This window comes from Papio anubis, chromosome 7 (assembly GCF_008728515.1).
Source record: "Papio anubis isolate 15944 chromosome 7, Panubis1.0, whole genome shotgun sequence".
Classification (NCBI taxonomy): domain Eukaryota; kingdom Metazoa; phylum Chordata; class Mammalia; order Primates; family Cercopithecidae; genus Papio; species Papio anubis.
In genome coordinates, this window is record NC_044982.1 from 109,702,550 (window position 1) to 109,961,215 (window position 258,666).

The 258,666-nt window shown below is 42.6% G+C and overlaps 2 protein-coding genes, 2 long non-coding RNA genes and 1 pseudogene across 5 annotated transcripts; 2 read left to right on the forward strand and 3 right to left on the reverse strand.

Moving 5' to 3' along the window:
- Positions 1 to 32,428: 32,428 nt before the first annotated feature.
- On the forward strand, positions 32,429 to 37,240 carry LOC103885966. The gene is made up of 3 exons (XR_649322.3): positions 32,429 to 32,590; positions 33,695 to 33,767; positions 37,001 to 37,240. It is a non-coding gene; the product is annotated as an uncharacterized LOC103885966 (long non-coding RNA).
- Positions 37,241 to 91,563: 54,323 nt separating this feature from the next.
- TMED3 (transmembrane p24 trafficking protein 3) lies at positions 91,564 to 102,321 on the reverse strand. Its single transcript, XM_003901281.4, has 3 exons — positions 101,970 to 102,321; positions 99,401 to 99,649; positions 91,564 to 92,419 (listed from the first exon to the last, which is right to left on the reverse strand). Exons 1-3 carry the CDS (start codon positions 102,141 to 102,143, stop codon positions 92,183 to 92,185), a joined length of 660 nt encoding a protein of 219 aa, XP_003901330.1. The 5' UTR covers positions 102,144 to 102,321; the 3' UTR covers positions 91,564 to 92,182.
- Positions 102,322 to 115,497: 13,176 nt separating this feature from the next.
- ANKRD34C (ankyrin repeat domain 34C) lies at positions 115,498 to 131,348 on the reverse strand. The gene is made up of 2 exons (XM_003901280.5): positions 130,847 to 131,348; positions 115,498 to 120,505 (listed from the first exon to the last, which is right to left on the reverse strand). The coding sequence occupies exon 2, from the start codon at positions 120,459 to 120,461 to the stop codon at positions 118,854 to 118,856; it is 1,608 nt and encodes a 535-aa protein (XP_003901329.1). The 5' UTR covers positions 120,462 to 120,505; positions 130,847 to 131,348; the 3' UTR covers positions 115,498 to 118,853.
- On the forward strand, positions 129,482 to 243,476 carry LOC116275784. Of its 2 annotated transcripts, XR_004185086.1 has the most exons (5): positions 129,482 to 130,424; positions 228,529 to 228,632; positions 228,731 to 231,527; positions 233,719 to 234,236; positions 242,653 to 243,474. It is a non-coding gene; the product is annotated as an uncharacterized LOC116275784 (long non-coding RNA). The 2 variants fall into 2 exon arrangements; XR_004185085.1 differs by having other exon boundaries at positions 228,731 to 234,236; positions 242,653 to 243,476.
- Positions 172,513 to 173,586, reverse strand: LOC116275783 (annotated as a pseudogene).
- Positions 243,477 to 258,666: the final 15,190 nt, after the last annotated feature.

Here is a 258,666-nt window from a genome sequence, read left to right on the forward strand (position 1 = left end):
CAGACCTGCCACTTAGCACAGTCATGACAAGGTTGGTATGAGGGCATCCTTGCCCCTAGACAGTGCTGGGATACATACTGTCCATCTAAGACTCACAGATAATTCTCTATCCTAACTAGATTGTAAAGTTCCTGCTTGAACAAGAGCTACATAAAGTTTATTCTCATGCTCATCTCTATATCCTCCCAGTACCTAGCACATGATCTATGTTCAAATGAACATACCTTCAGCGCTACTAAATTGAGACAAGGTCAGTGTTCCTTACCTGGATGGCAATGCCCCGTCTTCAAACCTCACTGTGTGTTTATTTTAAGAAGGTGATTATTTCAATCAAGAAGTTCACTGAAGGAATCAACACAGGCTCTTCGATCAAAGCTTCTTGGTTGTTTCCATGGAGGAGTAACCCCTCTGTTGGGTTCTACAGAGCATCTGGCTTGTGTCACACTCCTTGATGAGCCAATAATTGGGTGGATCACAGAGCTCTATATATAGCTGTCTGTGTTGCAAACGATTGACCTGCCAGTGCTTTGAAGGGAGCTTGGGTCCACAGCCACAGTCCTTCTCTGAATCCTTTTTTAAAAAACTTTTAAGTTTAAGGATACATGTGCAGGTTCAGAACCCTGGCTGGAGAGCTAGTGTGGTCATTTGGAGAAAGAAGGTACTCTGTTTTTTTGTGTGTTTTCAGAGTTCTTGCTCTGGGTCTTTCTCATGTTTGTAGACTGATGTTCCTTCAGTCTTTGAAGTTGCTGTCCTTGGGATGTTTTGTTTTGTTTTTTTCTCTCTCTCGTATCCTGTTTGATGACCTTGAGGGTTTCCTTGTGTTATGAGTTCAAATGACTGGCTTCATTTCTGGAAAATTTCAGGGAGCCAAGGCTAGGCTTCCAACTCCTGGACTGCATACTCTAACCCTAGGGGATTGGTATCAGGCCCAACTTTGTTCTCTGGCTCCTCAAGTTAGGAACCCACTGTGCTGGGTGCAGCCAAGGTGCTCGCTGACTGCTGGTCACAACTCTCCAATGGGTGGTGCCAGCCAAAGTGTTCTGTAGGGCAGTGGCAGTGGGATCTGTCCTCATTCACATGTGCCAGTGGTAGTCGCAGTGGCAGTGCAGCAGGGTGCATGCTCATTGGCTACAGTAGGGTGCTAGTGGGTACCCAGGTGCCAGCCTCCATGTGGCCATTGGCAGCAGCAGTGGAGGCAGCATGGCATGGGAAGGTGGGCCCCCCACCCCCAATGGCAACTTTGCATGCTGTCCCACTGGTAGTGGTGTCAGCATGGGAGCAGGAGACTGGCAGGTGCTGGTCTGCGTACACCCTCTGTGTGAGTTCATGCAGGCAGGAGTAGCTGCTTAGGGTGTGGTAAGGTCCACTGTTCTCCCTGCCTAGTTTCACTCCAGCAGCAGTGTTAGTGCAGGGGCAAGGCACTGGTGAAGGTGAGGTTGGTGGGCTCTGTGCCTGCCAAGGCTTTGACTGCAATGATGGCATGGTGTGGGGAGGAGGAGGCTGAGTTCACTTACACCAGCAGCAGTGGTAGGGCAGGGCACATGCACACATGCACACTGGCAGGGCAGAGAAGGCAAGATCTGCCTGCTCACACGTGCACCAGCAGTGACTGGGAGGGGTGGTCGTGGGCCCAGCGGAAACTGCAGTAGAGGAAGGAAGTGGGTGGGCTGGTGCATGTCCACAGGGGTTGTGGTTTGGGGACCCCGGGGGGTCCACATCACAGCTTCTGCACTGGAAAACCATGTTTGCCAGTGCAGGAGCTGTGATGCGGGCCCCCAGGGCTACCCAAGGCTGCACTGCAAGCAGGCATGGCCAGGCTGGAGCTCCAGGAGAGGCCAGAAAACCAAGGGGTGCTCAGGTTGTTGAACTGGCCTCAAATGCCAGGCAAGACCACCCTGAAGAATTTAGTTTCACCAGTTTCCCTAGCGTTAAAGTCTGCTATGGCAGCAAGTCGAGCCTAAAGGGATGGCTGCCCCTGGCTACGCTTCACTGCAAATGCTCCCACACCAAACCCTCTGGGCTCCACCCAGGCTGAAGTGCTGCCTCTACCACTTCTCCAAGCAGCTCTCCCTGCCAACTCAAGTGTCTGTGGTGGTCAAGGGGTCTCCTCTTGCCGGGATTCCAGAGGCCTGTGGTGAAAGCAGGTTGTTCCTTGCCAGTTTAACTCACCTGTTCCCCTGGAGTCACTGGGGGCCAGGAGCTAGTCCCAGTGCATGGTAGCCCCATGCAGCGGCTTCCTCCCACTTCAGTGTAGCTTCTGTGTCTTCCCTCCACTCACTCTCAGTGCCTCCTTGCTGAAGATCTGTTAGGAGGGTGCCAGTTGTCCCAGTCCCTCGGTGGCAGGTGTTCCACCTGGCTGCGTATAGTCGGCCATCTTGTCCAGCTCCTTCCAATAACCTCCTCTGAATCTCATCCTTGTTCAAAAAGATAAAAAGATTTAAAGGATAAAATTTGGAACCATGAACTGCCCAGGATAAAGCCTTCCATTTGCATTCTCTATTGCCTAGCCCCTTTGTGGAAGAATCTACCTTTATCGCTGGCCCTAATTATCCTCCCCTGGCCAGAAAGGTTACACATTCACGTGCCAGAAATGGGGAGCTCTTAGGAACCATAAGATATATTGAACAGGCTCTAGTTCCTGCTTTTCCCTTGGATGGCTGTGTGACCCCAGGTGAGTTACCTAATATCCCTGCAACTATTTCTTCCTGCATACCTTAAATAAAATAAGTGATTAAATAAAATGATCAGTTCCGGAATTCTGAAAGTTTCTTTGCTATTGCTAATTATGAGCAACCAACATGTTTCTTGTTCTCAGGTTACAAATCAGTAAGACAAATATAAAGAGAATGCTTTGACATCAGGGGTCAAAAGACACATAAAACACTATGGTATAGATGTGACATTCCTGTCAATATATTTTCATTAAAAAGGCAGGAAATGTTTCTGGAAATTTATTGTGATAGACTTGGGAAATTATAATTTAGATTGAAGCACCTGCAAATCATTGCTTCTGAGAGGTTGCTGCCAACTTGCATAATTTTATTTTTCCTTTATCCTGGGCTATTATTCATATATATGCATCTATATATACATATATATATTTCACACATATCTTATCTTATATTTTTTTCCACAATTTAGAGCTTAAACACCTATGGGAAATCTTCAAGCAATATTTTGTAGGTCCCAAATAGCGGTCATTTCCTGTTAAATTAAGCTAGTGATGGAATTTATTGTATTAACTAAACCAATTTTCATCCAGTTGCAGTGAACATCCTGCATGGCATGCTGGCTGTCTTTGTGATAGTTGTGCTCTTTTCCTGGCCACATCACAGTTGCCCCTCCAAGTGCTCTCCCCAGTTAGGAAGATGCAATTAGATGACAGCATCACCCTCTCCTATACCGTCAGTAATAAGGAACGGATGCTTCATTCCGATGGGAAAAATTGAGTCTTCTCATAATTATTAATATCCTGAATTAGAATGTGTTGCTTTATTTGTCATTTTACCTAGTTTTCTATGAATCTGTAATATTTAAAGTCTTGTTTATTTAACCATGAGGCTGATAAAGAAAGGGAACACTATAAACCATTCTCAGCATATAGAATTATGGGCTATGTTTCTGGAAGGAAATATATAAACCTTCTAGGCCTATGAACTTATTTTCATTTTAAACAATTATTTACTTAATGAATAGGTGGTATATGTGTGCAGTGTAAAATTCATCGAGTATGAAAGGAGCATAGGGTATAGTGAAAAGTACCAATCCAATGGAGTATACCTCTTATCTAAACTCAGCACGAAATTTCCTAAAATGGAACTTCAGGTAATTAGTTTATCCTTCCATAGGGGCAACTAAGGTTACCAATTTCTTATGTATCCTCTAGCTTATTTTACAGTTCAGGAAAATTGGGCTCAGAACAGCAAAATGATTAATCTACAGTCACATGGCAAGTTGTTTGCTGCAGCCAAACTAGAACCTTGGCCTCTTCACTCTTAACAAAATTTCACCCATAATACATAGCTGCCAGCCGGCTCCAGACAAACCAAAGACATTCTTTTCTTACAATGCGAACCAAAACTTTCTAATAAAAGCAGAAGGCTGAGGACAACATTCAGACAAAGTGCTTTTGTTTGGTTGAATGCTCAATAAAGAACACAGAATATTCTTTTTAAAAGAGATGTATAAGAAATCTATTCCAACGACCTTATTTTACACATGAAGAAATTAAGGCTCACACTGGGAAACAATTGCCCGGCAAATTAATGTTAGTGAGCCTATTTGCATGAACTCTGAGCAGTGTTTGTGACTTTGCAAATGGAATACGGATCCTCCCTCGCCCTACCTCCAATCATTACCTCTTGGTTCTCCTGCCTATATCTGGGGCATTGCGGCTATGTTATAATGGAAAATGCAGGAGTACATTGATTTCCTATAATGGTTTTATCTATAGAAATTTGTGAGGACGTCCTTTGGTTGGAAGATGGGTGCTGAATATCTGAAAGTGCCAAATTGAACTGAGAAGGAGTGTTCCAAAGTAGTGCCTCAAATGAACCTCTGCTCACCAAGAAAAGTCTCTTTCTGCACTTGCAGACTGTAACTCCTTGACCTGTCCTTATAGGATGCATCGTGCAGTTGGAAATGTGTTGCCAGGCATTAACGACTTCTTGTTGCCTTCTTAGTAATGCAGGTTATAGGCTTCAGGAAAAAGCAATCACGGAATCAAGCTTTTGAGAGAAGTTCTGTACTTGAATTAACAAAGAAATCTATATTGAGTCGAGTTTTCTTGTATCTTTCTAATTTAAGTTGTATTAGGACAATGTAATTACAGAAACCAAAAGAGAGATTGACAGTGAGATAACAATGTGAATACAGAGAAGCCGTGGGCCCTTCTTCCCTGCCCCGGGAAAGATGCTATGCCTTTAAAATACTTCATGTGGTACTTTTATGCCCTTCCTCTTTTGAATCTCACAAACCTGGGAGGCAGGAATTCTCACCACTTGCATTTTAGAGGTGAGAAAAATGAAAGCCTGGAGGTCAAGTGATTTATGCAAAGCCACACAGCACAGAACTGACCATTCCAGATCTGGACCCTGGGTTCCTGACTTCCAGGGGCCATTCTCTCTGAATTCTCCCCACACCTCTCTTCCCACTCCTCTGTCTCTGTGGCTCAATTATTTCCTCCTCTCACTCACTTACATTTAGGCACCCCTCAAGTTTCTCTCTGGGGCTGACTTCTCCTTTCTCCTTCAAATGATGTCATTAAAATTCCTCTTACAGCTTTAAATATCACCTCTTTGCAGATGCCCTATGGCTCTGACCACCTCGGGAGTCAGTGTCTTAAGCTCAAAACTGCTCCTCAGCACTCAGGTCATAGATGCTATAGGTCTCTGAAAAGCCCATGGGTGACTCGTGCATCTGATGGGAGGAACTGGGACTGGCAGAAGCAGAAGGCGCAACCCAGCCTGGCAAAGGGAACTGGGTGTTCCAGCCCTCTAAGCAGGGCCTGCAAACTAAACCTGCATAAGGAAGATCTCTGTAGAGTGATACGAGCAGAGAGGGATTTCACACATAAACATTCTTACATCGTTACAGATGAAGAATTTTTCCCTTGCTGTGGGTTGGAAGGTCAGGATATTGAGGAGCGAACAATGATACCTCCCATTTTTATAGCACATTGCAGTTTGCCAGGTGGTTTTATGTCCATTGTCTTATTTGATCTTTCCAACAACTTTCTAAAGCAGGAAGGGTAGGAACTAGTACTCTGAATGACTTGCCCAAGATCTCACAGTTAGTAAATGGCAGGGCTGGAAGGGTGAAAAAAGACCAGTCTAGTTCTCTACCAGTGCATGCCCCACTTCCTTGCCCACCTAATTCCTCTCTTCTTTGTAAGTTTTCTTAGACAGATAGCATAAATCCTCAATGGACTACTACCCATTGGCTCTCGGACAAAGCAGAAGTGAGCAAACGTTTCCTGTCAGGAGCCAGGTAACAAATGTTTTAGACTTTGCAGACCATACAGCCCCTATCACAACTTTTCAGCTTCATTGTTTTAGTCTGAAAGCAGCTCTAGGCAATATATAAACAAATGAGCATGGAAGTGTTCCAATAAAACTTTATTTCGAAAAACAGGTGGTGGGCCAGATTTGGTCCTCGGGCTGTAGTTGGCCAACCCTTGACATAAACCTTTGCAGGATGATTCTTGTCCTCTCCAAGATCTGCCTCCATCTTCCCTCATCGCCTCCAGAACAATAACCAGGGTCCAGCTTCAGTTTGAACAGAACAGGGATATAGAGTCCTTACTTTAGGAAGGAAGAGTACACATAACTCAAATAATTTCAAGAACTGGCTAATATGTACTAATAGAAACTAGGGAGCAAATGCCCCAGTATCTCGAAGGTTTGGGGCAGGGAAAAGTGACAAGAAGAATATAAGGCTGCGTTGGGAGAGTTTATTGATGTAGAAGCACTCTCCCCTGACTCGGGGTTTAATATCCTGCTAAACTCAGGTACAGCCAGTTGTACTTACTGCTGGAATGGCTCCTCCAAACTTTCACTCAACAATAGCCTTCAGCAAATGAAGTTGAGACACTGGGTCTGCCTTGGCAGCATGTGGAGGAAGAGTCAGGAGAGCCAGGGAAGTGGGAATGTAAGGACTCACTGTGTGAGACCAGAGAACCCACCACAAGTGTGACAGCTTCCCTGGAAATGCATGAAGGAGGCTTCTTTCCTAAGGCAATAAAAATCCACTGATGACAGAGGCATCAGCACTTTTAAGAAGCTCAGTGGCCACTGTCTCCCATTGGCCTGGATTGACACTAGAAGATGCTGCATAGAACTAGGCTCTCTAGTAAATAGATGTGATAGGATTCCCACAAAGCAAGAATCACTTTGGTCAGAGATGAGAAAGATGTGTTAACATAACAGGCAGCAACTGGCGTGGCAACAAGGATGGCCTCAGAGGTTGATGGTAATGCCCGTTAGGCCATAGTATCCCTGGGGGGCGAGTAAGATAAATGGGTAGCTGGCTAGGGTGTAATCTGATTTCAAAACAGAAAAAGTGGAGATCTGATGAGCAGAGGCCAATGTCAACTGCTGCAACAGAAAATCACTGTTCCTCCTACAGTTTCCAGAGTTAAGTCAGTTCACAGACCCAGGAACTATTGCTTCCCTGGGAGAAATCAATATTCTTCCAGTCCTTCCCCAAAGGGGTCTGTGGCTACTTCCCAGAATAACTGTATGTGTGCACTCTTAAATATGAGTTCTAGGCTAAAACTGATGATAAGGGACCCAGCATGCCATTGTGGCCCCCACCCTCCCAGTTAGAGTGAGGATGTGGAAGGTCATGTGATGCCCTGGCCCAAATTCTCTCACAGTGGGTCCACTGTATCCATAGACCTACCCTCTAGTTATTAGACCAGTTGTCAAGTTATAATTATTTCTAGCAGCTGACAGGACATCTCATTCATTTCCTGGTCTGTGGAGAAAGAGCTGTTAAAGCACAAAGGGTGAGTGGAAGTCCATGAAACAGTCCTTCACCCTGGTGAAGACAGCAAATTATAATCCATTCTGCCTCCTGGGTGGAATGGCAAATATTACTGGCTTCCTCAAAGATGGAAAGAGTGCAAGTGTGATGGTCCTCATCACATCTCTGTATTCAGTTCATCTACATGGCTTCTGCAAAAATGAAATAGATGTAGTAGATGATGGTGAACTACTTTAAACTAAGCCAAATGATAGCCTCAGTTGCAACCGCTATGCCAGATATAGTATCTTTACTGAAAGAGATAAACACAGCCTCAGGCTTTAGGACTGTGGCTGCTGAGCTGGTAAATAAGTTCTTTTCAAACTCCATCAGTAAGGAGAATAAAAAGCAGCTCAGCTCACCTTTCTGTGGGAAGGACAGGAGTACACATTGACTGCCTTGCTCTAGGGCAATGTTAATGCTTTTGCTCTCTTAGTAGAGTATGCAGGGATCTGATCGTCTTGACATTTATAAAGCATCACGATGGTCCACTATATGAACGACATCATGCTAACTGGACTGATGAGCCAGAAGTGGCAAGTATTTCAGATACCCAAGGAAAACACACACTGTCAGAATATTGGAGATAAAAGTCATGAAAATTCAGGGGCTGGTCACACTGGTGATGCTTCCAGGCATTCAGTGGTCTAAGACTTGCCAGGTTATTCCCTGTAAGATTGGTTGCTGTACCCTGCAATCTCTACCACGAAGGTTTGGTAGGGTTCTTGGGATTTTGAAAGCAGTGTGTATAGTCCTTAGGAATATTACTCCAATTCATTTATCAGACATGCTGGAAGGCTTCCAGTTTTGAGCAGGACACGAGTGAGAGAGGATTCTCTAACAGGTCCAAGCTGGCATTCACACCAATTTATATTGAGCTCCTACCACTCAGGCCATGTGACTGGGAGATCTGATATAGCTAGAAGATTCTGAAGGGAGTGAGGATGCCCTGTGGATTCTCTGGTAATTACCACAGGGGAGTTTCAGCTCAAACCCCCAGAGTTCTAGATCAAAGCTATACCATCTGCAGCAGGGAATAGCTTGCTGGGAATAGCTTGTCATGCTGCTGGGTGTGCCTAACTTCCTGACCACAGAATCGCAAGTGACTATGAGACTGGAGCTGAGTATTATGAACTGATATTTTTCAGATGCACTAAGGCATGTTGAACGTTATATGTATATTCAGAATTGGGTCCAAGAGGGTTCAGAGGTGGCCTCAATGGGAAGCCCAAACCTGCAATACTGCTACCTTTGACACACCAGTGCCACCTCCTCAACTTATACTCATGGCCTATGGCAGAACACAGAGGGGTCCCTATGATTAACAGATAGAGGAGGAAAAACTGAGGCCTACTTCACAGATGGATGGGCTCACTTCCTGCCTCCATTACTCTAAATTCTGTTGGATCGTAGGTTGTGATTCCCAACAAAGGAGAGGTTCTAGCAAGATTACAACAAGTTTCCACTGAACTGAAGCTATCACTACCACCTGGTCATTTTGAGTTTCTCATGCCGGCAGGACCAGGAGGCAAGGAAGAAATTACCAGATTGGCAAAGATAATTGTCCCTATCATAGAAACTGGGATTGCTGCTATATAATGAGGTCTGAAAGGAGTATGTACCAAACGCAGGGGACACTCTGGGAGGCTCTTAGTGCTTTTTCACTAAGAGATAATGGTAAAGGAGAAAAAGTAGCAACTATCACCATACAATGGTAAGAAAAGTTAGAGTTCAGATCCCTACGGATGGGTCCCTAAGGTCTGGGTTGCCCACCAGCCAAGCAACCTAAACTAAATAAATCACTCATAGGGGATTCTAGAAGGGGAGATAAAAGAGAACATCAATTTCTGCCTCAGGCCCAGTTATAGCAGCAAGGACTATAGCTTGTTCTGCTAACCCTCCCGTATCAAATCAAGTCTTTTTTTTTTTTTTTTTTTTGAGACAGGGTCTCACTGTCACCCAGGCTGGAGTGCAATGATGTCATCTCAGCTCACTGCAATCTCTGTCTCCTGGGCTCAAACGATTCTCATGCCTCAGCCTTCCCAAGTAGCTGGGATTACAGGCACGCACCACCACACCTGGCTTTTTTCTTTTTCTTTTTTTCTTTTGAGTAGAGACAGGGTTTCTCTGTGTTGGCCAGGCTGGTCTCCAACTCCTAGCTTCAAGTATACATGCCTTGGCCTCCCAAAGTGCTAGGATTACAGGCATGAGCCACTGCACCTGGTCCTGTATCAAGTCTTGATGAGGCTGTTTCACAAGGCTCTCTGGCCCAAGCAGTGTGAGGACTGGGCTGTGTCAGACATCTCTTACGCTTCACTTCCTATTCCTTGGCCCGCCTTTTTATTTTTTTATTTTTATTTGAGACAGAGACTTTCCCCGATGCCCAAGCTGGAGTGCAGTGGTGCGATCTTGGCTCACTGCAACTTCCACCTCCCAGGTTCAAGCAATTCCCTGCCTCAGCCTCCCAAGTAGCTGGGATAACAGGCACCTGCCACCATGCCTGGCTAATTTTTTTTTTTTTGTATTTTTAGTAAAGATGGGGTTTCACCATCTTGGCCAGGCTGGACTTGAACCCCTGACCTCATGATCCACCCTCCTCAGCCTCCCAGAGTGCTGGGATTAAAGGCATGAGCCACTGTGCCTGTCCTCCTTGGCCATCTTTTACCCCACCAAGTGCTAGGACAATCAGCTTTGTGCTAGGATAACCTGGCAGCGCCAAGCCTTGGCTCTATTATGAATCTCTCACTTTCTGCTTCTGGGCTTCTCTAAAGCCTCAGCATGAGCCACCTGTGGGAACCCACCCAGCATTCACTCACACATGTATAACCTGGGGACTGGACAAAGTTAACCACCATGAGATAACTGGACCCATGGGGCACGGGAGCCCGCAGATAAATGCTCCACTCTTTGGTATCTGGGTGGACATCTATGAGGCATGTTCTCTTCTGCTCCTGAGGTCTCAATAGAATTGAGCCCTAGCCATCCGCAGCAGTGACCAGCTCGAGAATGCAATCTTGATCAGCTTTTCCTTCTTCCCCCTGCATGCTTCCTTTCCCCTCCTCCTGATCCCTGAGGTCTCAAAGTGAACCACCTTCCCAAAAGCCTTTGTCACAAGTTTTTCTTTCTGACAGACTCAGGCCAAGACAATGACCTCCTTTTCCTGCCCTTGCCTCCATCACTGCTCCTTTGCCAACCGACAAGGGCCACTGAGGCTACTCTTCATGAAGAATGCCTCCTCCAAAGTAACATTCTAACTGCCTAAAAACCTATTGATGGGATTTCAATCACTAGCCACATCTATTTGAAAATGGTGTTAAATATCCCCACACAACATACCGCGTTGTAAAAGTGATTTGAGAAGAAAATCTTTTTTCTGATTCTTCCACCCTCGTTTCTCTTTTCCATTTGTCCTTTTTGCAGTTACTGGCACTCAGAGGCAAAAAGGTGAAGTAACTCTTTCGCACAGCTCCATGTCACTGTTACTCATTTTTCCTCACCAGGTGAAGACAGGGTTTCTCGATCTTGGCACTATTGACATTTGGGAACAGATAAGTCTTTGTTGGGGGAGCTGTTCAGTTCATTGCAGGATGTTTAGCAACATCCCGCCCTCTACCCACCAGATGCTAGTAGCAACTCCAATGTGACAACCAAGAATGTCTCCAGACATTGCCAAATGTCCCCTGGGGGCAAAGCCACTCCTGGTTGAGAATCGCTGGTCTAGGAAATCCTTCTGGTCCTCCTGTAGGCCCTCTGTTATCTACCTCATACTCCTGTAAAGAAAAAACTTATCTTTCCTTCTTTTCTAAATAAAAATACAAATTATTAAATATTCATCAAGCAGCTGCTACATGCCAGAGTATGTCCTAGGCATTATGCCATTAAGAAATGACACATTAATACTAGTACTTAAGTGGTTGATATCATTCATTCAATCATGCATGTAGTCCTTCAACTAATATTTATTGAGTGCCTAGTCTGTATCAGGAAATATTCTAGGCACTGAAAATCTATTATTGAAGAAAGGAAATAAACATCCTAAGGCACATAGTATTCACTCCCCATGGTATGGTAAAATATAAGGGGTCTGGGGATAGCACAGGCCTGAGTTTAAGTCCTATTTTTGTTATCTTCAGGCTGTTTGGTTATGGGATGGTACTTAGTTTCTCTGAAACCCAGTTCCTGGTCTAGAAAATGGGGTGTTGTAATGCCCACCTTAGCAGGCCAGCTTAAAGAGTGGAGGTAATGTATGCCACATGCTCACAATAGTAGCTGTCACCACAGGACAATTATTATTCATTCTGACGGTTTGTTACATTGTTGGCGAAGATCAGACGTGGAAAGGTCCTTTGACATTAAATGATCCAACCCCCTCATTTTACAGAAGAAAATACTAGTACTTACAATGATGACAAAGTTAGGAAAACAACATGGGTCTCCTGTTTATTTCTCATTAAATGAGATAATTTTTATATACACAAAATTGTACTAAAATGATGGCATTGTAATTATCACTTACTCTCCTATTTTCCTGTCTGTTAGGTATGTTTAATAGTGAACATTCTAACAGTAATGATAACGAGAAGGCTCTCATCAGCTCTAGACCCTAGATGTCATTTTTGCATTGTTCATTTAATCAGCAAACGTTTACCAAAATGTCTATTGTGTGCTAAGCCGTCAACATTCTAGGCACTGGGGATGTGAAGGTGAACAAGACAGCAGGTATCCCTGCCTCTATGGTGCCTATACTTTACTAAGGGAGACGGACAAGAGATTATTAAATACATTAGTAGATTAAGTGATTACAGATCACCAAAGAAGCCAGGAAGAAAATAAACAGGTGCTATGACAAAGAAGAAGAAAAGTGACTTATCTGGATAAGGGTTAAGGGAGGGTTGTTTGTGGAAGCGACATTGAAGCTGAGAACTAAAATATTAGGAGGGACCAGTGCTGTGAGGAGTGATAGTAGAATGGTACAGCAAAGGAAAGAGCAGATGCAAAGGCCCTGAGGTTGGGAGGAGCATGACAAGTTCGACGGGTCTTTGAGCTAGACCTCAGTGAGAAAAGTTGGAGAGAAAGGCAGAAGCTTTGCAGTGTTTAGACTTTATCCCCGGTACAATAGAAAGCCATTGATGTTGAGGACAGGGGTTGTGGACAGCAATTTCCTGACCTGGTATACCTTGTAAATTACCCTACTTGCAAAGTAGAGAGGGTCATTGGCTGTCAATGGACCTCACGGAGAGGAAAAGGCCCTGCCTCTGTGGAGACTGAAGCATGTACTAGTCTAGCTGGCTTAGATCCACGCCTCCTGATTTCAGCTGTCACTGCAGATAAGAGCAGGATTACACTTGACAATTCTCACAGATGCAATTTTTATTTAGCCTTTCCAGAGCCCATTTAGGTTGACATTTGAGTAATGAATCAGAGGAATGTTCTGCCCAGTATGGGAAGGCAGGTCAGAAACCTTTCTAAAATGCAAATCTGATTGTGTCTCTCCCTTGCTTAAAACCCTTCATTACATGCCGGATAAAGGACACATTTCCTGGCATGGAATTCAAATCCCTTCCACACATGGCTCCTGACCACCATTCCAGCTCATATCTGCTACACACCATCCCACTTCTCCAGACCCAAAACTTCCAATTCTCCTGGACACATGATGTGTCTCCATGCCTCAATTTCTCCTCTTTCCACTTTTTTGCATTTTTGGACTCACACAAACAAATGATGATCAACTCGTACCAGGATGTCCCCAGCTTTAACACTAGAAGTTGCACTTTGGGAAACCCTTCAGTCCTGGGCACACCAAGACAATTGAGGTAATGGTTAATTGTATGTGTCCACTTGAGTTGGCCTTGGGGAGCCCAGATATTTGGTCAAACACTATTTTGGGTGTTTCTGTGAGGGTGCTTTTGAATGAGATTAAGATTTTGCTGGGTGTAGTGGCTCATGCCTGTAATTCCAGCACTTTGGGAGGCCGAGGCAGGTGGATCACTTGAGGCCAGGAGTTTGAGAATAGCCTGGTCAACCTGGTGAAACCCCATCTCTACTAAATTTACAAAAATTAGTTGGGCATGGTGGCACACGCCTGTAATCCCAGCTACTCGGGAGGCTGAGGCATGAGAATCACTTTAACCCAGGAGGCGGAGGTTGCAGTGAGCTGAGATCATGCTACTGCACTCCGGCCTGGGCAACAGAGCAAGACTGTGTCTCAAAAAACAAACAAACAAATAAAAAACATTTAAATTGGTAGACTGAGTAAAACAGATGGCCCTGGCCCTCCCTATTGTGTGCGGGCCTAGTTCTATCAGCTTGTGATGGGTAATTTTACGTGGAAACTTGACTGGGCCATGGGATGCTCAGACATTCGGATAAACACAATTTCTGGATGTGTCTGTGAGGGCATTTCTGGAAGAGACTGGCATTTGAATTGGTGGACTGAGTAAAGCAGATGGCTTTACTTTGAGGTCCTGAACAGAAGAAAAAGGTGGAGTAAGGGGACTAACTCTGCATGACTGATCAAGCTGGGACATCGATCTTCTTCTGTCCTTGTAGCTTCTGGTTCTCAGGCCTTTAGCCTTAAACTGGAATCTGCACCATGGTCTCTCTGTCTCATCAAACTACACCTCTGGCTTTCCTGAGTCTTCAACTTGCAGGCAGCAGATTGTAGGACTTCTCCAAGGGAGGCTGAGGCAGGCAGATCACTTGAGTCCAGGAGTTCAAGGCTGCAGTGAGCTATGATTATGCCACTGCCTGGGCAACAAAGCAAGATCCTGTCTCTAAAATCAATAAAATAAAATAAAGGACATGAAGGACTCTTGAATGCATATTACTAAGTGAAAAAGCCAAGCTGAAAAGGCTACATACTGTATAATTCCAACTACATGTCATTCTGGAAAAAGAAAGCAAGGGAGACAGTAAAGAAATCAGTGTTTGTCAGGGGTTGGATGGAGGAGGAGGGATGAATAGGTAGAGCACAGAGGTTTTTAGGGCAGTGAAACTACTCTGTATGATACTATAATGATGGATACACATCATTATGCATTTGTCTGAACCCAAAGAATGTACTACACCAAGAGTGAACTCTAATATAAACTGTGGACTTTAGGTGATGATGATGTATTAATGTATGTTCATCAGTTATAACAAATATACCACTCTGGTGCAGGACGTTGATAGTGAGAGAGGGTGAGTATGGGGCCAGTGGGCAGGGAGCATATGGAAACTGTATTTTTCATTCAGTTTTGCCATGAACCTAAAACGGCTCTAAAATATTGGCTCTGTTAAAAACTATACCCTTAATTCTGGTACAAAATGTCATCTGGATAGAACTCTTAATGCTGCCTCTTCTGACATCTTATTCAAATATAGGCAAATGCAAAAATGCATATGTATATTGACTGATTAATAATCTGATGCAGGAATCTGGGAGAAGAGAAGCTGAAGCAAATTACAAAGCAGATTAACTAAATAGGGAAAAATGTATCCAGCTTCAGCTCCTGGTGTACTTTGTTTACTTACCCTTCATGAAACAGACAACAATGATCAAAGATTGGCTTGCACTTTGAATCTGTCTGTTTTCATTTGTCCCAGCTCTGACTGAGTCCTTGCGCTGACCAGAAAATGGGCAGCCAGTTCTTTATCCTGTGCTGCTGCTCCATGAGGAGGGAAAGAGGCTATTCTGATCTGTTTGGCGTCTTTCCATGTCTAGGCAGAGAGTGCAAAACTCAAAACAACTAAGCAGATGAAAGAAAGGTGAGCAGACTGCTCTGTGCACAATACTTTCTGAAAGGCATGGTTCTCAGAAGAAAACTTTCTTCCTTCTCAAAAAATTACTGAAGAAATAGCCTCTGTGAACCCGGAACGAAGTGCTAGAGAGAGAGCAGATTTAGATGAAAAGATAAAAGGATGAAGCAGACAGACAAGAAAAGGAAATAGGAAGATGAATGTAAAAAAGAAATGAGTGAGTTGAGAGGTGCTAAGCAGCACATGAGAAACAGTGTCATGGTTTTAAAACCTGACCACAAATTTTTTTACACTCCTGCTTTCAAGAAGTGCAGAATGCATTCCTGCCTCTTACATCTGAACGGGTGCTTTGCCCGGCACTGTCCAACACAAACATAATGCAAGCCATGTGTGTCATTTTAAATTTTCTAGTGGCTGCATAGAAACAGTAAAAAGAAACAGGTGAAATTAATGTTAATATATTTTATTTAACCAAACATATCCAAAATATTATTATTTCAACATGCAATAAATTTAAAAGTTAATAATAAAATATTTTACATTCTTTCTTGAACATTAAGTCCTTGAAACTCAGAATGTGTCTTGCACTTACACTTGCCTGAAGTCTCACTTCAGGCTAACTACATTTCCAGCGACCACAGTCACATGTCACCAGTGTCAACCATTCTGTGCAGTGCACATTTTGACCAACAGAGTATGATGGAAGAGGTGCTATGTGACTTCCAAAGCTAGATCATAAATCACCATGCAGCATCTGCCTTGAATTAGGAACACTTACACTGGAGTCCAGAGGGAAGACGGAAGAAGTCCAACTACCCTGAGGTTACCATGAATTGAGGAAACTCAAGCCACATGGATGGGCTACAAATAGGTGTTCTGATTGACATTTCTACTTAGGATGGCCAGTGAGCCATCCATGCCAGGTACTGCACAGGTGAATGAAGATTCTAGCCCCCAGCCATTTAAACCAGCCTTAGCCATTCAAGATGAGGCCCCAGACATAATGGAGTCATGACAAGTTACTCTCTGTGTGCCCTTTATAAATTCCTGACTCACACAATCTGCAAGCATAATTAAATGGTCATTGTTTTATACCACCAAATGTTGGCATGACTTGTTAGACAGTTATAACATAAAAATAAAAGTTACCACCTCACTAGAAGGAGTTAAAGAGTAGAACTGATGGAACCAGAAAGAAGACAATTGTTATGGAGGGCAAACTTTAGCATTTGTTCTGGAATTCAGAGGAAAAGAAAAATGAGATGAAGCAATAAAAAAGATGTTAGACATGGAAGTCAGAAGATGGAGAGACAATTTACTTTTGTCTCCTTGAGGAGTTGCCTGAATTGAAGCATTATCAAAGGAACACTAGAAAAAATATTTCCCAAACAGATTGTCATTTAGACTGACCATGACTTATCAGCAACAACTGATCCAGATGAAAACTGAGTGATATATTCAAAGTATCCATCTAAAATGTTATTATTTGCCGTAGTATCAATTAGGAGAAAGAACAAAATAAGGACATTTAAAATGTTCAAACACTGAGTCTATTACACACAGACTTTTATTAAAAGGCCTATAAAAGGATGTATTTAAACATAAATGGGAGATATGAAATAGAAGAAACAATAATGAAGCACACAGGAATTCATAAAATATGTTGGTAAATTTAATTAAACATCTCCCTTTAAAATCTGATATTTTTGTGTTAAAGGGCAAACTAAAATTCTAAATAATAATAACAAAAAATAGTATAAGTATCTCGATGCATAAAGTCCTTATCCATGGTTGGGAGAAGAATAAAAATGTCTTTTTTTTTAAGTGTAGTTAAATATTTTTAAATTAAGTATGGGCACTTAAAAACCAGAAACATTGGCCAGGCGTGGTGGCTCATGCGTGTAATCCCAGCACTTTGGGAGGTCCATGCAGGTGGATCACCCGAGGTCAGGAGTTTGAGACCAGACTGGCCAACATGATGAAACCCCGTCTCTACTAAAAATGCAAAAAATTAGCCAGATGTGGTGGTGGGCACCTGTAATCCCAGCTACTCGGGAGGCTGAGGCATGAGAATTGCTTGAACCCAGGAGGTGGAGGTTGCAGTGGGCTGAGATCATGCCACTGTACTCCAGCCTGGGCAACAAGAGTGGAATTCCTTCTCAAAGAAACAAACAAAACAAAAAAAACAGGAACATCATCTACAGTTTCCAAATCAGGAGAGTTGAGTAAAAAAACAAAAACAGAAAATATTATCAGGCCAATAGAAGGCAGAGAAGAAAAAAATGAAAAGATAGACAGAAATAAGTCCAACTATATCAGTAACATTTTTCCACTTATATAGCTTGATAGCCTATAACACAGTGCTTTATAATATTTACAGATACATAAATAATATGTAACAAAAGTATAAAACAACATGCATGGAAACGATGCTCTAATTCATGACAGTACTTACCTTTGGGGAAGAAGAGAGGATACTAGTGTTAGGTACTATTACACAGGGGGTCTCAATTTCTCTGGAATGTGTAATTTCTTAAAACAAAGTTCAATAAAGTAGGACACTGTGTTAAAATTGGATAAAACTGGAGTAGTCTGTACATAGGTATGATATTATTCTCTATTCTTAGCTGTATGTTTGAAATAGTCTCTCTAAAATAAATGTAGAAGGAGAAAGAATGCAAGAACCTCTTCTCCATTTGTAGCTCCTTCTTTGAGCTCGGAGAAGGCTGAATGTATGGGACCTATAAATAGTGGGGAAAACCCATTTCGTGGGCATTTCACAGCAAGAATGAAAACTCAGACAGTAATGCCAGCCTATGGATATAAGAACTGCTGCTCCAGTAACAATTAGACTTCAAAATGCAAAATCTGTTTGCAAACTTCCCTCCCCATGTGTATTTTTTAGGAAACCTTGGGTTGCCAACAGAAGGATGAGTCAGTCTCTCAGTCTTCCTAGCCAGAGACACAACCAGAGCCAAGAGAAACTTGTCACAGTAAACACATGGGAACGGTGGGCGTTCTGCAAAGTTAACATTCTATAAAGATCTGCAAAGTGGATTTTCTGACAGTCTATGGGGAAAATAAACCCTTTTAAAGTATGCCTTTTTGAATGAGCTTTTTAGAGACTTGAGACAGCCTCATTCATTTATTATGTAAATGTCATTTGGTCCTAAATGTGCACTGGTCTACCTACCCCCCTATGCCCCAACTATTCAGACCCTCTTCAGCTCTCAGCATTTTAACAGCACAGTCATATACATTTTGGTGTGAATTCTCCCTCACAACGAGGCCTACACCCATGACTTAAAAATTAGAGGCAGAAAGGAGAGTATGAAATGTCTAAATGGGCCAGGCACTGTGGCTCATGCATGTAATCCCAACATTTGGGGAGGTGGAGATGGGAGGATTGCTTGAGCTCAGGAGTTTGAGACCATCCTAGGCACCATGGCAAAACCCCATCTCTACAAAACAGTTTAAAACTTAGTTGGGCATGGTGGCATGCACCTGCAGTCCCAGATACTCAGGAGGTTGAGGTGGGAGTATGGCTTGAGCCCAGGAAGCAGAGGTTGCAGTGAGCTGAGATCACACCACTGCATGCCAGCCTGGGCAACATAGTAAGACCCTGTCTTAAAAAACAAAATTTTAAAACATGCTTAGATGAACCAAATGGGACTCCTCTGTATTTCTTCTAGGCATTTATCATTTGCTAACTACTGCCTTTGCTGTTTCTCCAATCTATAACATACCTATCATATCTATCCTTTAAAAATCAGTTTAAAGAACACTTCTGCTTGAAGTTTTCCCAAGTGTCACCAGGCAGAAGTGAGCTTCCACAGAACTTTGTTCACATATATGTTTTATAACATCTTGCTTTTATGGGCAGCATAGTGCTCATGTGTCTACAATGTCTTTCAAATTCAGTCCCGAGTGCCTTGAGGAGAGGCACTCTGGTTGATTCATTTCTGTATCCTCTCCTGGCATTTAACAGAGGTACTTACAGATAGTAGCTACTCAGTTTTTATTGTCTTATTAACAAAACTCGGCTCTAGTTCCTGCAAGCCTACCACCAATTATGCTGTTTTATTTCCTGGAATCTAGACCTAGAAATACTAATAGCTTCCAATTCAAATACTTGCAGACTAGATGTTTTTGACCTTACCCTCCCAAAATTTTGGATCCCAGCACTTTGGGAGGCCGAGACGGGCGGATCACGAGGTCAGGAGATCGAGACCATCCTGGCTAACACGGTGAAACCCTGTCTCTACTAAAGAAATACAAAAAACTAGCCGGGCGAGGTGGCGGGCGCCTGTAGTCCCAGCTACTCGGGGAGGCTGAGGCAGGAGAAGGGCGTAAATCCGGGAGGCGGAGCTTGCAATGAGCCGAGATCTGGCCACTGCACTCCAGCCTGGGCGACAGAGCAAGACTCCGTCTCAAAAAAAACAAAAACAAAAAACAAACAAACAAAAAAACTCCCAAAAAGTTGTTCAAATTCCAAATAGCTTCTCTTTAAAGGGATCAAAGAATAAAGAAGAAATGAAAAATTACTTAACTAAAACCTTGGGTGAAAATAAAAAGCCAGAGAGGTAAGTCTAGCTTTTTTCTAGTGATAAAGGGGAAGGAAGAAAAATGCTTCAAAACTGAGATTCACTTTTGGAGATGCCCTAAAGCCAGAAGGATAAAGATTCCAATTTAAGTTGGGATGCCAAAGATCTGCAACCTCAGAGAAGGATGAATCAGAAGTGAACCAACTCTTGTATAGCCTTTAGCTTTGTGTCACTGGAAGGCTCAAGCTTTGCAGCCAGATAAAGGTGGTACTGAATGTGTAGTGTCATGTACCTTTTAGAAGAAAAGAAAATGTTACCTGAAGGCCTCAAATTACTTCTTCAAATAATTTTTCAAATACGAAGTCCAGAACAAAAATTAACTCAGCACACTATCAGACAAGACCACATGAGCAAAAAATCAGCTAAAATAATAAACAGTAGAAAGATCTGCACAATTATTTGAAATATTGGAATTAACACTAGCCTACAGTATTCAAAAAGTAGAAGCCTAGGCACATTGTCATCAGGTTATCTAAAGTTAAGGTGAAGGAAAGAATCTTAAGAGCTGTGAGACAAAAGCACCAGGAAACCTATAAGGGAAAACCTGTAACAGCAGATTTCTCAGCAGAAACCCTACAAGCTAGAAGGGATTGGGGCCCTATCCTCAGCCTCCTCAAACAAAACAATTACCTGCCAAGAATTTTGTATCCAGCAAAACTAAGCATCATATATAAAGGAAAGATACAGTCTTTTTCAGATGAACAAATGCTGAGAGAATTTGCCACTACCAGGCCACCACTACAAGAACTGCTAAAAGGAGCTGTAAGTCTTGAAACAAATCCTGGAAACACATCAAAACAGAACCTCTTTAAAGCATAAATCTCACAGGACTTATAAAACAAAAATACAATTTAAAAAGCAAAAACAAACAAACTAAAAAACAAGGTACACAGGCAACAAATAGCATGATGAGTGGAATGGTACCTCACATCTCAATTGCATGTAAATGGTCTAAATGCTCCAATTAAAAGATACAGAACTGCAGAATGGATAAGAACTCACCAACCATCTGCTGCCTTCAAGAGACTCACCTAACACATAGGGACACACATAAACTTAAACTAAAGGGGTGGAAAAAGGCATTTCATGCAAATGGACACCAAAAGTAAGCAGGGGTAGCAATTCTTACATCAGACAAAACAATCCTTAAAGCAACAGCAGTTAAAAAAGACAAGGAGGGACATTATATAATGGTAAAAAGCCTTGTCCAACAGGAAAATATCACAATCCTAAACATATATGCACCAAACACTGGATCTCCCAAATTTATAAAACAATTACAAATAGACCCAAGAAATGAGATAGAAAGCAACACAATAATAGTGGGGGGCTTTAATACTCCACTGACAGCACTAGATGTCATCAAGACAGGTCATCAAGACAGAAAGTCAACAAAGAAACAATGGATTTAAACTATACCCTGGAACAAATGGGCTTGACAGATATATGCAGAACATTTCATTCAACAACCACAGAATACATATTCTATTCAACAGCACATGGAACTTTCTCCAAGATAGACCATATGACAGACCACAAAATGAGCCTCAGTAAATTTAAGAAAATTGAAATTATATCAAGCACACTCTTGGACCACAGTGGAATAAAACTGGAAATCAACTCCAAAATGCAAATACATGGAAATCAGATAACCTGCTCCTGAATGATCACTGGGTCAAAAACAAAATCAAGATGGAAATTTAAAAATTCTTCAAACTGAACAACAATAATGACACAACCTATCAAAGGTGTGGGTAAGAAGAAAGGTTGTGGCCCTAAACACCTACATCAAAAAGACTGAAAGAGCACAAACTGACATTCTGACATCCACACCTCAAGAAGCTAGAGAAACAAGAACAAACCAAACTCAAATCCAGCAGAAGAAAGGAAATAACCAAAACTAAATGAAATTGAAATGAAAAAAATACAAAAGATAAATGAAACAAAAAGCTGGTTCTTTGAAAAGATAAATAGAATTGATAGACCGTTAGCAAGATTAACCAAGAAAAGAAGAGAGAAAATCCAAACAACCTCAATAATAAATGAAATGGGAGACATTAGAAATGACACCACAGAAATATAAAAGATGGTTCAAGGCTACTATGAACACCTTTACACATATAAACTAGAAAACTTAGAAGAGATGGATAAATTCCTAGACAAATACAACCCTCCTGACTTAAATTAGGAAGAAATAGATACCCTGAACAGACCAATAACAAGCAGTGAGACTGAAATGGTAACTTAAAAATTACAAACAAAAGTCCACAACCACATGAATTCATAGCAGAATTCTACCAGACATTCAAAGAAGTGTTGATACCAATCCTTTTGACACTATTCCACAACACAGAGAAAGAGGGAACCCTCCCTAATTCATTCTATGGAGCCGGCATCACCCTAACGCCAAAACAAGGAAAGCACATAACCAAAAAAGATAGCTACAGACTGATGATGAACACAGATGCTAAAATCCTTAACAAAATACTAGCTAATGAATCCAACAACATATCAAAAAGATAATCCACCATGATCAAGTGGGTTTCATGCCAGGGATGCAAGGATGGGTTAACATCTGCAAGTCAATAAAAGTGATACACCAGATAAACAGAATTAAAAACAAAAATCACATGATCATCTCAACAGATGCAGAAAAAAGCATTTGACAAAATCCATCATTGCTTTATGATTAAAACTCTCAGCAAAATCCGCATACAAGTGATATACCTCAATGTAATAAAAGCCATCTATGACAAACCCACAGCCAACATAATACTGAATAGGGAAAAGTTGAAAGCATTCCCTCTGAGAACTAGAACAAGACAGGGATGCCCACTCTCACCACTCCTCTTCAACATAGTACTGGAAGTCCTAGCCAGAGCAATCAGATAAAAGAAAGAAATAAAGGGCACCCAAATCGGTAAAGAGGAAGTCAAATTGTCACTGTTTGCTGATTATATGATCATTTACCTCGAAAACCCTAAAGACGCCTCCAGAAAGTTCCTAGAATGGACAAAGGAATTCAAAAAAGTTTCTGGATACAAGACTAATGTACACAAATCAGTAGCTCTTCTATACACCAACAGCAACCAAGTGGAGAATCAAATCAAGAACTCAACCCCTTTTACAATAGCTGCAAAAACAAAACATAACAAAACTTAGGAATATACCTAACCAAGGAGGCGAAAGAGCTCTACAAGAAAAACTACAAAACACTGCTGAAAGATATCATAGATGACACAAAAAAATGGAAACACACCCCATGCTCATGGATGGGTAGAATCAATATTGTGAAAATGACCACACTGCCAAAAACAATCTACAAATTCAACACCATCATTCTTCATGGAATTAGAGAACACAATTCTAAACTTCATATGGAACCAAACAAAAGCCCACATGGCCAACGCAAGACTTAGCAAAAAGAAAAAATCTGGAGGCATCACACTACCTGATTTCAACTATACTATAAGGCCATTATCACCAAAATAACATGGCACTGGTATAAAAATAGGCACATAGGCCAAGGAACAGAACAGAGAACCCAGAAATAAACCCAAATCCTTACAGCCAACTGATCTTTGACAAAGCAAACAAAAACATAAAGTGGGGAAAGGACATCCTTTTCAACAAATGTTGCTGGGATAATTGGCTAGCCATATGTAGGAGAATGAAACTGGATCCTCACTTCTCACCTTACACAAAAATTGACTCAAGATGGATTAAGGACTTAAATCTCAGACCTGAAACTATAAAAATTCTAGAAGACAACATTCGAAAAACCCTTCCAGACATTGACTTAGGCAAGGATTTTATGACCAAGAACCCAAAAGCAAATGCAATAAAAACAAAGACAAATAGCTGGGACTTAATTAAACTAAATAGCTTTTGCACAGCAAAAGGAATAGTCAGCAGAGTAAATAGACAACCCACAGAGTGGGAGAAATTCTTCACAGTCTATATATCTAACAAAGGACTAATATCCAGAATCTACACCGAACTCAAACAAATCAGTAACAAAAAAAAAATCTCAACAAAAAGTGAGCTAAGGACATGAATAGATAATTCTCAAAAGAAAATATACAAATGGCTGACAAACGAAAAAATGCTCAACATCACTAATGATCAGGAAAATGCAAATAAAAACCCAATGTGATACCATCTTATTCCTGCAAGAATGGCCATAATCAAAACATCAAAAAACAGTATATGTTGGTGTGGATGTGGTGATCAGGGAACACTTTTACACTGCTGGTAGGAAGGTAAACTCGTACAACCACTATGGAAAACAGGGTGAAGATTCCTTAAAGAACTAAAACTAGAATTACCATTTGATCCAGCAATCCTACTGAGTATCCACCCAGAGGAAAGAAGTCATTATACAAAAAAGATACTTGTACATGCATATTTATAGCAGAACAATTTGCAATTGCAAAATCATGAAACCAACCCAAATGCCCATCAATCAACGAGTGGATAAAGAAACTGTGATATATACACACACACACACACGTAATTGAATACCATATATAATATATATATGTAATTGAATACTACTCAGCCATAAAAAAGAATGAATTAATGGCATTTGCAGTGACCTGGGTGAGATTGGAGACTATTAGTCTAAGTGAAGTAATTCAGGAATAGAAAACCAAACATTGTATGTTCTCACTGATATGTGGGAACTAAGCTATGAGGATGCAAAGGCATACAAATGATACAACAGACTTTGGGGCTTTGGGGGAAATGATGAGAGGAGGGCGAGTGATAAAAGACTACAAATAGGGTGCAGTGTATACTGCTCTGCTCTGGTAATGAGTACACCAAAATCTCACAAATCACCACCAAAGAACTTATGTAAACAAACACCACCTGTACCCCAATAACCTACGGGAAAAAAAACAATAAAAAGTGACACAATACATTTTTAAATAAAGGAAATATAAATTCCAAACAGATTTTTTTCAATGATTGATTTTAACAACAGAGTAATGTAAACGAAACTGAAGGGAGAAGTAGGAAATAGGAAGATAGATCAGAAGTAATCGAGCATAATGAAGAAGAGAAAAAAATATGATAAAAATAATAGAAGAGGTTCTCATGACAAAGGTGATATGACAAGAAGATCTAACATACATCATCAATTGGAAGTCCAGGAGGAGAAAAGAGAGAATAGGGCAAAGATAACATTTGAAGAATTAATGATGAAGGATTTTTCAGAACTAATAAAAGACAACTGCATATTCAAGGAAGCCCAATGAATCTCCCAAAAAATGAATAAATAAAAAGAAATCCATACCTAAACATATCATAGTGAAGCTATAGTAAACCAAAGAAAAGTAAAAATAGCTTAAAATCTGCCAAGATAAAAGACAAATATCTTTTAAAGGAACGAAAGTTAGGTAGACAGCTGACTTCTTACAATGGAAGCCCAAAAAACAGTGGAACAATATAGTCACAAGGAGAAGGACAATAACTGTCATCCTAGATTTATAATCTATCATATATATATATGTGTGTGTGTATATATATATATTTCAAAAATGAAAGTGAAATAAAGTCATTATTAGGCAAAACATTGAAAGTTTGTGCCCAACAGATGAGAACTGAAGGAAATTGTAAGTGATATTAACACATTTAAATAATCATTCTATTTCAAAAAATAGTAATATCATGTCAGATTTCAAAATACATAGAGTTAAAAGACAAGAAAACAACAAATAAATTTCAAAGGGATAAATTGCTTTAGAATTCCAAGACTTATATTGTCTGAGAAGAGATCAGCACTGTTGTTAATGTTGGACTTCAACAGTTATGGATCCATGTTGGTATTTTTAGATTAACCACAAAAAGAATAAAATAAAAATACATAAATATTGAAAGTAGTAAATAATAAAAATTGAATAATAAAAATGATCATCTAAAAGAGGACAATAAAGAAGAGAAAATAATCATAAAACAGGCGAGACACATAAAAAGCATGAAACAAAATGATGAATTTAACCTCAAATATATCAGTGTTTATACTAAATATAAAGGAAATAAATGTTTAAGTAAAACACAAAATCATCAGTTTGGATTAAAACAGCACACAACCAGGAAGTCCTAGCCAGAGCAATCAGACAAGACAAAAATTTCTAGGCATCCAAATTGGAAATGCGGAAGTCAAACTTTCTCTGTTTGCCAATGATATGACTACATACCTAGAAAACCCTAAAGAGTCCTCCAAAAAACTCCAAGATTTGACAAATTAATTCAGTAAAGTCTCAGGTTACAACATCAGTGTACACAAATCAGTAGCACCGCTACACATCAAAATGACCAAGCTGAAAATCAAATCAAGAACTCAATCCCTTTTACAATAGCTGCAAAATAAAAAAAATTTTAAAATCTATGAATATACTTAACCAAGGAGGTGAAAGATCTCCACAAGAATTGCAAAACACTGCTGAAAGAAATCATAGATAACACAAACAAATGGAAATAAATCCTATGTTCATGGATTGAGGATCAGTATTGTGAAAATGACCATACTGCCCAAAGTAATCTAAAGATTCAATGTAATTCCTATCAAAATACCCACATCATTTTTCACAGAATTAGAAAAAAACAATCTTAAAATTCATATGGAACCAAAAAAGAGCCCAAATAGCCAAACCGACCCTAAGTCAAAAACACATCTGGAGGCTTCACATTACCTGACTTCAAATCCTATTACAAGGCTATAGTAACCAAAACAGCGTGATCCTGGTATAAAAGTAGGCACATAGACCAATGGAACAGAATAGAGAACTCAGAAATGAAGCCAAATACTTAGAACCAACTGATCTTCAACAAAGCATACAAAAACATAATTGAAGAAAGTTTAATAAATGGTGCTGGGAAAACTGGATAGCTGCATGTAGAAGAATGAAACTGGATTTCTTTCTCTCCTGTGTACAAAAATCAAATCAACAAGGATTAAAGACTTAAACCTAAGACCTGAAATCATAAACATTCTAGAAGATAACCTAGGAAAAACTCTTCCGGACATTGACCTAGGCAAAGAATTCATGACTAAGACCTCAAAAGCAAATGTGACAAAAACAAAAATAAATAAATGGGACTTAATCAAACTAAAATGCTCTGCAGAGCAAAAGAAATAATTATCAGAGTAAACAGAATGGCCCACAGAATAGGAGAAAATATATCCAGAATGTACAAGGAACTCAAACAAATCAGCAAGAAAAAGCAAATCATTTCATTAAAAAGTGGGTGAATGACATAAATAGACATTTCTCAAAAAAAGTCATACAAATGGCCAATGAACATGAAAAAATGTTCAGCATCACTAATCATCAGAGAAATGCAAATTAAAACCACAATGAGATACTACCTACCTCAGCCAGAATGGCCATTATTAGTCCAAAAACAAAAGATGTTGGCATGGATGTGGTGAAAAGGGAATGCTTATACACTGGTGATGGGAATGTAAATTAGTGCAACTTATATGGAAAACAGTATGGAGATTTCTCAAATAACGAAAAGTAGATCTACTATTCAATCCAACAATCCCACTGCTGGGCATCTACTCAAAGAAAAAAAAAAGTCAATTGCAAATATATGAAAGCAATTTAAGTGCCCATCAACCAATGAGTGGATGATAAAGAAAATGTGGTATATCTGTATCATGGAGTACTACACAGCCATAAAAAAGAATAAAACAATGGCTTTTGCAGCAACTTGGATGGAGCTAGGGGCCATTATTCTAAGTGAAGTAACTTGGAAATGGAACACCAAATACCATATGTTCTCACTTATAACTGCTAAGCTATGAGTATGCAAAGACATACAGAGTGGTATAATGGACATTGGAGACTCAGAAGTGGGGTAGGGTTAGAGGGGGTAAGGGATGAAAAACTACCTATTGGGTACAATGTACACTACTCAGATGACAGGTGCACTAAAATCTCAGCCTTTACCACCATATAATTAATCCATGTAACCAAAAACCACTTGTACCCCTAAAGCTATTGAAATAAAAATAAATAAATGAATAATCAAAAATTGTAAAAAGACAACACACAACTTAATGCTGCCCCAAGGAGACACGTAAGAATAGAAATATAGAAAAGTGGAAAGTAAAAAAATATAAAAAGATGTATCACGCATACTGACCAAAAGGAAGTTTGTTTTGCTATTTTAATTTAAGAAAAATCGATTTTAACTCCAAAAGTCTACTTTACTATAAAGAAAAAAGAATCATTCCTTAATGATAAAGGGTCCAATTCAATATGAAAATATAATAATAATCTTAAATGCATCTAATAAAACGACCTTGAAAATACTTAAAGCAAAAGTAACAAGCCTCCAAAGAAAAATACATGTATCCACAATCATAGCTGGAAATATTTTAAAACTATAATTAATAACAAAAACTTGGTAAGGACACAGATGTTGGAATAACACAATTAACAAATTTGCGGTAATGAACAACATGGCACCCAGTAATTAAAGAATACATATTTTCTCAAAACATACATAGAACTTTTATGAAAATTGACCATCTAATGGGCCATTAAGAAAATAACAATATTTCAAAAGGGTGAAATCATATAGAATATTGTCTATTGCCACAATGCAATCAGGCAAGATAAAAAACCAGATTTTTAAAATAACTAGAAAAATAATCATATTTTGAAAATTATAAAATGCATTACCAACTAAGCCACAGATCAAAGAAGAAATCATAGTGTTAACTCTAATTAAATTAAATATTTCAACCAAAGTATAAGGAAATCAATATATAGAAAAACTTTGGTAATATACTAAAGCAGCACTTGGGGAAAAAAATGATAGCTACACACACGCACATACACACACACACACACACAAGAAGAAAGGCTGTAAAAAAAAATGGGCTAATTAAGCCCCCCAAAAGTAAAATAAATAAATACTGCAAAAAAAGAGTAAACAAAGTCAAAAATTTGTTTAATAACATTAATAAAATTCAGGCAAGAAGGATCTAGCAAAACCAAGAGAAACTACAAATAGACAATATCAGGAATGAAAAACTAGACATCACCACCACTGTATCTACTATAATAATAGGACGATTGTTTTGAAATATTTATGCCAATAAATTGATATAAAAAATAACAACTATATGTGAAAGGAAAAGTACTATTAAACTCCTAAATATAGTAGCAAAATCATGTACATAATATTCACAAGCAAAATTCAGCATGTAAAAAGGATAAACTTCATGACCAAATGGGATTCAATATAAAATCAACATAATTCTGCCAGCTGCAGTGACTCATACCTATAACCCCAGCACTTTAGGATTCAGAGGTGAACAGATGGCTTGAGCTCAGAAATTCAAGACCAGCCTGGGCAACATGGTGAAACTGTGTCTCTACAAAAAGTACAAAAAATTAACCAGGCATGGTGGTGTGTGCCTGTAGTGCCAGCTACTGGAGAGGCTGACGGTCAAGGCTACAGAGAGCTGTGATGGCGCCACTGCACTCCAGCCTGGGCGACAAAGCAAGACCCCGTCAAAAAAAAATAATAATAAATAGCATGAAAATCATGAAAATATAATCATCTCAAAAAATAGAATAAAATGTTTTATAAAATTCACCATTCATTAATGGTTAAAAATACGCTCTTAGTATACTTGGTGTAAAAGGGGACTTCCCTTTTATTACTTCCCTATTGTCTAAAGAAATAGAGAAAAAAGAAAGAAAAGGCTACCAAAAACATCATAATTAATGGTAAAATACTGAAGGTTTTTCCCTCTGAGATTGGGAAAAAGAAGAATAGTCACTCACTATCACCACTTTACTGGGTGTCATGCCAGTTAAAATGGTAAAATAAGAAATAAAATATATAAAGATTGGAATGGGAAAAAATTTCTGTATTTTCAGATATTATGATTGTGCTCATAGACTGCCCAGAAGTACTATAGGTGAATCATTAAAAAATAATTTTAATAATTTTAACAATTAAGAAAGATTAGCAAAATTGTCAGAAAACAAAACCAATTTTACTTCTATATGCCAGCAACAAACAGAAAATAAAAATTTTAAAAATTCTACTTACAATAGCATCAAGAAGTATCAAGTATGTAGGAATCCAGATAATAAGAGATGTATAAAACTCACATGAACAGACATATAAAACTTTATGGAGAGAAACCGAAGGAAGACTCAGGCAAATGGAAAGGAATGGATTGGAAAACTGTCTTGCAAAGATGTCATTTCTCCCCAAATCAACCTATGGATTAAATGTAATCCCAGGGAAAATCTGAACAGGGTTATATTAATTGTGTGTGTGTGTGTGTGTGTGTGTGTATTTTAATTTCACTAGTTGTTTCTAGCATTTTCATGGAAATGCAAACAGCTAAGAATAGCCAAGACATCCATGAAAATGACAAAGTGGGAGGACTTGTCCCACCAAAATGTCAACACTTATAAAAGTTCAATTATCAAGTCACTGTGGTATTTGCACAGGGATTGACAAATAGGCTAATGAATGGAAATAAAGAGCCTAGAAACAGATTCACACATATGTAGATATTTGATTCATGACAAAGATAACATTGCAAAGTAGAGGGGGAAATATAATCTTTTCAATAAGAAACTGAAATAATTGGATAGTCATATGGAAATATCAAATAAAATTGGACCCTTACTTTCTAAAATACTAAAAACAATCCAGGTGGATTATAGACTTAAATATAAAAGGCAAAATTGTAAAGCTTTTAGTTGAAATGCAAGAGACTTTCTTCCTAATTTGGGGGCAGAGAATGTTTGGCATTTTGTAGAAGCCATAATTAGCCAGGCATGGTGGCATGCAACTGTCATCTCAGCTACTCAGGGGGCTGTGGCATGAGAATCGCTTGAGCCCAGTATTCAAGGTTACAGTGAACCTGGGTGCCACTGCACTCCAGCCTGGGTGACAGAGTGAGACCTTGTCTCAAAAAAAAAAAAAAAAAAAAGAAAAGTATTAGTCATAAACCAAAAAAGACTGATAAATTATATTACATTAAAATTTAAAGGCTAGGCGCGGTGGCTCACGCCTGTAATCCAGCACTTTGGGAGGCTGAGATGGGTGGATCATTAGGTCAAGAGTTGAAGACCAGCCTGGCCAACATGGTGAAAACCTGTCTCTACTAAAAATACAAAAAAAAAAAAAAAAATAGCCAGGCATGGTGGCCCACACCTGTAATCCCCGTTACTCAGGCAGCTGAGGCAGAGAATTGCTTGAACCTGGGAGGTGGAGGTTGCAGTGAGCCGAGATCGCGCCACTGCACTCCAACCTGGGCAACAGAGTGAGACTTCATTATAAAAAAAAAAAAAAAAATAAAAATAAAAAATTGTTGTTCATCAAAATACCCATTTTAGAGAATGAAAAAGCCAAACCTCCAAGCAGGAGGACATATAGTCAAAGAAGCAGCAGCACATACTCAATGAGGAACAATGTAGCATATAATAACATAAAGTGATCAAACTTTTTGCTGCAAAGCCCTAGTGAGGTAGAGATGGGGAGAGTGCCTCTGAAAAGTGGCCCCTCACCTGCAGAGAGTGAATACAAGGTATTTTGTTTTGTTTATTATGGTCAAAAGCACACAACATTAAATTTACCCTCACAACCATTTTTAAGTGGTATTAAGTGTATTCACATTGTTAGACAATAGATCTCCAGAACTTTTTCATCTTGCAAAACTGAAACTCTGAACCCGTTAAAACCTAATTGCTCCTCCCTCCAGCCCCCAGCCCTTGGAAAATACAGGTTATCTGTAATTCATTCAGTCCTTTAAGACTGTTTTCTCTATCTGCTTTCTCTGATTCCCAGTCTCCATTATGCATACTACTTTCTGTGCAAATTTCTCCCCTGGTCTAGTGTTGTAGAACATGGGGGTTAAATGAAGACTGTGGATTCCGGTGGACCTGGGCTGAAATCCAACAGTTGTTTTATCATTTGTAAAATCAAGATAATAAATAGTACCTAATGATGGCAGAGGTTGATACCATCACGCTGGCTACGGCTGGCACTGCACACTCCATGAAGCCGGTGGGAGCTCCGCCCCTTCTGAGTTGGGGGTGGAGCTCCCCAGGTGCCACTGCAGCTACCCGAAGTGTGGCTGCAGACCCAGGCCTCCTGCTCTAGGGAGCAGAATGGACCTCTGCCCAAACTGTGGCTGTGGATCTGAACCTACCTGTGCTCTTGGAGGTGGCCAGGAACAGGCAGGATCTGCCCTCTTGGGTGCAGCTGCAGGCACCCAACCGGAGACTGAAGACCTGGGCCTTCTGCTCCAGGGAGCAGGCAGGAGTCAGAGACAAGCAGGAGTCCTTCTCCTTCCAAGTGGGTGGGATGGGAACTCCCCAGGTGCAGCTGCAGCCGCTTTCCCAGGTGCAGGGCCTGGGCATCTCTGCAGCCTACATCCTCGGGGACCAGAAAGGCCCCCCTGTTCCTGCAGACTCGGGGATGTCTGCTCCCACTGCCCGGCCTGCTCCTCTCCCAGTGCCTGCTCCAATCTAGGAGCGGGGTGGGGCCTAAGCCCTGCGGCCTTGAATGGCAGCCAGAGGCAGAGTCCTGGGCGGAAGGGGGTGGGTCCCTGGTAAAGCCCCGCCTTCATGTCCCACTGAGCATGCACAGGAGGTAAACAAGCAGTTGGAAGAGGTAGATCCCAGATGGTGATCACACTGGAACCGTTAGTGGTGGCAGTGGTGTTGGTGAGGCATTGGGACACTTGGAAAGGAAATAAATCGTGTTTAGGCCCTTGTAATTGACTTCGTCAGTGGGAATAAAGACTATATTGTTTTGGAAAGAACATTAGTATGAGATACCCAGGAAAGATAATATAAAAGAAGCTTCCCTTCCCCTATATCTGAAAACACTACTTCATAAGTAGATAATCTGATCGAAATTCTGGATGAGGAGTGGCAGGAAGGATAGGTGGCTGAAATATCCACTAGCCATGCTGGTAGAAGTTCAGAGTGAAGTGGAGGACATAGAGAAAGGGATTAAGGTTTCCAGACAGGAGCTGATGGGGGTAGAGGTAGTGAACTTCTAAGCCAAAGGAGCTGAGCACCCAGAAGAATTGTGAGGGGCAAACACAACTTCTGGCAGCCTGGGGAAGGCCAGCAGGCCACTGTGGGATAGGTGCTGCCAGTGCAGGTCAGGCATCACTGCAAGAATGACCTCTCCCCTTGCAACAGCACTTTAGCTATGCATTCTGGCACTGGGCTGGTGTGGGTATCAGCAAGTGGCAGCTCCAAGCAGGTACTACTGTCAGCCAAGAGAAGGTAGGGCTAGTCATAACTATTTTGTTTTTCAGTGAGGCAGATCACAGAGGAGAGTCTGGGGGTCCAGCCAGCTTATAGCCTCTCTAGAAAGAAGTTCCTTCCAGGAACAATGCCTGCTAAGCTGTTCATTCCAGCTCAGTTCCTGAGTAAGGAGTCAAAACTCAACAGTACCATGAACCCATGACCTGCGCATGGCTTGCATTGTGGCCTTGATGTCTATCTCTTCCTAGGGCAGGCCTGCCATTCATGTTGCTGAGGACTGCCAAGAGGATGGGGTGATTTTCATGCCCATAGCTGCAGAGCACAAAACCTAGAAGGGCAGAGATTCCTTCCTGCAAAGTCCAGAAAAATCTAAGCCCTGTTGAGTAATGAAGCCCCTCTCAAGCAGCTACTTTGTACACAACGCACATGATTTTACTAATGGGGAAACTGGGGCCCCAAAAGCTTAAATTGCTCCTCTGTTAGTGATAGAGCTGGTCACCTCTAGGCTGTGATGCAATATTTTTAAGTCCATATGGATACTTCTGACAGCATCAAGACCCCAGTGGGCTCTGGAAGAAAGAAGGAAGGTGCTTTGAAGACAGGAAGGGCAGCTCTGACACTGGTAAGTCAACAGTCTGAGCTGACTTTGCAATCACATGACACACAGCCTTTTAAACCAGCGAAATAATCAGGCAAATGCAACTGTTTATCACCCCAGGGGACAGCAGGTAGCTCTAATAAGACCAAGTCAGGTGAGAGTGGCTGCAACATGACTTGTCTTCTTTTGTCCCTATTCTGATGAGATACCAGGTTAAACCTGCCCTCTCAGCCTGGGCACCTTTGGGCGGGGGAACAAACCTCTGTGACATTTAGTACTTGTTCTAGACAAAAGTTACCCAAAAGTGCTAATGGTTCAGAGGAACAATTAGGAGTTTCACTACAGATCACCTGCTACCTCCTTATTGCTCCAGAGGACCTTTTAACCTTCGTCCTGTTTTGCTAAGTGTGCATCTCTCAAACTGTTCATGCTGAAGTGAGCAGAAAATGAGACTAAGAGACATTCACCTTAGCTTCTGTCTGTTGAGGGTTTGTCTCCTTTGGTTCATGGGGTCTGTGTGCACTCTGCCTTGGCTCAGGTTCATTTGTTCAAGGCTGTTAAGGTTACAGACTTAACTGGGTTTCTTTCCTGCCTTAGAGCCCACCAACAACTAGAGGATGCTGCCACCTGGTGGTGGGAATAGCCTTGCATGGGACTCTACACCAGTGAGCATCAAATTGCACTAAAAAGCTAAGACTTTGCAAGAATACCCCTTGCACAGAGACTTGGAAGGGAATCAGTGTCCAGGTGCCTTGACTGCCATTCTTAAAATCTTCCTGAGAACAGATTGGAACGATCAGATAGAGTCTCTTTTCCCATCTTCTCTTTTACAATGGCCTTTTTGGACAAAAAAGAAAGGCACATCCTTATCCATCCTGAATCTTACTATTGTGCATTGCCCTGAGCTTTAAACAAAACAAACAACAACAACAACAACAAAAAAAAAACTTCAGGATGCCAAAGGGACAATTTGAAATACTGTCTTCAAGGACAGCTCTATTAGTGATTAATCAAAGCATCATAGGCTTGTCTAGGATTTGTCTCTTTCTGCAGGTCTGGGAGATATTTCTGTTAGGATAAGTGAGACATCGGAACTTATGTTGGCCTGTGCTAGAGTGTTCTGAATTTGGATATATTGTAGAGTAAAGCAATGAAGGGTTTCACCTCTTCCATCCCCCAAATATTGCCAAGTAGAGCAGCACTCTTGAGGGAGAGTCCTCTGAAAACGTAAAAATGAGCCCCAGAAAATGTACCCTCCCTCTCTCTCTCTCTATATATATATATATGTGCACACATATATATGTATTTTTATACATATATATACATATATACACACACATATATATACACATATATATGTATTTTTTTTGAGACAGAGTCTCGCTCTGTCACCCACACTGGAGTACAATGGCACAATCTCGACTCACTGCAATCTCTGCCTCCTGGGTTCAAGCAATTCTCCTGCCTCAGCCTCCCGAGTAGCTGGGATTACAGGTGCATGCCACCATACCCGCCTAATTTTTGTATTTTTAGTACAGACAGGGTTTCACCATGTTGATCAGGCTGGTCTCGAACTCCTGACCTCATGATCCGACCCCTCCCTCGATATTTAAGTGATTCCTTTAAAGACATTTATACCAAGGACCTGCACAGCTTAGTGATGCTGATACTTTTAAGCATGATTAGAATGTTTTCTGAGCTACCAGGGTTCTCCAGTATACACTGACTCATTCCTGCAGAAAAAAGCCTTTTGTGATCTTTCAGATTTCATGCGTTTCATTCAATAATTTAGTTAAAATCTGTTTTAACACATCATATTATGAAATATTTATTCCAATTACTCTGTCATTACCTTATTTCAACTTATAAAATGTTTAATATTTTTCTATCTCTTTTTAACAAAAAACAAAATTATATACTAGCTGTCAGATTGATTCATTTATACAGTTTCATTAAATATATAAGGGAAGCTTGATCAGTATATCTAATGTGATTAATAATTTCTGATTTTATACCTGATTCTTATTTAATTGTTAATTATTTCAAAAAGCTAGCCACCACTGTTTAATACACAAATACATACACATTTTTCAAATATATGCCTCATATACCTAGCTTCTTAAATAACAAATTTTAGCCACATTTTACATTGCAATAATATTAAAGTAGTTATTAGATATGTTTCACTTCATTATTGATTGCTGTTAGTAATATATCTTACGAGATGTGCTTTTAAGTTATTCTTTAGTTGTTCTTTTGAAAATACTATTTTTTGAAACACATATTGAAAAATAAAGTCAATCCTTTCCAGTTTTATTAAATAAAGAAAGTAAACCTAATGTGACTGAATAGTTTGCCAACAAGAAATTGGCTTTGCTCATCAGGTTATGTGGATGATATTTTCCATCAACTGAATAAGCTAAATCTGCAGTTCTAAGATTTCAATCGTAATAAAAATTATTTATAAAGCAGGCAAGACAATTAAGACATTTGATAAAAATAATATTGGATTGACAAAGGCATACTGAAAGTAAAATTTCAATTTTCCCCACGCTATTGATTAAATATGGTGCCTGTGAATAAAGGGGCAACAGTGTAATTAATAGTCACTTAATGCATATTGGTAAAGATTTTTTTGGTTATATGTTCCAGGAATATAAATAAGAAATCACTTTATGAATGGGCAACATCATTTGAAAATAAGGTGTTTTCCAACTATTTGATTTCAACAACATTGCAGAAAGACCTAATTGGGTCATAAGCTGATATTGATAGATAAGTATATCACTTTTGACATATTACTTAGAAGAAGTTCCAAGAATTGAGTCACAGTTCTAAAACATAATTTCTATTCCCACCTCCATCTTTCTGCGAACAAGTTTTCTCAGTATTTGTATCTATAAAAATGAAAAAAATAGAATAGATGCTAAATCATGTTACATTTTGGCAATAAGTAGAATTAATCAATGGAATATAATAATGTTTTTACAAGCATCCATCTCATTAAAAGAATGTATTTACAACAACCTTCCTCTTTTATGTTGTAGTTAGCTGCCTGCCCACCTGTGAGCTCCCATGCCTCATCCTATAATAGAAAGTCCTCCCTGAAAAGCAGGTGTTCACCCAGTGACCTCAGGCATGTCATATGGTCATGTGACTACTTCTCACCCATAGAAAGTAAGCAGTCACAGTGGGTGGAACTTCCAGGCCAAGGCTTTTAAGAAGGTCTTCCCTATACAATCCTCTTCCTTCTCCAGATGGATTCTGCTAAGATGACGAGGCGCTCAAGGATGGAGAAGCCAAAAATCAAAAGAAGCTTGAGTCTCTGAATTACTGGACAGAGAGCCACATGCCAACTAGAACATCCACCTAAGACTGGAAAATGGGACAGAGATAAACTTCCATTGTGTTAGGCCACTGGAATTGGGGATTTGTTTAAACAGCCATCCCTACCTTAAATAACACAATACTCAATAATGACTTACCAATATTTATAATACATCTCTGTTGCTTTTAATAAATATATGCTAGTAATGAATTATATTAATAATTCAATCCAGAAGAATTTTTAACACTTAGAGCCTTACGGTCATAGGAAATTGTTTAAAAGTTTAATTTCAATTTCCATTTGTAATTTTGATATAGGGAATTTTGATGGCATGATCAATAAATATTAAAATGTATTATAATATAAGCTAAAATTATGTATTGGAAGGGACGTGGCAAAATAAATTCAAGCAAATAAAAGGATGATATAAAACTTTTTAACATTATGGAACAGTTTGTTCATATACAATTTTTAAAGATGATAGTTTGCCTTAAGTTGCTACCAGAGTCCTTCACTACTTCTTTAAAAATGTTTAAGACTAAAAATCTGTGCATTATAGTAGATATTTTTAAAAGTTATTAAAGCATGAATTGGCAAGTGACAGATCTGTATCTGAAGTTAGAGACATCTTTATAATCATTCACAGCATGTGCATTTATTGACTACTCTCCATACTCCAGACACTGTATTAGAGACTGTAAAAGTATAAAAATAAGACACACCTATACTCAAAACTCCCTCCCCACACATACACTCGAAAATCCCTCCCTACATTCTCTCTCTCTCTCTCTCTCTCTCTCTCTCACACACACACACACACACACACACTCCACTGGGAGTCTGCTATTTTGAATACCTAGGATGGCACATCCACCTCACCCTAGAAAGTAGGCCCATTGTCGAAAAGAAAATAGGCCCATGTGAGCAAGAAAATGGCTCAACTTAAAATTGCAAATGAAAGAGTGGTCTTGTTCATTTATACATTCTGTACTTTTTTATGATACCTGTAATATCTGTAATCACTGCTCCCTGTATCCCTCTAGTTCTTCCCAAAGTGGCAATGCCAACAGCTAATTCCAGGTTTTCTCAGCTTCATGAAGACCTACCAGTAAGTAGTCACAGCCTTGAACCCCCGTCCCACTGATTGAGGGAGCCACTGAGCACATCGCATACTTGAACTGGCCTTGTTACCTGAGGCTATTTGAAAGGAAGTCTTGGAGCTCTGCAAAAACTCTAAAACAGACCCAAGTCTAGACCAGCTAGATGATTCCAGGAAGGGGGAACAAACTCTGAGCACCAACGAAAAAGCAATAAAACAAACGCCAACAATAAAAATGCTAAACAAAAGGTATTTTGAGGTTATGATGGATAGTAACCCAATGTCAACAATTCAGTGAGACTACCAAAAGGTTAGTGCTATTTTAGAGACATTAATGAAAGCCTAGGTTCCAGAACAGAGGAGGGGTTGCTTTTCATCTATCTGACATAGTCAAATAACCATTGCAGCAGTGTGTTCTGTTCTGGGTAACACACTCTGTAAGCAGCCCTGACAAACTAACACTTCCCCATAAATTCTCTCCACCATCTCCACACAAAGCGGTGAGTAGTTATGGGATTAAAGTGGAAAATAAGTGGGGTGGGACTGGGGTTGTTTTTGTAATTCTGGAGTTTGGAAAATCTTCTGACATTGCATAACTCTACTAAAATACAATATGCAAAATGACCAATAATATCTATCTCTAAGAGCATCTGTCTCTACTCTTCTTATTTAAGTTACCCAAGAATGCCAAAAGCTATCAAACAGAGGGCTCTGATCTTCATAGCATGGTTCATAAAAATTACAGTGTTATACTTTAACTTAAAGAAAACTTTCTCTTGAATAGAGGAAGTAAGTTTTGAGACAGCACGTCTCCTAACTTGGAAGTGATAAGCAAAGGAGGTATAGTAGAAGAGTAAATTGTTAGGTTAAATAATCCCAACTCTAACCTATGTTGCATAGGGCTGCCATGTTTTTGCCCTTCACCTTGGATACAGAGGATGAGAGGACAACATGTCTGACCATCACCACTCACCTTCCTTCTCTGAAAGGCTTCTGATGTCACATAAAATCATGCACCCTGAATAGTTTGGATGTGTGTCCCTGCCCAAATCGCATGTTGAAATCTAATCCCCAGTGGTGGAGGTGGGGCCTGCTGGGAGGTGATTGGCTCGTGGGGATGGAGTTCTTATGAATCATTTAGCACCATCCTCTTGGTATAGTCCTTATGATAGTAAGGAGTTCTTGCAAGATCTGGTCATTTAAAAGTATGTGGCACCTCCTCCCTCTCTCTCTTGCCTCTGCTTTTGCCATGTGATATCCCTGCTCCTGCTTTGCCTTCCACCATGAGTGGGAACTTCCTGAGGCCTCCCCAGAAGCAGATACTCTATAGCCTGCAGAACCATGAGCCAATTAAACCTATTTTCTTATAAATTACTCAGACTCAGGTATTTCTTTATAGCAATGTGAGAATGGATTAATACAAACTCTAAGCTCTCCTGATGACAGTGGAATTTGGCCCCACACAATACTCTCTTTTCCCAACCATCACAGAGGATGTCCCTGAGGGTAACCAAGAAAGAGATGGGTAAACACAAGGAATATCAGTTGTTATCCAGACAGAAGGAGACCAAGCAGAGGTCGGACATTGTGCTAATTGGTGACTTGAGGAGCATGGGACAGACAGACCCTCTCCTCCTTCCTGGTCAAGGCCCAGCATCAGAGAACTGGGAAGCTGCACCTGGCATGATCAAAGGGCCAGAGGGATGCTGCTAATAAGGGCCCTTTATATGAACCTTTTGAGGCTTTGGGAATGAAACATTTTTGCAAGACTCTATGGAATTCTGAAGGTCATGAGAAACTACGAGTGTGTCTAGCATTACGAAGACAAAAGATTAGCAATTTAAGGGTGGCTTTGGTGTGAAGTCTTAAGGGAGGAGAAAAAGACCTTCATGCATCTGCCTGATTGCCCTGCTCAGCAACCCAGGATAGGGAATCAGAGAAAAAGCTCACTCTAGGAATGAAGTACACTAGTCTATTTGAAGCATCTCCTAGACTGTGTTTCTTGGGGTCTGCAATCCACTGGACAACTTGCAAAAGGAGTTATGGTCCAAAGCAGAGTTAATGTGATCCACCTGTTTGTCCTGGTCCATTTGCAAATTAGCCTTAACAAGAAGGCCTTTATAATTAACCATGCTTCATCCAGAAATATCCCTAACCCCCCAAGTCCTTGTAATCAGATAGATAATTTGGCAGGCATTTGGTAGAGAGACATTGGGGATGGGAGAGAATGTACCTGCATTTCATCAGTTTCCATCTTGGTCTTATGCATTTTTTCACATGGGAATTTTTAACTGAATCCACCTAAAGTTTAAGCAATTTCCTGCCCAAAAGATTCTAAAAAATCATTTTGCTTCAGGCAGAAAGGTCTCAAATGTAAACCAAAAATAAAATTATAAGCCCCCCAACTGACTGAATGGACTCCTCTTCACCAGGGGCATTCCAAAGTAAACATAAAAAACTAGTACAGGTCATGATAAGAAGAGGGGACATCTGACATGCCTCATTATACTTTCCTCCCTTTGGAATTCAGGCACAACTTACTAGCATTAACATTAAAACAGTGATCCTAAGACTGACAAAACAGTCTCTTTGTAGCAATAAGATACCAAATTCCAACCTGACTCTAGCATAGCATCACATGGCAGATAGCAGTCCCTGGAAGAAACTGAAGTATTTTACCCTAAGATATATTTATTTGACATATTTTGAAAGGGCCCTGCAAAGTTGCAGAGCCACTGGGGAAAATTTACTGAAGAACGTCCCCTTCTTTTTCCAGGTCTTTCCCCTTGATCCAGGAGAGATTTAACTAAGAGATTTAACCTTTTAGAGTCTGATAAGAGACATTTACTGAACCTTGCTACCTAGAGGCTTCATCATAACAAGAACCTTGGCTTCTACAACCTCCCTTATCTTAACTACAAACATTTATTTCTGTGGGCTTCAGCTCTTCAGGCAGACCATAACCCTTTCAACCAATTGCCAAACAAGACATCTTTGAATCCACCTATGACCTGTAAGCCCCTGCTTTGAGTTGTCCTGCCTTTCCAGACCAAACCAACGTACACCTTACATGTATTGATTGATGTCTTATGCTTCCCCTGTATAAAACCAAGCTGTAACCCAATTACCTGGCGTGCATGTTCTCAGGACCTCTTAAGACTGTGCCTCAGTCCTTGGTCACTCATATTTGGCACAGAATAAATCCCTTCAAATAGCTTACAGGGTTTGACTCTTTTGCATCAACACAAACCCAACTATATAGACCATGAAACCCAAAGCCACAGCAACTCAGAGAGGCTGTCCACTCTTGCTTTGTATGCTGAGTTTGTCCTCATACCAGTACTTAATCTTCTGTTCATTTGCAGGAATGAAAGGGATAGATGATAAACTACTGTGGGGAGGGGCGGGAAATTCACTGAAGGATGGGCTTGCTCACATTAAAACATATTTATAACCTTTTGCAGTTGAAGACAATTGAACAGCCAAAGAAAATAGCCCAAGAGGGAGACCAAAAAGATTTAAGATGCCTTGATGGAAGATTCTTGACAAAGTTCCCAGACTAGCATAATCCTGTTGAAAATGCAGCCCTTTCTATCCCTTACCAAGAAGTTTCTATGAATAAAAGAGATAACAGCCTATGACTGGTCTTATCTCCATGATTAGTGGTGTTTATAAAACACCAATTCATTGCATGGCAAGAGAATAACTAGTGCAAACTTGTTTGCAGGTATAAAAATAAAACAGAATCTGCTAAAACCAGAAACACAAGGGCTGCATTCTCTTCTATCTCTACTCATTTGATCAGTCTAGGCTAGCAGTGAGCTAGGCTCTGGAGAATCCCATACAGATAAATCAAAAAATTGTGGATCCATTATTTACAGCTATCAGACAAACAAGGAGAAAGCTCATTTTTCAGACATTGCCTGAAATTTGACTTGAAAAGATGGGAACACATTATGGCTATAGAAGGGGCACTGTTAAGAAAGGAGAATTCTAAAGGATTCTGTTCAATTCTAATTACCTAGCTAGGAACTGAACGGTAGAGTCAGGGTTGGAGAGTGATATGGTTTGGCTGTGTCCTCACTGAAATCCCATCTGGAATTGTAGCCCCTATAATCTCTATGGGTCATGGGAGGAACCCAGTGGGAGGTAATTGAGTCATAGCAGCTGGTTTTCCCATGCTGTTCTGCTGATAGTGAATGAGTCTCACAAGATCTGATGGTTTTATAAAAGGAAGTTCCCCTGTGCGTGTTCTCTTGCCTGCCACCATGTAAGATGTGCCTTCGTTCTTCCTTCGCCTCCCGCCATGACTTTGAGGCCTCCCCAGCCATGCTGAACTGTGAGTCAATTAAACCTCTTTTCTTTGTAAATTACCCAGTTTCAGATATGTCTTTATTAGCAGTGTGAGAACAGACTAAGACTGGGAGGGAAAGGAGAGGACAAGTCTCAGGTATGGAAGATTACAGAAAATTCTGCAGAGAAGGTGAGGACCTTATAATAGTAATTCAATTCAACATACCTGTACTTCAACCTCTCTGCCTGCATCATCCCACATTACAAATTCTCCACCCTGGTAAAGACATCCACCCCTGCCTATCTCCACCATTTCCTCTGGGCCAATAAGCCTTCTGCTTACTTTACAACTTCTCTACCCATCTTCGTGAAACTGCCTTTACAGAATTATAAGTAATGAGAGAAACTTAACATGACTGACTCCATCTTGCTTCTAACGTCACAGGCTAAGGTTTTTCTGTTTGTTTGTTTGCTTGTTTGTTTTTGCTTATTCTAGCATGGAGGCCAAGGTAAGTATGAGAATAATTTAGTTGATAGTTAAACTTTGAGACAAGGAAAACTGATCCCCCTTCTTGTTCAGAGATTGATGCCACATTCACAAGAAAAGGTAGAATTATGTTAGAGGCTTGAACTTTGCTAAAGAATAGGCATAAACAATGACCTGCCATTGCCTATCTTGCTTTTCTATAAGTTGCTTACTGTCCCCAGAGGCACACAACCAGAGGCTGCAAAATTTATAACTTCCCCAACTACTCATATAGATAACATCACTATTATAAAACCTAAAGAACTGATCTTAGAAATATTTTTCAGATTTGGCATTTCAGCAGACCAAGAGATGCCCCTGGACCTGAGATGCCCCTCCCAGGAACTAACTCAGCTGCATGAAGACAGTTTAGATACTCCTGTGGTTTCATCCCTGGCCAATTGACGGTTTCAGTTCCCTAACCCCCTGCCCACCAAAGTACCCTTAAAAACTCTAGCCTCTGAATTCTTGGAGAGGCAGATTTGAGAAATTTCTCCCATTCGCCTCCCTTGGCTGGAGAGCAATTATTAAACTCTTTCTTTGCTGCAACACCTACTGTTTTCAGTGCATTGGTTTTTTTGTTTTTTTGGTTTTTTTTTAGGGCAGCAGGCAATAAGAATCTGTTGGACTGTGACACTGGGGCCCAGGAAGCTGCATTTCCATCACTTCTCACTGTCACTCAAAAAGTCACCAGCACCAACCCTCATCAACAAAAGACATTTTATATGGATTTTCTTAATATAGTCATATCTTTAAAGATTTGGATAGAAAATTCATTGGTATACATCATGTCATCTAAACCTACTTAGGGACCTCAATTGCAAAATATGCAGCCTGATCAATTCCTTTAAGAATACATATCTTTGTGCATTTGGTTTTCTTGAAGTAGGGCCTACTTGGCACACTATTTGGTAAACTAAAAGATACATTCTTAAGTATGTTAGAGTTCAAAACTTAAGGCAGTTTCAAGCATGGGCAGATGAATATTCTTTCAGTTTGATCACTGTCAGATTAGTAACAGTTCATCTGCCTCTCTGGACAAGTTGGCTGGGAAGACTTTACAGATGCCTTTCACACAACCTGTGACTGAGATAAGCTCAATGCAGAGCTGTTTGTGTATTCAGGTAATGGAAATCAACCACAAAGGAGAAATGCCAGACATGCCAAGTAAAGCAATATGAGCAGAAGATCCTCAAAGAATGACTGTTTCATTCACAGAACCATCAGAAGCCAAAGGACTACACCAACATTCCTTCCCATTTAAGAACTCACAGACTCAAAACTATATCCATAGGTTCCAGCAGTATATCATTGGGTTTCATGGTCTCCATGTAAAAACTACCCCATTAATAACCTAATTCTGTCACTTAAGAGGTCATAAAATCACATATAGACATTTGACATTGAATGGCAGAACTAGTTATGAAGAGAAATTATCAATCAGTGCCCAGTTAGGCAAAGAGGGGACGGTTGAGGTGAAACCCATGTGACTAGGGAAGCAAAAGGAAAATTGATATTCCCCAGAGCCCATTGCTGGGGCTGATGGAATCCTTACTCCTGCCTGCCCCAATCTGTGGGATGCCAGGGGACTGCACTCCTGTGGAAGCTGCAGGAGTTCTGGAACCTACAGGCATCAGGGGCTGCTCCTGCTGGAGCCAGAGTCCAAGCTTTGAGCTACTGCTGCTATTGCAACTGCCCTGCTTGAGCAGAATCCAGGAAGCGGCCCTAGCAGGGACATGCTATTGCCACTTGCTGGAGGTGACTTCAGATGAAGAAGGTGAAAAAAAAGGATCTCCCTTCCTTCTGAGAAACAACAAAGCAGCCCCTGACAGCCAGGAGCTGGCCTGGCACAGCAGGGCCTTGGTGTTCTGTTAGACATAAACCACTTCACAGAACACCAACATCAAACAGGGCTACTCAGGGCCAATGATGGACCAAGACAAAAACAAGACTACTCCATAATTATGTGTGAGCACAGACAAAACATGAGCACTGTTCAAACCATAAAAATGACCTCACATTGCCCCATTCTGGCTAATATTGTAACTGAAATGCGGGTTAGTTGTTTACCGCTTGCAGAGTCCAATTAACAAGATCGAGGTCCGGTATAAAGGGATTTATTTCCAAAGCCAGCTTAGGGGAAGAAGCACAGGCATCCCACCTTTAAATATACCACTTTGCTTTGGGAACAGGAAGTGGGCACTTTTAAAAAGCAGGGGAGGAGGCCAGCAAGGTGAGAATCTGCGTGTTAGCTTGGAGCCTTACCTATCAGGCGGTCAAGCTAGTGATAGCTGGCATCTTCATGGGCAGGACTAGGCTGAAAACTACCCAGGTAAGAGAGGGTAGCAGACATGTTTTTCAACTATTATCTCTCGAGGCAACCCCCTGGTGGGTGAGAGTTTCCTAGTGGGCTGCTTTGGTTTATAAATCCACTGTTAACTCTCAAGGAGAGTTCTGTCTTAGAGAACATAGTCAGACGAACTTGCCTTGTAGGAAATGTCTGATGAAGGAGAGGTAAAAGGCTATATTTGCATTTCTTTCTTTTTCTTTTTCTTTCTTTTTTTTGAGACGGAGTCACTCTGTCGCCCAGGCTGGAGGCAGTGGCCGGATCTCCAGCTCACTGCAAGCCCGGCCCCGGTTCACGCCATTCTTCCTGCCTCAGCCTCCTGGGAGTAGCTGGCTGGGACTACAGGCCTCACCACCTCGCCCGCTAGTTTTAGTATTTTTAGTAGAGACGGGGTTTCACCCTGTTAGCCAGGATGGTCTCATCTCCTGATCTCGTGATCCTACTCTGCCCCGCCTCCCAAAGTGCTGGGATTACAGGCTTTAGCCACCGCCTCGGCCTTTTTTTTGAGACAGAGTCTCACTCTGTTGCCCTAGACTGTAGTGTAGTGGCGCGATCTGAGCTCACTGCAACCTCCACCTTCCAGGTTCAAGTGATTCTCCTGCCAGCTCTCTGAGTAGCTAATTACAGGCGTGTGCCACCATGCCCAGTTAATTTTTTTTTTGTGTGTGTGTTTTTAGTAGAGATAGGGTTTCACCAAGTTGGTCAAGCTGGTCTAAAACTCCTGACCTCATGTGATCTGCCCATCTTGGCCTCCCAAAGTGCTGGGATTACAGGTGTGAGCCACTGTGCCCTGCCTTATATTTATATTTCTAAAGGGTAAAGTAGGAAATGGAGAACCAGGGGAACAAGAAGAGAAAATAATAAAATGATTAAAAATAATTAAACTAACTCTTAGAAAAATGGAGGTGCTCAGTTACAATATGACTGACTACTGCTTCTCTACCAATTATAGTTTTGGCCGCACTTAATTTTCCCTCCTTCTAGATTTATTAAGATACCCAAACATAAAATTAACCCCCAATTCCTGGCACCATCTAATATCTCTTCCTTAGTTAAACTTTTCCCAAAAACACTGACTACCAGCCCAAGTCCTATCATAGGTCCCTTCTAACACTATCTTACAGAGGTACCCCATAATTCCCATAGTGTGCAAGTTCCTTCACAGCAAGAAGCAAGCCCCACCTTTTTCACTAAAGAGGTTCTCAGTGGTCTTTGGCTGGAGCATTAACACTTCCAACTTCCAATCTGCTGCCAGCAAAGTATGTTGGATTCTGATCATCAATTGGGAATGATGATCAAAAAAACATGAAAGCCCTCTAAGCATGAAAGTAAAGGAAAATCTTGAGTTCCTTCAAGGCAAATTCCAGGCATCTAGCTGGCCCTCAGAAATAAATAAGCAACTTGATAAGCAAGAAGGCAACAGTAACTTAAAATAATAGCAAAAGAAGCCAGAATCACATGATGTTTGATTCTTCTATAGAAACTAAAGACAACATCCTAACATACGTCCCTGAGTTGTTTTTCAGAAACCTGGATCCCCATCAAATGGATCCACTGGCACTGAGACCTCAGGCAATGGGGAGCTGAGGACTGAGCTCTGACCACTGTTCTCTGTTCTAAATTACTTCCTGAGGGGCCTGGATAAAGGTACACTCACAAACAGAGCTAATTCTTTTCTACTGACCTCAAATTTCTCAACAAAGCTTCTCTTCCTTAACAAATTGCAAATCAGAAAATCTTTGTATCTACCTATGATCTGTAAGACTCTGTTTCAAGATGTTTCGCCCTTTAGGGCAAAACCAATGTGCAATTCCCGTGTATTGATTTATTGCTTTACTTGTAACTTCTACTTTCCTAAAATTTACCTGTGCCTTTAAAAACCCCATACCTGCAACCCATCGGGTTGTCCAACAGCCTTTTCTGGCAGCACATTGGGAGATGAAAGTGTCAATGCCCCAACCGAAGGCCATCTACTACACCTGTAGTGGATCAGGTGGGGTTTACTTCTTGCTCTGAGGGAGCTTGCACACTCTGGGAACTGTGGGGTACCTTTGTAAGAGAGCGTTAGAAAAGACCTGTGATAGGACTTGGGCTTGTGTTAGGTGTTTTAGGGGAGAGTTTAAGGAAGAGGTGTTAGATGCTGCCAGGATTTGGGTGTCAGGACTTAAGCATTAGCTTCCCAATCTTCCTTGCTTTATGTCCTACAAATAAAAACCTCCCTTTCTCCCACTGCAAACCCAGTGTGGATCTCTAGTCCTACTGCACCAGGTGAGCAGACCTCAGTTTGATTTGATAACACCACCTGAATGCTGGAGTAATTTCCACTTCACTAATCCAATTTTCTATAGTATCCAGTAACCCGCTGACCACCTCTGTTTTAGTTCTGCGTCATATTGGACTTTGTCAGGCACCACATGAGATACATTTGGTTAAAGATGCCTTTACATCTCCACCTAAATCCTTCACCCAGAAAGAAGAATAAAAAGCTCTGTGTTGTAATTTTGAGTGTCTAATTCAGGACCCAGCAGCTGGGGTCAGGTGAAAATGAAACTTGGTTTATAATCAGCTCCGCTTGAACCACATGGACTGACAGTGTGCAAAGGCAAGTTTCCAAGAAAAGCTAGAAGTTCTGTGATTAGAATTAGGAAAAATGGATCTAAGTAGACCAAAATAATGGACTCTCAATTGTTGTTATCTATATACTTAAAGTGAGTGAAAACCTGTGCATTTCGTAGGTTCATTCTCAATGCTATGGCTAGTGCCAGGGAAAACCCCTTTCATGCCCCTTTCTGCTTGGCATTGTCACCAGCATCAGCACTGACCCAAGCTGTCATGATTGTTAACATATTCCAGAAGCTACTTAGGCAGCCTTTGCCCCCTCCAGCGTACAGGTAAAAAATGGGGTCTGCCTCTGTATATTTACATGTTTTACTTTTGGATATTGATATTACTTATACATACACATGTATATATATTGCTTTGGAGTTTATAATTCAGAATAAGGTAAAGAACTCCAGGATAACCCTGGAAACTTGAGGACCAATGAGGTATTTCTTCCCTAGACATCTGACAATATTAAAATTCCCTCTTGGTTGTCCAGAACAGGCAATTAAAGCCAGGAGGCTATACTAAATGATGTGTCCAGGAACCTGCCAACCTGGAAGGTTTTAGTTTTGTCCACATATTCAAGAAACGTAGAAATAAAAATCATAATAACATTTATTTATTATCAAATATCATTAATATTCACGAAGACACTCCCTTTTCTTTCTCTAGGACCAAGGGCTACTTGTGGCTTTTAAGGAGCATGGAGTCTGTGAACTAAAAGATGCAAATCACTCAGGCCTTGAGGCTGTTCTGAATGGTGCCCTGGCCTGCTTTGGAATGAATTAAATCTACTTAAATGGGGGCCCCTTATGTGGAGAGGTGGGTGGGACCAAACACCACCCTGTCACTCAGAGTGAGTATCAGGAACAGGCTTTATAGGGGAAACACAAAAGCAAAGGACCAACAAGATGAAGTGTACAGCACCTTGTCCTTCCTCATTCGTGGAGAAATGCAAGAGGAGGGGACGTTCGAACAAACCACGGCTATGCCTCAGGGGCAAGGGGGCTTGGCATGCAGAGAATAAAGTCAGTGCTCAGCTGCCATGTAGTGCGAGCTTAGACACCAGATGCTAGGACTCTGACGTGGTAGGGAGTGGGATAACAGCTGCTGGGACACAGGGAGCCCTTAGCTCCATGGGAGACTGAGTGCGTGCTCAACTCCTCTCACCTGGGGAAAGGTGACATTTGTCCCCAGATAGCCCAGTTTCAGACAACCTCAGCAGGGTTCCTGGGGTCAACACTAAACAATTCTGCTTGCCCTTCCACAACTTACAAGGCACAGATTCATCTCCAGCCTTACCTTAGCAGAACAATTAAAGAACCATTCATCCTTAGAACAATTAAAGAATCAATTCATCTTGAGGGAACATGTAAATCTGAATTGAGATTGTGCTGTGCTTTTTGAAAACAATGACCCAGCCATCATTATTCTCTGCAACTGACTTGGAAGTTTCCATCTGATGAGTCAAAACCAGTCACTTGTATATTAATGAAAGAAAAAAAAATGCACCTTAAAGTGCAGCACATTAAATACACAAAGGGCTGCTGGAATGCTGAAAAAAGAAAAAGAGCCCGACTTCTTCCTCAAAGTCACACGGCTAATAAGACATTCACCGTCACCTTGGAGCTTTAGATTTGTGAAGCCATCCCCAGGCTCTGTGCCTAACATTCAAGTAGCTACCACCTAAAGCTTAGCTTTAGGATCTAAATGGCCAGGCTTTCCAAAGATGTGGATAATGGTGAGATGGAGCAGGGACCCCTCTTAGGGGCCTACTGGGCACTATCCCCCAAGCAAGCATGGAAATAAAGGAAAGTCTTCCGTTCCTTCAAGGGGAATTCCAGGCGCCTAGCTCACCCTGAGAAGTAAAGGAGCAACTTGATAAGCAAGAAGGTATTAGTAGCTTGTAACAACAGCCATGGAAGTTAATCGTGAGATGTTTGGTTCTCTATAGAAACTAAATGTTGTGGGTGAGCAGTGACTACCTGGGCCAGCGGCTCAGGGGTGTAAGAATTTACCATGGCAGTTGTAGATAAAGAAAGGCAGATTCATTAGGAACATATAAAAATAAAGTTGCAAGAAAGCAATGGGCAGAATCAGCGAGAGAGCAGCTGACTGCAAAGAAACAAAGGCTTCCCGGAGATTTTGGAGGATAGTTCTTGGGCTTCAGAGTGCTATGTACAGTACTGATAATGCCAAGGTAGCAGGAAGGTAACCTGCATTCAGAGCTATCAGCCTAGGTGTTTGATGATATTGTGAGCTATATACATTATCTACACAGGAGGGCCATATGCGCTGGGTCATACAGAAAGGCAGACCTGTAGCTTCTCTGCGTCTTCTTTTTGTTTATATGTCCTGAACCATGAAGAAAGGCAGACCTATAGCTTATCTGTGTCCTCTTTTTGTGTATATGTCTTGAACCATGAAGAAAGGCAGACCTATAGCTTATCTGTGTCCTCTTTTTGTGTATATGTCTTGAACCATGAAGAAAGGCAGACCTATAGCTTGTCTGCTTTATCTCTGCTTTCCCTGGTCGTGCCAGCCTGACTCCTTTTCCCTAATTAGAACACCACATAAGATAACATCTTAACATATGTCTCTGACTTGTTCTTCAGAAACTCGAACCCCAACAAATGGATCTGCTGGCACACAGACCTCAGATATGGAGCGACCGAGAGGACCGGACTCTTTCTGCTGTGAAAGGAAAATAAAAACTCGGAACCCCAAATCTCTGTGCCAAAAGGAAAAAATTAAGCTGAAAGCTGAGTCATGCAAAAGCTGCCTTTTCTTTTGTTCCTAAGGAGATAGCTACAGATAAAAGGTTAAGTATCTCCACAGATAGCTACTCTATGTTCACCTTATCTTACGTAAAGTGCTGAATTACTGAGCGCCAGACATACATAATTGACTGTTCCCCTACCTGCTCCTTTTCTCTTACAACATATGGATTCAGTAATGTGACCATACCCTCCCTCTTTCCCTGCTTTTCCTCTTTTAAATATTGAAGCCCTCAAAATCACCTTTGGAAAAAGGCACAGACTTGTCTCCTGGGCACATCCTTTACCTTGGCAAAATAAACTTTTGAATTAATTGAGACCTGTCTCGGATACTTTTTGGTTTGCACTGCTATTCTTTGTTCTAAATTTCTTCCTGAGGGGCCTGGAGGAGATCACGTCCACAGCCAGACCTAACGTTCTTTTCTGCTGACCCCAAATCTTTAGACAAAGCTTCTCTTCTTTAATCAATTACAAATCAGAAAATCTCTGAATTCACCTATGACCTGTGGGCCCTTGCTTTGAACTGTCATGTCTTCTTAGTTCAAACCAGTGTATAATCTTCATGTATTTGAAAGTGAAACAGGAAAGTTCCCTGATCCCCATCTCAGGATGTACGACAGGGGTGTGACTCGCCTGTTCTGTCGTCTCTGCTGCTCAAACCCCTGAGGGGAGGGGGAGCATGCAGAGGGACAGATGCAGGAGCCCAAGTGGGTGTGCATTACAGTGTGCTCTTTTAGCCCTGCCATCCACAGACAGCTTAAGTGTTAATCAGCTCAATGGACCCTCTGCCTTTTTACAAGGGCAGAGGGCCAGCGTAATAGCTTTCTGTATCCCAAGCTCTTTCCCAGTATCCTGGAAGAATCAAGTCACTCACAGGCTTGAAGGATGAATGTGGGTTTTTACTGAGTGGTGGAGGTGGCTCTCGGAGGGATGGATGGGGAGTTGGGAAGACGGAGTGGGAAGATGATCTTCCCCTAGAGTTTGGCCATCCAGTGGTCAAACTCCTCTCTGACAGCTCCCAACTAAACTCCTCTCAGTGTTCAGACATTCCTCCTCTTCTCTCTTTCTCTGCTGTGTTGTTCCACCATTCATCTGCTTGTTTCATCTCCTCATCTGCTTGTCTGCTTCTGGAACCTGGGGTTCGGGGTTTATATGGGTACAAGATCGGGACATGGCAGGCCAAAAGGCAACTTTTTGGGAATGAGAACAGAAATGCCAGTTCCAACTTAGGGCCACGGGGTTCCAGGCTCGAGGGGTGGGGCCTTTACTGGGGAACCTGTGCTACCCAGTATTTGTCTGTCTCCTGTCTGTATGAAAAGGAGTTAGCCAGCTTGCTTTAGGCAGACAGTAAAGAAAGGGTCCCCTGAGAACCTCCGACCTGTCCCACAAGTGCTTACACCAAACGTTTTATGCAGATAAGGGAACTTGCACAGGGGGCTTGCCTAAACATGCCCGCAGGGGACTAAGGGCCCACTTGCACACTGGGGGAATGGGGGTGAAGCCACCAGGAATTCGGGCCTTATACAAATAGGAAACCCAGACCCATCAGCTTGTATATAAAAAGCCCTTGTATTCAACTGTGAAGGGCCAACCAGCAACCTGCTTTTTAGGACCCCTCTCTTTGCTGAGAGCTTTCCTTTTGCTTAATAAATACTACTCCACTCACTCTATGGTGTCCGCATGCCTAATTTTTCCTGGTTGTGAGACAAGAACCTGGACCTAGATGAGCTAAAGGAGCAAAAATCCTGCATTATATTGATTTATGACTTTGGCTGTAATCTCAGCCTCCTCGACTTAAAATACCCTTACCTGTAAGCCAGCAGAGATTTTGGATCTTAAGCATGGGCCTCCCAATTCTCCTTGCTTGGCACCCTGTAGTAAACGCCGTACTTTGTCTTGCTGCTATCCCGGTGTCAGTGTTGAGCTTTACTGGGTGGGTGGTGGACCCAAGTTTGGTTTGGTAACAATAGAAAGGAGTTTAGAGTACAAAAATAATCAAATCTGCCCATGCTTTATGTTAAAACTGAAGAAAATTAGCAATTTCCTTTTAAAAGTATTGTTTTGCTGCCCAGTTGTAAACTGTTACTATTTTAGTAAAAATATTATATATCATCAAACAGGGTGAAGTCACATTCATATATTCATCAGCCATTTGTGTTTCCTTTGTGAATGACTTGTTTCTCTCTTTGGCTGTCATTTTTCACTTGGAGACTTTTTTTTTTTGAGTCATTGTAGTTCTTTGTCACTTGGAGTTTTAAAAAGCAAATTATAAGCATTCCTTAAATATAAATTCACTGGCCATTTCTTTGTGATACAGTTTACAAGGATTTTCCTGGTTTGCTGTTTGTCATTTTTTATATTTGATATACAGACATTTTACAAGTTTTTAGTCAGATCTATCAATCTATTCTTATAATTTCTACCTTTGTTTTATGATTAGAAAGTCCTTTCTGAAATAAAGGATATGTAAATAATTACCTGTATTTTCTGTTGTATGGAGTTTTTTAAACATTCAAATCCACCTGGAATTTGTGTTCTTATTTGATAAAAGATATAAAACTGTTTTTCCAAATAGTTACCTAATTGTTCCTAATCTATTTATTCACTAGTCCATTGTTTCCCTCTGACATAAACTTTTCTCATCTAATGAATTATTGTGTACACCTGCATCTGATTCTGGACTGCTGTGTTTTGTCAGTCTACCCCGATCAAACAATTTTTATACTGTAATTTGGAAATGCTACATTATCTGATAGCACACATTATCCTATCCCTCTTTTTTGTTTTCAGAATGTTTGCAATTATTCTTGTATTAGTTTGTTTTCATGCTGCTAATAAAAATATACCTGAGACTGGGTAATTTTTTTAAAAAAAGAGATTTAATGAACTCGCAGCTCCACATGGCTGGGGAGGTCTCACAATCATGGTGGAAGACAGAGGAAGAGCAAAGTCACATCTTACATGATAGCAGGCAGAGATAAGAGCACATGTGCAGGGAACTCCCATTTATAAAACCATCAGATCTCGTGAGACTTAATCACTATCATGAGGACAGCACTGGAAAAACCCACCCCCATGATTCAATTAACTCCCACCAGGTCCCTCTCACGACATGTGGAGATTATTACAATTCAAGTTGAGATTTGAGTGAGGACACAGGGCCAAACCATATCAATTCTTATACATAAATAAATATTCTATATTAACTTTTAATTTTTATTTTATTTTATTTTATTTTTTTTAGAGACAGAGTCCCACTCTGTCACCCAGGCTGGAGTGCAGTGGCATGATCAAGGCTCATATAGCCTCAACCTCCCAGGCTCAAGAAATCCTACCACCTCAGCCTCTTGAGTAGCTGGAACTCAGGAAGACTGAGTAGCTGGACGGGCGCACCAGCACAGCTAGCTAATTTTTTTTTTTTGTAGAGGCAAGATCTCACTATATGCCCCAGGCTGTTCTCAAACTCCTGGATTCAAGCAATCCTCCCTCCTTGGCCTCCCAAAGTGCTGGAATTGTAGACATCAGCCAGTGCACCCAACTATATTAACTTATAAATAGTTTGGTTAAGTACCCCTGCAAAAAAAATCCCAACGGGATTTTAATTAGCTTTATATTAAATGTATTAACTTATTCTGATAACCTGACTGGTTTACAACATCAATTTTGTTATTCAGGAACTAAAATGTCTTTCAAGTCGTAGATCATGACCTTAGCAAAGCTTTGTGTTCTTCTTATAGACCCTAGACAGTTTTGTGAATTCCTGTGGCATTTTATTTTTCAATAATAAATTAGACCTTTTATTTTACTGTTCAAGTGATTAATGCTTTTTTTAAAAAAGGAAAATAATTAAGTTTCTATATTTATTTTATAAAAGGACACATTCCGAAATCTCTTGTTAATTCTAAGTTGCTTACTTGATTCTCTTGACATAATTTCAGGTCATTAATTTAGTAATTATTTTGGCAAAATATGTATCAGTCATAATATTGAATGTTTAAATATTATTTTTTAAATTTTTTTATTTCCATAAGTTATTGGGGAACAGGTGGTGTTTGATTACATGAGTAATTTCTTTCGTGGTGACTTGTGAGATTTTGATGCACCCCTCACCTGAGCAATATACACTGTGCCCAATTTGTAGTCTTTTATTCCTCACCCCCTTCTCACCATTTCCTCCTGAGTTCCTAAAGTCCATTGTGTCATTCTATGCCTTTGCATCCTCATAGCTTAGCTCCCACTTATAAGTGAGAACATATGACATTTGGTTTTCCATTCCTCAGTTACCCGGGTTGCTGTGAATGCCATTAATTCATTCCTTATTATGGCTGAGTAGTATTCCATAGTATATATTGAATGTTTAAATAGTTTTAAAATGTAAAATAAAATTCTTTTACCTGAGTTACCTCACTTAATCCTCACAAAAATCTTATGAGATAAGTTTTCTCATTCTTATTTTACAAATGAAGAAACTTAAGCTAGAGAAACCTAAGTCTTCTATAATCCACACCACCAGCAAATGGTAGAATTGGAACTTGAACTCTTGGAATTGGTTTACAATATCAGTGACATATGGGCAGACCCAGTGGCTCACACCTGTAATACCAGTACTTTGGGAGGCCGAGGCATGAGGATGGCTTGAGGCTGGAAATACAAGACCAGCCTGGGTGACATAGCAAGACTCTATCTCTACAAAAAATAAAAATAAAAATAAAAAAATTAGCCAGGCTGAGTGGTGTGCGCTTGTAGTCATAGCTGCTTGGGAGGCTGAGGCAGGCAGATTGCTTGAGCCTGGGAGTTCAAGGCTGCGGTAGTTATGATCACAATAGTGCACTCCAGCCTGGGTGACACAGGGAGACTCTGTCTCTAAAAAACTAAAAATTAAAAAAATCAATTAGATGAAATATTATGTATTTATTTTAAGTAATTCTGTAGCATACTGTCTAAATCAATGTTCCACCATTGTTTTTCGTTTTATGGCACACACAGCAAGTGATAGTATCATCATTGTCACGGCACATAGAGTGGACAGCCAGCCTAGGACTCTGACCACTTTTGGACACCTGGATCTCCGGACATATATATAATCCACTTAAGGCACTGCTGTTAGGATGCCATGGTCTAATGATGTGTAAAGATGTCTGTTTTGCAGTGATACACTACAGTACACTGTTGTAAGGAATACACGAGTAAATTTGTAACAATGCTTGCAATAGCAAAAGCCCTCAGTTAGTAGCTATTATTGCCCTTTCTCTTCTGCCCTTGGGTCTACACAAAACAAGTCTTTCTTATGCATCAGGAATGTCCTTTTGATAGAAGACAGTAACTATGTGACCCCTAAAAAGTGCTTCCCCACCTAAACACCCCTGGTTCATCGATGGCATAACCAAGTCTATCCCACAGAAACCTGTGCCCTCTACTTTAACCTCCATGTAAGATAGCTCAAGATTCAATCCCATATTCTGTGTGGAGCCCACCCCACACCCAGCTCAACCCTCAACAGTTGCATGAATTTCTAGGTGGATTCAACATCCTGGGGGTCCTCCTGCACCTGCTGCACTCCGTGGCATGCTCTTGGCTATTGTTCTCAGATCCCGTGGCTGCCTGCCCTCTCACTGACCCGCTGTGCCCGTCCATGGTCCCAGATCCTAACTTTTTCTTCCCACAGTCTCACTAACAATTGAGATTGGATGTACTACACTTTTGCTAAAGGTTTTGGGTAACAGTGGGAGAGTACAACATAGTAAAGTACAGGCAAGATGTTATATTTATCATTAAACTTTATTGTCCTAAAAATTTATCAGACATTCCTCCCAAGGGCATTCTTGAAGCATAAGAGCAAGACCTGTTCTGTGTAGACCCAAGGGCAGCAGAAGAAGAGAGATAATAGCTACTACCTAGAGCTTTCGCTATTCCACGCATGTATGATAATAAGGGCTTTACTTGTATTTACTCACTTATTCCTTTTGCTTGGTGTGATCAGCTGATTGTTAACTTTTTGATACTATACGTGCTTCTCTCCCTTTTCTAAGACCTTGATCTCTCAATCTCTTCAGCTGTCAGAAACAACTCCCAAGTTCTACACCATTTATTTGTGGAGCTGTTTATTCCTCTTTTTTCTCCTTACCCTTAAAAAGATCATGCCCTGGACAGGGAGACTCACCTTTCAGTTGATTTTTCTATATAAGGAGCCTTCCCCTTCAAATTGGCCAGGGATGGTGGCTCATGCCTGTAATCCCAGCACTTTGGGAGGCTGAGGTGGGCAGATCACTTGAGGTCAGGAGTTCGAGACTTGGTCAACATGATGAAACCCCGTCTCTATGAAAAATACAAAAATTTGCCGGGCATGGTATGGGTGCCTGTAATCCCAGCTACTTGGGAGGCTGAGGCAGGAGAATGGCTTGAACCTGGAAGGTGGAGGTTGCAGAGAGCTGAGATTGCACCGCTGCACTCCAGCCTGGGCAACAAAGCAAGACTCCGTCTCAAAAAAAACAACTGGGCCTTCTCCTTCAAATAAGCTGTACCACTTCTCCGGTATGCAAATAAACACACAGTCCACTTTTGTTTTGAGTTGCAATTTTGTTCCTTCTGGCTACATAAGCCTCCTCACTTCCCTTGTCTTCCCCCCCTGGGCAGAATTCAATTTGTCTGAGTGCCTCTCCTGGGATGCCCAGAGCTGTACTCCTGACAGATGAGGTGCTGCTGCACTATCTCTTGTTCCAGTCACTGCACTCCCAGTAGATGCAGCGTTGGCATGCAAAAAGAAAAGCCCCTTCCCATCCCCACTCCTTTTCTTAGTTATCCTCAGACTGATCCAGACTGGAGGAATCAGGAACCCCACCCAGGTCACGGCTCTCCTGTCCCTGCTATCCACTACCCACTTATCTGAGAAGTTCACAGCAAATTTTCCTTCAAGGAGCAAATAGGCGCAGCCACTTTACCCCAGGGAAAGCTGCATGGAAGTTGCCTGCTTTCTATGAAATTTCGTTTTAAGCATCAGGCAAATAAGAAAATGTTGGGGTCTTAGAAAGCATTTTTTCTTTGCTGAACATCCACTGATAGAAATACTGTTGACTGGAAGGCAGTGGTCAGAGGTCCTAGGGTGGACCCATGACCTCCTTCTAGACCAGGCTAGGGGATGCTTCTGTTAACCTCCTAACCTTGAAGTTGGATCCTACAGATGGCTGTCATAAGAGACAGACTCCACCCCCACCGTCCCCACCTTCCATCCCAGCCAGGTGCCAGTCACTCTCAATCTGCTCAGTCTAGGCTGCAATCCATAGCCAAACATAATTTTCTTCTGTCAGCCGCATCCATGGGCCATTTGCCTAGACACACACAGTAGGGCTGTTGTCTGAAACCTCAGAAATAAAAAGTGAGCCATTTAAAGTTTTATGCTTTGAAATGGCAAAATGATGTCACACTTGAAGGTGCTGGCTTGAAGTCCTGACCTTGCAGCTGTCTGCTTCTCCTGGCTGTTCACAGGGTTGTGAGAGAGCAGGCCCCCAGAAAATTCCTCGGACAGAGCCTCCTCCCAGCCTGGCTCTGCTCACTGTGCTCTCCAGTGCCCTTGGCCTCTGATGGAATACAACGAGCAGGACTGACCTCCATACTCTAGTATTCCCCTCATGACATAAACAGGCACCCTTCAGTGGCCCATCCCATTAGGGTCAACTCACTGATTTATCTGATAAATGAATCTATCCTCACAGAGAAGCTGAGACCAGTACATTAATAATGTGTTACATCTCCCAAGAAGGATGTTGATACAGAATTTTCAGACAGAGCAATTGGAGACTTAGACTCACAAGACCAGTGAATCCTAGGGTATGATGGCATGGAGGGACTTACAACAATGGTATAAACCAATGCATTAACTTCCCAGATGGGAAAGCTGAGGCTCAGAAAAGGGAAGTGACTTTTTCCATACTTTGTACCTCCTAAGAAGTAGAGCCATACTTCCTGATTTCCCAGCCAGTGCTCTTCCAACTGCCTTGGCAATCAACTGAAATCAGAGTGGACTCAATACACAGGGCGGAGGGCCCCCAGCTCCCTCTACAGTGTCCCAGACTCAGAATGCCCCCAGCACTGCAGTCCTCCCAGGAGGAGACGAGCATGCATTCACAGACAGTAGGACCCTAAGGAGAAGAAGGTATAACACTAGTTCAAGAAGACGTGTTCTGCTTTAAAAAAAAAAAAAAATTTAAATTCTAAAATTAGTAATGTAATAATGTGCTTGCTTTTTTTTTTTTTTTGAGGCAAGATGGAGTACAGTGGCACAATCGCAGTTCACTGCAGCCTCAACCTCCCAGGCTCAAGCATTCCTGCTGCCTCAGCGTCCTGAGTAGCTAGGACCACAGGCATGCGCTGCCATGCTTGGCTATTTTTTTTTTCTGTAGAAGTGGGAGTCTCACTGTGTTGCCCAGGCTGGTCTTAAGCTCCTGGGATCAAGCGATCCTCCCACCTCAGTCTCCCAAAATGCCAGGATTATACACATGAGCCACCGTGCCCAGCCATGTGCTTGTTTTTTCAAAATGTGAAAGAGTATAATGTAGAAAATGGATCCTCTTCTCCAGAAGTATTAGCTATTAAGCTGGTATATCCTTTCAAATGCTCATACACCTAGAAACATATGCATATTTGTATATGTTTATATGTTTATTCATAACTGTGCATGTGTATATTCTTTTTATTTTAAATGGGCTCATACTATACATTCTGTTTTTCAGTTTGCTTTCCCTTTTGTCCCGGAACAGATCAAGCATACTTGTCTGTGTCTGCATATGTAAATGTCCCTCTTATTTTAATGCCTTCATAATATTCCACAGTGTTGCATATCTTACCTTATTTAACTTACTGATGAATATTTGGATTGTTTTCAGTTTGGGAAAGTTATAAATAATGCTGCAGTGAAAATCTCTATACAGATCTTCGCGCACTGTTGAGATGTGTGGGATAGATTCCTAAAAAGAAAAATGCAAGTTAAAGGGGATGAATGCTTTCAACAAAAATTTTTAGAGTGAGCTGCCCTGACCCCCTTGCAGGGAATGCTTTAAATCCCCCCCTTGGGGAATGCTTTAAATTCTTCAAAGCACCCAGCTTTTCCTCGCCAATCTAACAAAATCCTTTTGAACCATCTCATCCCTGCGGAAAGCGGCACATGGGCACATATAGATGCTGGGTCCAGAGGCAGTCTCTTCCATGTACTTTGCCACCCAGGACATGTGCTGGGAGATGGGCAAACAGACCATCAGAATGTCCCATTAAGCTCAGTTCCCCCAACTAATGAGGACAAGCTGGACCAGAAGACTCTTATTTTGCTGACACCTCTGACATTTAATTTATAATAATGATGTTTACTTGGGCTGAAACATCAAAAATTAAACCTCTCACTTAAAATTTAAACAGTAAATTACATTTTCTCAAACATTCAGTCAATTAATCCATAAAAACTAGCTGTAATGTGGGCAGTAGATGCTACCCAGGAAACCACAAATGGAAAAGGCAATGGATGAGCTCAGAGAAAGGGAGGACAAGCCATTCAGGGGAGGGTCAGGCCGGCTCCTTAGAGCTCGGTTTCCTGGTGGCTCACACCTCCTGGTGTGCTCACCCTAGATCCCGAGACTAGCCTGATCCAAGGGGTGAGGACTGGAGCCCCTTCTCCCACTGTCAAATCTGTCCTTTGGTGAGGGTTGCAGTGTATTTGCCAAGCCAAGGATGGATGCTTAAAATCGTCAAGCCATGTCAGACAACTGCTAATTGTGGATGTCTGGCTTGAAATTGCAGCACCCCAGGACTGGAGCCCTGCTTTTGATGGCAAGATGGTTTTCTGAGACTCTGAAAATCTTCTTTCTGGCTGAGTCACTTCGTTGGGTGAGCTGGTGTGGCTTTCTTGAGCATATACTCCCTTCCCTCCAACCAGCCCAGCCACCTAACCTACGGGCTGGATCCACTGTTGCAAGTGACCCTCCTGTGCTGGCCACTCCCACCACCTCTAGGTTTAGAAGTGAGTCTACGGGGCCCCTTCTGGCAGCTGTCATCATACAAGTGAGCTATGTTGTTTTTGGATACACACTGAATAAGTCTACAGAGTGGGCTTTTTGGATGTCACAGCTGACTTCCTGATCTAGTACACAGTGTTTTAGAGTTACTTAACTGGTGAACTGGCATAATATCCTACCTCATTGCAGAAGCATCTGGGGTTCTTAATAATGGCATATTAAGAGGAATAAAGGGCTTACTTCCTGTATTACTGGTACCAAGTGGGTATGTAACCCCAGTGGCAGGGATTGGCAAGGGTAGGCGATACTCAACTGATCCCCTGTCCTGATTCGTCCTGGCCTTTGCTTCTTAAATAAGAGAAATAACTCATAGAGGACAGTTATGCGGATAACCGCATTATCAGGCATAAATGCATAATTCTCCACCCCAGTGTCTTCTTCCCAGAGAAATATCAGAATTAAGCTAAAAATGGAACTGGGGGTGGAGCTTGAAGGGGAACAGTTGAAATTTAGAGCTTGGTCCCCCACAGGGAATGACCCTATTTGGCTTCGACCTCCTGGGATTGGCAGTATCTTTGCACTGCTTCTATCTTGCTCCATGTGATGGGAGGGGTAGGATGGGCCTGAGGCTTCCTGCAAAGAGACCCCTTTTCTCCTTAGTGAACCTTTCCTTGAATTTTTCTTTTTTTGCCTCTTCTATTCATTGGAGTGTTTTCACAGGGAGTCTGAACTTAGGCATAAGAGACCAAGAGTCCAAATGGTTTGCTCTTAGCAAAGGCTAAGAACCTGTCATCAGCAGTCGGAATCCATAGAAGACTACATGATCTGCACCACACAAGCCTAATGGCTGAGGGTTCTGGCTGGGATAAAGCTTTGGGTGGTAAAGAAAGGAGAATTTCCTGAATTTGCTCTCTGTGCAGAAACCTTCCCCCATGATCTGTCTGGTTGAGGGTCACTGTACTCAAGGAAACTGTTGGTCAAGGACTTGGATGTTCTAGATTCTGGCTCCTGGACATTTCTCTCTCCTCTTCTGCCCTCCTTACTCCCCTCCTCACCCCACAGAGAACAGCCAAGCCTATAACTTTCATTTTCTAGGAAGAAGTTAGTGACAAGAATACTGGGAACTTTGCATCAGGCAAAATGAAGCTTTACACAATCATAGTTAATCTCAGAAACTACAAGCCTCGATTCTTCTTAAAATTTTAAACAACACATCCCAACTACTCATGGAAAGTCTTTTCCTGCAACTATGTTCCTTTCTTTAGGCTTGTATGAGGGAAATGAAGGGTTCAGTTCACAATCTGTTGCATTTCAATCCTGACTTTGTGATCCCAAACACAAGCTTCCAAATGTGGCTCATAATTGTCTAGACAAGGATTTCAGGGGAAGCAGGGGTCACTTGGTTCTCCCTGAGAGATTAACAGCTACACAATGGGAAGAAGCATATGACAAAGTGTGAATCTGGGGACAGGCAAAAATGAAGGAGTGGCATCCTTAGGCTTTGCTACAGAGAACGTGTCACTTCTTTCTAAGTTTTTTTTTAATAACACAACAATGTCTTCATTTTTTAAAACAGTGGAAAAATACAGAAAAGCAAAACACAGCACAAAACCTACAAATTACCACTTAGATCTGCCATCGAGAAAAAAATCATGGTGATATTTTGATGGTTATCTTTTAGAATTGTTATCTGGGCAACTGTGTGTGTGTCTGTGTGTGTGTGTCTGTGTGTGTGTTTATTTTTAACTCCCAGTGGTGCCATACTATGGATAATGTTTTTGTTTTATAAACTTCATTTTGGTTCTCAGGAAAGTTATTTTCTGCACATTTAAAAAACTTTTCCCTGTAGTGGGAAAATATATAAAATTTTGTTGCCATAGTCATTGTGACCTTTTTTCCCCCATTAAATTTTCTAACTAGCTATTGTTGGTTTGTAAGAAAATATTGATTTATATATATTTATATATTATAATATATATCATATATTATATATGTATTTTATATATAATATATATATATTTTACCCAACTTTTTACTGTACTCTTGCTAGTTCTAATGGATTTTTAGTTAATGACCTTGGGCTTTCCGCTTTGAGAAATCTTAGCCACAAATAAAGATAATTTTGTGTCTTTCAAAATTATGACTTCTATTTTATTTTCTTTTAGGGGCTTAAGTGCAGGAAGAAAACATGGTTTCTAAAAGGCATGTGGAACATTAGTAAATCCTCTTAGCTCTCCCCAGCTTTGATGCATCTGAAATCCTATTGACATCTCAGTTTGGGATTGAGCACATGAAGCCTGACATTCTGGTGCTGGGCGGTTTGTCTTCTGAAAAATGGCCATGAGCTCAGAGGCTTGAATGTTCACCAGGGACCAGAGCATTATTCAAATGCTGACCTTCCCTGAGTGCCTTCTGGGGGTGAAGCCAGGTCAAGGGAAGTTCAGGAACGATGGTCTATGCCAAATAATTGTGTGGCAAAGAGGTGGGTGGTTTTTTTCTATAGTTTTTTGGGGAACAGGTGGTGTTTGGTTACATGAATAAGTTCTTTAGTAGTGATTTCTGATATTTTGGTGCACCCATCACCCGTGCAGTGTACACTGTATCCAATGTGTAAGTTTTTATCCCTCACCCCCTTCCTACTCTTTACCCCAAGTCCCCAAAGCCCATTGTATCATTCTGCCTTCGCGTCCTCATAGCTTAGCTCCCACTTATGAATAAGAATATATGTTTGATTTTCCATTCCTGAGTTACTTCACTTTGAGTAATGGTCTCCAATTCAATCCAGGTTGCTGCAGATGCCATTATTTTGTTCCTTTATGGCTCTCAATCAACAGATAAAGAAAATGTGATATACGTATATGATGGAATACTACTCAGCCATAAATGGTTCCAAATTTTTGCAATTGTGAATTGTGCTGCTATAAATATGTTTGTACAAGTATCTTTTTCATATAATGACTTCTTTTCCTATGGATAGATATCCCAGAGTGGGATTGCTGGATCAAATGGTAGTTCTACTTTTAGTTCTTTAAGGAATCTCCACACTATTTTCCATAGTGGTTGCACTAGTTTACATTTCCACCAGCAGTGTAAAAGTGTTCCCTTTTGACCATATCCATGCCAACATCTATTATTTTTTTATTTTTATATTATGGCCATAAAAGGTGGGTTTTTAAAACTCAGTTTTCCCATTTTATTTTACAAAGTATTTTATTGTGAAAGAGGAGGAAAAGAACCGATTTGGATGTTCTAGTAATTAAAGGCATTTTCATCTTTTCAACAAGCAGAAACAGTACTGCCAACTAATTATAAAACTGGTCATGTAATGGATTTGTGTATAAACTGAGAATGTACTTATCTGGGCAAAAGTAACTTGAGAAACCTCAGAATATCAGAGCAGTAGACTCTTGGAAATCATTTATTTTTAGGTTTAACATCCTCATAGCACACAGCCTAGTAAACTGAAGCCCAGAATAGACAAGTAACTTTCCCATGGTCACCTGACAAGTTAGTAGTCATTATGTCAAGTTATTTTGACTTAAAAATAATATCGAGCCTCCTATCATGATGGCAACTATTTAAGAATGACAGGATTTTTTTAAAATACTAGGCAATAAACACAGTAACACTGAGGTCACTTAGCCATGACTCATTGTTTTATTGAGGAAAAAAAGTGGCTCACAGCACACTTGTCACACAGCAAGTTAGCAGCCAGAGTGAACAAAAGAGACCATAAGCCGTATCTCTTCTAATTTGACCAGGTGCCTGCTGTGCCATCAAACATTTCTAAACACAGCTTCTGCTTTTCTGGTGAGAGGTGGTGGCAAAAGGAGTTGATGTACAGAAAACCTGAGATCAGTGAAGTCTGACTTTGACTCCTCAGCCTTCTTGCTTCTTGGCCAGCCATACTCTCCCTCGGCCAGCCATGCTCTCCCTCAGCAGTGTCCTCCATTCCCCCATTCGTTGGCGATGGTTAATATTGAGGGTCAACTTGACTGGATTGAAGGATGCAAAGTATTGTTCCTGGGTGTGTCTGCGAGGGTGTTGCCAAAGGAGATTAACATTTGAGTCCGTGGACTGGGAGAGGCAGACCCACCCTCAACCTGGGTGGGCACCATTTGATCAGCTGCCAGCACAGCTAGAATGAAGCAGACAGAAGAAGATGGGCAGAGAGCATACTTGCTGAGCCTTCATTTTTCTCCCATGCTGGATGCTTCCTGCCCTCAAACATCAAACCCCAAGTTCTTCAGCTTTTGGACTCTTGAACTTACACCAGTGATTTGCCAGAGGCTCTTGGGCCTTCAGACATAGACTGAAGGCTGCACTGTTGGCTTCCTTACTTTTGAGGTTTTGGGACTTGGACTGGCTTCCTTGCTCCTCAGCTTGCAGATGGCTTATCATGAGATTTCACCTTGTGATTGTGTGAGTCAATTCTCCTAATAAATTGGCTTTCATATATACATATATCCTTTTAGTTCTATTCCTTTGGAGAACCCTAATACATTCATAATCCATCTAACCATCCAGCTATTCATCCATTTGTCTATCCAACTATCCATCCACACAGCCATCTATCCATCCATTCATCCTTCAACCTAGCCCTTCAACAAATATTCACTGAGCCTTCTCTCTGCTGGCCACTCCTCTAAGCACTGGGTTACAACCACAAACACAATAGCCAAGCTACTCATCCCAGTGCAGTTTATGTTTTACTGGAAGGAAACAGAAAACAAACAGGAAGAAAAGAGAGAGGGATCGATGTAAAACAGAGAATTAAAATGGATCCTGGATAGAGAGTGAGTGAGTGGCATCTATGGACGAGTGGTCAGAGAAGCTTTCTGAAAGGTGAGTCTCAAACAGGGATTAATGTCCTCCATTAGGAGGATGTTGAAAGACAGAGCCGCTGAAAAATCAGACAGAGCTTTCTAGGCGGAGGAACAGCTGTTGTCCTGGCCCTGAGGGAAGGATGAGTGTGGCTTGTTCTAGGAGCAGAAAGAAGTCATGCGGCTGGAGCAGGGAGGCAGCTGGGAGGAGATGATGAGGCAGAAAAGGATCAGAACATGTGATACATGCATGTCCTTTTGTGTGCCCAGAAGAAGCATTCTGAATATGACAGAGGCCTGGGAAGGGTTGCAGTTATGGCAGTAGTGGTAGGTTTTTAGGGAGAGATGAATAGGATAATTAAATTAAATTTTATTTGTTTTTTTACTGCATAATGTAACACACAGGTGGTTCAAAATTCACAAGACAAAGAGGGGCATGAATGAGATATAAATCTCTATCCATAGCCTGTCTTCCAGCTACCCAGTTTCTCTTCCTAGATGCAATCTCCATTACCAGAGATGATTAAAAAAAAAAGTATCTCATACTTTTTTTTAAAAAAATTAAGTTGACAGATAACATTCTACATTTTTATCATGATGTTTTGAAGTATGTAAGCATTGTAGAATAATTAAATCTAGCTAATTAACAAATATATTATCTCACAGTTATCGTTTTTGTGGTGAGGACACATAAATCAAAAATATAATGAGATATCACCTCACTCCAGTTAGAATGGCTGTCAACAAAAAGACAAATAAAGCCAGGCACAGTGGCTCACACCTGTAACCCCCAGCACTTTGGGAGGCAGAGGTGAGTTGATCACTTGAGCCCAGGAGTTTGAGACCACCCTGGGCAATATAGGGAGACCCTGTCTCTACAAAATATCAAAAAATTAGTGGGCATGGCGGTGTGCACCTGTAGTCCCATCTACTGGGTGTCAGGGAGGGACTGAGGTGGAAGGATCACCCACCCGGGAGTTCTAGACTTCAATAAGCCATGATAGCGCCACTGTACTCCAGCCTGCGTGACAGAGTGAGAATCTGTCTCAAAACAAAACAAAAAGCACAAATCACAACAAGTATTGTGAGGATATGGAGAGAAAGGAACGCTTACACACTGTTGTTGGGAATGTAAGTTACTGCAGCCATTATAGAAAAGAGGTTCCATTTTAGAGGTTTCTCAAAAAATTAAAAACAGAACTATTGTATGATTCAGCAATCATACTACTGGGTGCATGTATAGTTTTTACACAAATGGGAGAATTCCATACATTATGGTATGTACTTTTTGGTTTTCACTTAACGGTGTATTTTGGAGATTGATCTATTCCATTACACAGAGCACTATCTAATTTTTAGTAATAGCTGCTTAATATTTCATTGTTGAAATATGCCATTGTTTGCTAATGAGGTCTTCATTGATTTGTCTCCCTATATGAGTATTTCCATCAGCATTCCTATATTTAAATTCACTTCCAGTTTTTTACTATTGCAAACAACAGGGTAGTGACTATCTTTATATACATATATTTGACAAGCATGAACATGTAGCAATAGGAAAAATTCCTAGAATTGCTGGCTCAAAAAGTATATACATTTTCACATTGGTAAGTGTCACCATTTTGCCCTTTGAAGGGTGCTGCAGGTTACCATCCATGTGACAAGTGACCTGTCATCTGTGTTAAGCAAGCGACTTAGCCAGCAAGTTTCTTCGGAGGGCATTGTGTCCCCTTCAGGGGTTAGAGTGAGGGTTAATGATTTAATGCATGTAACTTATTGAAAATATTGCCTGGCAACAGGATAAGTGCTTAATAATTGTTATGTCTTATTTTTATTATAGAGCTCTTACCATCTTAATTTCCCACAAGCAAGGTATGACTGGGCATTATTCTCCACACTTTGGACAATCTAGTGTTTTTCCAAACATTTTGATCTGAGTAAAATCAGCTGTTTTTGTTGACTTTCAAAATGATATGCTTTTTTTGGGTTTAAGAGCTTTTTCCCCTTTTTCTGTGTCAGCTCTGATTTCTTTGAGCAGTATTTTGTAGTTCTTCTCGTAGAGATCTTTTACCTCCCTGGCTAGCTGTATTCCTAGGTATTTATTCTTTTTGTTGCAACTGTGAATGAGATTGTATTCCTGGATTTGCCTCTTAGCTTGACTGTTGTTGATGTATAAGAATGTTAGTATTTTTTTTCACATTGATTTTGTATCGTGAGACGATGCTGAAGTTCTTTATCAGCATGAGGGGCTTTTGAGGTCAGACTATGGAGATTTTTAGATATAGGATCATGTCATCTGCAAGCAGGGATAGTTTGACTTCCTCCATTCTTATTTGGATGCCCTTTATTTCTTTCTCTTGCCTGATTGCCCTGGCCGGGACTTGCAATACAATGTTGAATAGGAGTGGTGACAGAGGGCAGCCTCATCTTGTGCCAGTTTTCACAAAGAATGCTTGATCTTCTGCCCATTCAGTGTGATGTTGGCTGTGGGTTTGTCATAGATGGCTCTCATTACTTTGAGGTTTTTTCCTTCAATACCTAATTTACTGAGAGTTTTTAACATGAAGGGGTGTTGAATTTTATTGAAAGCTTTTCTGCATCTCGAGATAATCATGTGGGTTTTTTGTCTTTAGTTCTGTTTATGTAATGAACCATATTTATTGATTTGCATATGTCCAACCAACCTTGTACCCCAGGGGTAAAGCCTGCTTGATCATGGTGGGTAAGCTTTTTGATGTTCTGCTGGATTCAGTTTGCCAGTATTTTGTTGAGGATTTTTGCACTGATGTTCATCCAGGAAATTGAACTGAAGTTTTCTTTATCTGTTGTGTCTCTGCCATGTTTTGGTATCAGGATGATGTTGGCCTCGTAGAATGAATTAGGAAGGAGTCCCTCCTCTTTAATTTTTTGGAATAGTTTTAGCAGAAATGCCACCAGATCGTCTTTGTACATCTGGTAGAATTCAGCTGTGAATCCTTCTGGTCCCGGGCTTTTTTGGTTAGTAGGCTATTTATTACTGACTCAATTTCAGAGCTCATTATTGATAATGTTTCAAGTAAGGCCACACACATACAACTATCTGGTCTTCTACAAACCTGATAAAAACAAGCAATGAGGAAAGGTTTCCCCACTCAATAAATGGTGCTGGGAGAATTCACTAGTCATAGGCAGGAGATTGAAACTAGACCCCTTCCCGACCCCATATACAAAAAATCAATTTGAAATAGAATAAAGACTTAAATGTAAAATCCAAAACTATTAAAAACCTGTATTAGTGTGTTCTCATGCTGCTAATAAGGACATACTCAATACTGGGTAATTTATAAAGAAAAAGAGGTTTAATGGACTCACAGTTCCCATGGCTCAGGAAGTCTCACAATCATGGCGGAAGGTGAAAGAGGAGCAAAGGCACATATAAATGGTGGCAGGTAAGAGAGCATGTGCAGGGGTACTACCCTTTATAAAACCATCAGATCTCGTGAGACTTATTCACTATCATGAGAACAGGATGGTGGGAACAGCCCCCATGATTCAATTATCTCCACCTGGTCCCTCCCACGACATATGGGAATTATGGGAGCTACAATTTAAAATGAGATTTGGGTGGGGACACAAAGACTAACCATATCAAAACCCTAGAAGACAACCTAGGCAATGCCATTCTGGACATAGGAACAGGCAAAATTTCATGACAAAGACACCAAAAGCAATTGTAACAAAAGCAAAAACTGATAAATGGGATCTGATTAAACTAAAGAGCTTCCGCACAGCAGAGGAAACTATCAAGAGAGTGAACAGCCAACCTACAGAATGGGAGAAAATTTTTGCAAACTATGCATCTGACAAAGGTTTAACATCCAGCATCTATAAGGAACTTAAACAGATTTACAAGAAAAAATACAAACAACTCCATTAAGAAGTGGGAAAAGGACATAAACAGATACTTTTCAAAATAAGGCATACATGTGGCCAACAATCTTATGAAAAAAAACTCAACATCACTGATGATTACAGAAATGCAAATCAAAACCATAAGAAGATGTCATCTTACATCTACACATAATAGAATGACTATTAGTAAAAGGAGAAAAATAACAGACGCTAGCAAGGTTGTGGGGAAAAAGGAACGCTTATACACTGGTGGTGGGAATGAAAATTAGTTCAACCATTGTGGAAGACAGTGTGATGATTCCTCAAAGACCTATAAGCAGAAATATTATTTGACTGAGCAATCCCACTACTGGGTATATCCAAAGGAATATAAATTGTTTCTTTATAAAGACTCATGTATGTGTATATTCATTGCAGCACTATTCGCAATAGCAAAGCCATGGAATCAACAACCTAAATGCCCATCAATAATAGACTAGATAAAGAAAATGTGGTATGCACACACCATGGAATACTATGCAGCCAAAAAAAGAACAGGATCATGTCATTTGCAGGAACATGGGTGGAGCTGGAGGTCATTATCCTTGGCAAACTAATGCAGAAACAGAAAACCAAATACTGCATGTTCTCACTTATAAGTGAGAGCTAAATGATGAGAACACATGGGCACGTAGAGGAGAACAACACACTAGGGCCTATCAGAGGGTGAAGGGTGGGAAGGGAGAGGATCAGGAAAAATAACTAATGGGTATTGGGCTTAATATCTGGGTGATAAAATAATCTGTACAACAAACCCCCATGACACAAGTTTACCTATATAACAATCCTGCACATGTACCCTTGAACTTAAAAGTTAAATTTAAAACATAAAGTAAATACATTTTTAAAAAGAGCTTTCTATTTTTCTTGACTCTCTGGATCTTTGGCCCAGTCTTTCTATTGAGTTGGTGGTCGTCGTCTTCTTGATTGGTAGCTCTCTATATTTATATGTCTTTCATTTTCCCCCAGTTTTCTCTCTTTCCATGAGCATTTCCATTAAATTCCCATATGCTGCTCTGTCTCTCATATTATAAAACAAAAACAGTCTCTTCTCTATCTCCTTCTGGCTACTGCTCAAACACAGCAAAGCTTTAAACTTAAACTCCTATAAAACATTGTCTCCCTTTCACACTGCCTCATCTCACTGGGCTCACTACAGTGAAGTCTTTGCCTCCAATATTTCATACAAGTTACTCTTGTTAAGTCACCAACGACCTCGACCTTGCCAGATCCAAAGTTCAGTTACCAGTTCTCTTCTTGCTGGCCCTCTGGGTTGAATGAGGTTCCCTCAAATTCATGTCTTCCTAGAACCTGGGAATGTGACCTTAAAAGAAAAAGGGTTTTTTGAAGATGTAATTAAAGTAAGGATCTCAAAATAATGTCAACCTGCATTAGAGGACCCTAAATCCAATGGCAAGTCCTTGTAAGAAAAAAGAGAGAGACCAAGAAACCACCATGTGAAATGGAGTTGGAGGTTGGGTGGTGTGTCATGGAACCTAGTCATGTATCCTAGCCTGGAGCCACCAGAATCCTGGGGAGAGGCATGGAATGAGCTCTCCCTCAGAGCCTCTAGAAGGAGCCAACCCTGCCAACACCTTGACTTTAGAATGATGGTTTCCAGAGCTGTGAGAGGAAAAAATTATGTTGTTTTAAGCTTCCCAGTTTGTGGTCATTTGTTACAGCAATCCTAGGACACCAGCACCAGCTCTTAGCAGCATTTGACACCGAGACTCACTCCTCACTCCTGAAAAGGTATCTTTTGGTGCCTTGTGGGCCACCACACTCTGGGGGGTTCCTTCTGTCTCTCCAGCTGCTCCCTCTCACTTTCTATTTGACCTTCTCTTCTTCTCAACCTCTATAAGTTGGAGGCCCATGGGATCTAGACCTGCTTTTCTGTCTTTATTTCCTTGGTGACCTATCTAGGCCAAGTGTTTTTATTTCACATTCTATCGACATATTTAAGGAATCCCAAAGTTTTCTCTCCAGCCCAACCTACCCTCTGAATTCCAGACTCATATGGCTGTTGAATTACTATCTCTGGAGGACATCTAACAGGGATCTCAAACTTAACATGGCCAAAACAGAGTGCTAGATCTGCCTCCACCAAATCTCCATCCCCAAACTCGCCTTCCCACAGTCAGGCTCATCTCAGTAAATGAGACAACCTTTCACCTGGTAGTTCAAATTCACGAAGTTGTCCTTGGCTCATTTCTCTTTTTTTTTGTGCCTCATATTCAACCCAAGAGCCTGTCCCGCATCCTTCACCACTCCAGCTCGTTGAATTGTCATGTCTGCCTGGACTATGGCAGTAGCTCCTCACTCCCTGCATCCACTGTTACTCCTGCAGTCTACTACCCACAAAGCAGCCAGAATGACCCTTCGAAATGGAAATCAACACAAATTTGAAGATTCATAGAAGCCCTATTTGTAATAGTCAAAATTGGAAACAACCCAAATGTCTTTCAGTGTATGGATGTCTAAATAAAATGTGACATATCCATAGCATAAAATACTACTCAGAAATAAAATGAAAGAGCATATATTATGCTGAGTGAAGAGAGATGATCTCAATGGGCCACATGTTGCATGATTCCATCTACGTGACATCTTCAAAGTGACAAAGGTATACAGATGGAGAACAGATTAGTTGTTAACAGGCACCAAGGGTGGTAGAAGGGAGGGCAGTGCGTGTGATGACAAAGGACTGGCAAGGAAGAGATCTCTGTAGTGATGGGCAGTTCTGTGTCTTGGTGATGGAGGTTGTATGCACAGTTCCACCATGGCCTGAAAGTTCTCTGTGAGCTGGCTCCTGGGTACCTTAAACTTCACTTTTTAACCACTATACCCCTTTCTCACTGCCACACCGATTCTTATCTCCATGCTGTTCCTCAAAAAAACCCTTATATTCCCATCTCCAGACCTTTGCAATTGTTCTTCCTCCTAGGTGAATTGTCCCCTGCTCAAACAAAATCTCATCAGTGAGACCTTCCTTACTACCCAATCCCAATAATACCTATACTTACTCCATCTCACTCTTTATACCCACACCTAACTTTGTCTTCATAGCACTTATCACTACCTAATATTACATGCATTTACTAGTTTATCTGTTTATTGTCTAGCTGTTCCATGAGATGTAAGTTTCACAAAGGCAGGAACTTTGTGTTTATGTTATTATCTCCCCAGTGCTAGGCAAGGCCCAGTGCAACATAGACACTCCACAAATGGTTATTGAGTTAATTATTTAATTAATTAAAATGACTAATCTTTTGTGATATGAGTTGTAATATGAGTTTTTCCTCAGTTGGCCTTTTGTCTTTTGGTTTTGTTTATACAGTGTATATGTGTGTGTTTGTGTGCATGTTTTACCATGCAACAATTTTAGATTCTAGGTAGTTAGATTTATCAACTTCTTTTATGACACTGTATTTCAAAGGACTTCTTGAAGGTCAAGAGTATTATTTTTAAAGATTTTCCTCTAGCATTTAATTTTTTTTTCTTTGTAATGTTTACAATTTTTGTATACCTGGAAGTTATTTTAGCATAAAGTATGAAGCAGAGATTAAACTTTTTTGATATAAAAGTTGTGACACTGCTTTTTCTTTTTGTTCATATAGTATATCTTTGCCAACCCTTTTTCAAATTTGCTGGATAACTTGGTCTTAATTGTGTTTCTTGTATACAACTTCTTGTTTATGTTGCATACAACATAAAATTGGGTTGTGCTTTGTGATCTGACATTTTCTCTTCTGATAGATGAATGTCATTTTTCCTTATCTATATGTCAGGTATGGTTGATGTAAGGTCTTTTATCCTATCTTTATTGCTTACATCTCTGCTTCAAACTCTTGTTTTGTAACGGCAATTCCTCAATTATTTCTTTTATTGATAATGACATATTTGGTCATAATTTTCATCTGCCCCCCCTCGACGTTTTTGGGATTTTCTCATCTTTAATGTGTTTTTATGTGTCATTTTTATTTTGTCACATTTTTGTACCAACTGAGATTTCTCAGCCTAGCACTGATGACACTCTGGGTCATACACTTCTTCATTAGTGGAGGGCTGTCCCGTGCCTTGCAGGATGTTCAGCAGCATCCCTGGACTCTACCCAGTAAGCGCCTCCTCCTCCCCAGTTGTGACAGCTAAAAATGTCTCCAGACATCGTCAAATGTCTCCTCAGGGGCAAAATCACTCGTAGTTGAAACCGCCGATACAGATCGTGCGCTCCTTCCTTTTGATCCCTCATCTCTGCAAGAAGTGAATTCTTCCTGCTTGGAGATGAGTCCACACTCCAGTGAATTAGGAATTTTTCTTATGGCACAGGGAAGGGGAATAAATGAATTCCTGTAAACTTTACTGCTCTGCAGCCTACTGGGCTTGGCAGCTGTTCAGCAACTCGCAGAGCAGTCTCTCTTCTCCATCTGCCTTGCTAACAGCAGCCAGTGATCTGAAAACCTACACCTGGCCATGTGCTCGCCTACCTAAAACCTGTCAAAGGACAAAGCTCAAGCTCCCTCTTATGGGATTTGTATTACATTGTGGCAATCTGTATATTATGGTAAGGCTTTTTTGCTAGCCCTTGCTTCCTCTCCATCTTTAATATACCTATTCCCATCTTTCCTTCTCTTCCTAGGGTCCAGCCCAGCCAAAGTCCTTACGTCCCCTGAGTACTCAAGACCACATGAAACCCTGTGCCTTTGTTCATGCTTCCTTCCATCACCTGCTGTCTTTCTTCCCTGCTGTCTTTCTTTCTTCACCTCTTTTTTTTTTTTTAGACATGATCTGGCTGCTCTGTCACCCAGGCTGAATGCAGTGGCATGATCGCAGCTCACTGAAGTCCCTATCTCCCAGGCTGAAGCGATCCTCCCATCTCACCCTCCCAAGTAGCTGTGACTACAGGTACATACCACCACACCCAGCTAATTTTCTATTATTTTGTAGAGTTGGGGCCTCACTATGTTGCCAAGACTGGTCTCAAACACCTGCATGCAAGTGAACCTCCTGCCTTGGCCTCCCAGAGTGCTGGGATTGCAGGCATGAATCACTATGTCCAGCAGAATTTCCTCTTATCTGACCCCTTTCACTCAATTAGTCACACTCTACCTTGAGCTAGTACCTCTGTCATAATTCATATTTGATATGTGAATGGATATATGAATTAGTGAATGGATACTTGAATGAATGATGTGTTTTTCTTATTGATGTCATTCTGGCCAGTAGTTTGGCTTACTGGAAAATTAATGAATGAATGCATCAATGATATAACTTCCAAGTTACATCATAATTGACATAATGAGAAAATGCTGGAAAAATAACCTCCTTGCATTTAATTGTCCTGAATAACAATTATGGCTAACATCGATTAACCACACACCAGGTGTATTAGTGATCTTTTGCTGCATAACAAATTGTCTCAAAATTTTTGGCACTTCACAACTGCAAACACTGCTTATCACCATCTCAATGGATCAGGAATTTAAGAGAGATTTAGTGGGGTGATTCTGGCTCAGGGTCTCTCAAGAAATTGCAGTCCAGATAGATGTTGGCTGGGGCTGAGGAGGTTGAACTAGGTGGTTTTCAACAGCTCAAGCTCCATGACACTCTGCGATATGTTGACTGGCCCTGAAATTCCCACAACCTGGTCTCTTACAGAGACCCACACTTCTCCCTGCTGAGGAGCAGGGAGACCACGGCTTGTGCCTGCCCAATCCTTGAGGTAAAGTTGAACTTTATTGATGTTTCTCTACTGTCCTCTTGTGGTCGTTTCTCATATTGCTGCAGTTCCTCAAAAAGATGAAATTCAAGTATTTCCAGTAAAAGCTAATTACTGTGCTCAATACAGTACTTTGAACAGTATTTACTAGGAGCAATGGGAGATACACATTCACATAATTTGCCTTTGGAGGTTTAGTCTTAGTAGCAGTGAGACACACAGCCCTAGAAGTGTATGATATTATGCAGTAGCGTGTGTGTGTGTGGTGTGGCTCAGAGCTAGAACAGAGGTCTAACACTGCTCTCTACACACATCACCTCCACCATCACCACCATCATATTCACCACCATCATCACTACCATCACCACCACCATCATCACCACCACCATCATCATAATCACCATCATCACCACCATCAACACTACCATCACATTCACACCATCACCACCACCACTGCCATCACCACCGTCATCACCAACATAATCACCGCTATCACCGTCATGTCATCACCACCGCCATAACACCATTGCCACCACCATTACTACCATCACCAGCATCATCACCATCACTATCACTCCTCTGTCATCACCACCTGCTAGCAGCTGCACTGCCACCACCATCACTGCCACCCTCATCATGACCACTACCATCATCACTGCCAACACCACCCCAAATTTGGAGCTATCCGACACTGTGGACGTTTGAAATGAACGTTAATAGAATCAACACCAAATGCAACAGATTAGCTTAAAATTTAATATTTGTACAGAGCTTTTAATTTTACAAGGAACTTTCACAAATAATTTATTATTGAAACCTTGCAATAGCCGTAAGAGGTAAAGCCAAGGCAATTACCATCCTTCTATTTACTTTGCCTTTGAGATGTTTAATGCAGAAAAGTACTAATGGTAACATAACAAACACCCACATATCTGTCACCCAGGACTAACAAACGCTAATTTTTTGTTACACATTCTTCAGCTTTTTAAAGAAAAAATAATACTGCACAGATAAAATGGAAGTCCCCTTTGTACCCCATCCCAATTTCTATCTTCAATTCCCAGAGGTAACCTTTTCTTTACAATCTGTGTTTTTATAATTTTACTATATATTATACATGAACACATTATTTTTCCCATGAGCTATACAGAATAGTGTTTAATGTTTGTTTTTACTGATATATAAGTGATACCATATTGGATGGTTTTGCTTTTTCACTGTGCACTCTGGTGTGTCTTCAATATTATTTCGTGTTGCTTTATTGGGAAATATTTTATTCATTTCCAACTGTTATAAAGTATCCCCATATACAAGCATGAAACATTTTGTTTATTCATTCCCCTGTCCATGTGCATTTGAGTTATACTTTAATGTTTTATCACCATACACAAGGCTGCAGTGAATATCATTGTATATTTCCCTTAATACCACATTTTATTACAAGTGAGGAAACTGACGGTCAGAGGGGAGAGACCACGTGGTCTGCTCATCCTCACACAGCTCCCAGGAGCAGAGTCAGGATTTGATCGCTACAGAACTGTTCCGTACACCAGGAATCTTCTGTGCACGTTCCTACTGATGCGAGCGTGTGATCAATATCTTATAAAAGAGATCAGGAAAAAGGTAAGTAATTCAAGCTATGAAATGCACCTAGTCTTGACAAAATGGTAGTTCCAGTAGAATATAATTTACTTTTTTAAAAGCAGCATAGGTTGAAAGACTTAGATGGAATTTATCTAACACTATCTGTTAGTGGCTGAATTGTGTCCTCCCCTTTCTCCCAAATTATTCTATTTTTGTTTTTTGTTTTTCCCCCAAATTCTTATGTTGAATTCCTAACCTTCAGTACCTCAGAATGTTACCATATTTGGAGATAAGGCTTAAAAAGATAATTACATTAACTACAGTGAGCCCTAATCCAATATAACTGGTGTCCTTATATAAAGGGGAAATCAGGACATAGACATGCACAGGGAAGGGACTGTGTGAGAACACAGAAAACAGCCATCTACAAGCCAAGGAGAGTGGTCTCAGGAGAAACCAACCCTATTGACACCTTGATCTCTGATTTCCTGCCTCCAGAACGGTGAGAAAATTAATTTCTGCTCTTTAAGCCACCCAGACTGTTGGATACTTTGTTATGGCAGCCCCAGCGGACTATGACACTTTGCAACCGATAACAGCTAAAGCAGATAGATCCAATGGATTCCAATCAGTTCACAGGCAGGCTTGGTAGTAGTAAGGCCTGTTCCACCAGGGTCTACCACAGCCCAGAGCTTTCAAGCCCCTTGCTCTGGTGATAGATGCACAAAGCATTTGGTGTCTGTTATTATAACTACTTTGACACTTGGAAGTTGTGACATCATAAGCATCCTGAGTGTTTCATGTACTGGAAACATCTATGTCCCTCTATTTTATAAATCAATCGACCAGCTCTAGTAGGTGTAGCAAGTGGAGTTTGCTGGGTTGGATCCACCTAGAGTAAAAGTATTACCTAGGGTGCTAATGTGTTTGTTTGTTTGTTTGTTTGTTTTGAGACAGAGTCTTGCTCTGTCTCCCAGGCTGGAGTGCAGCAGTGTGATCTTGGCTTACTGTAACCTCTGCTCACTGCAACCTCCATCTCCTGGATTCAAGTCATTCTCCTGCCTCAGCCTCCCGAGTAGCTGGGACTAGAGGCACCTGCCACTACACCCGGCTAGTTTTTTTATTTTTAGTAGAGGCAGGGTTTCACCATGTTGGCCAGGCTGATCTTGAACTCCTGACCTCAAATGATCCACCCACCTCAGCCTCCCAAAGTGCTGGGATTACACAAGTGAGCCACTGTGCCCAGCCCTAATGTAGTTTGTTGATGGCTTTATCAAGACACCCCCAGATCCAGCTCCACTAGCCAGCCAGTGGGGGCCTAGCTTTTTGATGCTTTAACATCTGTCTGCCAGAGCCACAGAAGTTCAGAGAGGGGGAGATTTACAACCTCATGTATAAGAAATGCCCCACCTCCGTGGCACCAGAATGCGAAAGGAGTGAATCTGCAGCTCCAGACTCCATAGCCACACTTCAGCTGCCACCCTTATCCCTGACCAATTATTCCTTTATCAAAATTTTTCATCAGGAGTATCTTGTATTGATCTTATAAACTCAGTTTTCAGGGCCTCTTGAGATGACCAAATGGCTTTCCTTATTTTCCTTACTAGCTGCATAGCCTTGGGAAAAGATTAAATTCTCTGTGTCTCAGTTTCCTCATCTGTAAAATGGGGATATGAATGGTTCCTATGCTGCTGAGCTGTTGTGAGAGATTAATGAAATGCTACACATAAAGCACTAAGAACTGTGGTTGGCGCCTAGCAAGAACTCAATGTAATTTCTTTTGTAGTCATTAATGTTCTATCAGGAAAAGTTAGAAAGTTGGCATTTACATTTTCTCTTACCTTCCCTCACCTCCTAATTCTCAATTTCAATTTGCCGTATTGCAATTCTTAAATAATTTGACTTCATAAAATTTATTGTCCCTAGATTGTTCATAGTTGTATATTTAAATGGATGAAATGCTTGCTCACTACCTGCCCTTTTTATGATGGCCCCTTTTCTTTCCTTGCTCAGTAGAGTTTTTCCTGGGGTAGCTGATTCAAGAGTGGTTCAAAGGTGCTCTGTGCCCTGAATTCCTTCTAGTTTTAGAAAGGCCTTCTGTGGCCTTTGTATCTGAACGACAAGTTAGCAGTGTATCATTTCCCTGGGTCCACACTCTCTCTCCCTGAGTTCCTTGAGGACACTATTCCATGGTCTCATCTCAGTAAATGTCAACGAAAAGAGTAAGGCCACATGATTTCTCCCTCTGTCAGGTTACTTGCTGTTTTGTCTTTGTTGTTTGTTTGTTTGATGAAACTTCAATGTTGTTTGTTTCTTTATCTTTCCTAGAAGCCCAGGAATGTCACCAGAATCTGTCTGTGTTCATCATTTTGCTTTATTTTTTACGCAAGGTACCTTTTTAAACTGAGGATTTAGGTCTTCCTTGACTTTTATTAAGGCTTTCTTTTCTTATGTCTTTGAATTTGTTCTGTTTTCTTCTCCAGGAACACCAATTATCTGCATGATGGATATCTTTGTTGTACAAAGCTGTCTGGCTCTCCCTAATAACTTTCAGCTTTTTGTTCTTTTTTTTCCATTTGTTTTTCAGACAGTCTTCTCAAGGCTTTCTTTAGTGTCCCTCCCTTGATTTCAGCAGGGCAGCACCTGTTCTCATTTTGGCATCTTAAAGTTAACTATCATTTCTGAAATGGTGTTTCCTCTTCCACACATTTCCTGAGATTGGACAGCTCCTTTTCATCTCTTTTGTTGTATTATAATCCCTTCTCCAGTTTCTTACAACCTTTTCTGAAGTCTTATTGCTTTTTTTTTTTTTTTTTTTTTTTTTTTCCCCCCTTTTTCTAAGACTACGGGGGAAAAAACGTGTGCACTGTTTGGCTTCCCGAAGTAATTCTTCCGAAATACATTCCCTGCGTGCCTTCTATTTGTTACTTTGCTGTGATCCTGGTCTTGAATTGTAACTTTTCCTTTTGTGATCCAGGTCACTGATTTGCTGAAGAGTTGCACTGTGTGGGGAGAAGTTGAAGCAGAAGCAAGCTGCGAGTCAGAGGTGCCTTCTCCACATCCTTTCTCATCAGTTCTCCTGAGATTTGGGGCTATAAAGCTCCCCCCAACCCTTCCTTCCCCGCCACATCTCCTGCACACCTGCCTGAAAAGCTTGTCCTCTGACCCCATCTGCCCTGCCACTCTGAAATGAAGAATAGAGAAGGGGTCGCCCCTGACACTCACACATGTCCCCTAGATGCTGCCATTCCAAGCTCCACTACTCGGCCCTCCAGGACCAAAACTTTCTTCTTTTAGGAAAGCCTTAACCCTGTAGGACTGTTCTAGTCCTCTCCCTCCCTTTAGTTCAAATATTTGACAGCAACTCTTCATAGCTAGTGATTTTTGACTACGGCTCTTTCCTGGTTTCAGTAATTTAATTCTATTTTACTCTTACTTGCTTGGGTTGATTCTAAGGAACTGGATGTCAGGAGGAGACAGGGATCTTCCTTTTTACATCAGAAGCCCAAGATAATTAGTTTAGAACAGTTAATCTTAAACTATTAGTTCTATTAATTTGCTATTAGCTAATAGCAAATTAGATTCTACTAATTTGCTGCTGTCTGTGAGGCTACTCTGGATTTGTGATAATCTTATCAAACCACAAATGCTTGGGATATGTTTTTCCCAATTTCTTAGAGCTGAGGTGAGTGCATATACATTAATAAAATTGGTTTTGATTCAAACTATGTTTGAAGGCGAATCTGCCTGAGTACAGCCCTGTTTTACTTAGTTTGAAATATTATATTGTCATTTGAGGACTTTTTCCTACTAATTCTAATTCTCACAGTGGCTTTAAACAAAGGGTGTGGGGGCTTCAGCCACCAGGAGTCTCTATTGAACAAAGGTAGCCAAGCCATTACTGTTTCCTGTGCACTATTGAAAGCTGAAAATAGGCCAAAAAAACATGTAAAAATTTTATCAAGTTATTGAACGACTTCTCCAGGATGTGATTAAAAAAAAATGTAAAGTAGTTACTGGTGAAGAAGCCATATCTGAAGACTATTTCTTCCTATGGTCAAATATTCAACTGAAAAACACAAACCTGCAGAAGGAAAATAGCCTTAAACTATGTTAGTATCTCCAGAATTACAATGGCTCAGTAGTTTTGAGGGTATACAAAGGCTTATATCTAGAGTTATATTAGGAAAAAGACAGTTGCTTTCTACATAACCTAAAAGTTCCAATTTGCAGGGCTGGTGAGCAAGGAGGAGTTAACAACATTCTAGTCTGTCACTGCCACCAGAGCTGGAAAAACAGGTTCTCCCCAAACTTGCTCTGTATCCTGTCATTCAGCTGTGTTAGATTTTGCTTGCCTGTGAGTTTGACCAAGAATGTTCTACCAGCATTCTTACAATTTTGCTTAAATAAATGTCACAGGGGAATGGTCTCCCCAGTAGACCTGCACCAGGTAAAGTCCTAGCACAGATGCACTCTGGCTTTTGGCTCTGTGGAGATGAACGTCTTAGAATACACAGAGTTTAAAGACTGTCCCACTGCAAGCAGGCAGTCAGAACAGAGTGTAAGAGAAGGATTTATGCAAATGTCAAAGCACAGAGGAAGCAAACCGGGCGAGATGGAACCCTGGGCAGTCAGGGGCCATTCATTCCTGTACAGACTGGGAATAAAGTGGCCACAGGCTTCACCTCAGCTATGTTTTTCCCTAAGGCTGAAGAGGAAGTGAGCCTGAAAGTTTGGAAATGAGGAAGTTAAATTGCTAGACTCCATGTCCCACATCATACAATATGGAAGCCCAGAATACATCGTAAACACTAGATCAGATGGCTTTTGTTCAGAACATCACCCAACTGTGCTCCAGGAGGGAGATATTAATCCATGGGAAATCACAACCAGGTAGGTCTCCGGGCCTGGAAGGAGGCCACCATGAAATACTTACAGCTGAATGACAAGCAAGAATGGGCCTGCGGGTTTTACCTTGTCAGGAAAGCAGCCTGCCTTGCCCCAGCATACCGGCCAAGCCTCTCAGAAGGCACCATCTTTCTGATCGCAATAAATTATGGGACTATTGCTGGAGGGTTGTCCTTAAGAGAAAAGCCAACTCTTTAACATGTCTTAGTGGGAGGAAGATTCTGGTAAAATAATAGATTGAATGTGCCCCAATCCCCTCTACTCCCACTTTTAACTCATCCATCTCACCAGGCTGAAGAGCTTTTTCATTGGTCAGATGGCCTGTGTGAGCGAGGCATCACCACATCTGAGAGTTTTGAAGCAGCTGCACAGGATTGTCTCCCTTGGAGCCTGATGGACAATCCTGTCTGCTGCTCTCAATTAATACGGTTATTAATTCTGTACATTGATGATGGTGGTTTCTACCTGCTCCATCATTCCCTCCATTAGTTCCTTTAACATCAGTATGTAATCTTCCTGTTCAGTACGATAATTTGCCTTGAATTCTATTTTGTCAGATGCTATGACTATTACCTCACTTTTCATTTGGTTATTTTCCTGGAAAGTCTTTTTCATCCTTTTTCCTTTCTTGTTTATTGATTTATTGATTTATTTTTGAGACAAGGTCTTGCTCTCTTACCCAGGCTAGAGTGCAGTGACACAATCATAGCACACAGCAGCCTCTGTCTCCCAGGTTCAAGCAATCCTCCCACCTCAGCTTCCACAGTGTGTAAGAGTTCCCTTTTCTCTGCATCCTCATCAGCATTTGTTATTTTTTGTCTTTTTGATAATAGCCATCCTAACTGGGGTGAGATGATACCTTGTTGTGGTTTTGATTTGCATTTCTCTGATAATTAGCGATGCTGAGCATATTTTCATATATTTCATCGGCCATTTGTATGTCTTCTTTTGAGAAATATTCGTTCAGATTGTTTGTCCTTGTTTAATTGGATTGTTTCTTTTTTTTTTTTAAGCTTTGATATGTTTGAGTTCCTTGTACAGTCTGGATATTAATCCTTTATCTGATGAATACTCTGAAAATATTTTCTCCTGTTCTTCAGATTGTCTCTTCACTCTGTTGATTGTTTCTTTTGCTGTGTGGAACTTTTTAGTTTGGTATTATCCCTTTTTTTTTTTTTTTTTTTTTTTGCTTTTGTTGCCTTTTCTTTTGAGGTCTTATTTATGAAATCATTTCCCAGACCAATGTCCTGAAGTGTCTTCCCTTTGTTTTCTTCTAATAGTTTTGTCATTTGGGGTCTTACATTTAGGTCTTTGATTCATTTTGAGTGGATTTTTGCATTGGGTGAAAGATAAGGGTCTACTTTCATTCTTCCACATGTGGATTTTCAGTTTTCTCAGCACCATTTATTGAAAAGACTGTCCTCCCAATGAAGGTTCTCAGCACCTTTGTCAAAAATCAGTTCACTGTGTTATGGTTTGGGTTTATGTCCCCACCAAATCTCATGTCAAACTGTCATCCCCAATGTTGGAGGTGGGGCCTGCTGGGAAGTGATCAGATCATGGGGGCAGATTTATCATGAGTGGTTTAGCACCTCTTGGTGCTGTCCTCACATTCTGGTTGTTTAAAAGTGTATGGCACCTCCCCTCTTGGTCTCATACTCCTGCTTTCACCATGTGAAGTGTTGTCTTCATGAGTAAAAGCTCCCTTAGGCCTCCCCAGAAACAGATGTTACTATGCTTCCTGTACAGCCTGCAGAACTGTGAGCCAATTAAACCTTTTTCTTATAAATTACCAAGTATTGGGTATTTCTTTATATCAATGTGAGAATGTACTAATACAGCTATAGATATGTAGATTAATTTCTGGGCTTTCTATTCTGTTCTATTGATCTATGTGTCTGTTTTTAGGCCAGTACCATGCTGTTTTGGTTACTACAGCTTTGTAGTATACTTTGAGGTCTGGTAGTGTGATACCTCCAGCTTTGTTCCTTTTGCTTAGGACTGTGTTGGCTATTTGGGGACTTTTGTGGTTCCATATAAATTTTAGGATTTTAAAAATATTTCTGTAAAAAATATAATGAGTATTTCGATGGGGATTGCATTTAATCTGTAGATTGCTTTGGGTAGTATGGTCCTTTTAACAATATTAATTTTTTGATCCATGAGCATGGGAATTTTATCCTCTTCAATTTTTTTCATCAGTGATTTGCAATTTTCCTTGTAGAGATTTTTCACATCCTTGGTTAAATTTATACCTAGGTATTTTATTTATTTTATAGGTATTATAAATGGGATTGCCCTCTTGATTTCTTTTTCAGCTAGATTATAATTTGTATATATAAATGCTACTGTGTTTTGTATGTTGATTTTGCATCCTGCAACTTTACTGAATTTGTTTGTCAATTTTAATAGTTTTCTAGTGGAGTCTTTAGGTTTTGCTAGGAATAAGACCATGTCATTTGCAAACAAGGACAATTTGAATTGCTCCTTGAATGACCTTTATTTCTTTATCTTGCCTAATTGCTCTGGCTAGGACTTCCAGCATTGTGTTGAATAAGAGTGGTAAGAGTGGGCATCCTTGTCTTGTTCCAGCTCTTAGAGAAAAAGCCTTCAGCTTTTCACTGTTCAGTATGATGTTAGTCAAACCTTAGCTGTTTAGTCATTGCCTTTCTTGGGGTGTGGTGGGGTGAGGAGGTGGGGAATGAGCACCAGGCATCTATCTCTAAATAGCCATCCTGTTGCTGTCATTTTCAACATTCTACTTTTATATTTTTCATATATAGCATTTCTACTTGGTTCTTTTTATGACTTCTTGTTACAGCAAAATATTATTAAAACATTCTCTTGTAGACTATATTTATGATGCTACTTAAAAAAATTGTGGTCTACATGTGTCACACCAAGTGTCAGGTTCCAGCCCATGCTGAGGTCCAAGGGGAGTGGGTGGATGGGTGGCAGACAGCAGGAAGAACACTCAGGGGGCTGTAGGTAGGTGAAATGTGGTTTTGTTCAGCAGCTCTCTCACGCTATCCGCCTTTATCTCTGTTACCTGCTCCGGCTCTGCGGCTCCTGCGGCTCCCACACTTACAGCTGCATTCCCTGGCCTGCCAGGCTGCCTCTCCCTTACAGGGTCAACAGCTTCACACTCGCTCTCTCTGGGCACAAGCTGTATGTGCAACATCAGCAGGGCAGTTCCACCTTTTACAAACAATAGTGGCTCTGAGCCCAGTATGGGCTTACACAAACGGGCCGTATAACAAGTGGAGTTATGCGCCTGTGCGCTAAACTTGCTGAGTCACTCTGGCCAGGATGTCTGCCTCTGCCTATTCTTGACCAAAGCATATCCATTTACTTTACAACATGTTCCAGTGATTCTGCTATAACGATATTTTGTATCCATTTGTTGTATCCCCTGCAGTCTAGCCGTTTGGGGCTGTGAGTCATGCTCCCATGAGGTCTAGTGATGTGTATTGAGAAGGACTAAAGGCCAGGCCCTGGTTGGCGTCCAGGAAGGGAACCCCTGGACAGAGAAAATCACAATGGAAAATTCCCATTTGCTAATACTTGACAACTTCATTCAAAGTTCACTTTAAACTCTCAAAAACAACCACTTTGGAACAAAATAGTGGCCTTAGTTTTTAATCCACCACCCCTGGGCATTAAAAAGGGGAGGACAAGGAAGACTGGATTCCCACCCAGACAGGGTCTTTCATCTACCTGCTGTTGCCCCACACAGCAACCAGCAACCTGGGCTGTGCCACTGAATTCATGGCAAAGGGGGCGGCTGTTTTGTTGGGTGTGTGTGAGTAGAAAGAAGGAAATTAGTTTTTGTTTCAGACCAGTATTGTGCCAGGCACATTGGCATACAGGATCAAACAGCAGGGCTGGAAGAAAAGCTGAAGTCTTTTTCTCTAAGAACTGGAACAAGACAAGGATGCCCATTCTTGCGGGTGCCTTAAGGCAACACATGGGAGAGGCAGGCACAGAATGGAAACGTTTTTCCTCCAACTTTGCTTCTGAGTGCTCTCCAGGGGCCTCTGCCCCCAGGCTGCAGTGTCCTCCCACCCCTCCCCACAGACCCCTCTTCCAGTTTCTCACAGCTGTGTGTGTGAGAGAGTTCCTCAGATACAGGCTTCTCTCTTGCTTCTGTGGTTTCTCCAGGCTTGATTTGGAGGATGGTCACCTTGCCAGATCACTACCTGAAGATGACATAGGGTCTTCGTAACTTATCCTCGCCCCCAACCCCATCCAACACATACACTTACCCCACTGTTCTGCAGTTCCCAGATGTCTGTCCACCAGGTGCAATACAAACCCAGCACATTTTGGGGTGCTGGCTGTGAGCATGGCTAACCCAAAGCTCGTGTCCCAGGTGCAGCCCATCCAGGCTTTAGACCTGCTTAAGGCCCAGTTGCTTTGCAGGGAAGTCAGGGGAATATATTAATTTTAGTTAATATTTTAATTGCCTGAAAGATTACTTTATAAATTAAAAGGAGAACGGGGTTTTTAATTTTTTTTTTACAATTAAAAATGCAACCAAATATATTCTCTTTTCGAGGGCAAATGATATGAGAAGCCAGATTGTCATCAAAAGACTGCTTGGTGATCCTAAGAGGAAAAGTCATGACTTTTTCTTCTCCCTGTATCACACAACCCACTGGCCCCCTTGTGCTTCTTTCCTTTTGCAGTGGATACAGTTACCAAGAAAGGTGACTTTTTTAAACCAATGTTGAATCAAATTCCAAGAGAAAGTAACATGTTTCTGCATTCACTAGAGAGCTTGAGCAGAAGCAGCTTCATTTTCTATGAAAAGCAGAACAGTCTCCAACAGTTTATATGTCATTTAGGAGTTCATAACTGTATTATATTTACTTTTATAGCTCTTAGAATTCTTACACAAGCCCCCAAATACATAGAAAAAGATACGGCCATTGGCTGAGTGCTGCCACCCTAACTAACCCCAAGGAAGCAACTGTTTTCTATTTCATTTTAGAAGGCTTGTGAACAGATAAAATGAACGATCCCTCAAATGACTATAGCATATAACACTGAAACTACAGGGAGAAGCAAATAAAAGCTGTTGAATTGCCAGTTCCAACAAGAAATAGCAAGAATGTTTGACAATACATTCTCATAGATAGATCTAGATGGCCAGACTCTCCCAGATACCATCACATCAAGTTTATTTATTAGTGTTTTGCTGGGTGTGTGTGAGTAGAAAGAGGGAAATTAGTATTTGTTTCAGACCAGTATTGTGCTAGGCACATTCGCATACAGGATCAAACAACAGGGCTGCAAGACATACACTGAATACACAGGTCTCTGTGCTTGAAGGATACACTTGCACATTTAAAGGAACATCCAGCCTTTTCCCAGAATTTCCCAACCCAGGGGTGGTTATATGTGTATCTGCAGTTTCGTTCTAACCATGCCTGTTTTCTAGAGTTTTAGTTCATTTAGGCTACTATGACAGAATACCATAGATTGGGTGACATATAAATAACAGAAATTTATTTCTCACAGTTCTGGAGACTGGGATGTCCAAGATTAAGGCATTGGCAGATTTAGTGTTTGGTGAGGTCCCACTTTCTGGTTCATAAATGGCTGTCTTGTCACTGAGTCCTCACATGGCAGAAGGGGCTAGGGGCCCACTATAGTTTGGATGTTTGTCCTCTTGCCAATCTCATGTTAAAATCTGATACCAGTGTTGGAGATGGGGCCTAATGGAAGGTGTTTGGGTCATGCGGTCAGATCCATCATGAATGACTTGATGCTGTCCTTGCTGAATGAGTGAGCTCTTACTCTATTAGTTCCCACAACAGCTGGTTGCTAAACAAGGCCTGGCACCTCACTGCTCTCTCTTGCTTCCTGTCTCACCCTGTGATCTTTGCACACTGGCTTCCCTTTGCCTTCTGCCATGAGTGGAAGCACCCTGAGGCCTTCACCAGATGCCCCCACCTGCAAAACAGTGAGCCAAATAAACCATTTTTTCCTTATAAGTTACTCAGACTTGGGTATTCCTTTATCGCAACACTAAGCAGACTAAAACAGGCCTTCCCTCAGGCCTCTTTTATAAGAACACTAATCTCATTCAGGAGGGCTCCACTCTCAGGTCCCACCTCCTAATACCATCACCTTGTGGGGAAGAATTTCAACATATTAACTGGGGAGAAACAGAACAGTCAGTCTATAGCACCTCGAATCCACAAGTGATTGTTCCTTCCTTCTTCCCTCCCTCCTCCCTGTTTTAAGTTGAGGAGAGTTTAAGGGAGGAAATATTTACAAAGGTTGGGCAGGGTTAAGGCAAAGCCCCAAGACTAGCAATAGCTAAAAGTTGTTCCCATCTCAGACGTAAAGAGGCCAAGGGATGAGTCTTTACAGAACCAGAGAGAACATGGAACAGGTGGTCTTGCTGTTAATTAAACTAGAAATCAATGCCACTGCCCAGGGACTGTGACAGCTCAGGAGCCCCTTTTGAAGTGATAGGAAAAAATGGTTTTAATAAACTACGCATTTCTGGACACCCCTCCAGGCTATTTGATTCTAAGCTTCCTCTTTGAGCTATTTTTGCAACTTTGTGTTTTCTCCACATAGCATATCCTTTTGGATTACTGATTCTAGCCTGGTTCAATGTCTTTGAGCTGTTTTACAGCTCTGTATAAATGTGTCTGTCCTTTGAATTATCTTTTGAATCATTAGGACATCTGTCTGGTTCCTTCATTGATTAGTACATAAAATAAAATCTCTAACATGCTGTGATGGTTAATATTAGGTGTCAACTTGATTGAAGGATGCCTAGACAGCTAGTATTGTTTCTGGGTGTGTCTGTGAAGGTGTTGCTAGAGGAGATAAACATTTGAGTCAATGGACTGGGAGACGATGACTCACCTACCCTCAACCTGGGAGGGCACCATTCAATCGGCTGCCAGTGCCACTAGAACAAAGCAAGGGGAAGAAGGTGGGATAAGATGGCTTGCTGAGTCTTCTGGCTTTCCTCTTTCTCCCGTGCTGGATGCTTCCTGCCCTTGGACATCAGACTCCAGGTTCTTCGGCCTTTGGATTCTTGGACTTATAGCAGTAGTTTGCCAGGGGCTCTGGGGCTTCTGGCCACAGACGGAAGGCTGCACTGTGGGCCTCCCTACATTTGAGGTTTTTGGACTCGGACTGAGCCTTTACTGACTTCCTTCCTCCACAGCTTGCAGAGGACCCATCGTGGGACTTCACCTTGTGATCCTGTGAGTCAATCTCCTTAATAAACTCCCTTTTTAGCCGGGCGAGGTGGCGGGCGCCTGTAGTCCCAGCTACTCGGGAGGCTGAGGCAGGAGAATGGCATAAACCCAGGAGGCGGAGTTTGTACTAAGCTGAGATCCGGCCACTGCACTCCAGCCTGGGAGACAGAGCGAGACTCCATCTCAAAAAAAAAAAAAAATAAAAATAAAAAATAAACTCCCTTTCATATATACATACATCCTATTAGTTCTGTCCCTCTGGAGAATGCTAATACATGCGTTCATTTTATATTTGTATAACACTTATGATTTTATCCTTCTTTGGAAAATTATCTTTCAACAAAGAAAACGTCACCTCCCCACTAAAGTTATCCTGTAGAGAACGCCCTGCAGTGAAGTAAAGTTGCCTGGGCCTCGAGGATTAAAGCTTTCTTATACACAAAGCCATTTTACTACTAGACAGTTGCATCGCAAAGGTTCAGAGTCAGCACCACAAACCAACTCTTGGTCTTTGGAGTCAAGACCAGCTTGCCAGTGCAGATCCATAATTATTTTATGGGGGATCTCATCCCAGAAGCTCTACTGTCTCTTAAAATCTATGGTATGGAGCAAACCAATGCCATTAGACAATTTTTGAAAATCGCTCATAATAATCCGGAACCTCAGTTAGAGTCAGAGGTCCTATGTCTTTTCCCTGGGAGATTCTGCTTCCTATGTAAGCTAATAGATGTGCTTCCAAATTCCACCTGTCAGCTCCATCCAGGCCTCAAATTTAAAGGGATTTTACTGAAAACAGGGTGAATCCTAATTCTGTTCACCAATGCATAAGCCCCAAGTCCCTGGCCAGTAAAAATACTCCCTTCTGCCCATTTTACAGATGAGGAAATGAAGGTTCAGAGAGGTTCAGTATCTTACCCAAAATGGCACAAGTAGCACATAGCAGACCTGGATTCAAATCCAGAAAGGTCAGACACAACCCAGTCCTCTTTCTACTAAACTGCCAGTGCTGACACCCTTTTCACCAAGCTGCCCAGATGTCAAGGAAAGAGTCTCTCCAGAAAATCCAGATGCAAATAGCATTTCCTGTTTCTTTTGCTTAAATATCCTCTAAAAGCACTTGAGAAACTCTAAGGCCTCATACATTTTTAAAGCTGACATCTAAAATATTTCATCATGAATTTAAATAGTGACAAAGGAGATAATTTCTACCATATATTAAACCATTACTTTTTGAAAAATTACATCACTATTTTAAGTATATCAGTGGATTCTAATTACCAAGATGATTTGATACCCATCATCATCCATAAATAAATGCTCAGAAATTTTCCATCTTTCTCCTTCCTTCTTAGAGTCATACTTCCATTTCATCTTTCTTATGGAACTGTATTACTCTGTTTGAAATTATATAGAGTACCCTATTGTATTTCTGTATAACAAAAAATCTTCAATTTCAAAATGTTTCATATGCTGTTTAACTGTAAAGCTGTAAGTGTTAAAAATATTTCTTCTAGATTGGGTAGTTATTACAACTGTTATTAGTACCTAATTGATCAAAACATAAACACTGCATAAGCAGTACGTTTTATTGCCAACCTTATTTCCTAAATCAACCAGTGGGGCAGGGTTTTTGTCCCCTCAATGAATCTATATATTTACGGATAAATGATTACAAGGTTATATAAATAAAACAGGTATCACCAGCATTCCTATTTTTGTTTTTCAAGGTTGAAAGAACCTAATTTCCACAAAAAGTGGAAGACAATGTGAGTTTTAGTAAAGCTGTGTCCTTCAATCCTTTAAACTCCTTTCTCAGTGCTTGATAAAGATTACATTCAGGCTGGTGGTTCCCTCAGAGGGTGAAGGAGAAGGGCAAGTAGAGAGCATTCCAGAAGCAATGAGTCATGTTGCAGTGCTTAATCTAGGTAGCGGGAGCATAGGATTTTTGTATTGTTTTTCACTTTAGACGTATTTCACCTTAGAAATATTTCGTAAGTAATCTTTTATATATACCCAGTACTTAATTCTAAAATAAGAGAAAAGAAATATCAAAAACATATGAAAGATAAGCAATATTTATCCTTCAATCAAGCTAAATAAGTGAGGTTTATGGGGCAGCTTTTTAAAGAGATTACTTCGCTTCCTTTCCTACAATGCATTAATGCCTATCAGATGGTACAGGATTTCAGATTTGATAGGTTTCCTTTAGTGGAGACGTTGTATCTTCCCTCCAGAGCTACTGCACAGACACTTGATGGGTATGCATTCATTTCTTACCACTGGGCAGGAGGACTAAGGGCAAGTGAGATGGTACCATCCTGAAGAGTGGTTGGGAGGGACTTCACTGACAATGTGCCTTTTGGTCAGAAGGAAATGATGGAGCAGCGCATGCAGATATCAGGGAGAAGGTATTATCACAGGAAACAGCATTTGCAAAGTTCCGTTGTACAACATGGTGTGTGACCATGTGAGGAGACTTCCTATTTTGTTTTCATTCACCTGGGAGGAGTGATTTCTTGCCCACTCTATATATCTCTGCACAGCACCCTCTGGACCTCTCTAGGTACTCTGTCTCACACTAATTATTTATGCACACACCCATACTCTGCAGTAAGCTCTGGAGTCCCCAGAAAGGGGACAGAAATAAAGGCACAAGTCTCCAGGATGCTCACACTTCATTTTTATTAGCCACAGTTTCCCACAGTTTTCTACCTCCTAGGAAATACACAGCTCACTAAGGGCACCCAGTCACCATTCTGTCCTGCTTGCATGGCTGACACTGTTGCTCACCTGGGGTAAGCAGATCTGCAAAGTTGCCCAGGGCCTGGTATCCTCAGGTACAGAGAACCCCAGGGGAGGAAGAGCCAGAACTTAGAGCCCCTTTCTTCTCCACATGGGATAGGACACCCAAGACAAATGACCCATGCATCATGAAACAGAGGCAGGGCCCTGAGCTGCCCAGAAGGCCTGGGCACTTGGAGTTCCTGCTACCAGCCAGGCCGCTGAACCATTGCCTGCCCACCCTCCCACAGTGGCTAATCCCTAGCCTAGTTGTAAACATCTTTTCAGTGCTGCACACATAATGCAGTCGGATGCCTTCTGATTACTGGTTTCTGAGACCTTCAGCTGCTGAGGTGCAAGAATCAAGCATGGGCATGAAAGGCAAAGGGCTACCACAGCAGCATCGTTCTGCCTCCACCCTGGGCTACGCGCCTCGGAGACCTAGGAGAGCTGCTCCAGGCTGGGACATGAGGGGCCCTAGAGCAGGATGCCAGGGCTAGGAGTGGACTGCCCTGCTGATGGGTCGTTTTTCTGTGAAGAAGCTTTTCAACAGTAGCACCTGACTGAAGCTGACCACGAACAGGGCAATCGTCTCGCCGATAGACCAGTAAGAGACTCGGCTATTAAGGTCTTCCGCTCGGGCCCGGTCCTGGGCCTCCCGCAGCCGGTAATGCGTCTGGGAGTCAATCACCGTCTTCAGAGCCTCATGGATGGTCACGCAGGCGGACTCCATCTGGGCAGGAAGAGAAAAGCAGTCACGCTGCTAACCCATAGACATATGTGGGATCCAGCAAACAGCAAATGCTGTCGTCAGCATCCTAGGTGACATCCACTGAATGCTAACTATGAATCTATGCTAAGGGTTTTACATGGTTTTATTTAATCCTCACAACAAGCCTCATTGAGGCTCAGAGAGGTTAAGTAACTTGCCCAGAGTCACACAGTTAGTATGTGGCTGAGTTAGAGTCTGAGTCCTGAGCTTATGCTTTCAAGCACTGCCCCATACTCTCTTATCCAGTCCTTACAATACCCCTGATAGGCACGGATCATTACCCTCACTGTTAATAAGGGCTTATCCCACATACAGATGAGGAAACTGAGGCTCCAAGAGGCTACACGAATTGCCCAAAGTCACAAAACTAATAAACAGCGAAGTGTGAACTAGACCACAGTTGTGTTTGGACTCTGAATCCACTGCTCATGTTCATTCTATTATGTAATTGCTGCCTATAGTTTTATGTATAAATACAAACACGTGAAGACACATGCCTCATGTACATAAGCACATACACACACATGCAAAGACACATATATATAAACAGGCACCACATAGACACATACGCTTATGTGTAACACATACTACATCATAACTTTCTTTACCTGCAAAAATATTCAGTGTGGTAGGCAAAAGTCTGAAAATGTCCTTCCCACCACCACCAAGATCCCCTGCCCTAATTCCAGAAAGCTGTGAATATGATGAGCTGTCACCTCTGTGACTGCATCATGTTAATATGACACAGCTGACCTGAAGATGGGGAAGTTATCCAGGCCTGATCTAATCACAGGAGCCCTTAGACACCAGGAGCTTTCTCCAGCTAGTTGCAGAAGAAGTCAAGACAGTTTCCAAGCATGAGAAGAATTCAATGTGCCACACTGGCTTTGAAGGTGGAGGTGACCACCTGCCAGGACCAGAAAAAGGCCTCCAGGAGCTGAGGGTACAACAGTCAGCAAGGAAATGGGGACCACAGTCCTACAACCACAAAGAACTGAACTCCACCGACAACCTGAATGAGCATAAAAGCAGATCCTTCCCCAGAGCTTCCAGGTAGGAGCCCAACCTGCCACCACCTTGACATCAGCCTTGGGAGACCCCAAGCAAAGAAACTGGCCACCCTGCTCAGGCTCACACCGTACAGAGCTGTGTGGTAATAAATGAGTATTGCACTAAGACACTACGTTTGTAGTAATTAGTTACTCAGCAATAGACAACTAATACATTATGCCCATGGGAAAACGTTGAGTTCTTATTCAGAGGCAGCCTCTAAAACACCATGTATCCAAGACCTAGAAAATTCTATCCTATCAGTGAGTTCTCAGGCTAGAGGAATTCACAAAGCATGCACCAGACACTTACTTCAGTTCCCAAACTCCAAAGGCAAACTATTTGTAAAGTACAGTACAATAAACTAGAAAAGACTAAGTCACTCTGTGACCTCCCTCCCCAAAACCCTTGTTTCTCTCTCACATTAAACCACTTCCAGAAGACAAACAGGAAACCACTGCCAAACAGTGGTGTTACCCTTACTTGCCTCATTGGGTATCCTTAACTCTGGGCCACTCTAGGAGCTGAACTAGACTATGTAAGGAAGAAAAAACACTTCCCTTCAGCCTCTGCATTACAGGGCAGCAGCTTCCATCTTTCTGGCAACAGGTCTACCTCCCAAAGCTATGGGACTCTCCTGCACACCGTGGAAGGCCCTCTCATCCTGGTCCATGTGTAAGAAGTGGTGAAATGTCACACGTAGAAAGGTGGCATGATCACTGTGTAGCAGATGGAACTGATAGAGTTACACTGGGTACCAGCTCAAAGAGCAGTATCAAGTGAAGAACAAGCCTATTTGTCCCCCAGTGAGTACCTCTGTCCTGTTTTCTCAGTGACATCCTCTATGCCCTATTATTTTGGGCTACATATCATCTTTCACAACTGGAGTGTAGTTGGCACTGGACTTCTTCACTTCCCCGCATTTGGTAGGTGGGCTATACCTGCAGATATTTGATACTGAAAAAGGGACAAGTGATCCTAAGAAGGGTTCCAGACATCAGGAAGTTGACTCTAAAGGGAACTTCCAAAGCCAACTGGCTTCAAAGGTCAACCACCAGAAGAGAAAGCTCAGGTGCAGGTCTCTGCACTGGGGCCAATCGTCACATTTGTGGTTGCTCCTCCTAGCTCTCCGGGGAATGCTTCCAAAGCTCACTAAAGTATGTCAACTCTCACAGATGGAATAGAATGCTAAACTGGGAAGGAAGTAGGAAAGAGGTAAATGTGGAGTCGGGCTTAACCTATGTGAACCCGTGTCAAAGCTAATTCAATATATGCCATTTCTAGAAGCCTCCCTAGTGCTCCCTGCCAGACACTATCTATACAGGCAGACTATACTACCTATACAAATCCATTTTGTATTTACATCACCCTGGGGATCCCTGGAAAATCACAAAGGATTGAAGGTGGGGCTGGGGGACTCAGGATAGATACTTGTAGGATGAAGTTACAAGGATTTCAAATCATGGCTGAGTTTTAATCGCTCACACTTCCACTAATTCCTTCATTCAAACATTTATTCAATGTTTACTTTTCTTCCAGGCACTGTGCTAGGCCCAAGGAATTAAGAATCAGAGCCAGACACAGTCCTGGGTCTCAGAAACTTCACAATTTAGAGAAAAAATTACTCAACTATAATGCAATATAAAAAGAGCCAACAACAGAAGGGTATGCAGAGTCGTGGGAACACCCAAGAGAAAGATGCTGAGCCTGCCAGAGAAGATGGAGTACTTGACATGGGACAAGACAAGCTGAGCCCTGACGGATGGGCAGGACGTCACCAGGCTGAGGATGAGAACACATCCCAGGCGGCAGAAGCACAAGCAAAGAACTATACAGGGCCTGGTCTGGGATCAGGGACTGACACGGTGATGGGGATGCATGGAGAAGCAGCTGTGGGGAGGTGGAAGCTCACAGTAAACGGCCTCGAGGTCCAAGGCTTTACCATGTGGCTCTGTGAGCAGAAGATTGGCAAGACTGGAATCCCACTTTACGAGAATCTGCCTCTGGCAGATATGATGCAGAAAGGGATGCATGTGAACCAGTCTACAGGCAGGGAAACCACTTAGGTGGCTGCAATTCCACTGGGAAGAGAAGATGCGGGCCTCAATTAAGAAGGCCGCCATGTCAGGGAAGAGTGGATTGGAGGGAAGTTGATGGCACTGAAATCACAGGACTGGATAACAAAGAAGATCATTCTTGAAATCAGTGGGAGGGATGGAGACACACACGTAAGTGTATACATGTGTGTATCATGGTCACAGTATATGTGTATATGTATGTGTGTGGCACACGCATATGTATTCATAGGTACACATATGCATACACATTTGTATGTATAAATCCGCAGAGAACACTATGGAAGGGCTCATTTGATTTTCCAGGCTAGAATTCCATTCTCCAAGTTTATTTGTCACAAACTCATTCAGAAACACTGGACTCACTTGACTGGGGGCTCCTTGGACCGCAGGCCCTGGCCTGGGAATTCAGCAGTACAGGTCAGCATCTCCAGCCTTCTCCCAGGACCCAGAATCACTGGAGAGGAAGGAGGAAGGGAAGAAGAAAAGATGGAGGACGCAGAAATCACAGGTGTAGACACCAAGACAGAGGATAAGCCAGATATTTATGTGAAGCCATCTTCTCTGGCCGAGATCCAGTGACACAGGCCAGAAACCGGCACTAGGACTGCATGAAGAGGCCTCGGTGGCCTTTAAAGGAACAATCTCAGATCAGATCAGATCAGATCAGGTCAGTGATAGCAAAGGGACCAGTTCCAAGAGGGTAATGGAGCAACAGGTGATACTCTACAGCTTTCTTGGCAACTAACACCTGCAGACACCTTTAGGACCTTACACAGACGCTGCAAGAGACCCCAGAGCAATATATCCCCGAGAATCAGAGACACCTGGATGCTCACCCTCACCATGAAAACATGCTACTTCCCCATCCACTGAGATCTTCCATTAGTGCTCGTCTAAAACAAACCTCTTCATCCTGTTACCACAACACTTCAGTTAGGCAATCCCTCAGCCAGCTTCCCACCCAGCAGAAAACCAATGGAACCCCTCTGCTTCCGGGTCCTGTTTTCCCAGGCCACGATTCCCCAGCTCTCCTCCTGTGTGTGACTTTCCACCCTGCTAAGACCACCAGTCCTGGCTGGCTATCAGCGTCCTGGAGCCTCATAGGGATGACGGTTGCCACTTCATGGTGACACCCTGACCCATCCTACTTCTCGCACCATCCCTTTCCTCCATCTCCACGCTGACACCCCATCCTGTCCCAGCCACCTGTGGATGCTGAAGTCTTCAGTCTGTAACCACTGACAAATTCCTGCAGCCCTCACCTCATCAGGCCTCCCCTGACCCAAGTATCTGCTTCTTTAAATTCTTTAAGAACTCAGTGACAGGGAAGTAGAAGCCGGCCTCAGAGCACTTAGGAAAACCTTTAACCCTTCCTAGGCCACCATGGAGGTAGCTCTTGGCCTTTGACCTCTGTCAGAAACCTTCAGCTCTGACCAGGATCTGCCCAGATTCTCAGGAAGCCTGGAAGCCCCTCGAGCTTGGCTTTCCTGAAGTCACATTCTCCTGGCCCAGGTCCTCTCTCCTAGGAGCCTGGTTTTCCTGAGCTCAGGCCTGAAACAAGTCCTTTGGGCCTGAATCCCTGGCCTGGGCCCTGGTCACTATGGAACCTGTTCTTTCACCTAATACTTACTCTTGTGCCAGAAACCATGGCCTCTGGCCTACCACTGTGCTGCAAGAAGTCTGGGGAGAGGCGAGACAGCAGCTGCTGGGTAAAAGGGGACCCATGCCAAGCAAGATAAAAAGGGCTGTTGAGAAGAAAGAAAGTTACACTCCATAAATGTCACCTGCTCTCTTCATCGAGAAGGCCAAGCTTCTACGTTGTCAAGTTTAAGGTAAAGCTCTCCCAGTGAAGCCTTCCTGACTCCTGGAAGAATTCATCAGTGCCTCCTCAAGACCCCTGGCACTTCAGTTACAGCTCTGACCACAGTGCCCCATGGCCAACTGGCTTGCAGGGCTGTGCTCCTTGCAGGGCGCCCAGCACAGGCACAGAGCCATCCACTGCCGGCACAGTGTGTAAACTGAGTGAATGCCGGCATAAAAGCAAGTATTCTCAAAGGCAGGCACAGATGGTTCAAGGAAGCAGGGTCAGAGAAGTGGAAGGAAACGGCTCTTTTGAGGCTAAGCAGGAGCAAAGAAGAGGTTCTAAGATAGAAGAAAAGGGAAGCATAAATCACCCTTTCCTGCAACAAAATCAAACTACTGCTCAGGCTCCAGGAAAGAATGTCTCTATTGACCTAATTCATTAAAGCTTTTCCTACCAATCTGTTTTCTACTGGTTAAGGGGGAAGTTCTTCAGCTCAGCTTTTGGAGACTACAGAATCTTCCGAATAGAGGCTGTTTCAATAGTGGCCAATAAAACTCTCATTGAGTATTGGTTGCAAAAGATCTTACACACAATACACACCCTTGGCTGGATCTTCTAACGGCAGTCATGTTGCCAAGCTCAAAGCTCAAACCCAGTTTTGGACAATGGAACTTTCTGTGCATGGCCACTAGTCACCTGTGACTACTGAGAACCTGGAGTGTTGCTATGATGCAGATGAGGAAGTGAATTTTTAATTTAATATCAATTAATTTAAATAGCCAAATTTAGACACTGGCTACTGTACTGAACAGTGCAGCTCTAGCCTCCAACTGTGTAGGGAAGGTGGAAGACTGGGCAAATGAATCCACAGGCATTCATGAGTGTGCCCAGAGCCACAGAGGAACGGAGCCACCTTGGAGCGCGGCCCAGATCATCTGGCCTCCTTGAAAGTTCAAGACGCTGTGCTTTTGGTTCTGGCACACGTGCAGCTACCGATGGTTATTCCTGTCTTACAGGTTTCCCTGGGCCCTGACAGTCATTTGACAAGTGTTTGGTGAGCTTCTTCCTGTGCCCCACCTTATGCACTGGAGCACTGAGGATACAAAAGTAAACCATTCAGGGTCCTAGCCCTCAGGAAGCCAGCCTGCACATGAAAGGGAAGGAGGAGCTTAAATAGCAGAAGGGAAGACAGACAGATTAAGGAGGCTGGGATAATAGAATAATGAACCTTGACAGCCATGGGCGACAGACATGACTATCCCCCCAAAATGTCAGAGTTTCTCCTCTGTAGTGTAGAGCTGTTGCTAAGGCTCTACTTGCCAGCCTTCCTTTCATCCAGGTTTGCCACATGACTAAGTTCTCACCCATGGGGCATGAGCAGGTCATATGTATTCCCACTGGGCATGGGCTTTTAAGAAGTAGATGGACTTTTCTCATTTTCTCCTCCTTTGGCAGCTACAGACAGAAGACCCTGAAGCCCTAAGGGAAGACAGAAAGACGACAAGAAAGAATAAGCCTGGATTCCTGAGTCACACCATGGAGGAAAGCTCCTCACCAACCTTTTCTAGATTATGCGTGAGAATAAACTTCTATTCTGTTAAGCCATTGATGTTTGGCATTTATTTTGTAACAGTACCTTGTGTTACTTTAATACATCACACAAAGTAGGACTTTGGTCTTCATGATACAGGCACATCATATAAGCAGAGACACATGACACAGGTACTTCAAAAGTGGTACTGTGCAAAAGACTGAGTGGGAATGAAAGAGTAGAGACAGGAATATCAGAAGAAAGTACTGCAGGGATCTGGTTAGAGAATCGAAAGGAAGATCGAAAGAAGAGCATGGCATTCTTTAGGACTAGGTGTGAAGAAAGAGGCAAAACCAACCCTGAGACTTCCAGACTGGGAACTGGATGGATGATGACTCCGACCACCAGCCTAGACAGAGGTCAATGAGGAGGAACGCGCTAGGGGGTTCAGCAGCCCCAAACTGCTAATGTTCACTCACCTGGGTGAGAGCCGTGACCCTGTTCCCCATGTCTGGGAGAATGGGAGGCTCATCACCCACTTGAAAGTCAAAGTAGACGGTCTTGTGAGAGAAGGTGGAAAACTCATTACTGAAGCAAAACTGATAAACGCCCTTGACCTCGGCCCGGTATGTGAAGCTGTCGTACTGCTTCTTGGTTTCTCTGTAGATGGTGTTCCCCTGGGGGTCCTCCACATAGCAGTCAACATCGTAGTGGCCTCCAGTGATGACCTGACAACCGTAAGAAGTTTGCTGTTATCAAAGGGGCAATCACCACTTACCAAATGCCAACCAGACACTGTGATCAGACTCTACAAACATTTCTGTCATTTCATCTTCAAAACTTTCTAAGGCAGGTGCTATGCCACTTCTCACTTTACTGAGGCTGAGCAAGGTTAAATAAATTGGCTGTGGTCACACTGCTTGAAAGTGAAAGGGCTAAGATTTGAATCTATGCCTGTCTGACTCCAAAGATTGTTCTGCAGGGGTTCAATGAGCCTAATCGTTTCCATTTTACAGAAGAAGAAACTGAGGCTCCAAGGTTAAGTAACTGCCTAAGGTTACACAAGATAAAGTAGAGCTGAGATCTGACCTGAGAGCTTTTGGTTCCAGTGCCCAAACGCTTACCTACTGCACTATTCTGAAGTATGAATAAGCATACCCCAGGATAACTGCTCTTCATGAGATGGTGCTGATAAGGCTTCCAGAAATCAAGAGCAAGATGAGGAGGGATATCTAAGAAACTATTCCAATGCAGCTAGATGCCACTGATTCTTTCTTTGTTCAATACTTAACACAAGACATGCAGCAAATCACTGCTTTAGGGCACTGCCACTCATTAGCCATGTGACCCTAAACAAGTTACTTTACCCTCTGAGGACATGTCTTTATCTATGAAGTGAGGATTCAATGAGTTATCATACCTAAAGTGCTTAGCACAGTGTCCAACATAAAGAAAGCGCCCAAAAAGTGCCAGCCAATTACTGGACAATTGTCAGACTGCAAACCCCCTGGGGGTGCAGTGGAGATGTGGGATCTGATTTGGGGCCACCCTAGAGCATGCATGCTGCACCTCCTGCTTCTCCCTTCCAATAACAGACAGGTGCTCCCTCTCCCCCAGCAAGGGTCATTCTTGGCTTGCTGAATGGGTCTACTAGCTATTAACAATATATTATTACTGATTGAATGCAAGGAGAAGAAAAATATTGATCGAGGCATTCACGGAATTTCTGAGTGTCAGCGGTGGAAGAGTCTTTGGGAATCATTTAGTTCAAACTCTCCTTGTAACATAAGAAAAATAAGACCCACATAAGGCAAAATCTCACAGGTAGGCAATGGCTATAACCAAGATCCATCAAAGGACACGGTCAATGGCCTCCATCTGCTTCCAAATTTAAATGGCCTCTTTGTCCAGACAAAAGTTACTAGTCCTGCTCAGCAAGCTTTGCGTAAAGCAGTGAGCATCCTGTTGCTGAGTGTGTTTAAACCCAGGCTGGGCACACTTTGACAAGGGATTTCCGCCCTGGCAGTGAACACATGACATCTGAGGTCTCTGCAACCACACAATTATCATTATTTTTGTCAATGCATCTAGGTTGCCCATGTTAATCCAGTCACAATTTGCATGTTGTCCACACAGATGTGAAAGTGGACAAATCAGTGACTGAGACTGCCACATATAAGTTGTCTCCAAGCGCAAGCTTCCTTCAGTACCTTTAAGCACAGAGGAACTGGTCAAATAGCTTGCCCCATTCCTGCTGCCCGTGGCACCTCATTTCTGAAGTGCCTGTCAGCATGCGTCCACAAGCAGAGAGCTGTCTGAGTACGATGCCCACTTGGCCCCCAACCCTAGACCTGCTCACTAAATATCGGGGGCAGACTACTCACTCAAGACCTGCTCCTGTCACCTGTGGGCCACGGGTTCTCTCAAAGGAGACAGGAGTACAGGAACTGAGCTTTTCTAAGCCATATGGCAAGAGCCAAGTCATGCAGCCACACCACTCCTTGTAAACACCGCCAGGCCTCAATGGCTGCAGTGATCCCTCCTTTCCAAAGCGCCCATTCTTACTTCTGCTGCCCTCACCTCACCTGAACTTTAAACGCTGGAGAGGGGAGGAATAAAATAAAACTATGAACCTACTTCCTCTCGCTGCCATTTTTCAGTACTCGAAGGCACAAGGCGGTCCAAAAGACTGGGGTTAGAGAGCCTCTGTCCAGCCGATCAGAGCTGGCGTTCGTTAGTGTCTCGGGCGCCTGCGGAGATCTCTCTGGCCAGTTCTCCAGGCTGCAGGACCCGCCCTGGCGTCCCCATCCCGGGTTCGCACCAGCGGCGCTATCTCCTCGCTGGCCAGGCTCGTCTCGGGTGGGCCCTAATGATCCAAAACCTTCCTCCTCACGGGGAAGTCAACTGGTGTCCGGGGACTCCCACCCCATGCACCCTCCCTACAGCCTCTGTGGCTAATTCGACCGCCTCCAGTCAGGGGCGCGCCAGTGTCCAGTTGAGACCTGGGAGTGGAGGGAGAAGGGAGCGCTGCCGGGCGCCCGGCCTCACCTGGTAATCCAGGGAGAACTTCACGCCCTGCTCCACCTCCTCGTGGAAGCACTGCTTGGCGTTGTCCGGCAGCTCGAAGGTGAGCTCGGCCCCTCGGGGCTGCTCGGCCCGGAGCAGGAGCAGGAGCAGCAGCAGGAGCAGCACGGAGGCGGAGAGCGGGGCTGCGCTGCCCATGATGCTCTCGGTCCCGTCCCGAGGGCCGGAGCTCGGGGGCTGCGCCCCTCGCGGCTGGGGCGGCTGCTGCGGAGCCCTGGGAGCACGTAAGGAGATAGACGTGGCGCTGGCAGACCTCCGCGCTTCCGGGAGGGCAGGCGGCACAGTGCGCAGCCGCGCGCTCAGAGTGGGCCTGGGCCCCTTCTGCCGGCTGCGCGTGCGCGCTGGTCGCGCTGGGCCAGGGGACACGCCCTCTCCCCGCCTCTCCCGGCTCGCTCGGAGGATGGGTCTAGGCGGAGGGTAGGCGGGCCACCACCCAGCGCGCCCCTACCCAGAAGTGGGAGAAGCCCTGTCCACTGTTCTGCGCGCTCACGGACCCGCAGGGCTGAGCATCCCCCCAGGTAGGCCCAGGTCCACCCCCCAGCTGCTGCGGCACGAAGCACTTAGGGTTTTACTCCCTGTATATGGCTCTGCTTTTAACAGGCTCTGTAACTTCAGTCTCACACTTCCCTCAAGAACCAGTATCCTTGTTTTGAAATGGGTGTGCCCAAACCTAACACCCACGGTAGTTAGGGGGCTAGGTGAAAGGTAAGGGAAAGCTGGGAACCCGATTAACACTCCTTTCTTCATTCCCATACCCTTCCCAAGGTGAGACTGTGTGAAGGGGGTGGGGGATGAGATGGGAAGAGTAAGTATAGGCCCATCCTTACACCTGCACTGGGAAAAACACGAGCGTGTTCACACACAAAGGATCTCATGAATACCCAAGTAAAGTCTTGCAGCGACTTCAGGTATATTTTGACTGTCAGGACTCGCTGAAAATTCTTTTTGCACAAAACTGTCATTTTTGCACTTTAACTTCTTAAAAGCTCTGAAAGCACATAAATTGGTTTACTGTCTTACCCATGACCAGTGACTTAAGATTCTTTTGTATAATCGTAACTATGGGTATAGTTTTATATTCACTGTGATCCAATAAACAAAGAGAAAAGACATAGATTGTGATATCGATACTCAATAAATAATTTATTCAGGAGAGCATTACTAGACGTGGTATATCTTGATTTCAGGAAAGAATGTTACTGCCCATATAGATCTCCGCTGGACACATTTCACCATGGATGAGCATGCTGATGTGTGAAAGCAATCTGTAGGCTTGGAAATAACATGCATGCATAACATAGTTAATAATATTGGCTGGCTCAGTGACAGGCATGGAAGAGGTGTTTAGTAGTGTCCCTTAAGGTTCCTTCCCTGGCACTGTCCTATTTCACATTGTTTTTTTAGGAACTGATAGAAAACATGGAAGTAATAATCATCTGATGTAGATGCACTAAGGGGAGAAACAAATGACAGATATAAGACCTCGATTGGCCCGGTGCAGTGACTCACGCCTGTAATCCCAGCACTTTGGGAAGCTGAGGCGGGCGGATCACGAGGTCAAGAAATCGAGATCATCCTGGCCAATACGGTGAAACTCGATCTCTACTAAAAATACAAAAATTTCCTGGGCGTGGTGGCGCGTGCCTGTAGTCCTAGCTACTCGGGAGGCTGAGGCAGGGGAATCGCTTGAACCCAGGAGGTGGAGGTTGCAGCCTGGTGACAGAGCAAGACTCCGTCTCAAAAACAAACAAACAAACAAAAAACCACGATTGCCTTGGCACAGGTGGAGTGCTCTGCTAAGACTAACAAAAAGAAATTTTGGGCTGGGCACCATGGCTCACGCCTGTATCCCAACATTTGGGGAGGCTGAGGTGGGAGGATTGCTTGAAGCCAGGAGTTCGAATCCAGCCTGGGCAAGATAGTGAGACCTTGTTTCTACAAAAACAAACAAAAATTAACCAGGCATGGTGGTGTGGGCCTGTAGTCCCAGCTACTTGGGATGCTGAGGTGGGAGGATTGCTTAACACCAGGTGTGTGAGGCTACAGTGAACTGTGATTGCACTACTGTATTCCAGCATGGATGACGGAGGGAGACCCCATCTTTAAAAATCAAAATAAATTCCTCTGGATTAAATGTTAAGTCTTACATTTGAATTCTAAGAAAACACCTGCATAAGTTCAGGGCAGGAGTTGACTTCCAAGTAGCTCAAGTCAGAGCATGCAGACTGTTGGCTGGGACATCTCAGTTCTCCTCCAAGTATCCTCTCACATCTAATAGGCTAGATTACTTCCTTATATGGCAGGCTCAGGGCAGCATCCCAAGAGGAACTAGGCAGAAGCAGCAAGGCCCCAGAGACCTAAGCTTCAGACCTTTTCCAGTATGACTTTCTTCACATTCTGTTGACCAAAGCAAGTTCAAAGGCCAGCTCAGATTCAAGGAGGTGGAAAAATGGAATCTACCTCTGGATTAGAGGAGTTGCAAAGTCACACTGCAAAGGAGGAGCATCCTGGAATGGAAGGAGTGATGGCTGTTAAGCCATCTTCCATACTACCCAGACTCACTCAGCTTGTCAATGGCTAAGCCAGGAAGTGAACCCAGATCTGCTTAATTCTGAAGACTACCAGCTTCCCACTAAACACACTGCTTCTACCCATACCTCAGGGAACACTTGTCCTACATGTTCCATAGGGCAAACCTTGGACCAAAGCATGAATCTGACACTGAGGCACATTTCAGCTCGCACAATAAATGACTTGCTGGAACTAGAGATTTCCAAAAATAGAATGGACAAAGATAGTACATTTTTCATCCCTGAAAATATTTGAACAGATACAGGTGAACAACCAACCACTTAGCAACAACAGAGATGATTAATGAACCTGGGTGACAGATTATAGTGGTGTATGACCTCTAAGGTTCCTTCCAACCTTGATATTGCATGATATATGGCAAATATTGCATGATATATGGTACTAAAGGTAGGATAACTTGAAAGAAAAAACAAAAATGTTTTCTATCCACTTTAGTCCTGGGGTGACTTCTGTGAAGGCCTTTTAAAACAGTAAATAAAAGAAACACACACAAAAAAATAGTAAATAAAAAATAATTAAAACAGTAAATAAAAATGAGGATCTTAACAGATGCAGGAAAAAAAAACGTGACAAATTCAACATCATTTGTGATAAAAACTCTTAGCAAAACAGCAATAATAGACAACTTCCTTAATGTCATAAAATGTAACAAATTTAGAGCAGACATCATGATTAATGATAAACATTGAAGTCTTTTCCTTCAAACTTGGTAATAAGACATAAATGCCTGCTATCACAACTGCTATTTAACATTGTCCCAGAAATTCTAGCAGGAAAGGTTAGGCAAGAAAAAGAAATAAAAGGACAAGAATTGGATATATATAAACACCCAAATAGTGCTTGTGTCTCAGGGGAAGGAGAATGCAGAAGTCCAGAAGTGACACCCAAGAGAGACTCATGAATGTTCACATTCTGACTTTCATTAACTGAACATTTATGTTTTACTTCTCTAAATATGTACAGATCCTCCTTGGCTTACAATGGGGTTACATCTGAATAAACCTATCATGAATTGAAAACATTATAAGTTACATGTGTTATGATGAGATGGGCAGTATAAGGTGGACCTATCTGTGCCCTAAAGCAGAACTTTATCATTGCTTCATCCAACAGGAGCACTCCCTAGCATGCTATTAGGATGTTGAAACAAAAGCAGAGTTTATGCGTGCATCATGCAGGTAATTGATGGTGAAGGAAAAAAGCAGTACAATCACTGTGTGGATTGACTAAAGCAAATGGAAACTTTGCAAACTACTTAACATTGCCATGGAGCTATAACCAATACCAGTTTTTCCCTGAACAAACCAATCAAGGAAAGGTGACACACACTGCCCTCCTGAGACTCACCAACTTCCCCAGAACAACTGTTTTTGTGGCTGTCAAGCATTTAACTATCTTTCCTATGGGGAAATCCTAACCTAGGTGGGAAACTCTCCCTCTCATCACAGAGCCAAAGAGGGGCAGACAGTCCTTCTCCCTCTGCTTCTGGGTCCCAAGGTGTGTGGGCATGGGACCCAGGCTCTGCCAACTGGATGCCCTTGTATCTGAATCTTGGAGGGGGGGTGTCTAGAGAGGTAGAAGCAGAGAGTACAGTGGTGGTTACCAGGGGCTAGGGGGTGAGGGGCTTGGGGAAATGGCCAAGGATTACAAAATTTCAGTTAGATAAGAGGAATAAATTCAAGAAATCTATTGTGCAACATGGCATCTGTGGTTAATAATGTAGTCTATACTTGAAAATCACTGAGAGTACCTTTTAAGTGTTCTTAAACTTAAAGACTGGATTAAGACTGGACAGACTGGATTAAGAAAATGTGGCACATATACACCATGGAATACTATGCAGCCATAAAAAAGGATGAGTTTGTGTTCTTTGTAGGGACATGGATGCAGCTGGAAACCATCATTCTCAGCAAACTATCACAAGAACAGAAAACCAAACACCGCATGTTCTCACTCATAGGTGGGAACTGAACAATGAGATCACCTGGACTCGGGCAGGGGAACATCACACACCGGGGCCTATCATGGGGAGGGGGAATGGGGGAGGGATTGCATTGGGAGTTATACCTGATGTAAATGACGAGTTGATGGGTGCTGACAAGTTGATGGGTGCAGCACACCAACATGGCACAAGTATACATATGTAACAAACCTGCACGTTATGCACATGTACCCTAGAACTTAAAGTATAATAATAATAATAATAATCATAAAAGAAAATCACTGAGAGTACCTTTTAAGTGTTCTCGTCACAAAAAATGATATATGCAGTAATATATATGTTAATTACCTCAATGTAGCCTTTCTATAATGTATGCATATTTTAAAACATTATATTGTATACTTCAAATATACGTAATTTTATGTGAATTAAACAAACAAATTTAAATTTGAAAAAGAAAAAGAACTCTTCAATTTTTAAGCTTTGGACAGGAAAATATTGTGACTAAATGACTACAGAATGATCTTTAAAAATTGAAAAGCTTTTTGCAATTCACACGTTATGTTGGATTCGTGGAAATGACTCATATTCTCTCTTGAGTGTGAGGTAAAGAAACATTAATATCTTAAATATAGGAAGAGAATAATCCATGTGCCTACTCACCATGCATGAGTTATATTTTCCTCGTGCTAAAAATTCAAAATTCTTCTTACCCCATTGGGTCGTTGTTTCTATATAAGTAAATATAATTTCTTCTGCTCTTAAAAAGAGAAAAACAAAAAAGAAACATCATGTAACTTATTTTCTTAACTACAACATGATGGAATGGAAAGAGAATGAAATTCAAGACCCAAAACCTTGGCATTAATGTTTTGACATTCTATCCTTGTCTGGGAGTCCATGTCTGAAACTTTAAAATAGAGGCTGAGGTTGGGAATTGGGTGAATTGATACTGAAGGTTTTCTTCTTCCAATTATTAAGACTTTTAATAATTTGAAACAGTGAACTTAGGCTTCTTTTCTTCAATTTAAAAGAAAAACAAGAAGAAGGAAGGAAGGGAAGAAGGGAGGGAGAAAGAATGGAAGGGAGGAAGGGAAGGTAAGGAAAGGAAGAGTAGCCTCACATGGTCTATGTATTAGTGAGGAAAAGATATTCTGCAGTAAAAATCAACCCCCAAATCTCAGGGCTCAGCAAAAGTTTATTTCTTATCCATTCTATGTTTTTCACAAGTTCAAAGGCAGATAACTCTTCCATGTAGTCATTCAGGGAACCTGACTGACAGAGATCCCCATAATCTTGAAATTGTTTCACCTGAAACACACATCTCCTCCGTCACAGCAACAGGGGAAGAGAATGTGAGAAGATCTCATAACAGCAATTAAATGCATCAGCTCAGAAGAGGCACACACATTACTTTCACTCATAGCCCATCATCTTGAATTGATCTCATGGCCCTGCTAAATCCTAAGGTGAATGAGGTTTGCCTTCCATGTGTCCAGAAGGAGAGGAAAACTGAATGGTGGTGAATACTGGTTCTGTTTGCCATATCACAGTAAAATGAGTAATAATAAAAACATAACGAAGACTTGCAGTTTCTGGTAAAGACAAGTTAGATTATTTGAACATAAATTTCCCCTGAAAACAACTAAAAATACAACTTTAAAAATGTTTTCTGGGAGGCATCAAAAAGCTGGCAAGAGAGTAAAGAATTACCCAGCCAAAATTGAAAGGAAAACAATAAAAGAGAAGCATTCTCAAAAGTTACTTTTCCCATGAGGGCATTGGCCAATCCTGAACATTTTTGAATTTTCACTTTTACAGTCTCACAGGGAGAGTGGACAAAAACCAGAGCCTTAAGGAGGATGTTGAGGGCTCATCATTTCACTTTCCTGCTCAGAAACTGTTACCATCACTTACTACATTAAATTCAAACTCTTGCCTTCACAGAAGCAGCACATCCCCTCTCACCCTGACCATTTCAACTCATCCCAGCCATCATCTCTATTCTACAAGGTCCAGTCTCCATTTGAGCCCCACATGCTATGGCAACCATGGTCATCTCCAACTCCATGGCTGTGCTTGTGTTATTTATATGTCCAGAAGGATCTGCCAGTTCCATTTGGGAACCCCATCCCACTCACGCTCTCTACAAAACATCTCTCTCCTCTTACAGCCTATGATGCCCTCCCCTCTCCCTTTTTATAATCATTCTTTGATTCTTCCTACTGTTTCATGGGAATTCCTTATGGTGCTTTGGTAAAACTTGAGGCTAATTTGACATACAATACCTTGTATATATTTGAAGTGTACAATTAGGTAAGTTTTCACATACACCTGTGCAGCCATCATCTCAAGCATGAAATAAACAAACCTATTTCCTGCAAAAGCTTTCTCGTTCTTTTGTAATCCCTTCTTCTGTTGCTCCACATCCTTGTCCTCTGTTCCTGAAACCATTGATCAGCTTTCTATCACTATACAATAGTTAGCGTGTTCTAGAATTCTGCATAAATGGAATCATATAATAGCACTTTTTTAAGTATGACTCTTTAATCTTTGCATAGTTGTTTTAAGATTCATCCATGTTGTAGCAGATGCCAATAGTTCATTCCTTTTTATTGCTGAGTAAAATTCCATTGTCCGTATATGTATGAGTTCACTTCTGGTCTCTCTAATCTATTCATTGATCTATTTGTCTATCTTTATGCCAATACCACACTGTCTTGATTACTGTAGCTTTATAATAAATCTTGAAATCATGTAGAGCTAGTCCTCCAACTCCATGCTTTTTTAAAGCTGTATTGGCTATTGTAGGTCCTTTGCATTTCCAAGTGAATTTTATAATCAATTTTTTAATTTCTAGAAAAATACCTGCATAAATAAAACAAACATATATGTGTACAACTGGTTCTTCACAAAGGCACAAAAGACAACTCATTCAACAAATAATGCCAGGAAAATTAGATACATATATGCAAAACAGATGAACTTGGACCCATATCTCACACAACATACAAATATCAATCCAAATGGATCATAGACCTAAATGTAAAACTAAAAGCTATAAAGCTTCTAGAAGAAAAATTGACAAAATATTTATGACCTTGAATTAGGCAAATATTTCTTAGATAAGACACCAAAAACACAATCTGTGTAAAAGAACAAATTGATAAATTAGATTTTTAAAAATTCAAAAATTTTGCTTTTTAAAAGATTATGTTAAGAGAATAAAAGGACAAACCACAAACTGGAACAAAATCTTTGCAAAGCGTACACTGTTAAAGGGTGATCCAAAAGATATAATGAACTCCCAAAACTCAACAATAGGAAAACAAAGAGCATAATTGTTTAAATGAGCAAAAGATTTGAACAGACACTTCCTCAAAGATATATGGATGTCAAGAAGCACATGAAAAGATACTCAACATTATTAGTCATTAAAAAATCAAAATTAAAATCATAATGAGATACTACTACACACCTAGAAGAATAGTTCAAATTAAAATGACTATAGCAAGTGCTGGTAAAGATATGAAGAAACTGGAACTCTCATACACTGCTGGTAGGAATGTAAAATGATACAATCATTTTGGAAAACAATTTTGTAGTTTCTTAAAAAACTAATATATATCTACCATTTGATTCAGCCATCCCACTAGTAAGTATTTACAAAAAGAAAAGAAAAAGGAAGCATATACCTGTACAGAAACTTACATATGAATTGTAGCAACTTTATTTGTAAAATCCCCAAACTGGAAACAACCCAACTGATCATCAGAAAATGAGTGGATAAACAAATTGTGTTATAACGTGATACTGCTCAGCAATAAAAAGGAATGAACTAGGGATACATGAAACCGCATGGGTGAATCTCTAAATGATTATGGTAAGTGAAAGGGCCAGATGCAACAGAGTACATGCTATAGAATTTCACTTATATAAAACTCTAGAAAATGCAAGTTAATATGAAGTGACAAGAAGCAAATAAGTAGGTACTGGGGATAAGATTCAAAGGGGATGTGCAGACTTTTGGTGACAATGAAAATGTTCAACATCAGTGAGAACACATGGACACAGAGAGGGGAACAACACACACCAGGGCCTGTTCGGGGGTAGGGGATGAGGGGAGTGAACTTAGAGGACAGGTCAATAGGTGCAGCAAACCACCCCTGGCACATGTATACCTATGAAACAAACCTGCATGTTCCAAACATGTATCCCAAAACTTAAAGTAAAATGAATTCAAAAGAAAAAAGAAAAATATGAAAATAGTCATTATCTTAATTGTGATGATGGTTCACAGTGTATACATATGTCAAAAGGATCAAATTTTACATTATATGCACATTATTGTATGTCAATTATACCTCAACAATGCTGCTCAAAATAATATGTAAATAATTTTATTCCAAAACATGTATTAACTTAGAAACAATGGATAATTTCTTAAAATAATGTATCCTTTCAAATCTGACTCAGGAAGAAATATAAAACCCGAATAGCTAGGAGTGGTAGATGCTGTTTGGGTGCCCGGTACAGATTCCCTTTACCAGATAGCTCACTCATCCCCAGCTGCTCTGTTAACTGCTTAGTTTTTACAGCTTCCCCCTTCTCCCAAGAATTACCCTAAATCTGGGTCAGAAAAAAATAGCATCTTCTCCTCAGCCCACAGTCTATGACTGACTACAGCAAGAATAAAAATGGGAGCCCCCTTGCACTAAAGAGGGACAATTCTGCAGCTAGATGCATTCTCTCTACACTCCTCCTCTGGGAATCCAGCCAAAGCTAGACCTTACCTGAAATCACCTCTTTCTGGGCCTTTCCCTCTTCTCAATCCTGCTTCCCTACCTTCCTTAGAGGTTTTTCCTGAAGATCACCCCCTCAATACAACACAGGAGCCCAAATCACTGTCCCAGGTGTTGGTTTTACTAAACCCAACTTAAGAACCCCTATAACCATTAAGTAAAAACAATTAGTATTTAAAATCTGAAACTCAGGTACTTGATGAAAGAGAGGGCTCTGGACACAGATTGCCAGACTGGGGAGTTCCAATACCAAACTACCACTTCCCAGCTGTGTGACCTTGGGCAGGTCACCTAATCTCTCTAAGCCTTGGTTTCCTCATTTGTGAATGAAGACAATAATCATACCTACACACTATGAACATGTATGTATGAATGTGTATGGATGAATACACACACACACACACACACACACACACACACACACACACGAGTCCCACCTGGTCCAGATGGTTTTACCAGCAAGATCTACTTACCAAAAAAACCTGTGAGTACACAATCAAGAAACATTTCATTTCAAACTTAAACTTTTTCAGAGAATATAAAATGAGGGATCACCCCCCAGTTCATTTTATGAGGCTGATATAAACCTGATATCAAGCTAGACAATGAGTATGAAATGGGAAAACTCTGGGCTAATCTCATTTATAAGCACAAATCCAAAAAATCATAATCAAAAGATTAGTTTTGCTTTATTCATTTTGGTTTTGTGTGTATGCTGTAAGGACCCAATTTCATTTTTGTTCATGTGGAAAACAAACTGTCTTATCACCATTCATTGACCTGCAGTGCCACCTCTATCATTTCTAAATTTTCCATCTATTCAAGGTCATGTTCTAGGCCCTCTGTTCTGTTTTTGTGGGTCAGTTTATCTATTCCTGTGTCTTATCACAGTATTTTAATTACTACAACTTTTAAAATCTTGTCATCTGGTACCATCATCTTCCAAATGTCGTTACTATCCTTCAAAATTGTCTTAGCTATTTTCAGTTCTTTGCTCTTCTGTATGAATTATAGAATCATTTGTCATTTTTAATGAAAAATCTCATGGATATTTTCATTGTAATCACATTAGGGGAAACCAATTTATGCTATCTCAGCAATATCTGATGGCGTAGGAAAAAGTATCATATTCACAATAATGCTTGCTACCTAGTAATAGGATGAAAAAGAAATGTATATGATCTCTATGAAGAAACCTAAACAATTTAATTAGGGATTACAAACTGAAGATGAACTTTTTAGAGTAACAGTTTATGTTTCTGGATTGGAAGATTTGATCTTTTTAAAATGTTAATTAGTACCAAATAACTAAATGATATAATAGAATCCCCCAATCATAATCCCAGTATAATTTTAATAATAAAATGATTTTAAGAAATAATTTGTCCAGTGAAGAGAACTGAGAGTGGACTCGACCCACAATATGTGAAAGCAAATTGAAACTCTACGATAATTTAAATGATGTGCTGTGATGCTGGTACAGAAAGACAAATACATCAGTGGAATGTCACAGAATGAAACAGAATGGGATGGGCGAGTTCAATAATTTTAAAATAAAGAATTTAGCATATTATATGGTATTATAAAGATGGCATTTCAAATCAGTGAGTGATACAAGGATGCTTTTGGCTTTAAGTAAACTAAAAACCAACTACAGCTATATTAAATGATACAAGAATATATTATCTCACATAACAGGAAGCTCAGAGGTGGTGTGGGCTCCAAGCATTACATCATCAGGATCCCTTTCTCTGCTCTCCTCTTGGCTTTGCTTTCCTTTTCTTTATCCTTAGACTCTATTCTCCCATGTTACAAGTAGGTTGTCAAACCAAACTACTGAACAAACAAGCAAATACACAAATAACATGTCTATTTGGTCATGTCCAGTAAAAGGATGTCCTTCAGTCATGGGATGAATGTCCTTTTGTTCCCTCAATTGGCCTGACTTAGGTCCTGTACCCATCTCTGGATCTAAGGCATTGATAAGGGGAAAGCCATGTGCTGACTGGCTTATGCTGGAGCCCTTAACCAATCACTGGTAAAGAGAATGGAACTGCCATGACTAATTTAGAACAATCATGACTTCTCTTTGAGCTGGGGATGGGGTGAGCTTCCCTTGAATCAAAAAAGCTGCAAAGATACAGGGTGGCTACATGAACAAAGTCAGGATCTGATAGGAAGTAGAAAGAGGAATCAAATTGAGGAGGCAACCAACAGTGCCTACTGCAGCACAAACAGGATTAACCACTTACTAAATTGTAATAGCGTAAGAAAAATTAACTTGGACCCTTAACTTTCAGGCATCCTTTGTGTGTAAGACCAGGAGTGTCTGTGATGCTGCCAGAGGAGACAGATGGCTCTAGAAGGGAGATCCAGGTGGTCTTATTTCATCAGGCTGATATTTGGATAGGTTCACATTGTCAGGACTTCAACCTCTTCTATCTTTTAATTACCTCTTTCCCTTCTCTTTCACTTTCCTCCAATCCTTATGCATAAGGATTATCTTTTCCTTCATTGAGGACCACTAGATTTTCGTACTATGATTTCAAAAGGGACTCTTTCACAATCTCTGCTAGAATGGACCACAGAATTGCTTTTAGTTTAGGAGTCTTGGTGAGAATTGTCAGACTCTTTTCCTGTGTTGCTGTAATCAGATATTGTTATAGGCATAAAACACTGGCCTCTTTTGATTTCCTGAGGCCCATTCCCTATTTTTAGCATTCATCGCCAGGCAAATTGTGTGATGCAGATCCTGTCCTTCCCACTATATGCATGCCATTTTGTAACTCAGACTAGAGGACACAGAGTGCTATGAATTTCTCTGTATTACCTTTGGATGTAGAAATACCCTTTTTTTTTTTTTTAATTTTCCTTAGTAAAAGTAAAATTGATCCTAGGTTCATCTCCTTCTAACAAAGATGACAAGAAAGTCATCTCAGTCATCCTGGACCTCTCCCCGCTCTGTTCTGTAGAAGTCTTCAACAGCTCATAGCATTCAAGTTCAGGGAGCCCATTGATCTTCTTGCTCATTAATAACCATGCTGATGTGTTCATTGTCCAAGCAGCAGGGTTTCTTCAAGGCAGGTGACTCAGAAGCCTTCCTGCCATGCTTAACGCAGCCCTGCCTACCAAGATGCACCATATGCCACTCCTCTCTAAGGTTTTCCTCTGAAAAGGAGCAAGTTCCACTCAAGGAACCCCAAACTTCTAAGCCTTTAAACAGCCCTCCAAACAACTCCAAATTTGTTTTATTTGATCATCATTCACACTTTTGTTTAGAATATTCAGGTAAATTTCTAGCAATTGTAATTATAGAAAAGGTATAATATGTATAGCTTATGTGACAGAAATTTTTACTTTACAAATGAGTTTAGAGATCAATATTTATAAAAATAACTGGGGATCTCAAGGAGATACTTGAGAAACAATGAGTGACGAGGTCAAAGTGGCTGACCTTAGAGGAGGGAGTGCATTCAATCTTGGGCGTAATCTGAATTAGACTGTGCCTCATAATCTCTCCTCAAAGGATCTGGAAACAATATGGGCCTCTTTCCTAAAGTTAGAAGTGGGGGAACAAACATCCTAAAACTAGTCCTTTTTTTTACTTAACTGAGTTTATTTCAGTAGTCTAGGAGATAACCTAAGGGTAATCTCCAGAGTACCTGTTCTGGATTGGAACAGTCCAGAGAATCAGCGAGTCTGAATAAAATTTGAAGTACAGAGTACAAAAATTTAAGAGACCACAGAGACCGTCAAGCTAATTCACTTTATACTTGCTGTCCTGCCCTTGAATAAGAGCTCATGGAAATCAGCTTACATTAACACTTATGAACATTAGAAATAGGGCCCAAGGAGGGATATCCACTGATGATAAGTCCCTGCCACTAGCAGATGGCAGGTGCAGCCCTGGGGGGTTGAGCATCAGGGGCCAAGTAAACTCACCTCTCGGAGTGGCAATGCACCTTCTCATTCATTGGGCTGTGCTTTTTCTAACCAGGAGAGATACCATAATACTTGTCTGATTAAAATCTAATTTTGTAAATTATGTGTTCATAAAATATTGGGTGTTTGGTTGATGTTACTAGGCAGTCATGTCAATTCATCTTAAGGAAAAGGTAATACTTGAGATTGCACTGAGAAAAAGTGGAAAATACTATTGAAGGATTGCAATATATAATTTATTGACATATTAGAAACATCTAAATGGTGTCATTACATGGATTTTGATACATCTCTGAGCACATCATCAGCTTGAGACTAGGATTGAACACTGTAGAGAATCAGTTCAAGCAGCACATGATACATCGGAGGCACCAACACAGAAAAAGGAGGAAGGTCAGACACAACCTACATTTGCAAGGTACCATTTACTTGATGAAGTTCTAAGAGAGTTGACAATGGGTTTTTTAAAAAGAAAAAAAAAACAGCTTTGGAATGTCTAGAAATTAAACCAAAGGTCCAGACTTTAAACTTTAGTCTCACATTCTGTAATATATTTTGATAAACAGTCCAGAAACGCTTAAGCAGTTGAATTACTGAAACTATAGTTTGCAGCTAACTTGTAAGTGACTCCAGGATTCCAAAACGACAAGCTAACCTCTGATCTAGAAAGCATGTTTGAATCTAAAATATACTTTTAAAAGGCATTCTTATGAGGTTCATTGACATGGACAAAATTGCATATGTATGCATAATCTATGAGAAAGTATTTTGGTTGTTGTACTGGTATAGAACAGTCTAATTCAGCTAACTCATCGTCAAGTAGTGATGAGATAAGATACTATCCTGATGACTGTCTATTGAAAGGCTGATGCAAAGGTCATGACTGACTGATGCAGGCAATGAGTGGCATGAGAGTACCTGATATTACACATTTGTGCAATGGACTGGCTATCCTGAATGAGCAACTCATCATGTTTGGTGTTTCACCTAAGCTAATTACTATAAATGGACCACATTCACTACTTAGGAAATATTGGGTTTCCAAATCTTAGCTAAAGGTTTAGAAAAAAAATTGCTGCAATGCAGTGTCTTGCTAAACTCACAGCTGGATACTACCACCAGAGGTCAGTTTTAACTGACACTAACAACAGCTGGAAAAGTATGGAAAATGTGTTCTCTGTGTGTGTGCATGTGTGTGTTTGCATTTAATGAGCTGCTGAGAATGATGGTTGTCGTATGATTCTCTTTTTAATGCACTGGAAAGTTGTTTCTTTGCCCGGCATAGCTTCTACTCAGTAAGAACTATTAATGATTAAATGGTTCTGAAAATAACAGAGTTGTCCACACTAAACCACGTTCATGAGCTATAGATTTTTGCTAATTTTTGTGCTTTTCTTATTTTCTTCCCTTCCTACAAAGTATGAGACCATTAGCACTCATGTTGGAGTGTGTTGGCCAAGAATCCTGAAGGCCCAACACTAGTATTGATTAGTCATCTTACTAAAGCACAATTTGAATTGTCTTAAGTTAACAGGAGAGCTTAGCTGGCCAGTCAGCACTCACATTTCCATACAGCTTTGTTGTTCTTGACGTATACAATAGGTCTAGCAGTGGAGATCAACGGAGGTGATGCACCCAGGAGACATCTGGCCTTGTCTAGAGACATTTTTGGTTGTCACAACTGGGGAGAGGGTGTTACTGCTATCTAGTGAGTGGAGGCCAGAGACGCTGCTAAACATCCTACGACACACAGCACAGATAGCCCTCCAAACAACTCCAAGTTGGTTTTGTTTAACCATCATTAACACTTTTGTTTGGAATATTCAGATAAATTTCTAGCAAACGTAGTTATAGAAAAATTGTATAATATGTAGAGTTTATGGGGCAGAATTTTTTACTTTACACATGAGTTTAGAGATCAGTACTTATAAAAATAACTGGGCATCTCGTGGAGATACTTGAACTTTTCCAGAGAAACTTTATTCCATTTTGTGTAGCATGTGTATTATTTGAGATATTGCTTCAGCAGTCTCAAGAAATACATTAAAATTAGCTACTTCTTTTTCAGTGACTTCTACCTGTGCCAGGCACAATGGCAGGCACTTTCATACATTGTGTCATTTAATTTTCACCACAACCTTATAAGGTGCAGCATTAGTAATCCTATTTTACAGATGAGGGAACAGAGATGCAGAGAAGTTAAGCTGCCTGCTCAAGGTCACACAGCTGGTAAATGATCAGACTGGTATGCAAACCCAGATATGTCAAACTCAAAGCCCTTACTCTTTCCTTTACATGATGCTGTCCTCAGGAACTATGGAACTTTTTAACCATAGAGCAAATAGATCTCAGCAGCACAAGAGGAAACATAAATGGAAGTAACCAAAAATATATTCATCTAAGATATGGCTACATTATACCAAACGTGCTAAGTCTCTGCTTTCCTTCTTGGGTTTGCTCAAAGCAGCCTAAAAGGGTTGTGCACGTTATTTCTACAAACCTCCTCTCACCTAGATAGTTCAGAAAGAGAAGAAACCACATTTTTCTTCAATTATCTAGATGACTGAGGGGGAAATGATAGTTTGCATCCCCTAAAATTTTTAGGCTGCAAAGTGAATTGTCCTCACTGCTTCTCACCTGAGAATCACCCACTTTACCGTTTAAACTATGCACAACCCCTCCTCAGTTATCATTCTGGTTTGGGTAGATCTCGTCGAGTTTTAAGAATAATATGGAAATGCTCCTTATATCTGTAATCTATAATTGTATCACATTCAACTCCAAGTTAGTTAACCTTGACTGTTTTTCACAAGATTTCAACACAAGAGCCTGTGTCAGGGGAGGGGTCTTGGGAAAGTTTCATTTCTGGAGCAAGATTTGTCTCTAAGGCATAAGCTACCATGACATATCATAATTCAGGGGCCACATAGATGGGATATTTGGGTACTCAGAGCACATACAAATTAGTATGTGAACAAAATATATTACTGGATTGCTGAATGAGTTCAACCACACCATGAATTACAGTGCCCGGACAGAGTCAGAGCCAGGACCCACAGGCCAGAGCCTCTTCCATGGGGGAATTCTGCTTCTACTCCATCAGATAGAACCCAGACACCCAGATTTAGTCACTGAGGGATTGGTTTGGGGCTTTTGTACATTCTAACAAATGTTAAAGCCTCATTTTCTATGTAGGCACTTTATAGATTTATTACAAATGACATACTCCAAATATTACCTCCTGATTTAAATTCTTGTTTTCTGTTTGTCTGATAGAAAATTACTGATGTCCTCAGCTTAGATCATTGTACTTGCTGTGTTACCGCTGAACTCCAAAGGCTTTCTTCCTTTGCAGAATTTTTAAAAATTTATCTTTAAAACCCAATTATCGTGAGTTCTTTTCAAGTAGGCCTTTAAAAACCCAGGGATTATTCTCAGAAGTGAAGCAGCATTCTGCTTTTATATCTTCTGAAGTGGCCACACTTCAACATTAAGGAATGATCAGGAAGCAGTCTCATCCATAGTCCCTTCCGTAAACTATATTGATTATTTTAAGCCTTTCTAAAGCTTCTAGGTCATGATTTCTTCAAAATCAGACAGCTGCTTCATTTGTTCGATTTGCATAGAATGCCTTCTGAGGAGCTTCTTTTTACTTCTTAAGTCAACTCTCTTTGGTGAACTTGGAGCAACAGGAACCATAGATTTTAAGCCACTAGTAAGAGGGGAAGAAGGTTTGCTGCTAGATCTAATATCCGGAATAGGTGGGTTCAGATTCACATTTAAAGGCGGCAGGAAGCCAGGCCTAGTGTGAGAAATGCGATCAAGGAGCAGAGTTCCAGAACCTCGTCGTTCTAGAAGATGTGGCGGCCTGCGGCGTCCTGAGCTGGGGGATGTGCTAGGTACAGTGTCCAGGGACTCCCGAGAGCCGTGGAAAAGAGACAAGTGAGAGCTGTTGAGCTTCTTTCTATCTAAAGGTCCTTTGCCAGATTCAAGGGAAATGGAGTTGGGAGGGTCAGGCCCTGGCTGTAAATCTAAGTCGTAGAGGTCATTTTCCAGCCATTTGAGGGATGCTGGCTCTTTGAGAGCAGAAGGTCCTGATGGACCCATACCACATTTCTCTTGGTCAACAGGCAGAGTTCCTCTCCTGGCCAGACGCGGGTGGGGAGTCTGACCTTTTTCATAGGCTGCTTTCCAGGATGCCGGTGCTGAAGAGACTGGAATCTTCAGAACCTGCTCTGTGACTGTGTGAAAGAGGGTGGGGTCTTTGCTATCGATACTGTTGGTTCTGGAGAGGGGCCCCCTTTTAGGGAAGGACACATCACTGATGCTCTTGATGACCTCGTTTTCTGTGCTGGCACCACGGGTCTCATCCTGACGCGTTGAGGCTGCCAGCACCGAGGGCGCGATCAGGCCCCAAGGTTCAGACTGGAGCCTCTTCAGTTGGGGCAAACGGGCCCTTTTGAGATTACTGACCTTCCTAGTGGGTGACCCAGGCTCATTAACAGCCTTGGAGGTGTTACAACTGCTTGGATGCCCTGCTTGGAGGCTGAAGAAGTCATCTTCCTTCTCAGTAAGCGGAGAGTCCAGGCCTGGAGACTTCAGCTCTATGTCAGAGGGAGATGCATACAGTGGAGGTGAATGCCTGTCTTCTACTTTGGGTGAAGGAGGGACATTAAGATACTGTTTGGTAGTTTTAGTGCCTGAAGACGATTTATCTGTTGTTATAATAATCACCTCCTTCCCTTTGGCTTTGCAGGCATCAAGGAGATGTTTCAATGCATCCTTGTCATCTGCATTTATTGCATAAACCAGAGCCGAAGCCCCAGTGCGATCCTCAAGGCTGGGGTCTGCTCCATTCTCCAGTAATAAGGAGACCACTTCTCCCCCGGCTCTTCTGATACAGGCATGGATGAGGGCAGTCTTGCCAGACTTATCTTGGATATTGGGGTCTGCCCTGTTGTCCAGCAGGTACTTCACCATCTTGGACTTGCTGATGCTTTGCTGGTCCACATGCTTGGTGATGCATGCCACCATGAGAGCTGTTTCGCCTTTGTCATTGCTTTCATTGATATAAGCTCCCCCTTCCAACAGCAGTCTGGTCAACCTGAGCCTCCCCAGCCACACAGCCTTTAACAAAGAGTTTCCATCAGTCCTTAATTCAGTGTCATCATCCATCATATTGGCTACAGTTTAGAGTACCTATGCCACAGTAGCAATCAAACCTAGCAAAGGAAGAAGAGGGAAAAAATGTTATATGTTTTATAGCAGATCTGTGCAGCATGCTTGTTACAGGGTCTGGGTACAGTCATATCCCAACCTGATCCCAACTTATATTGACTTGGCCAACTTATCTAACATTGCTGAGTTAGTTTCTGTGTCTGTAATAATGTGTCACGGGGGGAAGGGGGATAGTAGTAACCTACCTCATAGGGTCATTGTAAAGACTGCCTAAGAGAGTATGTATAAAACATCCACATGAAAAGCAGTTAACATAATGCCTAGCATAGAGTAAATATTTGTTTAAATGCAAGATGTTATTGTGTTGACTGCACAGCACTTACCACAAATGTAGAACTCTACATTCCTTAGAAAAAGTTTGAATTATTTTCTTCACTGCTGTGTCCTCAGCATTTAGCAATGACTCACGTGTAATGAACAGGTCGCCTCATAAATAATTGTTTCATGTGTTGTTATTGGTGTGCATCAAAAAGACTATTAGGAAACACACCAAAATGTTCATCCTTATTCTAGGCAGTGGGATTATGAGTGGTTTCAGATTCTTCTTTCTGCAGTTTTCCCAAAATAAATATGTGTGATTATTGTAATGGGGGTTGATGGGGTAGGGACAGTGAAAACAATTGTAAAACAAAATCAATCTAGTTATCCCTTTCCAGGTTGTAGTCCTCACTTTTCCAGCAGATGTCAGAATTCATATTCTTATTCAGAATAATGCCATGCTATTCCCTTCCCTCTGGTTGAACTGATAGGAGGCAGAGAATGGAGAAGGGGATTGCATTTTTGCTCACAAATGTTAGGAAATAAAGCTCAGACCAAAGTTTTCTCAGCTGAGGTTTGTCAAACCTGAGTTTTCTATTTTGATTTTTTTGTCAGTTCCCTAATTCCTGGACTCAGAATCTTCAACCTATGTGTTGCTTGAGGGGCCCTTCACAAATAAGAAGAGGTAGGTATCCCAGTCTTGATGCTCCGCCAGCCCACGGGTACCACACTGGCCATGTCTCTGCCAGTACAGCACCTTCACATAGGCTTTTTGTGCCTCCAGGCTCCTAATGAGCAGATGGCTCATGTGGTCTACCTGCCACAATGCCTGAGTTTCCTCCTCATCTGATTCACATCATTCTTTCTCTTACGCTATTTGCCTAATCACTTATTTATTTATTTATATTACTCTATTAAGTTGGCAAAAGCTTTTCTTGGTTGAAGTTGAGAGATGGATATATATGCCTTTGAAAAATTTAATATGTGAATAGATACTTGCTATTAAAATAAAACAAACAAACTACATGTAAGTATATAAAGAGGAAGAGGTCTTCTTTATTCATCCCCCACTCCTCCTTGAAAACTCCTCTTCAGAAGTAACCATGGCTAAGAGTCTAGTGTGTATCTTTCTGCTTCTTCAAATGCGTTGTTCTGATAACTACATGAGTCTGATGTTGTTGTGTTTATGTGTTCTGCTAGATTTCCTGCAAAACTACCACCATTCGAGGGCACTGTGTGGTTATTAAATACATTGACAACAAGTCTCCATTTCTGTCTCTCCATCTCCTTTCTGTCTTCTTCATTCTCCTACTGATCTCTGTGTGTGTGTGTGTGTGTGTGTGTGTGTGTGTGTGTGTGTGTGTGGTGTGTGTGTGTGATGGTCTTTCTCTCTCCTCTCTTTCTGTCAATTTTAATTATTTTTACTCCTCTGTGGTCCTACACACCATTGCTGTGTTAAAGCCGTATGCATCAATAAGCTTTTCAGTCTCTGAACCCTGGAGATTTGAAACAGAATTTCCAAAGACTAGATAAATGAGTGGAATGTCCAGAGAAAGCGTGCTTCTTTCCATTTCATCAAAGGGGTCCTTTTTCTCCTGGCCTCAGTCTACCTCTCTAGAATCATTCCCTGCCACTCCAGTCTTCTTCACATTCTATCTTCAAATCTCATTTCTCAAATGCACCATTCTTCATGTGTGTTTCCTCTTGGCACTGTTCATGTTTCTAACTATAAGGCCTCCCTGCTCTTCTTTAATTATTCATCATCCCCCAAACTTCAGCTCAAATGTTACTTCCTTTGTACTCAAGAGGAAAATCACTCAAGATCAAAGAGGGAGGGTTGAGTGAAATTACAGTGACTCATCATCAGACTATATAAAGAACTCCTACAAATCACTTCCTCCAAAAGAGGATACACAAATGACCAATAAGCACATAAAAAGATACCCAGCCTCATTAGTACTCAAGGAAAATCAAATTAAAGTAAAACAAAATACCATTTTAGAATGGCTAAAATTAGACAGACTGACAATACCAAGAGGCATGCAGACAGGAAGCAACAGGAACCTGTTGGTAGTATAAATAAATTGAACTAGACTGAACCAAAGCCCACACTCGGACACAGTAATTCCATGCCTAGGTTTACACCTGTGGTAGTTTGCAAACAATGGCCATGAGGTCCTCCCATCTTCATATGTACACTAGGAGTCAGCCTTGTGTCTCGCTTTCAGCCATAAAATGTAACTGTGTGACTTCCAAGGCAAAGCCTGAGTAGGCCTTACAGCTTCCAAGTTTGCTGTCTTGGAACTCAGCTGCTGTGTAAAGAAGTCTGGAATACCTACCAGGAAGGGTACATGAAGTTTTAGCTGGTAGCGCCAACTAACTGCAAGAATGTGAGTGAGACAATCTCAGCCCAGCCAGCCCCAGCCAGCCCCTAGAGGATTGCAACTGCATTAGAGAACCCAGGTGAGACCAGTGGAAGAAACACCCAGAGCCTGGGCCAAGCGTAGCAATATTAGAGAATAAACTAGTATGTGTACCAAAAGACGATCAGCAGCCCTATTCATAAAAGACAAAAACTGGAAACAACCCATCAAGAAGAAAATAAGCTGGGCATGATGGCTCACAAGTGTAATCCCAGCAATTTGGGAAGCCAAGGAGGATCACTTGAGACCAGGAGGTTGAGACCAGCTGAGGCAACATAGTGACACTCTGCCTCTACCAAAAAAAAAAAAAAAACTGGGTGTCGTGGCTTGCACATATAGGCCTAGCTTCTGAGGAGGCTGAGGCAGGTGGATCACTGGAGCCCAGGAGTTCGAGACTGCAGTGAGCTATGATCACACCACTGCACTCCAGCCTGGGTGACAGAGTGAGAATCCATCTCAAGAAGAAGGAGAAGGAGAAGGAGAAGGAGAAGGAGGGGAGGGAGGGGAAGGAGGGGAAGGAGGAGAAGAAGAGGAAGAGGAAGAGGAAGAGGAAGAAGAAGAAGAAGAAGAAGAAGAAGAAGAAGGAGGAGGAGGAGGAGGAGGAGGAGGAGGAGGAGGAGGAGGAGGAGGAAAATAGATAAAGAAAATGTAATATCTTCATACTCTGGAATACTATACACCATATTTGTATATGCTCTCTCTCTTTTTCTCTTGCACACGTGCATGCACACACACATACATACAAAAACACACACATACATATACAAAACTAGATGCCACATCCCCTGTGTTCCTTAATTCTTTACAACTTTCTTTGAGTATCAGTCTTGTTAATCACCTGGGTCAGCCCCCTCCACAGAGCCCTGCACCCCTCAAACTAGAAGTACTGTCTTTTCTCCCTTCTCAGCTGTGTGATAATTAGAAAGTAGGATAAAGGAAAAGATGGAAGAAAGGAGAAAAAGAAGGAAAGGAAAGTGGGAAGGAAGACGGATGGATAATTGGGTTACCTTTTATGTTACGTGCGGTGCAAATCACTTACCTCTAGTCTAGCTCAGAGTCAAGAGAGGGAGGAAGGGAGGCAGGAAAGGAGGCAAAGAAGAAAGAAATGGAGGAAAGATGGTATATGTAGGAGAATCCTTCTCTCTCTTCAGTTGGAATCAGTGGCCTCCTCCTCCCCTATGCTCAGGTCTTGTCCCTATTTTAACTCTTCCCTTTCCGCACCTAAGGAGGCATCAGATTGCAGATAAGGCATCCAGGTTCTTTTCTGTGGTCTGGAATATTTATATCTAGCCCACCAATAGGCATAACATTCTGTGTGGTCAGTGAGTTCTTTTGCAAGTTGTCATTTTTTTCACTGTGGGCCTCCCATCTGAAATTCCTTAAATGATGAAATGCAAGAGCTTTGTCTGAGGACAGAATCAGGTGCTTACCTCACTCTTGCAGCCCAGATAAAATGTGCCAGGCTAACATTAACTGTTAGCATGCTGCAATAATCGTACACTTTTCATTTTAAGAATACTGGGCTTGGCCAGGCACGGTGGCTCATGCCTGTAATCCTAGCACGTTGGGAGGCCAAGGCGGGTGGATCACCTGAGGTCAGGAGTTTGAGACCAGCTGGCCAATGTGGTGAAACCCCATCTCTACCAAAAGTACAAAAATTAGCTGGGTGTGGTGGCGCACGCTTGCAATCCCAGCTACTTTGAAGACTGAGGCAGGAGAATCACTTGAACCCAGGAGGCAGAGGTTGCAGTTAGCCGAGATCGTGCCATTGCACTCCAGCCTGGGCAACAAGAGAGGAACTCCATCTCAAAAAAAAAAAAAGAATACTGGGCTTAAAAGACTGCTATTTACATGGCCTCAGTTGACAATAGCCTTACAAATTATGGCAGACTAAATTCATGCATCATGCCAGATATGCATAGCCATGCCTACTTTGCCTGCCTCTGCGTGTTACACACTCACCTTGCTTTCTTGCCTGAGTGGTCTTAGCAAAGTTCAAACCTTTCGCACAGTCTTAGTGTCAGGTCACTGCTGCTGTTGTCTGCTACAAATGGTGAACCCCCACACCTGGTTTCTGCTGACCAGAAGAAACTGACCCTGTCCTGACTTTCTCCAGCAGTTGCCTGGAAAAACCAGGTTACTCAACCAATAAGTATGAGGGAGTAACCCTTTGTAGAACAGATGTTGACCAATAGAAAATAGAGGATGGGAAAGAGATGTTACGTAAACGCTTCTCCCTCTTCTCACCCAATTGCCTTTTCCAAGATGCAATAGATTATACAATTTCCATAAGACAGAATAATCAGCGCATTTGCCATGAATCTGTGGCTAGCTCAATAATGTATTCCCTTGTATTTGCTCTTTCTCCTCCCTTGTGTCACTTTTCATTTTCCTTCATTCCTACTCCCCAGGATTTATAGCCCAATAAACTGTTAATACGTATGTTTTTGCTCCAGACTGATGTTAACTGCCTCCCATGAACCATGAAATGCCCTGTCAGGAAGGTTTTTCTACCATTTCACAGATGAGGAAACTGAAGTCAAGAGTGAAGAAGTGACTTGCCCATGGTCATTCAGGAATCAATGAATGACTGACTCTCACAAGCTACAGTGACTCTTTCTTTCTGATATTATCCCTGCCTTCCCCTTCACACAGAGTGAGGCTGATGGTTTATATTATTTGACCTGCCCCATGTGCAGGGCTGACTCAACCTTGGGTGGATTTTGAAATTGAGACTGAGAAACACCAGTTATGCTGGGCTGTTTGTAGAGAACTCTGGTTGTAAGAGTTGCATTTGTGGGTTAGCCACAAGGGCAGAGAAGCAGAAAAGGTGACGTGCAGAGGAAGAAGAATGAAGTAACCACACTGAGACGCTGAGATGAGAGGCAGGGACAGAGTACTTTTCCTCTATCCTCTGAAGTTTCAACTGTCTTTGGAGTCCATGAACACCTTAGAAGACTTCCAATAAGTCAGCATGTTTTTGTTTATGGTAGCTTGAATTAACTTCTGTTACTTATAAGCAAGTAAACCTTGACTAAAACACTGGCATTACTTGCTCATTCATTCATTCATGATCAAACATATATCAACTATCTACTTGCTCATTCATTCATGATCAAACGTGTATCGATTACCTACTCCAGGCTAGGTGTTAAGGATAAAGAGGTATAAAATTCAGGAATGGCTGCCAAGTAATTTACAATTTAGAAGGAAGGTGGATGTATATTTTAATGACAGTAATAAACATTTATGGTATGCTTGCCATGTGCCAAGCAATGTGCTGAACACTTTATATGCATTGTGTCATTTAATCTTTACAGTAATACTATGAGGTGGGTACTATTATTATCCCCATTTTATGAAAAATGAAACTGAGTCTCAGGAAGGTAAAGTCATTTACCTCAAATCACCCAGGCAATATGTTGTGGAGCTGGAATTCAGATCCAGGCAGTCTAACCCCAAAGCCCACATTCTTAGCCTCTACATGACATAATTGTAGTGCAAAGTAATTAATAAGTTCCGGAATGGAAGACAAATATAAAACAAGGAGATGTGAGTGCCAGGAGGGTCTCGGGGTACAGATTAGGAAAGGGCTCACAAAGAGAATAAAACTGAGCCAGGACTTGAAAAACATGAGTGGAAATTTGTTGAACCAAAAGGGGGAAGTCCTTACACTCAGGAGTAAGTACAAGTTCAAAGGCAAAAAGTAACAGAACATGGACATTTCAAGAACTTGATGGTTAGTGCATGGTGGTGGTTGGGAAGTGCACTGACGGAGCAAGCAAATATGGGGAGGTCGGCAGAAATCAGATTCCAAGTTCCTTGTAGCCTTGTCCTGCAGTTTGATGTTTGTTATGTGGAAATAGGGAACCACTAAAGAATTTTAAGGAAGAGAATGACATGATCATTGACCACAGTGTGGGAGATGGATTGGGAGGCTTGGGGGTCGCCTAGGAGCCTCTGAGAGATGAAGAGGATCAGAAACAGCACAGCCGGGAGATAGAGAAAGTCTCAAGCTGGAGAGATGTTTGAAAGGTAGAACTGAATAGCGGTCCATTTGACAAAAGTGTCAACCAAAATCTAATTTACCTTAATTTGAAAATTTATCTACTATTATGCATCACAGTGAATAAATATTAAAAACATGGAATACTAGAACTTTTTTTATTATACTTTAAGTTCTAGGGTACACGTACACAACGTGCAGGTTTGTTACATATGTATACATGTGCCATGTTGGTGTGCTGCACCCATTAATTCATCATTTACATTAGGTATATTTCCTATTGCTATTCCCCGCCCCACCCAAATAGGACCCGGTGTGTGGTGATCCCCTTCCTGTGTCCAAGTGATCTCATTGTTCAATTGGAATACTAGAACTATTAAGTGATTTACAGGATCTCTAAGCTTATTGGAGAGAAAATAAACAATCTGGATTGAAAAAAGCTGATGCATTCCTAGAAAATGTTGAAATCCCATCCACTTTGGCTGCTCTGGGCAGAATATTTTTGTCTTAAAAAATTAGCAACCATAATGTGGGTTTTTTTCATGTGTATCATAAGAAGAGTAAACTGAGAAGTGAGCAAAGTTTGCCTGGTTCCTCCCTTGCTGTCCTCCTTGTCTCTACCCGCCAACCCTCCACCCCCACTCCATCCCTGCCATAACTTTCACCTCTCTGGGCTGTTTTCTGTTGGATGCATTTCCATTATAACGATGGCCAATATATTTTCCAATGGCACAGGGGCTGGAGAGGAAATACTGAAGATTAAAATATCACCAGTGTCAAAAATTAAAATGACACCTTTTTCATGGAGGCAATAAGTAGATGTAAATGTTTGCTATCTTTGTCCTGAAGTCCTTTGATTATTTTATTGTCCCCAAAACTAAAGATGTCTTATATTTTTTAAGCTGAGAGGAGCCATCTTGTTCAATCTTCCTTGTTTAGAAACAGGAAACTTAAATACAGGGACTGAAACTTTTCTCTCTCTGAATCCAGGGTCTTTCACTCCCATGCCGTCTCACATCCTTGGCCTGAGTAATTTAGACCAAGATTACATATTAAAGGTCTGACGGCCAGTGTAGCCCACAGTCAAGTCTTGCTTGGCTGGCACTGTGTTTTAAATTTTCTTTGAATGTTTTAAGATGGATTATTCACTGCTGAGTTTGAAAAGGCTCTGTCATTCTCCGTAGTCTTACAATTGGCCCGATTCAAACATTCAGGTTACTTAACATGCCTGTGTAGGGATGCCGGTTTGTGTATGAAAGTAAAATACATAGTATATAAAATCATGATGCTAGCATTTTGTCCTTCCTGTCACTTCATGGCTGCTTATCTCTTCAGAGTTGTTAGAAGGCCTAAATAAGCTAATGGATGTAAACCTTTATATAAACTTTAAAGTATGGTGTGCTCATGTGAACCATTAGAAATTATGTAACTAACACTTAATTACCTGAGTGCAGATACAATGTCATACACTTTATTCCCCTTCTTCGAGTCACACTGACATTGTATTTCCAGTCAAACATCCCTTGTTTGGCACAGTGAAGATCTCACAGAGGGTAAGGGATGAAATTATACAAAAAAGAAGAGTCCACAGACTTTTGCAGACATCTTCAGAGTTCCTAGACCTCCAAGAAAGGACTTGGATATACACTTTCTAGTACTTAGAGACCAGAGCAAGTTTCTAGGACTTTATAATATATATAATTTGTATTCATTCTATCTGTGGCTATAGCCTTAATCTTGTTTCACCTGTGCTTTCTTGACTACTTCGAATATATGCAAACCTGACATCTTGTGGAGCCTTATAAACTGCTTTAAATTCTTTGTGAAACAAAATCAATAATCAATAAATGTTTATGAGGTTGATCCATATGAAACTGCTGTTTCAAAATGGTTTTAAAAAACATCAACGTCACGTATTTATAGTACTTGTCTAAATACACTTTAGTGCTGTAAATGCCCCATAATCCAAGCTCCTGAGGATGTGCCAGTCCATGTGGAAGGATTATAAGCTAGAGAGGTGGGAGATCTGTATTCTAATCCCAGCTCTGCTACTAAGTACCTGAGTAATTTCAGGCAAGCATCATTTTCCTAAACGAGTAGAATAACCCCAGTCCTGCCTACTTAACAAGATTGTTACAAGGATCAAATGATAGGCAATATGTCCACACTCTCTATAAAGTCCTGTTAAAAAAATCTAAGAGGCTATTACACACTGAACTAAGCTCATCCAGAATTCCTCCCACTGAGCCCTGCTCTGTGTCCAGCCCCCTTGGAGTGTGCTGAGGGAAGTGTTCACCACCGATTCTCCTTCTCTTCTAATTACCTGCTCCCTGCTTTCAGCCCCTAACACCCAACCACAATTCCCAGTTTCCAGTCTTTCCACACATATTATCTCCTTGGCCACCCTCCCCTGACACTTCTGCAAGGAAAGCATTATCAAGTATTTACAGATAGTTAAAATCTGAAGTTCAGACACATTTAGTAATTTTGTCTAAGGGCACACGTTTGTAAGTGCTACGGCTTTGATTTAAACTCTGTTGCTCTGACCCCAAGTTCAGAACTATTTCACGCAGGGAATTCCACTCAAGTATATCTTCCCACCACTGCAATCTGGCAGCGTTTAAGAGCGCAGCCATACCATTTGGTAGTTCCATAAACCTGGACAAGTTACTTGGCCTCTCTTGCTTCAGTTTTCTCATCTGTAAAATGGGGATATTCATAGGACACAAATTTGTGGTGCACTGGCTTAGCACGGGGCCTTAGCACAGGGCAAGCGCTTAATAAATGCTAGATTTTTAAAGAAGTTTGGGTACACCTTCCGAAACCCAGGGAGGCCACACCGTTTGGCTGTAGTTTTCGCGGAAGCTTGGGAGATATCTTTACACTCCGCCTCTTCCTTCTGCAGTCACGGGAAGCAGTTACGAGCAGATCAGAAATCGAACACGTTTGCTTTTGCGATTCGAGAGCCCTTTCTGGCGCGGAGCTAGGGGCGGTGTTACGTAGCTGCCCTGAACTGAGAGCAACGGTGGCCGGGGGCTAGGGAGCCTGGCTGTCGGCGCTCACCGTGCGCCTTGGGCTGTGGGGCGCGGGCACTGTCCCAGGTACTGAACTCCGGGGCTCCGGCCGCGCCGGCAGAGTGTGCCGGCGTCCATTATTGCCAGTGTCTGTGGGCATCTTCCAGAAGGCCGAGCGTGGGGGTCAGGTGAAACCAGGGCGGTAAGTGCTTCTCCCATCATTTCCCAGAAATGCCTAGATGCCTACTTTTTACAATTTCGTGCACATTTTCAGGATCATAACCTCTCACCGCCAGTTCCTCACAGGTTTCTGCAAAAATTAACGACCTTTCTCCCCATTCAGTCCCTGCAAAAAATCCAGACACCTATCGCCCAGTCCCGCTCCGCAACCATTTCCTGCAAGAATCCAGGCCCCTACGCATCTCATCCCCACGCGTCAATGCAAAAATAAAAAATGTTAAATCCGCCTTCCATTCCCGTCTCCCACAATTTCCTGTGATAAAAGCAAGCTCTGTCCTACCAGTTCCCCACTCCTGCCTGTGGCTAAACAGCATGGACTGACTTCTCGGGAGCTCGAGGTCCCCACCCGGGTGACCAATGCAGACCCCTGGGGGGTGCGCTTACCTGGTGGGGACAATCGCCGAGCGAGGCCACCTGGGTCCAAGCTATGGGTAGTGTCATTATTATTCCCAAAGCAAAATCAGGGGGCGTCTCGCACCCCTACCTGCAGCTGCGGGTTGGCTGGCAGAGGGCACTGCCAGACTGAACCAGCGCTGGGAGCTGGGGCTACTCCGGGCCCCAAGGGTCCTGTTGAGTCACTTGCCCAGAACTTCTTCAAGGTTCATGAATAAAACCTCTGCGTCAGTTCCTTCAAATCATTCCACCGCTCCTCCAAGTTGCGGTGTGAACAGGGGAGTTTTGAGTTTGGTTTGGTCTGGTTTTAAGGAAAAGAAAGAAGCATGAAAGAAAGATAGGAATCGCCCCCGGTTCCGCGCTGCGGGTGTGCAGGTCTCTGCGCAGCCCCAGCCCTCCGGCTTGGTCTTCGGCCGGCTGTGCTGGCTGACGACGCGCTGCTGCCCGCTGGCGCCGAAAGCAGCTCTCCAGCCGAGACGGGCGAGGGTTGTGTGGGTGTGCGAGCTGCGAGGAAGGAGGAAGGAGGGGGCCGCGGGGGTGGGGAAGTGCCTACCTGCAGCCTCGGCAGAGGCGCCTGCCGCCCCACCCCCTCGACCCTAGCTCTTGGGGCTCCGACTCGCTCAGCAACTTAGCAGGGGGCTCCTACACTCCCCAAGGGTGAGCGCGGAGCAGGCGCGGCCACCCTTGGGGTCCGGAGAAGTGAAGGGACGCTCCCAAAGTCTGACGTTGCAGGTCTCAGACCCTGGCAGGGATTTGAACTTGTGTCTCCTTTGTTCTTTCTGCGGCCCTGCCCTCCTCGGCTTTCCTTCACATACGCCCTGGAATCTCAAGGCTGTTTGTCCACAGTGTAGGAAAGAGAGGGAGACAGGAGGGTGCCAGTGTGATCCTCAAAACTGGGGGGCAATCTGATAATCAGGGCTGGTTCCATGGCCATTGGATTTCATTCCAAATCCATGCTTTTGCCTGCCCGCTACCTATTCCCAGGGCTTCCCGTGGAGTCGTTCGCTGACAATCTTCGTTTCCGTTTTACAAAGTAGTTAATAGTTACTGTATATGATTGAAAGCATAAGGCATTGTATTTAGAAAGTAAGTGGCTCATGCTTGTAAATCGCAGTGCTTTGGGAGGCCAAGGCAGGAGGACCGCTTGAGGCCAGGAGTTCAAAACCAGCCTGGGCAACCTAGTGAGACTTACAAAAAAAAAGTCTCTACAAAAAAAATAAAACTAAAATGCTTTCCAAAAAAAAATAGAAAGTGAGTGCCCCCTCCTCCCCCACCCTGCAGTGTCCTTCCCCAGTAATCAGTTCCCCAGAGGTAACCAGCATTTTTGTCTAGATACATGTATATGCACACAGGGGTTCTATTTGCCCTGTTTTTTAAATCCCTACTTCTTGAGTCATTTTTAGTAATTTATATTTTCCCAGGATATTGTCCATCTCATCTGCATTTTCAAATTTTCTGGCACAAAGTTACAAATAGTGTCACCCTTTATTTATTTTCATCTCTGATACTGTTCTGTGCCTTCTTCTTATTGCTGATATTGTTTATTTGTGTTTTCTGTTGCTCCATTCCCATTTTTTTCAATCAAGCTTGCTGGAGGATTATCAATTTTGTCTTTTAAGTGCAAAAATATTATTCCATAAGTTGCCTTTATCACTTACTGTCTATAGTATCAGTTAGAGAAATGTACCTTCCTAGTACCCAGTATTTATGATGACTGACTACTGTTTATGGAGTTTTTCTCTCTAAAGCAGTTTCAAATACATGTCTTATCATTCATGGTTTCTAGATTTCCCATCTTGCCAAGGGAGGCTTCATACACCAGAATCACAATACAGTTCCCTAAATGTTCTAGTAAGGTATAGCTCTGTTGTTTAGATTATCATTTCATCTGGAAATTGTATTTGTGCACAGGGTAAGGTAAGGATCTGACAAAAATGAGAACCCAATTGTCCCAACACCAATTCAAAAAGTCCATTCTTCTCTCACTGATTTGAATGCCACCTTTATAACACTTTATATTTCTCAAAACAAACTCTACTTGGTTAATGTATGTTATTTTATACAAATACACTGCTAGATTGGAATTATTTATTTATGTTAATATAAGGTTTATTTCATCTATATTAATAAATAAAAATTGTGTTCTTTTTTCTTTTTAGGGGATAAGGGTTCTCATTCAGCTTTGGTGCAAGGTTATGGTAACTTTGTAGAATGATTTTGGAAGCGTTCTGTTTTTTCCTATACTCTGGAATATTCAAATCATCAAGTTAACTATCTGTTCATTGAGAGTTTAATAGAACATGCCCATGAAACCATCTGGACTTGATGGATTTTAGAAGGCTAGATCTTTGATTATCTTCTCAAATTCATTGATGATTGTTGGCATATTCATCATCTAACCCCTCCTGAGTCAATTTTGGGTAATTTGTATTTACCTAGAAAAAAGTTCATTTCATCTACATATTTTAATGTATTGGCATAATGTTACAAATTATGCTCCTTTATAATTTTTCATGTCCTTAAATCTATTCCTACATCCCCTTTTTATTCCTGATGCTGTGTTCTCCCTCACTGTTTTTGGTGTTTGATGTTATTTTGCTGTGAATTATATGATCTACATCATTTCCATGTTGTGCTCTATTTATATGACCAATAAAAAGTTCTCCATGAGCATTTTCCCTCATACTTAATGTAGAAACAAAATGTGCATTCTGTGTTTTGGGGCACAAACAATACAAGTACACCTGCAAAGTTAATTGTAGATTAGTACCTGTATTAGTCCTCTCTCACCCTGCTAATAAAGACATATCTGAGACTGGGTAATTCATAAAGGAAAGAGGTTTAATGGATTCACAGCTCCACATGGCTGGGGAGGCCTCACAATCATGGTGGAAGTCATAGGAGAAGCAAAATCATATCTTACATGGTGGCAGGCAAGAGAGCTTGTGCAGGGGAACTCCCATTTATAAAACTATCAGATCTGATGAGATTTATTCACTACCATGAGCACAGTATGATTCAATTATCTCCACCTGACCCTACCCTTGACATGTGGGGGTTATGGGAGCTACAGTTCATGAGATTTGGGTGGGGACACAGCTAAACCATATCGGTACACTTTACATCTTTACTCTGGACTACAGGCAGCATAGTGTATTGATTAAAAGCACAGACTCTAGGATCAGACTGCCTGTATTTAAATCCCAACTCCAGCACTCACTAGCTGCATGGTCTCCAATGAGACACCAAATGTCTTTGTGTCTCAGTTTTCTCCTCCATAAAATTGGGTTAATTATAGTATCTACTTCCTAGAACTGGGATAAGAGGCAGCTAAGGTAAAGCATGTAAAATGTTTAGTGCAGCGTCTGATAGGGAGTAAGCACTCTGTATGTGTTAACTACATTTATCTGCTTGATCTATCACTATTCAAATTAAACTGTTAAGGTCTCCCAAAAGGCTTGAATTCATTTTGTTTTTCAGCAAAAATTTATTATTGAGTATGGGCTATGTGACCTGATCTGCCTTCTTTTGGAGTGCTATAGATTTAGCTGTGAATAAGACAGGCACATTCTCTGCCTTTGCAAAGGAGCCTTCTAAAGACTTGTCAGCATCTCTTTGGAGATGTGTGTGTATGTATGTGTGTAAGTGAATCAACTCACACTGTTCCATGAAGCAAAAGGCCTTTTGCAACCTATTCCAAGTCTGCTTTCTTATGGGTATCTCAGCTACTTCCTCAGAGATGCACCTTATATGCTAGGCCTACTTGATGAATAACAACAACAATAATACTTTTTAAAAAATTCTAATAATAGCAATAGAAGTTTTGAATATCTACTACTATCAATGGTCCAGCTAAAAACCACCAGGAACCCACTTACAGTTGAACAAATTGGCTGTATCACTTGTTGCAGCGAGGGACAACACATACATTGGGGAATCGTGGGGTGTCTCACTTAAGAAGGTGCTAGGAAGAATTTGTCATGGAATTTGGGCTGTGGTTGAGAGATTTGTGGGAGGGTTGAGCCACTCTTACACAGGGGGTTGACATGTGGGGATTATGGGAGCTATAGTTCATGAGATTTGGGTGGGGACACAGCGAAACCATATCAGTACCCTTTATGTGAAAGTAGTCTTTGTTGACCTCTTGAGCAGTTTCCCTCTCCAGAGTATAGTGTCAGTAAGTCATTGTCCATAAGGAAGAGAAAGTCAGATTCAGAGGTGAGCACTGAGTTCGTTAGGCAGAGTTGTCAGCAAGAGTCATCTGATTCATTGAATTCACACAGATTGGGAGGCCAAATTCTAGGAGGAAGAGATGCTTCCCTAGAATCACATGACAAATTCAATACCAGTCTTGCCAGGTCTTTTGAGACCAGCATTGTGTGATTAGATATGTGCCAGAATATTGTAAATTTTAAAATAACTTTTACTAGATTTGTATCACAATGTGTTACGTGTATATTTTTAAAAATACAGATAAGATATGGATTTTTTTTCCAACCTTCTATTCCACTTTTTAATTTTAAAAATTAGTTCCAAATATTTGTATTGCACATTTAAATTGGGTCACAATTGATGCAAGTGACACAAAACCACATCTTAAACAAAGAGGTGTTTCTTTTCTTTTCTTTTTTTAATTGTAGTAAGAACACTGACCCTGAGATCTACCCTCTTAACAAATTAAGTGTACAATATAGTATTGTTGTTAACTACAGACACAATGTTATGTAACAGATCCCTAGAGGACTTGTTTTCTCTATATAACCAGAAGTCTGAAGGTAGGCAGTTGGGGATGATGGTTCAGAGGCTCAGAACTTTCAAGGCCAGCAGTGATGCTCATGGCCTTTCCTCTTGAGTTTGCTAGAAGGCTGCTGATAGCTCCAAGTATAGCATCCACATTGCAGATAGGAAGAATGGAAGGGCCGGGCACAGTCACATCAGTCCCTTTTATCAGAAGAGCAAAACTTTCCCAGCAGTACATCTCCCGGTCGACTTTTTCTTGAATTTTTTTATTAGAAATGGGTCCTTAACCCCTAATAGTTTAAGGTGAAAGAAAGAAAGAAAAAGAAAGGAAGGAAGGAAGGAAGGAAGGAAGGAAGGAAGGAAGGAAAGAAAGAAAGACAGACAGACAGACAGAAAGAAAGAAAGAAAGAAAGAAAGAAAGAAAGAAAGAAAGAAAGAAAGAAGGAAGGAATGGGCCATATGCAAGAGATGTTGGGGAAATGGAAAGCAAGCTTGTTGTGCTTGACTGAGATCAAAAAATAATTCCTATCCTTGGTCTGGTCTAATGCCGTCTCAGATAAAATACAGTTCTGTTAGCAAGACAATAAATGGGAAATGGATAATGTGACTATCGCAGTGCTTTTTATGAAAAATGTGGAAAACACTGATTAGCAAGAAAAAGAGACTATATATACACATATATAATATACAATAAACCTTAATTTACACAAATATAATTAAATAATGCAGCACATTATATTCATTTTATTCATTTGTATCTCCCTTTTCTTCCTTAAAAATAAGCTATAAAGCTATCAATTTAGATTATAATTTTTTACTCTACTATCTTTCCAGTCATTATGTGCTATTCTTCTACTTTATTGTTTGTTTGTTTGTTTGTTTGAGATGGAGTCTTGCTCTGTCACCCAGGCTGGAGTGCAATGGCATGATCTCAGCTCACTGCAATCTCTCTCTTCCGGGTTCAAGTAATTCTCCTGCCTCAGCCTCCTGATTACAGGCACGTGCCACTACGCACAGCAAATTTTTGTATTTTTAGTAGAGACAGGGTTTCAGCATTTTGGCACGACAGGTCTTGAACTCCTGACCTCAGGTGATCCACCCCCCTCGGCCTCCCAAAGTGCTAGGATTACAGGCATGAGCCACTGAGCCCAGTCGCTTCTACTTTATTGTTAATGGCTATATTATATTTTAGTGTATGCATGAATCATAATTTCTTTAACCAATTATCTGTTTAATGTTAGGGTTTCACATAGTTTCCATTTAAAATAGCACTGCAATGAATTAATCTCAGTTAATCTTTTTCAAAATTTTGAGTTATTTCCTTAGAACAAAACATTTGAAGTTTTAGACACAAAGTTTTAATACTTTTGATATAGATTGAAAAATTACTCTCCAGAAAGGTTGCACCAATTTTCATTAATTCTTTATCATATTTGGAAATGCATCCTCAACCACACTTGATCTAATCATTAAAGAAAGTTGGCAATTTGATAGTTAAAAATAAAAGTATCAGGTCACTGTTTTATTTATTACTAGTCAGATTGAATTTTTTAAATGTTTACTGGCTCTCTTTCTGTGAATTGCCTATTCTTATCTTCTACTTATTTTTCTGCTTGTGTTTGTGATTAATAGTTTATTTTAAAATGTAAAGTGAATAATATTGTTCATAATTTCCCTATCCAGAGAGATGATAATCACTATTACTCATCTATAATTCATACAAATTCCCTCCCTCTCACCCACTATCTCTCTCTCTTTTTCTCTCCTCTGCTCCTCCCCTATCTATCCATCTATCTGTCTTTCTTTCTATCTATCTATCTATCTATCTATCTATCTATCTATCTATCTATCTATCTATCTTATAAGTATTTCCTTTGATTAGATTTCCAAAACAGGTAACAAAATCTTTAGGCTTTGGTTAAGAATGGTCAAATTGCTCTCTGAAATGTACCATGATACACTCTCATGAGCACTATGGTAATACTATGTTTTAAAATATTTGCTAATTTGAGAGGCAAATTGGAAAGTCTTCTTCTTGTCTGTGATTATGTCCTCATTTTACTATTCCTAATGTTGGCTATTTGGGGTCTCTTTTCTCTTAAGAAGACTTGGTCGGGGCTTATCTATTTTGTTGTTTTCTTTCCAAGACAGATCTTTCATGCTTGATAATTATAATATTTTTCTATTTATAATTCATTTTGTATTACTTTTATCTCAATTTCACATTCCCATTTTCCTTCCTTGTCTATTCATTTCCTAGCTTTCTGAGTTGAATACACACTTAATTCAGTTTTACTCTTCCTTGTATAGAGTTGAATTCTTTTAAGGATTCAAATCATCCTCAAGGTACAGCTTTGCCAAATCCATCCCTCCCTCCTTTTTTCCCCCGACACAAAAACAACTTTTTGAAAAACAAACAAACAAAATGGTACTCTATCATAAGAAAAATTTCAAAAAAGTCAAAGAAATATAAAGATAAAGGAAAATCACCTGACATTCTATAATTCAGAGCTGACTACTATTGTCATTTTGGGGATCATCTTTCCAGAATTTCTGTTTTATAAATGTACCTAAAAATGATGTGAAAATGGTGTCATACTATACTTTTAACAATATGCTGCATACTGAAAACCTTTTCCTGCCAGTGAACAGAGTATACATAATAGCTTTTAATGGTTAAGTTATAGTCTATTGTATAAATGTAGTGTAGTTTATTTAACCAATCCACAAGAGACGTACATTTTGGCTGTTTCCAATTTTTCAACATTTTAAACAAGAATTATATCTTGTATTTGTCCAACTATGCTCTTAGAGTAAATACCTACAAAAGAAATTGCTAAGTAAATATAGAGACAATATTTAACTTTTTTTTTTTGAGACGAAGTCGCTCTCTGTCACCCCGGCTGAAGTGCAGTGGCATGATCTCAGCTCACTGCAATCTCCACCTCCCAGGTTCAAGTGATTCTCCTGCCTCAGCCTCCTGAGTAGCTGGGATTACAGGTGCATGCCACCATGCCTGGCTAATTTTTGAATTTTAATAGAGACGGGATTTCACCATGTTGGTCAGGCTGGTCTCAAACTCCTGACCTCAAATGATCCACTGGCCTCGGCCTGCCAAAGTGCTGGGATTACAGGCGTGAGCCACTGTGTCTGGCCACAATATTTAACATTTTAATAAATATTTGTACCCCATCCTCCTGAATGTTTATAAAAATTTATACTCCACCAACAAAAGATGGTACTAAACATATTTATATACCATCAGCAATTCTGGACATTATCAAGCTTTTTAATCCCTAACAATCTGATAAGGGGGAAAAAAGGTCTTATTTTTATTTTCATTTCTTCAAAAATGAATATATTGATGAAATCTGTGTCTATTTACAGGTTGTTTGTATTGTGTGTGTATGTATATATGTGGATTGGTTGTCCATATCCTTTCCTATTTTTATTTCTCTTATTAACTTTTAAAGCTTTCTCCATATTTTACATTTTATTCTTAATCTGTCATACATATTTAAAATATTTTCCCAGTTTTTATTTATATTTTAGGTTTATTATCTTGTCTTTTGCCATAAATAAGTTTTAGGAATTTTTTAACCTAAAGATTATGAGAAAATTCCAACCTTCTTTTGACTGTCTTATAATTTCACATTTTGCAGATAGAATTTTGCTCCATCTGGTATTTATTCTGTGAAATTAACTAGATATGCACTGAAATCAGTTGTGTTCCAACAGACAAGTAATTTCCCCAATACAATTTTTTCCCAATATAATTTTTTAGGAAAATATTTTCCTACTGTTTTTGAATGTTACCCTTATCACACACTAAATTGCCAGAAAAACTGGAATTTATTTGTGAACATTCCTTCCTATTCCATTGATCTATTTTTCCTTCTATTTGTGTTACCTCATTCTGATTAGTATAAGTTTATGACACACTTCATATGTAGTGGGAGACCTTTTCCTTAAACTCCCTCTCCAAACAATCTGAATTTGATCACAGATTTACTCTTCCAGATTAACTTTAGAATCATCAAGTAAAGTTATAAAAAGACAACATTTGGATTTTACTGGGATTATGTTGAGTGTTTTATTTGATGAAATATCAGCTCACCCTTAATAAAGCCATCTTGCTTAATAACGTTATCTTTTTTCATATTAGAACTTTATATTTCTTGCTAAACGGATTCTGCTATGATATTTTAAATTTTCTCCCAAATGTAAATGGTTTTTCTTCTATTCTATTTTCTAACTTAATACAATTGAAACGTAAGACAGTTATTGATTTTTATATGCTCATTTTGTAATTTGCCAATTTACTGGGTTCCCTAAATGTTTCAATTGACCCCCTTTGTTTTCTAGGTATACAATCTTGTAATATGCAAATAATTATTTTTCCTGTCTTTACAATGAGTATATTTTCATACTTCATTTCTTATCTAATAGTATTGCTTAGCACTTCAGAAATTACATTAAATGAAGGATATGGTAGTCCAAATCTATCCTCCTTTCTGACATTACTGAGAAAATTGGTTACGTAGATATTCTAACATTGCCATCTTGGACTGGAAGACACCCCTAGAATTTACCGGTGATGTTCATGATCCTTTAAGGGTGTTCTTCAAGATTCATATGTGATGTAATAACTTTATGCTTGAAGCCAGATGTTCTTGAAACAGATATAAGAGTCATATCAGGAGTAAAAATCTGATAACACACACCATCTGTCAGTATCCTAAAATAAAAGATTACAGTTTTGATCTAATAGTGTTTTCCTTTCTAACCATCATGATACTGTTCAGTAATCTTCTTATTGCTGAGGATCAATTTGAGGTCTATATTTCCAGTGAAAAATCTTACATCATTTTAAAGAATTATCAGCTCCAGGCTGGCATAAAACCTCAGTCTTTCTCAAGGTGATTGGTGACTACAGACTGTAGACTTCCACAGAAAAGCCAATGTCTCCCTGACCATAAGTCTCCAAGGCTCAATCTACAAACACTTCACAGTAAGTCTTCTGAGCTCAATAATCTGAGTCAATTCATAGATTACTCTCTCCCCATGAAGCCTACTTGGTCTATTTATTTGGATGAGGTCCCCAGGAGTACAAGAAATATTTTCTGACAATAACTCCTAGCCTCCTTTTATCTTTCAGTCTATGTTATAAGATGGAAACATTTAGCAAGATTGATTGGATTACCTATGCTGGTTCACTCAGCCAGTAATGGCAGTAAGTCATCCAATGAACATTACATTTTGAAGCAACCAACATGAGTAGCATCATGGGACATGGCTTTCTAAGCAGTGAGACCTTCCTGAAACCACTCAATACCTTGGGCACCAGCCTGTGTAAAGTGATGACACTGATTTAAGATAGTACTCATAGATGCGTATGTCAAACAATAATAAATATTGTGAGCAGAGAGTAAGAATTTGCCAACAAGGAAATTATGGGTTTTTTTTAGGTTTAGACAGAATAGGTCAGAGTGGCCAGAACCTGAAATTCCTTTTAATCTGTGCATCTCCCTAATCAGCTACTTGTGAGCAATTTACTCATTACAAATAGAACTCCCCAAAGCCTTGGCACTATGAAGATACTCAGTGAGAGTGTATTGAATGGATGTGCAAATGCTGCAGATGCCACAGCTTAGATGAGAGATGAAGGATATGACCTCAGAGACCTTCAAGCCTGATGTTCAGCCCATTTTCAAGAACACGGGAAAGGAAGATATGTAGAATTTCTTTCCAGAAGGGTATTTAAAATCAACTCTGTCTTCCTGCCTACGAATGATTGGGCAATGTTTCTCATTCCCAGACTCAGTAGCAGTTTCCTCTAGAAAGAAATTTTATATTTGGGCCCCTAAGTCTCTGGAGCCTGGTGCTGTCACCTATCACCCGGCTAAATGCAAAGGCTCTGGCATCAACCCTAGTTACCACAGTGTGGATTTGGGAACAGACTATCATGTACAGGGATTTTTGCCTCTGAAAATGTATCTTGAATTATCTGTTCAAAGCTATTGTCACCTGGGAAGCAACTTGAAAAGATACTTTAGAAAACTGGAATGTTCACATCTAATGGTATGCTGGTAAATGCAACTGGTTCTCTGGTGGGAAAAATGGATGTGAATGTGTATATACATATGTGTATGTGTGTCTATATAGGTATGTCTATATATAGAGACACACAAATTTAAGTTTAAACTTTACTAATATAAAGAATGTATAAATAGTACATTATTTATAAATAATAAGAAAATATACAATGGTCTTTTTTGTAAATTCTCTATAATCAATTGATTGTCACGGAATGGTTTCACTGATGTTGACAAACTCTTGTATCCCTGGTCAACCTATGAAGCAATTCAACTGTGATTTGACAACTGGAGTTGCATCCCAATCCACTAACTCTTTTGCTAGTAAATCTACTGTCATCACAGTAGACATGTGACCTGGTGTTAAACTATTTCTCACTCTCATACAAATTATACTCATTAACTAAATCCTGCTTCAGCTTTAGCATTAATTTTAAACTTAATCTGCATTATTAACATTTTTCTCCATTGCTTACTTTCTTAAGGATAGGCTGATTCCCTAGTGTAGATTCGTCTATCATAGATGACTTCAAGCTATCAATGGAATATTAGTAAATGCAGAGTTGGAAAGAATTGCAGACCATTATATAGTATTTCCACCATAAGAACAAAACACACCTAAAGATCCTCAAGAACATATACAATCATAAAATGTATTCAATAATGTGGAAGGAGTGAATTTTGAGTATTTATTATTGTGTTTTTAATAAAATTTATTTAGTTGTAAGTTTGCATCAACTGTAAATAATGGTTGTGTTTTACAACAAGCAGGCAAAATTCTAGGAAACTTAACAATCAGTTCTCACAAGCTGTTACAAGCCAGGTCTAACACACAGCTGTCCAAAATCTCCCAAATCTTAGAAAGGTCAGGCTTGAAGGGCCATTGGTCATGACTGGGTCCAATTTATTTGTTTATTTATTTATTTATTTATTTATTTTTGAGACAGGGTCTCACTCTGTTGCACAAACTGGAGTGCAGTGGTGCAATCACATCTCACTACAGCCTCGACTTCCCAGGCTCAAGCAATCCTCCCACTTCAGCCTCCTGGGTAGCTGGGACTGCACATGCACCCCACCACACCTGGCCTTTTTTTTTTTTTCTTTCTTTTTTAGAGATAGGGATCACTTCGTTGCTCAGGCTGGTCTAGAATTCCCAGCCTCAAGCAACTTTCCTGCCTCAGCCTCGCAAAATGCTAGGATTATAGGTGTGGGTCACTGCACCCAGCCCCAATTTATATTTTGCATAGATGCAGCAACTGCAGCCATAGGCTTACCTAAGACTACAGTTACAGTTATTGACAATGAAAGGATCCCTCAGGTTCCCAGCAACTAGTCAGTATGCTCTACTCTACATTTTGCTACTCGAAGTGTGAGCTTGTCAGAAACATAAAATCTTATGTCCTACCCCAGACCTGTGGAATCAGGATAACATAATCTCCAGATGATTCATATGCACATTAAAGTTTGAAGGGCTCTGAATATCAAAGCAGTGATTCTGATACAGGTTGTCCATTAGAGTTACCTAGGATATCTTTTTAAATCTCCATACCTGGGCCCCACCCTCAGAAATTGTTTAATTGGATGGGGTAGAGCCCAAGCATGGATGGTTGTTAAAAGATCGCTAGATGACTTTCATGTGTCGACTGGAATAAAGATCTTGGCTGTACCACATTTCCTCCATAACACTGGAAGCTGCTAAGGCCAACTTTTCCAGAGAAGCAGGATGAAAGTGTCCACACCCGGAGGTGGCACAGGGACAATGGTCTGGGTGGCTGGAAACCATCTTGGGCAAGCTGCCTGAAAACCAGATTGCAAGATCTGAATGCATTACAGCTCCCGAAAGCCTCTTTTCCTCCCAAACAGAATGGGGCATGACCCCCTTGAAACTTCTTTACCATCATCCCGTCCAGTTGGGAAAATGAAAGCTATGGGAAACCAGCAGAGGCAGAGAGCTGACAATATTCTCTTTATGTCAAATTTGTGCTGCCATCTCTGCTTGGGCTCTTTATCTCTTCACTCTAAAGAGACTGTATTGAAGGTGTCATTGCAACATAAACGCAACAATATTATGACTGCCCTCTTCTTCCCACCCTCTGCTAAAGGCTCCTACAGAAATTGCTTTTGTCTTTTCAGAATTAAATTTCTTGATAAAAATAGTCAGCAAATATTTCAGCAAAAATAAATGTCCCTAAATAGCCACTCTATCCAGTATAAGTCATCATCACCAGTGCTTCTCCAAAATGCCTAAAATAGAGTCCATGCTCGCAGTTCCCTCCAAGGAACGTCCTTGTTTAGCTAACCTAGTTAGAAGCTGTGAGCTTGTGCTTTTGGGTCCTGTGAGAGCCTTGTGTTTTTAAAATAATCTTGTCTAAAAACCCTCTCTTCTCCCAAAGGAGGTTCAGGATATGCAAATTTCCAATAACTGGGAGCACAGAATGGCCCTGTTTGTGTAGATGCAGCCCTTGTTAGCGGGAGTGCCGTGTGAGCTTATACCAGGGTCAGTGTCTGAACAGAGGCCCCTCTGAAGCCCCTCCAGGATGCTTCCTTTGGGCCATGCGTCTCTGCTGGCGGCATGGGCAGGATGGGGTCAGCAGTACCACTGGACTGCAAGGACCCTTGTCCCTGCCCTGCATTCTTGTCACTCCCTTTAGAGCAAGAGCTGTGGAAGACAGTTCCTGCACTTTCGGATGATTTCTGCCATGATCCAGGAAAGAAATGGGCATGTCTTTCACCTGTTGTGGAAAGAGCACACTTGCAACAGAGGGAGGAGAGTGTCCTCCTTGCAGCTGAACTCAGCAATTGACTAAAACTCCTGGTTCGGCAGCAGTGATCAACTCACCCTGATTTGCTGGGCACTTTCACAGTTTTAGCACCAAAAAGCACCACTCCCCAAGAACCCTCCCAGTCCTGAGTAAACACAGAGTTCGGTCACCTGAGGTGACAGCCCAGAGATACCTCTCCTGAGGCCTGGAAGAGTAGCCTCAGCTGAGATATCATGATGAAATTTTATAAAATTTAAAATTAAAAGCAAAACAAAGATTTCATGTGCATGAATCAGATGGGTACAGTTATCAACCAAACCCCACTGGGGGTGGGGGTAGATCCAGCTGCTGTTTCAGGTCCAAAGGGCTAGAGCTAGGGTGAGAGACCCTACCCAAGGTAGCCAGCTGCTGAGAGCACTGGGTAGTTGAAGCAGGCACAGAACAGAGCCAGCCTGAGTGAGAGTGGAGGTGAAAGGGAAAGGAGCCTTGCGATGTCATGAGCTGGCTGTGACTGCAACCTTGCTTTCCTGGCCCAGCTGGCTGCGCATGGATGAGTCAGGCACCTACCGACTGCTGTGCAGAGGCTCTTTAAAGAACTAAAGGGAATGAAAACTGTTAAAGCATGTTCTTCTTTATTTTAAAAGTAATACATTCGTAATGGAAAAAAATAGGAAAAGTATAGAAAAAAATAGAAGAAAATTAAAATATTACATAAAACCACTGCTCTGAACAAATCATTTTAAATATTGCTATATATTTATTTCTCCCCTAAAAAGCCAGGAATCCCTGTGGTCCAGTTCTGGAACAGTTTAGGAAAAAAAAAAAATCTCTCTCCAAAAGTGATCAAAAGCAATTGAGCTCTTCACTGGAGATCCTCAAAGAAAATCCAAGGAAATGCAATTTATAATCTATAGAAACACTTATAGAGTTTTTTTGCCTGTTCTCATTCTCTTGCCACCTCCCATTCCCTGCAGCTTTCCCAAAGTGCTCATAACCCTGTACTCTTACCTACCAACAAAAATCATCCTAAATCCTACCATCTGGGTGTTTCACTCTTTTCCCCCCTTCTTTCCCTTTTTCATGCTTCTCTTCTTCCTCTAAGAGACTCTGTTCTCATTCCCAATATTAAATTATGTTAACTTCTTTCACTCCTTGCAATTCATCTTTTCTTTCTATCTATTTTCTCAATTCTGCTAGAAAGAGTCTGAACTTGGGGATCTATTCCTTGCCCTAGAAATTGTAGGAGAAGTGGCCATGCAATTAATGACAGAATATTCTTTCATGGGTGAGGGAAGGAAAAAATATTACCAAGTGCTCATAATGTAATATGTTTTAGAAAAACAATCCATAAATATTTTATGTGCATTTTTTACAAAACTAATACTGTAGATGCTATTTTATGTTGTAGTCTATAAACTTCATATTCCTTCATTTATTCATTCCTTAATTCACTTAGAAAATGTTTATTGTGGACTTATTATGTGCCAGACACTCTCACTGGGGAAACAACAATGGAAAAAAAAAAGACAAAAAAAATCAGTGTCCTCATGAAGCTTAGTCAAGTGAGAAGAGACAGAAAATATAAAAGGAAGGAAATTAGATATTATGCTAAAAGGTAATGAATACCCTGTAATTTTTTTACATAAAGTGAAAATGGGTCAGAAGCACTGGGGAGAGGGCTGGTTAGTTCTCAGCAAGGTGAAATATCGACAGAGACTTGGACAAGAAGAGGGAGAAGCGTGCAGATTAGGGGAAGGGCCTTCTTGGCAGGACAGCACAGGCAGTACAAAGCAATAAGACCAGAATGTGCTTGGCATTTCCCAGGAATAACAAGAAAGCCAGCGTGGCCAGAGTTGGATGCAATGGGTGAAAGACAGAAGTTAAGGATAACTCCAAGTGTTTTGGCCTGAGCGGCTACAAGAATGGAGTTGCCATTAACTGATATGAGAAAAATGGAAGATGGAACAGATTCTTGGGGAAGTATCTGGAGTTTAGTTTTAGACAGGTTAAGTTTTAGATGCCTGTTAGCTATCCAAGCAGAGACATAGGAAATATAGTTGAGAAAAATATTTTTGCATGTCATTAAGTATTATTTGAAAACGCTAACTTTTAAACAGGTAATGCTTTTCTTATAAATTCAAAAAGTACAAAAGGGCATATAATGAAAATTGAGTTTATTTCGCTTTCTCTATCCAACCACCTATTTCTCCTCCCCAGATGCATTCTCTAAGTTTCTCATATATCCTTCCTGAAACAGTCTACACCTTTTATAGGTATACATTCTATTTTTCTCCCCCATAAAATTTTTAGCATAATATGCACACAATTTTCCACCATGCTTTTTTCACTTAATCAAATATTTTGCAGTATTTCTGTATCAATAAGGATAAAGCATTGGCATCTAGACAGTTGTATAATTTTTAGTTTTGCATTGTATAACATATGCAATATTTTAACAAGGCCTCTGTTGTTAGATTTTTTAAGTTTTTTTGGGAAATTTTTGCTATTAAAAGCAGTATTGAAATATACAATGACCTTGTATATATTTCATTTAAATGTGTAGCTACATTTCTAAAATAAGTATTTAAAAGTGAATTTTTGTTGAGTCCAAGGATATGTGAATTTTTATTTAGTTAGATATTGCAAATTTCGATTTGGCAATATATAGCATGATGTTTTCCCACACCCTCCTTGTGGGGAGGATGTGCAATCACATATTTGATAATTTTCTATCTGATGTAGTAAGATTGAAAAACTTAAAAATGCATATTATCCTATAATCATATTGTTTATGACTTCTATATCGTACTTTAAAAGGCTTTCTGATCTCTGAGCTTATTTTTAAACTATTTTTTGAAGTAAGTTATAGCTTTATTTTTTCATTTAAATCTTTGATATGGAATTAATTTGGAGGAAGGTGTGAGGTAGGGATTCATTTTTCTTTTCAAATAGCTACCCGGGTGTCCTAACACTATTTATTCAATAATAAATACATCTTTCTTCCTGATGAGAAGTGCTACCTATAAGACATAATAAATTACCACATGGTTTGGGATTTATTGCTGAAGTGTCTATTCTTTTCCATTTTTCTGTCTAATGAAACACATGTTCTACATTAATGTAATTACTCTGACTTTAGATTTGGGAGGCCGAGACGGGCGGATCACGAGGTCAGGAGATCGAGACCATCCTGGCTAACACAGTGAAACCCCGTCTCTACTAAAAAATACAAAAAAAAACTAGCCAGGCGAGGTGGCGGGCGCCTGTAGTCCCAGCTACTCGGGAGGCTGAGGCAGGAGAATGGCGTAAACCCGGGAGGTGGAGCTTGTAGTGAGCCGAGATGCGGCCACTGCACTCCAGCCTGGGCGACAGAGCGTGACTCCGTCTCAAAAAAAAATATATATATATATATATATTTTCATTTATTCATAATACTTTCACTTTAAAGTAGGGATTGGCAAACTGGACCAAGGGCCAAATCCATCCTGCAACCTGTTGTTGTAAATAAAGTTTTATTAAAACACATTCATTCATGTACCCTCTATGGTTGCTTCCACACTACAGCAGCAGAATTGAGTGGTTGTTACACTACAGCAGCAGAATTGAGTGCTTGTTAACAGAGACTATCTGCTGTGCAAAGTCTAAAATATTTACTCTCTGCCCTTTTACAGAAAAGTTTGCCAAGCTTCACTTTAGAGTGTTATCTGAAATTGTATTCAAATATGTGTGTATTATAGCCCTGTAATAATTGTTGAGAATTGATTTCAAATTTTCTCTTTTAATTTGGTCATATAGTGTTTCTGATTTTACCCCCTAGTCTTTGTTCTTATTATTTCAATGGCTGATTAATAACCTATCAAGAGGTGATATCGTAAGTGCCTTGACCATTAATTATTTGTCTCCATGCTGCCTTATTCCTAAAAGTGTTAAGTCAGTGATTATCCTCCTATTGTATAATTATTTATAAACAACACTGCAATTATAAATAATGTCTTCACATAAAGTTTTTTTCATGTTTTGAGAGACATCCATTGGAAAAAATATCCAGAAATAGTATTTGAAAAGGAATTAACAATAAATATGAAAGATCATCAAAGTGACCATATCCTTTGGCCCAGTTATCCTGTTTCTGGAAGTGTTTTCCAATTCAACAGAGCTTTTATTCTAGGAATAAACATGCATGAATACATGAAAAGTAGCTGGAGAGAGGGTAAGAGAAAGGATCTAGTACTGTTAGGGGCATATTCCATGCCTCGTAATTTATGAGCACTTTATACATTTCCTCCCACTTAATCTTTACAAAATCTTTTAGAATAGGTATTGCTATGCCCACTTCTCACATAAGAGACCCAAGGATAAGAGTTTGGGAAATTTGCACATGATTATACAGCCAGCAAGTAGCAGACCCACAATTCAAACTTAATCTACCTGTCTCCAAAAACAAGTGCTCTTTCCACTACAGTTTTTCAAGATATGCATGGAAGTGTCTAAAATAGTGTCAAGTGGACCCTTAACAGCTGAGAAGACAACAGATACAGAAAGAGATGACAGGGTGCTCCGTCGAGGGCCTCAGCACAGCCCCAGCCTCTCCCTAGTCCTCCCTTTCTCACTCTCTCCTCCCCTGAGCTGAGCATCAGTTTGGCTCCTTTTTCTCTCCCTGCCCTCATCCTTCCCAGGTTCCTGGCATGTCTTGGACCTGAGGTCCCTTCTCACTGCTCTCTCATGCAGCTCCCAAGCACCTTGCCCAGTAGAGCCCCCTTGCACCCTACTTGGTTGGTCAGCACCCCGTGGACATGCAGCCTTGACCTTGGCATGGGGAGCCTCCACTGTGTCAAGCCCAACATCTAGGCCTCTGAAGACAGTCATTCAGGTAGGACAAAGGGAGAGTGGGGCCAGAGAGGGCAGGAGAACTTTGGGTGGCTCTGGGGTGCTTGTCATTTAATAAATGGGATTGACAGTGTGTGCATGTGTAAGTGTATGTGCATGTTTTAATGATTGTGAGTTATGGTGGATGTGTGACTGTGGATGTATGTGTGGTTTAGTAAATATGAGTACCAGCATGCATGCATGTGTGGACAACATGTACACTTATCTGTGTGTGTGTGTTTACATGTATATTGGGGATGCCTTTTATGAATGCAAATGTTACTTTGTGTAAGCATATCTGTATATGCTATCATGTAGGTGGGGATGATTAAGTTAGATGTAATGTCTTTTGCTTCTGAGAATAAGAGGATCACAGCAAATAGATACTTTTTTTTTTTTTTTACTAAGTCTAGAAGCTGAGATTCTTGAGTATGACTGTTCCCCTGGGCAAGGGTGTCTCAACCTTGGCACTATTGACATCTCTATGTAGGTAATTCTTTGCCGTTGGGGGCTATTCTGTACGATGTTTAGCAGCATCCCTGGCTTCTCCCCACTAGATGCCTGTAGCAGCCACTACCACCTCCCTGCTCAATCACTGTGATAACTAAAAATATCTCCAGACTTTGCCAAGCATCCCTTGGGCTACAAAATCATTCCCTGAGAACCACAGTCCTAAACCATCATTTTCATCTCTGGCTGCACATTAAAATCATTGCTCAGGCTCAAAAAGATCAGTGGTTTTCAGGCAATAGTGGGGAGGGAGGGATGACTAGGCAAAGCACAGAGGATTTTCAGGGTGGAAAACCACTCTATATGACACGATAATAGCAGATGCATGTCACTCTACATTTGTCTAAACCCACAGAATGCACAACACCAAGAGTGAACTCTAATGTAAACTGTGGTCTTGGGTGATAATGATTTGTCACTACAGTTTTATCATTTGTAACTAATTTACCTTCTGGGCAGGGGGTGTTGATAATGGGGAGGCTGTACACTTGTAAGGATGGGAGTATATAGGATATCTCTGTACTATCTGCTTAATTTTGCAGTGAACCTAAAACTGCTCAAAAAACTAAGGTCTATAACACAAGTACATAAACAAATAAAATACACATATGCAAAAAAATGTCCAGGCTCCACTGGATCAATTAAACTGAATCTCTTGAGCATTGCCAACTTTTAAAAGGAGTTTTCTAAGGATACTCTCATGGGAAGACTGGGTTGAGAACCCTTGCCTTAATCCAGTAGCTCTCACACTTGAAAGTGCATTGGAATCCCCTGGAGGCTTCTCAAAACTCAGAATGCTGGGCCTCAAACCCAGAGTTATTAATTCGGGAGGTTGATGAGGCCTAACAATTTCCATTTCTAACAAGTTCCCAGGTAATGCTGATGCAGGGACCACACTTTGAGAACCTCTGCCTTAAAAAAAGCTATTTGCAAACTTAACGCCCACAGGAATAACCTGGATAGCTTACTGAAAATGTACATTTCTGTGTCTAAATATTCTGATTCTGTGCATCCTGGGTAGGGTCCAGGAATTCACTTTTTAACAAGCCATATCCCAGATTATTTTGAAATAACAGAAAAACTAAATTTATGCAGGGTTTCTAGAAAACCCACTTTGGGGAACTCTGCAACATGTCCGACAGAAGATCAACAACAGTGTGATGGGTGAGGCCCTTTTTCTGGGAACAGGCTCAGCTGGGGGTGCTGCTGAGACTGGGGCACTAGCAGAGCCATCTCTGCAGCACGAGCCCAGGGCCCAAGAACTTCTCTCACATATTTAGTGAAGGGGAGGGAATTTCACAGGACCAGGTCGAGCATGGAGGCACCAGAGCCAAACCCTCTAAAATTAAAGAAGCTCTTGGAACACTAAATGAAGAGGACCTGATGGCCGGTCCCCATTGCCTGCTGCTTTGCTCCCTGGACACTGCCTAATTGATAACTGACCTTCAATTCCCAAGTCCTTTACTCACACTTTCTTTCGTTTACAGTAGTGTCAAGGCAGGCACAAAAATGGCCCATGTGTAGTCATGATGTCTCAGCCAGGCATGGCCAGGCACACATACAAGAGAGAAACTCTCGCCTTTCACATTCTCAGGTTCTTACTCACCTCACATATACCTGTTTACCCATTGGTCACATCCATTCTTTCTTGTTTACAAGCCCCCTGGTCTCCATCCTTGCTGTTTACTTTCCTGTTTCCATCCTTACTTGGGTTTCTTAGATTTGACACAACAGTCTCCTGGCTTCACCTATGGCTTTACTGAACAGTAATAGAGACTGATGTGGCTTTGGGCCAGCCTGGGTGTGGCCCTCCTGGTGGGATCCAAATACAAGACCCACTGCCTCTGAACCATTGCCTACAGTGGTCCCCATGACCTGACAGATGACAGTGCATGCATAAGACACCAAAGTTACTTGCCTTCAAGATGCTGTAATCTGGATCTGAAAACCAAGATGGAATGAGCATGGCAAGAAAAAGGAAACACATGAATATTAAAATGTTAGAGATAACATGAATATTTGCAGATAATGTTATTACCCACCTTGAAAACCCAACATACTCCATGAAAAAATAACTAAAAGATATATCAATAATTTTACACAATAAATGCACAAAAATGAGTACTTATTCCATATGCCACTGAAGGGGCATCATTGTCTAGGGCAAATACTTGGGGTTCATCATCTTGCGCTGAGAAGATTATTGAAATGACACAGAAACACACACACGGAGTGGGTTAAGGAACAGAAAGCTTAATAGGCAAAAGAAAAGAGAGGAGAGTAGCTATATCTCATATGAGAGAGAGAGAGAGAGAGAGAGAATTCTGAAAGGGGAAAAAGGGGTAGACTGCAGCAGATTTTATAGGCAGGCTTGAGAAGGCGGTGTCTGATTTACATAGAGCCCACAGATTGGTTCGACCAGGTGTGATGTTTACATGATGCGTGGGGAAGGCTGGTCACCCCCACAATCTTATTATGCAAATGGACTTTCTACTTAGTCAGCTGCCATCTTGTCTGCTCCTTGCTGTACATGTGGTTGGCAAGGAAGAGAGAGGATGGAGCTGTCATTTTCTCTCTTGCCTATTCCCAGGTAGTTTCTTCCTATTGGCACAACTGCTGGCATTCACCTGTGCAAGCTTCCAGCTTGCTTGTCTATGTCTGCAGCTTGATTCTGCAGGCTGTTCTTTCTTAGAAAAGAAAATTATTTGGAGGCTGTTTTTCATTAAAAGGAATATCTTACTGAGGACTCCCATACCCTCACTATCTTTCTAATTTTTTCTTAACTCCTATGTCACCACCAGTAAGAATTAGCATGAGAAAAGGAGCCTATTCACAATAGCAATGGTTAGGAAAAACCTTTATAAGGAATAGACAGGTTTTTGTGGGATTTTTTCCCCTCCTGACAGCAACAAATTCCAGTACCAATTGGGTGTCTAACATGGAGTTCAATTCTGACACTAACTGCCCAGAGTTAGCACCAGACTCCACAGGTTTAAAGGCTCAGTCCCACAAGACTGTTCTCACTTCAGATGCCAGCCACAAGTATCAGATCCCCAGAATCCCCACACTTCTGTCTGACTTGGCTACAAGGTCAAGGAGTACCACCTCCCTATGTCCCCACTCCAAGTTCAATAATTTGCTAGAATGTCTCACAAAACTCGGGAAAACACATGATATGGTTTGGCTATGTCCCCACCCAAATTTCATCTTGAATTGTAGCTTCCATAATCCCTGTGTATCATGGGAGGAATGCAGTGAGAGCTAATTGAATCATGGGGGTGGGTTTTTACCATGCTGTTCTTGTGATAGTGAATAAGTCTCATGAGATCTGATGGCTTTATAAAGAACAGTTCCCTTGCACATGCTGTCTTGCCTGCTGCCCTGTAAGATGTGCCTTTGCTCCTCCTTCACCTTCCACCATGATTGTGAAGCCTCCCCAGCCATGTAGAACTGTGAGTCCATTAAATCTCTTTTTCTTTATAAATTACTGAGTTTCAGGTATGTCTTTTTTAGCAGTGTGAGAACAGACTTATACAGCACATAACTTACATTTACCATTTCTCTATAAAGGATATGACTCAGGAACAGCCAAATGGAAGAGATACACAGGGCAAGGTGTGGGTGGGGTTGGGGAGGAGCTTCCTTGCCCTCTCTGAGTGCACCACCCTCCCAGTACTTTGATGTGTTCACCAACCCAAAGCTGTCCGAACTATATTGTTTTGAGGTTTTTATGGAGGTTTCATGACTTAGGCATGTTGATTAAATCATTAGCCATTGATGAGTTACTTATTCTCCTCCTCAGAGGTTGGGGAGGAGCACCGAAAGTTTCAAGCTTCTAATCAAGTCTAGTTCTTTATGGAGATCAGCCCTAACTTAAAGGTATCTGGAAGCCCACCCACAGTCACCTCATTAGAACAAAAGATGCTCCTGTCACACTTATCATTCAGGAAATTCCAAAGATTTTAGAAGCTCTCTGACAGGAACTAAGGACAAAGACTAAATATTACTCTACTATCCCACAACAAGACATATATAGAGAAAATCACAAATCACTATTTGAAGTGCATTAAAAAGACTTCAATAAATAAAAGAACACATTGTATACTTGGATTAAAAGCCTTAATCTATGAACACATCAATACTCTAAGAACTAATCTAGAAACTTAACACAATTACAAAGTCTCAAAAATAAATTTTTTGAAACTTAACTAAATGGACACCAAGCTTTGTTAAGAAAAGTACATAAAACGTTGAAAACGAAGATAATGTAAAAGAAAGAGGTCCAGTATTTTTGTTGTACTAGAAATTTGCTACATAGATAATTAGAAGTAACAACTTACTGGCAAAGTAGACTCATGAATAATAAAACCAAGTATACAGAAAGTCAATGCATGATGAATATGTAATCACAAACCATTGGTGATGGAATGGATATTCACGACATGCATAAGTCACTTTGGGGAATGAATTAATTCCTCATTTCTGACACCAAATGCTAGATGGTTTAAAATTTACACTGTAAAATAAAATCATAAATGTGTTACCAAAAAATTAGAAAAAATTTTTGTAATCTTGCTAGCAAGAAGAACTTTTAAAGCATAACATAAAAGTTGATGCTATAAAAGACATGATTGATAGATCTTCAACTAAAGACACCATAAATAAATAAAATGAAATGACAGATGATGTACTCGGGGAAATATTCCCAACTTATATGACAAATGGCTGAATTTAAAAGAGATGAACACTCTAGTAGGAAAATAAACAAAGGACATAAGTAGACAAGTCACAAAAGAAGAAACACAAATGGATAATAAATGTATGACTCAATGCTTAACTCTATTAGTAATCAGAGAAATGAGTGTTAAATCAACAAAGGAACATTTTTACCCAAGCAATAAGCAAAATATAAAATTCAATGACTCGATTGACCTGAAGGCTATTTGTGAACCCCCCATGTTGCCATTAAGGGATGAGGAGGGGGATGAGGGAAAGATGAAGGCCTTGGGACTTTAGTTGGCAACAAGATGAGAGTAAGGGCCTCTGTTAGGGCTGAGCAGGAGCAGTAACAACCAGCATCCACCTTGATGGAGTGGGGTGCCCTACTAAGCTCTTCAATAGACATTTGCTTTTTAATCCTCACAGAAACCCTACGAAATTGGAGCTGTTATTACTTCCATTTTGAGGATGAGGAAACTAAAGTGTTGTATTCATTTCCTATTGCTGCTTGATATGGTTTGGCTCTGTGTCCCCACCCAAATCTCATGTTCAATTGTAATCCCCAGTGTTGGAGGTGGGGCCTAGTGGGAGGTGATTGGATCACGGGGGTGGTTTCTAATGGCTTAGCACCATCTCCCTAGTGTTGTCTTGTGATGGAGATTTAGTTGTTTAAAAGTATGTGGCACCTCCCCGCTTCTCTTCCTCCTTTCCAGCCATGTAAGACATTCCTGCTTCCCCTACACCTTCCACCATGACTGTAAGTTTCCTGAGACTTCCCCAGCCATGCTTCCTGTTTAGTCTGTGGAGCTGTGAGCCAATTAAGCCTCTTTTCTTTATAAAATACTCAGTCTTAGGTATTTCTTTATAGCAGTGCAAGAACAGACTAATACACTGCTATAACAAATCATCACGAATTTAGTGGCCTAAAACCACACAGATTTATTATCTTATAGTTCTAGAGGTCAGAAGTCAGCAGTAGTCAGCAATGGGCCTCACTGGCCTAAAATCAACAGGACAGCAGGGCCACATTCTTCTGGAGGTCCCATGGGAGAAGCCGTTTCCTGGCCTTTTCCAGTGCCCACAGGCCACCCATGTTCTTTGACTCCTGGCTGCTCACTCCGACCTCCGCATCTCTAACTCCGACTCTCTTGCTGCTGTCTTATAAGGATGCTGTGAATTACATCAACCCCTCCCCTATTCCCCAATAATCCAAGATAATTTCCCCATCTCAAGATCCTTAACCACATCTCCAAAGTCCCTTTTGCCATGTAAAGTCACATCTTCATAGGTTTCAGGGATTAGGATGTAGACATCTTTGGGGGCCCATGAAACACCTATGGAGAGGAGAAGTAAAGTCCCTAAGATCACAAACCACCAAGTCCCAGGAACTGTGTGAACATGGAAAATAGGAGGACAAGAAGAGGTTTGTTCCAAAGAGGCCCTTGCTACTTCACAGTCCCACCAAGAGGTCAGTGCTCTGTGCCCAGGGGCAGCCTGAGCTGCTCTCCCTGTGGGGTTGCCAGCTACCCTCACTCGTCTTCCCAGGCCCTGTGCATTCTTCCCTGACCCGTCAACAACCTGAGGAAAGCTCTGGAATGCCTTCTCCTACGCTCTCACTGTAGGATGAGGGCATTTTTCTTACTGTGTGGCTTAATTTCTTGTCTTTCTCCCGTACTGACTGTGAACAGAGACCACATCTGCTCGTCTCTGTTCCCAGGACCCAGTACAGGAGTGTCAGCTTGTGCCTTCTGCTCTGTGTGACCTATCAGAACCCACACACTTTCTCTGGTCATCTTAACAAAGACTCTGTCTACATCTTAACCAGGAGAACCCTAACCCTTTATCTAGAGCCTGGGCTCAGTAAATAAATAAATGGATGTCGTCCACTGATCTACCCCATTATCCTCTTTCAGTTCTCATCATAGTACTTACCACCATGTGAACATGTTCTAACTTATCAAATGTATTATTTGTCTTTCCTTACCAAAATATAAGCTCCAACGTGGCAGGAATATGTCCTGCCTTGTTGAGAGCTGGTACTGAACCTGGCACTTATGACAATAGTAATAGCAATAAGAGTAACCTATGGGCTGCTGCCTCTTGGTGGTATGGGATGGATGAATGAATGAGTGAATAAAGTATAAATCAGAAAAGAAAGCATTTCTAATTAGAAAGTCACGAGATAACATTTCTTAACTATTCATGAAAATATAAAAGTTGCGTGATAGATGCTGATGCCAAGACTGTGGAAAACCACTCCCATAGATTTCTGGTGGGGATACAGAATGATGTATGACATTACCCCTATGGAGAGAATTTGGCAATATCTGGCTAAACTGCATATGTGATTATCATTTGACCCACCAAACCCATTTCTAAGAATCTGTCAAACTGATACACTGGAAAAAGGAATAAATTACATATGCATAAATTATCCATTACAGCACTATTTGTAATAGCCTAAAGGAAAAGTGAAACAGTATGCAACAGAGTTCTATGCAGTGGTAAAATGAATGAGGGTGACCAGAAATTCCATTTCTAAGAATCCATCCAACATTTTGTACGTGTTCATACAAAGGCATATAGGTCAGGCACAGTGGCTTATGCCTGTAATCTCAACACTTTGGGAGGCCGAGGTGGGATGATTGTTTGAGTCCAGGAGTTGGAGATGAGCCTGGGCAACATGGTGAGACCTCATCTCCACAAAAACTTTTTAAAAAATGGCCAGGCATGGTAGCGTGCACCTGTAGTCCCAGCTACTTGGGAGGATGAGGTGGGAGGATCACTTGAGCCTAGGAAGTGGAAATTACAGTAAGCCATGATCACACCAATGTACTCCAGCCTGAGTGACAGAGCGAGACTGTCAAAAAAAAAAAAAAGACATATGTATGGATGTTGATAGCCGTATTATTCATAATAATCAAGGACTGGAAGTAATCCAAATAGCCATCAACTGGTTAACAAATAACAGATAAACAAAACGTGGTATTGTCATACAGTGGGGTACAATTAGGCAATTAAAATTGAGGTACGAATACATGCGACAACATGAATGAAGCTTAAAGAATGTGGTAAGTGAAAGAAACCAGACACAAAATACCATATGACTGCCTGAAATGTTTAGAAAAAGCAAATGTCTAGAGACAGAAAGCAGATCAGTGGTTGCCTGGGGCTGGTTTGGGAGTGAGGATTGACTGCAAATGGACACAAGGGAACTTTTTGGAGTGATGGAAATGTTCTGAAACTAGATGGTGTGGTGATTGCATAATTCTATACATCTACTAAAATCATTGAATTATACACTTGCAATGCATACATTTTGTGATTGTAAATTATGACTCAATAAAGCTGTTAAGCAAAAATGATTGAGGAAGACTTCTGTGTTCAGCTATGGAGTCATCTGCAGGCTATAACACCAAGTTTAAAAAAATTTTAAAAACAAGGCATAGAACAGTGTACTGAGTGAGCAAACAATTGAAGTATAAGCCAAAAATTAATAAAAATTATTTATCTACAGGGAGAGAGAAGAAACAGAATGGAAGAAACATGGAAGGAAGCAAGATTCCTCCGAATTCTAAAAGTTAAACTTCTCTCGGTTTTAGTTTTGAATTTGGAAACAAGAAAATATTTCATGTAATTAAAAATATAAAATAAAGCAAATTTCCAATTTCCTAAACTGGAAACAAACTGAAACAAACTATATATCAAGTTTGTTACACAACTATAAGAGGAGTATTTCAAGTGATTTTGAAACCCACTATTTGGAGTATGCATGTCCAGTGAAATAGATGCTAAAACACTCATGCATAGCAGAAAAAGCAGTACAGCAAGCCTGACATGGGAGTTGAGGCTAAACATGGTGAGGAGGGCATCTGTGTTTTGGGGGTGCAGGGGGATGGTGGCAGTGGTGGCTACTCAGTGCAGGGTGTCGGGCGATGGCTGTTCATAGCAGATACACACTATGGTCCTTGTGAATAGCAGATACACACTAAAGTATGGGGGAATGAAAGGGGATCATGTCAGCAACTCACTCTCAGGTTGTTCGGCAGGGAAAAGCTTTTTGAACTATTCCTGTAATTTTTCTGTAAGTCTGAAATTATTTCAAAGTAGAAAGAAAAGGTAATGGAAGAATGAATGGGGCACAAACTTATTTTTCTGAGAATTAGTAAATGAAGAAAAATAACCAAGTACTTCTCCTACTTTGTTCTGATTTCAAAATAATCAAGTAGTTGATCAGGGAAAGTTATTCTTTAGAGAAGTAGAACAGCTAATTAAGACAGAAGCAAATGATTTAAATAGAGAAAAAGAATCACCACTTTGCAACCCCTAATGATGTAATGGATCCAGGCTACAATCATCAATGAGTGCTAAAACTTTTAGAAGGGTTGTAAGAGATCTTTTAAGTTGATGGGTTCGTTTGACAACACTTGAAGTCAGGGATCAATTTTAACATATGAAAGTTGGGGAAATCAGACATTAGGTCGATGTCATAAGAAATACTCAGCACCACCTATGACTTGTTCCTGGCAAAATGAAAGCTGAGCCAGAATCTAATGCAGTTTCTAGAGCAGTAGCTCTCAACCAACTGGGGACGATTTTGCCTCCCAGACATTTGGCAATGCCTGGTGACATTTTAGGTAGTTAGAACTCGCAGCCAGGAATGTGCTACTGACATCCAGTGTCTAGAGGCCAGGGATGCTGCTAAACATCCCTTTGTGCACAGGGCAGCCCCCACAATCAACAATGATCCAGTCCAAAATATCAACAGTGCAGCGTTGAGAAACCCTCCTCCAGATCTAACTCCCGTATATATATGGGAGACCAAAAAACATGTCAAATAACATCACAAGGATGAAATCAGCCAAACCTAAAATACTAGAAATGGTATAGCACAAATGATCCACTTTCTCCAACAAATGCAGTAAATGAAATGAAAATGGAGAGAGGAGGGGGCACTGAAATAGATTTCTTAGAGACATAAAAAAAAAATGCAATGTGTGGACATAATTTGGATTCTAATTCAAACAAAGCAACCATTAAAAAAAATTGAGGCAGTATGGGGAAATTTGAACACAGGCTGAGTGTTATTAGAGGATATAAAGAACATGTTATTAATTGTGTTCAAAGTGATATTAGTAGTGTGGTTATGTTTTTGTAAGCCCTTGTTAGAGAGGCATATTAATTATTTATAGGTGAGTGGTGTGATGCCTGAGAGTTGCTTAAACACAGCACTTTTCAAAGTGCAGGCTATAGATATCTGAGGCAATCCCCAAGATTATTTCAGGGATCTTCAGAGTCAAAACTATTTTAATAACAGTATTACGATGTCCCTCACCTTTTTCACTGCCTTGACATTTGTACTGATGATGCAAAAGCAATAATGAATAAAACTGCCAATGCTCCAGCAGGAATCGAGGCAGCAGTATAGAACAGTCCTCACAGTCACTGTATGCCTTTTTTTTTTTTTTTTTTTTTGAGACAGAGTCTTGCTCTGTCGCCCAGGCTAGAGTGCAGTGACACGATCTTGGGTCACTGCAACCTCTGCCTCCAGGGTTCAAGTGATTCTCCTGCCTCAGCCTCCCAAGTAGCTGGGATTACAGATGCCCACCACCGCGCCTGCTAATTTTTGTATTTTTTTGGTAGAGATGGGGTTTCACCATCTTGGCCATGCTGATCTTGAACTCCTGACCTCGTGATCTATCAGCCTCCGCCTCCCAAAGTGCTGGGATTACAGGCGCGAGCCAGTGTACCTGGTCTCAGTCACTGTATTCTTTACAGCCACCTATTCAAAGAAAAAAAAAAGATAAAAATTAAAAAGGTCAATTTCACTTAAGAAGGTACTGGCATGGGAGCGGTGGCTCATGCCTATAATCCCAGCACTTTGGGAGGCTGAGACAGGTGGATCACCTGAGGTCAGGAGTTGGAGATCAGCCTGGTCAACATGGTGAAACCCTGTTTCTACTAAAAATACAAAAAATTAGCTGGGTGTGGTGGCTCAGCCTGTAATCCCAGCTACTCAGGAGGCTGAGGCAGGAGAATTGCTTGAACCTGGGAGGTGGAGGTTGCAGTGAGCCAAGATCATGCCACTGCACTCCAGCCTCGGCAACAAGAGCAAAACTTTGTCTCACAAAAATAAAAAAAAAAAGAAGGTACTACATGAAGCAATAGAAATTATTAGTTTTGTTAAATCTTGACCTTTCAGAATATATCTGTTAAGTATTTCATGTGACAACATGGGAAGTACTCATCAAGCACTATTAAAAGGTGCCTTCATTTTCCATCTATGGCTGTATGTGAGGCCAGATTTTCTTCACACATTTCAATCAAACAACAAATTGTAATCGATTGAATGTAGAAGCAAACACAAGAATCCAGTTTCTGGCCAGGCACGGTGGCTCATGCCTGTAATCCCACCACTTTGGGAGGCAGAGGTGGGTGGATCACTTGAGGTCAGGAGTTTGAGACCAGCCTGGCCAACATGGCAAAACCGTATCTCTGCTAAAAATACAAAAAGTACCCAGGTGTGTAGTGGTGGGCATCTGTAATCCCAGCTACTTGGGAGGCTGAGGCAGGAGAATTGCTTGAACCTGAATGGCAGAGGTTGCAGTGAGCCAAGATCTCACCACTGCACTCCAGCCTAGGGGACAGAGTGAGTCTCTGTCTCAAAAAAAGAAAAAAAGATTTTCTCTATCGAGAATCCAGTTATCTTCCATTAAGCCAGACATAAAAGAGATTTGTAAAAATGTAAAATAATGCCACTCTTCTATCTAGTTATTGTTTTGCAAAATATAATTTTTTTCATTTAAAATATGTCATTTACATTAACATGTAATAAGTATTACTATTATTTTAAAATGAATTAATAAGTAAATATTTTAAAGTTTCTTTGTTTTAATATCTAATGTAAATATAAAAAATTTAACTGACAATAGCTGTTTGGGGTCCTCAATATTTTTTAAAAGTGTAAAGGAGTCTTGAGATCAAAGAATCTGACAAATATTGCTTTAAAATTACCTAGAAATGAAATGAAACAAAACCAAACAAAAAATGTGGTGGTGAGAATGAGACAGATTTGATGGGATTGAATGGAATTTGAGTAATGAATGCACGGGATTCCTTGCACTCTTCTCTCTCTTCTTGGTATGTTTTGAATTTTCTGCAATAAATAATTTTTCCAAATAGAGCATTTCCTTCACTAAGATGTTAATAACTACATCCGCATGTGACTTCTGGACCTGGGAGCCCAGTCAGAGTTAAGAAAATTCTTTGCAAGAAATACGGAACCCCATTCTTGTCTAAGGATGTCTAAGGTGGGGGACATGGGTGGTAAAAAGAAAGCAATGTCAGGTCAGAGCCCCCACCTGGACCCGTGCCTCTCAGGTAATGGCAGGGGTGTCCCTAATGGCCATGTCTAGTGGCTCCAGGAAAAATGACACTGCTTGGGAAGTGGGGAGGCTTAGGGTCTTTTCTCTGCACCACTGGAAATGTGCTAAGCACAGACCCTTATGTGGGCCACAGTTGGACTAGATGATCTTTGAGAGCCCTTCCAGCTAAAGCATTTCGTGCAAAGCAATTATTCTTGGTCCCATGAGTTTTCATTCATTTAGTAATTTTAAGTGTTTGTTGTCTGTCAAGCACCAGGGTCCGCCTTGTTTGGCAGAAGAATATGAAGCAGAGCAGCATCTGTGACTTCTGTGATATTGGGAAGGCCCAGCAGCCCCTCCACACCCCTGCCCCCATCTTCTCATTCCAAAAATTCAACCGTTAATGTAACTACTGCCTTGATTCCTTTTGACAGAGTCATCACTGACACCTTAATAAAGATGTGATTCTGACCCTTTCCAAAGACAGAAACCAAAAAGAGGGGTGGGTCTGTATGGAAGGCACTGAACTCAGTTTGACACACATTGATTTGATGGCTCTGCAGGTTGTCTTCATGGTGGTGTCCAGTTGGGTGTATGGGTCTGGAGCTCAGAAGAGTGGTCCCAATGAAAGACAGAGATCTGGGGACTGTCCACATTGACAAGGCAATGGAGATATGGATGTGGATGAGTTCAGCCAGGGTCTCAGCAAACAGAAGGAACCAGGAGACAAGACTGAGACAAAGAACTCTCAGGGAGAGAAATGTATGAAAGAGACCAGGAAGGAATGGAAAGAGAGTAGGGAGAGGGATACCAGGAAGAAGGAGAGTGTGTGCTCAGGGAAGGAGGGAGTAGACGTTAGTGCCAAAGGCAAGCGGTCAGGTGAGAATGAAAACTAATAGGCACCTGGTGGACTTGGCAACAGGGAGCCATTGGTAACCTTGTCCCATGCAGTTTCGAATGGGGAACAACCAGCCTAAGGTTGAGAAAGGCAGATGAGGAAGTGTAAGAGAGGAGCTCCCCACATTCAGCAAGGAGTTTTGCTTAATTTTTTAAATAGGAGAGATCTGAGTATGTTTAAAACAAACATTGTAATCAGTCTTATTGATTGGTGGAAGGAAGCCAATACATAGAGAGAAGTTGATGAGACAACAAAGATGGTGGATTATCAAAGGATAGAGAGGAAGCAGATTACAAGAAACACAAATGACCAACAAAGAACTACAAATTCAGGCAACAATGAGATACTATTTTGCACCAGCCAATTTGGCTATTTATGGATAAGGAAACTGAGGCAGAGATAAGTTAAAGATCAAGACCACATCAGCAGCAAATAACAGAGCCAGGATTAGAACCCAGGCAGTCTGGCTCCTGAGCCTGAGTTCTCAACCAGGATATTATGTCTTTTCTCTAAAAGCAGTCATTGCTTAATCATGCATTTCTATAAATAAATACATGTAAATAAGTATATGTACAAATACATATATGTGCATGTGTAATACATATTAACGTTCATGGAAAAAAGACTAGATGCCAAAATATGAAGAGTGGTTATTTCTGGGTAATTGGATTATAGCTGGTTTTCACTTTCTTTGCACTTTTCTATATTTCTGTATTTCCTACAAAGGGTAAATTACTGTGGTAGAAGAAAAAGAGAAGTTATTTTTAAAAACAAGCCTGGGGAGGAGACTAGGATGAAGGCAGGGATCAGACCCCTTTGTTCAAGTCCTTTCTTTTGTGAAAGCTTGCAGGGAAGGGAGGTCAAAGCCTGAAGGGATGAGCCAGTGTCTTTCAGCAGCACAGACAGGACCAGGATGTCTCTTTGGTTTTCCTGAAAGTTGGACCTACTGCTTAGCATCTGCAAAAGCCAGGAGCATTTTCCCTGAGGATTGCTGTCTCCTGCCTCCAGTAAAACTCCTCTGGCCTGAGGAGACCATCACACAGGATCTTAGCCTCTCCAGTAAGACTGGTCCCCATGGCCTCCCCAGGAAGAAATTATTAAGCTGCGTTGCCTCTGAATGTGCTCCTTCCCTTGGTTGAAAGTGTGCTTTCCTGGCTCTCTGCAGAACCAAGACCAGGTCAAAGGCCTCCCCGGGCCCCTCTGCAAGGCTCAGGCCCCATGGTCAGGCTTGCAGGTGAACAGGTTCTCCATGACACCCTTGCAAGCAGTCATTCCACTGACTCCATCTCAGGAGGCCCCATTCCCTCCCCTTGGTGGCAGCTTTTCCTCAGGAAGACATCACTACCTACTAAGACAGGTGCAACTTCTCCCTGGTGGCAGACACCCTGCCACACTTCCTCCTCTGTCTGCTGCATTCTCTTTGTGCCACCATGGGAGAGAGGCCACGTCCAGACAGTGCTTCCTCCATTTCTCATCTATCATCTCAGCGGCCATTATTATTTTAAGCTGTGAAGTTTGGTATGAGCTACTTACAGCAACTGAATTCTGTAAGCTTCTGCTGCTGCTCAAATACTTTTTTTTCTTAATTAAAGCATCTAAGAGAATAATTCCACACCAAAAAAAAAATTGAAAACAAGAAAACAAGAAAATTTTGCTTGTCTTCTGAGAGTAGAAGAAGCCAATCCACACAGACACATGCACCACAGGATGGGGACCGTGACCCAAAGGAGGTGGGTTGAGTTCCAGGTCTGAAGGAAAGAAAGTTCAGTGTGAAGGATGAGGGAAAAGCAAAAACTGGAGGCACAGGGCAGGGATGTCCTGCACACAGGGTGGGTGTGCGGATGGACGCAAGAGCCAGGGCACGTTCACGTCACTCCTTTCTATTCCTTGTTCTGCTCTGGCCTCTCTAATAGGTTTCCCATGAGGTCCTGCCCACACAGTGAGGGAGCATCCCTAGGCCCGAGGACTCTTTAGAGAATCTGGCAGAAGTTGCAATGTGGTACATCTCCTCCCTTGGAAGCTTCAAATCCCTGCACGCACACCCACGATTTTGCGCCCATGCCAGGGGTTTCCAGGCCAACTTGTGATACTGTGAGCAGGGAGGGTTCCTGCCCTCAAGACTACATTCACCAGGCCACTTCTTCAATGGAAACACACCCCAGACTCTGTTCCTCTTCCCAGAGGGCCTAGCAGAGAGGAAAGAACCAATGCTTCCGAACCAGCCCTCAAGGTGTGTGCATCTCATCCCAGCCACTCACCAACCAGCTGGTGTAGGGCCCCTCGCTCATCCACTCTGTGTCTCAGCATCCCCTTCCATGAAGCAGGGACAATGTGAGGATTAAATAAGAGGTGCTTTAGAAGCATTACTTCCTTCTCCAGCCACCCATGCCTTGACTCAAGTCCATCCTCACTCACGAATCCTCACTCTTTCCAACCCTCTGAAATAGTCTCATTGACTTACACTCTTCATTGGCCTTGTATTCATTCCTCCTTCATTCAACAGATATTAACCAAGTGTCTATCTATCCTCAGGACCTGGTACCAGATGCTGGGGTACAAAGGGGAAAGGACACACAGTCCCCACCCTAAAGGATGTAAAGGCAAGGCAGGGATGCAGGATGTAACAGCCATGTGTTAAGAAATCCGAGAGAGCTCCTGTACATGTCAGCACCCACCTCCTAGGGGCAGCCAGTGCTAGTGCTTGGGGTGGGAGGGTTCCTGGAAACGTGCACATGTGGGTAATACCATCAAGAACATCAGTAATCTGTAAAAAAGTAAATGATACTGTCTATGTCTTCAGACTTTGTAGACATCCAAGGAATGCTAATAGGAAATCAGTGACAACTGGAGGTGGAGAAGGGCAGAGGTGGGCTGTGGGATTGGTGTTGCCATGTGAGCTAAGACATTGATAACAGAAACTAATGTTGGGACATGCAGAATGCTTTCCTGTTGCTTAATAACCTAGTTTGGCTCCCCACAGCAGACTCACAAAAGGAGTTGTTTTTGTGTTTTGTGTGTGTGTGTGTGTGTGCGTGTGTGTTTTAATTAAAAGCCCTACTTTCCTACTTTGCAGATGAGAAAGCACATAGAGAAGTCCTAACTCCGTCTCTGTCAATAGAAGGTGGGGATTTAATACAGATTATTTTGGCCCTGGTGCACAGGGGATTCAGTGAGATAAGAGGGCAGCCAGCATCTTGAATGCTGTCAGAAAGGCCACATCTTTCCCAGTGGTTCTCACGCTGCCATGGCGACAGTCAGTTAAAAATAGTTCAGTCACAAGATGAGGAGTCAATGTGCACTGACACTCGGCAGTCTGGAATGATGAGCGGCAGGCCGCATTCCATCCCAGGGTGGAGTCCTTACAGAGCGGGTGGGTGCAGATTTCCTTTCTTTTTTTTTTTTCTGAGATGGAGTCTTGCTATTTCGCCCAGGCTGGAGTGCAGCAGTGCGATCTTGGCTCACTGCAGCCTCCATTTCCTGGGTTCAAGTGATTCTCCTGCCTCAGCCTCCCCAGTAGCTGGTATTACAAGCACCCACCACCATGCCCGGCTACCTTTGGTATTTTTAGTAGAGACGGGGCTTCACCCTGTTGGCCAGGCTGGTTTCAAACTTCTGACCTCAAGTGATCTGCCCGCCTCGGCCTCCCAAATAGCTGGGATTATAGATTTTCTTATGGAAGTAGAGATGGGCTAGGCCCAGCCTGCGGGAAGGTTGTGAACAAGCTTAGGGAACCAGGACTACTGCAGCAGCCTCCTCGCCGGCCTCCCTCTCCCTTGGCCTCTCTCACACCTGTAGCTGCTGCTTCAGTGGGTTCCTCCCACTGGACTCTTAAGAGCGGCCAGCAGAGTCTGTGTTTGCTCCACAGTGCTCTACCCATAGCCAGCAGCATGTCTGACCTTTAGTGAGTATTCCACATATATTTATTGAGTGAATAAATAAGATGGTAAAATTACCATTTTAACTCCCTGTTTTGAAATACATTTTAGTATTTCTGCTTCATGCACTGAGTAGCCATGGTCTGTTTTTGTTGACTAGGATCACACATTTAGCATGTCTGAACTGGGTCTTGATGGCTTAGCTAGCTCAACACCCTCATTTTACAGGAATTCAAAGGGAGCTTGGTCCTGAGTCTCCTGAGTCCCAGTGACATTGCTCTTCTTACCAGCTTTTTCTATCTGGATATAGAAATTGACCTTGATTAAACATTCTCACAACCAGAATGGTTTTAAGACAATTCTGATCATTGTTTTAAAGAGATGCTCACATACAAGCTTTCACATACCTCCAGGAAGACAAGGGCTATGCGTTGGCAGCTGCAGACAATTCCAGAATACTAGGAGAGGACAGGAATGTGGGAATGATCTGCCTGCCCTGCCTGTGCTACAGAACAGGTTATTTGCATAATAAGCCCTGTGCATTCACAATCCTGAGAAGTCAACAGGTATTATTAGTGTCATATCTAGGTCATGCAAGAAAGGACAGAGTTTCCAGATGGTTCCTGAGGATTGGACATTGCACATGTACCTTGAAGACACTAGCAAAAGCCACTAAACTAGTCAGGCCAGTTCAACCATCAACCTTCCCCTCACTCTTTGGACTGAAGCCTCTTAACATTTTCATTCCTATCCTCCATTTGTCACTTGTCCATTTCAATTGCCTTGGACTTGGAAGGTGGATGACACCCAAATATTTATCTCCAGCCCATGTTTCTCTCCTAAGTTCCAGACATTTAAATCTTTGGTGGTCCCAGGGCCCAAACAGTACATCCAAAATCAATTGCAGCATCTCCCTCTGAAGGTATTTTCCTGATTAAATTCCTGTCTTGGTAGTTGACAATGCCTCACCACCCAAAGCCCAAGTGAGTCACCTCCTCAACCAAAGAACCAATTACCGAATCCTGTCTATTTTCTCCTACTAAAAGTGCCTTTCTCTCCATATCTGTAGAACTGTACCTGCATGATACGGCAGCCCCCAGAATGGTTCCCTGCCTCTGATCTTGGCCTCTACACCCCCTACCCTAATCAGTTCTCCAAAATTGCATCCGCATGGAATTTCTGGTCCCACCATGGCACTTTTCTACATGACATCTTTTTTGACTTTCTAAGGCTATGAGATGGAATCACTGGCCTGGTCCATGGGGCCCTGTGACCACTGCTGACCCCTTCAGGGTCCCCTCCACAACCCTTCCTGCACAAAGGCATGTTCCCTGGGCCTCAATATTCCCACTCTTTGCAGGCCCCCAAATACACCCTGCCATCTCTCACCTCACCCTCTGCCCATAGCCAGAGCCTCTCGAAGACTGAAGCATTCAGTACTTTTAAAATATAAAGAAATCCTCATACAAGTTTTCAAAAATGGCAGCAGGGGCCAGGCACAGTGGCTTATACCTATAATCCCAAACACTTTGGGAGGCCAAGGTGGGTGGATCACTTGAAGCCAGCAGTTCAAGACCAGCCTAACCAACATGGTGAAACCCTGTCTCTACTAAAAATACAAAAATTAGTCAGGCATGGTGGTGCACATATAGTCCCAACTACCTGGGAGGCTGAGGCACAAGAATCACTTGAATCCCGGAGGTGGAGGTTGCAGTGAGCCGAGATCATGCCATTGCATGGGTGACAGAGAGAGATTCTGTCTCAAAAAAAAAGAGAGGGGACAACAAATTTTAAATGTTTGCCACTAACCCACTAATGCTATTGGCACAAAAACATTATGATACAATTTAATTGTGCTGGTCTGAAGATAATGAAAGGATTTATAGCATATAATAATTCATGCTACCATTCCAGACTTAGCTCTAAGTGACCATCCACCCCGATCTGCTTGGGATTGAAGGGACTTTGGTGCTAAAATCAGAAAAGTCCTGGGTGAACCAGGACAAGCTGGTCACCCTAAGTATGGAACAGTAGTTTATAGTCATATGATGATGACCTTCTTTCAAAACTGTCCATGTACCTCTGTAGCTGTCTAACGATTGGAGATAAAAGGCCACGTTTGAGGCCATGTCAATGAGCTACTCCTGCCCCTCCTTCCAGGCTCAGTTTTTCTGGGCCCAGCTGACCCTAGCACTGGTCTGCTGATTGTTCCTTCCTACGTTCCTGCAGCATTCTCTATAGGCCTCCTTTCTAGTGAGGTTGCCCTGTATTTTGATTTTCTGCTTGCATGTCAGTTTCCTCCTTTAGGTGGTGAGCAACTTAAGTTCCAGGTTGACCCATGGATACTCAGTGGGCAATGAGCAAATGGGGCCATTTGCACAACCCACCCCTTCAGTTCCATGTTGAAATGTTGGGAGATGGGCAAGATGTTGGGCCCAGACAATTGTGTAGGCTTTCCTGAAACCTCCTCTGTGCTAAGTGGGAGGAGTAAAGAGATGGCTGGAGCATAGCCCCAGCCTCAAGGAGTTCTGAACTACTTGAGAGGATAAGGCAGGTGTCGAGAGAGGGAAGGAAAAAGTTAGCAACACTTGTTTCATGTCATGGAATGATGAAACACCATCTAATTACTATGGCACAGGGAACCAGAGAGGGAACAAGTACCTGGGGAGGACTGCCGGGAATGTGTGGAGGTGGCACCCACAGCACCCGCACCAGACATAAGTAGCAAGGAGGCAGATTTCTAGTCTAAAGAAATGTTTTAGAAGAACCAGAAATACCAAGTCCCAGGAGTGGTTGCTCCAAGAAGCAAGACAAGAAAGCCAAGTCCAGATAGCCCCTTCTCTGGATGGAGAGTTGAGCAGCATGGCCTCTAAGGTTCTTGCCAGGTTCTCCAACTTAACCCTCAGCATTGCCAGCAGAAGGGTGCCACAGATGTTGGAATTGAGTGGGATATTCAGGGTGTTGTGCTAGAGCTGACTAGGCAGGTCAGAGCATGGGGGAGACGAGCCTGGAGAGGTAGGTTGGGGCCTCAATCCAGGTGTGCCAAGTGCCCTGGGATCTATAAAACATTGAGGGCGTGGGGAGCAGGGGAGCAAGTAGCAACGTATCTCAGGAGTGTCCATCCAGCTTGGGACAGCAGAAACAACTACATGGTGAAGGCATGCCGGTATGCCCCCTCTGGTTACTTCTCTCCTCGCCCAGATTCCCCACATTGGCATTTCAGGGCAACCACTGAGATGGAAGTCAATCCATCCTTTTTCCACAGTAGGCTCCAAGCAATGTGAAACAGCGGTCACCAGAGTCCACTTCATAGCAGGTAAAGCTAAACTGGAAAAGGCACCTTGGATCTGCAGCTGCAATTGGGTTCCCCAATACATTTCCCTGAATTGGGTTTACCCACCCAAAACCACAGGCTTGTCCCTAACAGGCCACAGCATCAGAGAGACAGAGGACAGGAGGAAAACTTGTGCTCACATGCATGAGGGCCAAAGGGGAAAGCACTTGGGAGGGGCTGATGGGTCCAACTTCGGGCTCTTTTTTCAATCTCATCAATTTTATCAGATCCTCCCTTCCCCCAGGGAGGAAGAGGAAGGAGTAAGCCAGGTTAGTGTGGCAGCCTTTAGGGAAGAAGAAGACCATAACACCTGGCCCCAGAGGCAGCAGATGCTGAGTCTCATGCAGAGTCCCCAGGTGGTCTTTACAGCTACTGGTGTTCCAAACTCCAGCCTGGTTCCCCCTGTCAGGCCTCTCCTTCTGCACATGCATAGGGTAGGGGAGGAAGGCCCTGTTCCATCTGCACAGACACTCTGTGGGAATCCAATAGTTGAGTATAATTCAGTTACTGGATCCAAACAGAGCATTGTGCTTAATTCCTACCTTCCCAGTAGCAGTAGTGATCAAAGTCTGTGACTGAGCTCTCCCCAGAAAGATAGAGGATACTAGAGTTAGTCTTGTTACAGGAGCCCCTTAGTCCCCTTGATGAGAAAAGTGTGAGATCATAGTACACAGACCTGGACTGGAACCGTTGGACCACTGCCAGCTTTGAGATGCTGTGTAAAATGTCACTCTCCAATCTTCTGTTCCATCATCAGTACAAAGAATAGTAATAGTATCGCAAGATGCCGTGGGGATTATGGATAGTGTAGGGACAGCACATAGGAGGCACTGAACAAATAGTAGGGGTTTTTTTGTTTTTCTTTTTCTTAAGTATCCGTTTATTTTCTAGTCATGGGTTACTTACTAAAAGTCTGTGTAACATGAGCTTCTCTCCTCGCCCATATTCCCCACATCAGATCAGAAAACATCAAGTGGGTAGTATTTTTGACCGATTAACATACAAAAGAAAGTGTATGAAAGTGTATTATATCATGTATCTTGGCTCCAAAGGTAGTCCATAGTTCAGCCTCTTCTATTCTGCTTTTGTCACCTGTTACATAAAATGATCTATAAAATCCTTATAAATAAGACATGAGTTTTGCCTGTAATGCAGTAGGATGAAAAAATGCCAGTGCTGCATGCTATGAAACAATAGAAACTTTATAGGGGAATCCAAGGTTTGTGTGCACAAAAATTATAAATGCCATTTTCTGCTGTGCTGGAAAAACTGAAGTAAAAACACAAATGAACTAGGCCTTTCAAGGATGAGGTATCACAACATTGGCAGCTGCTTAATATATTCATCTTAAGAAGACTGGATGCTAAAAATGCAATCACTGCAATTAATAAAGTTGAGAGAAGACACAAAGATTAGCTAATATGAGTAAAAGATTATTTAGGGTAAAATAAATGTGTGACATTCTCTATGTTTTCAGTCACCTGGGAAGGCAGACTATGGAATATCAGGAAATAAAAGTTTCCTTGTTTTCAGTAACATTGAGGTAACACTTCAGAGTTCAGAAGGTAACTGGGGCTATAAGTAGTAATTAAAAAGACAAAACAGAAGAAAGTAGGGGTTCCATTCTCCAGCTGTTGCAATTTTCCTGAAATCTTAATGTTTTCGAGCCTCTCCTATTTAAGGACAAAACAATTTAGCACACAACAAAAACTTCAAAAAGGGTGCCAGCTGGACCACAAAGCACTGATGAAAAGGCAGAGAGGATATACTTCCCAAACTTTCATTAGGATGTAAAAGCCGTTTTGAAAAACAGTCTCCACTCTCTGTCAAGTTATTTGACTCCTCAATGCAACATGCATCTCAATGAAATAGAATTTGAGTAGCGTTATGTTTGTATGCATAATGATTATGACTTCAAGAAAAATATATCTAGTACATTCTAGGGGTTTTGTGGAGGACTCTGTAAAACAAAGAGCTTGAAGAAAACAATAATAAAATACAAAAATTAAAAAAAACAGGGGTTTTTTTCCTCCAAATTCCTAGTTTAATAAGGATCTATTTATTTTGAGGAAAAAAAGATCCCAAACATCACGCTGTTCACAAAAATAACACACAGTATCAACTTTAGAAAACAAATCTTAAGACTATAACACCAATTATTTTTCTAGACCATGCATTTGACATGCCAACTCTCATTCACAAAAATACATTGTTACATTTGTGTTGAACTGCCCCACACAGCACATTAATGTGGGGGTGTAATACACATACTTCTAATCAAAGCTGCTTTCAGGAGCTACTCAACTAAATAAGATTGTCTTTGCAGTTCGGGAAGCAACTATTGAATTTATTATGTATGACTGAAAAGAACTGTCCTCCCTGCATAACAAGAGATTATTTTGGAGACAATTGATAAAAACCATACATCCTTTTTATTAAGTCATAAAAAGGTATCAAAATTAAAAGCAAAAATTACAAGGTAAGACTTAACAAAACTACTAGGAGTGCCAAAGGAAGTGAAAACAGGACTAGGCACAGGGCAACATGAATTAATAAACATGGGAAGGACAAGGATGGGGAGGACAGTGAGCATGTGCTGAAGATACTAGGGGAGAGGATCTGGTGAAAAATTTGATCTTAGACAAGCGTCTAGGTAAAGAAATAATGGGATAAGATTTCTAAACCCCACTGTGTGCTTAAGAGTCATCCATGCCATTGGTGCTGTCTCGTCACCCTCTCCTTCCTCAGCCTCGTTTTCATCATCCTTGATCAACTCCAGCTGGTCATCCCCATCCTCATTATCATCATCAACCAGTACGTCCTCCTCCTTAGCAGAGTTATCTGCACCCCCCTCAGACTCCAGCTTCACGTGAGTCTCATCTTTCTTCATGGAGCTGCTGCTCTGCTCCTCTTCTGACTCATCATTCCTCATCTCTACTGCTTGTTTGCTCTGCTCCTTTTCCATTTTTTCCAGGTTTTCCAGAAGAGAATCCACGTTTTGCTTTATCTGGGTCAACTCCTTCATAATGGCCTAAAGGTCATCTCCTTTCAACTTTCCAGACTTGGAAGATCCCCGCTCTCCACTCTTAGAACTGAAGCCACTTTTGCCCCTTTGTGAGTTGTTTCCTGATACACACTGACGTTTCCAGGGCACTACAACCCGAGCAATAGGAGGAGGAGGCGGCACACGTGCTGAGTAACTGTACATCGTATCATCATCATCACCTTGATAGTCCAACTGAAAAGAGGAGCTATACATCTCCGCTGCGGATCGTTTCACACCTGCTTTTCCTCAGTTCACTTTTGGCTCCGCAGCCAGATTAATATCTAAAACCTGGCCAGCAATCATTCTGCCATCCTCTCCTGCTCCAGCAGCCCGGGCATTTCTCCCATTAAAATTTTGAACAAAGGCAAAGTCCTTATGAACAGCGCAGCCCACAATTTTGCCATACTTCAAAAAGACTGCCTCCACGTCAGATTTCTTGACCACACGAGTGTTGAGATTCCCAGTGAACACACAGGAGTTCATGGAGCGAGGATCTGTCTTATTGATAACGTTGCTGGCCATTGCATTTGATGATAAGGTTTCTCACAAAGCTGAAAACAGGAGGTGGAGGGAGAAGAGATTTGATTCTGAGTCTCCTACTCCCAGGTTCTACATGGAGAAGCCAACTGCTGCTCGAGGTCGGCAACATGGCCACAACCACTCAGTTTTTGTCTCTTCACAAAAAAAAATCAATAGTAGGTTTTTTTCCTCACCTGTGTAACATCTTGTCACTCCAAATAAACACCACCACCCCTGAGCCGGACTTGACCCAAGTTATCTGGCCACATCTCCATGGCTTCCAAGTAGATGACAGCATCCTGACTGGGCTATCAGGTCCCAGAATGCAATGATATTATGGAAATAGTTCCTGTGACCCCATAAGTCTAGAGGATTGAGGCTGCTTCTCACCTCTTTCTCCTTCCAAACTGGCTCTGGAGCAGGGATAGGCTGTAATATATAGATAGGACCCTCAGAACCTCTACCTGAGGGGTTCAGGGGAGCCAGAGGCAAATAACACCAGGCAGGATCCTCCTTGAATTCATCCTTTATGCCTTTAACAAAGTAACCAAGCAAATGCTGTAGTGATAATCAATTTAGGCACATCCCAGAGATTCCAGCTTCTCTGCCACCAACCACCAGGCATGATCTAAGCATGTTCTTTCACCTCTTGGAGCCTTAATTTTTTCAACTACAAAATGGAATAACTCAACTTCCTTGAAGGTGAGTTATACGTGATCATGGGTGTGAGCAGCTCTTTGTAAACAATGAAGGCCCAAGCAATTGTAAAGGATGGTGATTATGGAAACTGTCAGAGGTACATTTGTTGCTGTGGAAAACTGCAGGTACTGGACCATTTTCTCATCTTTCTACAGGTTGCTGGAATCACAACTTATAATTAATGCACAGTGATATGGCTTGACCCAGTTTCCTAAATTGGAATGTTTCAGCTAAAACTGATGAAAAATGTGAAATTCTTGTCTTCTGAGCAGAGCTAGCTAGATAAACCCCCTCCAGAGCTAATAAGTAAATATATACAGTGAAATATATATATATACATATATATATATAATGCATTCACTTATTCAACAAATATTGATTGAATGTCTACTCTGCACCATTTATTAAGCTTGGTGTTTTTCCTGACTTGTCTCATGTAATCTCCACATGAATTCTGTGAGGTAGGCATTGTTAGCCTGATGTACAACTGAGGAAATTAACAGGGATTCGATTATTGGATCAAAGCCATGCACCTAGAAAGTGGCAGACACACAAGTAAAACCATTTCCTTGACCCAATGAACCTGCTTTTTTGTGACACCACATGCCTTCTACAGGTCTCTTATAAAAGGGGTGCCAGGGTTATGTCAGGGCAGATGGGATTGTGTATTAGTCCATTCTCCCACTGCTATAAGGACATACCCGAGACTGGGTAATTTATAAAGGAAGGATGCTTAATTGACTCTCAATTCCACAAGGCTGGGGAGGCCTCAGGAAACTTACAATCGTGGTGGAAGGTGAAGTAAACACATTCTTCTTCACAGGGTGGCAGCAAGGAGAAGTGCTGGGCAAAAAGGGGGGGAAAATCCCCTTATAAAACCATCAGATCTCATGAGAACTAACTCACTATCATGAGAACAGGATGGGGGAACCGCCCCCATGATTCAATTATTTCCACCTGGTCCCTCCCACAACACATGGGGATTATGGGAATTACAATTCAAGATGAGATTTGGGTAGGGACAGAGTCAAACCATATCAGATTGGATGTTTAAGGAACAAGTCAGGTGGATGACAAATTCTGGCTCATATGTGCCCCCCAGTATCTCCATCAAACATCCAACCTTCCCTGGGACCCAGAAGCTCATCCTCCTCCCTCTGCTTCAGGCAGCTCCCTGGGTGCCCCCACAGCCCCTGGAATGCATTTACTGCCTTTTGCCCTTGCTAGGCTCACCAAGTTCGTACCACTGGGGTACTGCCTCACCCTCAACCTTGGTTCTATCTTGTTCCTCTTCCCACCATCCCAGGCCCCTCTAGGACTGGACTGGCACTGGGGCTTCATTTTCTGATCTGGGCAGCTACACCTCCCCTGCACCCTGACTGGCTGGCAGTCATTGGGCATCCCAGGATGAGAGTCAGACAGATTGAGGCTCTTCTGATTGCTCCCTATTTGACTTTGAGAAAATAACTTGACTTCTCAAGCCACGGTTTCCATATCTAAGAGTAGAGAGTAGTAGCTGTTTCACAGGGCTGCTGCAGGGATGAAATGAGAAAAGATACTGACGTTTTTTATGTCCGGGAGTCACTCCCCAAGTGCTCTCTTTCACTTCTCCTACACTTCCAAAGAGAAGTATGGCAAATGGTAAATTGTGTACTATGTAACCTTTTTTCTCTATGATTTATCATCTTTATTTATCTTTAATTTCGGTGAGCAGAATTAGATTTAGTGAATCTAATTCCTTTTTCAAATTCAATCCTCAATATTTCAACATGATTTATTAAATTTTCCTTCCATATTGCTTACTGATGTTCAGCTCTTCACACGTTATAGCCACCTTTCATATAATTTGATCTAATTCTGGGTCCTTTTTGTATGATTTATATACAGTTTTCTCTTTATGACTGCACTTCAGCTGTTTTTATTACTATTGCTTTAAAACAGGTTTTTATAAAAGGCAGATAAATCCTCCCTACCTCTCTTCCCCCAACCCCTGTCAGAATTGTTTCTTATTCTTGGCCATTTATTCTTCTAGGCATACTATTCTGTCAAGTTTCAAGAGAGGTATTGGAGATTTAGACTAGGATTTACTGGGCTACATAGAGGATATAAAGGCTAGCACTTACTTTCAGGAATTTGTGTCTAAATCCCATGAGCCTTGAAATCTCAAGTGCTTGGCCACACACGTGCACGCATGCACGCACGCACGCACGCATGCACAGCCAACTCTGCTGCCTTCTTGCTCTTCCAATACTTCCCCACTGACAAAGTATAGAAAGAAGGCAGTAAAAAATGACAGTCACCTACCAGATCTGGCTCCCATTGAAAGTTACTGAGATTAAGATGGAAATTTGTCTAGATTTAAAGGGGATCCCAAGAGCCTCAGAGTCCAGACTGCTCTACTCATTCCCCATTACATTGACATTTGACTAATCTGATGGTTCTCTTAAGTCGAGTTCACCGACCAGCAGCATTAACAGCACCTGGGAACTTGTTGGAAATACAAATTATTGGGTACTACTCAGGCCTGCTGAATCAGAAATTCTGGGTATACGGCTCAGTAATCTGAGCTTTAACAAGCCTCCAGGTGATTCTGGTGCATGCTCAAATTTGAGAACCACTGGATTAAACAAGCAGAGATGTACTCAAAGGCTACCTCCACCTGGGATTTCAGGCCTGCTGGTAGCCTGGTCAGCTACATAGAAGCAGCTTGGAACAGTGCTGCAAATGTACAACAGTGCTGCAAAACCAGACACACTGCAATAGGACCACATGTGACCTATAAATGGATGTGAGGAGAATCAGTATCTTCACACAATTGTTCCCACTTGCCAGGAAAATGCAATTCTCTATTTATTTTGGTCTCCTTTAGGAATCAAAAGTAGTATGGCTTTCTCTACCTGGGTCACAAACATTCTGCACTGGATTTATTCCAAAGTAGTCAATACATTTTGTTACTGTGAATGCAACCTCTTTAGCTGTAAATTTCCTAATTGATTATGCCTGGTATTCATCCTGTATCATGGACATTTGTGGGCAATTAGTCATTTTTCTAACCTTTTTATTTCTTGTCATTTTTAACAGCTGATTTATTTGTCTTTTCAGGTTGTCTTTTAGCAGTATTAGTACTTGCTAACTATTTGTGCTTACTATTTACTACATGCATTTCTGCTTCAGGGAATAGCTGGGAAAGTGGATCTTGCTTGACAAAGGATGATGGGGAAGGGCATTTTAGGGGCCAGCTTGTGCTGGAACACATTCCCACCTGTCTACCTTCCTGGCCTCCACTCAGGCTTCATGATTCACCTGGCAGGACTTCTTTCAGTCCACAGTCCCCTGGGAGGATATGTCTCCTAGTGTTTTTTATCATACTCTTAAGACTGTAAAAATTCACCTTTATTCTTATCCAAGTTTTAAAATTTGTTTGCAGAGTTATGCGAACTACTCTGTAATCATTCTTTTAATTTAACTTTAATGGTTTCATTTTTATATTTAACTCTTGGATCCATATGGAATTTATTTGCACATGAAGAATGAGGTAAGAAATCCAGTTTTTCCCCCTTCAAATAACTAACCAGTTTTCTCGACACCGTTTATGGAATAACCCATCCTTGCTGATAAATTTAACGATGCCATTTTAATCAAATACTCAATTCCCATATGTGCTTGAATTCATTTTTGGACTCTCTATTTTCTTACACTGGTCTCTTAGTTTATTTCTGCCCTAAAATTATATTGTATTAAATATCTGTAGTTTTAAACAAGGTTTTTGTTTTTGTATTTTATTGTGTGGGTTATAACAATGTTTTGGTACCTGATAGTATCATAGTCATGTTCATTATTCTTATTTTTTATTTTTTTTTCTGATTCCAATTATGTGTTCATTCTACCAGATAAAATTTGGTTTAACTTACTAAATTTCAAACAAAATTCTCTTGGTAATTGGATTGGAAACACACTGAATTTAGGGATTACATTCAGAAATTGAAACTGCTCTATTGAGTACTCTTCTAAAGAAAAACAAGGGAGGTTTTCACTTACTGAAATATTTTTTCTGGCTTTTAATAGGAATTTAAAGTTTTTAGCATAGGGCCCTAACATTGATTATTAGATTTGTCCCTAAACATTTTGTTTGTTTCTATTGTAAGAGGCATCTTTTCTTCTGATATGGTTTGGATGTTTGTCCCCTCTAAATCTCGTGTTGAAATATAATACCTAGTGTTGGAGGAGGGTCCTGGTGAGAGGTAATTGTATCATGGGGGCAGATCCCTCATGAATCGCTTAGCACCCACCATCCCTTGGTGATGAGTGAGTGAGTTCTTCCTCTGAGATCATGCCAGATCCAGTTGTTTGGAAGTGTATGGCACCTCCCCTCTCTCTCTCTTGCTTCTGCTCTCACCATGTGACACCACTGGCTCCCCTTCACCGTCAGCCATGATTGTAAGCTCCCTGAGGCCTCCCCAAAAGACATGCAGATGCCGGTGCCAGGTTTCTTGTACAGCCTGCAGAACTGTGAGACAATTAAACCTCTTTTCTTTACAACTTCCCAGCTTCAGGTATTTCTTTATAGTAATGCAATAATGGACTAACACATCTTCCATTAAATTTTCTAACTGGTTACTAATAATGAAGATTTGATTTTTGATATAAATTTATAACAAGGTGCTTTTTCCTTTCCAAGTTTTTTACCTCTTATGTCTTTCTCATGTATGATAATAGTAGTTCTTATTTCTGACTTTAATGGAAATGCTTTTGGCTTTTTACATTAAGTTGTGATTGTTTGGGGTGGAGGATTTTAATTTTTTGTAATGCTAAGGAAGTATCCACTAGTATCTATTTTATTAATTTTTTTAAAAACCTGAAATGAAGATTGAGCAATGGCAAATGCATTTTTTGGCATCAGATTTTCTAGTATTGAGCCATGCTTACATTCTTGGGCTTTATTTATCTTTGTGTATCTTTCTTTTGGTGTCTTATGCTTTCTCTCTGCTGATATGTTATTTAAGATTTTTTTATTGGTTGTCATAATTGAGACTAATCTGTAAATTCTTCTTTTTTCCCTTCTTTTTTCTTCCATTTGTATCAGATTTTGGTATAGTGTGGTATGAGATTCTCCCATTTCCGGAAACAGTTTAAAAAGCACCATAGAGTTTGGTACTGTGGCTCTTGCCTACGATCCCAGTACTTTGGGAGGCTTGATGGGGGTGGACCACTTGAGGTCAGGAGTTCAGGACCAGCCTGGCCAACATGGAGAAACTCTGTCCCTACTAAAAATACAAAAATTAGCAGGCTGTGAAGTTTAAGATCAAGATGCTGGCATTTGTTTCTGGTGAGAGCTGCTATCTGTTTCCAAGATGTGCCTGTTGCTGTTTCCTCATATGGCAGAAGGCAGAAAGGCAAGGAAATGTTCCCTTCAACCTCAAGCCCTTTTATAAGGGTCCTAATCTCATTCATGAGGTCAAAGCCCTCATGACTTAATCATTTCCCAAAGGCCACAGCTCTTAATATTATTGGTATTGGGAATTCAATTTCTGTATGAATTTTAGAGGGCTCAAACCATAACAGGACACAAGAATTATGAAGAATTGGGGAATCATGACACATCCAGAAAAACCTACTAAAGCTGCAACAATGAACCCTAAAGAAATGGAGATCTATAAAATGACTGAAAAATAATTCAGAATAACCCTCTTAAAGAAGGTCAGGGAACTAAAAGAATATATACAGAAAAAATTAAATGAAATTTGGAAAAGAATACACAGACAAAATGAGAAATTTAACAGAGAAATTGAAATAATAAAAAATAGAAATTATAGAGATAAAAAATATAGTAACTGAACTGAAAAGTTTAATAGAAAGCTTCAACAGAAAGCTTGATTAAATAGAAGAAAGAACCAGTGAGCTTGAAGATAGGACATTTGAAATTATCCAGTCAAAGAATAAAAAAAGAATGAAGAATGCCTCCAGGAATTATGGGATACCATCAAGAGACCCAACATTTACGTAATAAAAGTTGCTGAAGGAGAAAAGAGAGAAAAAGAGCCAGGAAGCATATTTTAAAAAATAACAGCTGAAAACTTTCCAAATATAGGAAAAGATGCCAGCATCCAGGTACAGGAAGCACAAAGATCTCCAATTAAATCCAACCCAGAGAGGAGTTCACCAAGATATATAATAACCAAACTATCAAAAATCAAAGACAAAGAAAAATTTCTGATAGCTGGGTTTTGACTCAGTTGATATATACTGTTCAAATAGCCAGTTAAACATAGAGTAAATAGTCACAGAAAAACAAAATTGTTCCTCCTCTTCTAATAAATACAGTTTATCCACAGAATGAAGATAAGGGCTTCTACATCTAAGGCAGGATCTTTACCTTGACACTATTGACATTTGGGACTGAATAATTCTTTGTCGTGGGGCACTGTCTGTCCTGTGCATTGCAGGATGTCTAGCAGCATCCCTGTCCTCTATCCACCAAATGCCAGTAGCACCCTCCATACCTCCAGTTGTGACAACCAAGAATATCTCCAGACATTGCCAAATGTCTTCCCTTGTTGAGAAGCATTGACCTAGAAGAAACACTCCACACCTTTCTCCTAGGCTTCCCGCTCACCTATTCCCATCAGTTCCCTTCAAATAGAAGTTTCAGAGTGAGATGTGTGGCAGAAGTGCTGCTTTGTAACAGTGGAGAAAGCCTCTGGTTGACTTCTAGAAGCTTCTATCTCTGATGATACGTTCCAAATTTATGATAAAAACTTATAATCCTTTATTTAGTTGAATGCTACCAATTTATTCCTTGCTGGTGTGTCTTCTACTTCAGTTTTTTATTAATTTTATGGAGAGGGAATTTATGTGTTCCTCTATACTCTACCATCTTTCCATACCTGTTTCCTCTCTCGGTCCCAGCTCCGAATTCTTTTCACTGCATGTCTGACAGAGAAATGTCAGGTTACAGTAAAATTATAATTAAACTTATAGTCAGCTCTTATCAGATGGCATTAAACAGAGGAACCTGGAATAAAGTACAATGTTCTCTAAAGGGAGAAATATTTTTACATGAATATTTTGGTATTTGTTAATGTACTGGAGTTAATAGAGAGGTGTAGGAGGTGCTGAATAGAACTCCAATTTGTAGTGATGATTGCCAAATTAAGATTAGCACAGAAACCTGTCTGGAGTGGGAGGTAAAGTCTGCTGTTCCAAAGAAGATGTTTTAAAGGTGTAGGTGGGGAGAGTGAGAAAAACGGAATGTAAATTCTCTTGTGACAGGAATGAGAAAAGAGCCTGCAGGTCTCCTGAGAGCCAGGAATATTAATTTAGAAGTAGGTGTGACAGCCAGCCCAGAGATGACCAACAATGGCCGTTCCTTAATCCTGACCTTGTTGACATCCTTTAAAAGCATCAGATTACTTACAGCTTGCAAAGAAATTTCATATATTTAGCATTTTAAGTAAAATGGGTAAATGCATGTGATGGCCTAATAAAAGGATTTGTAATGGGATCCCTAAATGGACAAGGGCATAATTATGATTAGCCAAGGACAATCACTGGGAAGAGGGACTTAGCTGAAAGCTGCTAACATTCAATATTCCCTGTAGCCAGAAGACTTAAGTGTTTCAGTCTTGAAGGTGGGAGAAATCTGGGTGGCAAATGACAGCATCCACTACAGTCTACCCCTTGTGCCACTCAGATCCACTTGTTTTGTAGAAGTCTTGAGAGCAGCTCCTTCAGGATTCTGGTGGGCCTCTTTTCCTGAGGGAAAGGTACAAAACTAAAGTAATTGGGTGGACTATAGCTTTGCCATTGCCACTGGTCTCAAGATCATGACTGGTCCTTATTATCTTTTTTCTCTATTATGCATTTGAGAGTCCCCTCACTCTTAGTGAGCACTTCTGATCTAGGTATTTTGCCTTTTGTGAGTTACCTGTGGTCTAAACCCCAAGTCATTATGTCCTTCTCAAGCTGTGGCAGCAATACTTGACCCTTTCCCATGAAGATTGTGCAGGGGAGTACTAAGAGAAGCCCCAGTAGATCACTTTGGTCTCCAACACATTTTTCTCTGCTCCCCTTTGGATGACAGCAGCCTTAGTTTTGCCTAATCAAAGTCAATTACCACAGCTAGAATGGTGACTCCTTTCTTTTTCTGTCAGCACAAACTGCCCAGTGATCATGCAGCAGCCATAATATGAAATTTAATGGGACTTGTATAGCCCTTAATGGAATCATTTCCCCAACCTGAGGTCAAGACCTCTAGACTCACAGACTCCAAACTTGTGTGAACAGGATGCAGACATTCCCTAACTGGGAGTAATGTAAGTGGGACCACTCTCCCCACACCCCTTAGTTCCCAGACCCACATAACAAGGAACCACTGAAGTCCTGTGAGTAGAGAAATGGCAATTGCACTGCAGCAATGTTGAGGATAGGCCATAAGGAATGTGTTTGAAGCAGGAAGACCAGAGAGGAAGCTGTTAGAATTGTCCAAGCAGGAAATTATGTGGGCCTAATAATGGAATATTATTAGAGCCTGACATTTTCTTCAGCAGGAAAGCAAGCTCTTGGCATCCAATTAGTGTTTCTGGGTACATCAGGAGGCATACTGTAGGTTAGGAAAGACATTTTTTAAGCTTTCCCTGCACTCATATAAGCAAAACTATTACAGGACCATTCCAAAAATAACTGAGCCAAACTGGTGAGCTGCAGCTTGGCTGTACGTCAGCTTGATCAGCAGAGACGCAGAAATATTGTCACTCCAAAAAAAAACAGACAGACAGGTAGACTCTGTGTATCAGCCCCACCGAGAGTGGGGCCATGTATTCTGCCCCCAGCTCTTGTTGTCTGTTTATTCCTCTGTCCCAGAACGTGTATTACCATTCACCTGGAATTCAAGGTATTTACCTGTGTAGTTGTCACCTGCTCTAGACCTTGTGATCCCATAGAGCAAGAAGCTTGTCCTATACTATTCTCCACCCTGACCATGCCTGTTACAGCCTCTGGCCCAGAGATCAAGCTCAGTAACTGTTGAATGGAATTTAAAAATCTTGCAAGTGAGATCACGAAACTACTATCAGTAACCAGTAATAACAATAATAATCATTATAATAGGTAATATTTACTGGGCCCTTCCTATGGGCCAGGCACACTGCTAAGGGATTTCAATGCATTCTCTTAGTTAGTTCTTCCAAAAACACTATGAGGCAGGTGTTACGATCATCTCCATTTTACACAGAAAGAAACTTTAGCACACAGAATTTAGTAACTTGCCCAAAGCCACCCTGCTACTATGTGGTCATCCCATTTGTCAAAAAAAAAAAAAAAAAAGAAAGACTTAAGAGGGTGCTACCACGATGGCCCTGCAAATGTGATACCCATTTCAGCAAGATTCCAGACCTATCTGTGAGATTAATAGCTACTAGGCACTTTCGGTGATTACTAGGAACCAGCACATGTTCGTCAAGAACAAGCCATGCTAGGCTAACCTCGTTTCTCTTCCCATTATTCATTCCACCCCAGCATCCCTGAAAACAACCTTCATCAATGACCATGTATTCCAAATCCTGCCCCACGCCCCCAACCCTGCTGCACAACCTTCAGCCATATGCTCCTTTGAAAGTTTCACACATCCCTTTTACGTAGGCATTTATTTTCAAGGAATCAAAGGTGTCATGGCAGTTTCTCTGTCATTCCTCCTTCACAGCTGCTGCCCTGTCCCTGCACAGCTTCCAACAGTTCAGCCTTGGGTAGACTGCATTTGGAAAGAGGAAACCCAGCTGCCTGGGATCACGTGCACAGCAATATCGACTGGAGCCCCAGGACCAGAACAGCCTCACCCCACCCTCCTCACCCTGTGCCCAGCCTCTAGGTTTCTCAGCTTGCCCATCAGAAGGACAGGTTTGCTCATAATGGCCTGGGCTTTAACAAGAAGGAGCTGGAACTCCATCCGTACTGCTGGCCATGTGATTTGGCCATCACCTCAATCTCTCACTTCCCTCAGGAGTGAAAAATTTGCTTCAGGGAGGTAGCAATAAAGTACAAACATGGATATAAGGAACTCCTACAGCTCAACAGCCAAAAACCAAATAACCTGATTTTAAAAATGGGCAGAGGACTTGAATAGACATTTCTCCAAAGAAGACATACAGATGGCCAACAGGTATATGAAATCACCTAATTATTACTAATCATCAGGAAAATGCAAATCAACACCACAGTAAGACATCATCTCACACCCATTAGGACAGTCATTATCAAATAATTAGTGATCAAATAATGAATAATTAGAAAATAATGAGTGTTGTTGAGAATGTGGAGAAATTTGAATCCCTGTGCACTGTTGGTGGGAATGTAAATTAGTACAGCCGTTGTGGTAAACAGTATGGAGGTCCCTCAGGGAGTTGAAAATAGAACTACCATATGATCCAGCAATACTACTTCCGAGTATTTATTTAAAGAATTGAAAACAGGATCTTGAAAGAGCTATTTGCATTCCCATGTTCACTGCAGCATTATTCACTATAACCAAGAGGTGGAAACTACCTAAATGTTCATCAAGGGATTAATAGATAAACAAAATGCGGTATATACATACAATGGAATGTTATTCAGTCTTAAAAGAAGGAAATCCTGCCACATGCGACAACATGGATGAACCTGGAGGAATTATGCTGAATGAATCAAGTCAGTTACAGAAAGATAATACTGCAGGATTCCACTTTTTTGAGGTCTCTAAAGTAGTCAAACATATAGAAGCAGAAAGTAGAATCGTGACTGCCAAAGGGGAAGCAGAATGGGAGTTGTTGCTCAGTGAGAGCAGAGTTTAGTTATGCAAGAAGAAAAAGCTCTAGAGGCCAGGCATGGTGGCTCATGCCTGTAATCCCAACACTTTGGGAGTCTGAGGCGGGAAGATTGCTTGAGCCCAGGAGTTTGAGACCAGCCTGGGCATATAGTGAGACCTTGTCTCTAAAAAACAAAACAGGCCAGGCATGATGGTTCATGCCTGTAATCCCAGCACTTTGGGAGGCTGAGGTGGGTGGATAATTTGAGGTCAGCAGTTTGAGACCAGCCTGGCCAACATGGTAAAACCCCGCCTCTACCAAAAATACAAAAATTAGCCAGGCATGGTGGTACATTCCTGTAATCCCAGCTACTTGGGAGGCTGAGGCACGAGAATCACTTGAACCCGGGAGGTGGAGGTTGCAGTGAGCCGAGATCAGGCCATTGCACTCCAGCCTGTGCAACAGAGCAAGACTCTGTCTCAAAAAGTATATAATTAATTGATTATTTTAAAAAGAAAAAGTTCTAGAGATCTGCTATATAACACTGGGCTTATAGTTAACTATACTGTGCTTATAGTTAACTACACTGTACACTTAAAAATTTGAGGATAGATTTCATGTTATGTCTTTACCACATTTTTTAAAGGAAAAAATGTGCAACGAATCCAGAATAAGCATCATCTGTTCCTAACCACATCACTTTTAGTCTTAATTGAAAGGCAGGGGGAAGGACAGCATATAATCTAGAGCCATTTCACTCTGTCCCTCAAAATTTATCTTGACCTGGGTGGCAGCTATATGGGCATGTGTGTGTGTAAGAACTGGGGTTCATACAGAGAACAAATTCATAAGCTGTGTACAGCTTATAACATTTATACATTAGTGCACTTTCTGTACGATGGTATACTAAAATAAAAATGGAAACTAAAGGGTAAAAAAGCAACCCAATGCTTGAAGAACCCTGATTGACAAGATGAGGAGTTTAGACTATCTCTTGTGATCAGTGAACATCATGGAATATTCTGAGCAGGGGAGGGTCCCACTAGGAGCTATGCTTTTTCTGGAAGCTTCCTAAAGTTTTTGGCCTTCTGTGCAGGCCATGGAGTCATGCCCTCACTCTCCCACTGCCCTAACCCCTTGAGGGCTGAATTCCTGGCTGCTTTATTGCAGCCCCCGCTTCAGTGCCTGGCGTAGTCACTGGCACCTAGCTGGCTGACTAATTAAGGGTGGGGACACCCTAATCGCTTCTGGGAAATCAATGGAGACAGCAGGCTGGTGCTCAAGCCCAGCCCACTCAAGTCAGCTGCATCAATAGGGCACCTGCTGTATGCAGAGTTACGAAATGGAGCCTAGAGAAGCTGCTTCGACAACAGAAATGTTCCCAAATTTCCTTCCCCCAAAATAAAGGCTCTCTGTCTAGGTGGATTTTCTTAGAAGCTCCGGCTGATGATTTTCAATTTTGAGTCCCACCCAAAGAGACTCTGTGATGTTATAGGACTTGCCTCAAGATGCAGCTTGCAGACTCCAGCTCAAGCAGGTTCCAAATGAAGCTTAATGAAGACAGTTTTGGGGTTAAAACAATCTCTCGTTGCCATGGCAACATGGCAGGTCATTAAAGAGAAGGCACTTAGGGCTGGCTGGGCTCCTGCAGGTCCTAGGGTTGGTGGGAATCAGTCCGTGGGGCAGGGGGAAGTGGGGCCAGAGAGAAGACTAGTCAGAGAGGCAGAGGTTGCCAAAGTGCCCCATCCTACTGCTAGGATGCAGAATGGAAAGGACTGAATATACGTGGCACATTCACATGGAATAATGCACCTCTCAGGACTGGTGATGTTTGCAGAGGGGTTGAGGAAAACACTCCTCACTCAAGGCTGACTCAGGAGGCTCCCTTAGCAGGCCCCCATGCCTGGTCACTGCAGAATATCTGGAACTGTAACCAAAGAACAGGGAATGGGAAGCTGGAATACACACTCTCCTGGGTAGGTCCCTATCCTAGAGGGGGCTGAGGAAAGAGGGAAAAAAAAAGTGATAGAGAGAGGAAAGGATGATGGGAGGTCTTAAGACAATGAACACAGCCCTCTCTGCCTGGAGCCCCCAGGTAAATGCAGGGAATCTAGGCAGAATGTCTGGTGGGTGAGGGTGCAGACATGGGGGACACCAGGCCACAGGCATACTCAATGCAGCTGGTTCTGGAGGTAAATGGGGGCCAAAGCAGCCCCCAGGGGAGAGAGGACCGAGGTCTGGGCCAGGGTCCGGGGCCCAAACGTGGAGGCTGTAGTTGCGGGCAGGGAAACCAAGAGAGAAGCCCAGAGTTTGAGGGCCTGAGGGCTTTGGCTGTAGGTTTTCGGGAATCACCCAGCTGTTTTCTAGATGGGGAGGCAAAGACCCTGAGATCACACAAAGAGCCCCTTCTAGCCCCAGATCAGGCCCAAAGTCCAAGGTTCCAATGGACAGGAGCCTTCAGAACATCCATGAGGCCCCTGCAAAGTGTTTGGCTGGGGTGCCTTGCCATCTTGTAACAAACAGCAGAACTCAAGCATACCCCACTTTTACCCCAGCCCCTCAGGACCCTGGGAATGTTCCAACAGCAGGAGATTGCCCTCTAAGGACAGGGCGCATTTTGCTAGTGAGGCTTACGCAGATTTAAAGCATGAAATACAAGAGAGACGAGGCTGTGCCACCGACCGTCCTCCTTCTCTGCCCTTCCTTATCAGATCACAGCCCCTCCTCTAAGTAACTTTGAGAAAAGTAGCTCAAGACTAGTGTTTTAAAGGGTTCCCAATTGTTAGCGTGATGGTAACAACCACACGCCCAGTCCAGCCCTGCTCACACACCTTATTCCTATAGCACCATAGTGGTTGAGTCCCAGACAGCCCAAAGAGATGAGTGACCTGGAGCAAGAGCACCGTGCCCTGACTCAGGAGGCCTGGGATGGTGTCCTGGCTTCTTTATAAATGGCCCCTGAGGACTCCTTCACAAAGGGGTGTTCCAGTGTAATAGGGTGCCTGGTCGGAGTTTTCTTGTTGCTCTGAAATGTCAACTAAAAGAGACATTTGAGAACAACAGGTGGCACCTACCCCACATTGGAGGTCCAGAGCACCACCAGCACTGGGGTCAGCCACTGGGTAAGAGGGTCAATTTAGAGATGCCATTTTAGAGACTCAGCCCTATAATTCCCCTTACCCTGCCCCCTGGACAGAGAGGAGGACAGGACATGGGGACAGGCGCTGTTCAGGAAACACTGTATTTGTGAGTAGAGAGACTTTCATCCTCCTCTTCCCTGTGGGGATGGGAAAGAGGGTGTCTCTCCCAAGAAAACATTTAAGTCTGGGGGAGTGCTTTCAAAATGAGAAGATTAGATTTGGTTCCCTGGTTAGGCATCTGCTTGGTCTCCAGACTTTCCTCTACTCCTGTATGACCAGAGCTGGGAGGAACTCTCTGGAGAAAGGGATGCCATGGGGACCACAGGCAGGAAGACAGAAGGTCAAGGTCACCACCTCTGACCACCAATCTCTAAGAGGGTAGAAAGTGAATCCCACCTGGCTGTAGTTGGTGGCTTGGCAGTGCTGGCCAGGAAAGAATCAACTGCAATCAGGGTGTGAGGAAAACCTGTCCTCCTCTCTCTCCTCCTGCATCTACTCCAGAGAAAGAGTGCCAGGATGGGGAGACGAGGGGGTAGTAAGAGCAAACCATGCCCCTGCCCCTCACCCCAATCTACCTGCCAGACTCCAACCCAAACCATTTGTGCTCCGAATCTCACCTGCTCTGAGGAGAAAGAGGAGAAAAGCTTTAAATAGATGTGAAGTCAACATTTAAAAATGATCAGGGCTGAGTTCTTCAAAATTGCAAGTGACTAGACTTTCTGGAAGTAGGCTGTACCATTATTAGGGCAGCTGCCACCCAGACATAAGAACATAACAGTTGTTATAACAACAATCAGGGCATAACAACAGTCAGGGCAGTTGTGGGGAACAGAACAACTCATTTCATGCTCATATCCTAATAAGTTGCATCTGCTTAATAAACCACTTATGCTAACACCAACTTGTTGGCTCAGAAGTTTTCTAAAACCTGGAGGCAGGAAGGTGAGGCTCATGCTCAGAGACCCCAGATGTGACCAGAGATGAGGCTGCAGAGCAGAGCAGGGAGAGGTCCTGCTGCTAAGGCCAGCTGGGGTCACATTGGGAGAGTGACAGGAATTCCAGGCGGAGGGCCTAGATTTGAGTCCAGGCTACGGACAGGGAGGGAGAAGAACTGGGTGCCTACAGATTGAAGGGGCATTCTCACTGTGGAAGTTCATTCCCAAGGGTTGCTTGACCACCTGCGTGTGCCCCAGGGATTGGGCCCCACTATGTAGGATTCAGGCAGAAAGATCTGGAGACAGTAGGCCATCCATACATCATAATACCTTTGGTGCAGCCACCAGCCCGTGGCCTGTGCCCTCATCTGAGTTCACACAATCCCAGAGTTTCTGTCTTCCCACAGTGGGCATCACACTCTATGGTGCTTGCTATTATACTTATGAGACATCTCTCATCCCAAACTGTGAAAGTCTTAATGGCAGGGAGGGTTCTTATCATTTTTCTCTCCTAGCACCAGCAAGAACTCTGATCACAGTAGCTGTTCAGTGAATGTTTCTTGAATGAATGGCTGGATAGGTAATAGAATAACTGAACAAACAGATGAATGAATGAATGAGTGGATGGATGAATTAACCCTTTAGAATATAAACATGATTTTTCTCTGTCCTATTCCTACCATACAAATGTGTCCAGGTTCTCAACTGAGGCCTCGGAGAATAGGAGACATCTTTGTATGAAATATCTGTGATCTTTAGTATATGACTGAGCTAATGATAGGCCTGACTCAGGTAAACTGTGCCCTCCAGAATATCACAAAATCAAAGCTTCAAGTGTCTACCCTCTAGTGTCCAATCGTTAGACTGCACCACTGCTTTTTAACTTTTATAATCACAGCTGTTTTCCAAAAAGATGACGCAGGGCTTTCTGAATTAGGGACACAAAGGATTTGCTTGAGTTCATTCCACTTTCCTGTCCCTGGAGGAAAAGACATTGATTTGCACATCCTATGTCCCCAGCAAGGGGCTTGTGTGGCATCCCAGCTATCTTCAGGGTGACTCTTCTACCAAGGCATACACATCTGCAAAGTAGAGCCTCATGATTATTTTCTAAAACTTGATAGAGAAAAGTTGACTGGCCTCAAAATTCATTTACAGTATCCAAAGAAGTGTCAACATTGCAAGTGCCAAAGAAAGAAAAGAAAGGGCCATCTGATTCCGTAAGCATAATTTCAAATGATGAACATTGTTCTTAATTTTTTATCATTGACTGGGGTGGGAAAATTTTTAGTCAGTATGTATTGAATTTAAAAATCATAATCAGGAATTGCATAGAGCCATTTCAGGTATAAAATCTGATTTTTTTTAAAAAAGGTAGATGCAAACTCAAGTTTCTCATGAAGAAATTTGGTAATTTTTATTTATGTTTCACATAAATTTAATATTTAGTATTTTTCCTGATATTTTCTATTATTTCACTCATCTTAATTATATATTATAGAGAAAATATAATGAATTTATTCACCTAGCCCCTTAAATGTTCCAAAATTCCCTCCAGTTTACCTTTATGTGTAAGGCAAATGTTTTCTGTGTGTACCATGATAGGAAAGAATGTTGGAAAGCACTTGGATAGAGGTTGCCTATTTTAACTCAGAACTGCCAAAATTCTTTAAAATCCTTGTTAAAAGTATAAAATTCTGGCATAGGCTTAGATTTTAATAACTCAAAACTGATTTAACTGGAAAAAATAAGAGGTCAGGCTCTTTGGAAGCTATAAAATTTGGCAGCCATGATTAATGTATGGCAGATTATGTTTTCCAAGGACGACTGCAACAACATCTCCCCTCCCACATGATCTTCTTACTCTGTGATTTTGGCATCCCTCTCATAATAAAGTGGGGTCTGTGTTTTCTTTCTCTTAAATCTGGATTTGTGACAAAAATGGAAGATGTGCTGTTTGACTTCCAAAGCTAAGTGATAGAAAGTAATGCATATCCTGGTACACTGGTTTTGTGGAACTCAGCCACCATGCTGTGAGGAAGCCCAAGCAGCCCCATGAGGAAGTCATGTTAAATGTTCCAGCCAACAGTCCCAGCTGAATTTCCAGCTGATGGCCAGCACCAACCTGTCAACCATGTGAATGAGACATCTTGAAAATTCATCCTTTAGTCCCAGGTTAAGCCACCACAGCTGACACTGCACAGAGCAGAGGCAGGCTACTCCCAAGCCCTGCTGAAATTTCAGCTTTGTGAACAAAATAAATGAGTATTGGCATTTAAACCACTAAATTTTACAATAGTTAGTTACACAGAAATAGATAGCAAGAACAATGAAGAAACAAAACTCAGCTAAAATAGGTCAGAGAAGGATAAATTAGCAATACTTACAAAAAGCTCTCAAAAATATACACACCGCCCTTATACCCAACTATTCCACTATTGGGAATTTAATCCTAAAGAATAAATTAAAGATGTGCATCTAAGATTTCACTACAAAAGTATTCTTCAAAACAGCAAAAAGCTGAAAACAACCTAAATGTTCAATAGAGAACTGAGTAATTCAATTATGGTACACGTAATTCTGTCGGTCTAAAATCTGACCATCAGAATCACTTTAGGATCTTTCTAAAGAAAAGGAAAATGAATAGTCCCTCCTTGAGTTACCTTATTGGTGAATATTAAGGCTGTTTCCAGTCTGGGGCTATTACAGTCTTGTAATGCATTATACCTCTATTCTTAAGTACTGCTGCTTTTAGTCTCATTCCTAGAAGCGGGCTAGCTTCATCAAAGGTAGGCACAACTTCAATTGTAATAATTTTCCACTAAATCTATAGCAACTTATATTCAGTTCATATGACTTCCCATTTCTGCACAGCCTCACCAGTCCTGGGTGTGACTGACTTCTTAGATTTTATCAATGAGATATACAAACAATGGCTTTGTTTTAATCTGCATTTCCCTGATTACTGGTAGAGTTGAGCAGAAGTTTACTTTTCACTTACATTTCCTCTTCTAGGAATTGCCTCTTTCTGTCCTTTATCCATTTTTTTTTTTTTCCTTCTGGTCTGTTTGTCTTTTTCTTGTCAATTTGGAGGAGTTTGATCATTAGGGATACTGCCCTTTGTCAGTCATACGGGTTTTAGGTATTTCCTCTCAGGCCTGTGCTGGCCAGTATGGCAGCCACCAACCACTTGTGGCTACACACATCTAAACTAACTTAAATTAAATAAAATCTAAAATTCTTTTCCTCAGTCACACTAGCTTCACTGCAAGTACCCAGTAGCTACATATGGCTAATGGCTACTATACTGGACAGTGCAGAACAGGAAAGTTATACTCCAACTACCACTCATCTTTCTTTTGTGTTTATGTTGTCTTTGGCCATACCTAATTTGAAATGTTTATATAATTAAATCTGACTATCATTTCTGTGTGGCTGCTAGGTGTGTCTTTCTGCATTAAGAAGGCCACCCCTATCTGGGTGCAGAGACTTACACCTGTAATCACAACATTTTGGAAAGACGAAATAGGAGGATTGCTTGAGTCCAGGAGTTGGAGATCAACCTGGGTAACACAGGGAGACCCCTATCTCTACGAAAAAAAAAAATAATTAATTAGCTGAATGTAGTGGCACACACCTGTAATCCCAGCTACTCCGAAGGCTGAGGCTGAGGCAGGCAAATCAGTTGAGCCCAGGAATTTGAGGCTGCAGGGAGCTATGATCGCACCACTGAACCCCAGTCTGGGCAAAAGAGCAAGACTCTATTTCTGGAAAAAATAAAATAAAATAAAAATTAAAAAGCCAACCTATCCCAAGATTATTTCTTAAGGCTTCTAGTTTTTACTTCTAATATTTTTATATTACTTTTTTATTTAGATCTTTAATCCAGAAAGAATTAATATTTGCATATGGTAAGGCTGTACATCTAGCTTTATTTTCTTCCAAATGTATAGCATGTGTATTTGTTAAATAACTCATTCTCTTAGTTATATTGTTTGTATTTAATGTTCAGATGGGTAATGTCTGTGTAATCAAACTGATTTTTTAAATGAATTATGCTTTACTCTTATGTTTAGACAGTTCTGCCCCACTGTTGGTCAGGTGAGCACTCAGTTGCATTTTCATCCAGGTACTGAGTGCCAATGTTCCTTCTGCAATTAAAGATGGGGAAACTGAAGCCAGAAGTTGAAGACCAGCCTGGGTAACATAGCAAGACCTCGTCTCTAAAACAAACCAACAAAAACGATGGGGAACTGAGTCCTGGGAATGGTAAGACGACAAGAACAAAGGGACAAGGCTATGGTAATGAGATGCATTTTGAGGGCCGCCAGCTTCCAGGCTGGAGGATCTCCCAGTATCCACAACACTATCTCCATTTCCTGTACATCTGCTGTTTAGCTCTTGTACCTGGTTCAGTACCTGGATCAGCTACAGAAACACACAGATGGTTTCGTCTTAGACTTGAAGCCCCAGTTTCCTCACCAGCATCCCTTCTCACAGGCTGCAAAGCCTCCACCCTGGCTAATGCCCAGGCATTCTCCATGGCCATCCTCTGGGCTCAGCCTCTGCAAATACAGCCAGCCTGGATACAAAACAAACATGTGGTTAGCATAAGGAAACCACGGAGCTGATTCAGATGAAAGATCCAGTGAAGAGGCCTCCCTGAGAGGGAGGATAGACTATGTAATTGGTGCGAAATGAAAATTGGGTCCTCTTGTTAAAAATTATTACAAGTTTCAAGATGGTAACAGCAGAGAGTTTAGCCAGGCCCAGGGCCTTTCTATGTATGAGGCCCTGAAGCCACCCCTGCTTCTGGAGGTACTAGACCCAGGGAACTGGGACCCCGCCAAAGCTCCTTCGGTATTCAAACTGAGGCACCTTCATCCTCCTGAAAAAAGAGCCTCAGAGCCTGGACTGCAGGATTAGGTAATGACCCAGCCTCCCACCACTCCCACTGTGCACCTGAATTAGGGCTCTGCCTTAACTCTCCTAATTCAGAAACTTCAGCTCCACGAAGACCTCAGGCCCCATCCCATCTTCACCCTAGCACATCTGAGCCCCAGCCAAGGGGTGTGATCTGGAGTGGTGGACACAGCCCCGCACCACTGCAAAACAAGCAAGAAGTATGCTCAAGGCCATAGGAAGCAAAGATTCTGTACTCTGGAATCATACAGACTTGGGTTTAAATTCCACTGTACTACTCACCACCTATGTGACTGTCACTTAGAGATGCCAATATGAGCCTCAGGGACCTCCATGAGGATTAAGTGAAGTAAGGCCCACTGTCTGGCATGGAACAGTCACTTTTAAGGAGAGCAGTGTAGCCAAGTGGTAAGGGCATACACTTCCTGAAAAATCCCAGCTCTGCCACTTAGCAGTATTCAGCCTTAAGTCATACTCCTGAATGTCTGCCTGCCTCAGTTTCCAAGGAAGTGACATGGGGATGATGCTAGTTGTACATTCTTCATTGTGTCATTTTAAAGATTAGACAAGTTAAGGTTTGCAACTCAGTTTGGAACACTGTTTGGCACATAATGAGCTATATGAGTATGTGTTTTATTGATTAGGAATGATTTATGAATGTTATGTGAGCATTTGGGATTTGGAATTAGAAGAGTTGGGTTTGAGGTTTTCCTCCACCTTGTGGACCTTGAAAAAGAGGCTTGAGCAAGCCCTGTAGCTTTGTGAACTTTAGTCTTCTGGTCCACTTAATGGAAATAAAAGTTGGCACCTTTGATTGTTGCAAAATATGCCCCTGGTGCCAAAGTGCTGATAAGCAAGATGCAAACGTTGGCTGCTGTTGTTATGATTGTCATTGTGATTATCTGTCTGGTCATCAGAATTCCTGGTCTTGTGGGGAATGTGAGCCATGGAAAGAGCTCAGCATCCATTTATTTGTTCTGTGATATTTACTGTTAACCTGCTCTGGGCCCTAGATTGTGCTGAGAGCTAAGTCTATGAAGGTGAGTAAATTGGAGCCCCTGCCCTCCAGAAGCTCACATCCTCCTACTCATGGCAGACAAACAAACGTGAATTCTACTGCAGGGAAGTAAGTGTGGCAGCAGATGTAGTATGCAGTGCAGAAGTGGCCATGGTTGCGGGGGCAAGGAGGGCTTCCTAGCATTGGCGTTATTTGACCAGAGGTCTGGGTGCTGCCTCTTGCTAGCAGTGTGATCTAAGCCAGGGACAGATACCTCTGTGAGCCTTGGTTTCCTCATCTGTAAAGTGGTTAAAGACTGAATAAAGCAAAATATGTGCAAACAATCTGTGAATGGGGAAGTAACAGATGTTGCTTTCTATTATGTTCTCTCCTGGCCATGAATATCAATTATTACAGAAATGAAAAGGGATCCTGCACCCAAATTCAAATCAAGCAAGTTCACCCAGAGGTTGCCGTGGGGTGGAGGGCCCAGATCTGGGCTGTTTGGATCTCTATGCAGGATGAAAGGGATTTCCTGGACCTGGCTTTGCTGTCCCTTGTTCCTTTTGTAAGCATCTGACTCTTCCTCTATCCATAAAGATGAAGACATTCTTTCGCAGGGATTTAATATTGGGGCTGCGTGCCTGGCCCCTGAGAAAGCCCAAGCTTCCTCCTCCTCTTGAATTGAACCCAGTGCAGCTTTATGCACTCCAGACGAGCCTGCATTCCCCTTAATGCCCCTGGAATTGCTTACTCACACCAAAATCCGCTGCCTCAGGCGTTTCCAGCCAGAAGTAAGCCTTCTTTTCATGGGCAATCAGGCAGTAGCCTGGAGCACAGAGGGGAAGGGGGGCACCTGTATGCCCGGCTGGGTCTCTGTAGACAGTGGATCATGCGAGGCCTCCCCTCTCCCTGACCCTGTGTGATGAGCCCTGGAAGGAGGCACCCAGGCCAGGGGAGGAGCTGTGTAATGACAGAAAGGGCATCTACATCTCTACCATGTAAGTGGGGAAACTGAGGCTTGGCCTAGCACCAGATCAGTCATGTTGAAACCTAGGTTTGAACTGGGTCTCTGAATCCCCACCCAGAGCTCACTGCATTAAGGCTGAGGTGCCTGTGAGAGTCTGAGGACCTTTACTATGAGACAGTGTGTTATCGCTGACTTAGAGTCTGGATAAAGAAGATGAATGCATTCAGAGGAGTAGATTCAGGTGTCAGACATTTGCATAAAAGGCCCGTTGTTCCTCTTTGGAAGGTAATTCGCAAGCTTGAATCTCTAAAAGGTTGCATCTAGTGGAGGGTGGGGCTATGTGTCTGTGCACATCTGGTCTGTGGAGTTCTTATTCAGCAAATACTGATTGCAAGCCCACCATGTGCCAGGCATCATGCCAGGGGCTTGGGATCCAGAGATGAAGAGAGAGTCAACCAAGCCCATCGGGTTCTGCCAACCCCTGTAGTGCGAGTGGTGGTTGGAGCATGTGTTACACCTCCAAAAGTTGGGCTTGTCCCCCCTTCCACTTACCAGCCATGTGTCCTTCTGGATGGCAGTTTCCTCATCTGCAAAATGTGTGCAGCCCTAAGACCTGTCACCCAGGACCATTTGGGAGATCAGCTGTTGTTTTGCAGGTGAAAAGATCCATCTGGTCTCTGGGCCTGGCACTCTACCTATAAAGTGAGACTCTACTCCAACATATACCCAAGGTGTGCTCTGGGTAGTAAAGTGTGGTGGTTTAGCACTTTGCCTTTGGGTCTGATGGTCCTAGATTCAAATCCAGACTCTGCCCTCTATTGTGTAACCTGGTGCATGTCACTTAACCTCTTTGGAACCCAGTATTCTCAACTATTAACTGAGGATGATAATCGTAGTACTCATAGTAGTACCTAGGTCAGACTGTTGGTGTAAAAATTAAATGAGCTAATTAAAATTAAAAAGTAAAGTGTTTTGAACAGAGATACTCCTAGTAAGCCCTGAAGAAATGAGAGCTATACTTTTGATTATTAATATTCTTATAATCCAAAGGATGATGCAGGATTTTTAAAATCTTTCCACATGTATGTTTTTGGACCAGTCCAAAAAAAGAATTGGAAACACACTCATGCCGCATAAAGACAGAGTTATGAGGAACTATAAAACAAAACAAAATCTTTGGAGAATCAACTGCAAAGACAAGTATTCTGTTTTTGTTATAGTTCTGAGCCCAACAGTGTCTCACCAGGTGATCACCAGAGATATCCAACATCGTATGTCCACCAGAGGATGGGGAACACTCAGTCCCTTTTTATCAACACCTTCACTGTCCAGCCAGCCCCTAACTGGCCTCTTTCTGTCTGAAGGAGGTGGCTGAGTCTCTGGGCCAGGACTCTCTGCTCCTCCCAGCCGCCTCTGTCTATCCATCCCACGGCCACCCGAGTCGCTCTCCACAGTCTTGAACCCAGAGCCAAGACACACAGGTGCTGAGTCTCATCCCTAACTGCAATCTTGTGAAAGCACTCTTGGGCCTCAGTCACCTTGGAGAGCAGGAAGGGCTCTGAGGGGACATTCATTCCACCCATTATCCCCAGGTTCCAGTTTGCTTTAAAGGAAACTGAGGCATAGTAAAGGTTAAAGACTTATGGAAGATCATACTAGAAGCTGAGATCCCAGCCAGGGCTATAATCCAAGTGCTGGGACTTTCACAGTTGTCAGGGGGCATCACAGTTGTACATTCAAAGCCTCAACTGTATCTTGCAATCACCTGGGCACAGCTACAGTGCCCAGGCCACACCCTTGACCAATTAAATCAGAATCTCTGGGGATGAGATCTGGGCATCAGTATCAGATAGCCAAGCTTGTATACTCCTGCATTAAAGTGAGAAGGCCCCCCTGTGAACACTAAATGCCTTCATTCACATTCTTTTTGCACCATTCTCAAACCTATTCTTTCCTAGCCACATCCTGAATATTCTGATGTAATTTGCCATGCATCAGGATCATTCAAAACTCCCAGGTGATTCCAACAAGCAGCTAAGGCTGAGAACCACTGTGTTAATCTACCACCTTCATTTAACTTAAAAACTGTATTTACTCTTTAAGTAAAATGATAATATTTAATTGTAGGAAAGAAAAACGTACCTGTTCAGCTGAGACGCAATCCATTGCATGTTAACTGTATTCACATTCCAGGAAATAGAAGAATTTGTAGTTACAGGCATTTTTATCTGTGGTTTTACATCTTTACGCACAGGTGTATAGACTTGCTTATGTGTCAGTCCATTACTGCAGTGTGCCAATTCAGAAATTTATTGAGTTTGACTGGGTATAAGTAATTATGAGTTATAAAGGATCATTCTGAATCAACAACGTAATAAATAACCATCTTTAATATAACAGAGAGAATATAAGTTTAGTTAGAGTCATGAAACCTTCTGTCTCAACACATGGTTCCTATAAACTGAAAAAGACAAAAGCATTTGGTGAGTATCTGTCGTTAGCTGAAGAAAATGTCTGGAAAGGGACTTTCCCTCAAATCAGACGGCAATTCCTGCTCTCCCTTTTGTTTTTTTGTTTGTTTGTTTGTTTTGTTTTTTTAAGCAAGAGTACCCAAAATTCCAAAAACTCCTATATGCCTTTATTTACCTTATAAAGAAGTCTGTGGAATAAGCCCTCTTCCCTCACCAACCATCCAACCGCTTTTCTCAAGGGGAGACCCTAAACCCGGTCGCAGAGAGCACATTTTGAATACGCAAAGTGGAGATCTCACTGACAAAACATAAAGGCTACCCCAGCATCCTCAGGCAGGGGGCGCATACCTGGGCCCCCTATGCCCAAGGTCTCCTCCTGGAATCCCCTGCTGTCTTCGGGCACCCAGAGCGGAAGCGCCAGGTTTTCCCCATCATGCAGATGCAGGCGGTGCGGGGGGTTCCGGAGGCTGTGAGTGTCAATCACCTACCCTTATCAGTTCTCCGTCCAACACTTACAGTCATAAAGCTGGGCTGGAAAAGTGATAAGGGGACGTGACTGACCGGCAAAGAAGTTTTGATGAAGCTTTGCAGGACAAGATGTAAACGGACGCTTGATTTCCTGGCGAGCCCTCCCCGCCCCTTCTCTGCAGCTCCACCCCTGCCTCAAATTCACAGCCCCTCTGTGCCCTTCTACGTTGCTCTGGCCTCTCGCCCCAGTCTCTCCCTCTGACACCTGGAGAGTCACTTATGTTTCTGCACACAGAAATTCAAACATGCAGCTCTGGACAGCTATGGAAAGTAGTAGATTCTTTGCATTTAAAAAAATCAATTAAAAATAGAAATTAATTTAAATTTTAAAATTAATAAATAAGCCGAAGTTAGTGAAGTCTTTACCCAGTGGCTCTCGTAGGTCTGAGGCCCCGGCCCAGCAGGTCCTGCTCCTCCCTAGGGTTCTGTGCTAAGCTCACACCCACATGCCATTCATAAAGTCCCTACAGCAAGTCTCCTCCTCCAACCAGGATTGGTCCTCCAGAGAGGCTGGCCCCAGGCCAGGATCCATCAGCCACAAATCTGTGAGCTGGATGTGTCCACTGTGCTGCGTGGCCTTGATGGGATTAGGCCAGGGTGGAGTTTGGTTCCAAAGGCAAGCGCATTCTCATGTATCCAAGCTCACTGCCCCATCATGTCAGATTCTTCTGTCTTGACTGTTTGACCTTCCACACTGATTCATACACAGAGTCTTTGAAAACCAAAAACTATTGACATGGCTTCAAGTATGGAGGTCTTAACATGATTCTGTGTATCGGAATGAAACCAAAGAGAACCTGTCCAGGTTTCAGAAATGGATTTCTGTATAGTATTACATTGTGGGACGACCACCAACTTTGGATCCCGTCTGCTTGCCACTTCCTTGTTGTGTAACCCTGAGAAAATTACTGAGCCTTGATTACCTGATACATTAAACAGAGATATTACCTCCTTAACTCCCAGGATTGCTGCAGGAATTAAGTGAGAAAATGGATGGAAAGAGCTTATGCTCACGCCTAGGTTCAAATCCCAGGTCAGCCACCTCCTGGTTACATAACTTCAGCAGGTCTTTTAAACTCTCCAAATCTCAGTGACTTATTTGGTAAAATGTGGGTTATAAAAGCTACCTCAAAGGGTTGTTTTGAGGATTAAAATATACAGTATAAAGTTAAGAGCTTAGTCTTTATAGTAAAATTGGTCTGGATTTAAATCCTGACTTTGTCATTTGCTGGTTCATTGACAGGGAATCACTCAGCCTCTCAGATCACTTTCCAGATCTACACAATGGCTGTGATCACCCAAACTTACAGGGTTGTGGTAAAGGTTCAATTAGATGAGCTATAAAACGCCCTTAGCATGGAGAATTTAAAAGATGTGCAGCTGATATCATTAACAAGAAAATACCACCGTGGACAGTGACGTTGACCCAGAAGATGCCACAGGATGGCAGTTATTTCAGCAAATATTCCAAAAGGTGCATTACTTGAGTGGGCCATGGGGATGGGTCCCTGAGGGTCAGGCCAGTCAAGTCTTGTGAGTGAGCTCCAACTCCATCTGCATCCTGTACAGAAGGCACTGATTACTCACAGGGTAGGCACCAATTACTTTGGAAATCAGCTCCTCGATCAGGACCAAGAGCTTATGTAGCTCCTGCCCTCTGTTTCTTGAAAGTGGAGTGTCAAGGGACCAAGTGTCCAGGGCCCAGGGGGACAAAAGGAATCAGGAACTCTGGCTCATGGAGCAGTCAAGTCAATCCCAGATCATGAGGAAGGGAGTGCTTTGATGTTCAAGGAATCCAGCTGTGTGGGACGACCCTGGTCTGTAGTCTGTGGTCTGAACTCCTCAGAGTCCTAAGGCTGACCTCTTGGGGAAGCTGAAGCTGTACAGTGACCATACACTTAGCCCAGCCCCCTTGTTCTACTGACAGGAAACCAGAGCCCTGGTAGAAACTCAGCCAAGGTCCCAGGGAGGCAGCTCTCTGTCTCGGACCCTAGACCAGAGCAGGTTTATAATGCAGATCAAAAAGTCAGGTGTTTTCAGGAGGATGTGGGAGGCCTCTGAACAGTGGGACAAGGGGAAACTGATGCCTGGTTAACTGCTGGACTGCCAGGCCCAGTCAACCCCTCTCAAGGGCCCAAATTGTGCCAGAGAGAAAATACAGTGGTTCATGTCTTTTTCCATGAAAGCAATTGTACTGTCTATCTCAGGGCTCCTATAGGCCTCATCTTTACAACATGGGCCTCACTCTCTGTAAATACATACAGGAGCTTGGAAGTGGGAAAGGTACTCTGGGATGTTCAAACCTACAGTGTCTCTCCTCCACATCCAATCTAAAAGTGAATGCTTTGGCAGGCAGAAGGAGTTCAATTTCAAAGGCTGCTTTCCTGTCATCTTGCTTCCCTAGCCCAGATGATGTTCATATTTAGGTTTTTAAATATGGCCAATTGCTTAATCTGTTTATTTCTTATAACGATTCCATTGAATTCATTTGCATGGGGCTTTTAAAAACTCAATTCAATTCAATCAACAGGCATTGAAGAGACCATTTATTGTCAGGGACTGCTGTAGACATTGAGGGCAGAGGGCTGAATTCAGTCTCCACATTCAAGGAAATGAGCAGCTCCTGGCTGATGCTGACCCACATGCTCTGGAGTGGAGAGGAGGGAAGGAACCCTAAGGCAGGGGGAGGAGCTTATGGAAAGGTGTGGAGCTGGAAAAGAGGCCTGACCAGGGAGCAGCAAACAGCCCAGGGTGGGGTGATGCTGTGAAATGAGGCTGGAAGCAGAAGGTCAGGGACCGTGGACATCAGGTTAATTTGGGTCTTACCTGACAGGCAAGAGAAAGCGCTGGGGTTCTGAGGAAAATCACATCTATTTTGAGCTGCTAAGATAGGGGAAGGTTTGGAAAAAGATGGGCAGTGGAGGAACTGCTGCTCAAGGCAGGTGGGAGGTGGTGAGAGTTGGAATTGATGCTGTGGCAATGGGGACAGTGATCTTTAATTTAATTTTAAATTCAATATATTCTAGAAATAACAAAAGAATGCAAGTAATGATACTTCTATCTGAGTAGCATCTTCACGCCCCATGCTGGGCTCAGCTCGTCTTTCTATAGTATTTCATTTAATCCCCTCAGGAACCCTGAGCAGTGTGTATTTGGGATGGTCTTGACCCTTCTTAGGAGCAGCAGGTGTCATGGAAACAATCAAAGCAAAAGGAAGGATTTCAACTTGTAATGCTCCTCCAAGAGAATAGGCTCCATCATTCCCCATGCCAACTTCTTGTCCAGATGGCAGTCAATCACATGGTGACATTTGGGGCATTTGCACTGCATGTGCCACACCCAGGACACCCACAGGCCGCAAGCTCAGGCTAGCTTTCCGATGGACCACCTAAGCCTTTACCCCATTTACCTTGTCCCCAACATTCCCTCCAAAACTCACTCCAATCCATCTTTCATGGCTGGGTCATAAGACAATGTGCTGATCCACTTTAATTCAGGCTATTCATGGGCACACGGCTTTTGTTTCTAAAATGTCATCAACACAAGGAGGGGGCCCCATGGCCAGGGCAGTCTGGAGGGGCTGCCCACACAGTTTCATCCTAGCTGGACCCTCTGCCCCTAGTGGTCAAGCACCAGTTTTTCCCTTAGCTCACTCATTCTGTGGTCCCAGAGTTGTGACACTCTCCAGCGTCCCTCTCTTCCTTTTGTTAGGTCTTCATGGATTTTTACTAAAGCATGTTCTAATACCACTCATGTATATATCATTGAAGCTTAAAAACACTCTAAAATAAACCTTTGTATATTATATTATTTGACCTGAATTTTCCCACATCCAGCACAATAATTTTTTTAGGGACCAGTTCTACTCAGCATGTCACCATCCTCCTCTTTTTACAGAATAGAAACCAGATTCAGAGATGTTCAGCAACTTTGTCCAAGGCTTTACAGCTCATCTGAATTAGAACCCATCTGATTCTGTTGCATTATCCTCTCTCTCTCTAAATGCACAAGCAAATGAATGAGCATAACATTCAACATCTCTCACTAAGATGCCAAGTCATGCATGCCTTTTAAAATAATTTACTATTCATTAGCTCCAAAACCAAAGGACAGTCATGGTCAAGGAGGCAGGCTTGAAGGTGAAGCAAAAGAATTGCTAAACCACACCCTGCCCATCTTTCATGGGTACCTCATCCAAAAAGTTACCATGAGGATCATCTCCTGTGCTTTCTCTAACTCCTTTGGCCTTGATTGACTCTGCGTGGGTTATGAAATCCCACCCTTCCCGTTCTCCGGCTGGGTGGTCTGTCACATTAGCTTTGCATCTCACATAATCCTTTCCTGCCGACTGACTGGTTCCACCGCAGCCTGTCTGCCTGCCCGCTGGTAAGTTCCTTCTGGGCAGCGCTGAGGGTGACCTCAACCCTCCAAATCCCCGTCCCCCAAAGCTGGTGCAGTCCTACTTCCCCGTGGTTGAGGGATATAACAGGCTGTGGAAGGGACTGACTCAGGACAGGGAGAGGGAGGGAAGAGGACTGAGTGCGGAGCCCCTTTCCAGAGCAGACGCTGCTGCCTGGCCCCAGCTGTGTTCAGGGGCTATGACCGTCTGTCTCCTCCCTGGTCTCCATCCGGCTGGGCTCACTTCGCCCAGTTTAATGAGCTCAGGAATGTGCTCAGTTGAGACACCCAGTGTTTGATTTGGCCCTTTTGAGCTGAAACGTGCCCGAGGCTCTGCTCATCCACCTGCAGGACTGCACAGTTCAGTCATCAGAGAGCCAGTGGCAAGAGGCGAGCTATGCCCGGAACGGAGCTCAGAGCCTGCATTTAATATATTCTTAAGTATAATAAACATCTACCAGGCCTGGCCTACAGAGATGCCACAGACCCACATTGGAAGCCGGGGAAGGCACATTTCTTTGAAGTTGGTTCTGGCTCAGCTATCAGCCTTCCCTGCTGTCTTCACTGCAAAGCTGGAGGCAACAGTTCAAGAACCGCCACTCCCCTCTCTGGATATTGCTTGGTTCCAAGGGTCGTGGGCAGATCTGCCTCCGTCTGAAGCCCACATGGCAGTCTGATCACATGTCTAGAAAGCACTTTCTGAGTAGCAGCATGTGCTGAGCTCTGAGCTATGTCCCTGAAGACACAGAGCTGGACCAGAGCTCTCGAGTTCAAGGGAGGTGGACGCATTTACTAGACAGTCCCCATTAGAGGTGATAGGAGAAACAGTAGAGGCATGGAAATGCAAATATAATTTCTAAGACAAACTTGGGATCTGGTTATGATTTTTGCCTAACTCAAGGCTTAAGTATATAAGAGAAGAAAATAAAATTTATATTGGGATGGTTCCAGAAAATCTGGGTTGTAAAGCATAAAGTGGAAGAAGAGATCAGAGCTGCCCCCACCTGGACCTAGTTATCATCTCTGGCTCTGATCTCTTGTTCTACTTTATACTTACATTTGAAGTGGAGGCTGGGCAGAAGTGACTGGAGAGGTAGATGGGCACTGATTTGGAAGGGTCTCGAAGGCCAGGCAAAGGAAAAGGTTTCCTCTCCTGGAAGCCATGAGCCTGGAAGGACGAAGGATGTGAGACAGCATCTCCTGCACCTCCTTGTCCTTTGTTTATTCTCCATGTCTTCCACTAGAACACAAACTCTGGGAGGGTGGGAAACATCTGCTTGTTCATTCCTGCTTTCAAAGTGCCTAGGGCAAAGACTGCAGATAGTAGACGCTCAATAAACATTTGGTGAGTGAGTGAATAAGCAGGGAAATTATTTCCTTGCTGGGCCAAGGAGTGAAGGAGGCTGCTTGGGAATTTAAGTTTTTGTTAATACTGGCCCTGGTGCCAATAAATACACTTAAATTAAAAAAAAAAAGAAAACAACAACTCAAAATCCAGTTTCCTATCCTTTTCTTCCAATGCATGCCAGCAGGTAGGTCTTCCCACATGAGCCAGTCATCCTGGAGAAACCTGATTCTGTCCTCTGTCTCAGACAGCCCACAGTCCTTGGGATTTCAATTCTCAGATTAACCCTAGCCATCCCACTCTGCAGACCCAGAGTGGGCTGGCTTGCGAGATGGAAGTGGGTATGGAAATTAGACAGAAGCAATCCAGAAAGGTAATCTCTCCCACCAGGAAAAATAACCCCCAGAAGATGGAGGGAGGTGGTTCCTGGGGGGTTAGAAGACCAATGTTCAAGTCCCAGGTCTGTGCCTTGTTCTCCAGGAGAAATAAAACCAAACGTAGAGATTTTTTTCAGAAATATCCATGTTTCTGAAAAGAAATCACCTCATTTCCACCGTACCAGACACTCTGCTTCTACACTGGGTGCTTCTGAGTCATGGGTAACTCTCATAGTCTTGTTCTTTAAAGGCCTACCCCTCCATGCCTTGCTCTGGATGCCTCAGTGACTACCATTGCCCCCACAGCCCACTCCTGTCTCCTCTTTCTGACCCAGGGCTCTATACAGCCTGGCCCTTCCTCCTTTATCCATATGTTGTCCATGATATCCTTGCATGAAACTGAGGCCCCAGTCACATCAGACCAGCCAATGAAACCCAGATACACCGTCAACTTTCCCTTCTCCATACCTTTGACCATTCCAGTTCTATTCATATGAAGGTGCCTGCTCCATTCAAATTCAAAGCACTGCTCAGTTGCCATGTCCTCTAAGACACCTTCCTGGATCTTAACAGTCAGCAAGAAGGCCCTCTTCTCTGTTCTGCCCAGCAGTGCATTCATACCTCTCTCCTGATCCTTATTTCTCTGCCCCTCACTATAATTATATTTCACTCTATCTTCCCTTAAAGGACAGGACTATCCCATTCTTTTTTTTTTAAGACAGGGTCTTGCTGTGTTGCCCAGGCTGGAGTGCAGTGATGTGATCATAGTTCACTGCAGCCTAGAACTCCTGGGCTCAAATGATCCTCCCGCCTCAGCCTTCTGAGAAGGTGGGCCTAGTGCCCCACTCTGAGTACCCTGAATGTTGAGTGTCCTGTTTGCCACAGTAGGTGCTCACAAATACTAATCAAAGTGGGTGGTGTTGGCTCCTCTTCCTTGCACCCTTTAAGATTTCCTTCCCCCCAACAATGGTGCAGGCAGAATGGAGGAGAAAAGGTGAACTGATGGATCCTTGGCTAATTTACTCTGGCTAGCAGCATGTCAGTGGGAAAAGCATCAGGCCGTCCTCATTTACACAATGTTGACATGATGCTCCTGGCCTCTAAATTCCATGCGTGCCCTGATTTCCACACCTGAATCCTTTCCCTATAGGGTTTCCATCATTGTTCTCATCACAAACTCTGTAAGTTTATTCAATGTCATATGATTTCAACGTAGAATTTCAGATATATCCTTCCCATGTCTCCAACCTCTTGCTGAATGAGACATTTCCTTCTAATTCAATACCGTCTCTGTCTACCTGACAAAATAGAACATCAAAAGACTCCTAAACTTGTTAAACCCATGCAAAATCTCGTGCAAGGTATATTTCCTATGCACTTTAATACAATGAGCAACCAGGAAAATCAGAACAATGTGCCACATGGCATTAACAGCAGCAGACGTTGTCAAAGCCCCACCCATATCCTCTGCACATCCTGTGCATCCCCACTGCAAACACCTGCAATGCTCCACCTAAGGGCTTTTCCTTGGCTTATGCAGGTGGAAAGCTGGATATGCAGGGGATCGGGAGGCAGTTAGCACCCCTTGGGGGATAGATACCCCAGCTGTCTCATCCTCAGGTGGACAACTCTGACGTGTTTTTCCAGAAGCCTTCAGCAGGATTGCAGCCCAGCTGCCCACAGTGATGGCCTGCTCACCAGCACTCTGTGTTGGCCTCCTTCTCTGCCGCATCTCACTTCCCCTCTCAACCTCCTGAATAAACCACTTCAAGTCCTTGTCTACGGATCTGCTTCTGGGAGATCCCAGCTTAAGACAATCTCTCTGTCATTTTAAACTCCTCCTATGGTCTGAATGTTTGTGCTCCTGCCTGCCTCCATTTCATATGTTGAAATTCTAGCTCCCAAGATGATGGTATTAGGAGATAGGTAGGACCTTTAGGAGGTGATTAGGTCGTGAAGGCAAAGCCCACATGATTGGGATTCATGTCCTTATAAAAGAGATCCCAGAGAGCTATCTTGTCCCTTCTACCATGGGAGGATGCAGCAAGAAGGCACTGTCTATGAGGAAGTGGGCTCTCACCAGACAGCAAATCTGCTTGCATCTTGATCTTGGGCTTCCCAGCCTCCAAAACTCTGAAAAATAAACTTCTGTTGTTTATAAACCACCCAGTTTATAGTATTTTGTTATAACAGAGAAGACAACCCATTTTGCCAAGAATATAGTAGGTGCTTCTCCTCCAGGCCCCAACCCTTGGGTTTATCTGTAGTCGGCCAGAGGAAGATGGAAGGAATTCCAAAGGGATTCTTGGAGTAAAGACACTCAGGGCTGGCTTTCACAAATTATCAAATTTTAGACTTGTGATGACTGTAGGAGTTGGCCAAGTTCAAGTCCATAGTTCTCAAGTGGGGCATCTGAAGATATTAAGGAAGTGACTTGTCCAAAGTCACCCACCAGGTTAATGACAGAGCTGGAGCTAAGACGCTAGTCTTGCGACTCTCAAGGTCAGGGCTGGGCTCTCTTTGCCATGTTGCTGTGAAAGGATTTAACCAAGTGGCAAGTCCCTCCTAAGGTCACTGGCTAAATTTACTTAAAAAAAAAAAAAGCAAAGTTCTAACATTCCAACTTTCTCCCATAAACCCAGCAAAAACTTAAAATAGAAAGTACCTAGCCCTTCCAAAGCTCATGTGTCATACAACTTCAAAGCCATAGACAGTAAAGAGAAGCCAATTCTAGAAGAAATTATCTAGATCCCTCCCCAGGGGAGATTTGCCCTAATAATAATCATTGAAATGGTAGTTATAGCTCCAGATCTCTTCTTAGTCTTTGTCGAGGAGACACAGGGCTTATGAGCAGAGAGCATCCCAGCCTCCAGTTGAGGAGCCCTGGAGGGAAGAAAAAGATATGGCTTGAGAAGATCTTATTCAAATGCCTGCATAGAACACACTACACAAAATAATGTGACTTCTGGGCTTATCCAGAAGATCAAGGCAGAAAGCTTTGGAGGAAATATGGGCTTATATTTCTAAAAGGCTGAGGAACATTACTCAGAGTGAGTGTGGGCCTGTAACTCCAGTAACTGCCTACATATCAGGGTCCCTCCATGTCCCCTCTGCTTTGTCCTGTCCCCAGTTGGACACATCAGAATTTCACAAAAGCATAACCTTCTCCTGCAGCACACACGAGCTGTTTTTAGGCTGTGAACCTATCTGTGTTCAAGCAAAAGCATTTTGATTATGCATCTTGAAAGCGAAAAGTAAGCAAGCAAAAATCACATTCGGTCCAGGCCCCAAAATACCCACACAGCCCATGTACACACACAGCCAAGGTGTGGAGAGTGTGATTCAGCTTGGGAGGCTTCTCACCATGTCTTCAAAGATACTTGAAAACTGAAGAGTGGATTAAAACGTTCCTACCCTTTGATCCTGCAATCTCCCTTCTTGGCAGCCCCACCCAAATAGCAGAAGATAGAAAAGAAAAAAATTATGCACAGAGATGTTCCCTTCACCATTATGTATAATAGCCATAAAACTGGAATAACGAAAATGGCTGCTTTTAGAAATCAGGTGAAATAGGCCAGGCGTGGTGGCTCATGCCTATAATCCCAGCACTTTGGGAGGCCAGGGCGGGCGGATCACCTGAGGTCGGGGGTTTGAGACCAGCCTGACCAACATGGAGAAACCCTGTCTCTACTAAAATAAACAAATAAGTAAATACAAAAGAAATTAGCTGGGTGTGGTGGTGCAAATAAATAAATAAATACAAAAGAAATTAGCTGGGCATGCCTATAATCCCAGCTACTCGGGAGGCTGAGGCAGGGGAATAGCTTGAACCCGGGGGGTGGAGGTTGCTGTGAGCCAAGATCGTGCCATTGCACTCCAGCCTGGGCAACAAGAGCGAAACTCTATCTCAAAAAAAGGAAAGAAAGAAATCAGGTGAAATAAACTGTGGTGCTTCTATTTTATGAGAAGTGATAATATTGGCCCCATTTACTGGATGATGTAGTGGTTTTAAAACATGTGTACACTTGGAAACAACCTAAGTGTCCATCAACAGATGAATGGGTAAAGAAAACGTGGTAGGTACACACAATGGAGTACTATTCTGCCATCAAAAAGGAATGAGATCCTGTCATTTGCAACACCGTGGATGAAAGTAGAGGTCATCATGTTAAGTGAAATAATTCAGGCACAGGAAGACAAACACATCACATGTTCTCTCTTATTTATGGGAGCTAAAAATCAAAACAATTGAACTCATGGAGACAGACAATAGAAGGATGGTTGCCAGAGGCTGGGAAGGGTAGTGAAGGGTCTGGGGGGAGGTGGGGATAGTGAATTGGTACAAAAAATAAAAAGAATGAAGAACATCTACTGTTTCATCGCAAAACAGGGTGACCATAGTCAATAATAATTTAATTGTACATTTTAAAATCACTAAAAAAGTATAACTGGATTGTTTGTAACACAAAAGATCAATGCTCGAGGGGAAGGATACCCCATTCTCCATGATGTCCTTATTACGCATTGCATGCGTATATCAAAACATCTCATGTAACCCATAAATATATCCACTTACTATGTACCCTCAAAAACTAAAAATTAAAAAAAAAAAGGAGTCCACAGTTTCTTTGACACTCGCTCCATTAAGAGGTGGAGTCCATGTCCCCTCTCCTTGAGTCTGGATGAGCCTCTGTGGATGCCTCAATGAATAAAATGAGGTGGAAGTCATACAGTGTGACTTCCAGGGCTGGGCTGAAAAAGGCCACAGAGCTTCTGCCAACCTGTCTTGAGACACTTGCTCTGGGAGCCGTGGGCCACCACATCAGGAGTCAGCTGCCTGGAGGCCACCAGGCAGAGACCATGTGGAAAAAGGGATGCCTGAGGAGCCCCAGCTGTTCCAGCCCCACCTGTGTGAATCTCCCCAGCTCAGGAGCCAGACATGTGAGTGAAGGTGACATTGAGAAGACCCCAGCCCAGCCCCAGCCACTGACTGACTGCAACCACCTGAGAGATCCTGAGAACCACCGAGCTGAGCTCACTTAACTCCTGATGAAGAAAAATAAATTATTGTTATTCATTTAAGACACTGTGTGGGGATGGGTTGCTACACAGCAATGAATAGCTGAAACAGAGAAATGGAGATTTACAAAGGTTTAGAATCATACTCAAGGTCACGTAACTAATAAGTGGGAAGCCTGAGCCAGCATCTGAACTCAGGTCTTCAGCAGGGGAACTGGGACAAGAGTATAGTCAACTCAGCTGCAACGTAAGATAGCTCGTACTAACTGGCGAGCAGAACTGGTAAAGCAGAAGAAAGTTGTTGCTCTGTTGCAGAGCTCAGGTTCTTACTCAACTTTTCCTGACATATTGATGTTTTGCACTGACAAGTTTGCCAAATGCACTAAAGCAGCCGAATGCTGCCGGCTGCAGAGGGAAGCAGGGCTGTGCGCAATGCCCATATGGTGATCACTTCCTCTTAGCTCAGTTTGCCACGTGGGCTCTTTTTGAAATGTTATTGCCCAATCCTCCCTGGCATTTGTGTATTCTGCCCTTGACTCCTTACCTCAGCAGCCTCAGCGCCTCCTAACATCAGATCCGAAATGCCTGTACAATGATGCCTGCCCCCCAAGACAGGGCTGACACTCCCCAGTGTCCCACAGTCCCCATCTGGTCACTATAGTCCCTGTCATCCCCACTACTTGCCTGGCCCCTGCAGACCATTTCAGTTTGCAACCCTTGGCTTAAGATACCAAGAAGTTCTTCACGATGGAAATGCATTCGTCTTTGCTTAACTCTAGTGTTCTCTACTGGTTTGATCACAGAATTAACTCTTCCCCCATCCCCTCTCCTATTTAATGCCTGCTGCAACATTCTTAGACCTTGGGAGGCACAATTTAGGAAAAGCTGGACTGTGTGACCATGACAGCCTCTTCTAATCCCACTATCAGCACCTGGTCATTAACGGACTCAAGCCTTGGTGAGCTAGAGCCATCCTAAGGCATTCAGAGAATCTCTGGTTTCCCTCTTCCAGCTCCCAGTCCACTACCTTTACAATGCAGGGGTTAACGACCACCATTACCCCTGCTGCTCCTCTTCCATGAAGATTTAGTGTCTCGTGCCCTTCTGTTTATGACATGAACTATCCTTCTGATGGTTAGAGCACCCCTGTCCACTCAGTTCACCCTGCAAGCAACTCCGAGTGTCCTTCAAAAGGACGTGTATAACAAGGATGGATATTGGACTCATGTGTTCAATGTAATTTAGTTGTCTCTGGGGATCAAAGAGCAAGACCACACACTTGTAGCTGATATAGGATTAATAGCCCTTCATCCTAGAAAGTGACCACCCTGAATAGGAAATAAGGACTCTGTGGCGAGTTGAATTGTGGCCTCAAAAAATATAAATATGTCCAAGTCTTGACCCTTGGTACCTGCGAATGTGACCTTATTTGGAAATAGAGTCTTTGCAGATGTAAGTAAGTTAAGGCTCTTGAGATGAGATCATCCTGGATTTAGGGTAGGCCCTAAATCCAATAACTGTTGTTCTTACAAGAATAAAGAGAGGGAGATTTAAGACACACGGAGAAAAGGACCGTGTGAAGATGGAGGCAGAGGTTGGAGTGGCACCTCCACAAGCCAAGGGAGTCCCAAGCATGGCCCCAGCTGCCACAAGCTAGGAGAGAAGCAAGGGACAGTTTCTCCCTCAGCACCTCTGGAGGGAACCAACCCTGCCGGCCCCTGAATCCTGAATGTCTGGCCTCCAGAACTGGGCGAATACATTTCTATTGTTTTAAGCCACTAGATTTACGGTCGTTTGTTAGGGCAGTCACGGGAGACAAATACAGACCCCAGCGGCAGGTCTCAGAGGAGGAGAAACGGCCTCATCTCAGGGGCCACATGGCTGTGGGGAATAGGGGAGGGAGTTGAGGGGGGCCCTGCTGAGTGCCTGTGGGGTGGGGGCCAGGCTGGGAGGTCCCCAGGACCTTAAAGATCGGCATTTTTGTAAGTGACATCCTGGGCCGTGCTTCCCATTTAGTCTCACTCAACTCTCAGGAAAACCTCATCAACAATTAGGGCCTGGAGCCAGCTATGCAGTTTGGGAAGTCGAGAGGAGAGCCTGAGGAGCGAAGAGGGAACAGAGGCCCTCTCCCCTGAGTTCAGGGTGGTGGGCGCAGGGGAGTCACTGGAATGGCAGAACCTTCCAAGGAGAGGACCTCCCAGGGTCACAACCCCAGAGGCAGCCCCCAGCAGAGGAAGAGGGACCGGGGTGCAAAGCCTTGACCAGCACCACCCTCTGAGCAAACAGGGAACTGCACCCCAAGGAACCCCCAGAAATAGGGCCATGGGACCTCTTCAGGGGAGTCTAACATCAGAGGCAGTAGAGCTTTTGTCCTATTTTAATTTGACTAGTTAAAAGGAATATGACCTTATTTTGCAATCACAGGCTGGTGAAGCTCAAAACATTTAAGATAAGTGAATATGCCTGCAAAGTTTCCCCAAATAGCCAGGAAATTAGCACCCCCTAAAATAGCTGCATGAGAGCGACGAGCAGGGCACAGCCTTGCTCTGAGGCAGCCGCTGCCTCCTTTCCTCCTCTTCCATTTCTCTCTTCTTCTCTCCCTCTTTTCCTCGTCTGCCACTTTCTTCTCTTTTCTCTTGCTCCATTCCTCTTTTTTCTTTCTGTTCTCCTACATCCCTTCCTTCCACTTTCCAGACCCTCTCCTCTCCTCTCCTCTCTCCCCATTTTGCAGGCTCCAAGCCCACAGTGTGCATTTCCCAACAGCCCCAGCAAGCTGCCTGCAGGAGTCCCTTCCTGTCTTCACTTCTCTGAGGGTGCTGGCTGAGCAGCTAGCAGCATGGCCTAGGGCTACCCATCAGAAAAGCCTCTGTGGGCACATGCTGTGAGGAGGGAGGTGCCCTGCAAGGAGAGCTCCTCTTATTTTAAAAATGAGGTCGTAACATTCTTTCATTCCACCAATACCCCTGGCTAGGATTTAGAGCACCTACTGTGTGCCAGCTCACTGCTGCTGGGTAGCAGACAGCTCTGGTGAAAATATGTCCAGGAAGGTATGGTGTGCAGAAGGGAGACATTCAACCCTTTAGGGGGCTGAGAGCAGGGACAATTTACCTAAGGAGAGGGTGCCCATATATTGTCATTCATGTCCAGCTCAGGACACATTTGAGAGGTGATTTCACAGGGGCAGGCGGTGCAAACCGGAACTGTCCCAGGCAAAGCAAGATATCTGGTCACCCTAACACTAAAGATTGTTCAGGGGGTCTCCATTTGGAAGATAAGGGTATTGCATTTCAGACAAAGTGAACAGCGTGAGGGCCTGCAAAACACTTTACAGGTTTCAGGATATGCCCGTCATCAGGTAAAGCTGATGTGGGTTTGGAGAGATGATGGGATGGGAGACTGGACAAGTCAGTTTAGAGTGCATCTTTAAAAAGCCTTGAGTATGAAGCCAAGAGTTTTGTTTTTATTCCTCAAGGATTAAATACAATTTTTTAAAATTTTTACTATTACATCAACAGGACCAAAAAAGGACATAAAAGAAAAAGGCAATTTTAAAAAAGCACATATCATATCAATAGATGGCAAAAAGGTATTTCACAAAATCTAATATTTACTCCTAACGAAAAAAATACTGTAGGGACTAAGATTAGAAGAATACTTTCTTGAGATAATAAAATATCTATCTGAAAATAGCAATCAACAGTAAACACTGCAGTTGTTACCACTAAAATAAGGACTAAGACAAGAACACAGCTGTTCCTATTGTTGTGAAACATTGTTCTGAAGGGCCTGGTCGATGCCATAAGGCACGGTAACAAATCAGATGCAAAATTATAAGACAGAAGATGGCAAAACTATACTCATTGTCAGGCAATATGATTTTCTACCTGGAAAAAAATCCATGCAAGTTTAGTAAAGTAGATTGTTCTATAAAGAATGTACAAATATCAATAACATTCCTAAATATCATCTATAGTTAGAAAATATGATGGGAAAAATATGCTCTACACATTTCATATGAATATATATAGGTGTGTGTATGTGTATCTATGAAAATAAACTTAGTAAGAAATATGAAGGTCCTATAAGAAAAAAAATGCTAACATTCATTGAGAAAATCAAGAAAAGACTTTATTTATTTATTTAGAGACAGGGTCTTGCTCTGTCACCCAGGCTGGAGTGCAGCAGCACCATCATGGCTTACTGCAGCCTCAAACCCCTGGCCTCAGATGATCCACCTGCCTCAACCTCCCAAAGTGTTGGGATTACAGGCATGAGCCACTATGCCCAGCCAGAAGATTTTAATAATTAGAAATATAGGGCATTTCCTTGAGGCAGAAGATGATATTACAAAGACGTCTAATCCCAATAGACATCATAACCAATTTTTATAACATTTATTTTTAAAGTTTGTACAATGAAAAATGCATAAAGAAAAAAAAAACAAGATAATATCTGAAATAAAAAAGCAGTGAGAGGTAATTGAGCTTTTAATGTATCAATACGCCCTGCAAAGCTGCAATACTTAAAACAGTGCACTGTCAATGTGAGAAACGACAAATCAATGGAAAGTCCTGAAATGGCTGACTGTGCACATAAGTAACAGAGCAAAATAGCTATATTTTCTGTCAAACTCTGGTGGGACTTGTGGAAGCTACAAAAATGCCAAAATGGCCGGCAGTTCCAAGTGATGGAGACTTAAACCTGAGCACTGTGTTAAGACTGGCTGGTTTTTCCTTCTGGCATAACTTCCTGAACTGACCCTTCAGTCAAGTAAGCACCAAGTCAATCCTGGGGGGCAAGATGTGTAAAACACCACTGTGGCAGACACTGTAGCATCCATCAAACATCCATCAGCCTCCTGCTCATCCCCAACACCACCTCCTCGCCAGCTGCCTTGTTGCTGGCCAGGGCCATGTGACCAGCTCTGGCCGGGGCTATGGGAGAGAGTGACAGGTGCTACTTTCAGCCTAAAACCTAGAAGAGCCTGGTGTGACCTTTCAGATGTCTCTTCCCCTGCCATGGCAACCAAGGAAACAAGTATTTAAGAGAACGCCATCACACAGTAACAAAGCCTCTGTGACTCGCTCCCTGTGTGGAGTGGAGTCTCCTGCTGACCCTTAATGGACAGGCAGTGTGATGGAACAAACCAACCCTTGTTGTGATAAGCCACTAAAATACTGGGATTAATGCGCGACTGTAGGAGAACCCAGCTTATTCTGATGAACACCACCAGTGACCTGGATGTTGGCATTTCAGAGCAGAAGTTCCAGTGCACGCTGCACATCAGAATCACCTGGGAGCTTTTTGAAAATGCCAGTTCCCGGGCCAACCCTTCAAGAGCTTCTGACTCTGTCGCTCTGAGTGTGGCACGGACATCAGTCATTTCAAGCGTTCCCCAGATGATTGATTGTACTGTGCAGCCACAGTTGACAAACCGCAGCTGCCTTTCTTAAGAAGCTCTGTGTTGTGTAGGGTAACGTTACACGTGGTTTGTGTTTGAGTGAGCATCTGCTCTGCAGACTTGCTTCTTCCCAGGCACCGAGAAGCATTCCTGTGTTTTCCACTGGATTGGCACTGTCCTGGGCTTGCATACAGTTGCTGGTGCTTGAGAAGCTGTGTGTGTGCGTTTATGAAGCTTAGATAACAGGCATTCTGAGGCTGGGGAAACGCCATCTTTGCCCTGTGTTAGAGGCACTTCTATAAATAGGCAAGCAGAGCCTGCAGGTGGGAAATTGAACCTGGAATGTGCAGTCAATGTCCTGAACACTGAGCATTCAAAACTAAGACCCTCTTGGCTTTTGGAGGCAGACTGATCTCATACTCCTGTATTCTGATGCCACTTCCCTACTGAGGCCGGGAGAGAAGCCGACACTGTGGGCGGGGTTTCTGTTGAAGACTGTGACCGTTTCTGCTGTCACCATCAGCCTGGGACCAGGGTGTCAGGCATGGAGCCTGGATTCTAGGGACTGCAGACAGGTTCATGATGCTCTCACAGTGTGAAGCGGGGCCCACGGCCTGAGAGAGGCCCAGTGCTAGGCAAGGAGACCATCACATCAAATCACAACTCTCTGTTGTGAAACTTGATCCTGAAGGTTTTGCATAGTCTCATCAAAATTTACAAGCTGGTTTCTGCGCCACTTTGGAAATTAAGGGGCCCTGTGCTCATGATGGAATCATAAAGGATGTCTCCTCTCTTGTCCCCACCCCAGGCCTGCACAGTGGCAGCAGCTGTGGCCAAAGGGACACCAGTGGACACAGAGGCCCAGGGAGAAGGGCAGAGGCCAGCAGGAAACAGCAAATGCTGAGGCCCAAAGTGACCAGGACACCATCCTTGTGCACATCCTGGGAATAGCCAAATAGGGAAATGAATGTCTAAAGAAGGGCTGAAACCTGAAAATCTGGCGGGACTAGAGCTCAAAGTCATGGTCGCTTGGGGCACTGTTAGAAATGTGCCTCCTTGTGTTCTCCCAGTGATGTGATAAAAGTGGCATCTCACTGAAAAGGACCAGGGTTAGGAGGGCTCAGTAGCTATGGGGTGGCCCAGGGACAGAGAGCTGCTCATCAAAATCAGTGTCAAAGCTGCATGTGCAGCCCTGATGCTCAGGGGGGCTCTGGTGCAGCAGGTGCTATTGTGTTCCTCGGTGATGATGTTGCTTTACTGGGGGAAGTATCCTGGTACTGGCAGGGTCAGAAGACGGAAGTGAGGAGTGTGGTGCTTCTGGGAGCCATGTGGAATGAAGTGGAATAATTAGCCAGGCAGGGTGGCGGGTGCCTGTAATTGTAGCTACTCAGGAGGCTGAGGCAGGAGAATCACTTAAACCTGGGCAGAGGCTGCAGTGAGCTGAGATCACGCCATTGCACTCCAGCCTGAGAGACAAGAGTGAAACTCTGTCTCAAAAAAGATATAGATATAGATGATAGATAGATAGATAGATAGATAGATAGATAGATAGATAGATAGATAGATAGACAGACAGATAGATATCTGGAAGATTCACAGAGAGTAAATGACAGTGTCCAAACAAAAAGTGTCCTTTCCGCCCTTGCACAGTGCCACCCCCATTCCAAAAACTCCCTTTCCACTGCCCTGCAGCCTGTGTGCATTGTAATCCAGCTCACTCTCTCCCACCCAGGGCTGCCAGGCAGGACTACAAACACAGGGCATGAAGCTGCTGTTCTCCCTACCTGGCCAGTGGCAAACATCACTAAACCCAGCCGCCCTTCCCACCAAACCTGCCCGAGGCCTTGGGCTTCTTCTCCTCACAGCGGCCCACACAGCCACCGCCTGCCAGTCTGTGCTAATTACAGCCAGCTGACGCTTGCCTTCAAATCCAAGAGAAAGGTGCAGGTCAACTGTGACCCTGGGGCCGAGGCCAAGTCAACCACACCCATTTGTTTGGGTATCACCTATGCTGTGCACATACTGCAAAGGCCAAGTTGAGCAGTTGAGACAGAGACTGTGTGGCCCACAAAGCCTAAGATATTGACCACCTGGCGCTTTACAGCAAAAGCCTGCCAACCCCAGTTAGAAGCAAAGCATGCTCAAATTTGTATTTTTTTTTCCCCAGAATAAAATTGTCATTAAACTTATGAATAGGGTTTCTTAACCTATTCTTAACCTATTCACAAAAAGAAACACAGAGAGCCAGAGAGTTGCTATCTAAACTTTTTTAAAGAAGAGAATGGGAAAACCTAACTATCACAGATGTCACATGCTGACTCCAGGGGTGACTATACGTTAGTTGACTCACCCTTGGTTTGGAAACTTGCTTTCACTCTCTCCCTGGAGTCAGAAGTCTTCCCAGACAACATGTTCTCTGGTCTCGGTCTTCGAGGCTATGGGGAGTTGTGCTAAGGAAGCTCACCCTCCACGGGCCTAGAGCACGAGGATGCCAGGATCGGGTGTTGCTAAGAGCCCTTCCTGCTCTGCCACCTCCTCAAGCCCCCCTCCTCAGGAACAGCGGAGGGAGAATGAAGGAAGGCACAGTTTCACCTTCTCCATCTGCCTTGGAAGCCGCAACATCTGCCTTCCAATTAGGATGCAGTTACCGGGGGTGACGGGGTTGGCTAGCAGTCCCCTCGGCTCCTGGCTCCTCTGGGGCAGCCCCCTGTTCTAATGAAGAGCTAATTAACATGAAAAGCATTGATTTAGCCAACTGCTGCTTTGTATAATCACCAGGCACTCTCGGCAGCAGCTTCAAAGCTGTCTCTCCCTTCAGAACACATGATTCGCATAAAGCGTGGGACTGAACCCTCCCCGTGTTTTTAAACAGTGATTTCCCCATACTCCTGAAATGAAAACACCAGCTCTGTAAGTCGACCACGCAGGCATCCCTCTCGCTGCCTTCAAAGGGGAACTCTGGTGGGTTTGGTAAAAGCTTGTCCCCGCCCGTGTAACCCAGAGATTGGGTTAGGAATCAGGTTCCATCTTCTCTCCTGGTTCACAAATGTGTGTGTTGCCAAGAACTAGTAGGAGGCCACGGCTGGGCTCTAGCTCTCTCAACAGAGAAGTAGCTTAAACCCTTACCATGAGTGGGGAACGTCTTAGCTATAAGGGACAAAGGCATGGGAAGCCTCTTAGACAACATCTGCATGGATTTGTTTGACTTCCTCATCCCAAATGATGATCATTGATCTCCCTGATCATCCATGTGGGAAAGTTTGAGACCAGATACCAACTCGAAGCAAGACCAAGAAATTCAGGCTCTGGCTTGGCAAACTTCTGAAGTAGAGTGCCGTGTGAGCCATACTTTTACTGTCTGAAAATTGATCTTTAACATCTATAGGATGGCTACTAGCTGCTCCCATGTAAATCCTGCAGTACCCGAAAACATCTGGAGACTTTAGATAGCCCTAAACCAGCCACAATGGATGAGATTTTCCAGGGGCACCACGTCCAAACATAGCAGGCCAGTCTGCCTCATGGCCAACCCCTGTGTTCCAGTGCCTTGTTCTCACCAAGGGACTATCAGTATAATAAAACTGAAACTCTTTCTGGTTTCTCTCTTGACCTGTATCTGACCTCAGCATACTTCACCCAAGGTTGTACTGGTTAGAAGAAAGCAAGTGGAGCCCACGATTGTAAAACTGTGACCACGAAAGGGTCATTCATCAAGGTTTTGACTGAAGGAAGTGAATTGGAAGCCAAGGAAAAATTCCAGGAAAGTAAAGGACTTAATTGAGTCATTACAGACTCAATCCCTTTTTTTAATTTAATGGGTTTAATAGATTAGTTTGGAATTTGTTGAAGATACTTTTCATCCAGATTTCAGGGAGGTACATAGCATGGTAACCCTGTGAAGACATTGGAGCAATGGATAGTTATACATCCAGGTAGATTGGAAACCAGTTCAACAACTCTAGCCAAAGACTATTGATAAAAGACAATTGACATCTAGAAGGAGATCAGAGTCACTAACTAGACAGTAGCTGTGCCTTGGATGAAACTTATCTAATCTGCAGCCGTCATGAAGTTGAGTACAATATTGAACAAGTCATATGACAAAGTCAGCATCCATGAGACTCCTCTGTACAGCAGTATCACATCGTGATGAAGTGCACAGACTCTGAGCTGAATCTGCCCAGCTCTGGCACTTACTGGCTAGTTATGTTTGGCAAATTATTTAGGCTCTGAGTATTAGTTCCATCACTCAACTGAGTCTCTCCCTCATTAAACCAATGAGCAAATTAAAAGGGATTGTATAGGCCAGGTACAGTGGCTCACATCTGTAATCCTAATACTTTGGGAAGCCAAGGTGGAGAGTCGCTGGAGTTCAGGAGTTTGATGCCGGCCTAGGAAACATAGTGAGACCGTGTCTCTAGTAAAAATACAAATAAAATAAAAATATAATTAGTTAGGCATGATGGCACACCCTTATGGTCCCAGCTACTCAGGAGACTGAGGGTGGAGGATCAAGGATGCAGTGAGCCATGTTCACACCACTGTACTCCAGCATGGGTGACAGAGCAAGACCCCATCTCTTAAAAAGCAAAAAACAGGGTTGGGCATGGTGGCTCACACCTGTAATTGCAACACTTTGGGAGGCTGAGGCGGGCAGATCATTTGAGGTCAGGAGTTCAAGACCAGCCTGGCCAACATGATGAAACCCCGTCTCTAGTAAAAATACAAAAAAAATTAGCTGGGCGTGGTGGCACATGCCTGTAATCCCAGCTACTGGGAAGGCTGAGGCAGGAGAATCACTGGAACCTGGGAGACAGAGGTTGCAGTGAGCTGAGATCCAACCACTGCACTCCAGCCTGGGCAACAGAGTGAGACTCCATCTCAAAAAAATATGAAAATATAAAGAAAAGAATCAAAAGGATAGTATCTGTAAAGTGCCTGGAACAGAGTTAGTTTTCAACAACTGTCAGCAGTGTTGTGAGCTGAGGCTGGTCACTGGGTGACTGTAATATTATCAGTTGGGGTCTCAGTGATAACAGAAAATACACTCAAATTGGGATAATGTGAGGATGGGTTGCTTTGAGATTTAAAGAATCTGAAGATAGTGCTATAACCCAGGGTAGCAATTGCAACGTCATTACCACTCCTAAGCCTAAGGGCCAAGGGGAGGAAGCAGTTGTTAAAACCCAGAGGGAGAGAGAAGCATAGGAAGGAGGCCATCAAAGGAAACAGTAACCTTTGGTTGAAGGACACAGGTGATCACCCTGGGAGGAAGTCAGAGGAGTAAACATCCCCAACCTCTCTTTGATTCCAGCTGGAGTACCCATTGGCCAAACCCAACAAGAAGCCCAAGAACAGGTGAGCCTGGCCATGCAGGTCAGTTTCTGGGGCAGAAAGCAGGGTGGAAAAAGGTGACAGTGGGTCTGGAGGGACAGAAAGACACCTGGTACAAACATGCTATTTTTTATGGGGACAAAGGTAAAATCCTGCCTGTCATTTCAATGAAGCGACTACAACAATATTCAGGATGGCAGATACTTGACTTAAGAGTAGCATCTGGCAACAATGATTGAAAGGGTTCAGTTGGCTACAAGTCCAATATTCAGCCATTCGTTCATTTACTCAGCAAATGCAGGGAATGCATGCTATGTGTCCAGACCCGCACTAAGCATGACAATACAAAAATAAATAGAACAAGAATGTATCCTGAGCAGAGGACATACTGGCATACAGTTGTGGCTCAGTGAATATATGTTGAACATGTGAATGAATCAACTTCATTGTAATGGACCATCTTGAATAGTCCAACATGGACATAGGATGATTTGGTGGCAGCAGTGACTAGGGGAGGGGAGGCGGAGGGCAGGGACAGGTAGTGTCAGACTCAGTCACAATGCTTATTGAAGTGGTGGAAGGGGGATTGGGAAACTCTCTTCTAGACAGAAATGCAGGGCATCCCCAGGACTCTGGCTCCCTCAGGTCCCATCTGCAAAAAGAAGCATGACATCCAAAAGCTCGACGGTTTCTCAAATGCCCAGGGAAGCCCCAGGTGCGAAGGCTGACAGGGAGGGCAAGCCAGGTGAGTGGTGGCAGCCAACCTCCCTTCAGCTGCCGTGGCCAGTGGGGCCGGAGCACATGGATGGCAGGCACCAGGCTTGTGCAAACTCCCGCTCTCAGGCAGGTCTGGTCTTGTTGCACCGTATAGGGAGGGGTCCCTGAAAACTGTCAGTCTGAAGGCCCTGGAGGGGAGGTGTGGACTTCTGCGTGGGTAATTCCCAAGCCCAGCAACAGAGCAGAGCAGGGTGTGGTCCAGGGAGTGTCAGGGTCAGATTCTCGGTCACCATCACTACCCCAGGAAATGAGAAATCCAAATAGCAAAAATTTAAAAATGGACAATTTCAGTTGATAGGGGCAAATGGAGGTTTCTTGGGGGAAGACACAGAGGCTGTCTTCAGACCTTCAAACTGAGTCTGAAGGCCAGCCCAGGAGCTGGGGCAATCACTAAATCTGCCTGCTTGGAATCAGCATCAGCGTCTGAGAGCTACCATGCCTGCAGCCCAGGTCTGAGGTGTGAGGGCCTCCTGAAGCCCTGAGAGCCACTTTTGGGAAACCTCTCCAAATCCTGCATATGCTGCAAGACATGATTAAAACCCAGCCCAGCCATCTACAGGTTGTATGATTTGGAGCAAGTCAGTAAATGTCTCTGAGCCTCGAAGTCTGCAAATATCTAATGGGAATAATCCTACTTCCCAGGGTTATTGTGAGGATCACAGCAGCTCGTTATGGTAAAATACTTAGCACAATACCTGGCACAGATTAGAGACCCAAGGGCTAATGCCTTCCCTTCCTTCTTCTCCCACCGCTTGATGCTTTGCAGAAAGCACTGGTTCCAAAAGCAAATGGGCCTTTGGAAGTGAGGATGGGACAACAAGACCATCTCTGTGGTCTAGAAGAGGCCACACCATGGGGACTAGAGTCCTCCCAGTTCTGCCAGTTGTAAATCCTGCCTTTGAAGTTCCCCAGGGACCATGGTGGGCCCATCCAGGCAAGAAATCCCAGGCAGGCTGGGCTCAGTGGCTCACACTTGTAATTCCAGCATTTTGGGAGGCCAAGGCAGGGGAATCACTCAAGCCCAGGAGTTCGAGGTCAGCCTGGGCAACATAGGGAGACCCCCGTCTCTACAAAAAAAAAAAAATTAAAAAATTAGCTGGGCATGGTGGTACACGCCTATGGTCCCAGCTACTTGGGAGGCTGAAGTGGGAGGATCACTCGAACCTGGGAAGTGGAGGCTGCAGTGATCCATGATCATGCTCCTGTACTGCAGCCTAGACAACAGAGCAAGACCCTGTATAAAAGAAAGAAAACAAAGAAAGAAGAAAGAGAGAAAGAGAGAGGGAGGGAGGGAGGGAGAGCAAGAAGGAGAGAAAGAGGGAGAGAAAGAGAAAGAAAGAGAGAGAAGGAGAGAGAGGAAGGAAGGAAGGAAGGAAGGAAGGAAGGAAGGAAGGAAGGAAGGCAGGCTGTCCTAGACAGCACCCTTAGCTGGTGAAGGTTTGCAGAGTTCCAGGGCTCAGCTACCAACTTCTAGTCCCTACCAGACAGGGTTGCTGGAGACTGAGGAGCATCTCCTTGGCCATCGATTGCATGTATCTGGGGAGCTTTTGCTTTTCATTTTTCTTTGGCTCTCTTAGCATGTCTCCACATCACTGGCAAGCTGGATGCATTTGCCAAATGTAAATCCTCTGGGTTGTCTGAGTGAACAAGCATTCCAAAGGGGAAGCTCCTAGAATTCCTGAGCCCTGGTTGCCCTCAGAGCTCCTCTAGACCAGGGAACACTTTCAGAGGAACAGCCCTCTTTAAGAAGGCAATTAAAGCTCTACTCTTTCCCTCCAAAACTGCTTATACCTTGTACACACACACACGCACACACACACAAATTCTTAAAATTTCAAGTGTTTCACAAAATCCCCAGCCATGGATCCATAGATCTCAAGTTAAGAACCCTGGATTCACCTAACCCCCTCACGTTGCAGATGTGGGAGCTGAGACTCAGAGAGGGGAAGGACTTGGATGGCCAAGATCACACAGGAGTTAGTGGCAGAGCCGGGGGAAATATTTTCAAGCTGCCTCCTGATACCTCTCTTGGGCTTCTTGATGCTCCTTTCAGTGTGAGAGCATGAGGAACAGGAGAAGGAGCCTGAAAGTCCTATAATCCTGAGAGGTATCACTCTGGCCAAAGGTGGGATCATTTGCATAAAACCTCACATTTGCCTAAACCTGGAGAAATAATAGCAGGTTTTCTCTCCAGTTTCCAGAGCCCTTTCTCACCACCAGGTGGCGCTTGCATCATGCCTTAGACTGGCGTTATAGCCAGAAAGCACTTGAAAATAGGGGAGATCTGAGTTCCTCTCCTGATTACAGATGGGGAAACTGAGTCCAGGAGAAAGCAAATGACCTCTTGAGTTATCCTGGACAATTATCTTCCTTCTCCATGATCCTCAGTTTCCCTCGTCCAACCACAAGTAAGACATTTAGACTGGAATCAGTTTCCCACAATGGAACTTTGGGTGTAGTGGAAGTTTCTTGGGCAAGTGTCTTGGGGAAGATGCAGAGGCTGTCTTCAGACCTCCGAACCCCTCACTCTGTGCTGCCACGAGCCCAGCCCCATTTTACCTGTTTGACACACAAGGCTTCAATGTACAATTTCATTCAAACAAAGGGTTATGTGGTTAAAATACTTTGAAAATCCCTGACCAGGAATTCCACACAACTCTACTCTAGGAATCTTTGTGGCTTCAAACACTGAGGTGTTTCCAAACTGTCAAAGGCACATGGTCCTGATAACCTGGAGAGAGGCTGAGATTCAAACCTAGCGGGAATTCAAGCACATCTGAGTTCAAATGAGGGCCCCTTCACAGCGTCAGCCATGCACACTAATCAAGCACCTACTTTGCACCAGGCATTAGCCCTGTGTGTGTTCAGTGCAGTCACATCTGTTATTTAATCTGCCTCTCCCAACTTTGTCACTGTGTGTAAGGATTATCTCCCCATTTTACAGATGAGAAAACTGAGGCTCAAATGATCTTTGTAAGAGAGAAAAATGAACCAGATTTTCTCAGAGATAAGATTATCTTGGTCTTCCAGTCTCTCCAGAGGAATCTAGAGATAAAAAGCAGGAAAACTGTGGGTACCCCCAGAGCACCCCCGACCCAGACCTCTCCTTGTGGTCCACTCACTGCCTCTGTCTCTTGGGTACATCTCTCCATCCCTTCATTCATGCTCAGCTCCTCCCTCCCTCCTTCCCACTATGGACTCCCTGGCCATTCCCAGCCTGCTCTCCTTCACACCAGTCAACCTTCCAGACCCCAGGAAGCCTGATGCCTGGATTAGGCAGGAGGCTGCCTGGGCTCCAAACCCCTCCCCCATTCACCATGACTGCAAGCCCACCGCTAAGAGTGTCAATATTTGGGGGTGAAGACTATTCCCATGGTAAAACTAAAACTTCTGGGAAGCCACATATTTTAATCTAAAATCAGATATTTGAATCCCAGATTGAATGAGTATCTGATCTTTTCCAGAGAGCAAGGAGAGAAGAAAAAAATTACACAAAGTCCAGGAATGGTGGCTCACACCTGCAATCTCAGTACTTTGGGAGGTGAGGTGGGAGGATTGCTTGAGCCCAGGAGTTTGAAACCAGCCTGGGCAACATAGTGAAGCCCATCTCTACAAAAAAATTCTTGAAAAATAGCCTGGCATGGTGGCCTACAACTATAGTCTGAGGTACTCGGGAAGCTGAGGTGGGTTGATCACCTGAGCCCAGGAATTTGAGATAGCAGTGAGCTATTTTCAGGGCGGGCAGGTTTCTTGCCGATCTTCCAAAGAGGCGGGCGACAGCAGACGGGCAGGCAGGCAGGCGGCGGGCGGGCAGGCAGGCAGGCTAAGCAAAAAATTACATGAAGATTCCTGGAAAGACAGAGGGGGTGGAGGCTGAAGGGAGGCAGTGTGCACAGTGTAGATGCCATGGGCACCAAGGACTGTCATCACTTACCCATGGGGGTATCTCTCCCCAAGACTCTCACATTCTGAAATGTATGTGTTCAGGGCCAGTCCCCAGGTTGTGTGCAGCTAAAGAGATTCACCAGGTAAAGTTCTTGCCCTGGAGGAAGGCAGAAATGAATACACACAATGCCACGTGAGCGAGGAACGAGAGTTACCTTGTTGTCATGTGGGATCCCAGAGCTGAGGACACTGTCCTCTACCAGGGAGTCAGGGAAGACCCAAGGAAGTGACAGTGGCCTAGAATCAGAAAGGGTGAGCTCAGGCAGTTCCAGTGTCTGTGGAAGCTGAAGCTTACACAGTGGTGTGCATGTGTGGGTGCATGCATGTGCACTGGCAAGAGGAGGTAGAAGCCTCTCTAAGCAAAAGGATACAAAACCAAAATTGAATACAAAATCTAATCTTAATTTAGAATGAGAAAAGAAATCACAACAAATTCCTTTTTTTTTTTTGCGACAGAGTCTCGCTCTGTCGCCGAGGCTAGAGTGCAATGGTGCCATCTTGGCTCACTGCAGCATCTGCCTCCCAGGTTCAAGCAATTCTCCTGCCCCAGGCTCCTGAGTAACTGGGATTACAGGTGCTCACCACCAAGCCTGGCTAATTTTTCTGTATTTTTAGTAGAGACATGGTTTCACCATGTTGGCCAAGCTAGTTTCAAATTCCTGACCTCAAGTGATCCGCCTGCCTCGTCCTCCCAAAGTGCTGGGATTACAGGCATGAGCCACCACACCCAGCCCAAATTACAATTTTTAAAACTGAAAATATTACCAAGTTCAAGAAAGTCAGAAAAATAATGTTTTTATTAATATTCCTGAATTGCCTCTAAAATGCTTTTCTACCGTATGTATTTTTTGTTTATTTAATGTTGGATAGCCTCTGATATGATAACAATTTGTAATGTCATCTTTTCTTGTAGGTAGAATATTAAAGTAAGTCTTTCCTTTCACAGGCAGAGCAGTAAAAAATACTTGTTGATAATTTCACAATTTATTATTTGTAGAAACAATTTTTAGGATTGTTATCCATTTGGGAAAACCTCAAATCAAGGGTCAAGGATCTTTTATATAAAAACTGCAAGATTTCAAGGCATTTCAGGTTTTCTTTTGCAATAACTTCTCTTAATTTCTCTTTAAATTGATGGCACTCACTAAACACCTCGTTACCAATATACTTGTGGTAGCAGCATATTGTAGGTTTCATGTTATCTTTGTCAATGTTGATTCATTCCAAATCAGCAAGAAATATAAATCTTTTATAAATATATTCATATGATTTTTTCCTCTTCATTAATTGGATAAGCAAACCATCCAAGAACCAACCTATTATTTATATTTAAAGTTCATCTCCTCTTAATAAATTATATACAGTATATGTATAATTCAACAGAATTATTTTGTTGCTTATCTTTATAGCTTTTGTTTCAAATTTCATCAATTTGTATTTGAATATTCTCTCAGTTCTTTAATAAATAAATTAAAGATATCCAAAAAAAGGTTTCCATCAAGTATGTCCAAACCAGGAGTCTGAGACTTCTCACTTGTTTTGCAGAAAAAAGCTTCCAACATGTCTTCCCGAACTGTAGTTATAATGACATGTTTGAGCTTATTCACTTTTTAAAATAAAGTTTTTGTATCTTGTACTTGAATTTCTCTTCTAAATATTTAAAAACAAGAAAATGTGTTTCGACTCCTTAAAATACCATGAGCCCACGTGGCAAGGCTTGACCTGTGCATTTTGGGTTCTAGCCAAGGAGAACTTGACTTGGGGGAACATTTAGCTTGTGTTAGTGAGGTCACCATCAATTCGATTTAGAGTTAAGTATTGTGAGCCTTTTTGAGTGTAGGAGGGGCTTTCAGGAACACTCTCTCCACACCCTCCTCCATGCCAGACCGCTGATGTCAGGGCCCTGAAGTGCTAGGCCAGCCATCGTATCACAGTATGAATGTTACTGACTCCTCCAGTGTCACCGACATGATAGCAGGTGTGGCGAAGGGGACGATGGAGTAGAAAGAGCCAATGGGCAGAGCCAACTGTAATCAAAATGCGGTATCTTACTTTTGCACTTTTTTTAAATTTTAAAAATTAATGTCTTAGGGAGGCTGAGGTGGAAGGATCACCTGAGGTCAGGAGTTCAACACCAGCCTGACCAACATGGCACAACCTTGTCTCTATTAAAAATACAAAAATTAGCCAGAAGTGGTGGCACATGCCTATAATCCCAGCTACTTGGGAGACTGAGGCAGGAGAATCGCTTGACCCAGAAGCATGTGAGGTTGCAGTGAACCAAGATCCCGTCCATTGCACTCCAGCCTGGGTGACAGAGTGAACCTACATCTAAAAAAAAAAAAAATTAATGTCAAATGAACACATTGTTAGAGCCCCTCCTGGGCCTTGGGCTATGCACTGACATTTCCTTAGCTTCCTGTATGTTTACCTGTGAGGGTAAGAAGGGTATGTCCCAGAGAGAAAAGGGAATTCCAAGCAAAGGCAATGAGCACGAGCAAAAACATAGTGGCCACTCATTCAAAAATATATAACCAGTAATAAGCCCCGAGCAACTAGGGGGACATGAGGCTGGTGAGATAGAGTCAGGCCAGATGACAAAAGGCCCATGTTCCCAGGCAAGGAGGTGAGACCATAGCTGGATCAAGAGGCCTGTACAGTATTCCCAGATTACAGACATTGCTTCCCTTCCTCTTCACTTGCTGAGGTTCCCCCCAACACACACACACTTTTTCTTTCCTTTGTAACAGGTTTTTAAATCTTTTTTTTTATTTTTATGTTCTAATCAAACGTCCAAGGAAGGAGGTCGAGGAGGACTTGAGGTAGCTACTATTTGATAGCAGAATTTTAGAAATGTGCAGAGTCCAATGTCATCTCAAGAGACTTCACCTCTCCCTGTCTTTAACCACAGTGCACATCCCCCCACTTGGACAGTTTTGTTCTCAACCGCGATCGCTCCAAGAACGGGAAGCAGAGAATGCGTTGGCTGCACGAAGCGACGCCTGGTAACCCGGGGTAGGTGCTTTACAGGTGGCCACTTTCAGCTCATTTTGCTGTAGATTTCACATCCCTGTGAGGCAGCTAGGGCAGTTACTATTATTCCTATTTTACAGCTGAGGGAACCAAGGCCCGGAGGGGCTCCGATGACTCACTGTAAACAGGTTAACAAGGTCCCGCTGCTGTGAGTCATCCTCCCAGGCCAAGGCCAGCTGGGCCCCAGCACTGTCTAGATCGTCCTATCAGCTGTCATAGGACAACCTGCCTTCAGAGTCATCTCGGAGGTGATCCACGCTGTCTCTGGGACCCACCGTTGACGGCAGGACTGCGGAGCCACCATCCTTCCCACGCACCCACCACCCACTCCCCGCCGGTGTTCTCAGACCTTCAGGCTGCAGGGCTGAACATTGTGAGAGACTGATCAAAAAATATCCTGACCTCTAATTCTCTGCTAAACCCAAGCAGACCTCACCTTCTAGAAACTACTGTCGTCGCGCAACGAGTAAGGATTCAGTGTTAAAGAAAATGCAAAGTGATAAGACACTTCAAATCATTTACATTGAGCCCTTTCAGCCCATGCATTCACAGTCATCTGAGGGCTGTGAACAGAGCAGCATAATTCATCTCTAGCAGGAACAGAGCAACATCATTTATCTCTAGCGAGAACAGAGCAGCATAATTCATCTCTAGTGGCCATCCCCTTTGACATCTCTGAGCTTGAGAGCAACTGCCTCTCAGAGTGCAGGGCTGGAAAAAGAGCAGGGGATGGTCTAGCATTTCCTTGTGAAAGTACACATCAAAAGCTCTATCATCCATGAAATCTGATGTGCTCTGCCTCACATGAGCTCAGCTGCCAGGGACCTCATCCCAGAAGCTTCCATCCCTCCCCCCTGAGAAGATACAGAAAGAGAAGTAACGCCAATTAATTCCCTGGTAACCACTGGAGGGTCACTCTTTGATGCTCAGCCAAGAAGGGCATCTCCAGCTTGGGGGTCTGGAGTAGAGAACTGAGAGTGTCAGATCACAGGGCAGATGGGGCCAAAGATAGTCTTGAATGAGGCCGTCTGATCCAGGGCCCAAAATCCTTGAAGTCGAGGTCCCTGTGTGAAGTTCCCATTGCCCTGATCTCTGCCCATTTGCACCAAGAGAGTACAGAATTCACTGCCAGTTATGGACTTCTTTGGGTCATTTTTTCCCCCTGCTTCTCACATAGTAATGTGCATACAAATCCCCCTAGGGATCTTCTTAAAACAGATTCTCAGTACATCGGGGGCAGCCCGAGAGTCTGCATTTCTAACAAGCTCCCAGGTAACGCTGATGCTGTTCTGGTCCACAGACCACACTCTGGGTCTCGAGGCCCTCATTTAGTTTCCACCCAAGGCCAAGTAGGCAGGGGAGATGTTCAGAGGTCAGGACAGACAGGTATCGTGTGCAGCTACAGCATCAGTGACAGCAGTGAGTGGGGCTTCTTCTCTTTAGAGAGCCTCCCATCCCAGTATTCAAAGATGGCCCATGGTGTCCCTAAAATAGTTTGATCTTTTTTCCAGCATCTCCTGAAGGCATTTAATCAGCAGTTACTGTCTTCCTTCCTCTGCTCACCTAGTGCCCACACTGTTAGAACCAGGTAACTCGAGAGCTCCTGAAGATGGCCACGATCATCGGACAGGAGCTGCTCACCCAACAACTTCATCACTTTGCAGGCTAGCACATACAATGGCTAAAAACCAGCATTCGTGCCAGGCTCCTTGGGGTTTATCTGGATTTTGCCTCTTATAAGCTGTAAGGTCTTAGAGAGCTTCTCAGAACTTCAGTTTCTTCATCACTAAAATGGGGGTAATAATAGGGTTGAAGTAAAGAGTACAGATATCTCATTGCACTATCTATAAAGTGCTAGTGCATAATAAGTACCCAATAAACATTAGTTACCATAAACAGCATTATAATCTATTATTATTCAGAATTAGAAGCTATTCAGAATTAAAAGCTCAATCTGCCATGAAACTGATTAGCTAGCTACCAGAAGCTGCCTTGGAGCCCAGGGTTTATTGCATCCCCCAAATCTCCCTCTCCTCTAAGATTGCTTACCCATTGATAAATGATGGAAGACAGTCCTTTGAGAGAGACACCGGAGGTCTCCCATTTCCAACCTTTGTCACCCAAATGATAAACCTCAGGAAGCTTGACAAGCAAGTCTAGGGTTAGATATTTGTGTCAAGGTATGTCTGCTTTAAACACAGGGGGCTGTATTAGATCCTAGGGCTGCCATAACAAATTACTAAATGCCAGGTGGCTTAAACAATAGAAACTTATTCTCTCAGTGCTGGAAGCTAGAAGTCTCATATCAATTGTCAGCAGGGCCACGCTTCCTCTGAAGGCTCTAGGAGAGGATCCTTACTTCCCCCTTCCAGGTTCTGCTGGCTGTGAGCGTTCCTTGGCTTGTGGCAGCACAAATCCAGACTCAGTCTTCACATGAACTTAGTTCTATGTGTCTCTCTGCCTTCTCTCCTTATAAGAATACCAGTCATTGGATTTAGAGTCTACCCTAAACTTAGGATGATCTCATCTCAAGATCGCTAACTACATTTGCAAAAGCCCTATTTCCAAATCAGGTCACATTCTGAGGTTCTGGGTGGACATGAATTTTGAAAGAACAGTATTCAACCCACTACAGGGACAATCACCAGAAAATGGCCCAAGCCCCGTTCTCAGCTACCTTGCAGTAGGCACACTTTATGTACACATGTGGACTGTGCGGGACAGAAGCGCACTTGGGAGTGAGAAGCATGCCTTTCTGCCCATCCTTCCCTCCAATGCCAAAGGACCACACCTGCAGGAGCAGAGGTTGGAGTATGAGGAGTCTGGAAGACGTCACTCACAAACAACTCAAGGCTTGGGAGATATTCAGCCTTGACGGTAATGTCTGGGTGCTGGACAGCAAGAATGAGTCATCGCTGCCTGCAGTGCCTGGAGATGCAGGATGGTTGGGACGTTATAGATGCTATAAAAGCAGGGGCTAAAGGAAGACAGCACTTGGCTTCATACAAAGACCTTTCCAAAGATGTGGCTTCCTCCCTTTCCACCTGCCCCTGGAGTGTGGCTGCTCCCTGAAGCTCCACTCTCAGCCCATTCTCACTTAGCACCCTCCACAGGAGTCCAGGGCAGCCACTGGGTGGTCTGGATACAGAGATGGGGGGATGCCCAGTTGCTTATCACTGCCCCACTCCTCTTTCCTGAGCTCCAGTAGACATTTGCTGTCTACTGGGGATCTCCACCAACCACTCTCAGAAGAACTAAAAGCACAATTCATTCCACTTTTATTCATTATCTTTACCATTGCGCCCAGACTGATCTCCTGCCTTTATCCCACAGAACAGGGTTTCTCAACCTCTGCACTATTGACATTGCGGGCTTGATAACTCTTCATTCTAGGGGGCTGTCCTGTGATTTATGGGGTATTTACCAGCCTCTACTTCATCCCCGGTCTCTACCCATGAGACGCCAGTAAACCCTCAACCCCCTGAGTTGCAGTTATCAAAAATATTTCCAGGTGTAGTCAAATGTGCCCCGGGAGGGAAATCTCCTGGGTTGGGAGCCATTGCCACAGAGGAACCTCCCAGTAACTGATCCAAAATATGAGCGGCAATCTAAACTCACCCTCCTTCTTCAACCCCCATCCAATTGGGCCTGTTTATCCTGCAGTGCCTCTTCTTCTCACCCTTCTCAAATCTATCCCAACCTCTCCAGCTCCAGTGTTGAGGCACTAGTTCAGGGCTTCGCTGTCCAGCTGGACTATCAGAACAGTTCCCTAATAACTCCCTCTGCTGTTAGTCTTGCTAGCATTAGATCTGTTGGATCCTTTTCTGTACAGCCCCTGAATCCTCTTTCTAAAGCAAACCCTTGGCCACATCACTCCCCTTCTTAAAACCCTTAAGTGGCATCTCACTGCCTACCAGATAAAGTCTACATCAATCTGGCCCAAGAGAACTTTCTGAGGTGAATAGAAATGCTTTCTATCTATGCTGTCCCATATGGCAGCCACTCGTGGTTACTGAACATTTGACATGTGGCTTGTGTGACTGAAGACCTGAATTTTTTTTAGTTTACCTCAAGTATATTAATTTACTGTACAGTACAGGTCTACTTGCTTAATATAATCTACATATCCTTAAATGATCTTCTAGGACATTGGGTCTCAGCTGGGATTTGAATCAACTAGGAAGCTTTTAAAAATCCCAATACTCAGTCACCTCTGGGGGTGGGACACAGGCAGTGGCATTTTTAAAGCTCCACAGGTGATTCTTTGGTGCATGTAAGGTTGGGAACCATTGCTCTAGACCCTGCCTACCTCCCAGTCATACACCTCCAGGGTTCCCCAACACACACCTCCTGCCCAACTCCAGCTGTGCAGTCATTTGCATTTTCCTAAGAATTCAATGCCATTTTATGACTTCATGTCCTTATCCACATTCTGCTCCCTCTGCCCAGAATGCTCTCATATACCCTGTTTAGGTTGGCACCCAAATATGGGATGAGGTTTGGATGGAGAGCACTCCTGGGCAGGACAGGACTGAGTCCTCCAGGAGTGCCAAGAGGGATGCTGAGTCTTTATGTGCCCAGACAGGACAGGACGCCACAGCGGCCTCCATCCAGGGAAGAATGTGCTGAGGAGCAAAAGAGCTCTGGGTGGCCAGGCCTCCCCAGAAAAGCTACCTGCTTTGGTTAGTTTTTCCAGATAATTTCTTCAAGTTCTGCTTCACGTGATCACCAAACACTAGCCCTCAGGCTCCTCATCCATAAAGCAGAGATAATTATGGTATCTACTTCATAGGGTGGTTAGGGGAATTAAAGGAGCTGATACACATTAAGAGCTTAGAATGACACCTAGCACATGAGAAACATTCCATAAATGTCACTATCACTACTAGTATCATGGACTGAGCTGGAACCTTATAAACATTTCCTAATAGAGTGTTGTATAGGTAAATTATATTGAACGTTGCAATGTCCCATATGCTGTACGTGCTTAGCACTTTATTACCTCATTTAGCCCTCACAATAATAGCGATGTATTATGGGAACTGTCATTATCATCCTTATTTTACAGATGAGGGCATTGAAACTCAGAGTGGTTGATGACTTGCCCCAAGGTCACACAGCGAATACGCGATAGTGCCAGAATTTGAGTTGGCTACAAAGTCCATCTCCTTCTCACATCTGTCCTGACCTCCAGGCTGTGTGATGCCATCTGGGCTCAGATGCAAACCCCAGCAGAAAATGTGGCCTCTGAGCCACCCCACTTTCCTGCTGACCTCCTGATGTGGTGGGGGTGAGCTGGAGCTGCAGAAGCACTGGCGGAGTAGACAGTTGGAAGCACTTCATTGGCTCTTCACAAGCTCTGTAAATTGGGACTTCTCCCCGTTTTATAGATGAGGACATGGGCTCAGGAAAGTTACAGCAAGTTGCCCAAGATGATCCAGCAAAGAAGTGGCAAGTAGAGTGGTGTTCAGACTGAAGGCTGCCTTCAAAGCCACTGGAGACCTGCAGCTCCTTGTATCTTCACAAAGCTTGTGCAAGTTGTTTACAGAGACTTGGAGCCTTTTGGAGGACTTCCTACAAAAGGAAGTAAGGTTTCTGCCTTTGTCATCCAACCACTGCCATGGTCTCTGCATGCTTTTAGCAATTAATTACCACTATCAATTTCCACTATTACCCAGCTCATTACATTTCTTTGTTAATGTCAATTGCTGGCCCTGGAGCAGGCTGTCGTTTTGAAAAGGGGCAGCTAAACCCACTGCAAAGTTGTGCCCCAGCACAGTCACCTGCAGTCCAACCTGGTGTCACAGGAAACCACCCAGGCCAGGCACTAAGACTGCTCAGTGAGTTTAAATGCCTGCATCTCCCAGCAGCCACACCTGGGGTGACTTGATGAAGAGATACTCAATAGATAGAACCAGCTGTCAGCCACTTAGAAACACCTAGAGACTCAGGGTATGGGAGAGCCCTGGACAGGGAGTCAGGAGACCTTTGTCCATTCTCTACTGCTGATGACGCTGTGTTCTCACCACAAACTCCCCGCAGGCTCCTGAGGACACTGTGTTCTCATCACTAACTCTCAGCCCCTGCCCTCTGCTGCCCACCTTGGGGCTTAGCATCCACGTGCTCACATGCAGCTTTGTGGGGAAGCAAGAAAGGGATGCTTTTACACCCTTTTTATTGGGTATGTAAGGGCTCACCTCTGAGCTAGTCATGCTGCCTTCAGCACACCCTAAGAAGCAGTCCTCATCCCCATCCCGTGTCCTGACCTCCAGGCTGTGTGATGCCATCTGGGCTCGGATGCAAACCCCAGCAGAAAATGTGGCCTCGGAGCCACCCCACTTTCCTGCTGACCTCCTGATGTGGTGGGGGTGAGCTGGAGCTGCAGAAGCACTGGCGGAGTAGACAGTTGGAAGCACATTCTCGGTACCAGAGCTGGACCTGGAGAGTGGCTCCAAATCCTGAAGAGCTGCAGGGATGCATGTGCAGGGCAAATCTGTGTGCCTAAGGCCGGCCTGGAGTGAAGGGGAGTGCAGCCAACCCAAGGACAGTGGCTAGGAGAGGGGCCAGTGGATTCTTGTGTCACCACGTCTGTGCTGTGCAGCACTGCAGGCTCTGGGTCAGGGTGCAGCTTGGGGGAAAGGCATGTAAAACCCATAACACCTCAGAGCCAGTGGGATGTGGAGGCAAGGGAGACTAATCTTTAGAAATGGAACAGATGATCCACTCCACTGCAGTGCCTAGAGAGGGGCCACCTGCCAGCCCAGGGTGGTGTCAGGGGAAGCACAACCATCTCTGCCTTGCTCCAGAAGAAATTGCTGGAATGTCCCCAGGAGCCCAGGAGAGGGCTAGCAGAACAGGGTGGGCGCTTTGGGCTCCAGAACCAGATGTAATCCCAGAAGAGCCAGGCATGATGACCCAAACTGAAACAGGGGCTTCTAACCAGGGCCTAAGGCCTGTAAGGGTGCACATGGGCCCGGGACCTGGGACTCTGAGGTCAGTGTGATCCCAGGGAAGACTCAAGTCTGGGGCATCCAGAGAGCTCAGCAGGGCAACAAGCAGGACGATGGGCTGAGAGGTTTGGCTCGGAAATACAGCAGTCTGGTGTGCACAGGCGGCCCCTTCAAGGAGTGGGGGAGAAAGAGAGGCAGCAGCTACCCCCCACCAACCACTGACTAACACTCCAGACCCAACATTCGTTCTGCACAAGGAGAGAAGGGTCATCAGGGATGGGCCTGATGAGGAAGACCTTGTAACACCATGGATGTGGGGACCCTGCAGGGTCAGCACCTCCTTTGGGGTTGAAAAGGAGCATGGTTTTGGCCCAGTTTAGCTCTGGAACCTGGAAAAGGGAAAGGCTCACCCAAGGTCACACTGCAGGTAGGCAGCAGAGGCCAGAGCAGATGCCAGATCACATGGTGCCTCCACAGCACCTGGTGGCCTCCCCTGTAATAACATAGAATTGAGAGTGCTGCTTTTTCTCTCACACATGGGCAGCGGCATTCCTAAGCACCCACGTGCCCCAGGTTGCCCTGCACAGAACATTTCCCTATCACTTGGCTGGTGATTTGTCTTGTAATCATTACTATTAATTTTAACTTTGGAGGGCATCCAACATATTCGATCTCATGTAGTGAAGCCCTCTTCTGATTCTGCAAGGTCTTCTGAATTCCTCTTTTGCAAATAAGGAAACTGAGGTTCAGATAGGCTAGGTAACTTACTCAAGGTCACACAGCTAATTAGTGGCAGAGCCTGGATTCCGACCCTTTACTGAAACCCCACTAGCACGAGTCAGCATGTCCACACACTTTCACCCACCTATGACAGTCTATGGCTGTCTGTTCCTCTCTGGCCCCCTCCTAGCGATGTAGACAACCAGAGAACAGGCTTTCAATTTCTCCTTTTAAAATTTGCTCACCTTAGTCTTAAAAGACAAATGCCCTGATGCTGACCCAAGGGAATGCTGAAAATCGCAGGTGGAGAGGTAAGGCCCTCTGCTCTGGGGGCCCCCTGCTAAAATGAATCCACACCGGCTGGACCTCCCTCAGGTTCAAGATGAGATCATTCCCTGAAGCAGGAAGCCTCCCACCAGACCAGTCCTTGCCTTTTCTCTGGAACAGGGATGGGGGTGGCCAGCGCAGGGGTCTGCGTTGCAGAGCATCTTTCCCCAAGGGAGCTACAGATACTGCAGGTGCTTAAGTCTTCATGAAGCCTGCATTCAGCCTGGCCTTTGCAAGGAGACAGGTCCACAGAGCCACAGTACAAATCTCACGCAGAGTGTACAGTAACAAAAGAACAAAAGAGCATACTGTAACAGCTCTCCCTTCCAGAACTGAAACATGCTTGAACTAAGAGGATTCATGTAAAGAACCCAGGTCAGAGGCTGCACCGTTTCATCTGTGAAATGAGAAGAATAAACAAGAAAAACATTCACCTCCATGGGAGTCTGAATAGACACATTAATCCCTGGGCATAGGTGCCCAGTACAGATTAGCCCAATTTAAGCAAACAAAAAAATATGATGAAGATGTTTCTTCTGCTGAAAAGTGTTTTTATCATTTGTCTCTTCACATTTTGAGATTGTATCTCTACTTCTAAAGTAATCGATGTTATTTACTTTAAAAAATTTTTTAAACATAAAATATACTGAGCAGCTTTCACTCAAACCAAAATTAAGCACCTTTGCTAATCCCACCGTTTCGTTTAGTCTATAAAGAAGTGAATGCTTCCCCCCTCTCCCAACGCCTCTCCCTACTGGCAACAACTATTAACTCCCTGGTGGTTCCTTCCAGGCCTTTATCTCTGTTTAAATAAACACATGTTGACATATGCAATAGATAAATAATGATCAAAGGCATTCTAAGTATCTTCCTCATGTAAGAAAAAATAATAAGCATGTTAAATAAGAAGAAAAAAATATAATGTTTTAAAATATAAATAGAAAAGGCACCCTATCAGTGGACTGACCCTGCACAGCTGCCTCCCGCGCTGTGCCCTGGGTCAGTGGGCAGCCAGGGCTGCAGGGAGTGGCTGTGACTCAGTCTGACTACTGACCCAGGCAGACAGGGGAATGCAGGCAGGAAATGTCAGGAGCCCATCAGGGGAATGGGGTTTATCGATGTGGCATCGGCACCTGCCTCTGGGGAGCTTCAAGAAGTGCTCTGCATCGAGCTGACAGGTCCATTAGTTGTCAGCTCTGGCCATATCTTACTGGACTGGCAAAGCAGCCACAGCCAGCCGGAAGACACGCCCAGATAACACGATCCTGCAGGGTGTAACAGGACATCATGCCTTTGCTGGTAGTCATAATAAATACCAGTTGCTGAGTAACAACAACACAGGGCGTTTTTTGCTGGTATCCTATTTAACCCCCTCACAACACTCCTGAAAGATATATAGCTATTATTGACCCCACTTGCAAATGGGGAAACCAAGGCTCAGAGGAGTGAAGTTACCAGTCCAAGATCACAGGAAGAGGGAGAAAGCCCACATTTTCATCACATTCCCTGTGGTCAGAGGTGCAGTGCGTGGTCTCATACTCTTCATGTTACCCCACAGGAAAGATAATTTTCTCCCCACTTCACAGATGAGGAAATCGAGACTGAGAGAAGTCAAAATCTGCATCCTCCCAATCAGAAAACCCTATTCTTCCCTTCTGGGGCCCAGCGTGGAGGCGGTGCTGGGAAATTCTGAGAAGGGCAGGTTGCATAACATCCTCGTTCTCCGCCAAAAGCTGCAAACACCCACTTACCCCATTCACGAATCTGGGCAATGAGTGGTGGGAGTCAGGGAAAGATATTTTAAAAAATTATCTTCAGTCAGGGAATTTCACAGTATAATTATATAGTGAGGACACCAAATTAGCAGAAAGAGGGGACTGCCAGATGCAGCAGCCACACACCACTGCCTACATCCCCATGTTCGCAGCCGGCTCACAGCCTCTGGGGTGGGCTGGGGAACTCTCCCTCTAGATCCTAAATACACCCGACTCTTCAACTAATAGAAAGACATCACTGGAAGACTCCACAAAGACCATACACCCCAATCCCCTCACCTTACACTTAAGGAAACTGAGGTCCCAGACAAGAATTTGTGTGTTTGAAGTCACACCCTGATAGGCTCAGGACTAAGGGCTGGTCCTCTAGCTCCAGCCCCTGCCTCCAGACCCACCCAGCTCCTCTGGAGCCAAGAGACAGAAATAAACCATGCTTGGGCTTTTAGAGTCCAAAATAAATGCATGTACAGCTCTTTCCATTGTTACCATGGTTATAGATAACAAGGACTGTGGCAAAGCACAGCAAATTAGTTAATGATGAAAGAGAAACTTCCAACAGTGACATGTTCTGCATGAACAAACTGCTTTCCTGATTCAGTGGCAGGCTGGACCCCGGTGGCAGGGCAAGTGTCTGCGGTGAGCGGGAGAGTAATTACAGTGGAGGTAAGAGCAGGCGTAGCATGTTATTTATGGCCTGTCTCCGCCTTCCCCTCTCCCTCTGTAACCAAACAGAATGTGAACAATGGAAGACTCACATGATCTGTTTCAGCCTTGCCTCCCAGGCCATCAGGAGAGGTGTTGGTTGTGTTCTCTCTGAGACCCACAGGGAGGCAGCAGCTGGCTCTCGGCAGGATGGGTGGTCAGCACTTGAGCTCAGGAGTTTGAGACCAGCCTGGGCAACATAGTGAGACCCTATCTCTACCAAATATAATTTTAAAAATTACCCTGGCATGGTAGCATGTGCCTGTATTCCCAGCTACTTAAGAGGCTGAGTTGGAAGGATTTCTTGAGTCCAGGAAGTTGAGGCTGCAGCAGTGAGCCATGATCATGTCATTGCATTCCAGCCTAGCAGACAGAGCAAGTCCCTGTCTCAAAACAACAACAAAAAGGAATTTGGCAAGGCTAAAGACTTCAGTCTTCCATGAGGCCTTGCTTGATCACTCAGTGAATTTCCTCTTTGTCCTCAAGCTCCTGAGGCACCTGGCTCCAGTCCTTACCTGTGGTGGTTTGAAAAACTGGCTGCAGTTCTTCTCCCCGCTATATCCACACCTCTCGGCAATGTGACTTTGCTGCTTCCCCCATGAGGAGAAATAGTCCCTCTCCCCTCCTCTTGACTCTGGACTGTCCTATTAACTCATTTTGACCAACAGGATGTGTGGCTGTGCTATAAGAACTGAGTTCTTTGTCTCTGACCCAGGAGTCTCATGTCTTCTGCCAGAATCTATGTAACAGTTACACACTAACCTGTTAGCATATGAATAGGATAAAAATCAAATCTCAGATCTAATACAAACCGGCCATGTTCTTGCCCTAAGACCATCGCAGTCTCTGTTCCCTCAGCAAGGAATATATTTCCCTCACCAATCCACATGGCTTATTCTCTGACTTCCTTCAAATCTGCATTAGTCCTTCCTCTGTGAAGCAGATGCTGCAATAGATTAATCATGCAAGGCTTTTATTAGGGGAAATGCCTTGCAAAAGGAATTAGGAATGGAGCAAAGGAAGGCGGGGGCTGTAGCTAGATCATGAGGCAAGTCTGATCCTAAGGGAAGGAGAAAAGAGAGAAGGTAGAGTGGAAGCCTCCTCTAGTGCTGGGCAGGCTAAGGAGGTTTTGACAAAACCATCAGGGAGTCCCTGAGCTAAAGTGTGCTGATGAGGAAGTCCCAACTCTCCCAGGAGACATAGCCTTCACACAAAAGCAGCGATGAATTTCAAAATGAAATAGCCATGGCCTTCCATCAGTTATGCTCCCTGTAGAAGGTCTTGCAAGACACTTTATCATGGCCACCATAAGACCTCTGCTGAGATGCCCCAGTCTTCCCTGATCATGCCGTATGAAAGAGCAAGTCCCCCTCAACACCCTTTCATTCTTCCCTATTTTATGCTTTTTAATTGCTCTTATCACCACTGATTATGTAATTACTTGCTTACTTGTAAATTTTCCAATCTCTGACCACTAAAAGGTAAGCCTCATGGCAGCAGAAATTTTTGTCTGTTTTGTTCTCTGCTATATCCTAGGACATAGTCTCTGAATAGTCTCTGGCACTCAAAAAATGGCTAAATGAATGAACAAATAAATGGATAAAATAAGAAATGTTTCCTGACAGGTGCTGAAGGGCCACTTTCAAACTGTATAAACCCCATGTTATAGGCTGAATATTTGTGTTCTCTTAAAATTCATATGCTGAAGCCCTAACCCTCAATGAGATAGGGCCTTTGGGGGGTAATTAAGGCCAGATGAGATCATGAGGGTGGGCCCTCATGATGGAATTAGTACCCTTATAAGAATAGACCAGAGTGTTTGCTCTCTCTCTCCACGAGCAGAGGAGCACACAGCAAGAAGGCAGCCATCAGCAAGTCAGGAAGAGAGTCCTTAACAGAAACCAAATCAGCCAGCTCCTTGATCTTGGACTTTCCCACCTCCAAAACAGTGAGAAATAAATGTCTGTTATTTAAGCCATCTGGTCTGTAGTATGTATTTTATTATAGCAGCCTAAGCTGACTAAGACATCCCAAGTTCGATGTTAGGTAATACTTATCAGGAAGTTTTCGGAACGCTCCAAGTAATGTTCCAAACTAAGCATGTCTTATTCTACATAACTTCAAATGCCAGCAGGAAGTGGGACCACCTTTCTTGTGGCTTCTACTAGTTCACAAGGAGACAGGAAATTGTATATTTGTAGCTGGTAGTGACAAGTATATATAGGGAGGGGAAGGGGACAATATCTTTGGTTAAGCATCTAATTTTCCATCCACTTAAATTTTCTGTCTCAGAAAATTCCCATCTTGTCCTGGACACTCACACACAGCAGTGCCCCAGGAGACATGGTGTCAGGTGACAGTGGGTTGGTCTTGAGATCTAATCAGCCTCAGAGCTCTGGGGCAGTTTTCCCTACCTTGTTACTATGGCAATACAGAACCCAGCTGCAGGTGCCCACCTGTCACCAAAACCAGGGCCAGACTCTGACTGCATCTGAACATGCCTGTCAGTGTGGGGAAGGAGGAAGCAAATGTGAAAAGGCCTTATGTAGCCCCAGGAAATTGTAGCTGGTAGTTAGGAAGCAAGTCTGGGATGCAGATCTCTTGACTTTCTCAGCTGGACGCCTGAGTCCCCTTGGTGTCTGCACAAAATCCCAAGGCTGCCCTCTTTCTGTGGCAGGCCAGCTGTGAGCACACAAGGTACCTCAACTCCTATAGGCAAGCACTGGTGGGTTCAAAATTCAAGAGAGGCTGCCACCGTAATTCCTGCTTCCACCAGAAATTCTTAATCTGCTTATACCTGAGGCTCATCCCCCATATCTGTTACTTGTTCCCATGTTCACCTCCAAACCAAGGATGGGGGTCCAGGCTCCATCCTGTTCTCCTATCTGTTGGTCCCTGCTTACCCATGTGATCCTCTCCTCATGACTTACTGTGTCTGCAGCAGCAGTGGTATCTCTAAGGAGTAAAAAGGCATGCCAAGATGTGTCAGTTCCAGATTGCCAGGCCAGGGCTCCAGGTTCTGTGATCACTCTCACTGCTGAGGCCTTCAGGGAGCTCTCCTCTCCTTATCCATTCCCCAGAGAGACCAGTTGGTCACTCTTTACCATGTCATACCACCTTCCTGGACCAGGACCCTTCTTCCTCTTTACTTGGGCCATTGCATTGGCCTCCTAAACCATCCCCTGCTGCCACTGTTCCCTGCCTGCTGGGCCCTGAAGTGATGTGGAATCAGGATCTCACAACATTTTTATGAATGCCACTCTTCTGACTCCTGGCCCAAACCTCTCTCCATCAGGACTCAAAGCTGATTGATATGGTTTGTCTCTGTCTCTACTCAAATCTCATGTCAAATTATAATCCCCAGTGTTGGAGGAGGGGCCTGGTGGGAGGTGATTGGATCATGGGGGTGGTTTCTAATTGTTTAGCACAATCCCCCTAGTGCTGTCTCCTGATAGAGTTCTCATGAGATCTGGTTGTTTGAAAGTGTATATCACCACCACCTTCACTTTTTCTCTTCCTCCTGCTCAGCCATGTGAGACCCACCTGCTTCTCCTTCGCCTCCCGCCATGATTGTAAGTTTCCTGCGATCTTCCCAGCCATGCTTACTGTACAGCCTGCAGAACTGTAAGTCAATTAAACCTCTTTTCTTCATAAATTACACAGTCTCAGGTAGTTTTTTATAGCCGCATGAGAACAGACTAATACACTGATCCTCAGGGCAGACCAATGGTAACGGTCTTGTGGGGAAGAAAGGACAATCACTGACATCCTCCCATTCTCTTTATTTCCCCATCTTTGCATATACCCCTAACCCTCCCTCCTTCCCTAGGCCAAAACAAAAGCCTCACACATATTAACACAAGCAACCAGATCCCTGGAGAACAAGGTGTCCTCCATGCCAGATGTATGCACATGGCAGCTCTGCTCCAGTCAGGGTGCCCTGTTATGTCCATAGATGTGGTAGCAGTATTTTCAGCTGTAAGACTACTCACAGCTGCAAGTAACAGAAACCCAGCACAGCATTCCACACATTGATTCTGTCCTGTAAGAATTCCAGAGGCAGGGCAATTCCAGATTTGATCAGTTCTGCAGGTCAGCATTATTAGGATTCTTTCCATTTGCCCTTTCTACCATCATCAGGTTAAGAGGCCTCATCTCCCCTTCATGGTCTCAAAATGTCCACCACAGTTCCAGGTATCACATGCAGACCAACAGGAAGCAGCAGTATGAAATTACTTCAGAGCCAGGGAATCTTTCCCAGAATGCTGGGTGCAGTGGCTCCTTCTTGTTGTCCCAGCTATTTGGGAGGCTGAGGCAGGAGGATCACTTGAGCCCAGAAATTTCAGGTCAGCCTGGGCAACATAGCAAGACCCCCATCTCTAAAAAACCAAACCAAAACAAAACAAAACAAAAACAAGAAAAATATTTCCCAGAATTGCCCTGATGGTCTTCCCATCACATCTTGGCCAGAATTGTGACCCACGTCCATTCCTATGTCAGTCACTGGCAAGGGGAATGGAACTCCCGCGATTAGCTTAAAATAATAAAGAGTCACACCGCCTTGGGCTAGAGCAGGGTTCTATTCACCTGATACTGAACTAAACTGGGCTGGCTGCTGAGGAGACAGACGATCAGCTGGTCTGCCTAGATATTCATACTTAACTGGCTCCAACCAGGTACGGCCAGTCCCTCTTCAAGGACAGGCCCAGGCCTGGATCTGGGAGCAGAAGATTGGGGAAAGCAAAGGACCAGTGACAGACAGACACCGAGGACATTTCTGCAATGGTCCAACCAAGAAAAGATGGATGCAGAACAACGGCAGTGGTGGTGAAAGTAGAAAAGAGAAGACAGAGGCAAGAAAAAGTTAGCATTAGAATCAGTGAATTGTGGCAACTCCTTAGATATGGAGGATATGGGAAGAAGGGGTAAAAGATGACTTGGAGTTTTCCAACCAGGGTAATTTTGGGGATGGTATAGGCATTGGTATTGACTAGGCTGGACATATTTACTCTGGCTCACTGGGAAGGGCAATGTGCATGTGTACAAAACTTGAAGTTGTCAGGGCTTTTCCATTCTCATTGGCCTCATTAGTTCCTCACAGCAACTTTGCAAGGCAGGCAAGGTGGGACAGGTAATGGCATTCCCATTTTACAGGTGAGGGAAATTGGCATGTTGGCATGGGTCTCAGGCCCTTGGGGTGACACAGCCTGGAGCTGGGACACAACCTGGGCACCAGGACTGGGGATCAGGCCAATCTGAGTTGGGGTCTTCTTGATTGCTGCATTCATTCAGTCTTTGCCCAGGAGAAACTGTACCTGCCTCCATTTTCTGGCTTGAAAAGTTGAAATTTCTTCTTTGTCTGTGGTTCATACCAGAAGTCCTCTTATTGGTCATTCTCAAAGGGATCAACTTCCTTGTGGTCGATTTAACTGATATTTTTAAAGTATCATAATTGGATGTTTATGTTATTATATCAGATTAGGGAAGGACTTTTCAAATATTACTTAAACCCAGAGGCTGAGAAAAAGAACGAGAGAGAGGGAACGAAGGAAGGAAGGAAGGAAGGAAAGAAGGAAGGAAGGAAGGAAGGGAGGGAGGGAGGAGAAAGGGGGAAAGAGGAAAGTAGGGGGGAGAGAGAGGAAGAGAGGAAAGAAGGAAGGGAGGGAGAGAGAGAGAAGGAAGGAGAGAGAAAAGAGAGAGAAAGAGAAGATAAAGGAAAAGACTAATAAATTTAAATTTTTAGAAATAAACATTGCAAAGACCATAATGAATAAAATCAAAATGCAATCTAGGAAAATACAGTATTTGCAAATCATATTACAAAGGGCTAATTATCCTAATAGATAATTAGCGCTAATTATCTAAACTATCTAAATAATTAGATAATAGAGAAAGAGCTCTGCATATCAATCTTTAAAAGAGAAGAAAGACCAACAAACAAATAAGAAAATGGTAAAGGAAATGAACAGAATTCAGAAAAGAAAATACATATATTTGTTGAACCTGTGAAAATATACTCAACTGCAAATTAAATGTACTGATAAATCATTTTTCACCTGACAGTTTATCAAGAAGCAAAAAGATTGACCCTGTCTTTGTGAGGTGTAAGAGAAACAGGGATTCTCATACATTGTGACAGAAGAATTAACTGTTATGAATTTTATGGAAGAGAAGCAATATCTATCATTATTACAAAGATATATGTCCTTTCACCCTGAAATTCCACTTCTAGAAATTTCTTCTCCAGAAATACTTGCACTTGCACCATATTACAAATATACAAAGTATCTTACAATATTGTTTGTAAAAACAAAACATTGAACACTACCTAAAAGTCTATCAATTGCAGACTGGTTATTAAATTATGACATGCCCATCTTAAAAATCAAGAGCTTTGATTGGACTGATACAGAATAACCTTTAAGAAATATTAACTGAAAAACAAAGTGAAGTATATACATAGTATAGTGCCATTCATGAAAAATAAATATATTTATTTAGTGGTAATTGCACATACAAGTGTAGAACATCCCTGGAAGGATAAATGAGAAACTGGTTACACAAGTTGTCCCTGGGGAGGGAAACCGAGTAACTGGGAACAGGAAAACAAGAGAAGACTTTTTACTATAAATGCTTTCATAGTTTTAAATGTTGGTGCCATATGAATTTATTATCTCTGAATAAATTAGATACAAAACAAAATTGAAATGAAAAACACACTGAAAGGATGAAAACTTTAATTAGCATGTGCTGGTTTAGAGTGTTAGAAATGGATATTGTATTAGTTCTCTATGCTGCATAATGAGTTATCACAAACTTAGCAGTTTAAAACAACACACATTTATCATTTCGCAGTTTCCATGGGTCACAAGTCCAGGCACAGCTTAGCTGGGTCATGTGCTCAGTCTCTCAAGGGTACAATCAATGTATCAGCTGGGCTGCAGTCTCATCTGGAAGTTTGACTGGGGAAGAATTCAAGTCAAGGTTGTTCAGGTTGTTGGCAGAATTCATTTCCATGCAGCTGCATGGCTGAGGGTCCTGACTCTTTGCTGGCTATTGACAGGACATCTCTCTTAGAGTCTAGAGGCTTCTTGCACTTCCCTGCCACGTGGGATTCTTCAGCATGGCTGCTCACTTCATCAAACTCAACAAGGGCATCCCTCCCTCCATCTGCCTAGATGAAGTCTTACATGACGAAACATAATCACAGAGTGAGGTCTCATCACCTTTGCCACACTCCATTGGTGAGAAGCAAGTTGCAGGTTCCACTCACATTCAAGGACAGGGATTACACAAAGGGCAAACACCAGGAGGTGGAGATTGTTGGGGAGCACCTCAGAGTCTGTTTGCTGCAGATAAGATTTTTGAGGAAACAACTTTGTGTGCTTACATGTTTTTCTTAATGGATATTTTTGTGTAATTCCTATATACCAAGGACCATATTTGGCAGTAAAGTGGCAGGAGAAAATAATATAAATAGGCTATATGTGTTCCCAGACTTTTCTCTCTCCCCTCCTGCCTCCCAACTCAAGGTTTTGGAAGCCTTTGCATTCGGAACTAATCCTGCCTGTCCCCTGCTCCTCTGAAGAATCAGGGTGGGGAGGTCCAATTAAAAAGCTCAAGGCAAGAGCCAACACTGAGAAAAATGCAAAACCTAATGTCTGTTGTGCTGAGGATTGTGAAGGAAAGATAGAGACAACCAGTAACACCCACGAGCTGCTGAACTGTTAGTGTTCCCCACCACCACCACCAGCCTCCAGTTGGCTATGGGAGATGCTCACTGTGAAGGTGACAGGCATCTAGGGCCTACTGAGATTGGGGAGGCGAGGGGTCTTCAGACACCCCAAGTTCTTTTTGGCCAATCCTCTCCAAAGCACCATCTTTGTCCTGGGAGCCCTCTCACTACTAGGATCTCCTACCTTGGGTCAGAGTTTTCCCCACACCAAGAAATGAGAGCTTCTTTTGACCAGCACCCTTAGGGGTCCTTCAAGTAAGGCCAAGCTGGTTGAATCCACCATGACCTCCTGTCTCCTCTGGCCACACCTCTCATTCCCGTGGTCCCCACTCAGAAGATCAATCATGGATTTTCTCCCAGGCCCCTTTGTAATTAAACTTTTGTGACCTAAGTTCCTTGGGTAGCTCCGGGCCTATGCATTTCATACTAGACTTACAAGAGTAACATGTACCTTAATGAGGCCAGGCACGGGGGTTCATGCCTGTAATCCCAGCACTTTGGGAGGCCAAGGCGGGTGGACCACCTGAGGCCAGGAGTTCAAGACCAGCCTGGCCAACATGGTGAAACCCCGTCTCGACTAAAAGTACAAAAGTTAGCTGGGCATGGTGGCAGGTGCCTGTAATCCCAGCTACTCGGGAGGCTGAGGCAGGAGAATCACTTGAACTCAGGAGGCATAGGTTGCAGTGAGCCAAGATCATGCCATTTGCACTCCAGCTTAGGGGACAAGAGCAAGACTTCCTCTCAAAAAAAAAAAAAAGAGTAACATGTACCTTAATGTGCCTTAATGTGTCACAAGTGTCATCATCATAGCTACTATGTATTGACTGTTACATATCTCCAAGCTATAGTCCTGCTAGATGAGTGTTGTGAATTCCCGCTTGGTACATGTGTAACTTCAGACCCAGAGAGTTTTGGAATTGCCTGAGGCCACTTGGCTCATGAATGAAGAAGCAGATTCAAACCCAAGCCTGCGGGACTGAAAGTCCCTTTTCTTCGTCTCCATGTGGCTGCTCGTTGCTCAATAACTCCAGGTCATGCAGTCAGCATTTCAGTGCAGCCACCATGCGGTGACTCATGGGGTCTCGGACTCCTTGGGTGGGGCCTCTCACTGCCATGGGAAGACAACCCTTCACTGACTTCCTTCTGGCAACTCTGCAGAGAGGCCTGGGAATGTCCTGTGCTCAAAGCTCAAAGTCCCCTTCTCTACCGTATTTAAGGGACTCTTCAGCAGCTGACCCAGACACTCAGGCCTCCTCTCCTCACCCCGCCATGTAGGAAGAGAAAAACTATTTCTGGGACACCCTTAGGACTCCCCTCTCCTGCCACATAAGACAGCAGCATCAGACCCAGAGGTGACAGGCCCTCCAAAGTCATTTGCTCCACATGTGTCTTTCAGTGCTTAACTACCTCTCCATCATATCCCCCAAGAGATATATCAGCTTCTGCTTGCATTCCTCCAATGATGTGATGGTGAGTTCACTACTGGGCTCAGATAGCCCATGCCAAGCAAACCCGGTCTCCTCCTTAAAGGGCTGAATTTAATGGCCCAGCCAATGAGGGGACCTCTCCTGAAGTTAAGACACTGGAAGGCACTTTCAGGTAGAGGGATTTTTTATTTATTTATTTATTTATTTATTTATTTTTTATTATTATTATACTTTAAGTTCTAGGGTACATGTGCATAACGTGCAGGTTTGTTACATATGTATACTTGTGCCATGTTGCTGTGCTGTACCCATCAACTCGTCAGCACCCATCAACTCGTCATTTACATCAGGTATAACTCCCAATGCAATCCCTCCCCCCTCCCCCCTCCCCCCTCCCCATGATAGGCCCCGGTGTGTGATGTTCCCCTTCCCGAATCCAGGTGATCTCATTGTTCAGTTCCCACCTATGAGTGAGAACATGCGGTGTTTGGTTTTCTGTTCTTGTGATAGTTTGCTAAGAATGATGGTTTCCAGCTGCATCCATGTCCCTACAAAGGACACAAACTCATCCTTTTTTATGGCTGCATAGTATTCCATGGTGTATATGTGCCACATTTTCTTAATCCAGTCTGTCACTGATGGACATTTGGGTTGATTCCAAGTCTTTGCTATTGTGAATAGTGCTGCAATAAACATACGTGTGCATGTGTCCTTATAGCAGCATGATTTATAATCCTTTGGGTATATACCCAGTAATGGGATGGCTGGGTCATATGGTACATCTAGTTCTAGATCCTTGAGGAATCGCCATACTGTTTTCCATAATGGTTGAACTAGTTTACAATCCCACCAACAGTGTGAAAGTGTTCCTATCTCTCCACATCCTCTCCAGCACCTGTTGTTTCCTGACTTTTTAATGATCGCCATTCTAACTGGTGTGAGATGGTATCTCATTGTGGTTTTGATTTGCATTTTGTAGAGGAATTTTTTTTAAAAACTAATTATGGGAACAAGCCTGCATATCCTGTGTATGTACTCCAGAACCTAAAATAAAATAAAATTTTTTAAAAAACTAATTATGGGGAAAAAAGCATTACAGAATAAGAGGCTAAACACCAAGACAAATCTAATTACCCCCCTGCCCACATGGGTGCCTGTCTTAGTCCGTTCTGTGCTGCTATAACAGAATACCTGAGACTGGGTAATTTATAAAGAACAGAAATTTATCACCCACAGTTCTGGAGTCTGGGAAGCCCAAAATCAAGGCATCAGCCTCTAGTGTTCGGTAAGGGCCTTCTTGCTGCATTCTCACATGGCAGGAGGCAGAAGATCAAGTGAAGGAATGCTGCATGGAGCCTTTTTTATAAGGGTCTTAATTCCATTCACAAGGACAGGAACTTTCATTGCCTAATCACTGCTTAATGACCCCAGTTCTTGATACCGTCACATTGACCACTAAGTTTTAACACCTGAATTTTGGGGGGACACACTCAAGCCACAGCAGTCCCTGCACCCCCAGGACAACGCTCAATCTCTCCCGTGTGTCATACAAAGACTTTCACCTTCAAAGGGCCCCAACATGATAACCCAGGCCCATTGCCTGCCATGCCCTGCTTCCTACTCACTCTACACTCCCACCAGCCCAACTATGCAGCTGCTTCCTGAAAAAAAGACCCATTTGCACTCCCCACATTGAGAGACGATGGTTCCCCTTCCCAGACTGCCCCGTCCCCTCCACTCTTCTTCACATGCCCTTATGCATTGTCTGAGCCTCAGTTCAGTCGTCAGCTCTTCTGTGAAGGCTCTGCCAGCCCCCCAGGAGTTAATCCCTCCCTTGCCTCCAGGTCTCTTGCAGTGCTTATAACAACGTAAATAGCTTCCATGGCCTGAACACCTAATAGGGTACCAGGTCCTATGCTAGCACCTGGGCATGCCTCAGCTCTAGCTTTCATTAAGAACCCTTTGTAGAAGGCATTATTATCCTTAAAAATAAAAGCAGTCAGTGAGAATAGACTTAGAGATACTGCCTAGACCAAGTTCACATGGCTGGCAGCGGATCCAGGATTTAAATCCAGGTCTGTCCTCTTTCCACACCTACAATTACATTGGGATACTTCCCTCCCACTCTGGGCCAGTGTTTCTTAAACTCTTCTGGACTTTGGCCCTCATTAACAAATACGTTGTATATTTCAATCTAGTACTCACCTACACACATAAATTTTCAGAAAACAATATCTACCCTTTCTACTTTCAGTCCCTCTGATCTTCTCTATTTTGTTTCATTGTCTTATACGCTGGTCATGATCCACTAAATCGATTTTGTTATGGGGTGGGGATTCCCAGTTTTAAAATACTGCTGTGGATTGGCACCTCCTGCATTTACAGGGCTTGGCACACAATAAGTACTCACTCAATCCCCAAGCCTGACTTCCATTGAGCCAGCCCTCTGCCCTGGCCTTGGGAAATAACTGATCCCTGAAAGCCAATAGGCAAGATCCCTGGGGCCTCACAACCTTGGTGCTGAATCCATTTCTCCCAGTGTTAAATTCAGAAAGCAGCAGAAGCTTTCAGAAGAACAGCTGGAGATTTAGTCTGGCTGGGAGAACATGGCTAGTCAGCAGATCCAAGGCAGCAGCACCGTATGAGGCTCTCTGGTCCCAAGGGCCCGTGTCAGGGACCTGCCATGGTGGTCGCACAGTCTGGCCTGGGGGCAGAGCAGGAGTGGCAAGGGTCAGAGGCGCAGACTCGGATGCTGTCAGCTTCCTATGCCACCCTCCATGGGCAGTGGCACATGCCAGCCGGGCAGTGACAGGCAGGTAAGTTTCATCAGCCCTGGATTTCGCCTCTGACTAAACAGTGACTGAGCTCACTAAGACGATGGGTTCTAAATTTAGCACCAAACTCTGCGAAACTGGTGCATTTGCCCCCACTGCCTGTGGCAAAGCGGGCTGCGAGGGTGCTGCTTCATTCTTCCCACTCCACCTGGGCTGTCCTGTGGCCCAGGAGTCCCGCTGACTCACCTGGGGCTGCCAGGGTGGCAGGAAGCACACCTTACCCACGTCCTCTGAAAAGCTGCTGTTCAGCTGGGGGAAGGGGGTGCAGGTGAAACCTTCAGGGAGCTCTCAGTTTCTAAGGCCTGACAGGTCTGTCAGTATCCCCACTGACTCCATCAGTATCTGCCTCTGCAGCCCTCCTAATGCCTCACCCCACAGCCTGAGCTGAGCCTAGTCCCAACCAGCTCTATGCAGGGGGGGCCTCAGGCCTCTGTGCCACTGTGCCTCCGTACTTTGGAGCTGAGGGCAGTCTCCTAGGGTTGGGCAATGATAGCTCCTGCTCTATCATCCAGCCCTAAGAGCTTTTCTTGCAAGAGTGAGTGCTGGGCATATACACAGCTCTTGAATTACAGGTTGCAACTGGGCTCTCTGAATCCTTGGGTCGTCTCCCTTCATCCTCACTAAAACCCTGTGAGATAGGGATTATGATGAACTCATTTCACGTAATGGAAAACTGAGGCTTGCAGAGGTTCACTAACTTGTGGGACATTATACAGCTGGGCCAGTGCAATACCAGACCCCTGCTTTTAATGGCCTCAACTCCACTTGCTTCTATGCCTGGGAACCTGCCCTAAACTTTGTCCTGGAACTTTGCCCAGCTGTTGGTATCACTGACCTCCCAGAGCCTGTGAAATAGAGCCTGGGTTAGGATAGGACTCTACAGCTAGAGTTCCTTGCTAGCTGTGTGAGTCTGGGTGTGTTAATTAGCCTCTCTGAGGCTGTTTCCGCATCTGTAAAGGAGGGGTGACTTCGTAATCTGTCCAGTTGGCTGGGCTGAGCTCCATTTTTCAGAATTCACTTCCCTGTGTATTTCTGGCTAGGATGACTCACAGGAAACCTTCGAGCAACAGCTTTGCAGGGCGGAAGTGAAGCTGGTAGCCATTTTGTAGCTCACACAGGTTGTCGCTTACCTGCTGGCCTACCTCTTTGGTGTGGGGCCTGCGACTTTTCTACCTTCCCTGAGATCTACATTCAGCTTCTTCAACCTCTGAGCCAGGTCTGTGTATTCAGCTCCATGATGGCGCACCAGCTTCCCCTAAGGATGCCCAAACTGCCAAGGCTGGAGGTGCAAGAACCGACATGGCTCGCAGGCTCTCCTCATGGTTTCCACCTTCCCCCCTAGTTTGCCTGAGTCTTTCCTAATTTTAAAACTGAAAGTCTTGAATCTCTGGAAACCCCTTCAGTCCTGGAAATACAGGAGAGTTGCTCCCCTTGTTCTAGTTTGTGCTCATGGGGTCCAGCTGGTTCTTGCTCTCTCCTGCTCATTCATCTCCCTTTCCAGCTGCTTGCCCTGTGGAATCCAAGGTTCCGCATTAGATGCAATGAACTAGCCTCACAGAGATTGCTTAACCAGCCTCCACATTGTGAAGGTCAAACTTCAATGACAAATCCTGAGAGATAGATAAGATAGAGAGGAGGAGAGACAGAGAGATGGGGGGAGAGAGAGAGGAGAGAATTATCAGGTGGTAACAGTGTTTGCCTCATGGAGCTGTGAACGTTAAATGAGATACACACATGCACAGTGCCTGGCATAGAGGTAGCAGTCCAACCATATTAGATGTTATTGTTGTTATGTAGCCTTTGCTACTTAATGAAGGTCACAAATTGCTCAATTGTAAGATGGCAGTAGCAGTAGCTGATCCTCTGATCTGCAGAGCCACAGATTGTAGGTGAAACTAATCTAGGATGATAGCACTTGTCTTTGGCGAAGACGCTAACTGGGAGGGGCATCAGGGAACTTGCTGGGGTGCTGGCCAAGTTCTGCCTTGATGGTGGTGGTGGTTACGTGGTATACACATATATGAAGCTTCATTGAGCTATACATGTAAGATGTGCACACTTCACTGCAATATGTTATAACCCAACAAAATGTCAAATTTAAAAATAATGTAGTGGATAAACCAGGAGAACTAATTCCCCTCTGCCATCAATTTGCTGTATGACATCATGTAACTTCTTTGGATCAAAGTTATCACATGCATAAATTGCATAAGCCTTATCAGAGGTCAGGAAACTGACCCAAATGATCTCCTTGTCTCCAAATTCTCTGGATTTGTTTCAAAATAAACAGAAGAGAAGAAGTAGCTACAGAGGAGGCCCATGAAGAATTGAGGCACAACCAGTCAACAGGAACTGTGCTGCCCTTTATGGGGTGCCTAGTACTCGCATTTCTAGGCACTATCCTTTGGACAAAGACTGTTGTCACTTTATGTCTACACAGGAAACACCTCTATGAAAATGCTTCAGAATGCCAGACGTGCTGTGGACTCACGTTAGATGTGGATACCTGGGCCTGGTAGCAGTCACTGGGGGATGGCAAGGGAAGGTATATGCCTGAGACCTTGTCACCTGGAGAAGGAAGGATGAAATGCTCGTGCCTATAGACCCACTAAGTGCTGGGCTCAGCACCAGGTGATTCACACACACCATCCCATTTTACCCAACAGTGGCTTAATGTGCAGTCACAAAAAAACAGACATGTGGGAACTTAGATTGTATATTCTTCACTCATTTGCATTTCCTAATTTTTTACTATATTTACACAGCACAAAAAAACCCTATAGAAATTAGAAATTGAAAAATATACAACTGTCAAAGAAATTATTTTTCTCTCTGTGGCAAGGGGTGACTACGTTCTGATTTCAGGAATCAGTTGCACATAATTCTAAACAGTCCTAAATTAAGGCAAAGTTAGGCAGTTATTGTACCAGTTGTATCATCCAGGGACTGTGATTGCCCCAATTGCCACGTGTTTGATTTCGACTTTGATTAACTGAAAGCAAGCTCAGTTGGAGGCAGGGAGACTAGTCGAGAGGCTCTGGCAATAGGAAACAGTCAAAGCGCTACTGAACCCTGTTGCTATAGCAACAGCACAGCAAAGCTATTTAGTTGTTAACTCCTGAGAGAAAAAGCAGGACAAAAATTAGTGTAAAGTTATAGCACAATTTGGACTGCAGGTATTTAACCTCCTTCCCCACAATGCTCCTGTGAGTATATTCAGCATGTTCCCAGCTAGCTGAAGCTGTGCTCTCTCTCTTCCAGGCCAGAAACCATATCTGAACCAGCAAGAGTAGAGTTATTTGAGGATGATCCCTAGAACGGAGCTTTCAAATCACACTGTGCAAATGAATCCCCTGGGGACTTTGTTAAAATGGAGAATCTGACTTGCAAGCTCTCAGGTGATGTGGATGCTGCTGATCCACAAAACACACTTGGAGTAGCAAAGCCCTACTCTAGACTGCTAAACTTTTATGAAGGAAGGAACTGGAACAGTCATGTCTTGTTCTCTGCTGTATCCTCCAGGTCTAGCATGGTATATGATACAGAAGTGTGGAGGGGGAGGCCAAGGTTATTCAACAATTCAATAATGAATATCGGATTCATTCACATGCTTATACTGGCCTTTTTAACCAGAAAAGTGATGCATGTCCAAGGTAACGTCATGAAACAGCAAGGCTTCCCTCCTCTCTGGGCTTCTGGACACCTTTTGGCAGGTCTTCACTTATTTTATTTTATCCTTTCAGAAAGTATTGTTAATATACATCTTTTTTCCTGACACAAATGGCAATATATTACAGGCATTACTCCATGTCTTGTGGCTTTTTTCATAATACCTATACTGGGAATTACTGAGTCTGAATCATTGTGTCTACCTCAAAGTTTAGATGTTGAAACCTAACCCCCAAGGTGACAGTGTTGATGCAAGGCTTCGGGAGGCGATTGGGTCATGGGGTGGAGCCCTCATGAATGAGACTAGCACCCTTAAAAAAGAGGCCTGAGGGAGCTTATTAACCCTTTCACCTTTCCAGCTGTATGAGGACACAGAGAAAGCACCATCTATGAGGAACGGTCCCTCAACAGACACTGAACTTACTGGCCTCTTGATATTGGACTTCCCAGCCTCCGGAACTATCAGCAATAAATTTCTGCTGTTTATTAATTCCCCCATCTCAGATTTTTGTTACAGCTGCCCAAAAGGACTAAAACAGAGATTGTTCCGTATCTGCGCATATAGATGTACTTCATTCCTTTAAACAGCCATATAGGAGTCTATTCCAAATGCATTTACTCATTCCCCTTTTGCTGGACATTTCCCATTTTACAAGTCTTTTGCTGTTTCAAACTGTGCTACAATACACACCCTTGTATATGTATCTTTGTGCACATGAAAGTAATCTGTTGAGTAAGTTCCTAGATGTGAACTCTGAGTCAAAGGGTGTCTGTACTTTTTATGATGCTAGATAATGTTTAATTGCCTACCAAAGGAGTTGCACCAATTTTGCAGTCTCATTAACATTTTATAAGAATGTCTGTTTCCCTGTACTTTAAATTCTATATACTGTCAGCTTTTAACCTAATCAACTTGATAAGTGAAAAAGGAGTCCTTGTTTTCATTTGATCTTATTAAATATGAATGAAATTGGGTATCTTTTCACATGTTTCTACACAATCGTATTAACTAGTAAAGTGTTATTTAGGAACATTATCAATGTTGCATATTGATCTGAGAACCAGAAGCCTGAATTCTCTTACTGTGTTTTTGTTTGTTTGTTTGTTTGTTTGAGACAGTTTCACTCTGTCACTCAGGTTGGAGTGCAGTGGCGAGAGCTCGGCTCACCACTACCTCCACCTCCTGGGCTCAAGAGATTCTTGTGCCTCAGCCACCCAAGTAGCTGGGACTACAGGCATGTGCCACCATGCCTGGCTAATTTTTTTTTTTTTTTTTTTTTTGTATTTTTAGTAGAGATGAGGTTTCTCTGTATTGGCCAGGCTGTTCTCAAACTCCTGGCCTCAAGTGATTCACTTGCCTCGACCTCCCAAAATGCTGGGAATACAGTCATTGAGCCACTGTGCCTGGCCTCTCTTACTGTTTCTAATAGTGTTTTTTCAGTTGATTTGTTGAGTTTTCCAGTTATACAATCACAGCATTTGGAAATAATAATTTTGTCTTTTCCTTTATGATTTTTATTCGTTTCTAAAAATGTATTGTAGTAAAAAGAAACATGAGATCAACGCTCTTAATAAACGTGTAAAGTATATTTAACTACAAGCATAATTTTGTATAGGAGATCTCTAGAACTTATCTATCCTGTATAACTGAAACTTTTTATGCTCATTGAACAGCAAGTCCCAATTTCCCTCTCCCCCAAACTCACCATTCTACTTTCTACTTCTATGGTTGACTACTTTAGATATGTCATAGAAGTGGAATCATGCAGTATTACTCTTCTGCAACTGACTTGTTTCACTTAGCATAATGCCCCCAGGTTCATCCATGTTGTCGAATATGGCAGGATTTCCTTCTTTTAAGACCAAATAACATGCCATGTACACCACATCTTCTTTATCCATTCATCCATTGATGGACCTTTAGGTTGCTTTTCACTCTCGGCTTACAATTTTTATACCTTTATTTCTTTCTCTTATTGTTTAGTGCTCTAGAAAAACTATCAGATAACAATGGTGAGAGTGAGCATCCTTATCTTCATGACTTTAACAGTATTAATAGGTTTTCATTGTGAAGAATAGTGCTTACTTTTGGTTTAAGATATATTTTTTGAACCAGGCATGGTGGTGCATGCCTGTAGTCCCAGCTACTTGGAAGGCCTAGGCAGGAGAATCCCTTTATCCCAGGAGGGAAGGGAGCTATGATTGCATCACTGAACTACAGCCTGGGTGAGAGAGAGAGAGAGAGAGAGAGAGAGAGATCCTGTCTAAAAAAATAAATAAATTATATATATATATGTGTGTATATATATATAAAATATATACACACACATATGTACTTGACTACAAGCACAATTTTATACAGCAATACAACATATATATATATTCTTGTTTTATTAAGAAAATACCTGCTTTGTTATGAGTTTCCTTAATTCATATTGTATTAAACATTAAAATTTTTATTTTTATTCCATTTATTATTATTCCATTTATTATTTTATTCCATTATTTATTTTTATTCCATTAATTTTTATCAGATTTATTATTATTCCATTAAACATTTGTAATGTTTAATAAAATAGGAATGATAGCAAATGAAGTGTAAAAAACTTTTCTAATATTGAACCATCTTTAACTCCTGGAATGAGCCCCACTTGGTTATAGGCCTTTCTCTTTCTTTTAGTGTGCTGCTGATTTTCATTTGCTATTATTTTATTAGGATTTCGTATTGATCATCATAAGTGAAGTTCATTGCTATTATTCTTTTTTACGCTTTGCTGGATTTGAAATCCATATCACACTGGTTTAAGGCAAAATTTGTAGTGTTTCTTTTGCAGTCCTCTAATACAATTTAAGGGGTTTTGCAACTCTGTTTTCCTTCACATTTGATAGAATTTCATTTTTTTTTCTAAATTTCATTTCATTTTTAATTGACACATAATAATTGTACATATTTATGGGAAACAATTTGATGTTGTGATACTTATAAACATTGTGAATCATCAAATCAGGGTAGTTAGCAAATCTGTCATCTTAAATGTTTATTATTTCTTTTTGGTAAGAACATTCAAAATCTTCTCTTCTAGCTATTTTGAAATAAACAATATATTATTGTTAACTATAGCCATAAATAATTCAATTTTTGTTTGGAAAAAAAAAGACTTGTAAAGTCAAAAATAGCCCAGCAATGGGGAAATGATTAAATACATTTGGAATGAAATACTACAAAGCTGTTTAAAGGGAGGGGGTAACTCTTTGGCAAATTTCTCATTTTATTCCACAACAATCCATCAGGTGGATTTAGGTCTTCTGTCTGTAACACAATTAATTTGGGAACTTTATATTTTCCAAGAAAGTAATCCAGTTTCTTCAAATTTTTTTACATGGAAATAAATATTTTCTTAAATCTTAATTTTCTTTGTTTCTATGATTATTTTTCCATTCTCATTTCAAATTTTTTATATTTTATATGTTTATGTTTTCTCCCTTTTTGTCTTGTGTATGTTAACTAGTGATTGATTAATTTCATTATATATTATGTTTATGTTGCTCGGTACTTCTCCCTGCAGCCTTCATGTGAAGAAGGATGTGTTTGCTTCTCTTCCACCATGATTGTAAGTTTACTGAGGCCTCCTCAGCCCTACAGAACTGTGAGTCAATTAAACCTCTTTCCCTTATAAATTACCCAGTCTTGAGTATTTCTTCATAGCAGCGTGAAAACAAATTAATACAGTAAATTGGTCCTGCAGAGAGTAGGGTGCTACTATAAAGATACCCGAAAATGTGGAAGCGACTTTGGAAACGGGTAACAGGCAGAGGTTGGAACAGTTTGGAGGGCTCAGAAGAAGACAGGAAAATGAGGGAAAGTCTGGAACTTTCC

Bases quoted from the DNA above. Each gene is read 5' to 3' on its own strand.
- TMED3 (XM_003901281.4), bottom strand. From the start codon at position 102,143: ATGGGCAGCGCAGCCCCGCTCTCCGCCTCCGTGCTGCTCCTGCTGCTG. The intron at 99,650-101,969 runs GTGAGGCCGGGC...TACGGTTGTCAG, and splicing joins AGTTCTCCCTGGATTACCAG to GTCATCACTGGAGGCCACTA. The intron at 92,420-99,400 runs GTGAGTGAACAT...CTTCCTGCCCAG, and splicing joins GGGTCACGGCTCTCACCCAG to ATGGAGTCCGCCTGCGTGAC.
- ANKRD34C (XM_003901280.5), bottom strand. From the start codon at position 120,461: ATGATGGATGATGACACTGAATTAAGGACTGATGGAAACTCTTTGTTA.